This window comes from Bufo gargarizans, chromosome 3, assembly GCF_014858855.1.
Source record: "Bufo gargarizans isolate SCDJY-AF-19 chromosome 3, ASM1485885v1, whole genome shotgun sequence".
NCBI lineage: Eukaryota > Metazoa > Chordata > Amphibia > Anura > Bufonidae > Bufo > Bufo gargarizans.
Genome location: NC_058082.1, coordinates 195,453,388 through 195,741,745, shown reverse-complemented (window position 1 = coordinate 195,741,745; position 288,358 = coordinate 195,453,388). Strand labels below are relative to the sequence as shown.

Below are 288,358 nucleotides of genomic sequence, written 5' to 3'. Positions count from 1 at the left end.
GTAGACAACGCGTTTCGGAGTTTATAACTCCTTTATCAAGTCTAAAACAAGGGTATAAAAGAAAAAAATGCCGGAGGCAAGAGATGTATCCCCACCTGGTTAGATGGGTGTGGACATGCATTAAACAGTGGAATATTTAGAGAGTTTGTGCGCGTGCCTTTAGGCATTAAAATGTGCATAGTTATATACAAAAAAATTAATTTATACATAAAATAATGATGATAAAGGCAATAATAAGATCTGTAGTTTGCAGAGAAATAAAAATGCAAATGTCAGTGACAGCAGCAGCAGTTGATTAAAAGCGAAGGAAGTCAGTAAATATTCGGTGGTCCGCGTATGAGGTCACTATTGGGCCCAGGTGTGTATTATTTCTGCTGGCATAAAAGATTGTGTGCTCAAGTATGTTTCAGGAGGACTGTGGTTATCGGATGAGTGAATGTATATGGCGTGTGAAGGCTGGTGTCCCTAGTGCGGTATGTGTGTGTGTTATGACGGTATTAGGTTGAATGTGGTTGTGGGGGGGGGGGGGTTACCTTAATCGGGTGTCGTCAGCAGAGAGACAGGCCAGATGGCTGTGGGAATAAAAACACAACAAATGAGAAGACGGACACTGGGCAAAGGGGCATGATGATGTCTGTGTGTGTGGTGAAGGAACGGAGGGGGGGGGGGGGTGCGAGGAAATATGACAGGTGGCAGGTTGGGGGGGGGGGGGAACATGGTGCAGTGCAATGTGATGTAGTATGTTGTGTTTGGAATATGGCTGTGGGGGTAATAAAGAAGGTGGGGGTAATATAATGAAGGGGGCGGGTGGCCGGTGGTGATGAGAAGGGTGGGTGCAGTGTGTGGTGGTATTTTGATGGTGCTGGAGGGAGGAGGGAGGATGTCCTGTATAATGGTGGGGATTGTGAGCTGCGCTGGTGGAATGTGGCCCCACATGGTGGTTAGATAGGCTGACCAAGTTATTTGGGGTGCAATGGGGGATGTGGACATCACAAGCGCTGTGGCTGTCTGCCTCTTACAGAGAAGACGGACACTGGGCAAAGGGGCATGATGATGTCTGTGTGTGTGGTGATGGAACTGAGGGGGGGGGGGGTGCGAGGAAATATGACAGGTGGCAGGTTGGGGGGGGGGGGAAACATGGTGCAGTGCAATGTGATGTAGTATGTTGTGTTTGGAATATGGCTGTGGGGGTAATAAAGAAGGTGGGGGTAATATAATGAAGGGGGCGGGTGGCCGGTGGTGATGAGAAGGGTGGGTGCAGTGTGTGGTGGTATTTTGATGGTGCTGGAGGGAGGAGGAAGGATGTCCTGTATAATGGTGGGGATTGTGAGCTGCGCTGGTGGAATGTGGCCCCACATGGTGGTTAGATAGGCTGACCAAGTTATTTGGGGTGCAATGGGGGATGTGGACATCACAAGCGCTGTGGCTGTCTGCCTCTTACCTGGAGCGTCTGGTTTGTGCTGGGAACGCCGCTCTCCATGTGTCTGAGCGCGCGCTTTTTGAGTTCGGGTGGCGGGGGCGGGGTTGTGACGTCAGACGGGGGCGTGGTGGTGACGTCAGGCGGGAAGGCTACTGGTGTTGCTGTGCCGATCAGCTGATGTGCTAAGGGGGCGGGGGAGGGCGGTGTCCATGGTTGTTATGCCGATCAGCTGGTGTGCTGGGGGCGGGGTTGTGGCGTCCTTGAGTGCTGCTCGGCTGGCGCTGGGCAGTGAGGGAATATGTACTGTGATGAGTAGTGGACAGTTTAATGTGTTATGTTGGCAGCACGGGGGGGGGGGTGGAGAGGGAAAAAGGGGGGGGGGCTGGTGCTGTGTAGTGTTAAGTGTTGATGGGGTGTTTTGATGGGGTGGCTGTGATGGGGTGTTTTGATGTGATGTGATGAAGGGGCTGGTGTGTTGTGGCTGGTTTGATTCATTTGAAATAGGGTGGGGAGTGTACTAGGGTGGCTGGTTTGAGGCATGTATATGACCTAGAGTGGCGCGGTGGTTGGCAGGTGGGCAGAAGGGATGTGGTGGTGGAGAGAAGGGGGGGGGATTATTGGGATGGATGGTGATAAGGTGGGTGGGAACGGAGAGGTGGGAGCGTGAGTGCTGTGGGTGCTGGAGGTGGTGGGCACGTCGGGGGTTTGACATGGTGGGGTAGGATGATTGGAGATGGGGGAGGGGAGTAGATGGGTGTGGAGGGGGGGCAGTGAAGGAAAGGGCAGTGGTGTGTGTGAAACAATATGGAGTGGTGCGTGGCAGAGTGCGTGGTGTGATTTGAAGGGCAGGGATCCGGGTTTGTTTAGATGCAGTTGGTTTCTAACAGTTCGTTTAGGCAATCTGGGTTTTAGAAGCAGTTGGTTTCTAGCGATTCATTTAGGCCGTATGGTTCTATGGTTTGTAGTTTGAATATCCAGTACATTTCTTTTCTCCTCAATTTCTGGTAGCGGTTACCATGGGTGGCTGGGATTTCTTCAATGGGTAGTAGGGAGAGGTCTCCTGCATCCTTGTTGTGTGCCTGCAGGAAATGTCGGGATACTCCATGTTTGAGGAAGCCGTTCGTGATGTTCCACCGGTGTTTGTTCATCCTCTCTCTCAGAGTGAGGGTGGTCCGGCCAACGTATTGTAATCCACAGCTGCATTCCAATAAATAAATGATGTATGATGATGAACAGTTTAGGAAGTGCTTTATTTCAAAATTTTCTCCTGTTACATTACTGGAGAATTTGGTGGTCCGATTTGAGATGTTCAGACAACACTTACATCTTTGGTGTCCGCATTTATAACTTCCAAGCATTTTGGGAAAGAGGCTCAAAATGGCTGGGGGATGTTTTTTCTGAATGCGCAAGCGACTAGGGGCGATGAGATTTTTGATTGTTTGGGCTCTTCTGAACGTTATGTGTGGTTCTGGTCGTATATGTTTCGTTAGGAAGGGATCCGCTTGTAGTATCTGCCAGTGCTTCTTCAGTATATTTCTCAGGGTCGTGTGGTTGGTATTGAATGTGGTTATGAAGGATGTCTTGTATTTTTTGGTGGTATCTGGATCACTTGGTTTGGTGATTGGTGGTTTTGTTTCTGATGGTAGGCAGTCATCCTGGGTGTATTTTTGTGCCTGTCGTAGTGCTGCTTTGACCACGCCGCATGGGTATCCTTTGTTGCGGAATCTTTTTTCAATTACCTGGCTTTGTAGTTTGAAGTCTTCATCCTTTGTGCAATTTCGACGGATCCGCTTGAATTGGCTGAATGGTATGTTATTTTTCCATTTTTTGTGGTGTGCGCTCCTATAGTCCAGATAACTGTTTCCATCTACTTTTTTAAAAAAGGTTTTTGTTTCGATGATATTTTCCTTAGTGGATAGGACTAGGTCCAGGTATTCTATAGATGTTTCGGAATAGTTGGCTGTAAAGGTGAGATTGAAGTTATTTTTGTTTAGGTGGGTGGTGAAATTGTTGGCCTCTTCTAGGCTGCCATCCCAGATCAAAAGCAAGTCATCGATATAACGTTTGTAGAAGACTAGCTTGTCTTGCCAAGGGTGTTTGTTGTAGATGAATTGGTTTTCGAAGATTCCCATGTACAGGTTCGCGAAGCTGGGCGCGAATCGCGTCCCCATAGCGGTCCCTCTGGTCTGTTTGTAGATTTTGTTCTCAAAATTGAAGATGTTGTGTTTGAGAATGAAGTCGATGCCATCCAGAATGAATTGTCCCTGTGAGGTTGGCAGGTTCGTGTCTTGTTGTAGGTACTGCCGTATGGCGTCTATCCCTGTATTGTGTGGGATGTTGGAATATAATGAGGCTACGTCATTGTGCTTCGGCCAAATAATCCTCGCGGTCCTGGATCACGATGCCGCCTCCTTTATCAGCATTTCTGATGATGATGCTGTTATTATCCATTAGCTCTTTGAGGGCGATTTTTTCTTTTTTGTTTAGGTTATTTGTTGTATTAAGATCTTTATTAATGGTTCTGAGGTCTTTTGTTACGAGTGCAGAGAAGGTTTCGATGTGGCTCCCCCTATGGTATATCGGGTTGAAGGTGGATTTGGGTTTCAGTCCTGTGGTGATGGCTTTTATGATTTCGTCAGGTTGTGCATTTTCGGTGCTACTTGGTTCGGCGATTTTTGGTTTTGCGGACTGGATTTCGAAGTGCCTAGCTAATGTTAATTTCCGAATATAGGAATTGAGGTCAACGAATAGATCAAATTCATTGAATTTGCCGCTTGGGCAAAATGACAACCCTTTTTGTAGCAGGCTTATTTCCGCTTCATTGGGTTTGTGCGATGAGAGGTTGAAGATCCTTACTGATGTTTCGTTTTGTTCCGTTTGGGACTTAGCTGATTTGGGGTCTGTTTCTGGATTGCCCCAGTTTTCTTTTCTTTCTGTTTTTGTTCTGCCTCTTCCTCCTCGTCGTCCTCTTCTAGGTTTATTTGTCTTTTTATTCCTCTGTTTGGGACTGGTCTGAAGAAATCGGTGATCATGGTTGTCCCTGACGGATGCCGCAAGGCATATGTTGCTTCCGGGGTCAGGGCCCCGGGGAGGGGTAAAAAAGAAGATGAATGTTGGTGGACTGATGCGGTGATATCCTGGTTGCTGGTGTTGTGGACAGTGATTGAGGAGCAGTTCTGTTGGTGGTCCGGGGGTTCCATAGTACCAAGATTGCTGTGGTTATGGATGGTGATAAGGGAATCTTCAAAGAGAGCAGAGTTTTCGGGTGTTGTGGTGGCGTGTTCGGGAGTCCGTGGTGGGAGGTCGGTGGTGGGCATAGGGCTGGGAGTGGGGGGTGAGGTGGGCGGAGGACAAAATGTGGTGGGGGGGAAATGTAGGCGATTGTTGGATAGGTGATGAAGGTCCGGAGGTGGGGTTGGGCCGTGGTCATTGGGAATGAACCATTTTATGGAGGTGGGTTTTTGGCTCGGGTCTGTGAGGCCTTTTGGTGTGTGTTTGTAGGTGTTCGGAGGGGCGGGCTGTAGTGCTGTGGGGTGACTGGTCTGGTAGATCAATGGTGGTGTGGACTGTTTAGTGGATGTGGGGTTTGGAGGTGGTGAGGGTGATGTCTTGGGGGGGGGTTTTGTGGGCGCTGTGGCTGTCTGCCTCTTACCTGGAGCGTCTGGTTTGTGCTGGGAACGCCGCTCTCCATGTGTCTGAGCGCGCGCTTTTTGAGTTCGGGTGGCGGGGGCGGGGTTGTGACGTCAGACGGGGGCGTGGTGGTGACGTCAGGCGGGAAGGCTACTGGTGTTGCTGTGCCGATCAGCTGATGTGCTAAGGGGGCGGGGGAGGGCGGTGTCCATGGTTGTTATGCCGATCAGCTGGTGTGCTGGGGGCGGGGTTGTGGCGTCCTTGAGTGCTGCTCGGCTGGCGCTGGGCAGTGAGGGAATATGTACTGTGATGAGTAGTGGACAGTTTAATGTGTTATGTTGGCAGCACGGGGGGGGGTGGAGAGGGAAAAAGGGGGGGGGGCTGGTGCTGTGTAGTGTTAAGTGTTGATGGGGTGTTTTGATGGGGTGGCTGTGATGGGGTGTTTTGATGTGATGTGATGAAGGGGCTGGTGTGTTGTGGCTGGTTTGATTCATTTGAAATAGGGTGGGGAGTGTACTAGGGTGGCTGGTTTGAGGCATGTATATGACCTAGAGTGGCGCGGTGGTTGGCAGGTGGGCAGAAGGGATGTGGTGGTGGAGAGAAGGGGGGGGGATTATTGGGATGGATGGTGATAAGGTGGGTGGGAACGGAGAGGTGGGAGCGTGAGTGCTGTGGGTGCTGGAGGTGGTGGGCACGTCGGGGGTTTGACATGGTGGGGTAGGATGATTGGAGATGGGGGAGGGGAGTAGATGGGTGTGGAGGGGGGGCAGTGAAGGAAAGGGCAGTGGTGTGTGTGAAACAATATGGAGTGGTGCGTGGCAGAGTGCGTGGTGTGATTTGAAGGGCAGGGATCCGGGTTTGTTTAGATGCAGTTGGTTTCTAACAGTTCGTTTAGGCAATCTGGGTTTTAGAAGCAGTTGGTTTCTAGCGATTCATTTAGGCCGTATGGTTCTATGGTTTGTAGTTTGAATATCCAGTACATTTCTTTTCTCCTCAATTTCTGGTAGCGGTTACCATGGGTGGCTGGGATTTCTTCAATGGGTAGTAGGGAGAGGTCTCCTGCATCCTTGTTGTGTGCCTGCAGGAAATGTCGGGATACTCCATGTTTGAGGAAGCCGTTCGTGATGTTCCACCGGTGTTTGTTCATCCTCTCTCTCAGAGTGAGGGTGGTCCGGCCAACGTATTGTAATCCACAGCTGCATTCCAATAAATAAATGATGTATGATGATGAACAGTTTAGGAAGTGCTTTATTTCAAAATTTTCTCCTGTTACATTACTGGAGAATTTGGTGGTCCGATTTGAGATGTTCAGACAACACTTACATCTTTGGTGTCCGCATTTATAACTTCCAAGCATTTTGGGAAAGAGGCTCAAAATGGCTGGGGGATGTTTTTTCTGAATGCGCAAGCGACTAGGGGCGATGAGATTTTTGATTGTTTGGGCTCTTCTGAACGTTATGTGTGGTTCTGGTCGTATATGTTTCGTTAGGAAGGGATCCGCTTGTAGTATCTGCCAGTGCTTCTTCAGTATATTTCTCAGGGTCGTGTGGTTGGTATTGAATGTGGTTATGAAGGATGTCTTGTATTTTTTGGTGGTATCTGGATCACTTGGTTTGGTGATTGGTGGTTTTGTTTCTGATGGTAGGCAGTCATCCTGGGTGTATTTTTGTGCCTGTCGTAGTGCTGCTTTGACCACGCCGCATGGGTATCCTTTGTTGCGGAATCTTTTTTCAATTACCTGGCTTTGTAGTTTGAAGTCTTCATCCTTTGTGCAATTTCGACGGATCCGCTTGAATTGGCTGAATGGTATGTTATTTTTCCATTTTTTGTGGTGTGCGCTCCTATAGTCCAGATAACTGTTTCCATCTACTTTTTTAAAAAAGGTTTTTGTTTCGATGATATTTTCCTTAGTGGATAGGACTAGGTCCAGGTATTCTATAGATGTTTCGGAATAGTTGGCTGTAAAGGTGAGATTGAAGTTATTTTTGTTTAGGTGGGTGGTGAAATTGTTGGCCTCTTCTAGGCTGCCATCCCAGATCAAAAGCAAGTCATCGATATAACGTTTGTAGAAGACTAGCTTGTCTTGCCAAGGGTGTTTGTTGTAGATGAATTGGTTTTCGAAGATTCCCATGTACAGGTTCGCGAAGCTGGGCGCGAATCGCGTCCCCATAGCGGTCCCTCTGGTCTGTTTGTAGATTTTGTTCTCAAAATTGAAGATGTTGCGTTTGAGAATGAAGTCGATGCCATCCAGAATGAATTGTCCCTGTGAGGTTGGCAGGTTCGTGTCTTGTTGTAGGTACTGCCGTATGGCGTCTATCCCTGTATTGTGTGGGATGTTGGAATATAATGAGGCTACGTCATTGTGCTTCGGCCAAATAATCCTCGCGGTCCTGGATCACGATGCCGCCTCCTTTATCAGCATTTCTGATGATGATGCTGTTATTATCCATTAGCTCTTTGAGGGCGATTTTTTCTTTTTTGTTTAGGTTATTTGTTGTATTAAGATCTTTATTAATGGTTCTGAGGTCTTTTGTTACGAGTGCAGAGAAGGTTTCGATGTGGCTCCCCCTATGGTATATCGGGTTGAAGGTGGATTTGGGTTTCAGTCCTGTGGTGATGGCTTTTATGATTTCGTCAGGTTGTGCATTTTCGGTGCTACTTGGTTCGGCGATTTTTGGTTTTGCGGACTGGATTTCGAAGTGCCTAGCTAATGTTAATTTCCGAATATAGGAATTGAGGTCAACGAATAGATCAAATTCATTGAATTTGCCGCTTGGGCAAAATGACAACCCTTTTTGTAGCAGGCTTATTTCCGCTTCATTGGGTTTGTGCGATGAGAGGTTGAAGATCCTTACTGATGTTTCGTTTTGTTCCGTTTGGGACTTAGCTGATTTGGGGTCTGTTTCTGGATTGCCCCAGTTTTCTTTTCTTTCTGTTTTTGTTCTGCCTCTTCCTCCTCGTCGTCCTCTTCTAGGTTTATTTGTCTTTTTATTCCTCTGTTTGGGACTGGTCTGAAGAAATCGGTGATCATGGTTGTCCCTGACGGATGCCGCAAGGCATATGTTGCTTCCGGGGTCAGGGCCCCGGGGAGGGGTAAAAAAGAAGATGAATGTTGGTGGACTGATGCGGTGATATCCTGGTTGCTGGTGTTGTGGACAGTGATTGAGGAGCAGTTCTGTTGGTGGTCCGGGGGTTCCATAGTACCAAGATTGCTGTGGTTATGGATGGTGATAAGGGAATCTTCAAAGAGAGCAGAGTTTTCGGGTGTTGTGGTGGCGTGTTCGGGAGTCCGTGGTGGGAGGTCGGTGGTGGGCATAGGGCTGGGAGTGGGGGGTGAGGTGGGCGGAGGACAAAATGTGGTGGGGGGGAAATGTAGGCGATTGTTGGATAGGTGATGAAGGTCCGGAGGTGGGGTTGGGCCGTGGTCATTGGGAATGAACCATTTTATGGAGGTGGGTTTTTGGCTCGGGTCTGTGAGGCCTTTTGGTGTGTGTTTGTAGGTGTTCGGAGGGGCGGGCTGTAGTGCTGTGGGGTGACTGGTCTGGTAGATCAATGGTGGTGTGGACTGTTTAGTGGATGTGGGGTTTGGAGGTGGTGAGGGTGATGTCTTGGGGGGGGGTTTTGTGGGCCTCCCTAACTTCATGATTGGGTTTGTTGTGTGTGATGGGAGGTTTGAACCTATGGCTGTTGTGGAACGTGTTCCTTTGATACCGTTTGTTGGTGGGGTGGTGTTTGTAATGTTTACTGGAGGGGTAGGGGGAGTGGTTTCTGGAATGTGTAGCTCTTGGGGATCTGGTGTGTTGTGGATGACCGTCACTGGTCTTGTCTGTGGTGGTTCTCGGCGGTTGCATTGTTGGGGCATGTTGGTTGTGTGTGGTGGGCAGTGGGTGGTTGTCTGATCCATTGAGCCAAAAATGGATATTGTTGGTGCTAAAGTCAGTTCTATCGCGATCAAGTTTTGAGAGTTTGCTATCTAGTGTTTCTTTCTCGTATTGGAGTACTCTTGTGGTGATGGATCGGTCATATTTGGTGAAATCTATGTGGGTTGCATACTGAGTTAGGGTGGCTGCTGATTCTTCAATTTGTGCCTTAAGGATTTCACAGAGTTTTTTTTCTTTTGTCAATAGCATGATGAGCATGCCGCGTGCGCATTTCAATAGGTATTCATCCCATTCTTTAGAAAAAAAGGGGTCGTTTGCGAAACTGCTTCTGAACCTCAGTCTGAGACCTCTCGGGACAAGGTTCTCTTTGAGGTAGATTTCGAGGAGTAACCAGTCTAAATGATGCTGGATTTCCTCTTTTAGTAATTTTTCCAAACCAAAGAATAAGTGGAGAAGGTCTCTACTTTCAATCTTTGGCGTCGTCTTTGTTGGAGTCTCTACGCACTGTGTGTGTTCAGTGGTTGCTCCATTATTTGTCCAGATCGATATCAATTTGGTTCGTTGTTGGATTCTCTTAGAGCAGTAGTCCATGGTGGGCGTTCAAGTTTGTCAAGGTGGGTGAATTCCACGGGGAACCTAGTGGAATTCTGTCCACTACTCATCACAGTACATATTCCCTCACTGCCCAGCGCCAGCCGAGCAGCACTCAAGGACGCCACAACCCCGCCCCCAGCACACCAGCTGATCGGCATAACAACCATGGACACCGCCCTCCCCCGCCCCCTTAGCACATCAGCTGATCGGCACAGCAACACCAGTAGCCTTCCCGCCTGACGTCACCACCACGCCCCCGTCTGACGTCACAACCCCGCCCCCGCCACCCGAACTCAAAAAGCGCGCGCTCAGACACATGGAGAGCGGCGTTCCCAGCACAAACCAGACGCTCCAGGTAAGAGGCAGACAGCCACAGCGCTTGTGATGTCCACATCCCCCATTGCACCCCAAATAACTTGGTCAGCCTATCTAACCACCATGTGGGGCCACATTCCACCAGCGCAGCTCACAATCCCCACCATTATACAGGACATCCTCCCTCCTCCCTCCAGCACCATCAAAATACCACCACACACTGCACCCACCCTTCTCATCACCACCGGCCACCCGCCCCCTTCATTATATTACCCCCACCTTCTTTATTACCCCCACAGCCATATTCCAAACACAACATACTACATCACATTGCACTGCACCATGTTTCCCCCCCCCCCCCAACCTGCCACCTGTCATATTTCCTCGCACCCCCCCCCCCCCCTCCGTTCCTTCACCACACACACAGACATCATCATGCCCCTTTGCCCAGTGTCCGTCTTCTCATTTGTTGTGTTTTTATTCCCACAGCCATCTGGCCTGTCTCTCTGCTGACGACGCCCGATTAAGGTAACCCCCCCCCCCCCCACAACCACATTCAACCTAATACCGTCATAACACACACACATACCGCACTAGGGACACCAGCCTTCACACGCCATATACATTCACTCATCCGATAACCACAGTCCTCCTGAAACATACTTGAGCACACAATCTTTTATGCCAGCAGAAATAATACACACCTGGGCCCAATAGTGACCTCATACGCGGACCACCGAATATTTACTGACTTCCTTCGCTTTTAATCAACTGCTGCTGCTGTCACTGACATTTGCATTTTTATTTCTCTGCAAACTACAGATCTTATTATTGCCTTTATCATCATTATTTTATGTATAAATTAATTTTTTTGTATATAACTATGCACATTTTAATGCCTAAAGGCACGCGCACAAACTCTCTAAATATTCCACTGTTTAATGCATGTCCACACCCATCTAACCAGGTGGGGATACATCTCTTGCCTCCGGCATTTTTTTCTTTTATACCCTTGTTTTAGACTTGATAAAGGAGTTATAAACTCCGAACGCGTTGTCTACTGAACAATAAAAACAGCTATTTCACCAAAGTCCACTGTCTGAGGTCGTCCTTTTGTGCGCCAAACAAATACCCTACTGTGTGCAATCGCACACAAACCAGCAACTTCTTCCTTCACAGTCCCTAGGAGTCCCTGGCAACTCCACCTAAGGGACCGAACGGGTATTGGCAGCACCGACCTTTCCAAAATAACCAACGCCCCCCTATTTCTCCACGTGTACCTACCTTCACGGACGTTGAGCTCCAACCAGCACAACACCAAAAGGTGAGCACACTTCGACCATTACGCAGAACAACACAACCGCTACCCACCACCCTATGAGCGCCTCTCCCCTTTCTTTTCTCTCTCGCCAAACTGCTGTATATTCCTGACTCCGTCAGGACCAAGGCCTCAAATACCTTTGGCCTGGGAGTACGGCGGCTCTAGGTTCCCCGTGGAATTCACCCACCTTGACAAACTTGAACGCCCACCATGGACTACTGCTCTAAGAGAATCCAACAACGAACCAAATTGATATCGATCTGGACAAATAATGGAGCAACCACTGAACACACACAGTGCGTAGAGACTCCAACAAAGACGACGCCAAAGATTGAAAGTAGAGACCTTCTCCACTTATTCTTTGGTTTGGAAAAATTACTAAAAGAGGAAATCCAGCATCATTTAGACTGGTTACTCCTCGAAATCTACCTCAAAGAGAACCTTGTCCCGAGAGGTCTCAGACTGAGGTTCAGAAGCAGTTTCGCAAACGACCCCTTTTTTTCTAAAGAATGGGATGAATACCTATTGAAATGCGCACGCGGCATGCTCATCATGCTATTGACAAAAAGAAAAAAACTCTGTGAAATCCTTAAGGCACAAATTGAAGAATCAGCAGCCACCCTAACTCAGTATGCAACCCACATAGATTTCACCAAATATGACCGATCCATCACCACAAGAGTACTCCAATACGAGAAAGAAACACTAGATAGCAAACTCTCAAAACTTGATCGCGATAGAACTGACTTTAGCACCAACAATATCCATTTTTGGCTCAATGGATCAGACAACCACCCACTGCCCACCACACACAACCAACATGCCCCAACAATGCAACCGCCGAGAACCACCACAGACAAGACCAGTGACGGTCATCCACAACACACCAGATCCCCAAGAGCTACACATTCCAGAAACCACTCCCCCTACCCCTCCAGTAAACATTACAAACACCACCCCACCAACAAACGGTATCAAAGGAACACGTTCCACAACAGCCATAGGTTCAAACCTCCCATCACACACAACAAACCCAATCATGAAGTTAGGGAGGCCCACAAAACCCCCCCCCAAGACATCACCCTCACCACCTCCAAACCCCACATCCACTAAACAGTCCACACCACCATTGATCTACCAGACCAGTCACCCCACAGCACTACAGCCCGCCCCTCCGAACACCTACAAACACACACCAAAAGGCCTCACAGACCCGAGCCAAAAACCCACCTCCATAAAATGGTTCATTCCCAATGACCACGGCCCAACCCCACCTCCGGACCTTCATCACCTATCCAACAATCGCCTACATTTCCCCCCCACCACATTTTGTCCTCCGCCCACCTCACCCCCCACTCCCAGCCCTATACCCACCACCGACCTCCCACCACGGACTCCCGAACACGCCACCACAACACCCGAAAACTCTGCTCTCTTTGAAGATTCCCTTATCACCATCCATAACCACAGCAATCTTGGTACTATGGAACCCCCGGACCACCAACAGAACTGCTCCTCAATCACTGTCCACAACACCAGCAACCAGGATATCACCGCATCAGTCCACCAACATTCATCTTCTTTTTTACCCCTCCCCGGGGCCCTGACCCCGGAAGCAACATATGCCTTGCGGCATCCGTCAGGGACAACCATGATCACCGATTTCTTCAGACCAGTCCCAAACAGAGGAATAAAAAGACAAATAAACCTAGAAGAGGACGACGAGGAGGAAGAGGCAGAACAAAAACAGAAAGAAAAGAAAACTGGGGCAATCCAGAAACAGACCCCAAATCAGCTAAGTCCCAAACGGAACAAAACGAAACATCAGTAAGGATCTTCAACCTCTCATCGCACAAACCCAATGAAGCGGAAATAAGCCTGCTACAAAAAGGGTTGTCATTTTGCCCAAGCGGCAAATTCAATGAATTTGATCTATTCGTTGACCTCAATTCCTATATTCGGAAATTAACATTAGCTAGGCACTTCGAAATCCAGTCCGCAAAACCAAAAATCGCCGAACCAAGTAGCACCGAAAATGCACAACCTGACGAAATCATAAAAGCCATCACCACAGGACTGAAACCCAAATCCACCTTCAACCCGATATACCATAGGGGGAGCCACATCGAAACCTTCTCTGCACTCGTAACAAAAGACCTCAGAACCATTAATAAAGATCTTAATACAACAAATAACCTAAACAAAAAAGAAAAAATCGCCCTCAAAGAGCTAATGGATAATAACAGCATCATCATCAGAAATGCTGATAAAGGAGGCGGCATCGTGATCCAGGACCGCGAGGATTATTTGGCCGAAGCACAATGACGTAGCCTCATTATATTCCAACATCCCACACAATACAGGGATAGACGCCATACGGCAGTACCTACAACAAGACACGAACCTGCCAACCTCACAGGGACAATTCATTCTGGATGGCATCGACTTCATTCTCAAACGCAACATCTTCAATTTTGAGAACAAAATCTACAAACAGACCAGAGGGACCGCTATGGGGACGCGATTCGCGCCCAGCTTCGCGAACCTGTACATGGGAATCTTCGAAAACCAATTCATCTACAACAAACACCCTTGGCAAGACAAGCTAGTCTTCTACAAACGTTATATCGATGACTTGCTTTTGATCTGGGATGGCAGCCTAGAAGAGGCCAACAATTTCACCACCCACCTAAACAAAAATAACTTCAATCTCACCTTTACAGCCAACTATTCCGAAACATCTATAGAATACCTGGACCTAGTCCTATCCACTAAGGAAAATATCATCGAAACAAAAACCTTTTTTTAAAAAAGTAGATGGAAACAGTTATCTGGACTATAGGAGCGCACACCACAAAAAATGGAAAAATAACATACCATTCAGCCAATTCAAGCGGATCCGTCGAAATTGCACAAAGGATGAAGACTTCAAACTACAAAGCCAGGTAATTGAAAAAAGATTCCGCAACAAAGGATACCCATGCGGCGTGGTCAAAGCAGCACTACGACAGGCACAAAAATACACCCAGGATGACTGCCTACCATCAGAAACAAAACCACCAATCACCAAACCAAGTGATCCAGATACCACCAAAAAATACAAGACATCCTTCATAACCACATTCAATACCAACCACACGACCCTGAGAAATATACTGAAGAAGCACTAGCAGATACTACAAGCGGATCCCTTCCTAACGAAACATATACGACCAGAACCACACATAACGTTCAGAAGAGCCCAAACAATCAAAAATCTCATCGCCCCTAGTCGCTTGCGCATTCAGAAAAAACATCCCCCAGCCATTTTGAGCCTCTTTCCCAAAATGCTTGGAAGTTATAAATGCGGACACCAAAGATGTAAGTGTTGTCTGAACATCTCAAATCGGACCACCAAATTCTCCAGTAATGTAACAGGAGAAAATTTTGAAATAAAGCACTTCCTAAACTGTTCATCATCATACATCATTTATTTATTGGAATGCAGCTGTGGATTACAATACGTTGGCCGGACCACCCTCACTCTGAGAGAGAGGATGAACAAACACCGGTGGAACATCACGAACGGCTTCCTCAAACATGGAGTATCCCGACATTTCCTGCAGGCACACAACAAGGATGCAGGAGACCTCTCCCTACTACCCATTGAAGAAATCCCAGCCACCCATGGTAACCGCTACCAGAAATTGAGGAGAAAAGAAATGTACTGGATATTCAAACTACAAACCATAGAACCATACGGCCTAAATGAATCGCTAGAAACCAACTGCTTCTAAAACCCAGATTGCCTAAACGAACTGTTAGAAACCAACTGCATCTAAACAAACCCGGATCCCTGCCCTTCAAATCACACCACGCACTCTGCCACGCACCACTCCATATTGTTTCACACACACCACTGCCCTTTCCTTCACTGCCCCCCCTCCACACCCATCTACTCCCCTCCCCCATCTCCAATCATCCTACCCCACCATGTCAAACCCCCGACGTGCCCACCACCTCCAGCACCCACAGCACTCACGCTCCCACCTCTCCGTTCCCACCCACCTTATCACCATCCATCCCAATAATCCCCCCCCCTTCTCTCCACCACCACATCCCTTCTGCCCACCTGCCAACCACCGCGCCACTCTAGGTCATATACATGCCTCAAACCAGCCACCCTAGTACACTCCCCACCCTATTTCAAATGAATCAAACCAGCCACAACACACCAGCCCCTTCATCACATCACATCAAAACACCCCATCACAGCCACCCCATCAAAACACCCCATCAACACTTAACACTACACAGCACCAGCCCCCCCCCCTTTTTCCCTCTCCACCCCCCCCCCCCCGTGCTGCCAACATAACACATTAAACTGTCCACTACTCATCACAGTACATATTCCCTCACTGCCCAGCGCCAGCCGAGCAGCACTCAAGGACGCCACAACCCCGCCCCCAGCACACCAGCTGATCGGCATAACAACCATGGACACCGCCCTCCCCCGCCCCCTTAGCACATCAGCTGATCGGCACAGCAACACCAGTAGCCTTCCCGCCTGACGTCACCACCACGCCCCCGTCTGACGTCACAACCCCGCCCCCGCCACCCGAACTCAAAAAGCGCGCGCTCAGACACATGGAGAGCGGCGTTCCCAGCACAAACCAGACGCTCCAGGTAAGAGGCAGACAGCCACAGCGCTTGTGATGTCCACATCCCCCATTGCACCCCAAATAACTTGGTCAGCCTATCTAACCACCATGTGGGGCCACATTCCACCAGCGCAGCTCACAATCCCCACCATTATACAGGACATCCTTCCTCCTCCCTCCAGCACCATCAAAATACCACCACACACTGCACCCACCCTTCTCATCACCACCGGCCACCCGCCCCCTTCATTATATTACCCCCACCTTCTTTATTACCCCCACAGCCATATTCCAAACACAACATACTACATCACATTGCACTGCACCATGTTTCCCCCCCCCCCAACCTGCCACCTGTCATATTTCCTCGCACCCCCCCCCCCCCTACGTTCCTTCACCACACACACAGACATCATCATGCCCCTTTGCCCAGTGTCCGTCTTCTCATTTGTTGTGTTTTTATTCCCACAGCCATCTGGCCTGTCTCTCTGCTGACGACGCCCGATTAAGGTAACCCCCCCCCCCCCCACAACCACATTCAACCTAATACCGTCATAACACACACACATACCGCACTAGGGACACCAGCCTTCACACGCCATATACATTCACTCATCCGATAACCACAGTCCTCCTGAAACATACTTGAGCACACAATCTTTTATGCCAGCAGAAATAATACACACCTGGGCCCAATAGTGACCTCATACGCGGACCACCGAATATTTACTGACTTCCTTCGCTTTTAATCAACTGCTGCTGCTGTCACTGACATTTGCATTTTTATTTCTCTGCAAACTACAGATCTTATTATTGCCTTTATCATCATTATTTTATGTATAAATTAATTTTTTTGTATATAACTATGCACATTTTAATGCCTAAAGGCACGCGCACAAACTCTCTAAATATTCCACTGTTTAATGCATGTCCACACCCATCTAACCAGGTGGGGATACATCTCTTGCCTCCGGCATTTTTTTCTTTTATACCCTTGTTTTAGACTTGATAAAGGAGTTATAAACTCCGAAACGCGTTGTCTACTGAACAATAAAAACAGCTATTTCACCAAAGTCCACTGTCTGAGGTCGTCCTTTTGTGCGCCAAACAAATACCCTACTGTGTGCAATCGCACACAAACCAGCAACTTGCAGCCTATCAGAGGACGGCTCTGGCGGCGCGATGACGTCATCATCGCGCCGCCTGAGCCGGGCAGCACACAGCAGGGACACGGGCCGGAAGAGGCCTGCATCGCATCGCTGCTGATGGAGGTAAGTATCAGTGTATTTTTTTTGTTGTTTTTTTTTGGAGGGGGGGAGCTGGCACTATGGGGGCACTAAAGGGGAGAACGGCACTATGGGGGCACTAAAGGGGAGAACGGCACTATGGGGGTCAGTAAAGGGGAGAACGGCACTATGGGGGTCAGTAAAGGGGAGAACGGCACCATGGGGGCATTATTTTGGGGGCACCATGGGGGAGAGGAGCACTATGGGGGGGCTCTAAAGGGGCTTTTTATTTTATTTTATTGTTACACATTATGGCGGGCACTATAGGGGAGAACGGCACTAGGGGGCATCTGGTGGCACTATAGGGGCATTATTTGGGGGCACTATGGGGAAGTGGGGGTTCTAAAGGGGCCTTTTTTTCTTATTGGCACATGGGGGCATTATGGCATCTGGTGGCACTAAGGGGCCATTTTTTACTGGCACATTATGGGAGGCACTATAGGGGAGGGCGGCACTATGGAGGAGTAGAGCACTATTGGGGCATATGGTGGCACTTTGAAGCGGCATTTTTTACTGGCACATTATGGGGTGGCACTATGGGGGCATCTGGGGGGTCTAAAGGGGCTTTTTTTTTTTATTGACACATTATGGGGGCACTATAGGGGAGAATGGCACTATGGGGCATCTGGTGGCACTATAGGGGCATTATTTGGGGGCACTAAGGGGAAGTGGGGGCTCTAAAGGGGCCTTTATTCTTATTGGCACATTATGGGGGCATTATGGCATCTGGTGGCACTAAAGGGGCATTTTTTTACTGGCACATTATGGTAGGCACTATGCGGGAGAGGAGCACTATTGGGGCATATGGTGGCACTTAGAAGGGGCATTTTTTACTGGCATATTATGGGGGACACTATGGGGAAGGGGGAGAGGAGCACTATGAGGGCATTTACTGGGGCACTATATAGGGGTATTTTATACTGGCATACATTATGGGGACATTAGCTCAACAGCGGGCACTAAGAGAGAATTATTAGTACTAGGAGGTATTATGCGGAGCTTTGCTAATACTGGGGGGCTATGAGGAACATGATTTCTAGTATGGGCACTATAGGGGCATTATTACTACTAAATGTGCTCCTGCAGAGAATTATTTCTATTTTGGGGAGCCCTGTTACTTTGGGGGGCACCCTGCCACGTTATCAGCTTAGCACAATAATTTTTTGGGGACATTATCTTTATACTATTAGTGTCTGGGCGCAGTTATTTTTTAGAGCACTGTGTGCCAATAATTGTTGAAGGGGGCACTATCTGTGTGGTAGTAGTATTTCCAGGGGGACTGTTTCTGCAGTTTAGTATTGGGGGCACAGTATTGGGGGTGGCAGGAAAGGGTGTTCAGAAGATGTGAAGATGATGGAAATGTGGGAAACTAATGTCTGTTTGTTAATCTCTGCAGAGACGGGAGATGGCTGAAAAATCATCATGGCGGTCTGGTCTGAATGGAGAAGATGAGGAAAGAGAACGTCCTCAACAAAGGTGACATCACTGGATGTAAGAGGTATGGGGCGCTATGTAGGAGAGGAGATGCTCCGGCTCCTCCCCCTGCCATTTGCAGAAGGAGGATTCAGAGCTGGGTGAGGACAGCCAAAGGGGGCAGCAGGCAGATGGTGGTTCGAACCACAGGCCTTGAGCAGGATCTGAGGAGGGAGGAGAGCGGAGGAGCGTCCTGTCTGTAGCCGGCTGTTTATTGTATGATGTGAAGCAGGCAGTGCAGCCAGGACGGGCCTCCCCTCTCCGTATGATGTGTAGAGACAGGCCTCAACTATAGAATGTCAGCTGTACAGTGTTTGTTGGGAGTGGCCTATTATATGTAGGAGGGGCTTTTAATAATGGGCGGGGCCGCATTGTTGTTTTCATACAGAGCTTTTAGAATCGCCAAGTAAAAGAATCAGCGCAACACACTACACCCCCCTCCCTGCAGTTTTAAATATAAAGGGGGCTTTGAAAAATTTAATTAGCACAGCGCACTACACATGCCACATTTTTTTGCCTTTCGGACGCCCCCTAGACAAAATTCCTGGGTGCTCCCCTGATCTTTAGTATAGGTCATCAATATCAGATCGGCTGGCATCCTTCTCCCGGGACACCTGTCGATCAACTGTTGGAAGGCCAGTGATGTCACTGTATATCAGTCACATGGCCTAGTTGCAGTTCAGTCCCATTCAAGTGAAAGGAGATGAGCTGCATTACAAAGCATCGCTGCTGTCTAATGTAAGGTGCTGTGCTTGGTAAACTACAAAGAGACAGCAATGCTCACCGGAGCTCTGCTGAGCACCGTGGCCTCTTCAAACAGCTGCTCAGCAGGGGTGTCAGGAGTCGGATCCCCACTAATCTGATACTGATGACCTATCCTGAGGATAGACCATCCATATCAAATTCCCAGGTAAACCTTTTGAAAAAAAAAAAAAGCAGGTTGGAAAGACAAACAAATATAGCCTTTAAAGTGTAACTCTCCTTTAAAAACACTTTCTACATGCCACAGTGACCACATGCCTCTTACATCCAGGGACATCTCCTGTCATGTAGACCTTCTCTTTCCTCTTCTCCTCCGTTTGACCCAGACCGCCATGACAAATTCTTTCAGCTGCATCTCGTCTCTACTGAGTTTGTAACACAGACACGTTAGATTTCTCAATTTTTCCATCAACCTACCCATCCTAGTGTCCCCACAGTATCATCCTGCTGCCACTCCTGATACGGTGCCTCTAGTGCTACCCATTGTCCGAGGTACTATCCTGCTGAAAAAATAGTGACCCTAATAGACATAATTGGGGTCATTTATCAAACTGGTGTAACGTAGAACTGGATTTCCAAAAGAGCTGTCAAAAATGAAAGGAGAGATCTGATTAGTTGCTATGGGCAACTAAACCAATTCTACTTTACACCAGTTTGATAAATTACTCCAAATGTCCCTATAGTGTCCACAGCAGCTATAATGTCCCCTAGAGTGTCCCTAGTAATCATAACACCCTATACAGTGCCTCCCCAATAGCAAGGCCCCCCAAGCTGCCCCCATATAGTAATCCCTCATAGTAATTTGTCCCCACACACAGTAATTTGCCCCACACAGTAGTTTACCCCACACTGCCCCCACACAGTAGTTTACCCCACACTGCCCCCACACAGTAGTTTGCCCCACACTGCCCCCACACAGTAGTTTGCCCCACACTGCCCCCACACAGTAGTTTGCCCCACACTGCCCCCACACAGTAGTTTGCCCCACACTGCCCCCACACAGTAGTTTGCCCCACACTGCCCCCACACAGTAGTTTGCCCCACACTGCCCCCACACAGTAGTTTGCCCCACACTGCCCCCACACAGTAGTTTGCCCCACACTGCCCCCACACAGTAGTTTGCCCCACACTGCCCCCACACAGTAGTTTGCCCCACACTGCCCCCACACAGTAGTTTACCTCTAATTGCCCCATATAGTAATTTGCCCCCACATGGTAATCCCCCCCATAATAATTTGCCCCCACACAGTAATCCCTCCCATAATAATTTGCCCCCACACAGTAATCCCACCATAATATTTTCCCCCCACATAGTAATTTGCCCCCATACTGCAATTTCCCCCCGATGTACTGTCTCTTCGCATGTCCTCCTGTGTGCCCCCCATGTCCCCAAAATTTGTCACATAAAAAATAAATTAAAAACTAAAAGCTAAATACTCACCTATGTGCCAGGCGCATGATGGCAGGCATGCGCCTGTGCCGGGATTTCACTACCGCATAGACCTCAGGCCTACTAGGCCTGAAGCCTATGGCGGTGATCGGCTGCGGGGCAGGGAACTATGTGCTCCTGTGCCCCACCGCAGTATGTGGGTGTTTGGGTCAGGCGTTGGGCCCCCAGCGGTGCTGGGCCTGGGGCTGCCAACCTGAACATCATCCGCCGGCCCTGCTTACGCCATAGATAGAGGAAGATCTGTCAGTGGGATGGCGCTTCTCTTCATTTCGAGTTGGAAGTTCACTGATATCTCAATGAAACGTTAGATCGGTCGCTCCCAGGAATAAATGATTCACCAATGTGGCTCTGACCTCCACGATCCTCAGATCTTCTGTGGGGCTATATAACGATCTCAGAGTATCTGCCCCCCTGCCCAGCCACAGGATCTTAATGACCTGAGATGACACATCTCTAAAAAAGTGGAGTCCATATACGAGGATATACTGGCACGTGCATGGACAGAATCGGACTACTGCCTAGATAGCCACCATGTCACCAATGGAGATCACCCAAACATTTGTAATGTATAGATAAAACTTGGATAGTGAGTCTTTTCATGTTAAGTTTCTGCTTTGTTCTCTCAGTTATGAATACTGGGGCTATAATTTTGCACCCTTCTTTTTAAATCACCCTGTATAATAATTCATTCTATAAACTTGGTATAATATGAGCCTAGAGAGGTGGCAAGAGAGTCCTAGTAGTGGTATGTCCAAGGTACTAGCCTGGCCTTCACAGTTACTCCTTAATTTAACTTGAAAGTCGGGGATCCTATACTTTTTGTATTAATAGGTCAGTCCAGGGGCGTAACTACCATAGCGGCAGACCATGCGACTGCTATGAGGCCCAGGGCAAGAGGGGGCCCAGTCTTAGTTTGGATTATCTCCTCTTCTACTGGAGGTGAAAACTTGGTCAGGCCTCAACCCTAAGGCAGTGGAAAAATGGCCCAGGGGTCATTGAAAAGGGTTTAGGAAAAAAAAAACTTCTGTCCTGTGTGGGGGGACTGGTTTGATCCTTGCTATGGGGCCCTTACATCTGTATTTATGCCACTGGGTCAATCTGATCATGATAAATAGTGCAAATATGTACGTTTTTTATGCTGTCTGGTGCGGATTTAATGTGGATTTTCTGTATACAAACCCACAGCATGTGCAGATAGCCTTATAGTCATATACACTGCCTGTCCCCCAAAAAGATTGCCACCAAAAAAAAGCCTTTAGCTTTGATTACGGCACGCATTCGCTGTGGCATTGTTTCGATAAGCTTTTGCAATGTCACAAGATTTATTTCCATCCAGTGTTGCATTAATTTTTCACCAAGATCTTGCATTGATGATGGTAGAGTCTGACTGCTGCTCAAAGTCTTCTCCAGTACATCCCAAAGATTCTCAATGGGGTTAAGGTCTGGACTCTGTGGTGGCCAATCCAGGTGTGAAAATGATTTCTCATGCTCCCTGAACCACTCTTTCACAATTTGACCCCGATGAATTCTGGCATTGTCATCTTGGAATATGCCATATAACCTGGTCCTTCAGTATGTTCAGGTAGTCAGCTGACCTCATTCTTGGAGCCCATACTGTTGCTGAACCTAGAACTGACCAACTGCAGCAACCCCAGATCATAGCACTGCCCCCAGAGGCTGGTACAGTAGGCACTAGGCATGATGGGTGCATCACTTCATCTGCCTCTCTTCTTACCCTGATGAGCCCATCACTCTGGAACAGGGTACATCTGGACTCATCAGACTACATGACCTTCTTTCATTGCTCCAGAGTCCAATCTTTATGCTCCCTAGCAAATTGAAGCCTTTTTTTCTGGTTTGCCTCACTGGCTACACAGCTGTTCATTCCTAATCCCTTGAGTTCCCTTTGCATTGTGCATATAGAAATGCTCTTACTTTCACTATTAAATATAGACTGAGTTCTACTGTTGTTTTTCTTCTATTTGATTTCACCAAACGTTAAAATGATCGCCGATCATGATCATTCAGAATTTCTTCCCCTCCACATTTCTTCCCCGAATACGATGGGTCCCCACTATCCTTCCTGTTTTAAATAATGCGTTGGACAGTTCTTAATTTTAGTAGTTTCTGCAATCTCGTTAGATGTTTTCTCTGCTTGATGCATGCCAATGATTTGCCCCTTCTCAAACAGACTGGTGAAGTATGTTTCCTGCTGTGCAGAGCACAGACAGCAGCCGCTGGGTTTGGCTGTTCAAACAATAGTCCAGAAACACACTTGGAAGTCCAGCTCTAATCATAAGCAGGGGAACTTTATTTCAGCGGTTTAAAAACTTTCTGTTACAGGAAATGAAGTATTGTTACGATTTTCAGACCACCTCTATTCTGGGTCCTTCATCATGACAGGACAGTTCTTAGCCCAATTTTTGTAGTTTCTGCAATCTCCTTAGATGTTTTCTCTGCTTGATGCATGCCAATGATTTGACCCTTCTCAGGCCTCTTTCACACTTGCGTTGTCCGGATCCGGCGTGTACTCCACTTGCCGGAATTACACGCCGGATCCGGAAAAACGCAAGTGTACTGAAAGCATTTGAAGACGGATCCGTCTTCAAAATGCTTTCAGTGTTACTATGGCACCCAGGACGCTATTAAAGTCCTGGTTGCCATAGTAGTGCGGGGGAGCGGTATACTTACCATCCGTGCGGCTCCCGGGGCGCTCCAGAATGACGTCAGAGCGCCCCAGGCGCATGGATGATGTGTACATGCGATCACGTGATCCATGCGCTTGGGGCGCCCTGACGTCACTCTGGAGCGCCCCGGGAGCCGCACGGACGGTAAGTATGCTGCTCCCCCGCTCCCCACTACACTTTACCATGGCTGCCAGGACTTTAGCGTCCCGGCAGCCATGGTAACCATTGAGAAAAAGCTAAACGTCGCATCCAGCAATGCGCCGAAACGACGTTTAGCTTAAGGCCGGATCCGGATCAATGCCTTTCAATGGGCATTCATTCCGGATCCGGCCTTGCGGCAAGTGTTCCGGATTTTTGGCCGGAGCAAAAAGCGCAGCATGCTGCGCTATTTGCTGCGGCCAAAAAACGTTCCGTTCCGGAACTGAAGACATCCTGATGCATTTCTCTCCATTCAGAATGCATTAGGAAAATCCTGATCAGTATTCTTCCGGCATAGAGCCCCGACGACGGAACTCTATGCCGGAAGACTATAACGCAGGTGTGAAAGAGCCCTCAAACAGACTTAGGGCTCTTTCACACTTGCGTTCTTTTCTTCCGGCATAGAGTTCCGTCGTCGGGGCTCTATGCCGGAAGAATCCTGATCAGTTTTATCCTAATGCATTCTGAATGGAGAGAAATGCATCAGGATGTCTTCAGTTCAGGACCGGAACGTTTTTTGGCCGGAGAAAATACCGCAGCATGTTGCGCTTTTTGCTCCGGCCAAAAATCCTGAACACTTGCCGCAAGGCCGGATCCGGAATTAATGCCCATTGAAAGGCATTAATCCGGTTCCGGCCTTAAGCTAAACGTCGTTTCGGCGCATTGCCGGATCCGACGTTTAGAGTTTTCTGAATGGTTACCATGGCTGCCGGGACGCTAAAGTCCTGGCAGCCATGGTAAAGTGTAGTGGGGAGCAGGGGAGCAGTATACTTACCGTCCGTGCAGCTCCCGGGGCGCTTCAGAGTGATGTCAGGGCACCCCACGCGCATTGATGACGTGATCGCATGGCACGTCATCCATGCGCATGGGGCGCTCTGACGTCATTCTGGAGCGCCCCGGGAGCCGCACGGACGGTAAGTATACTGCTCCCCCGCTCCCCACTACTACTATGGCAACCAGGACTGCCATAGTAACACTGAACGCATTTTGAAGATGGATCCTTCTTCAAATGCTTTCAGTTCACTTGCGTTTTTCCGGATCCGGCGTGTAATTCCGACAAATGGAGTACACGCCGGATCCGGACAACGCAAGTGTGAAAGAGCCCTAACATCTTTTCCACGACCACGAGATGTGTCTTTCGATATGGTTGTTTAAGAAATGAAAAGCAACTCATTGCACCAGTTGGGGTTAAATAACTTATTGCCAGCTGAAAGATAATCGCCCATGCAGTAATTATCCAATAGGAGGCTCATAACTATTTGCTTAGTTAAATCCAGGTGGCGACTTTTTTTTTTTGGACAGGCAGTGTATATGACTATAAGGGCTCATGCACAGAAACTTATTTTCTTTCCATGTCCTATTATTGTCCACATTACGGACAAGGATAGCAAGTATTTTGCAGACCGCAAAATACATATGGTCGTGTGCATGAGGCCTAAGGCTACATTCACACGAACGTATTTTGTTTCCGTGTCTGTTCCGTTTTTGTTTTTTTTTGTGGATAGGATGTGCTATCCACATCCGTATTTCTGTTCCGCAGCCCCGCACAAAAGATAGAACATGTCCTATTCTTGTCCGTTTTGCTGACAAGGTTAGGCATTGTTACAATGGATCCGCACAAAAAAAAAAAACAGATGCCATACGGTCGTGTGAATGTAGCCTAAGGCTGTAAAATAATTTCACTAATCTCTAATAAAGACTTGTGACTCATTAGAGGAATATCTGCAACTCTGTGCACTTGAGTGTTCTCAGGAGACCGTATAACTTTAAAACAATGGCAGTAATAACAATTTAGCAGTCAGGTTCACAATATGCTTCATTAATTCATATATGAACATATTAGACATACCAGCTTCAAGTTTTCTCCAGTTTATATCTTTGAAGAAAGGAACTACTCGCAGATCATTACAATTCCCATTTCTAAACCCTATACGTTTCTTATGGTCTTTTTCCAGTAAGGCTTCACAGAAGGATTTGCAATCCTTACTGAACTTCTCTGTGTATGTTACTGGATCATTGAGGATCCTATTCTTTAAATCCTTATTCTCTACCTAAAACATAAAAGCACGCAAGAAAAAGTGTTATTCACATTATAAGATTATCACACAATTTATTCAACATGTGAAACCATGAATTGCTGCACAATTCTTACCCTTGAGAAAACAAAATGCCATGTAGGATATCATAGATTGTACAGTCAGGTCCAAAAATATTGGGACATCAACACAATTCTAACATTTTTGGCTCTATACACCACCACAATGGATTTGAAATAAAACTAACAAGATATGCTTTAACTGCAGACTGTCAGCTTTAGGCCTCATGCACACGACCGTTGTGTGCATCCGTGGCCGTTGTGCCGTTTTCCGTTTTTTTTCACGGACCCATTGACTTTCAATGGGTCCGTGGAAAAATCGGAAAATGCACCGTTTGGCAGCCGCATCCGTGAGCCGTGTTTCCTGGCCGTGAAAAAAATATGACCTGTCCTATTTTTTTCACGGCCAACGGTTCACGGACCCATTCAAGTCAATGGGTCCGTGAAAGAACACGGATGCACACAAGATTGGCATCCGTGTCCGTGATCCGTGGCCGTAGGTTAGTTTCATACAGACGGATCCGAAGATCCGTCTGCATAAAAGCTTTTTCAGAGCTGAGTTTTCACTTCGTGAAAACTCAGATCCGACAGTATATTCTAACACAGAGGCGTTCCCATGGTGATGGGACGCTTCTAGTTAGAATACACTACAAACTGTGTACAAGACTGCCCCCTGCTGCCTGGCAGCACCCGATCTCTTACAGGGGGATATGATAGTACAATTAACCCCATCATATCCCCCTGTAAGAGATCAGGGCTGCCAGGCAGCAGGGGGCAGACCCCCCCCCCCCCTCCCCAGTTTGAATATCATTGTGCGGCCCCCCCCTCCCCTGTTGTTAACTGTTGGTGGCACAGTGTGCGCACCCCCCTCCCTCCCTCCCTCTATTGTTTTAATACATTGGGGCCAGTGTGCGCGCGCCCCCCAACCCCCCCTCCCTCCCTCTATTGTTTTAATACATTGGGGCCAGTGTGCGCGCGCCCCCCCAACCCCCCCTCCCTCCCTCTATTGTTTTAATACATTGGGGCCAGTGTGCGCACCCCCCCCAACCCCCCCCCCCCCCTCCCTCCCTCTATTGTAATCATCATCGGTGGCAGCGGAGTAGAAGATTTTCATACTTACCTGGCTGCTGGCTGCTGCGATGTCTGCGTCCGGCCGGGAGCTCCTCCTACTGGTAAGTGACAGGTCTGTGCGGCGCATTGCTGTCACTTACCAGTAGGAGGAGCTCCCGGCCGGACGCAGACATCGCAGCAGCCAGCAGCCAGGTAAGTATGAAAATCTTCTACTCCGCTGCCACCGATGATGATTACAATGGGGGGAGGGAGGGGGGTGGGGGGGTGCGCACACTGGCCCCAATGTATTAAAACAATAGAGGGAGGGAGGGGGGTTGGGGGGGCGCGCGCACACTGGCCCCAATGTATTAAAACAAGAGAGGGAGGGAGGGGGGGGTTGGGGGGCGCGCGCACACTGGCCCCAATGTATTAAAACAATAGAGGGAGGGAGGGAGGGGGGTGCGCACACTGGCCACCAACGAGTTAACAACAGGGGAGGGGGGGCCCACTGGCCACCAATGAGTTAAAAACTCCAATCCGATGGTATAACAGAACTCCAGACTTTACATTGAAAGTCAATGGGGACGGATCCGTTTGAAATGGCACCATATTGTGTCAACATCAAACGGATCCGTCCCCATTGACTTGCATTGTAATTCAGGACGGATCCGTTTGGCTCCGCACGGCCAGGCGGACACCAAAATGACTTTTTTTTCATGTCCGTGGATCCTCCAAAAATCAAGGAAGACCCACGGACGGAAAAACGGTCACGGATCACGGACCAACGGAACCCCGTTTTGCGGACCGTGAAAAAAAACGTCCGTGTGCATGAGGCCTTACTTTGAGGGTATTTACATCCAAATCAGGTGAGCAGTGTAGGAATTACAACAGTTTGCATATGTGCCTCCCACTTGTTAGGTGACCAAAAGTAATGGGACAATTGGCTTCTCAGCTGTTCCATGGCCAGGTGTGTGGTATTCCCTCTATCCCAATTACAATGAGCAGATAAAAGGTCCAGAGTTCATTTCATGTGTGCTATTTGCATTTGTAATCTGTTGCTGTCAACTCTCAAGATGAGATCCAAAGAGCTGTCACTATCAGTGAAGCAAGCCATCATTAGGCTGAAAAAACAAAACAAACCCATCAGAGAGATAGCAAAAACATTAGGCGTTGCCAAAACAGCTGTTTGGAACATCCTTAAAAAGAAGGGACACAACGGTGAGCTCAGCAACACCAAAAGACCCGGAAAACCAAGGAAAACAACTGTGGTGGATGACCGAATAATTATTTCCCTGGTAAAGAAAACACCCTTCTCAACAGTTGGCCAGATCAAGAACACTCTACAGGAGGTAGGTGTATGTGTGTCAAAGTCAACAATCAAGAGATTGGAGTTTGCCAAACGACATCTAAAAAAGCCTTCACAGTTCTGGAACAACATCCTATGGACAGATGAGACCAAGATCAACTTGTACCAGAGTGATGGGAAGAGAAGAGTATGGAGAAGGAAAGGAACTGCTCATGATCCTAAGCATACCACCTCAACAGTGAAGCATGGTGGTGGTAGTGTCATGGCGTGGGCATGTATGGCTGCCAATGGAACTGGTTCTCTTGTATTTATTGATGATGTGACTGCTGACAAAAGCAGCAGGATGAATTCTGAAGTGTTTCGGGCAATATTATCTGCTCATATTCAGCCAAATGCTTCAGAACTTATTATACGGCGCTTCACAGTGCAGATGAACAATTACCCAAAGCATACTGCAAAAGCAACCAAAGAGTTGTTTTTTTTAAGGGAAAGAAGTGGAATGTTATGCAATGGCCAAGTCAATCACCTGACCTGAATCCGATTGAGCATGCATTTCACTTGCTGAAGACAAAACTGAAGGGAAAATGCCCCAAGACAAGCAGGAACTGAAGATAGTTGTAGTAGAGGCCTGGCAGAGCATCACCAGGGATGAAACCCAGCGTCTGGTCATGTCTATGCGTTTCAGACTTCAGGCTGTAATTGACTGCTAAGGATTTGCAACCAAGTATTAAAAAGTAACAGTTTGACTTATGACTATTATTCTGTCCAATTACTTTTGGTTCCTTAACAAGTGGGAGGCACATATGCAAACTGTTGTAATTCCTACACCGTTCACCTGTAAATACCCTGAAATTAAAGCTGACAGTCTGCAGGTAAAGCACACGTTTGTTTCATTTCAAATACATTGTGGTGGTGCATAGAGCCAAACATGTTAGAATTGTGTTGATGTCCCAATATTTATGGACCTAACTGTAAGCTCTTGTGAGCAGGGCCCTTACTCCTGGTGTTTGTTGTATATTAACCAGTAACTTTGTGATGTCTTTTATGTTGTACATGAACCCTCTGAATTGTAAAGTGTTGTGGAATACAGTGGTGCTATATAAATAAGAATTATTATTATCATAGAAATCATTTACTTTGTTTAGATTTTAAACTTGGTGCTGATGAGGTATATAAACAAATTTAAGTATTTATTGTCCACTACATTTAAATGGCTGGTCACTGAAATTTAGCAAACAATCACAATACAAAAAAATAATAATAATAATACAAATAGGTACTTTAGCAAGTAAGAATTTTAAGTCAGATGTCTATCTTGCAATACACCACAAGAGGGCAGTGCAATGCTTTGTATTGCATCTAAGGTCTCCCAAACGCTGCTTTGTAAAAGTAAGACAAAGCATACTGGTACATGATTCCCGTCAAACATTAAATAAAAGATATTAACATGAATCTAAATAGTCAAAACATACCTAAAAGTGATTAGACTCAATTATCAGTTATCATTAATTACATAGGTACATATAGGATACTGTAACATACAGACCTTTACCCCTGAGGAAGCTGGATTTTACCGGCTATACGCGTCGGGCGTCTTTCTATTGAATAATGGATACTAAGCAGGTGGCTCACTCAGGTTTATCACGATCGGTGCACAGGTTCAAAGAAACACCCCTAGTTCTGATTGATATATGAATATGGAATAGAACCAGCACTCAGAACATTGAGAGTTCACGTGGGACCGAGATGTATGGTTAAAAGATTTATTAAACAGTATACCCTGTGAACACTGGGTTAACAATACTTATAAAATATGACAATAAAAACATCTATTTGAACACACTGCCCATGTAATTCTCTATGCCAAGGAAAGCTGCATCCGTATCTTCCCCAGTGGGTCCGACTCGTTGTGGCAAAGTGAATTAGGGCTGGTTGTATTCCAATTGCGGTATACAAATAGCATATAATACGTGCATACAAATCAAATGTATAATATAAAATACACTGTATAAAAGATGTCACAATGCAAAACGCAAATGCTAGCTCATACGGGTGTTGTTTTTTCTTATAGTATTGTCTCAAAATACCGAGTGTACTGGATATTATTTCAGTTGTCCAGCAGGTCTGTGTTACACACTTATTTATGCTGTTTTTGTTGTTCAACAATATGGTGCAACTCCACTTATCTTAGAATTGTTTGTACTCACTGTGGTCTCAATGTAGCCATTCCGCGGGAGGGTTACTGCCGTGGCGTCCCACGCTTCAACCTTTCTCCGCTGTAGCTGTGGTGTTTCCGGTTCTGTCCAAGTCTCGTCTCTAATCTCGCGACAGACCTATCTCAGCAGTTATACTTTCGTGAGTCCTACAACAATTCTTGTATCGTATGTGGCAAATCCACGTCTTTGTGATAGATTAATTTTTCGTCTTTCAGTACATGGCCATGCACCGCCGGGATGTTTATCTCACAAGTATTACGCCCAGACGCGTTTCGAGATGTCTGATCTCTTCTTCAGTGGGTAACCTGTGAGCTTTGGTGTCTGGTTTTTTATACTCTCCTCTTAATTGGATAATTGTTTTCGCCTGTTCTAGGCGTGCTATTGTGTGGTACAGACCTTGGTTTCCATTAGTATTCTCATATATTATGTGCATTGTTATTTTATATTATACATTTGATTTGTATGCACGTATTATATGCAATTTGTATACCGCAATTGGAATACAACTAGCCCTGATTCACTTTGCCACAACGAGTCGGGCCCACTGGGGAAGATACGGATGCAGCTTTCCTTGGCATAGAGAATTACATGGGCAGTGTGTTCAAATAGATGTTTTTATTGTCATATTTTATAAGTATTTTTAACCCAGTGTTCACAGGGTATACTGTTTAATAAATTTTTTAACCATACATCTCGGTCCCACGTGAACTCCCAATGTCTTTCTATTGACTCAGGCCCACCTACATAGTTCGGGTTCTATATTGTTGCACTTTATACTTTTCAGGTATCATTTTATTTCCTTTGATGCTACATTATCATTGTTGCTTCTTTATTTAACATTGTTTTGTACTTTATTTTGCCTCAGACTATACATGCTGTGTCCTTATTTGTGGACTGTGGTGAATGCTGATGTATGTATGTCTATGTAGTCTAATAAAATTTGATTTTACACTTTATGGATGCGCACATTATTACGGTTCTCTGGGCCTTTTGGCTTTTTGGGTGCTTAAAACATACCTAAAAGTGAGGATCAATGAAAATGGACCTCTGTTTGCCTTAGATTCAATACACAGGTATACAGAGATTTATTGATAGCTTTCACGTAAATCCAACAGAAAATAAATGTGGCATGTTTTATTGGATTCCATATGATTCTGGAGTATATCCATACATTCGGCACCTAAGTCATGTGGCTCCATACAGTGTCGGACTGGGGTGTCAAGGGCCTATCCCTAAAAGCAATTCTGGGGCCCTACTCTACAGTTACATGCACATATTAGGGCCAGGGGCTATCCATAGTATTTTGTATATTGGGCAGACTAGATGGTCCAAATGGTTCTTATCTGCCGACACATTCTATGTTTCTATATTGAAAGTTCACTTTTAGATTTAAGGATAGAGTGATATATTTTATATTATTATTATTATGGTATTATAAAAGCAATATTTTCTCAATGAAGTAGCCACATGATAGTTTGATTTTTTTTTTTCATGATTCCATTTGAGGATATATAATTTATTGATCAACCTTTTTTACATTTTGGTGGGGGTGTGAAATGGGAATAAATAGTACATGCTCTATTGTTTGTCGCTTTGGCAGTATAACATAAGTTTATTCTGCAGCTCATCATGATTGTGGCACTTCTAAATATCTCATTTGTCCCCACATTGGAAGAGCTATAACTTTTTTATATTTTTCTACCAATGCAGCCATATCTGGGCTCATTTTTGCAGAACAGGTTGTAGTTTTTATTAAGAACATAAGTGGTAGATAGAAATTATTAATTTACTTTATCCTTTACAAGCACCATGACGTACAGTTACGTCATGGTTCAGTGTAAAGCGTATTGGGGTGGGCTCACGGGCTGAGCCCCTTCCATATGTGGGTGCTGCCAGCTGTGTAATACAGCTTGAACCCAGCGGCAATGACTGAGATCAGTGATGACATGGTCAATAGCGGCGTCTAAACAAAAATTATTTTTAGCCATAAAATACATGCATTTCAATAAACAATTGCCTCCAAAGGTGTCCACAGCATTTAACATTGTCTGAAAAAATTGAGCCTAAGCTGTCACGACTCATATGTATTCAAATTTTACCAAAATAAGTCCCCATTTAAGTTGCAGTTGGGCCATCTGTTCTCATTTTGAAAAAGACGTAAAGGAGGATAGGAGTGTGGCTCAAATGAAAGTTTCCCTTGCCCCTTGAGCTGCCCTCAGATCCTCCTATTGATCTGAAGGGACTTGGGGGAGAATGGATCTCATAGGTTTCTATTAGACAATTTCTCACACATAGACATTCATGTTTTTAGGCTAGTTTCACACTAGCGCTAAAATGTTCCTACTGGCTGTTCCGGCAGAAGAACAGCCTGCTGAAGTTCATCATGTCTTTTCCCGCCAGAACCCACTGCTTGCAGTTGTATTTGTCCAACCTGCCTGGCTGTGACGCTCTCCGATGTGATTGGATCACAGCACAGCCAGGGAGAAGGAGACACCCATTGAGAAACCCTGGCGTCTCCTCCTCCCTGTACCAATGCTCAGTATTAGCATACTGAGTGCGAAAACTTCAGGAGGGTGCTTGTGGGCCAATGAGAAGGCTGCAATGTCCTTGTCTGAGTTTAGCAACATCCCTGGCAACCAGTAGGAAAGTTGCCTAACCCTTACTATATAAGAACCTCCCCGGCAGCCATTTTCTGTAGTTTTATGGAGTCCTGAGAGAGACAACAATGTCATTGCTGTGCTCTGTGCGTTACTGTTTAATTACATTAGATAGTTAGTGTGTATATAGAGATATATATATATATATATATATATATATATACAGTACAGACCAAAAGTTTGGACACGCCTTCTTATTCAAAGAGTTTTCTTTATTTTCATGACTATGAAAATTGTAGATTCACACTGAAGGCATCAAAACTATGAATTAACACATGTGGAATTATATACATAAGCTTCAAGAGGTAGTCACACTTTTTTGTTATCAAGAGAATGCCAAGAGTGTGCAAAGCAGTAATCAAAGCAAAAGGTGGCTACTTTGAAGAACCTAGATTATGACATATTTTCAGTTGTTTTTTGTTATGTATGTAATTCCACATGTGTGAATTCATAGTTTTGATGTCTTCAGTGTGAATCTACAATTTTCATAGTCATAGAAAATAAAGAAAACTCTTTGAATGAGAAGGTGTGTCCAAACTTTTGGTCTGTACTGTATATATATTACAGATAGTGGGAGATAGTCAGTGTAGGTTATATCCTAATATAGTGTAGCTTGTGCAGTGTGTTAGGTAGTGTGATAGGTTCTGCTGTCCATACATACATGCTACAGACATAGTGCTGTGATGTCACAACAATACATAGTGCACCAATCAGTAGTCAGACCTGCTAAAATGTGAAGTTTCACTTTTGCGCCAAAATATTTGCATCATTAATTGCTGATTGGCGCAATCACGAATATTTTGTAGCACTCTATCTGCATATAGAGCCATTTTTAATGTTCTGCCATGTCAACCATTTTCTCCAGTCTCAGGAAACTTCTAGCAGCTTGGAAAATGTAGCAAAAGTAACCCACGCCTGTATTGCGCGCGCATTACGCAAATATTACATTGCCGATTTTCACAATCAAGAAAATAATATATGACAAATATTCTACAAAATATCGCGCATTCCAATATTGCCCCTGCCGCTCATTACTACTCTTTACCCTCTTAAATAATCAGAAAACACCTGAAAATAGTCAGTTACCAGTGCTCTGTATATAGAGACAGCAGGGGCATGTAAATTATTTGTTTTCTGCATTCAAAGTAAAAAAGTAAATAACGAATAGAAAAAAATATGGGGGGAAAAAATTGCAAGTCAAAATGACCTGCCGGAGGTAAAAAAAATACTAAGACTCGACGCGTTTCTCTGCACAATACTGTGCATTTCATCAGGAGCTGAACACACTTGGCACCAAAAACCTGCTTAAACCGTGCATCTTTAGTGTGAGGGACAGCGTATTGGTATGACAGAAATAATGCCCAGGCACTGTAATGGCCGCATATACTGGTTGGGTATCCACCTCTAGTTCAGTGGTCCAACCACATTTTTTAGCCCCTGCTGGGGGTTTTTGGCTATATTGGTCAGACATGCTTTACTGACCACATGTGGTTTGGATCTCTGTTAACTGGATCTCGATATTCTATGGTGTCCATATATTGACAGCGCGATAATTGTGTTGGACTGACATAGTCCGAGTGGACCTCTTTATTGAGGTATCTGTCCCCAGATAGCCCACTTACCTATAGTGTTTTAGGTCACACACTTCTTCATTGTTTTATTTGTATTACCCCAATACAATTTTTGTTTTATTTTCAATGTCCCTTTACACATTTGCTTTTTCTCAATTACACAAGTGGACGTATACCCTTTAATTATTTAGTGCGTATTTTATTTATCAAAAAAGCAACAACCCAACAATTGATTCGACCGGGAGTGTAAAGATATAAGGAAGGTACTAAGAATGGCCTTAAATAGGAAACGCCAAGATCCGAACAACACCAGTCTGAGGGAAGCCTACAATACAAATTTATCCTCAGAAAGAAAAAGCAAGGCAACATCTCAACCAAGCTCCTCCAACTCCAAGATTCTCTCCAGGACAACTCCTTCTGGGAGCTATGGAAGCAGATGGACAAAACTAGCAAAAACACCAACCTCCTATACAACGCCATCTCGAGGGAGGACCAAAGCCCAGAACAAAAATAAATCACGAAAAAGCTGAAGGATATGGAGGAAAAAATGAGATTTCCAAAACCCTCTAGACACACCGATCACACTGCAGGAGATAACAGAGAGGATCTCAGTCATAAAGAGTAAAAAAAGCCAGTGGCCCAGATGGGATCCTTCCAGAAATGATCAAATATTGCCCGCCAGGTATCCAGGCCGCATTAGTAAAACTTTAAAATGTTGTGCTGAGTACCGGCCACTTCCCCCAGAGCTGGAACCAGGGCATCATCACCCCTATACACAAGAGCGAAGACAGGTAAGACCCAGCCAACTATCGAGGGATATGTGTCAGCAGCAACCTGGGGAAACTCCTCAACACTATCCTGAATAAGAGGATCCTCAGCTTCCTCACCCAGCACAACATCCTCAGCTTCCTCACCCAGCACAACATCCTCAGCAGCAGCCAAGCAGGCTTCATGCCAAACCACCGCTCTACAGAGCACATCTATACCCTGCAGAGCCATGTCCACAATACAAAGCATGGAAAGATCTATGCCTGCTTTGTGGACTTTAAGAAGGCCTTTGACTCAGTGTGGCACCCAGGCTTATTCCTGAAACTTCTTGAAAGCAGAATAGGAGTAAAATCATATGATGTCATCAGAAGTTCGGAGAACAGATGCAGCGTGAAGGTAAATAGGAGGAGAACGGCTTATTTCCGGCAGAGCCGAGGAGTGAGACAGGGCTGCAGCCTCAGTCCAACCCTATTCAACATCTATATCAATGAGCTGGCGGCAGCAGTTCTGGAGTGCTCCTCAGCACCTGGTTTCACCCTCCATGACACTGAGGTGAAATTTCTCCTTTATGCAGATGATCTTCTGCTACTATCACCAACTGAGAAAGGTCTCCAAGATAACCTGAAAATCCTGGAGAAGTTCAGTAACACGTAGGCACTGCCCATCAATCCAAAGAAAACCAACATCATGGTGTTCCAGAATAGAAACCCCAATCCTCCTGTATGGCAGCGAAGTCTGGGGCCCAGACACATACCCAGGCTGGGCATAGTGGGACTCTGGGCCAACAGAACTTTTCCACCTAGAATTCTGCAAACACCTTCTCCAGGTCCACAGGAGTACCTCAAACAGCGCCTGTCGAGCAGAACTTGGCAGATTCCCACTCTACTTTGCTGTTCAGAAGCAGGTACTATCATTCAGAGTCCATCTGCATAGCAGCAGTCTTAGCTCCTACCATCACAAAGCCTTGCTACACCAAGAAGCCACAGAAAAACGAAGCATCCTGCAACAAGTCCCCCCAACCCAGCCTGCCCAAGCCACCAAACAATACATCCTGGCAAAGGGGGAAATCCAGAGGACGATACACAAGGGCAAAGAGGAATATATCAGCATCTGGAGGAACGACATACGAACATTACAGAAGCTGACAGTATACCAGAGCCTGCAGAGGGAGTACAAACTGGCCCCATATCTGGAGAAACTCCCCAATCCAAGAGAATGACAGATCCTGAGCCGCTACAGACTGAGTGCCCACAGCCTGCTCATTGAATCCATGCGTCACCGACAGAGGTACAAGCCCAGGGAGAGGAGACTGTGCCAGCAGTGGCCATGGAGGATGAGGCTCATTTCCTGCTGCAGTGCCCAAAATACTTAGCAGTGAGGGATTCTCACTTCAGGAGACTGTCTGATCTCTGCCCAGACTTCACCTTCATGAAGGAGGAAGAGAGACTCTCCATACTGCTGGGGGAAGAGAAGAGAGGACACAGCGGCCATAGCAGCACAATATATTACTGCCTGCCATAAACTGAGAGGAGCCTGATACCATGTACTCCTATATCCCCACCCTGGATGTGTCTCCCCATCCCCCAAACTTACCCTATACCCCCCACCCTGGACATGTCCCCATCCCTAACCAATTATTTTCCACTTGCTTTGGCAATGCTAAAATGTATTTAGTCCTGCCAATAAAGCTTATTTGCTTTGATTGATAGATGGATATGAGAAATACAGATGATAAAGATATATGGGTAGATATAGGATGCAGAAATAAAGAAATTTGTGAGATAGACTAGCATTAGGTACATTATAAATATTATATTTAGACAACTGTGTTCCAGGCAGCAAATAGTTTTAAAAAAACTGCCACAGTTGGGGGAGGGGGTGGGGGTGTAGAGGACAGGTCCTGTACATTCTCTGCAGGCTGTCTCCCCTCCTGTTAGTCCAGGGTCTAGACCAGGGGTGCACAACCTGCGGCCCCAAGAGCCATGGTTTGCAGCCCCCGCCCTGCTGGGCAGAAACACAGCTGATCCTACAATCAGCTGTGTTTCTGCCCAGAGCGCCGCACAGCAGATGGATCACAGGTTTTGCTCCTGCACTGTAGCAGGAGCAGAAAGGGTCCCCGGCTATTAGCGAGAGCGGGGAAGCCGCTTCTGCCTTCTCCTCTATGAGCACTCTGCAGTGTGGACCCAGAGATCATGTGATCGCTGGGTGTCTCGGGAACAGAGGAGCGCTGCCCTGGTACAAAGCCTCCGCAGCAGGCTGGTTTTCCTGTAACTGGGGCTCCTTTTGGATGCTCCAGTTACAGTGGTAATAGTACAAAAAAAGTCACTTATTGTCTTTCAGTGACCTCTTGGGGACAAATTATGTGGTAAAAATATATAAAAAAAAGTTAAAAAATGATTTTAAAAAAATGTGAAAACTAAATAAATTAAAAAATTTAATAAAAAGGAAAAAGTGCTTAATAAAAGAGTGTTCTCTGTCCCACCACAGTCTTTTTATGAAAAAGTGCAACATTTTAAAAAAGTGACAGTGTGCCCCAAAGTCTTTTTTATGACCTCTTGGGGGACATATTATGTAACAGAAATATATATTAAAGGGGTTATCCCATCATAATGATCACTGTTAAATCTGTTAATGATTTGACAGTGATCATTTTTGTAAATATACTTTATTAACAAATCCCCACCGATTAGGATAAAATTCATCCCCACTTACCTGATTGTTGTGACTCGGTCTCCCCTGGTTACGACCTCCGCTCTTCTCCAAAAGCCGGAAGGTCGCGCTTGCCCAGAAGACTCCTTCTTTTCTCCCGGCCGGTCCGCTCGCTGTTCTGAACGCGCACGCTGCCGCGCATGCGCGACGGTGACTTCTTCCCGGCCAGAATAGTACAGAGCTGCGAACGCGCACGCCGGCTCTGTAGGAATAAGTCACCATTGCGCATTCAGTCCAGCGCGCGGCACGGCCGGGAGAAGACTTCAATCAAGATGAAGCCCGCCCCCAGCCAGAATCCAGGAAGTGAACGCGCGGTGGCAGCAGGTAAGTTTAAAAACGCTAAGTGGGATAACCCCTTTAAGTAAGAAAAAACACCCACACCAATCAAAACCGTCACCATTACCGCCCCATTCACGTGAAACTTTTCATATTATATAGCAAAACGGCCTACACAAAATAGAGAACTGATTATAATAATTTATTTTGGTGTCAGTTTGCATATTTAAAGAATAAGGAGCTATAGTTTGAAAAAAATATACTTTTTAAAAACGTTTTGTACAGTTTCCCCCAAATAAAAATTGTTGCAAAACTTATTTTGGTAGTCCAACAAATAAGATACCATTTGAACCACCACGCGCACTAAATCACAAAAAAGTGTTTGGTCCTTAAGGCTTTTTCGGGCCTGGTCATTCAAGCGTTAACCAATAGGCGCCTTCCCCACTAGCAAGTTAATGTGCTACTGCAGGGTGCCTATAAGGCTGGGTTCAGACCTGAGCGTTTTACAGCGCGTTGCTACGCGCTGTAAAACGCTCAACAAGCAAGAACCAATGATTCCCTACGGGAATAGTTCTCACCTGAGCGTTTTACAGCGCGTATGATCGTGCTGTAAAACGCCCGACGCCCCAAGAAGTACATGAGCTTCTTTGTGGCGTCTTGTCGCGTGTTCCCGTACATAGACTTTAGCGGGAACGCGCGACAATGGGCGTTCGCTTGACTCTGTATTCGCTTGACTCTGTATTGACTCTGTATGCGCGATTGCAAACGCCCGTACAATCGCGCATACAGAGCGCTCCATCGCAAACGCTCAGGTGTGAACCCAGCGTAACTGGATTGGCAGAAGATGGTACTAACCATGGTAGTAACCTCTGCAGTGAAGGAAAACGCTGATTTATAAATAGGCGGCAGGATGGAAGGAAATGTCGCCACTTTTCTGGTAAAAAAAGATTTTTAACAAGTTTCTGCAGCATGGCCTCTGAAATCAAAAATTAATAATTAACTGCTCTACTCCACTCTGGTCCTCTGTGCTGCCCCCGCTGCCTCCATCTTCCGGTTCCTGCTCTGTTTACACCTGGCAGTGCATGGCCATGGTCACTCGCACGGCTCCAGTCAATGACTGGCTTCAGCATTGACATGCTGCTTGTGGCCACATCACCGCGGAAGCCAGTCATTGTCTGGAGTGGTGTATGACCATGTCCATGCACTGCCAGGTGTAAACAGCAGGGGCAGTGCGAAGGACCGGAGAGGCGGGGAGCAGGTAAGTATAACTCTTCGGTTTCAGGGGTTATTCTGCAGCACGATATTTGGGACAATTACTGGGAACAAGTGTTCATTGGAGCGCTCATATCTTATATCTGGCTGGTATAATCGTGCAGCTGATCATTCGATAAACAAGGAATTGCTCATTTGTCGGCTGATTTGCATATTTTATCAGGACGAAAGATGTCCGATTATCTGCAGCACGACTGTGGCAGCGATCATTCCTCCCCAGTCACTTTGCACTGGCTTGTGTAATAGGCAGATGAGCAGCGATCAACATTTTATTATTTGCGGCTCCTTGAAATAGAGCGATGTGACAATGCGGCCCCCAGACCAAAAAAGGTTGTGCACCCCTGGTCTAGACTGTCCAGCTTCACCTATCAGGTTATGTCTGCCAACAAGCAGCCCTTGTCATTTATTGCAGCACAGAGAGGGACGGAAGCAAATATAAGATCATCAGAGGGTGACATTCTGAACTCACCAGAGACACAGTAAACCGTGGATCAGGCCAGAGGAGGCCATTACATTCACTCTCCGAGAGAGAGGAAGGAGTGAGTCCAAGGTCTGCCTGACTGCTGTGGAGCCGGTGCTATGGATGCAGCACCCAGCTCCTCACTACAGCATAAGGACCCTGCGGGCTACAGTGGGCGGGAGACCAGGGACCAGCGCTCCTTGCTGTGCTGTCTGTGCTCCTCTCAGGTGCAGCCACCAGCTCTCTTCCACTTCTGTCTGGGCAGCTCAGCAGGGGACCCCGTTTAGGGATAGGGGCCATGGGCAATTGTCCTGTTTGTTTCCCTCCCTAACGCCATCCCTGCTCCCACCCGGGAACAACCTGCTGGACAAACTAACGCTAGTGTGAAAGCAGCATTACTATTGTATTGTTGTTACCCATATTGCCACATTTGTTGGCTTGATTTATTTTTCCATCTCATTATACACTTCTCGTTGCAATGGTTACAACCACCCTGCAATCCAGCCATGGCCATGCTTGCACACTATAGGGGACTTTTCCTATAGTGTACAAGCACGGCCAACTCTGGATACAGGGTGGTCATAACCATGGAAATGAGCACTGTATAATGAGATGGAAAAATTAATCCAGCCAGCAAAGGAGGCAATATGGATAATAACAATACATTAGTAAGTGCCTTGTTTTAACTTTCTCAACATGATAAATGCCATTTGGTGAAGTGAAACAACCCCTAGCAGGCAGCCAGTCCTGGTTTTAGCAAGACAGATTAGGGTACTTTCACACTTGCGGCAGGACGGATCCGACAGGCTGTTCACCATGTCGGATCCGTCCTACGGCTATTTCACCGTGCCGCCGGACCGCCGCTCCGTCCCCATTGACTATAATGGGGCGGAGCTCCGGCACAGCACGGCGGTGAACGGTGAAAGCCGCCGGACTAAAAAGTACTGCATGTCTGGCTTTCGCCGTGCACCGCCGTATTGCGCCGGAGCTCCGCCCCATCCCCATTATAGTCAATGGGGACGGAGCGGCGGTCCGGCGGCACGGCGAAATAGCCGCAGGACGGATCCGACATGGTGAACAGCCTGTCGGATCCGTCCTGCCGCAAGTGTGAAAGTACCCTTAATCACAAATTCCACAGAGAAAGTTAGATTAGGAAAGGAGGGAGAAAACTGCTTATAAACAAAGCATTTTTCTCATAAGATTTAATACAAAGTTTCTTATATTTGCCTGTACTATTGATTTATGCAAAGTTAAGTGAAATGACAGTGACCATTTAAACACACAAAATAATGATCAGCATAGATCTTTAGGAAGTTCTGAAAAAAAATATAACATTAAACCACACAACGTCCAATCCTGGTGACTCCTACAGTATGTGTGACCCAGTCTTGCACAATATTATTTTCAGCATCTGTGACTGCAGTTTATGATCCCCGTTGTCAATGCAATGAGTAAATTTTGACCAGATCTAATATCATCCACATTTAAGATTTAGTTACCTTTTCTCCTCTTGATCTGAATGGACCACGTGCAGCAGTCATTTCATATAAAGTTACACCCAAAGAGAAGTAGTCCACAGAGTAATCATATTCTTCTCCGTTCAGCAGCTCAGGAGCCATGAACCCTGAAAAATATATTTCAGTCCACATATGAAAAAATAAAAATACAATTTGGTAAATACATTGTATTACACAGTGAGGTTCATTTATCAAAGACCAGTGTTTTACCACCACGATCTCTGATATCTCCTGCACTGCAAGAGGATGTGCTTAAAGGGGTTGTGTTACTTCAGCAAGTGGCATGGTTCTGCACTAGATAGATCATCAGCATCTGATCGGCGGGAGTCCGACACCCGGGACCCCCCCCTGATCAGCTGTTTGAAAAGGCAGCGGCGCTCCAGCAGCGCCGCGGCCTTCTCACTGTTTACCGCTGGCCCAGTAACGTCACGACTAGTATCAACTAGCGTGGGCAGGGCTAAGCTCCAGTCAAGTGAACAGAGCTTGGCCCCGCCCAGGCCAGTTGATACTAGTCGTGACGTCACTGGGCCAGCGGTAAACAGTGAGAAGGCTGCAGCGCTGCTATAGCGCCTCTGCCTTCTCAAACAGCTGATCGGCAGGGGTCCCGGGTGTCGGAACCCCGCTGATCAGATGCTGATGATCTATCCAGAGGATAGATCATCAGTTTAAACAAAGTGCAGAACCCCTTTAATACAAGCTACTTACTAATGTATTGTTATTACCCATATTGCTTCCTTTGCTGGCTGGATTCCTTTTTCTATCACATTATACACTGCTCGTTTCCATGGTTACGACCACCCTGCAATCCATCAGTGGTGATCATGCTTGCACACTATAGGAAAAAATGTTGTTCTCTCTGGTGAGCAGGACCATGGGAGCTCACATAGGCTGGTGCTTTTCCTATAGAGTACAAGCACGGCCACTGCTGATGAATTGCAGGGTGGTCGTAACCACGGAAACGAGACGTGTATAATGTGAGAAAAAAAATGAATTCAGCCAGCAAAGGAAGAAATATAGATAATAAAAATACATTAGTAAGTGCCTTGTATTAACTTTATCTACATGATAATTGTTATTTGCTGAAGTGAGACAACCCCTTTAATTTCTGATGAGGTATAGACAGTCCATGCGCCTAGATTGAAATCTACTCCAGCCCCTGACTGAAGTGGATTTTAATCATTTATGTAAATATTTGTGAATTTTCTGGGGGTTGATGGCCCCATCCCCTGCCCCCACACAACCCAACACTCCAGTGTCAGAGGAGAAGTTAAAACACAGCGTGCACCTAAATTTAGATGTACAGGCATTTAAAGAGTACATACTGGGGCTATGCAACTTTGCTATGCCCAAAAAATATATATATATACAGTACAGACCAAAAGTTTGGACACACCTTGTCATTCAAAGAGTTTTCTTTATTTTAATGACTATGAAAATTGTAGATTCACACTGAAGGCATCAAAACTATGAATTAACACATGTGGAATTATATACATAACAAATAAGTGTGAAACAACAGCTCACCCCAAACCGGTTCAGGTCCGGTAACTGTGGAGGCCAGGTCATCTGGCGCAGCACCCCATCACTCTCCTTCATGGTCAAATAGCCCTTACACAGCCTAGAGGTGTGTTTGGGGTCATTGTCCTGTTGAAAAATAAATGATGGTCCAACTAAACACAAACCGGATGGAATAGCATGCCGCTGCAAGATGCTGTGGTAGCCATGCTGGTTCAGTATGACTTCAATTTTGAATAAATCCCCAACAGTGTCACCAGCAAAGCACCCCCACACCATCACACCTCCTCCTCCATGCTTCACGGTGGGAACCAGGCATGTAGAGTCCATCCGTTCACCTTTTCTGCGTCGCACAAAGACACGGTGGTTGGAACCAAAGATCTCAAATTTGGACTCATCAGACCAAAGCACAGATTTCCACTGGTCTAATGTCCATTCCTTGTATTCTTTAGCCCAAACAAGTCTCTTCTGCTTGTTGCCTGTCCTTAGCAGTGGTTTCCTAGCAGATATTCTACCATGAAGGCCTGATTCACACAGTCTCCTCTTAACAGTTGTTCTAGAGATGTGTCTGCTGCTAGAACTCTGTGTGGCATTGACCTGGTCTCTAATCTGAGCTGCTGTTAACCTGCGATTTCTGAGGCTGGTGACTCAGATGAACTTATTCTCCACAGCAGAGGTGACTCTTGGTCTTCCTTTCCTGGGGCGGTCCGCATGTGAGCCAGTTTCTTTGTAGCGCTTGATGGTTTTTGTGACTGCACTTGGGGACACTTCTAAAGTTTTCCCAATTTTTCAGACTGACTGACCTTCATTTCTTAAAGTAATAATGGCCACTCGTTTTTCTTTACTTAGCTGCTTTTTTCTTGCCATAATACAAATTCTAACAGTCTATTCAGTAGGACTATCAGCTGTGTATCCACCTGACTTCTCCACAACGCAACTGATGGTCCCAACCCCATTTATATGGCAAGAAATCCCACTTATTAAACCTGACAGGGCACATCTGTGAAGTGAAAACCATTTCAGGTGACTGCCTCTTGAAGCTCATCAAGAGAATGCCAAAAGTGTGCAAAGCAGTAATCAAAGCAAAAGGTGGCTACTTTGAAGAACCTAGAATATGACATATTTTCAGTTGTTTCACACTTTTTTGTTATGTATATAATTCCACATGTGTTAATTCATAGTTTTGATGCCTTCAGTGTGAATCTACAATTTTCATAGTCATGAAAATAAAGAAAACTCTTTGAATGAGAAGGTGTGTCCAAACTTTTGGTCTGTACTGTATATATTAATATATTTTATGCAATAAGTTATTTATTGAGGTAATAGGGGTTAATTTGGTTCATTAACAGATGATTAACCTCTGGTCTAGACTATAAGGCACAATAATTTACTGTTTACAAAGATCAGTTGCTACAAAACTCACAGGAGTTTGTTAAAGGGAGTCTGTCACCTACCTGACCGGTTTCAAACAGGTGACATTGTTCAGTGTGGCACAAAGACATGACACAGATGTTACCCGTGGTTAGTTCTTCTGATGCTTCAAATCGCCCCAAAAAAATCATTTTTATCATATGCTAATGAGCGGTCACAAGTGCCCAGGGGAGGAGAGTTTTCTGAAAGTGCCCAAGTTCCTCCGCCTCACTCGTGCCTAACTTCGCCCCTTAGTAAGCTCAGGTCAGCTCTGTGGCTCTGTGACATCATATTTCCCTATAGGCTGTTCGCGCATCACTGCCGGGCCCAGGCATGCGCAGTGTTCTGCCCACTGTGGGCAGAGGGACAGGGATATGGTGTGCAATTGGCGCATGCGCACTGCATATCTCCGTGCCTCTGACCACAGTGCGCAGAACAGTGCGCATGCCCAGGCCCGGCAGTGATGTGCTAACAGCCTACAGGGAAATGTGATGTCACAGAGTGAGGCACTTGGGCACTTTCAGAAAACTCTCCGCCCCTGGGCACTTGCGACCGCTCATTAGCATATGATAAAAACGACTTTTGGGGCAATTTTGAAGCATCAGAAGAACTAACCACAGGTAACATCTGTGTCATGTCTTTGTGCCCCACTGAACAATGTCACCTGTTTGAAACCGGTCAGGTAGGTGACAGACTCCCTTTAAGATGACTAACATTTTATTATGTTATTACAATTTCTGCCACATTTCACAGGGCATCGTAATTTGTATTACATTTTTATTTAAGAGAGTAGCAGAGGTAGTACTAGGCTTATGAAGGTAAGTTTATACTATGTTTGCGTCTAGTCTTCGTTTACCGGGAGTTCCTGCATAGCCTTTGGTTCTGTTCTTGTTCTCCTTCAATTGCACGGCCAACCCAAGGTCAGAAATACGGACATTCCCTGAAAAGCAAACACAGACTTTATTCGTGAGCGAATTTCTAAAAAATTCAATTGGTAGGTTCGCCAAATTTTTCGTAAAAATTTGTTTCGATCTGTGTTTATTTGCGGCGAAACGTGTTAAAATGCGGCTATTTCCTGGCTGCAGAGAGCCTTTATATTTGTGTAGAACACTGTGCCTTGCAGGAACACGCATAGGGACTCTGGTAGTGAAATAATACTGTGAGTCAGTATGACATGCAGATGACAGGCGTCGCTCTTAGAATCACTGCACACTTCACTTATTTGGGCAGTTACGGGGCCAAAACTGACCAAATAACTCAAGTATGAACTCAGTCTTACAGGTCAATGTTAGCATCAAGAAGTGCACTCCTTTTACACCGTCAGCAGCTGATTCCACATAGATGTCTACAGAACCTGTTCTATTAAACGCTTATACAAGTGTCACACAGTCTTAGGTACGTGGGCATGCAATCGTCTACCATTGAGACTCTTGCATGTGGCAGCAGCATCAGGAGACCACAGAGTGGCAAGGTAATATAGTGTGCAGGTGGCAGCAGCATCAGGAGACCACAGAGTGACCCGGTGACAGAGTGGGGAGGTGGGTGGCAATACCAGTACCAGCTGAAGATGGTGGGTGAAAGAAGGAGCACTTGGCATCAAATGTGTGGCATCAGACGGGTGGCAGCATCAGAATAGTAGCTGAGGCAGGTAGCCAGAAGAAACCGGTCTCTTTTGTCAAAGTGTTGGTGTGGCACCATGGATGATCTAGTCTGATGCATCAGCATTGGTGGGTGGAAATCCTGGCTGATCCACGCCTGATTCATCTTGACAAAGGTCAGTCTCTCTACATTTTGGGTGGACAGGCAAGTTCTTCTTGGGGTAACGATGGCCCCCACCGCACTAAACACCTGCTTTGATGCCACACTACTGGCCGGGCAGGACAGCTTTTCCAGGGCATACGCCAGTTGCGGCCTCAAATCCAGTTTGGCTGCCCAGTAGTCCAGCGGATCTTCAATGTGGGGTGGCAGGGTGCTGTCCAAGTATGCCACCACCTGCTGTTTCAGGTCCTGCTCCAGGTCTAGCTGCTGTGGTCCTGCTCTAGGTCTAACTGCTGCTGCTGCTGGTGAGTAGTTTCTTCACTAGGCAGGTGAAGAAAGTTGCTCATCAGCGACTCTAGACTCAAGTTTCTGCAGATGGAGCTGGAACTGATCCTACCCCCCACCCTGCCACAGCAGCTATGGCAGTGGAACGTGAGTGCAGAGGGCCCCCCCCCCCCAGTCAGACAAGCGAGAGGATGGATGATGGCGCAGATAGGAAGCGGCCAACTGACTACATAGGATGTCTCTATAGTAGTTCAGTTTGTCCTCCTCTCAGCGGGTGTAAAAACGGCCCCCATTTTGGACCAGTAGCAAGGGTCATACAAGGTGGAGAGCCAGAAGTCATCCCTCTTCCGAATGGTGACAATTTGGCTGTCACTACGCAAGCAAGTGAGTATGCATCGGGCCATTTGTGCAAGTGACTCGGATGGACTCCCTGCCTCCATCTCCACTGCATACTGCCATGGTCTGGGTTCTCTGCCTCGTCTTCCTCATTGCCCTGTAGCTCCTCTGGATGCTACTGCTCCTCCTCTCCTGTCACCTGTGTAGAAAAACCACCCATTTCGCTACACATTGCTTGTGCTCTAGTGACTACCTCCTCCAATTCAACCCCCAAAAGTCTCATGTGATCTACCAGCATCTGTTCCAGGACATGAAGCAGTGGAATGACGTTGTTCCTCCCGTAGTCCTGGCGACTGACAAATGACGTGGCCTCCTCGAAGGGCCTGAGCTAACAGCAGGTGTCACGCATGAGCTGCCACTGGCTGACATCGAAGTTACACAGGGGAGTACTCCTGTCTGCTTGGATCATCAAGAAATTGTTTATGGCCTTTCTCTGTTCATATAGTCGGTCCAACATGTGGAGGGTGTTTTTCCAATGGGTGGAAACGTTGCATATCAGCCTATGTTGAGGGATGCCGTTCTGCCGCTGCAGTTTAAGGAGGGTGTGCTTTGCGGTGTACAAGTGGCTGAAGTGCATGCAAAGTCTCCTGGCCATTTTTAGGATGTCTTGCAGATGGGTGGAAGATTTCAGGAACCGCTTAACAACCAGATTGAACACGTGCCCTCCTTGACGCAGCGCCGACACCATGTTCTTCCCGTTGTCGGACACCATGGTTCAGATTTTGAGTTGTCGTGGAGAAAGTCAGGATTCGATTTCTTGATGAAAATTATGGAGCAGTTCCTCCCCTGTGTGACTCCGTTCGCCCAGGCAAACAGCGTGACACCGCCGTGCCCTACACATGAGGTATACTGGAGGGCATCTGTGACTTGTCCCTGCAGTGGAGGCTGAGGACACTGTGGAGGAAGAAGCGGACATTGTCACAGGACCAACAGCTTGCGATAGTGGAGGCGGAAGCGGCGTCACCTGGCCAAGTTGCTGGTGTGGCTGTGCAGGAACCACATTCGCCTAGTGAGTCGTAAAAGACATGTATTGTCTATAACCGTAGTCTAAGCTCCACACGTCGGCGTTGCCGTGCATTTTGGCAGACACAGACAGGCTCAGACTGGCTCACCTTTTTTTCTACATATGTGTGCAGGGCTGGTACTGCCTTTTTGGCAAAGAAATGATGGCTTGGGACTCTCCACCTCGGCTCGGCACGAGCCATCAGTTCTCTGAAAGGTGCAGAGTCCACCACTTGAAAAGGGAGGGACTGCGGCACCACCAACTTGGACAGAAGCACATTCAGCTTCTGCGCCGTTGGATGAGTGCATGCATACTGTTGTCTCTTGGCAATCACTTTGGTGATTAATTGCTGGCTGACTGACTGACGAGGAGTAGGAGGCGGAGCAGGAGCATCAGGACCAGAAGATGATGGGAAGGACAGACATCTCCCCTCAGCTGAGGTGTGGAGCCTTGACTGCCTGAAATCGGGTGCGTGCCACTGGGTTATATAACTGCACCTCTGAACGGCAAATAGGCCCTTACTTCCCTTACTTTTTTCCACTTGTACACTCCACAAAAGTTAATTTAAAATTATTTTTTTGCCACTGATACACACAAAAAAGGGCTGTAATTTTCTCACGTCACTACACAACAGCTAATAAGCCCTTTTTTTCCACTAATACAAGCCAAAAATGCTTTACAACATATAACTGCACCACACAAGGGAAAATAAGACATATAAATATTTCCTTGTAATAAACCATGTTAATGGCTGTATCAAACAGCACTTGCACCCCAATAACAAGAATAGTTTGCTGGAATTACAGAGCTGTACAATAGCAAGTTGGATCCGCAGACAGTGCAGCAAGGTGTAATAGGATTGTTCCTATTACCCAGGCTGTAAACTCCCCTACTGAACCCTGTCCTGCTTCAATACTGTGTAATAATTCCTCCCTATCCTTTCACTATACTTCTAATGCTCTTTCCCTGAACTTCTATTGAGCAAAATATTAGTTTTCAAGTCTCTCCTAGCACTTTCCCTAGCGCCTACTAACATCTCTCCCTGCACTAAGTACACTGAAAAATGGCTGAATCCAAGATGGCTGAGGTTATTTTTAGGGCTGTGACATCACAGGGCTGGCTGGCTGCTGATTGGCTGCATGCATGGCATTGTGAGCGATCCCTCATTCTCAGAGTTCCATGCTCCATGTCCTAACACATGCCGCAGCCAGTTTAGGAAAAATGTGATTCGTTAACACGAAGCATGAGGAAATTCGGATTCAGTGCGAATCAAATTTTTCCTGAAATTCAGATCGAATTCCACTTCGTCAACTTTGATTCGCTTATCTCTAGTCAAGACCACATATTGTTCCTGCATCTCTCATCTGCAATATTTACTGTGCGTTACCTGGAAATATGCTGAAAGTCACTCAATGACTTTCTCTATTGTTTGCATAAAAGGTGAACCCTAGAATCACAGTGCTTGCCTTACAAGAATTCTCTGGGAATAAATATGTAACTGAATCAACATCTGGTAATTATACCCAGCATGGGGTCAGAGGTCATTATACCCAGCATGGGGTCAAAGGTGTTGATACCATTATCCTAATTATCCTAATGGCCTCCTTCACACCTTGTTTGTACCAATCGACCTCCTTATCAAAAACACGTACTTGACTGTCTTCAAAGGTGTGACCTGTTTCTTTTAGATGTAAGTACACTGCTGAATCTTGACCAGAGGTTTTAGCTCTTCAATGCTGAGCCATACGCTGATGTAGTTGTTGTTTTGTTTCACCGACATACAGTTCTGAGCATTCCTCATTACACTGGACTGCGTACACAATGTTGTCTATCTTGTGTTTAGGCGTTTAGACCCAACGCCTAAACACAGGATGGACAACATTGTGTACGCAGTCCTCCCTAGGAGTGGCTATCCTGTAAAGATGACTGCAAGAGCACAGCGCAGACTGCTCAATGAGGTGAACAAGAATCCTAGAGTGTCAGATACAGACTTACAAAAGTCTCTGGCATATGCTAACATCCCTGTTAGCCAATCTATGATACGTAAAACACTAAACAAGAATGGATTTCATGAGAGGATACCACAGAGGAAGCCACTGCTGTCCAAAAAAAAACATTGCTGCACGTTTACAATTTGCACAAGAGCACCTGGATGTTCCACAGCAGTACTGGCAAAATATTCTGTGGACAGATGAAACCAAAGTTGAGTTGTTTGGAAGAAACACACAACACTATGTGTGGAGAAAAAGAGGCACAGCACACTAACATCAAAACCTCATCCCAACTGTGAATTATGGTGGTGGGGGCATCATGGTTTGGGGCTGGTTTGCTGCGTCAGGGCCAGGATGGATTGCTATCATCGAAGGAAAAAGGAATTCCCAAGTTTATCAAGACATTTTGCAGGAGAACTTAAGGCCATCTGTCCACCAGCTGAAGCTCAACAGAAGATGGGTGTTGCAACAGGACAAAGACCCAAAGAATAGAAGTAAATCAACAACAGAATGGCTTAAACAGAAGAAAATACACCTTCTGGAGTGGCCCAGTCAGAGTCCTGACCTCAACCAGATTGAGATGCTGTGGCATGACCTCAAGAAAGCGATTCACACCAGACATCTCAAGAATATTGCTGAACTAAAACAGTTCTGTAAAGAGGAATGGTCAAGAATTACTCCTGACCATTGTGCACGTCTGATCCTCAACTACAGGAAACGTTTGGTTGAAGTTATTGCTGCCAAAGGAGGTTTAACCAGTTATTAAATCCAAGGGTTCACATACTTTTTCCACCTGCACTGTGAATGTTTACATGGTGTGTTCAATAAAAACATGGTAACATTTAATTCCTTGTGTGTTATTAGTTTAGGCAGACTGTGATTGTCTATTGTTGAGACTTGTGACCAATTTGTGCAGAAATCCATATAATTCCAAAGGGTTTACATACTTTTTCTTGCAACTGTATATACTAAAAAATTACAACTCTGCTCTTGTTCTAAAACTTTTGTTTTGTCTCACATCAGCCATCTCTGTTTCTGACTGTGGCGAAACCAACCTTGCCACTGGGTTTTGGAGAGGCCTGTTTACCAGCCTCTTGCCTCAGGATTATGGCCCATACTAACTTTTAAACCCCTGAACCTATTCAAGTGAATTTTGGATAGGTTTGTCCCCAAGTTATACTGGTTAAATTGATGTAAGTTATATGTATGGACAATGTAAACTCACAAAGTTGTAACAATTTATAATAAGTGTAACTTGTCAGCTTGGGAGATAGTTGAGTGGATACACAGAGGGGAGGAATATGCTGGGTGTGTTTATATTGTCCCATTGTTCTATTGTCCCATTGTGCCATTGTCCCATTGTGTGTTTAAATGGTTATGTCTGTCCTGTTGTCTCCACATGTGTATTGGCGATTTCCCTTTGTCCTGAGAGATAATTGGATTGCTCCCCGGTTGTCTCCAGGGCAGAGAGGAGGAAACCATGATGCATTGTGGGGATGTGTTGTATCTGTCCTGTGTCGCAGTCTCCCTTCTGGTCCCCAGGGGCGTGAACGATTGGTTGCTGTACTTACATTGTATGTGTTGTAAAATATTGATTGGTTGTATTTCAAAACCCTGTGGGCAGTACTATGTTGGTGGTTTGTGAATAAAAGAGGCTGTACGTGCAAGTACAGTCAGTTCCTGTTTTAACCCTCAAAGTGAAGTGTCGTCTCACTCTTTGGGGAGGATTTATGGTATGCTGTTCCAGTTTGACTGCTAGGAGCGTAAACCTATTCGTATGGTTTCCTATTCCACTGTCTACAGCATTCATATGCAGGAGAGGATTTATATGCTTCTTCGGTTTGGTGATTGTGGGGTCTGCCAGAGTGCTTGGAAACCTCAGGAACACGCTAGGAGCATCCATCAACGGAGGTACTCAGTCGGGGTGCCAGGTGATCCGTTACACTGACCCTTTTTTCTTCACTTGTAGCTGGGACCAGGAGGCCCATACATTTCATTTTCAGCCAGTATTTATAGAAATCGATAGTCCTCGCAATCTTTTTCATTAGTAGTTTATCAACAGTATTTTTGTCGGTCTTTTTGTCATAAATGTTAGTTTATTTTTTTTATTCCAGAATTTGAGTAAATATATTACACATCATCTTTAGACTGATAGACAATGCATATAAATGTATATTATCAGTTACTATTTTATTTATTTTTTTGCCCTAATCTGCATTGATTGAAAGCTTTGAGCATACTGTACCATCATTGTCCAGTAGCACATTTTCTGGTTTGAGGTCACGATAGATGATCCTGTTTTGGTGTAAATGCTCCATCCCACATATAATCTGTGCAGTGTAAAAACAAGCTCTGGGTTCATCTAGACCAGGATTTTCCTCATCCACATTGTAAATGTGAAACCTAAAGCCATGAGAACAAGATAATAAAGAACGTAACCACTTAGTAATACCAATAACTAAGCATGAAGATAACTACGGACAGATCATAAGCAAAATATGTTAAATATGTTAAAAGACATTGACAAGGTTTGTATTTACGAGACAACCTCTTTAACAAGAAGGACCTGACAGCCTTCCTGAGACATGTACTAACACACTCTTACACTATCTAATCCGTACTGACAGTTTAAAGGGTTTTACCAAGATTTTAAGATAGGTCATCAGTAATCTGATTGTTTGGGGTCTGACTCCCAGGACCAGTGCTGATCACTGTAGTGATGAGCAGAAAGGGCAATATTCGAATTTGCAATATTTCACGAATATTTGGGTGAATACTCGTCATATATTCGCAAATTCGAGAATTTGAGATTATTTTCTTGATTGTGAAAATCTGCAATGTAATATGCGCGTATTGCGCGCGCAATACAGGCGTGGGTCACTGTTGCTACATTTTCCAAGCTGCTGCCTGAGACTGGAGAAAATGGTTGGCACGGCAGAACATTACAATAGCTTTATATGCAGATAGAGTGCTCCAATATATTCCCGATTGCGCAAATCGTCAATTAATGATGCGCATATTTTTGCGCAATACGGGCAACTTCACATTTTAGCAGGTCTGACTACATATTACTGATTGGTGCACTAAGTATTGTTGTGAACTTGTGACATCACAGCACTATGTCTGTAGCATGTATATATGGACAGCAGAACCTATCACACTACCTAACACCCTGCACTAGAACATCAGCTACACTATATCAGGATATAACCTACACTGTCTCCCACTAACTATCTGTATTATATATAAGCTAACTAACTAACTATCTAATATAATTAAACAGTAAAGCACAGAGCACAGCAATGACACTGCTGTCTCTCTCAAAACTCCATAAAACTAAAGAAAATTGCTGCTGGGGTGTGGCGCTTATTATTAGGCTTAGTGGCCAGTGTGAAAATTACATGGTTTTAGAATTTTTTTTAAATATATATAGTGACATGGAAAATGTAAAAACAACAACCAAATATGCTTTACAAATATGTGTAGCATAAAACTTAATTTAAACAATAGGTCATTCTCTGTTGACCCATTTGCTTTACAACACCGTTGGCGCACATCCTAATAACAAAGGAAATAATTTAGTTCAGTTACCTGACCTCATCTAGTTCCTGTGGCATGATACAAAGTTGTATGTACCCACAAAATGATACTAGTGAAAATAACAGCTTGTCCCACACAAAAAAAGTCCTCACATTGCTCCAAACAAAAAAAGTCATGGCTCTCAGAATATGATGCCTCAAACATAAATGTATTTATTGTAGAAAAGTAGTACACATAAAAAACTCTAAAAATATGGTATCGAGATTATCATACTGACCAGAATAATCAATGATTATATGTAAACTAAAAAGATACCATTGAAATATACAACTAGCTCCATAAAAAAAACAAGCCCTTATATGGCTATATGGATGGAAAAATAAAAAAGTTATGACTCTTGGAAGATGGGGCTGAAAAAATAAAAAAAATCACCACACATAGGTGGTTACATCTTAATGCACTTTCTATGTTGCATATAACTTTGCTGTTTAGTTATCACTTTTTTGCTTAGTTGTAGTGAATTTACCCCCATTGTCTTCTGGTCATTGGTTACTTGCATGAAAATAACATGACCCTTCAATGGAAGATAATTTGGAATACCAGTCAAAAAGTCAAAATTGTCTTTGTCTAATGATGTACACTAATATTAGAGGAAAGTTGGCTGAACCCACCAATTTTGGCAGGACTAGTCCACTATCTAATAATGTGTATGAAGGAGTGTTAGTAGCAGATGTTGGGGGAAAGAAGGATCAACATGCATATTTGCATACTGAGGGTTTTGATCTGGGGTCTTTATAATGGACTGTGCTAGGGTCTGTATAAGGTTAGTTCACACCTCCGCACTGATCCGGCAGGCTATTCTGGCAGAGAACAGCCTGCCTAAGTTCACGGTGTACTGCCATTCACTTCTGGACTCTATTGACTATAATGGGCTCCGGGGAGGATGTGGCAAGATTCCACCAGGAGTTCCGGGTTTCGGACAGATCAACACTGCTGCATGCAACAGTTTTTGCCCAGCCGAAAGCCAGCATTTCACTGAATCAAATTATAGTCACTGGCATCTGGCGGTGAAGGAAGGCATCTGGCTAATCTAGATCCTGTGAACACCAGCAGTCTGTGCCAGCAGAGTTAAAAGGAGGTGCAAACCTACCCTAAGAAGTCGGAGTCTACATCTTAATTTATGGTGTCTACAGTAGTGTGTGATCTTTATTCCTTTTGGGGTGTGCTGAAGGAGGTCCTATGTACAATTTGTGATTCAAACACAATATAGTTGATAATGTTCCCCCATTTTTAGACCTAGTTACTAGTCAGATTCATTTACCAAGCTGCTAGTTAAATGGGCTACATTATAATAAGCTATGTGGATGCATAGTGATTTTTCAAACCACCAGTGTATAACTGGAGACTTCCAAGAAGTTTTGACATTTTGGTTTGCATGACTGATTTTCATAAGACAGTAGTTTTATTGTTTATGATTTGTCTTTTAGAGCATAAAGAGTAGGCAATAGTCCTCATGATGACTCAGAAATAAAATACTCTTAATGATTGTTGCTATGTGTAAACAGGTCTTTAATGATCAATGGAGGCCCAACCACCAGGACTCCTAATTACACCTAGTCCAAAGGGGTTGTAGACCTTGTAAATCACAGTGGTTCCTTTGGAACTATGGGGTTGTGTTGCAGTCCTCCCAACATCTGTATGTGGGTAGAACTGTACAAAGAAATTGCTATGTGTGTTTTTTCTCGGAATTGTTGGGGGTCTCACCATCAATCACTAGTTCTTAGTTATAAGGAATAAAAAACCCTTTAGTTAAACTGTAGCATTTGACTGGCAGATTATCGCTAGTGAACGTGTGTACAAGGTGATGCCGATTACCAGATGAACTAAAGAAACAACCGGTCATCGGGTAATAGGATCTTTCATTCGGACACCTAAATCATTGTTTGCCGGCAGCAGATTATGCTGTCTAATCACACTCTGCTGCCGGCAAACAATGATTATGTATAGGGACGACCGATGGCATTAGTAATCGCTCCTCCCCATACTGTGGAGTAGATTGCTGCATGTAAATGCAGCGGTCTCCTCCACTGACAAGCGGTCTACTGCCAAGAAGGATCGCTTCTCTCATGACATCTGCTCCTTTGAGCAGTGTAAAGGGCCTTTAAAAACTACAACAATACAGTCAATTGTTGGTTTTATTACAGAATATTCCTAAAGCTCTAGTGACCCGGAGCGTTGCCTTCAAATTTTCCATGGATTAAATGATTTACAAAGTAGAATATGTCATCTCTGAATGGCAAAATGTGTGTTTAGACCTTTGACAGTATTCTCTGTATACAGCGTCAGAAGATTTTAGATGTCAGGGAGCAGAATGCACAATATGTTGTGATGTCTGTGGGCTTTTTATTGTTTTTGTCATTTGGCATTGAGTAAAGAAGTATAACACTATTATTGATTGCTGTGTAAATCTTCTGGTTTCGGTGCTGTAGGCTAGGTTTCCAGCATAACATGTATATCTTAGACCCATATTAATTTTACAAACAGTATAAATAACAGTATATTTGTACATTATTGTTACAACTTACCTTAGGTCACCTCCATTCATTAATGTCATAACTAAGCAGACGTCATTCTTTGTTTGAAATGCATATGCCAGGGAAACAATAAATCTACTATGCACCTTAGCTAGAATCCTTTTTTCCACCATGGCACCCTGTAAATACAAAAAAAAAAATTTTTAAAATTTTGTCCCATTGATTTCAGAGTGAAATAATTAAAGGAATCCTCCATGAACTGACACACTGTGTTATGCCAAGGTTATCATGCACCACCCATCAGGTCCTTCATTAGAGGCTATGTACACCATTAGATCATTTTTCTAACAGTTTTTTTATTTTGTATTGTTTTGGCATGTACTCCAATATATAACAGTCTGCAGAATGCTATCCACAACCAAATCCATCAGGTTGGATATATTATTGCTAAAAACCTATAACAAAAATGAGTTTAGCAAAAACTACATGCTTCTAAAGAAAAAAAAGTTATCTAAATGTGTCCATAGCCATTAAAGGGGTTGTCTCACTTCAGCAAATGGCATTTATCATGTAGAGAAAGTTAATACAAGGCACTTACTAATATATTGTGATTGCCCATATTGCTTCCTTTGCTGGCTTGATTCATTTTTCCATCAAATTATTCACTGCTCATTTCAAGGGGTTATGGCCAGCAGAGGTGGCCGTGCTTTTCTTACTATAGGAAAAATGTGCTGGCCTCTCTGGTGACCAGGACCGTGGGAGTGTGCATAGGCATGCATAGCAGCCCCCATCCAGGCCACCTTGTATCTGCGCTGCAGTAGTGACCGTAACCCCTGCATATGAGCAGTGTATAATATGATGGAAAAATGAATCCAGCCAGCAAAGGAGGCAATATAAACAATACATTAAGTAAGTGCCTTGTATTAACTTTGTCAACATGATAAATGCCATTTGCTGATGTGAGACAACCCCTTGTCACGGTCTCGGTGTGGTTCACTGTGACACGGGTTCCATGTTGCTCACTTTTGTGCTCTAGCGTACTGGCTGCGGTTAATGCCGTGTATGCTGGTTGCCAGGGGCGATGTGTAGTTTTGGTAGCCTGTGTGTGCACTGCTCCTTGTATGCTTGTCCCTTTCCCTGTCTGGTTCTTGTGGGGTACAGGTCTTCATCTGGGTGTGGTTTCTAGGTGCTATTTAATCCTTCTGCTGTTAGCCAGGGAGTCAGTTGTTCTCCAGCCTTGTTGGGTGCTGGAGCTATGCACCTTAGCTGGGTTTCCTTCTGCCCAGTCTTTGTGGCCACCTAGTAAGACCTTTCCTGGTTTTATGTCCGGTTTAGGTTCTCTGTTCCGGTTTACTGTTTGGTCTGTGACTGCCATGAGTCATCTTGCATGGAGTCCAGACATTGTGCCATGTCTAGGTTGTTGTTCCGTGTCTGGTTTGTTACTGCCATGTATCATCCTGCATGGAGTCTAGACATTCCCCTGTCTATGCCCTCGCTGGGAGGGGTCCTGGGTTATCCGGAGGGAGGACATCGAGTCTGTGAGCAGCTCTGCCTGAGACCGCCATGTATCTGTTCCGCATGGGGGTCCAGGCAGTTACTGGTGTGCTGGTTCCAGTGTGTGTTGTCGGTACTGTGTCCTGTGCGGTGTTCGGGTTCCAGTACATGTGCCTGGGTTCCAGTCTTTGTGTGGACTGCTGGTGCTTGCTTGCCTGCTTGCAGGGAAGTGGCCAAGTGCACCGGGACCATCCCTACCATCTGGGGGTTTGTGAAGAACAGGGCTCACTGGGTTTCTGCTCTCTGGGTTGGACCCCAAGTAAAACCGGTGCACTTTGTCCAGTGGTATTTCTTGCCACTGGTTCCTTACCTGCTGATCCAGTTTCCTACTCACTGTTATTTTTCTGTGTATACTAGCTTTGGTGTATTCTTTGTTGTGAGATGTTCTACGGGTGGGTTGTACCCACATTAGAACATGACACCCCTTTAAGGGGTAGTCCAAGTAAAATAAAAACTCGGGCAGCCCCTTCAAATGGTCTAAAATAACACAAATGGTCTAAAATAACAAATTTTTCTAAAATAACAAAAAATTATCTAAAATAGCAATTGAATCAATACTTTCAGAAAATAGTAGTGGGTTGTAGTGGTTCAATCCTTAGTAGTTACAGGGTGGTGCTGCAAGCTCATATAGAGGGAATCACCCCACCCTCTGTTAAAAAGTGAATGTAACAATAGAAAAATGGTGAAACAAGTGATGTACCTGTATTGAGAAGCCTCCGATAAAACTGTATGGCCATACAGAGAAAGGAAACATTTTTACAGTAAAGGAACAACTACTTTTATCGTCGAAAAGCTGTACCGAAGGAAATTGTTGAACAGAGTGTCAAGTCCCGCGATCTTTGGAACTCCCGCGAAATTTGAACCAGCTTGCTGGAAGGAGCGATCAAATAAGCCGGCAGACATTTAAAGCTCTACTCAAGCAACAGGGAGACAGCAGACACCAGACGGTAAGCCAAATACCGATTTAAAGTTTACCTCGACTTTAAAAGGAGATGCCATAAGAGACTTTTTATTCCAACATTATCAGGATTCCTGTGGACATTTTATGAATACATTACGTTCCATGGGGAAATACACCTACAATATTTAAAGTGACACTCCTTTTCCCAATCTGGGATAGCGTCACAGAGGAATTACCTCCCCCTTCACAATAACAGCATATATAAGACCTGGACAATACTTGAGGTTTTTGGTGTGTGATTTATATCAGCGAATTTATCGACTATAGATTAGTATCAAATATTTTATTATCATATATTTTATCATTCAATACAATATCGACTATACTATTATATCTACTATAGTTTATGTGATTGTAGTTTTTGTATGTCACTGCTATAATACACAGTTTTTATTAATTTTATTACTTGAATTTTATGGGGATTTAATAATAAATAATTTCTGCATATGTTAATTTGGTTGCCAAGTGTATAAGTGCTCGCTCATTTTTCTATTGTTGAATCAATACTTATCTCTTTTCTACCCTGTTAATTCCTGCGCTGCGCTCCAAGCTGGTCCTCGCCACTGCTGTTTGCTTTCCTGGTGGCTGCAGTAATCATCCGTGCACATAGGTTACTGTGCAGCCAATCACTGGCATAACAGTGATATCTGGTATGCTGCATGCTGACATCAGTGATTGGCTACATGGTGACCTGTGTGCACAGATTCTCACTGATACAGCCAGAAAGGTGATTAGCTGCAGAGAGGACCCAAGTGCATCACTGGAAGCAGCATGCAGGGAAGAAAAGGTGTAAGTATGGCTTCTTTTGTTATTTTCACATTTTCAGGGGTTGTATCTCCAAAATCCTTGCTGTTCATCAGTCCACGGTAAGACAAATTGTCTATAAATAGACAAAGTTCAGCACTGCTGCTACTCTCCCTAGGAGTGGCCGTCCTGTAAAGATGACTGCAAGAGCACAGTGCAGACTGCTCAATGAGGTGAAGAAGAATCCTAGAGTGTCAGCTAAAGACTTGCAAAAGTCTCTGGCATATGCCATTTTTCCTTTGATGATGGCAATCCGTCCAGGCCCTAACGCAGCAAAGCAGCCCCAGACCATGATGCCCCCAAACCATATGGTGGTGGGGGCATCATGGTCTGGGGCTGCTTTGCTGCGTTAGGGCCTGGACGGATTGCCATCATCAAAGGAAAAATGAATTCCCAAGTTTCTCAAGACATTTTGCAGGAGAACTTAAGGCCATCTGTCAACCAGCTGAAGCTCAACAGAAGATGGATGTTGCAACAGGACAACGACCCAAAGCATAGTAGTAAATCAACAACAGAATGGCTTAAACAGAAGAAAATACGCCTTCTGGAGTGGCCCAGCTTCTGGAGTCCTGACCTCAACCAGATTGAGATGCTGTGGCATGACCTCAAAAAAAGCGATTCACACCAGACATCCCAAGAATATTGCTGAACTGAAACTGTTCTGTAAAGAGGAATGGTCAAGAATTACTCCTGACCGTTGTGCACGTCTGATCTGCAACTACAGGAAACGTTTATTTGAAGTTATTGCTGCCAAAAGGAGGTTCAACCAGTTATTAAATCCAAGGGTTCACATACTTTTTCACCTGCACTGTGAATATTTACATGGTGTGTTCAATAAAAACCAATATGACCAATATGTGCAGAAATCCATATCATTCCAAAGGGTTCACATACTTTTTCTTGCAACTGTATTCATAGGTTGAATTTGAGGATACTGCCAGATATTAAATAATCATATATACAAATTAAATATCGCTTATTACATGATTTTATTGGCAGATATTGACATCATCTACATTATTTGGATGCCATCTTTGATGAAGTAACACTATTCGGTTATACTGTAAGTCAGGAGTAAACACATTCCAGGTGTAAGCATTCATGAGATAACATTGCAGAGTTCTTGAATTCTTACAATATGACAGTTGAAGAGTATTGTTGGGGACGCGAATATTCGAATCGCCCGATCACTGCAGGGGTCTGGCAGTCCCCGATAGCCGGGCCCCTGCTGTATCCGCCGGATTAACCTCTTCTATGCCGCGGTCCGCACTAACCGCGACATAGAAGTGGTTTGCGGCAGGTGAAGCAGCGTATCGAGTCCACGCGCTGCTGTGGCGGGGACCCAATGCGATGCCATGCGCTGCTGTGGCGGGGACCCAATGCGATGCCATGCAGAGGCTGCCTTCTATGGGTGCCGAGGAGATCCAGCCTCAGGCTGGGTCTCCTAGGCAACCTGTTTGTGTACCACTCACTGTAGTACACATGTAGGGTCTTTTTTTGGAGTTTCTACTCTAGGGGTGCATCAGGTGGTCTTCAAATGTGACATGGCAACTTAAAATGATCCCAGTGAAATCTGCCTTCCAAAAAACATATGGTGTTCCTTTCCTTCTGCGCCCTGTGTGCCCGTACGTGAAATATTTTGACTCAAATTTGCCACTGTATTGAAGTACAATATGTGAGGAGAAAACAATCTCAGAATGGCTTGGATAAGTAAAAGCGTTTTAAAGTTATCACCACATAAAGTGACACGTCAGATTTGCAAAAATCTGCCTGGGATTTAAGGTGAAATGTGGCTAGGTACTGAAGGGGTTAAAGAAAAAAAACGTATCTGTGTAATACAAAGTTTGAAACACTAATTAAAACAGCCTATTTAAAGGGGTTGTGCTACGAAAAATATTTTACAGTTTTCAAACAGCATGTATCTGTATAGCGCCACCTGCTGTTATTTTTCTTATTTCTCTGTCCTGCTTAGTGAGATGGAGTGAGGTAAGGTGGAATTAAACTAACTAATATTGTAAACGTCATATATTTTGCTGAGAGGTCCTCCTATTTGTGTTAGTATGCTCACTGAGAAGGCCGCACATGCTCATATCCATCCTTCAACTGCCTCCTGAGCTGTGATAGGTAGAGCTGAGACACGCCCCCTTAGCTTGATAGGTAGAGCTGAGACATGCCCCCTTAGCTGCAGCAGAAAAGACACTCCCCTTGAGCTATCAGCTTGATATAAATCTAGCAGAGCAATGAATGGGAAGATCTCTGGATCCATGTGAGGTGCAGGGCTGGTTCTAGCTTTGTTAGAAAGAGATTGTCCTGTCTTATATGATGTCTGATTTTCATTTTTTACATTAGTCATGGGATAAACCCTTTAAACTCTTCAGGACACAGGGCGTACAGGTACGCCCTTATGTCCTGGTACTTAAGGACACAGGGCGTACCTGTACGCCCTGTGTATTTCCGATCACCGGCGGGCGGTGATCGGAAGCCAGTGCCTGCTCAAATCATTGAGCAGGCACCTCGGCTAAATGCGCGGGGGGCCGCAAACCACAGGTCAATTCAGACCTGCGGTTTGCGGCTTTTACCTTATGCAGCGGCGGTGATCGGCGGTGCCATTGGGTCCCTGTAGTGCTGTGGGGGGGACCCGATGGCATGGAAGGCAGCGTGATGCCTTCCTGAGGCATCTGCGCTGCCTTCCGGTGATGAGCCTGTGAGATCCAGTCCCCTGGATCTCACAGGCCGGAAGCTATATGAGCAATACTCACTGTATTACTCATACAGCCAATGCATTCCAATACAGAAGTATTGGAATGCATTGTAAAGGATCAGACCCCCAAAAGTTCAGGTCCCAAAGTGGGACAAAAAATAAAGTGGAAAAAAAAAGTTGAAAAAATAAAGTTTTCCCCCCAAAAAATTTAAAGTTTCAAGTAAAAATAAACAAAAACGCAAAAACGTAATTTTTCCCAAATAAAGTAAAAAGAAATTGGTAAAAAATAGGGAAAAAAAAATAGACCTATTAGGTATCGTCACGTGCGTATCGACCGGCTATATAAACATATCACATGCAATGAGAGAAAAGAACGCAACCGGCACTGCTACATGTGCCTATGCAGTCACTGGAGCACATAAAACACTTGGATCCCGAACCTTCATGGTGGGGCTCTGTCAGTGATATAGTAGTTATGATGATAGTTAAACAATTTATACACTGTAAGACCCAATATGTTGTGTATGCGATTTTGTGCCCATGCGGGAGATTTTACATTGGAAAGACACACAGGTGCCTATATGTACGTTTTAGGGAACACAAAAAATCTATTATTACCAGAAATGGAGCAACTAGATTAATTGAGCATATACATAATGAACATGCGGGGAACAGTGACATTTTGAAATGTGCGGGTATTGAAGTGGTCCACACCCCCATGAGAGGGGGGGGACAGAAAACGCATTCTCCTGCAGAGAGAAGCTGCACGGATAATCAAAACACAAGCCATGGGCCCTCTAGGGTTAAATTACAAAAAGTACTTAGCTGTTTTCATTTGATTGGTTTTAGCACACATGTTTTCTATACCTCTTAAATTGTTTTTTTAATCAATAATTTTTTTTATTGAGTGGTATATCGTGAATAAGACAGCTTACAAATTATGCATATTGAGCATAAATAATATTACATACAAAATAAAGAATAACAGAAGGTACCCAAATGTGTATACAAGAATACACAGAGTATGCAGCATGTGCAACCACTAGGTCTATCACATCTTACATATTATAGCAAGAAAATACGCCTCAAGCGCAGATGTACATTACACATATACCTCAAATCTAGAGCAGGTAGTGCGGGAGTGGGACCGCATATGGTTACTCTGGCTATCCAGCACATGTGTTGTGTATTGCTATTCTAGTTTTCATAGAGGAGGCAAAGATGAACTCGCACTGCATATGATAATTAACCAAACCAACGACTTCGCTAGTTGATGGGGACTGTAAACCTTTCCATTGACGAGCAATTACTTTTTTAGCTGCTGAGAGAATATGAGCTACTATGCTCCTGCTATCATTAGGTATGTCTCCTAGACCAATGCCAAGAATCGCCAACTCCGGAGTCAGTATCCTCGTGAGCCCTGTAACCTCTTCCATTATTTTTGACACTGACACCCAGAAATGAGTTAGGGCAGTGCAGCTCCACCACATATGATACGGCGCGCCGACCTGCCCGCACCCTCTCCAACACAATGGTGAGTAATCCGGATTGGTATGAGCTAATCTGTTTGGGGTGAGGTACCATCCTCAGTTGGATTTTTCTATTCTGCTCAGCATGATTTATGCATTTCGAGGATTTTATGGACCAAAATAAAGCGTCAGTCTATTCATCCAGCGTAAATTCTTTCCCCATTTCAGTCTCCAACCTATACATGAAGGGTTTCTTAACTTCCCCTTCTGATGACTGTATAAGAGAATACCAATAAGAGAGGCTGGAATGAGGATGGGCCCCCGCACTGAGAATCTTGCTAAGTAGATCTCGCTCATTTACTGTTATATCTAAATTGAGTGATGAAAGAAAGTGACGGATCTGAAGATATTGGTAAGATACAGAGTTAGGTAAGTTAAAGCTAGAGTGCAAGGATTCAAAGGAACATAAGACAGACTGCTCAAACAGGCTCCCCAAAGTATCTATCCCACAGTTTAGCCAACTTGTAAGTTGAAGCGTGGGGATGTGGTACTCAATGACTGATGTAGGAAACTGTTTCATCCCTATAGAGAAGGGTTTTTATCTTTGAATGCATGGGCCCAGGCAAATATAGAAGCTTGCATCGTATCTAATGGCAAGGGGAAAACAAAAGGTTTCAGTAGATACGCTGCCAGCAGCAACTTCAAAGATCTCCTTTTGACATAAAACTCCTCAATTGTTAACCATTTATGTGGCGAAGATGGAGACCACCATTCCATTGACTGGTCCAGTAAGTTAGCCATATAATAACTGTAGAGGTCAGGGACCCCCAATCACCCCCTTCCTGAGAGCTGGAAATAACACCCTCTTACTGATCCTGGGATGAGAGCCTCCCCATATGAACCCCATCATGTCATCCTGCAACTGTTTAATATAGGCCCTAGGGAATTTCAACGGGATACATCTGAACATGTACAAGATCTTTGGGAGCACCAGCATCTTTACTACGTTAATTTTAGCTATCCATGAAAGTAACCCTTTGCCATATTTGGAGTAGTCTTTTTGCAGTTCAGACTTAAACAGCTTATGATTAAGCGAAATCATGCTTGGTAACGAGCTGGATAGCTCCACTCCCAAATATCTTATTGATTCAGATGCCCAGTTGAAAGGATATCCGACACTAAGAACCTGATGCATGCTAGCAGGTACATTAATTGAGAGTACATTGGTTTTACTAACATTCAGCTTATAATATGATACGGATGAATACTGATCCAAAATTTCCAATGCAGCTGCTAAGGAAATTAACGGGTTAGCAAGCGTCAGAATGACATCATCAGCATACAATCAAATGCAGTGTGAATACTTCCCCACTGCAATCCCTGACATCCGCGCACAGCTACGCATTTTCTCAGCTATAGGTTCCATCACTAGCGCGAATATCAGCGGTGACAGTGGGCACCCCTGCCTAGTCCCATTGGTAATTGAGAAAGGAGCAGACAAAAAACCTGAAGCCAGAACGTTCGTGCTTGGCGCCGTGTATAGCCCCAATATAGCTTGCAGGAAATGGCCCTCAAACCCAAATTTCCTAAGAGTCTGGTCCAGGAACCCCCAGTGCACTCTGTCGAACGCTTTTTCAGCGTCTAAGGATACAAAGATCGAGGGGGCCCTGGACCAGCCTGCAAATTAGATCAGGTCTATCATTTTCCTAGTACCATCCCTGCATTGTCTGCCTGGCACAAAGCCAACCTGGTCCTGATTAATCAAGGCTGGTAATACAGTGCTGAGACGAGTGGCGAGTAACTTAGCAAACAGCTTGAGATCAGCATTCAGTAGGGAGATTGGTCTGAAGTTTTCAGGGGCGTCCGGAGATTTCCCTGGCTTAGGCAGGGTGACTACAGTGGCTTTAAGCATTTCTGGGGGGATATTCCCCGATAGCAGAAATGAGTTATATAGTTTAGTTAAATAGGGGAGTAGTGTTGAGTGAAACGTTTTATAATATTCCACTGGAAAACCGTCAGGTCCAGGGGCCTTGTTAGACGGAGTGGCATTAATGGTTTTTAAGATCTCTTCTGGGGAGAATCGCCTATTGAGACCGCATAGTTCTTCTGCGGCGATTCTGGGTAGCTTAAGGGAGTCTAGATACGCAGAAATTTTCTCTGTGGATGGTTGTACGGTGTTACTGTCCGCTCGTAAATTATATAGGGAGGAATAATACGACGCGAGGGCATCAGTTATTTCTTGTGGGTGGGTAAATACTTCATCTTTGTATTTTAAGCTAGTTATTCTAGCCGCGGCCTTATTGTTTTTCAATCTGCGTGCCAAAAGCGCCCCTGCTCTATCCCCTGCATGATAAAAGTTGGACTGCAACCGTTTCATCCCTAGTTCTTGTCGGTAGAGTAGGATAGATCTCAGTGCAGATCTACACTCCTGAAGAGCTGCTAACGTAATGTGCTTATTATTCATTTTATGACATTGTTCCGCATTCTGCAAGCGAGTAAGGGCATCCTGTATTGCCTGATATCAGCTTCTATTCACTCTCGCCGCTAGCTGCAGCAGGACCCCTCTCATAAATGCCTTGTGCATGAGCCAAAGAGTATTGACAATGATGTCAGGGAGATCATTAAATGCCAGAAATTCCTGCATAGTGTCTGTAATCCTTTTGACCCTATCTGGACATTTTTAGCAAATAGGTGTTCATTCTCCACTGTGGTCTGGGTAGGGCAGGAACCCCGTCATCTATAACAATGCTAACTGGAGCGTGGTCTGACCAGGTTGCTCCCCCAATGTCGGACCGTACGACCCTATGCAGGAGGCTTTTAGAGACTAGAATGTAATCAATGCGAGATTGAGATAGGTGTGCAGTAGACATAAACGTAAAGTCACGCTCATTACTATGCTGGTAGCGCCAAATATCATGAAACGCAGACTCATACAGCGTAGATTGAAGCGCTGCGCGACGACACCCTTGTGCAGACTTAAAATCCAGTGTTGCATTCACCGGGATGTTGAAATCTCCTCCCATTATGACCTCCCCTTTCGCCAATTTCTCCACTTTGTTGAACAGCCTCCTGCAGAAGGCCACCTGTCCGACATTAGGGGCATAAACAGACACCAAAGTGAACTGTTTACTATCCAACGTACACAGTAAAATGACATATCTCCCCGCCGAGTCAGTTGCACATTTCTTAAAGGAAAAGGTGATTGCAGACTTTACCCCAATAAGAACCGCTGCATTCCTTTTTTTCCTAGTATGTGAGTGAAATAAGACTGGAAAATTTTTATGTGTACACCTGAATGCATCTTTGACCAACAAATGCGTTTCCTGCAATAATATGACATCACATTTAGCTTTAGAGGCTTCTGACCAAAGTTGCGTACGTCTGAATGGAGAGTTCAGACAATGCACATTAAGGGATAATACTTTCAGCCACATTTCTCATGTACAGAATGACTTTGTGTCGCATAATTCCTCAATGTCACATGGGAACCCCCCGAAGCTAACACATACTCAGTTCTAGCTACATACATGATATGCAGTGGTACCAACAAAAAAGTAAAACAAAACAAATGAAAAGGAAAAATAAACGTTAACTGTAGTGTGATCATTAAGGCCTAACTGGCCCGACCAGATAGATGTAGGTCTAGGGACCAATAGAACAAGTCCAGTAGGGGCAAAAACAAAGAAACAAACTTAGCTCCTTACTACGGACTAACATTGGACAATGTGATCAGTCAATCGACTACCCCTTGTCGGAAGAAACTCACAAATCAAGCAACGTCCCAATCTGGAGGAATCCTGTCTGGACGTGAGGTGGGCTCCTTTGCTTTGTGATTATCTTCACTCATGATACCCCATTCGCTCAGGCGCTTTACCGCCCCTTGCGGTGAGTTGAAGATCTGCAAGCCGCCATTATAAGTGACCAGTAACTTCACTGGGAACCCCCAGCGATACTTTATTTGATGCTGCCATAGAGTAGCTGTTATCGGGGCAAACTCCCTTCTTTTTGCGAGGGTAGCTGCCGAGAGGTCTGCATAGACCGCGATACCTTTAAAGTCCTCAGTCGGAGTCGCATTTTGCCTCAGGACTCTCAGGAACGCATCTTTGACGGTGTAGAAGTGGATCCTGGCAATAGTATCACGTGGCAGAGATGGATCGAGACCCTTAGGCTTAGGCACTCTGTGGATACGGTCTATAATCAAGTCCCTTTCCGTGGTTTCAGGCAGTGCGGCTTTAATAAGTTGTTGCAAAAAATGCTCCAGCTCATTCGCTTCCACAGACTCTGGAATTCCGCAAATTCTGACGTTATTCCGCCTATGTCTGTCTTGCAGGTCCTGAAGTTTAGCCGTTAATTTGGCTATCTCTTCCTCCATAGCCTCATGGGCATCTATCAGAGTGTTGTGGGAGGAGGCGAATTCGGCCATTTTGGTCTCCATGTGGGACGTGCGCCCCCCAATGCTCTGTATATCCGTTCTGAGGTCCTTTAGAAGCCCCAGCATGTCCTATTTCATAGAGGAACGTAAGCTCTCCAGCATGGAGCGCATGTCTGCTGTTAGATGTGTGGAATCGAGGGCTTCCCTCTCAGTCCCATGCTTATCAGCAGAGTAACACGTAGATGGCACTGGCGTTGCTGCCTGAGAGGCCGGCGTGCCGGCCGGAGATGGTGTCCCTCTCTGTCCAGAATCGGCCGGTGCTGCTTTGCCAATGAATTCAGTCAGTTTGGCCGGGGCAGGACGCCTCCTGACTTTCCCCATGGCTAAGGCAGGATATTAGGCTTCTAGGAGATGAGAAATACCTCAGCGGTAGTAACTGTGAGCCGCTGGAAGAATGTTATGTCCGGAGCAGACGCGTTATGTGACCGGTGCCATCAGCGTGCAGGCCACGCCCCCTATACCTCTTTAATTGTAACCAGTGACGTGCAAGAGATGGGGGTATTTTTAGCCCCCTCCTCCTTCACGTCACAGGGGGCTTGACAAAGCGCAACACAGCCGTAGCCTGTTCATTCACCTGTGTCCTGTCCGCGTCCACGATGTGTATTTGAAAAATAAACTGCAAACAGCAACTTTGTGACCAGTGGTGAGTGCCGCGGTGGTTTTTTCTTCTGCTATAAACATATCACATGACCTAACCCCTCAGATGAACACAGTTAAAAAAAAAAAAAAAACTGTGCTAAATAAACCATTATTTTGTCACCTTACATCACAAAAGTACAACAGCAAGCTATGAAAAAGGTACGCGCCCACAAAAATAGTGCCAATCTAACCGTCCCCTCATCCCGCAAAAAATGAGCCTCTACTTGAGACAATCGCCCAAAAAATAAAAAAACTATGGCTCAGAATATGGAGACACTAAAACATCATTTTTTTTTATTTTAAAAAAGCTGTTATTGTGTAAAACTTACATAAATAAATAAAAAGTATACATATTTGGTATCTCCGAGTCTGTATCGACCGGCTCTATAAAAATATCACATGACCTAACCCCTCAGATGAACACCGTAAAAAAATTGAAAATAAAAACTGTGTTAAATAAACCATTTTTTGTCACCTTCCATCACAAAAAGTGTAATAGCAAGCGATCAAAAAGTCATATGCACCCCAAAATATCAAACCGTCATCTCATCCCGCAAAAAATGAGACCCTACCTAAGATAATCAACCACAAACTGAAAAAACTATGGCTCTCAGAATATGGAGACACTAAAACATGTTTTTTTTTTGTTTTGTTTTCAAAAATGAAATCATTGTGTAAAACTTACATAAATAAAACAATTGTATACATATTAGGTATCGCTGCGTCCGTGACAACCTGCTCTATAAAAATGCCACATGATCTAACCTGTCAGATGCATGTTGTAAATAACAAAAAAAACTGTGCCACTGGGTCCTATATAGGGTACTGTACTGTATTATACAGACATCAGACCCACTGGATCTTCAAGAACCAAGTGGGTCCCGGTCAATTTTATTTTTTTTTTAAAGTGAAAAAACTTAAGAAAAATAAAAATACATTTATCACTGAATAAAAATAAAAAAAATAAAATACACTACACATAATAGGTATCGCCGCGTCCGTAAAGACCTGATCTATAAAACGGTCATGTTACTTTCCCCGCACGGTGAACGCCATAAAAATAAAAAAATAAAAACTATGAGAAAATTATGATTTTGCCCACCTTACTTCCCAAAAAAGGTAATAAAAGTGATTAAAAAAGTCGCAAAATAGTACCAATCAAACCGTCATCTCATCCCGCAAAAATCATACCCTACTTAAGATAATCGATGAAATGAAATCATTGTGTAAAACTTACATAAATAAAAATAAAGTATGCATATTAGGTATCGCCGCATCCGTATTGACCGGCTCTATAAAAATATCACATGACCTAAAAAATAAAAATAAAAATGGTGTAAAAAAAGCAATTTATTTGTCATCTTACGTCATAAAACGTGTAATAGCAAGCGATCAAAAAGTCATATGCACCCGAAAATAGTGCCAATCAAACCGTGATCTCATCCCGCAAAAAATGAGAGCCTACTTAAGATAATCGCCTAAAAACTGAAAAAACTATGGCTCTTAGACTATGGAGACACTAATACATTTTTTTTGGTTTTAAAAATGAAGTCATTGTATAAAACTTACATAAACAAAAAAAATGGTATACATATTAGGTATCACCGCGTCCGTGACAACCTGCTCTATAAAATTACCACATGATCTAACCTGTCAGATGAATGTTGTAAATAACAACAAAAAAAAACGTGCCAAAAAAGCTATTTCACGTTACCTTGCCGCACTAAAAGTGTAATATAGAGCAACCAAAAATCATATGTGACCTAAACTAGTACCAACAAAACTGCCACCCCATCCCGTAGTTTCTAAAATGGGGTCACTTTTTTGGAGTTTATACTCTAGGGGTGCATCAGGGGGGCTTCATGGTGTCAAAAAGAACAGTCCGGCAAAATCTGGCTTCCAAAAACCGTATGGCATTCCTTTCCTTCTGCGCCCTGCTGTGTGCCCGTACAGCGGTTTATGACCACATATGGGGTGTTTCTGTAAACTACAGAATTAGGGCCATAAATAATGAGTTTTGTTTGGCTGTTGACCCTTGCTTTGTAACTGGAAAAAAAAAAAAAAAATGGAAAATCTGCCAAAAAAGTTAAATTTTGAAATTGTATCTCTATTTTCCATTAAATCTTGTGCAACACCTAAAGGGTTAACAAAGTTTGTAAAATCAGTTTTGAATACCTTGAGGGGTGTAGTTTCTTAGATGGGGTCACTTTTATGGAGTTTATAATCTGGGGGTGCATCAGGGGGCTTCAAATGGGATATGGTGTCAAAAAACCGGTCCATAAAAATCAGCCCTCCAAAAAACAAACAGCGCTCCTTTCACTCTACGCCCCGCTGTGTGGCCGTACAGTAGTTTACGACTACATATGGGGTGTTTTTGTAAACAGCAGAGTCAGGGCAATAAAGATACTGTCTTGTTTGGCTGTTAACCCTTGCTTTGTTAGTGGAAAAAATGGGTTAAAATGGAAAATTAGGCAAAAAAATGAAATTCTCAAATTTCATCGCCATTTGCCAATAACTCTTGTGCAACACCTAAAGGGTTAACAAAATTTGTAAAATCAGTTTTGAATACCTTGAGGGGTGTAGTTTATAGAATGTTGTCATTTTTGGGTGGTTTCTATTATGTAAGCCTTGCAAAGTGACTTCAGACCTGTAGTGGTCCCTAAAAATTGGGTTTTTGTAAATTTCTCAAATTTTTTAAGATTTGCTTCTAAACTTCTGAGCCTTGTAACATCCCCAAAAAATAAAATATCATTCCCAAAATAATTCAAACATGAAGTAGACATATGGGGAATGTAAAGTCATCACAATTTTTGGGGGTATTGCTATGTATTACAGAAGTAGAGAAATTGAAACTTTAGAATTTGCAAATTTTTCTAAATTTTTGGTAAATTAGGTATTGTTTTTTTTGCTAAAAAAAATATTTTTTTGACTTCATTTTACCAGTGTCATGAAGTACAATATGTGACGAAAAAAGAATCTCAGAATGGCCTAGATAAGTCAAAGTGTTTTAAAGTTATGAGCACTTAAAGTGACACTGGTCAGATTTGCAAAAAATGGCCAAGTCCTTAAGGGGTTAAGGGATTAAGATTGAAGCTGACCGGCAATCAACTAATCTGTGGAGGGCCATACGTTGTCCCTGGCTGCTGAGTGCAAGACTGAAGACTCATAGGGCCAGATTTATCATTACTCTGACAGCTCACTCCACTTTCACATATGGCTAAAGTCAGTTTTAGCCAAGTCAGATTTATGAACGGCCCTTTAAGACTGTAATAAATGTGGTTTGACGGTAGCAGTTTATCTGTCAGTAAGCAGCTTTACAAAAGTCGCACATCTTTACGAAAAAGTCGCATGTCTTTATGAAAAAGTCGCATGTTCTATTAAAAAGTTTCATAAGATAAGCATGGTCCTCACTGGAGTGAAATTGCGCAATTTTTTGCGACTTTTTTGCGACTTTTTTGCGACTTTTTAAATAGTCACAATAGTAAATCTGTCTAGAGATTAATTTACATAAGAAAACACGCCCACTTTCAGAAAACTGGCGAGCATAGTGCAGAGCAGAAAAAAGTCGCAAATTTTTGCGCAGTTTTAGTGATTGCGCAAAAATTTGCGACTTTTTCACTCCATTATTCTGACTTGAGCTAATGATAAATCTGGCCCATAGACTTTCCATTGAAATTGTCTTCAGTCTCATGCTCAACAGTGAGGAGAAGCAGCACTTGGCTGCTTCTAACTCCTCATAGCAATCAGCAGGGGTCTTAGCATTGGGACCCCCGCCGATAAACACTTTTTGGTATGTTCCTATGACATATTAAAACTTTCAAAAAGTGTAGTTACTCTTTAAGGGGCGATTATTAATGCCTGTTTTGGACCTTAATGACCAAATTATTATTATTTTTTCTCCTTTTTTTCGCATTCCAAGAGCTATAACTTTTCTAATTTTTTTTATCAATATACCCGTATGAGGGTTTGTTTGTTGTGGGACAAGTTGTAGTTTTAAATTGGACCATTTTAGCATACACATAACTTACTGATTAGCTGTTATTACCTCTTTTTGAGGGGAATGGGAAAAAACAGCAATACTGTGATTGAGTTTTTACATTATAAATTTTGCGCTCATTTTTCATCATAAATAACATGATAACTTTACTCTCTGGGTCACTACAATTACAGCAATGCCAAATATATAAAGGCAGCACGGTGGCGGTGGTGTTCTGGGTTTAAATCTGACCAAGGACAACATCTGCATGAAGTTTGTATGTTCTCCCCGTGGGTTTCCTCCAGGTACTCCGGTTTCCTCCAACACTCCAAAGAGATACTGATAGGGACCTTAGATTGTGAGCCCCATTGGGGACAGCTTGATGGTAATGTCCGTAAAGCGCTATGGAATATGTCAGTGCTATATAAGTGATTATAATAAAGTTTTTATGTTTTACTACTTTTGCACACTAAAAATGAATGTTTTCTCATCGCTGCATCCCAAGACCAATAACTTTTTTATTTTTCTCTCTATAGAGCTGTGTGAGGGCTTGATATTTGAGGGCCGACTTTTAGTTTTCATTAGTATTAGTTTATGGTGCATAACACTTTTGTCATCACATTTTATGTTCCACATTGCCTTTACCAAAATTGTTAAAATTCTTTTGTCTTCAGGTTCCACACTGCCTTCACCAAAATTGTTTAAAATTGTATTGTCAAGTTCCACATTGTCCTCCATTATTTCTCAAAAAAAGAAAAAAAAAAACATCCCTGTCTTTTACTCACACGTGGGCTTCTCCTAGGAATTGTCTGTATGCAACAAGGTGCATGCCACCATGGACATGTGGAGCAGCTCTTAAGACCAGGGAAAGTATTTGTCTTTAGCCCACTGGGACAATATTTTGCATGGTAGTGGCAACACTGCTCCACAAGCAAAAAAAAACAAAAAAAATTTTGTAGCAGCACATCAAATGGATCCTTCAGTGGTGGTGCCCGCAGTGTCAACACTGCACCACAGAAACAAGGTCAAGGCCTATTTTTACCCCCATGTTTCCCTCAGTTGGGTTCCCACACCACATACTTATCCAACTCCTCTTCAATGTTTTCCTCCAACAGATACAATGCAAAGCATTGCTTCTACTCCCCCTTCCGCCTTTCGTATGTCTCAACTGAAGTATTGCCATGCTGTCTAAGAACTGATGAGTAAGAGAAGCCACACACTGGATCGGTTGCTAATCTGCATCAAGCAGCATATTTCCTACTCGATGTCTTACTGCCAACTACAACTGGGCAAGATGGTCATCGACAATGGCCGGAACATTGTGGCTATGCTGCACGGTACATGTGATAAATTTAGTGGTGCACGCAGGCTCAGGCTGGCCCACAGGGGAGCAGGTGAATCCCCTGGCGGGCCCCTGAGCAAGCAATGCAAAAGTGGCACATGGCAGAGTACACTGACTGTACTATGTAAAGATATTCTATGTACAGCATCACAACCAGCCTATGTGTCCATATAAAAAACTGAGTAGATTCTTTAACAGTCTACCCAGTTTATTATTGTAGCTAGAAGCAGGCCAGCCATTATCCTTTTTCCCAAGGAAACCACACTCTTGAAATCTCTAGTGGGACCCTCAGACCCCATAATCAGTCATCCTGAAGCTCTCTGAGCTAGACCCAGGATACTGACAAGGTCTCCGGGACATGACGATCAGAGACACAGACTCAGCAGCAGGCTACTACTAAAAATAAATGTGTACTGATGGAGTTTCAGGGATGTACGCAGGGGCGTAGCTAAAGGCTCATGGGCCCTTGTGCAAGAGTTCAGTTTGGACCCCACCCTCAATATCGTTTCCTAACACCACCAGACCCTTGCACGCCCACGATGCCCAATGGCAGAACTAAAATCTCACTGAGAAAATACATTTTAATCCAATAAGTGCATAATAATAATAATAATAATAATAAGGATGCTATGTAAAAGCATATGGGTTAAAGGGGTTGTCTAATCATAGACAATGGCGGCATATCGCTAAGATATTGACTTATAGGTGCGAGTCTCACCACTGGGACCCGCACCTATATATAGAGAACGAAGACCCAAGAGTGAAGGAGGGCTTACTGCGGATACATCAGAAGGCAAGGTAGTGGCAGTGTACCCCCCAAACTGAGTTGACATGCTCTAGAGCCAGATTACAGCAGTGTCACTCACACAGTAACTATAACCCAGTAGAACCCAGCTCCATCCCAGGCCAGCACAATCTGGGGAAACCAGTAGAAACTGGCAACTTTGTACACAGACTAGCAACAACTAGGTCCAGGGCCCCTGGCCCTGCCTGCCTACCAGCCTGTAGCTGGAGTGGCACCGCCCTTCATTGACACATCAGTCAGGACAGGAGGGCTGAACTGGAGACCAGTAAGCTGGCCGCTGCTATCTCCCAGTCCCCATTCCTTCCCGGCAGCATCCCTCAGTCTTATAACTTGTAGAGGCTGAGCTCTCTGCTTCAGACCTCACGCCTCACCTCACTCACTGCCTGCAGCTTCATCATCCACCCTCCCGCATCCGGCCCCGTACAACACACAGCACTGTCTGCCAACGGGACGGCGCGCACACACACTCTGCCTCCGCCCACCCTCTCACCCTATTGGTTGACTTGTGAACTTTGTGTTACGGACCCGATTTTGTATGCAAATCATCATCACACACCCTATGTGGACCTAGCGCTGAAGCCAGCGCTTTCATTGTTTACATCTGGCAGGGTGGGATTCCATCTCTCCTGGGGGGGGGCCCCGTGAGCTCCCTGACATAGGGGCCCGGTCGAAATGGCGACCGTTGCGACCCCTATAGCTACGCCACTGGATGTACGACTAGTGGTAAGGTAATCTTTTTATGTAGCGGTACAGTGGTCCCCCAGAATGAATTCTACTGGTGGGCCCTTGGCACCCCAGTCCGACACTGGGTGTATGGCTTTATAAAAAGTATTGTGGCTTGCAGAAGGTGCTGGCAATGTCCAGGAGAATATCTGTGCATTTCAGCTGTTTTTATGCAGCTAAAAATGCCCTTCTAGACTTGAATGGCAGAACGGTCTGTAATTGCACCACTTGATCAGTGAACCCGCTGGAATTCCACCTTACATATACTGAAGCATCAGTACGAGCAGAGTAAAGCAGTCAATGATTACATCATGTACCAGACCACCTCAGCAGGGAGCATGTGTTATTTTGAGCTCAGGCAGTGGCAGCTCATCAAGGACACTTGTTGCATACTCAGGTCCTTCAAAGAGGCCACCAGATTTGTAAGTATTGACAACAGCTGCATCAACAATGTCATCCCCCTGATATTTATATTAGAGCAAACACGTTGATACAACAGAGTGGAAGAAGAACAGCTTTCACGTGTTATTAGCTGCCCTGTTGCTGTTAGAGACCTGCACGGATGGAGGATGAGAAAAAAGTAGGGGAGGATGCGGATGAGAAGCCACCACTGGAGGAGCTGGAAGAGGAGTTAGTGGCACCGTGGGACGATGCTGATGATGACACTGGCCATGACCAATCATCACAGTGGGGGCAGAGCTGGGAGAAACTGGGTCTTTGGGCACACTTGCCAGCATGGCAAGCTGCATGTTCACTTGCTGACAGGTGTATTGTTACCATCAAGCAAAGTGATGACTACTGGATAGCCATGCTTTTAGACACTCACTATCAAAGCAAAAGGCACAATGTTTTCCTGATGCCAAAGTCCCTCTCCCTTCCCCGCTGAACCAATGACCTCATGCCATCTCTGCTATGAGAAGTAGCAGAAGCTTCAGTAGTACAAACAGCAGCCATTTCAGTTTGATGAATCTGATGGAGCAGTTTTTTCATGTGCAGCTCCAGGCTGATAGACACTGCCTAAACAAGCAGGATCAGTCCTACCTGGATTGTGCCTTTTCTCCAGCACATACCCTGTCCCCTGATCCCATGGGCAAGAAGATTGGAACAGTAGTCGGAACTTTCTCCGTTTTCTTTCGCTGTACTGTCTTGTACAGCCTCTAGTGTCATCTCAGAGAGGGTATTCAATGAGGAAGGTAACGTCATCACATCTAAATGGTGCTTGCACACTGTACGAAAAAGCACTGGCCTATGTACAGTACACTCCCAAAGTCCCGGCCACCAGAGAGACCAGCGCCTTTTCCTATAGTGTGCAAGTGCGTCCACCATTGCTGGATTGCAGGGTGGTTGTACCCCTAGAAACGAGCCAGGTATAATGAGATGGAAAAAATAATCCAGACAGCAAAGGAGGCAATATGGACAATAACAATACATTAGTAAGTGTCTTGTATTAACTTTACAGTATCTACATGATAAATGTCCAACCCCTTTTAATAATAAAATCTTTAAAAAAAAGATACAAATACATAATGAACGGCTGTTGCCAAAGAGCGCAAAAACCGGTGGCTATGAATGTAGTGTTCTTGGATTTTGAAAAGGCATTTGATACTGTTCCTCAAAGAAGTTTAATAGGTAAAATAAGGTCTATAGGCTTAGAAAGTTTGTAATTAGATTGAAAACTGGCTGAAGTTTTGGTTAATGATTCCTATTCTGAATGGTCCTGTTATAAGTGATATACCCCAAGGTTCAGTGCTGAGTCCCCTATAAATTTTTAATTTTTTTTATAATATAGAGAGTTGGATTAATAGCACTGTTTATATTTTTTGCAGATGACACTAAGCTTTCACATTAGCGGCAGGGGACTCCGGCTTGCTGTTTCGGCAGTTGAACAGCCTGTCGGATCCGTCCTGTAGTTCACATGTGCCCTCGGAGTGCCGCTCTGTCCCCATTGCCTATAATGGGGGCAGGGGCGGAGTTCCGTCGGCAGCGCACAGCAAGAGGCAGCAGGACTAAAAGTACTGCATGCAGTACCTTTAGTCCAGCTGCCTCTCACTGTGCGCTGCTGTGCTGCCGCCAGAACTCTGCCCCTACCCCCATTGTAGTCAATAGGGACAGAGCGGCAGTCCGGGGGCACACGTAAACTAGCGGCAGGATGGATCCGACAGGCTGTTCACCCGTCGGAACAGCCTGCTGGAGTCTCTTGCCTAACCAAAAATCATAAGTACCCTGAAATAGTACTAACAAAACTGCCACCTTATCCCGTAGTTTCCAAAATGGGGTCATTTTTTTGGCAGTTTCTACTCTAGGGGTGCATCAGGGAGTCTTCAAATGTGACATGGCAACTTAAAATTATCCCAGTGAAATCTGCCTTCCAAAAACCATATGGCGTTCCTTTCCTTCTGCGCCCTGCCATGTGCCTGTACAGCAGTTTATGACTACATATGGGGCGTTTCTGTAAACTACAGAATCGGGGAAATAAATATTGAGTTTTGTTTGGCTGTTAACCCTTGCTTTGTTAGTGGAAAAAAATTATTTGAATAGAAAATCTGCCAAAAAAGTGAAATTCTGAAATTTCATCTCCATTTTCCATTAATTCTTGTGGAACACCTAAAGGGTTAACAAAGTTAGTAAAATCAACTTTGAATACCTTGAGGGGTGTAGTTTCTAAAATAGTGTCATTTTCGGGTGGTTTCTGTGGCGAAAGCCACTTCGCCACAGTGTTTTGGAGGGGGCTGTTTGCCCGCCTCCTGCCCCTGGATTACGGGCCTTCTCATAAGCCAGGCCTCCTTTGTTCACAAAGGACTTGTACTAACTTGAACCCCTGGTCTAATTCGTGCCATTTTGGGATGTTAAATGTCTATGTGTATTGTAAAGGGTGGGACATTGTATACATTGAGTAGTGAGGTCTGTTCCATTGTCTCTCTGTGTGTATTGGTGATGTCCCTTTGTCCTGAGAGATAGTTGAATTACGTCTCGGTTGTCTCCAGGACAGAAGACTATTGTGTATTCTCCTTCCTGTGATGATTGCATCAACCCAGTGTGAGGTAATTGTATCACAGGCAGAGGAGAGAATTTTGTCTGGGAGTGTCTGAGTGTATTGTACGTGGTTATTGGCTGTTTTTACAAAACCCTGTGGGTGGTAACCTTGTTGGAAGATGTGTAAAAAACAATGCTTGTGTGTTCAAATAAAGAGTTCCTGCTTGGGGTAAAGCAGGAACTCCTTATTTGAACACACAAGCATTGGTTACACCCACGGGGTTTTATAAAAACAGCCAACAATCACGTACTGGAGCTGCTGGAGCCAATAACCAAACTTCATGAAGTTTTGACTCATGTTTGGGGAATGGGATAACTACACTCTTGGGGATTGCTATATCACAATACTCCCCTGAGTATAAGCTCTTGTAAGAGCTTGTTCATGGTTCCTGCTCTCTGGATTTAGGAGAGGTTGACCCACTGGTAGCTGAAGCCCGGTCTTGGGTCCAGCGTGGGTGGAAGACGGTGAGACCCCAACCAAGCTGCGGCGGTTCGTGGGGTCTGTGGTGCTTGGAGCCCTCGGGAAGTACTAGGAGCATCCATCAACGGAGGTACCCGGTCGGGGTGCCAGGAGATCCGTTACAGTTTCTATTATGTAACCCTCACAAAGTGATTTCAGACCTGAACTGGTCCTTAACCCCTTAAGGACACAGCCTTTTTACACCTTAGGACCAGGCCATTTTTTGCAAATCTGACCAGAGTCACTTTAAATGCTGATAACTTTAAAACGCTTTGACTTATCCAGGCTATTCTGAGATTGTTTTTTCGTCACATATTGTACTTCATGACACAGGTAAAATGAAGTAAAAAAAAATATTTTTTTTGCACCAAAAAATACCTAATTTAACAAAAATTTGGAAAAATTTGCAAATTTCAAAGTTTCAGTTTCTCTACTTCTGTAATACATAGTAATACCCCCAAAAATTGTGATGACTTTACATTCCCCATATGTCTACTTCATGTTTGAATTATTTTGGGAATGATATTTAATTTTTTGGGGATGTTATAAGGCTTAGAAGTTTAGAAGCAAATCTTGAAATTTTTCTGAAATTTACAAAAACTCAATTTTTAGGGACCAGTTCAGGTCTCAAGTCACTTTGCGAGGCTTACATAATAGAAACCACCCAAAAATGACCCCATCTAAGAAACTACACCCCTCAAGGTATTCAAAACTGATTTTGAATGCGTTGTTAACCCTTTAGGTGTTGCACAAGAGTTATTGGCAAATGGGGAGGAAATTTGAGAATTTTATTTTTTTGCCTAATTATCCATTTTAACCCATTTTTTTCACTAACAAAGCAAGGGTTAACAGCCAAACAAGACAGTATCTTTATTGCCCTGACTCTGCTGTTTACAAAAACACCCCATATGTGGTCGTAAACTACTGTACGGCCACACAGCGGGGCGTAGAGTGAAAGGAGCGCTGTTTGTTTTTTGGAGGGCTGATTTTTATGGACCGGTTTTTTGACACCATATCCCATTTGAAGCCCCCTGATGCACCCCCAGATTATAAACTCCATAAAAGTGACCCCATCTAAGAAACTACACCCCTCAAGGTATTCAAAACTGATTTTACAAACTTTGTTAACACTTTAGGTGTTGCACAAGATTTAATGGAAAATAGAGATACAATTTCAAAATTTCACTTTTTTTGGCAGATTTTCCATTATTTTTTTTTTTTCCAGTTACAAAGCAAGGGTTAACAGCCAAACAAAACTCATTATTTATGGCCCTGATTCTGTAGTTTACAGAAACACCCCATATGTGGTCGTAAACCGCTGTACGGGCACACGGCAGGGCGCAGAAGGAAAGGAATGCCATACGGTTTTTGGAAGGCAGATTTTGCTGGACTGGTTTTTTGACACCATGTCCCATTTGAAGCCCCCCTGATGCACCCCTAGAGTAGAAACTCCAAAAAAGTGACCCCATTTTAGAAACTACGGGATAGGGTGGCAGTTTTCTTGGTACTAGTTTAGGGTACATATGATTTTTGGTTGCTCTATATTACACTTTTTGTGCGGCAAGGTAACAAGAAATAGCTTTTTTGGCAGCGTTTTTTTTTTTGTTATTTACAACATTCATCTGACAGGTTAGATCATGTGGTAATTTTATAGAGCAGGTTGTCACAGACGCGGCGATACCTAATATGTATACAATTTTTTTTATTTATGTACGTTTTACACAATGATTTCATTTTTAAAACAAAAAAAATGTTTTCGTGTCTCCATAGTCTAAGAGCCATCGTTTTTTCAGTTTTTGGGCGATTATCTTAAGTAGGGTCTCATTTTTTGCGGGATGAGATGACGGTTTGATTTGCACTAGTTTGGGGTGCATATGACTTTTTGATCGCTTGCTATTACACTTTTTGTGACGTAAGATGACAGAAAAATGGCTTTTTTTACACCGTTTTTTTTTTTTTTTTTTTTTTTTTAGGGTGGTCACCTGAGGGGTTAGGTCATGTGATATTTTTATAGAGCCGGTCGATACGGACGCGGCGATACCTAATATGTATACTTTTTTTTTATTTATGTAAGTTTTACACAATGATTTCATTTTTGAGCCATAGTTTTTTCAGTTTTTGGGCGATTATCTAAAGTAGGGTCTCATTTTTTGCGGGATGAGATGACGGTTTGATTGTTACAATTTTGGCGTACATGCGACTTTTTTGATCACTTTTATTACCTTTTTTTGGGAAGTAAGGTGGACAAAATTTCAATTTCATCATAGTTTTTTATTTTTTATTTTTATGGCGTTCACCATTCGGGTAAAGTAACATGACAGTTTTATAGATCAGGTCGTTACGGACGCGGCGATACCAAACATGTGTAGGGAATTTTATTTTTTTAATTTTTAATCAGTGATAAATGTGTTTTTTGATTTTTACTTTTTTTTCACTTATTTTTTTGACCCAGACCCACTTGGTTCTTGAAGATCCAGTGGGTCTGATGTCAGTATAATACAGTACTGTACTCTATATAGGGCTCTGTACTGTATTTTACTTACACTGAACAGATCTATGCTTTCAGCACAGATCTGTTCAGCACCATGGACAGCAGGACGCCTGAGCAGGCGTCCTGTTGCCATGGGAACCTTCCCCATCTGCTCAGAACTTCGCAGACGGGGAAGGGTGAGCACGGGGCTGCGGGGGGCTGTCTGGGGGCTCTCTCCCTCTCCATCGGGGGGCTGCAAAGGCACTGCAGCCCCCCGATCTGAGAGGGAGGGAGCTCCCTCTTACTGTTAACTTTTTCCATACAGCGGTCCGTACGGACCGCTGTATGGAAAGGGTTAAACGGCTGACATTGCATCACCGATGTCAGCCGTTTATACCAGGGTGCCAGCAATGTGCTGGCACCCTGGTATACCCACTGTACACCAACGATTACGCAATGGGAGGTGGGCGGGGTATCGCGATCCCGCCTGCCGCACCGCCCGCCTCCCGCACCGCCCCCACCGCCCGCAACACCCCCCCTGCACCTCCCACCGGGCTAAAATCATTCAGAGGTGCAGGGGGGTGATAAATATATATTTTCGCCACACTAAAGTTTCTGATCGCCGCGGTCAGAGACCGCAGCGATCAGAAACTGCAGAAAGCGCAACAAACCGCAGGTCTGAATTGACCTGCGGTTTGTTGCGATCGCGGACATGGGGGGGTCACGGGACCCCCCCGCGCATTTAGCCGAGGTGCCTGCTCAATGATTTGAGCAGGCACCTTGTTCCGATCACAGCCGGCCACACTGCAGTGATCGGAACAACACATGACGTACCGGTACGTCATGTGTCCTTAAGGACTCGGGAAACATGCCGTACCGATACGTCATGTGTCCTTAAGGGGTTAAAAAGTTTTGCTTCTAAAGTTCTAAGCCTTCTAACGTTCCCCAAAAAATAAAATGGCAGTCACAAAATTATCCAAACATGAAGTAGACATATGGGGAATGTAATGTGGTAACTATTTTTGGAGTTATTACTATCTATTAAAAAAGTAGAGAAATAGAAATTTGCAAATGTATTTAAATTTTGGGTAAATTTGGTATTTTTTTTAAATAAAAATGATTTTTTTTTTACTCCATTTTACCACTGTCATGAAGTAAAATATGTGACGAGAGAACAGTCTCAGACTGGCCTGGATAAGTAAAAGCTTTTTAAAGTTAGTACCACATAAAGTGATAAAGTGTCAGATTTGCTAAAAATGGCCTGGGGTAAAGGGTGAAAAATGGCTTGGTCCTGAAAGATTTAAGGAATAATTTTTGGCCTCTTATATAGTAACAAGTTTCAGTTGTTTTCCCAATATCATCTTGTGTTTAAAAACAATAAGCCACATGTAACGGACCGTTTCAGCAGACAAGGGGTTAAAATCCGTTTGGGCGATATGCCCCTTTCTGAGAGACAGGCACAGCTAATGCAGAACACCAAACTCCCGAACTGGATACAAAATAGCACTCCAAACTTGAACCTCATGAATAGCTGCCAGCAGACGAACAGGAAAAGCATACAATCAGCTTACACTCCTGGCAATCAGTCTCTAACAGCATACAGGGAATCCCCCCAATAACGAGACAAGGCTCCGTGTTGAGGGTCTAGCAGTGGTCTGACGTGCTGGCACACCCAGCCTGGTTTTTATTAGTTGTTGCAAATACAGGACAGATACAACACATCCCCACAATGCATCATGGTTTCCTCTTTTCTGTCCCGGAGACAACCGAGGGCAATCCAATTATCTCTCAGGACAAAGGGAAGTCGCCAATACAGATGCGGAGACAACAGGACAGACATCACCATTTAAACACACAATGGGACAATGGAACACACCCACACAAAATCCTCCCCTCTGCCGGTGATGATTATTGAACACACTGGCGAATATAATTATCAAAGGCAGAGAAATACAGTTTTATAAAACATATCACAGGAACCCCAAAACATGCATTAACCCCCTGTTTGGTAGTTTCAAACTACTGAATGATGTCTCTGTGTACCAAATACAGGCAAGATAGCACCGTGTTGAAAAGTCAGAACAGTGTCTGTGAGTTAAAATGGCCGCTATCTATTGTTCTCACCATGTGCTTCATCCAAGAAAGTGAGGCAAATGATGCAATCCAGGGACAGAGGGCTCAGTCCCAAGTGCCTTAAGACCCAATAACTTAAGGGACCATAATCCCAGGGCAGGAGGCTGGCAAACAGCCCCCTCCAAAACACCGTGGCGAGGTTGGTTTCGCCACACATCTCCCCCCCCCCCCCCCCCCCCCAGGGAAGACTAACCAGATACCTGACCTCACGCCGGTCGGTACCTGAGTTAGTCTGGCAGCCCACCCACAACCCAATACTGGACCTGTTGAATTTAGTAGCCTGTCTCTGTCCAGTGAATCCACCAAGATTATATTGGTAGCTGGTACTCCCGGTCTCTGAGTTGCTCCCTGGCTTGGAGTGGAGGTTTCTTTGTGGGCAGGTATCAGCGGTACTCTGCCCTGGTGCCAGCGTTACCACGGAAGAAGCCTGGTTGGAGTCTGGTTGTTGGAGGGGGAAACCGACTGTCTCCCCTTTGGCTAAACAGCCCTGTTGCTGGGGGGCAGGACCGACTGTCCCTACCCCCTGTGCTGTAAGTGCAGAGACCACAGTCCCATCTGCACTGTTGTGGGGCTTACTGTCTCCCCCTGGTGCGTTAAGCTGCCGCTGGGGAGAGGGGGTAACGAGCTCCTCTCCCATACATACTTCCAGCCGCTGGGGAGGGCGACCGACCGCCTCCGCTCCCAATACAGTGTCCTGCTGCTGAGGAAAGGAGACTGGGCTCTCTATTCCCTGTAGGATACTCTGCCGCTGGGGGACAGGACCGACTGTCTCTGCCCCCTGTAACTCTGCTTGCCGCTGGGGAATGGAGACTGGGCTCCCAATTCCCTGTACATCACACGGCCGCTGGGGAATGGAGACTGGGCTCCCAATTCCCCCAAAAAAATGCTGCTGCTGGGGGGCAGGAACAACTACCTCTGCCCCCTGTAACTCAGCCTGCCGCTGAGGAGGGAGGATGTTGCTCTCCTCTCCCTGCATTTCACACTGCCTTCCCGGCATATCACTCTGCTGCTGGGGGGCAGGAACAACTACCTCTGCCCCCTGTAACTCAGCCTGTCGCTGGGGAGGGAGGACGCTGCTCTCCTCTCCCTGCATTTCACACTGCCTTCCCGGCATATCACTCTGCTGCTGGGGGGCAGGAACAACTACCTCTGCCCCCTGTAACTCAGCCTGCCGCTGGGGAGGGAGGACGCTGCTCTCCTCTCCCTGCACTTCACACTGCCGCTGGGAAATGGAGATTGGGCTCCCAATTCCCTGCCATTCACACTGCCGCTGGGGAATGGAGACTGGGCTCCCAATTCCCTGCAATTCACACTGCCGCTGGGGAAGGGAGACTGGGCTCCCAATTCCCTGCAATTCACACTGCCGCTGGGGAATGGAGACTGGGCTCCCTCTGTCCCGCAACTGTAACTTCCGATGTATATAGTAGGGTCTTGAACACTAGACTCCTCGCGAACTTCACGGATTTCTCAGCTGGATTGGGTCTGAAGAAGTTGAGCCGCAACCACATCATACGGTCAAATTCCTCAACAGAGTATCTGTACTCCACTGCTGGTTCCATCCTGGTGCTTTTAGGGTCACTGTACTGAGACATGCGTTGCCCTTAAGTTTTAAAATCCAAAGAAATGGTGTCTCCTGTAGCTGTCCTTCTGGCTGTAGGAACTATCCCGCTGCTTGCCACCAATTGTAGCGGACCGTTTCAGCAGACAAGGGGTTAAAATCCGTTTAGGCGATATGCCCCTTTCTGAGAGACAGGCACAGCTACTGCAGAACACCAAACTCCCGAACTGGATACAAAATAGCACTCCAAACTAGAACCTCGCGAATAGCTGCCAGCAGACGAACAGGAAAAGCATACAATCAGCTTACACTCCTGGCAATCAGTCTCTAACAGCATACAGGGAATCCCCCCAATAACGAGACAAGGCTCCGTGTTGAGGGTCTAGCAGTGGTCTGACGTGCTGGCACACCCAGCCTGGTTTTTATTAGTTGTTGCAAATACAGGACAGATACAACACATCCCCACAATGCATCATGGTTTCCTCCTCTCTGTCCCAGAGACAACCGAGGGCAATCCAATTATCTCTCAGGACAAAGGGAAGTCGCCAATACACATGCAGAGACAACAGGACAGACATCACCATTTAAACACACAATGGGACAATGGAACACACCCACACAAAATCCTCCCCTCTGCCGGTGATGATTATTGAACACACTGGCAAATATAATTATCAAAGGCAGAGAAATACAGTTTTATAAAACATATCACAGGAACCCCAAAACATGCAATAACCCCATAACCAATATATCCTCGGAACCGGGGGATCTGGGTGAACCACATATCCAAAATTAACCCACATATGTTCAGTAGTTTGGAAGATACAGTTTTATGCCAGTTACACTGAAAATGTACAAGTTATACAGAAAATAGTCACTAATAAATGTGTCCCCTGTTTGGTAGTTTCAAACTACTGAATGATGTTTCTGTGCACCAAATACAGGCAAGATAGCACCGTGTTGAAAAGTCAGAACAGTGTCTGTGAGTTAAAATGGCTGCTATCTATTGTTCTCACCATGTGCTTCATCCAAGCAAGTAAGGCAAATGATGCAATCCAGGGACAGAGGGCTCAGTCTCAAGTGCCTTAAGACCCAATAACTTAAGGGACCATAATCCCAGGGCAGGAGGCTGGCAAACAGCCCCCTCCAAAACACCGTGGCGAGGTTGGTTTCGCCACACCACATTTTTGGAAACATTTTTTATTTTGAAAAAGCACAAATTCAACCGTGTTGTGTGTTTTTTAAACAGGTTGTTTGGTAACATCATCAACCATACATTTATCCATAGCTATACACTACGTGTAGAATTATTAGGCAAATGAGTATTTTGACCACATCATCCTCTTTATGCATGTTGTCTTACTCCAAGCTGTATAGGCTCGAAAGCCTACTACCAATTAAGCATATTAGGTGATGTGCATCTCTGTAATGAGAAGGGGTGTGGTCTAATGACATCAACACCCTATATCAGGTGTGCATAATTATTAGGCAACTTCCTTTCCTTTGGCAAAATGGGTCAAAAGAAGGACTTGACAGGCTCAGAAAAGTCAAAAATAGTGAGATATCTTGCAGAGGGATGCGGCACTCTTAAAATTGCAAAGCTTCTGAAGCGTGATCATCGAACAATCAAGCGTTTCATTCAAAATAGTCAACAGGGTCGCAAGAAGCATGTGGAAAAACCAAGGCGCAAAATAACTGCCCATGAACTGAGAAAAGTCAAGCGTGCAGCTGCCAAGATGCCACTTGCCACCAGTTTGGCCATATTTCAGAGCTGCAACATCACTGGAGTGCCCAAAAGCACAAGGTGTGCAATACTCAGAGACATGGCCAAGGTAAGAAAGGCTGAAAGACGACCACCACTGAACAAGACACACAAGCTGAAACGTCAAGACTGGGCCAAGAAATATCTCAAGACTGATTTTTCTAAGGTTTTATGGACTGATGAAATGAGAGCGAGTCTTGATGGGCCAGATGGCTGGATTGGTAAAGGGCAGAGAGCTCCAGTCCGACTCAGACGCCAGCAAGGTGGAGGTGGAGTATTGGTTTGGGCTGGTATCATCAAAGATGAGCTTGTGGGGCCTTTTTGGGTTGAGGATGGAGTCAAGCTCAACTCCCAGTCCTACTGCCAGTTTCTGGAAGACACCTTCTTCAAGCAGTGGTACAGGAAGAAGTCTGCAAGGTAAGAAAAACATGATTTTCATGCAGGACAATGCTTCATCACACGCGTCCAAGTACTCCACAACGTGGCTGGCAAGAAACGGTATAAAAGAAGAAAATCTAATGACATGGCCTCCTTGTTCACCTGATCTGAACCCCATTGAGAACCTGTGGTCCTTCATCAAATGTGAGATTTACAAGGAGGGAAAACAGTACACCTCTCTGAACAGTGTCTGGGAGGCTGCGGTTGCTGCTGCACGCAATGTTGATGGTGAACAGATCTAAACACTGACAGAATCCATGGATGGCAGGCTTTTTAGTGTCCTTGCAAAGAAAGGTGGCTATATTGGTCACTGATTTGTTTTTGTTTTGTTTTTGAATGTCAGAAATGTATATTTGTGAATGTTGAGATGTTATATTGGTTTCACTGGTAAAAATAAATAATTGAAATGGGTATATATTTGTTTTTTGTTAAGTTGCCTAATAATTATGTACAGTAATAGTCACCTGCACACACAGATATCCCCCTAAAATAGCTAAAACTAAAAACAAACTAAAAACTACTTCCAAAAATATTCAGCTTTGATATTAATGAGTTTTTTGGGTTCATTGAGAACATGGTTGTTGTTCAATAATAAAATTAATCCTCAAAAATACAACTTGCCTAATAATTCTGCACTCCCTGTATATGTCAGTGTCAGTCTGGCATTATTTACTATTACTGAATTTGCATTAAAGAGCTTTAAAGGGAAAGAAAAAGAGAGAAAGACAATAGAAAAAGTCATAGAAGACCTCAGAGGGTCATATTTGGGTAGAATATGTTCAGACCTGAATCTAATTTTTTTTAAGATTTTTTTTTTTTTTTTAGAACTGACCCATAACAAATTTTAAGAAATTCGCTCATCTCTAGATAAAGATACTAAAACCATATTCAAATGCATTTTATGTAATTTGCACATGTGTAAAAAATGGTCAAGCAACAAAATTGGGCAGTATCCATCAGTGTGATCTATGTTGCTCTGGAATCACTAATATTTTAAGTAGGTCAGATGATGTTGGCAGGGACTTTACATTTGCTGGTAGAGTACATTCAGTTGTGGTTTTAGGATTAGACTGGTGTCATTTAATCATTTGCATGTCTGAGCAGTGCGAGCATTTGCCAGATCTAATAACAGGATGAAGAAGTAACATAGAAAAAGCAACACAGCTAAACAAAAAGTATTCGTACATTGTGCTTACATGTATCTGGGATATTGGGGAGCTGTTTTCATGCTCCCAAATTACCATAAATGGTTAGCGATGATCTGTTCAATTGTCGGCCCATGTAAAGTCATTAAAAAAAAAGATTTACTCCAAAAGATGCATATTTTATTCTGCTTAGCATCTGTAATATGTAGTTTAGTATCTGCCTTTGCAAACTGAATGCTCAGTGTGCTCACTTTAACCAAGGCTTATGAAAGCAACATTGTGTAACCTACAATATAACATGTAAAAACATTTCTAAAAATTGTTTTTAGAAAATGTCTGTTATTAATAATAAGCAGACATTGACAGTAGTATTATGCTACATTACCAGATTTTACACTTCAGAAATCTTATCCTGTAATTGGCGTTGAGAAAAGCGAAGAATTCAAAGTGGAATTCAGTCCAAAGTTTAGGAAAACTGTGATTCGCAACGAAGACGAATTTTCTTGCTCTTCGTGGTAACGAATCAGTTTTTCCTAAAATGACTGCTGCACATGTTACAAAGTGAAAGTACAGAGCACAGAAAAACAAGATTACCCATAAAGCCATGCGGACAGCCAATCCGCAGATATCGAGCCCCTGTGATGTCACAAGGGGCATAGCTATAGGGGAAGCAGTGGAAGTGGCTGCTTTGGGGCCTGACCCAGAAGGGGCCCCTCCGGGAGGAGGAGGAGGGGTTGCGAAAAAATTACTGGGGGAGGGGGGGCCCCATTCAAAAATTTGCTGTGGGCCCAGTCATTTCTAGCTACGCCACTGGATGTCACAGCCCTATAAAACCCCCATCCCACTAGGGACAGTGTTGCTGAAAATGATTAATAGAAGAATACTGGAGACAGTGCAGGGAGAGAGCAGGAAGACTTATTCTGCGTCAGTTTTTATTTCGTTTTTTATTCCTACATTTACTTATTCCTGCATCAGCCGTAACTGTAATTCAATACCAATAAGATGGAAGCATCTATTATTCTGGTGCCTGCCAACCAATACCATCCAGTCTGCACCCTTTATGGGGGCAGGGTCTTAATGATGACCATTCTCCTCTTTTGCTGGCTTTACTTCTTCCAAATCATCCTTCAAAGTCTCCATGTCCTAGAATAGTCAGCAGGATGCAGAAAGAGGAGGAGCTGGATGTTCCTGATTACATATTCTCATTATTAGATGATGTTGAAAAGGAAGAAAGGTAGGTGGCAGAAGAAGGGCGACCACCTGAAGGGCCGGAGAGCACTGGGATTGGAGAAGTGGGTATGCCAGCATATTGTCCCCCAAAACTAACAAGCCAATCCCCATACCAGCCATACCAGCAACAGTCCTGTTCAAAGGTTCCACGCAGCCATTAACAATGAGGAGGGACTATACAGTGCCGTCTTCATTATTACACGAAAGGCAGCTGCAGGCTAATTGGCCATGCAGTTCTTCACTGCAGCATGGCAGCAACCCGCCTGCAGCACAGCCGCTCCATGTGGCCGTACCCTAAGGCAGAGTCGCCCGGGTATACCTGATTTATAGCGATTCGTGGCAATTGAATTTGGACAAAATCATACTCCTTGGCTAAATTCGGCTAAGTTGCTGAATCAAATTTTTCAAAACTTCGCCATCTCTACCTGTAATATAATAGACAGATGTGCAAGGCCTGATGATAAAATGGAATAACTTTAAGCAACTTCAGGCAAATAATAATTTAAGGGTGTTTAATATTTTTGTATTAATTATTCTAATTATAACAATGTCACTCATGGTAAATGGAACTTGAAATAATTAAAGGTACTCTATTACCTCCCACAAGCACTGTTAAAGGAGTTGTCTCACCTCCCTAGTTGCTGGCTGCCTCGCTGCTCTCAGGGCCTCTCTTCCCTGCTTGCTGGGGGCGGAGCTGAACTCTGAGATACAAAGTAAGGCAAGCCTGGCAGAAAGGAAGTAACCCCGCCCCTTGTCTGTGCATGCGCGCTCCCGAGGCTGTCACAGTGGGGGATTCTGTGTCAGGCTCTGGAAGAGCAGAGCAGATCGTCACATGCAATGGTAACTTGCTTGTCACCATCTGTTCTGTGTGCTGTGTAAAGGTTCCCCCTCCCGTCATCAATGCACAATTTACTCTGCCCAATAATGACTGTAAACTATTTTCCCTGTCACTGCCTCCCTGCAATGTAGTTTTATGTATGTCATATCTTCTCAGATGTATTGGCCCCCTCCTCCAGTATTCATGTATTTATTATGCTCTGCCCCCCCCCCCCCCCGATCATGTCTGCATAATTCTCTGCCATCCTCCTCCATTATTCATCTCATTATTCTGCGCTGCCCCCTCCCCCACTGATCGTGTCTGTATCTTTATATATCACAGTTACAGGGCTGTAGAACATGCCCTGTAACTGTGATAATGATCCCGGCAAGGTGGCCGGGGCCGGGAGTGAATGCACATGCTCACTCCTGTGAAACCCGGCCACCTCTGCAGCCAGAGAATAAATAAGAAGTGCGCTTGCACGAACACCGCTCCTAACGTTATAGCCGTGGCCGTAACCCCTAGAAACGAGCATCCAATTTGGGGGTATAAATGTGAGATTTACAGGAGTTACATCCTGTTTTAATAATTAAGTATATTGAAGAAATGTTTAATGGCTTTAAAGGGAACCTGTCATCAACTTTATCCTGACCTCACTGAGCGCAGCATAAATTAGTGACAGAAATGCTGATGTCAGCGGTGTGTCACTTATGAGCTAAAAGTAAGTGGCTGCTGAGAACCAGCAGCATAATCATTGCAGCCCAGGGCTTGTAAAGAGTCACATCTACTTGAGAAGAGTCCTGGTTAGTCCTAATGTCCATCTGCTGATGATTGGCAGTTCTCTCCTAGAGAGGAAGGGAGAAAACTCGGTAGAAGCCTGTCAGTCATCAGCAGGTGGGCGGGGAGAGCAGGAGATCATGAATAACCATGACTCTTCTCAGGTGGCCGGGACTCTTTTCCAGGCCCCGTCTGCAATGAATTTGATGTTGGTTCTCAGCAACCACTTACTTTTAACTTATAAATGACAGAGCGCTGAAATCAACTCACCTGTCTCTACCTTATACTGCCGTTAGTATGGGCAGCATAAAGAGGATGACAGGTTCCCTTTAACCACCTCAGCCCCGCTAGCTGAAACCCCCTTCATGACCAGAGCACTTTTTACACTTCTGCACTACACTCCTTTCACCGTTTATCGCTCGGTCATGCAACTTACCACCCAAATGAATTTTACCTCCTTTTCTTTTCACTAATGAAGCTTTCAATTGGTGGTATTTTATTGCTGCTGACATTTTTACTTTTTTTGTTATTAATCGAAATGTAACGATTTTTTTGCAAAAAAATGACATTTTTCACTTTCAGCTGTAAATTTTTGCAAAAAAAACGACGTCCATATATAAATTTTTCGCTAAATTTATAGTTCTACATGTCTTTGATAAAAAAAAAATGTTTGGCCAAAAATAAATGGTTTGGGTAAAAGTTATAGCGTTTACAAACTATGGTACAAAAATGTGAATTTCCGCTTTTTGAAGCAGCTCTGACTTTCTGAGCACCTGTCATGATTCCTGAGGTTCTACAATGCCCAAACAGTAGAAAACCCCCACAAATGACCCCTTTTCGGAAAGTAGACACCCTAAGGTATTCGCTGATGGGCATAGTGAGTTCATAGAACTTTTTATTTTTTGTCACAAGTTAGCGGAAAATGATGATGATTTTTTATTTTTATTTTTTTCTTACAAAGTCTCATATTCCACTAACTTGCGACAAAAAATAAAAAATTCTAGGAACTCGCCATGCCCCTCACGGAATACCTTGGGGTGTCTTCTTTCCAAAATGGGGTCACTTGTGGGGTAGTTATACTGCCCTGGCAATTTAGGGGCCCAAATGTGTGAGAAGAACTTTGCAATCAAAATGTGTAAAAAATGATCGGTGAAATCCGAAAGGTGCACTTTGGAATATGTGCCCCTTTGCCCACCTTGGCAGCAAAAAAGTGTCACACATCTGGTATCGCCGTACTCAGGAGAAGTTGGGGAATGTGTTTTGGGGTGTCATTTTACATATACCCATGCTGGGTGAGAGAAATATCTTGGCAAAAGACAACTTTTCCAATTTTTTTATACAAAGTTGGCATTTGACCAAGATATTTTTCTCACCCAGCATGGGTATATGTAAAATGACACCCCAAAACACATTCCCCAACTTCTCCTGAGTACGGCGATACCACATGTGTGACACTTTTTTGCAGCAAAGGTGGGCAAAGGGGCACATATTCCAAAGTGCACCTTTCGGATTTCGCAGGCCATTTTTTACACATTTTGATTGCAAGGTACTTCTCACACATATGGTCCCCTAAATTGCCAGGGCAGTATAACTACGCCACAAGTGACCCCATTTTGGAAAGAAGACACCCCAAGGTATTCCGTGAGGGGCACGGCGAGTTCCTAGAATTTTTTTTTTTTTGTCGCAAGTTAGTGGAATATGAGACTTTGTAAGGAAAAAAGAAAAAAAAAGAAAAATCATCATTTTCCGCTAACTTGTGACAAAAAATAAAAAATTCTAGGAACTCGCCGTGCCCCTCACGGAATACCTTGGGGTGTCTTCTTTCCAAAATGGGGTCACTTGTGGCGTAGTTATACTGCCCTGGCAATTTAGGGGACCATATGTGTGAGAAGTACCTTGCAATCAAAATGTGTAAAAAATGGCCTGCGAAATCCGAAAGGTGCACTTTGGAATATGTGCCCCTTTGCCCACCTTGGCTGCAAGAAAATGTCACACATCTGGTATCGCCGTACTCAGAAGAAGTTGGGGAATGTGTTTTGGGGTGTCATTTTACATATAACCATGCTGGGTGAGAGAAATATCTTGGCAAAAGATAACTTTTCCAATTTTTTTATACAAAGTTGGCATTTGACCAAGATATTTTTCTCACCCAGCATGGGTATATGTAAAATGACACCCCAAAACACATTGCCCAACTTCTCCTGAGTACGGCGATACTACATGTGTGACACTTTTTTGCAGCCTAGATGCGCAAAGGGGCCCAAATTCCTTTTAGGAGGGCATTTTTAGACATTTGGATCCCAGACTTCTTCTCACACTTTCGGGCCCCTAAAAAGCCAGGGCAGTATAAATACCCCACATGTGACCCCACTTTGGAAAGAAGACACCCCAAGGTATTCAATGAGGGGCCTGGCGAGTTCCTAGAATTTTTTATTTTTTTTGCATAAGTTAGCGGATATTGATTTTTTTTTGTTTTTTTCTCACAAAGTCTCACTTTCCGCTAACTTAGGACAAAAATTTCAATCTTTCATGGACTCAATATGCCCCTCACGGAATACCTTGGGGTGTCTTCTTTCCGAAATGGGGTCACATGTGGGGTATTTATACTGCCCTGGCTTTTTAGGGGCCCTAAAGCGTGAGAAGAAGTCTGGAATATAAATGTCTAAAAATGTTTACGCATTTGGATTCCGTGAGGGGTATGGTGAGTTCATGTGAGATTTTATTTTTTGACACAAGTTAGTGGAATATGAGACTTAGTAAGAAAAAACAAAAACAAACAAAAAATTTCGGCTAACTTGTGCCAAAAAAAATGTCTGAATGGAGCCTTACAGGGGGGTGATCAATGACAGGGGGGTGATCAATGACAGGGGGGTGATCACCCATATAGACTCCCTGATCATCCCCCTGTCATTGATCACCCCCCCTGGTAAGGCTCCATTCAGACGTCCGTATAATTTTTATGGATCCATGGATCGGATCCGCAAAACACATGCGGACGTCTGAATGGAGCCTTACAGGGGGGTGATCAATGATAGGGGGGTGATCAATGACAGGGGGGTGATCACCCATATAGACTCCCTGATCACCCCCCTGTCATTGATCACCCCCCTGTAAGGCTCCATTCAGACGTCCGTATGATTTTTACGGATACATGGATCGGATCCGCAAAACACATGCGGACGTCTGAATGGAGCCTTACAGGGGGGTTATCAATGACAGGGGGTGATCAGGGTGATCACCCCCCTGTCACTGATCACCCCCCCTGTAAGGCTCCATTCAGACGTCCGCATGATTTTTACGGATCCATGGATACATGGATCGGATCCACAAAACACATGCGGACGTCTGAATGGAGCCTTACAGGGGGGTGATCAATGACAGGGGGGTGATCAGGGAGTGTATATGGGTGATCACCCGCCTGTCATTGATCACCCTCTGTAAGGCTCCATTCAGACGTCCGCATGTGTTTTGCGGATCCGATCCATGTATCCATGGATCCGTAAAAATCATGCGGACGTCTGAATGGAGCCTTACAGGGGGGTGATCAATGACAGGGGGTGATCAGGGAGTGTATATGGGTGATCACCCGCCTGTCATTGATCACCCCCCTGTAAGGCTGCATTCAGACGCCCGCATGTGTTTTGCGGATCCGATCCATGTATCCGTGGATCCGTAAAAATCATACGGACGTCTGAACGGAGCCTGACAGGGGGGTGATCAATGACAGGGGGGTGATCAATGACAGGGGGGTGATCAGGGAGTTTATATGGGGTGATCATGGGTGATCAGGGGTTCATAAAGGGTTAATAAGTGACGGGGGGGTGTAGTGTAGTGTCTGGTGCGACTTTACTGACCTACCTGTGTCCTCTGGTGGTCGATCCTAACAAAAGGGACCACCAGAGGACCAGGTAGGAGGTATATTAGACGCTGTTATCAAAACAGCGTCTAATATACCTGTTAGGGGTTAAAAAATTCAGATCTCCAGCCTGCCAGCGAGCGATCGCCGCTGGCATGCTGGAGATCCACTCGCTTACCTTCCGTTTCTGTGAGCGCGCGCGCCTGTGTGCGTGCGTTCACAGGAAATCCCGGCCCTCGCGAGATGACGCGTATATGCGTCGTCGTGCGCAGGGCTGCCGCCTCCGGACCGCACATCTGCGTTAGGCGGTCCGGAGGTGGTTAAGTGCAGTCCATTCATAGTACTGCTGGAATAAACTCCAGATCACTAATTAATTAATATGTTGACAGTCACCACTATGCGAGGTGCCACTAGAATACCTTGAGAGGAGTTTTGAATGGGCTCTCAGAGGGCACTTCCAGTTATGAGCATAAGCTAATAATATCCTCAGGAAAGGCCATCAATATCTCCTCTGCATCAATATCTGCAGCACAGCTCACAACTGACTTCAATGGAAGCGTCGCTGCAGTTACCGGCTCTACACAATGGACAGAGCTGTTTAGTACCGGCACTGACGTCCAGTGCCAGAGCTACACTGAAATAGCTAATTGGCAGAGGTTTAGGGAGTTGGACTCCCACCAATCAGGTATTGATAGCCTACCCTGAGGATATGCCATCAATAACACAATTCTGGAATATCCCTTTTAGGTGCATACTACTTCTAAGATTAAGTATTCAGAAGTCCAAAAATGAAGATCAGATAAGGGCAACCGTCAAATCGCTATTTAATATAAGCAGCAAAAATGTAACTACCTTAGTCTCACTTGGGCCATATAACCTACTCTATGTTAAAAACAGTAAAAACTATTAAAATCATTTATTCATTCTCAATTCATCAAATGAAATTCTACTAATGAGCATTAACTATTCCTCATGGGAAACAAAAAGGCCTTGATTAAATGACTTAAAAGTCATAATCACTGCTCCGATTTTCCTGACCTATCAATCAAGCGAGTGGTTTCCTACCTGAGGCCCTGTAGCTGTTGCAAAACTACAACTTTCAGCAGGCAGGATGTGAGGACATAGGAGGAACTGTAGTTTTGTAACAGCTGGAGAGTCACAGGTTGGAGTTCACTCATCTTGGCTGACACAAAAGCTTACATCTCATTATTTAGATTCAACAGTAGAAAATGCAGAAAAGTAACTATTTAAATAAAGTGTGATGGTGTTGAATTATTATACGCCAGTTGGTCAGCTAGGGTGGGTTCACCCTACTTTTTACAATGAAACTCTATGGTGAACGGATGCCACTGTATAGCATCAGTCTGAGGCATCCATTAACGTAAACGTTTTTTGTATCTGTTAAAAGGATGGGAAAAACATGATGTAAACCCAGCCTCAGGCTAGCCATAGACTGAATAAGCCAACGACCATCCCTTCCGATCCCCCATAAACACACAGACTTAGCTTGAGTGTCCACGTGTTCTGAATGGGGAGAAGGGAATAATCAACTTGGGCTGCCCTCATACACGTTAGATAGCCAGCTTATCCTGCGTTCAGCCACTTTTGTATGGTCAGCTTGATTTAGTAAGCATGAAGAAACTACAGTTTGTTTGCACCAGAATCACTGGTCAACCCTATAATAGCTACAGATAAAAGTGTACATGAATTCAAAGAATAGTTCTTTGTAAACTATGTTGTTTTATCCCACATCTGGAGATGTTATACATGATGCTAATTGTAGGAAGTCTCATTTACTGTCCAATATTTCAGGGTCAAAAACTGGACCAACCAATGTTAAATTGTCTGAAATATTAATAAATACAATTAAAATAAAAGTTTTTAATCTTTTGTACTAATTTAATATGTTTGTATTTGCACTTTGAAAGAGTACCAATAAGGCCCCCTTCACGTATGTCCAATAATCTTGCTCAGTTCCCCTCGGCAAGAAGCAGAACTTGCTGGAGAGGAACTGAGCCAGAACGGATCTTAGAGTTTCCTATGGGATTGTGCACATACATCAGTTGTAATGCCGGATGTCAAATAGCGCCAAACACAGCATATTCCTGTCCAGCGCTATCAGTAGATAAAGGCTGGATCTGTGCATTGTGTTATCAGTTGTATCTGGTCCCTGGCCTAAAATAACTGACCAGACAAAGTTGTATATGTGAATAAGGACTAAAAAAAGAAACATTTAAAACTCCTGATAATAAATGATGTTCAACTTCATGAGCCTTTGTAAAATGTGTTGATATAACATGTATGTAATGCATGCCAAATGATTGTGTTACATATAAGTGCTGTTCTCCTGTAAAACCGTGGCCTCAGCTACTTTACTTCCAGTACTTTAGCATGAAATATCGCATTCCATACAATTACTGCATTAACACAATGTGGCTTGAATAATATCTGTCCTTAACAGAAAAGTCCCAAGTTTTGCTTCACAAAATTCACGAAACATGAAATGTGGAAAATGATGCTTTGTGCTAGAAAATGTTTCCATGCCACATTCTTATTTTTTAACTATAAAAACACTTTACACATATATAATGTACATCATGCGTTCCAATGTTTTATATTCCTATTCTTATAGACCAAAACACATATATGAACATATTTATAGGTCCATTAATAAAACTTCAATGAATTCTTTGTATAGCTTAAAGTGGTCAGCCAGGAATTTGATGTTGATGACCCATCCTCAGGATAGATCATTAATATTAGATCAGCAGGAGTCCCCCTCCTGGCATTCCCACTGATCAACTGGTCGAAGAGGCCACTGCACTCACTAGAGCCCTAAATCTCTTCACAACTTACCAAGCTTTTCCTAGGCCACCGTACATTGGTCATTTGGCCCAAGCATAGCTTAGTGAGGCTGAGCTGCAATACCAAGCACAGCCGCTATGTAATATATGGCGCTGTGCTTCGTAAAATCTTAAGAGACCGCAGAGCTCATCAGAGCAGTATCTTAACCTTCCTTGTTCTCGGCTGGGATGCCAGAATCAATATCAAATTCCTTTATTAATAGAATTATGTCCTGTAGTGTATACAACATAAAAAAGAGAGTACCTACTGTCCCCCACTTGCTAGAAAGGCGGCTGATCTTGTTTTGTGTAAATGACATTGATTCACAAACCAAACCAAATGACATTGATTCACAAACCAAATAAAATGTTATTAAAAAAAATATATATATATATATATATATATATATATACACACACTGTATATATACACTTTTTCTTAAAATACATTTAGGGCTGTGTTAAATGGAGTAAACATTTCAGAAAATATTACCGCAAATGTTGACAACTCTAACAATTGAAAAAAGGGGACATGGCCAAGCATTCTCTATGCATCAGAATTCCAGCTATTTATACTGGAAAACAGAGTGCTTGTTCAGTCACATTTATCCAGCATATCGCAAATTCAGGAGCATCAAAATGCAAAAAAAAAAAAAAAGGTAAATGCTAGACATTTAGTCTACACTGCATACTGGAATTCCCAAACTGATACTATTGCTATCACTCATATTGGTAAATATATGTTATGTTGCCATCACTGATCAATCGTACAAATTAAATGAATTCAATCAAGAGCAATGTATATTTTTTGTTAACTGCATTTCTGTATAAAGAAGCACAAAAAACATTATGCTAAATATGATTAACCATGACCTTCAAACATCTAAGCCTGTCAAGTAATCTGGTCATGTGATCTTTGGCTAATCATAGCACTCCCAAACACACGTCTTCATATCTGGTAAATTTTCAAAAGCGTCAATTGGATCATATTGCCTAGTTATGGGGAATCAAATGCTTACTTCAAATCCCTTTCTCTTCTTCAAGCGTTTCTTGTTGAGCTTCTTACAAGCATACATTTTACCAGTCGCCCTCATTTGGGAAGCAGACACTTCCCCAAATCCACCTTTCCCAAGAATTCTGAAGTCCATAAACCAGTCCTCTCCAACAGGCTGAGATTCTAGCCATTTCCATTGCAGAAATCTTGAAAAGTATTTGCTTTCCTTGTATTGTTGAAATGCATTTTCCTTTAAATAATCTGCAGTAGACTGAAGCAGTGGTTTAAAGAGCCCATCAGGAACTTTGTTGGATTCCTCCACCACTTGGGCAATAACCTTGTCATCTAAATAGTGACAAAAATGCTTAGAATGGCTGTCCAGATATTTGTTAACGATGCACTTGGCTTTCTGCAAACGATCATCATCCTCCGCTGTATCATAATCCTCAATATCAATCCAGATATTCAGTGCAGGAACAAACTGATCGATTGTTCCCAAAAACTCCTGGAACAACTTCTTTCCAATGGGCTGCTTTTCACAAATATTTTCAAACTCTATATCAATCTGATTCTTCAGATGTTCACACTCTGCAAGGGGAGGCAGCTTTAACTTGGAACGAAACTTCTTATTCCGAGTAATTTGAGGATTGAAGCCCCCATCAAAGCTACCACGTGCAGTAATATATGCAGAATTGGCTACCACTGTTTCCAGTGCCCCAAAATCCATCTTTGATTGTTTAGTCTCCTTAATCAAACATGAACCACTTGGTAGCTACACAAAGCAAATCTTGACTGAAAGGAAGATCTTCCCACTGCATTCAGTACTTCCAGGCTTAGCAAAATCCCTTTGATCGAGGTAGAATTATAGACTACGGTCTTCAATTGGGTATTGCTTGTCTATGAAACTGTGCATGAGGAAATATTAGACCAAACAGCTCATTGCCTAAAAGGTTAAAAAAAAACCAAAATTAAAAAAGTAGAAAAAAACTGTCAATGTGCAGAGAAAATCACCTCAGACGTAAAATAGTAATCCAGATCCTACGTGATATAATGTAAGAATGTCCTATTAGATGAGATAGCTAAATGACAGGTGAGAAACTAATATCCCTGACTCAACACCTCTGTAAACTCTTTATCCACTTAGGCAGATAATTCGACTCTCATTCCCTCTCTCTCTCTCTGCATCATTATCTCAAGGAGATATACTCTGTTCTTCTGGTGCAGAATGTTAATATCAATCTCAGAATTAAAAATTATATATTTCTTAATTACAGGACTAGGTTATTAATTATTGCAGCCAATATATAAAAGCCAAAAATGGAAATTCAAATAGTAAATCTGAAAACACATTTAACAAACTATGGTATGTAGTGCTGCCTGATATATGGATAGATAGATAGATAGATAGATATTCAAAAGAGTGATTTTTCAGGGAGGCACAAAAGTGCTAAACTTCTGAAAAGCAACATTTGACTAGCTTAGACAGTCTATTAGTCTCACTTAGGGTCCATTCACACGTCTGTAAGTGTTTTGCGGATCCACAGATCCGCGGATCCGCAAAACACGGACACCGGCAATGTGCGTTCCGCATTTTGCGGACCGCACATCGCCGGCACTTAATAGAAAATCCCTATTTTTGTCCGCAATTGCGGCCCCATAGAAATGAATGGAATTGCGGACGTATGAATGGACCCTAACTGTAACAATGTCCTCAAAAATAAAGAATACAACCACAAAATGGGCTATCTTAAAAGCATACTAAACTTTCATTGTGAGAGGTAAATACCTTATGGGAATGGAAGGGTCAGGAGCAAGCAAAAAAAAACAATGTGGGCAAGAAATGACAAAAATAAAGCTTAAAAATTACTAAAACAGGAAGAGAGCAAAGAATCACTAAGACTATACTATAAAGAAAAATAGAATATGTAAAAGAAAGATAAAGGCAGTCAAGCTGGAGACAGTGAGGAAATCCCAGCTTTTCAGAAAATAGTCAGCAAATCCCGGGTCCAAGAGACATAATGGACCACCCTCTAAATTCTGAGAAATATTCAAGAGGGGAAATCCCCTGATGGAGCGAGGAGATTAACTTGCGACACTGCCCTACGATCACATTCATTGTATGTCAAACCCAAGGCAGCAAAAAATGTATTAAATCGTTCATGAAATATTATCAGTTCATGTCAGTCCAGATTATTAAGATGACATCAGTGAAACAAAAGTAGGACAATGGTTTGATGGGGCAGGATAACAAGAAGTTACTTTCCAGTTTTGAAATGAAAAGATTTGCATATTGCGGTGCTATTTTGCTGCCCATGGCGATTCCAGTGCATTGTAAATATATCTCCTTGCCGAAAGTGAAATAGTTGTGGGTTAGGGTGAATTTAGTGAGTTGCAGTACACATTCTTAGACAATCCCATTATCCTGTAGGTAAGGATGAGTGAAGCAGATTGGACCAAACTGAGTTAGGTCCGAACGCACCATTTTAGTGCACATGTTGCCAGAAAAAAAGAACTAGAGGAAGAAGGGTTCTCACATGATCCTGTCATGGTCTTACCTCCTTGCTGTTCTCCTTCGTTTGACATGTGCTGGCGGCCATCTTGGTTTCTGGGTTTCTTGTAGCCTCCCACCCTGCGGCTCCTCCTTCCCACTGGGAGGAGCTGGATGCCTAGCTCATATATATAGGAGGTCTGTGGCTTCAGTTCCCTGCTTGGTCCTCCAGTGCTCACATGCTTCTAAGACTGCTGCTGCTTCTGGTTCCTGATCCTGGCTTCGTCTGACTACCCTGCTGATTCCTGATCCTGGCTTCGTCTGACTACCCTGTTGGTTCCTGATCCTGGCTTCGTCTGACTACCCTGTTGGTTCCTGATCCTGGCTTCATCTGACTACCCTTCTGGTTCCTGATCTCTGGTTTCGCAAGACCCTGCTTCGGTTTAGCCATCCGTTTGGACTTTTGCCTTACAGCTTTATTTTCAATAAAGCCTTCTTATTTCCACTCATCTCTTGTTGTACGTCTGGTTCATGGTTCCATGACATTAGGACCAAGCCATGAATTCTGACGGTACAGGGCCATCCTCGCTACCTACGCTGGTTGCCAGACTTGATCAGCAGGATCACCTGTTGGGTCGGTTCGCTGTGGCGTTGCAAACCCTGCTTGAACGCACGGCTCATTTAGCTTCCGTTGCCGATGGGTCGGTTGTCGCTCCTGGGCCCGCTCCTACTGCCGCTCCGGTTGTTGCGCCAGAGTCTACCCCGACACCTGTTGCTGCGCCTGCGGTGTTTCGGGGTATGACCGGTTCTGCCCCCCTTCCACAGCGCTTTGGGGGAGAGCCAACTCAGTGCCGAGGTTTCCTTAACCAGGTGGGCATTTACTTCGAGTTGCTGCCACATGCCTTTCCTACTGAGAGATCAAAGGTGGGCTTCTTGATCTCGCTGCTCTCGGACAAGGCCTTGGCCTGGGCCAGCCCTTTATGGGAGAACAACAATCCGGTGGTTGCCGAGTTTTCCGGTTTTGTTGCTTCTCTTCGGAAGGTATTCGATGTGCCGGCTCGTGCTGCCTCTGCTGCGAAGCTCCTTATGTCCATCAGACAGGGTTCACGATCCGTAGCTGAATACGCCATTGAGTTTCGTACCCTGGCAGCAGAGGTGGGCTGGGATAATGAGGCTCTGGTCGCTGCTTTCTCTCATGGTCTCTCGGATGCCTTGAAGGATGAGGTTGCAGCTAAGGACCTACCTGTGGAGCTCGAGTCTCTTATTTCTTTCCTGATTTTGATTGACACCAGACTCAGGGAGAGACCTTCCTTTCAGGAGAGCCTGCGGAGGCCTTCTAACAGATTGGCGCCTACGTTTGCTGTCCCACCCGTGCCTCCCTCTCCTCCCACGCCTCCTGGGGATGACTTGTCTGGGGGTGAACCCATGCAGCTGGGGTTTGCTCGCCTGTCCGAGGGGGAGAGGGTACTCCGGAGACGCGAGGGCCGATGCATGTACTGTGGTCTCGGTGGGCATTTTCGGTTGGCATGCCCGAACCGTCCGGGAAACGCTCGCACCTGAGATCCTGTCGGGGGCAGATCTTGGGTGGAGTCTCCTCGTCCCCGGTTTCCCGTGTTGACAAACCACTGATTACTGTTGTCCTCTCCTGGGTCGGGGGCTCGGTGACGACCCAGGCGTTGGTGGACTCTGGTGCTGGTGGTTTGTTCATTGATAGTGTGTTCGCTGCCGCCAATTCCATTCCTCTGCAGCCTCGAGGTTCCCCACTGGCTCTTGAGGCGATAGACGGCAGACCCCTTCTGCCGCCACACGTGACTCATGAGACCCTTCCAGTGGGGATGGCCATTGGTGCCGTTCACAGAGAGTCGGTCTGTCTCCAGGTTATTTCGTCTCCACACTACTCGGTGGTCTTGGGGTACCCCTGGCTCCAGAAGCATAATCCGACTTTCGATTGGAAATCGGCCGAGATCCTCTCGTGGTCACCGCAGTGTGGGGCTAGTTGCATCCATGGGCCTGTCAAGTTGCTGTGTACTTCCTCGGACTCTCTGTTGCCTCCTGAATACGAGGAGTACCGGGATGTATTCGATAAGGTGCGTGCGGTTGCCCTACCTCCGCATCGCCCATACGATTGTGCCATAGAGTTACAATCTGGTGCCGTTCCTCCTCGTGGCAAAGTCTATCCACTGTCGGTAGCGGAGAATGAGGCCATGGAGGAGTACGTGAGGGAGGCGCTTTCACGCGGACACATTCACAAATCCTCGTCCCCGGCAGGGGCTGGATTTTTCTTTGTGAAAAAGAAGGGCGGTGAGTTGAGGCCTTGCATCGATTACAGGGGTCTCAATCGCATCACGATCAAGAACGCTTACCCGATACCCTTGATTTCCGAGCTGTTCGATCGCCTCAAAGGGGCCACAGTCTTTACCAAACTCGACCTGAGGGCGGCATATAACCTGGTAAGGATCAAGGCGGGCGATGAGTGGAAGACCGCGTTTAACACCAGGACCGGTCATTATGAATCCTTGGTTATGCCCTTTGGGTTGTGCAATGCGCCCGCAGTCTTCCAGGAATTCATCAACGATGTTTTCCGTGACCTGTTGCAGCAGTGTGTGGTGGTCTATTTGGATGACATCTTGGTATATTCTGAATCCATGGAGGCCCACATTCTGGATGTCAGACGAGTGTTGCAACGGTTACGAGAGAACAAGCTGTTCGGTAAGCTTGAGAAATGCGAATTTCACCGATCCCAGGTAACCTTCTTAGGTTACATCATTTCCGCTGAGGGGTTCTCCATGGATCCTGAGAGGGTTTCGGCTGTCTTACAGTGGCCCCAGCCCAGTGGTCTTCGTGCCCTGCAGCGCTTTTTGGGCTTCGCCAATTATTATCGGAAGTTCATCAGGGACTTTTCCATGCTAGCCAAGCCTCTCACGGATCTGACCAGGAAGGGCAGTAATCCCCAGGTCTGGCCGCCCGAGGCCATCCGAGCTTTTGAGGCTCTAAAGTCCGCCTTTGTGTCGGCTCCGATTCTGTCGCATCCCAACCCTGGGTTGCCGTTTGTCCTCGAGGTGGACGCGTCTGAGACGGGAGTAGGCGCCCTCCTGTCTCAGCGTAGAACACCAGAGGGTCCTCTGCTTCCTTGTGGGTTTTACTCCCGGAAACTGTCTTCCGCGGAGTGCAACTATCAGATTGGTGACAGGGAGTTATTGGCCATCGTGCAGGCCCTTAAAGAATGGAGGCACTTGCTCGAGGGCTCGGTGGTTCCGGTTCTCATCCTGACGGACCACAAGAATCTGACCTACCTCTCTGAGGCCAAGAGATTGACACCACGTCAGGCCAGATGGGCTCTGTTCTTGTCACGTTTTAATTACGTGGTCTCCTACCTACCCGGTTCCAAGAACATCAGAGCGGATGCCTTATCACGGCAGTACTCCGAGCTGTCCGGGGAGGAGTCGATTCCGACTTCGGTCATACCTCCGAATCAGATCCTGGCTGCCATTCGCACCAGCCTGACCTCTCCCCTGGGTGAGCAGATTTTGGCGGCTCAATCTGGTGCTCCCTCTGGGAGACCCAACGGCAGGTGTTTTGTGCCTGAGGAGTTGCGCACTCGGTTGTTGCGAACCTACCATAACTCCAAGGCCGCGGGGCATCCTGGAAAGAATCAGCTGTCCTGGGCTGTTTCACGTCTGTTCTGGTGGCCTTCTCTACGTTCCGACATCGCCGCATATGTAGCGGCATGCTCCGTTTGTGCCCAGAGTAAGTCCCCTCGGCACCTTCCGTTGGGCCTTTTGCAACCCATAGCCACCGGGGAGCGTCCATGGTCACACCTGGGGATGGATTTCATTGTGGACCTCCCTGCATCCCGAGGCCATACGGTCATTCTCATGATAGTGGATCGGTTTTCCAAAATGTGCCACTGTGTACCTCTCAAGAAGTTACCCTCTGCACAAGAGTTGGCCTCGATTTTTGCCAGGGAGGTCTCCCTTCATGGCCAATTATGGGTTCCAACCTGCCGTGTTACCGGAGGTATTCTCTCCCCAGGATATTCCGGCTGTGGAGGATCACCTTTCCGTCCTACGTGCTTCTTGGGTACAGATCCAGAGGTCCCTTGAGGTCTCTGCGCAGCGCCAGAGACTCCAGGCTGATCGCAGACGAGCGCCTGCTCCTTCCTACCAGGTCGGAGACCGCGTATGGTTGTCCACCCGCAACCTCAACCTTCGAGTGCCCACTCCCAAGCTGGCGCCTCGCTTTGTTGGTCCCTTCCGAGTGCTTCGCAGGGTAAACCCGGTAGCCTATGCCCTTGCGCTTCCTCCTGGCATGCGGATCTCCAACGTGTTTCATGTCTCCCTCTTGAAGCCACTGGTGTGTAATCGTTTCACTTCCTCGATTCCTCGGCCTCGTCCGGTCCAAGTGGGCAATCGTGAGGAGTATGAGGTGAGCAATATCCTGGACTCACGCCTGGTCCGCGGCCGGGTGCAGTTTTTGGTCCATTGGCGTGGTTATGGTCCAGAGGAGCGTTCCTGGGTTCCCTCCGCAGATGTCCATGCTCCTGCCTTGCTCCGAGCCTTCCACGCATGCTTCCCTCAGAAACCGTTCCTTACTCCGCGGAGGAGGGGCCCTTGAGGGGGAGGTACTGTCATGGTCTTACCTCCTTGCTGTTCTCCTTCGTTTGACATGTGCTGGCGGCCATCTTGGTTTCTGGGTTTCTTGTAGCCTCCCACCCTGCGGCTCCTCCTTCCCACTGGGAGGAGCTGGATGCCTAGCTCATATATATAGGAGGTCTGTGGCTTCAGTTCCCTGCTTGGTCCTCCTGTGCTCACATGCTTCTAAGACTGCTGCTGCTTCTGGTTCCTGATCCTGGCTTCGTCTGACTACCCTGCTGATTCCTGATCCTGGCTTCGTCTGACTACCCTGTTGGTTCCTGATCCTGGCTTCGTCTGACTACCCTGTTGGTTCCTGATCCTGGCTTCATCTGACTACCCTTCTGGTTCCTGATCTCTGGTTTCGCAAGACCCTGCTTCGGTTTAGCCATCCGTTTGGACTTTTGCCTTACAGCTTAATTTTCAATAAAGCCTTCTTATTTCCACTCATCTCTTGTTGTACGTCTGGTTCATGGTTCCATGACAGATCCTGAAAGGAAGTGGTGGAGGGCGATTGTGTGCTGGACAGGACCTGGGAGCTGTGTCAGGGTGCTGTGGAGGAAGCAACATCAGAGGAGAAGGGTGATGGTGGCAGCAATAAAAAGCAGAGGCCACGTACTTTCCAAAGAACAGCCAGGGCCACGTCTGCTTCGGGATCTGGTGATGCCGCTGATGCAGTGGTTGGGTTAGCCCTAAAATGTGCCAGAGCTAAGTCCAGCTCAGCTGCCTTTACCCCTGCATGAGTATCTCCCATCCAGCAGTTTTTCTCCACGCTGATGGAAGACAAAAGCATTGCCTTGTGTAAGCTGTGCAAGAGCAAGGCAAACGTAAGCACCACAACTCTATTATACCACATGAAGTGGCATCATGCCATCCAGTGGGCAAACAGTGGTAGCAGCCAGCAACCACGGCAGGATTTCCCTCCCTCTCCTGGTCCAGCTTGCGGCAGCCAGGCTGCATCCCCAAGCAGTACAGTTTCTTTCACATTGTCATCATCCCTATCCGCTTCTGCCCCTCAGAATTCATGGCCAGGAAACAACTCCATGTGCCTACGTGGCCAAGTTGCTGGTAGGGCAGTTGCTGTTATACCATTTAGTGGAGTCTGCTGCCTTTAGGGAGCTAATGGCGTGCATTCAGGCTCTCTGGAAGATTCCTAGCTAGCATAATGTTTCCCAAAGAGCCATCCCTGCCTTGTACTCTCATGTGGCGGATAGCGTGTGCAACTCTCTGCAAATTTTGCTGTGCGACAAGGTTCATGCCAAGGTGGACACTTGGAGCAGATCTTATGGGCAGGGTCCGTACATGTCTTTCATGGCCCACTGGGTTAATGCTTTTTCTGGCTGCAACAAGGCAGCCCCCAGCAACGAGGCCAGGTTGTTTTGATTCCCTTTCCCTCACGATTGTTTTGGCCTGGCTCCCACACCAAGCACTTATCAACCTCCTCCTCCATGGACACATTCCAGTCCCCAACAGTAATTGGACATCACATGTGTCAGGTCAAGCATTTCCATCAAGCAGCAAACCTCCCGCTGGCTGTCACCCCGCCAACTCCAACTGGGTAGTAAGCAACAATGGGCGCACATCGTGGCTGTCCTGAACCTAGGCGAAATAACACTTGCTCCCTGCATGGCACTCATTATCAACCTATTGGTGCAGCGCTTTCTAAATAAGTGCACTGGCTTGCCCAAGGTGCTGGCTAAGTCCAATAGACTGTCCAAGCACTTCAGCCACTCTTACATGGCAAGGAACACTCTCCTGGACCTGCAGCAAAAAAAACTGCCTGCCGCTACACCGCCTAATCTGCGACATGCCAGTTCGCTAGAATTCCACATTGTACATGCTCGAGTGTCTGTGCGAGCAGTGGAAAGTTGTGAACGATTTTGTCATACACAGACAGCCTCAGCAGCAGGGAGCATGTGTTGCTTCAAGGTCAGGCAGTGGCAGCTCATCCGAGACACCTGTTGGATATTGATGCCCTTCGAAGAGGTCACAAAGTTTGTCAGCAGGGACAAATGCGCCATGAACAACATAATTTCTTTCATATTTATGTTAGAACAAATGCTGACGCTCATGCAGCACGGAACCACTGAGGAAGAAGAGCATCAGCCCTATAGCTGTTGGGGAGCAAGAGGATGATGAAGATGAGGATCGGGAAGATGAGGAGCTGCCACTGCAAGAGGCAAGAGGAGTAGTAGGTAGAGGAGCAAGAGGACGATGATGAGGATGGCACCAGCCAAGACACCCAAACATCTCAGTGGGGGTGGAGCCTAAATGGCCACTTGTATGCTGGCTTGCTTACGCAGTGACAGGCGTATTGTTGACATCAAGAAGTCTGATGATTACTGGAAAACCATGCTTTTAGACCCTTGCTACCAAGGCAAAATGGGGGAATGTTTTTTTATGGCAGAAAGGAAGGACAAGGGGTAACCTTAATTAATACTTAACTTTTAATATCAAATTAAAATAATAGCCTATTAAGGACAATAAACAAACAATCGCACACAGCGGTGCAGACATACATAACACACAATAGTGCAACCTCAAAATTGTTGAACCATACCAAAGGAGTATTATCAGAGGTAATTGACCCTTGATTAGGATATAGGTAGGTATGGGAGGGGATCCACATGCTGGGTCTCTTTGCCTACAAGTCCCTACTTCAATTACTCTATCTATCTCTATACAGGGGGTAAAAAACGCTCACCCTCAAAACGGCAACCCCCGTGTCACTCCCGGCTCTTTAGATGTCTCTTCTTCGTCAGAGGGAAGGAAACAACCACAAGGGCCCTGGTATGCATAAAGATAACTTTTCCAACGCGTTTTATTGGCCTTGGGCCAACTCATCAGGGAACTCGCAACAATATGTCAGCAGTTTATAAACAAACTAGAAGTTCAACTTAGCTTCAGAGTGGAGATGATGGCTCAATTGGATGCAGAGGTATAGTCTGGAAGTCTCCATCCATTCCACCCTACAAATGGAAGCCCTCCATTTTCACATGCTGTATGGTGTCCAACCGGGCTTGTGGCAGCCTGGTGTCCAGCCTGTCATCATACACACCAACTAATGTGGAACTCAAGGTGCTCTCCAAAAGACTAACATTCTGTCCTACTAAACATTTTGACAAAACAGAAATCTGTAGTGACATGAAGGAATATTTCAGGAGATTAAGACTAAAAGAGTTCTTCCATGATTCCTAGAAATGTGGTAAACGCTACAATACTGGATAAACATAAAAAAGAAACATTCAACATCAGCTTGCAGGAAAGGAGGGTGATTCAAACCTCAAAAAACTACAAAGGACTCATCATAAAACCTGTACATAAAGGTGGCGCTATACTCTTTTTGAACACTTTGGACTATGTAAAATAAGCACACTGACAGCTCACAGACACACGATACTACATTAAAATGTAGGGAAACCCAACTGAAAAATATTTGACAGAATTCAAAGAGGTCATCAGAGCTCTTCCGGTAGGATCCCAAAATTTTTACACTCGATACCTGAAATTTCATGAACGATCCAATAAATTTCATCCCACCATAAACCTGTACCTCAGCTATTCAAATGAAAAATCAGCTTTCTGTAGACACCACCACAAAACTTCAGAACAACTCAATACAGACATCCCTGTATCGGAAACCTTTTGATTGGCCTACATGCAATGGGACAGCTTCTACCCCAAACATTAAAAAGTCTATAGTCAGCCCATCAGACAGGGATGATCATTTATAACACCTGAAAAGTAAATTTTTAAATCACGGCTATCATCCTGCTTCAATTAAAGATCAGATCACAAGAGCCACAAGATACCCAGAAGTCAACTTCTACAATACAAGAAAAAGAGAGAGAACCAGCGTGTACCTCTGTTAGTGACCTACAACCCACAATTAGAGGTAATGAGGAAAACTGACCAAAAAATTATATCATGTCCTACTTAAGGATGACCAGCTAAAAACTATTTTCCCAGATCCTTCCTTGCTATGTTGCCGACAACCTCTAAATCTTATTTTATTTATTTTATTATTTTACACATTTATATAGTTCTGACCTATTCCACAGGACTTTAGACATTAGCATCAAGCTGTCCCCAATGGGGTTTACAATCTATGCTACATCTATCAGTATGTCTTTGGAGTGTGGAAGCAAACCGGAGTACCCGGAGGAAACCAACGTAAACATGGGAAGAACATACAAGTTCCATGCAGATGTTGCCCTTGGTCAGATTTGGACCTAGAACCCCAGCGTTGCAAGGCACTATCATTGTCATGTACCACACAAAAAGGAACTAATCCCTGTAGTATAAGAAGATGCAAAACCTGTTCACATATAATGACAACAGACAAGAGCCAGATCCCCAAAACACATCAGGACTATAAGATCCCTGGGACTGTCACGTGTTCTATATCCAATGTTGTGTACCTCATTATCTGCACTAAATATCCTTTTGGGAGTCTCTATTTTAGAGAAACAGAACAGAAACTTAAAGCAGGGATGAGGTCATATCACCACATAATTAAAGAGCAAAAGGTACATTTTCATGTGGCTAAGCATTTCTGTAGCCCAGAACACAATGAAGAACACATGAAAGTAGTCATATCAAAGAGAAATCTCAAGTCTCAAGAGCCAGAAGAATTTGGGAATACAAATTTATAAGTGGCAAGTTGAATATTGGACTGAATTTATCCCTAGGATTTATGGCACACTACAAGATCTAAAGAGTTTTCTATAGACATAGTGGGGGCACGAGATAACATCAATTTAGAGACCATAAAAATGTCACACTGCTACAAGTAGAGATGAGCAAACCAGTCAAGTTGTACACTGTGCATAATTATTACGCAAGTATTTTGACCATATAATTTTTATGCATATTTTTCAACTCCAAGCTATATAAACTTGCATGTTTATTGGATTGAAGCATATCAGGTGATCTGTATTTGCGTAACGATGGAGGGTGTGGCTTCTGGAGATCAAGACCCTATATCAAAGTGTGCATAATTACTAAGCAGATTCTTATCCTCAGGCAAAATAGGCCAAACAAGAGATTTAGGTAACTCTAAAAAGTCAAAAATTGTTAAGTTTTTCAGAGGGATGTGGCACTCTAGAAATTTCTAAGATATTGAGGCATGATCACAGAACCATCAAACATTTTCTTGCAAATAGTGAACAGGGTCACAAGAAACGTGTTGAGACGAAAAGACGCAAATTAACTTCCAATTATTGGAGAATAATCAAATGGGCAGCAACCAGGAACCCATTATTCTCCAGTACTGTCATATTCCAGAGCTGCAACTTCCCTGGAGTGCCCAGAAGTACAAGGTGTTCAGTGATCAGAGACACGACCAAGGTAAGGAAGCCTGAAACCTGGCCACCACTGAACAAGACACATAAATTGAAACATCAACACTGGGCCAAGACGTATCTGAATACAGATTTTTTTATTTTTCTTATGGACTGATGAAATGAGAGTGACTCTTAACATACAGATGGATGGATCAGTAATGGGCACAGAGCTCCATTCCAACAAGGGGGGTACTGCTATGGGCTGGTATTATTAAATATGCGTTAGTTGGATCTTTTCACATTAAAGACGGACTCAAAATCAACTTCCAAACCTACTGCCAGTTTTTTAAAGACACTTTCTTCAAGCAGCGGTACAGGAAAAAGTCATCATCTTTTAATAAAACCATTATTTTCATGCTGGACATGCTCCATCTCACACATCAAAGTACTCCACTGCATAATTTGCCAGTAAATGCCTTAAAGATGAAATAATAAGGACATGGCCCCCTTTCTCACCTGGCCTAAATCCTATTGAGAACTTGTGGGCCCTTCTTAAACAGCAGATTCACGGTGAAGTAAAACAGTCCACCTCTCTGAACAGTGTCTAGAGGTCTGTGGTTGCTGCTGCACAAAAAGTTGATCATCAATAGATTAAGAAACTGACAGACTCCATAGATGACACATAGCATAAGAAAACTCCAGCTCACCTCAGTTAATACAATCCAGTGCTCGGAACAGACCAGATGAGTCTAGCAAACAATAAGGAAAGAGTTCAAGCCTTTTCAGTTAAAATCTTTGATGAGCTTTATTTAGTTTAATAGCAAATGACTGATAAAGACATGATCCTCCACCCGAACAGCAGTTGACACAGGTTTTGTCTTAGTCGTAACTTTCTTTTTCATTTAGTTATATAATAATTCTGCACAGTAATAGTTGTCCAATAATTATGCACATATAGATATTCTCCTAAGAAAGCCCAAACCTCACTTTTACTTTCTTCAATATTCAGGTTTGAACTTTATTAACATTTTGGATTGACTGACAGCACTGTAGTTGTTCAACAATAAAATTAATCCTCAAAAATATAACTTCCCTAATAATTGTGTACTCAATGTATACAAGCAGGGTCAGAACCGGGATAGAGCCCAAATATCAGAAAAATAGTTAAAGGGGTTATTCAATCCTAAAAAAAGCCCCTCAGATGCAGGGCCCCCCATGCTGAATATAATTACCCGGGTTCCTGCACCGCTCCTGGTCCCCGCAAGGCCGCTGCTGCTTCTCCCCGTGCGCGGATGAAAACATCCTATGTCAGGGTGGAAACAGCTAATAGCAGGCGGGAACATGGATAAGCCTCCCTAGCATTACCCGCGATAGTAGGGAGGCTTGTCCCCGTCCCCGCCTGCCCCTCCCCCCAACAACAGATTTTTTTTCATCCGCGCACAGGGAGAAGCAGCAGTGGTGGTGCGGGGACGAGGAGCGGTGAAGGGAGCGGGGACCCAGGTAACCAGGTAAGTATATTCAGCACGGGGGGCCCGGCAAATGGGGGGGCTTTTTTGGACTGGATAACCACTTTAATCCACAAATTAGTCACGGTCATATTACAGGAGGAACATAAGAAACCAATTTAACACCAAATAACAACAGCCATAAACCTAAGCAAGTGTGTCATGTGTGGAACCATAATAGCTCTGTATACCAACCCAATTAAACCACACATGTAATATAGAAAAATAAGCTTTTTTACACATAATCATATCAAGACAAAATATCACAAAAGCACATCATAAAATCAGCGGGTGAGAACAAAGAAACCAATTGAGCAGACAAGAGGTTGTGTAAATCCATCCATAAGCAATACACATTATTCCTTAAATATAACCTGTTACTGTCTTTTAATGGATTTGATTCCTGTACTGTTATTTTCAGGGGCTGATTGGGAACTTAAAGTGGCCCTGGGAAAAAATACAAAAAGTGGCCCCAGGATGTAGGCGGATTCAAACTGACCGAATGTGTGGTCAACACAGGTAGGTAGGGCTAGCAATACTACATACCAAATACCACAGTGCAGTACAAAATACTGCCCCAGGACCACAAATTACCTCTCCAGAAGCTTCCCCTCTGTGATGACTCCAGCTGCCATGTCCAGCACTCCACTTCCAGTTGTCTCTAATTAAGATATGAAGGAGGGGGCAGAGGAGATGAGACTCAGGCCACAGCAGCAAGCCAGCACTACCAACAGCATACTGCCTGGTCATACAGGAGAATACCGCACTACATACCTCTTATCCAGTGACGTCTCCTCTGATGTACATTCTTTTTTTTCTCATCTTCTCCATTCAGTCAAGACCGCCATGATAACTTTTAGCCACATCTTGTCTCTGCAGAGTTTGCAACATAGACATCTTAGATTCCTCACTTTTCTATCATCCCCCCCACCTTCTCAACACAAACTCCTCATCCTTGTGACCCAACAGTGCCATCCTGCTGCCTCCCCCAATATGTCCTGATTTATGTCCTGTTTCCGAATGTCCCATTGTACTGCAGAAAAAATAGTGCCCCCTGTAGTAATAATGCCTCTTAAAATACCCCAGTAATAATAACATCCCCATAGTGCCGCAGTAATAACAATGCACCTAATATGCCCACTGTAATATTGCCCCTATAATGGCCTCAGTAATAATACTGTCCCTATAGTGCCTCCAGTATTAATATTGCCCTCTATAGTGCCTCCAGCAATAAAATGCCCCTGGATTGTGCCCCAGTAATAATACTGCCCCCTGTTGTTCCCCCCGTTATAGTGGTGCTCCCAGTAATGTATAATTCCACAGTTTTAAATATGTCTTCATAGTGCCCCTGGTCCATATAATGTCCCAGTAATACATATGCCACATAGTGTCAGCAGACGTGTCTTATTAGGATTAGCAGAGCAGCTTCTCCAGATCTCTATTGGACTCTGTGTCACCTATATGGCCTGTATATGAATACATAGTCGATTACTGTTTACTACCTATACTGTGATTAAACTACTAAGGATCACTCAGGATTCCGCACTGACCTGTTGCATGAGTGATTGGCAGCTGAATTAATCGGTGTTGGTCCTATGTTCATATGTGCCCGCATTGTCGAGAAAAATGAAGATCTACTGTATGCAAATGCCATTGCTCATACCATACAGTATCACTGTTTACCAGCAGCAGAGGCTTTATCTGTTGCTGGTAAGAGATAATATGGGTGTCTGCATGAAAGATCCTAATGCCCAACAAACAAGCATTTTGCCCATTCATCGGGTAATCGACACACCTTTGCAGCAGCAGAGTGACGCTAACGAGCGTTCATACGAGCAGTGTAAAGGGGCCTTTAGGCAGGTGGAGTTACTAGGGAGCCTCCTTAAGTTCACGATAAGCAGGTGGAGCGTGGTCTACCTACAGCGATGGACACTACAGATTCTGAGCAGCAAAGTTGCCTGGGAGCCTCCCTGAAACCTGTGAAAATTTCTGCATGCGTATCCAGTGCTAGGATAAATGCCTGAGGTGAGGCCATGCAGTATGTGATGTCAGGCGAAAACCACCATTACTGCTATTGTCACCGCAGTCCACATTGTAAACTGTCCTACCTGAAAGTTGGATAATGCACCACTTTTAATATAGCCGTGTAAAGTTGAATAAGTGTACTTCTCATTGCAAAGAAAAGGTGTCCATACCACCATGGCTGTATTGTCATACTCACATAATGTCATACTGCCATAAGCTGAGTAAAGTTATATGGTTTTTGCTGTACTAAACTGTGGCTGCAACATTTTCCACCAGTGGCATACACAGAGAAGTTAGGGCCCCATAGCAAGGATCAAACCAGGCCCCCCACACAGGAGAGAAGGGTTTCTTCCTAAACCCTTTTCAATGACCCTTGGGCAATTTTTCTACTGCCTCATTACCTAAAAGTTGTTCCTTTAGAGGGTAGAGTCCTGACCAAGTTTTTACTTCCAGTAGAAGAGGAGATGATCCCAACAAAGTTTGGCCCCCTCTTGCCCTGGGCCCCATAGCAGTCGCATGGTCTGCCGCTATGGTAGTTACACCCCTGTTTGCAACTTGTCTTGTCCCTCATCCACATCACTTTGGCCATGACATGGCAGAACTTCAATGTTTTTAAACAACGTTTTTAAACAAAATAGAAAAATGAAAAAAACAATGAGCTTGCCTTTGAATGAGAAATGTTTCTAAAGCCTGTTACATGAATTCCAATGTCTTTATCAAGGCAAATAAACCAATCAAGGTCAACTTACACAAGTGCAGAAACTGCGTAATGCTAGTTAATGGAAGGGCAGGTGATATCCACAGATTCTGTACTGCATGATATCAGCCGCAAAGAGATAACAATGCTAATACACGAAGAATCAGAAAATCGGATTTGATGGTAGAATTTCTAAGTGACATCTAAGCAACCTTCAGAGGTTTCTATAAAGGAGAGTGAGAGAGTGACTTCGGAGGCTGTCTTTGTGTTGGATTTGCTGTGCTGCGGAAGTGGTTCAATCTTGGTCATCTGAAATGGCGACATTTAATGAAAAGAAGACATGCAGCGAGCGTATGCAAAACTTTGGGCGTTTTGTATGGAACCCCGACACAGGAGAGCTGCTGGGAAGGACCTTAGTAAAATGGGGTATGTTTTTTGGCCATGCTAAAAAAAAAAAAAGAAAATTATAAATTATGTAACTATTATGACACAATAAAATAAAACAGTTCTATGGAAATATGTACAATTGATAATCAAAAAAAATTATATATCACTAATCCTTTTAATATTAACCCCTTCAGGACACCATTTTTCACCTTCCTATTTTTGCAAATCTTAAATACGTCACTTTATGTGGTAATAACTTTGGAATGCTTTTACTTATCCATGTCATTCTGAGACTGTTTTCTTGTGACACAATGTACTTTATGTTAAAGGTAAATTTGAGTGGATATTTTTTACCTTTATTTATTAAAATAAAGTCCAAAGTTTACAGAAAATTAGCAATAATTTACTATTTTCAGAATTTGAATTTCTCTGCTTCTCGGCAGAAGTGATACCTCATAAAGTAGTTATATCTCTAACTTTATATTTGCATCATTTTGTGAATGTCATCTTATTTTTTAGGACATTAGAAGGCTTAGATTTTTAGAAGCAAAATTTGAAATTTTTAAGGAAATTTACAAAATCCACGTTTTTAAGGACCAATTGAGTTTTGAAGTCATTTTGTGCAGCTTACATAGTAGAAACCACCCATAAATAACTCCATTTTAGAAACAAAACCCCTCAAGTTATTCAAAACTGATTTTACAAATGTTAACTCTTTACATGTTTCACAAGAATTAAAGGAAAATGGGGGTGAAATTTAAAAATTTCACTTTTTTTGTAGATTTTTCATATTAATCCATATTTTTCTTGTTAGGAAGAAAGGGTTAACAGCCAAACAAACCTCAATATTTATTACCCTGATTCTGCAGTTTATAGAAACACTCCATATGTGGTCATAAACTGCTGCATAGGCACACAGAAGGACTCAGAACGAAAGCCTTATGGTTTTTGGAGGGCACATTTTGCTGGAATTTCTTTGGGTGTCATGTTACATTTGAATGCATACTAAAGTACTCCTACAGTAGAACCCCCCAAAAAGTGACCCCATTTTGGAAACTACACCCCTCACGGAATTTAGAAATACTCGGCTGTGAAAATAATTTTTTTTATTTCTTCCAATAAAATTATGTATAAGCTCCCTTTTATATATGCTTTTGGGGATTTGTTATTGCGTCGAACACCATGTTATTCTGCTGGCCAATCTGATTATAGAGATACCAATTTTATGTAGTTTTTTTTTTTTTACACAAATCGTTTTTTGAAAAAAATCCTGTTTTTGTGTCAACATTTTCTGAGAGCCATTTATTTTTTATTTTTCTGCCAGTCATCTTGTGGGGTTTAATTTTTTGTGGGATTTGTTGATAATTTCATTGGTACCATTTTGGGGTACACAGCACTTTTTGACCGCTCGCTATTACGCTTTTTGTAAGGCAAGGTGACACCTGAAGGGGTAAACCATTAGATATTTTTATAGAGCAGGTTTAATGACTATTTTACTTTTGCTTTCAATCTTACACAATAAAAGCCTTTTTGAAAAAAAAAAGTGCTGTTTTGTGTTTCCAGTTTCTGAGAGCCATATTTTTTTATTTTTGTGCCAATTATCTTGTGTAGGGGTCATTTTTTGTGGGATGAGGTGACATTTTCATTGGTACCAGTGGGGTACATTAGTCTGCCTTGCTAGCCATCAATTCCTCATCACTTCAGCAGGGGGACCCGATGGGGACGGGGAGGGAGCCTCCTCCCTACACACAGTAGTAAAGCCTAATTAGAGATCAGGTGTAATGGATAAATCTGTACCTGTCCTGTGTTTTTGACCTGCACCTGGTTTTGGTTCACAATAACTGATGGAAATAACTGATCAAATAACTGAAGTGTGAACTTAGCCTAAGGCCTCATGCACATGACAGTTGTTCTGGTCCGCCTCCGAGCCGCATTTTTTGCGGCTTTGGGGCGGACCCATTCACTTCAATGGGGCCACAAAAGATGCAGACAGCACTCCGTGTGCTGTCCGCATCCGTTGCTCCATTCCGTGGCCCTGCAAAAAAAAATAACATGTCCTATTCTTGTCCGTTTTGCGGACAAAAATAGGCATTTCTACAATTGGCTGCCTGTTCCGTTCCGCAAATTGCTGAAGGTACACGGGCGGCTTCCATGTTTTGCAGATCCGCAATTTGCGGACCGCAAAAAAATGGAACGGTCGTGTGCATGATGCCTAACCCTGAAAAGATTGCCTTTTGTCATCAGATGGTTTGATTAGAGAAGCCTATTGAGAACCATACAGCAGTTTTCTATTATACATAGCACATATAAAAATATTTCTCTGGTGCTTCTCTTCGCAGTGTTTATAAGTCTTTACTATGTGGCTTTTTACATTATTATGATTGGACTGTTTGCACTTTCCATCTACTCTCTGATGAAAACATTGGACCCTTACGAGCCGGATTATAAAGATCAACTGCAGTCGCCAGGTAATTTAAACCATATATTAATCACCAGTTTATCATGTGCTAGAGACATTCTGTTGTCCTATTAACATTAAAGCAGGTTATGACTCTGAATATTGTGAGAATGACAATTATGTAACCCAATAAAGAGAGCACAGAACAGATTTAAGAGACAACACAAACATAGACCGGCAGTCTAAAAAACATCAAGTTTATCACAGTGGCTCACGTTGTTTGATCAGTTTGGTGTATCATGGTAAATGTTAGACACTTAGGAGAACATTTATTAATTACTACCCTGTGCGCCTCCTTCTCGGCCTTTCCTCTGCCTTGGATACTGTTGACCACTCTCTCCTGTTACAAACCCTCTCTTCCCTCAGCAAGACCTGGCCCTCTCCTGGATTTCCTATTACCTCACCAATAGAAACTACGGTGTTTCCTATTTATCCACCAACACTCTCTGCTGCTGTCCCTCGAGGATCTCCTGCTTTTCTCCATTTGTACATTCGGCCTAGGAAAGCTAATATAGTCCCATGGTTTCTATGCTGACAATACTCAAATCTAGCTCTCTGGCCCAGTCGTCACTTCCCTGCTATCCAGAATCCCCGCGTGTATGTCGGCTATATCTTCATTCTACTCCTCCCACTTCCTAAAACTCAACATGGAGAAAACTTAATTCATTGGGGGAGATTTATCAAACTGGTGTAAAGTAGAACTGGCTTAGTTGCCCATAGCAACCTATCAGATTCCACCTTTCATTTTTCACAGTTTCTTTGGAAAATGAAAGGTGGAATCTGATTGGTTGCTATGGGCAACTAGGTCAGCTCTACTTTACACCAGTTTGCTAAATCTTCCCCATTGTCTTTCCCCCATGTCATTCAGCCCCCCTACCTGACCTATCTATTACAGTTAATAACACAACGCTTTCTCCAGTATCATAGGTCCGCTGCCTGGGAATAACATTTGATTCTGCCCTGTCCTTTAAAACACACATCTAAACGCTCACCTCCACCTGCCGCTATCAAGTTAAGAACATCTCTCGTATTCACTCTTTCCTCAAATGCTAGTGCATGCCCTCATCATCTCCCGCCTGGACTACTGCAACATTCTCCTCTGTGACTTCCCATCTAGCAATTCCGCTGCAACATTCTCCTCTGTGGCCTCTCATCTAGCACTCTCGCTCCCCTCCAATCTATTCTCAACTCTGCTGCCCAGTTAATCCACCTCTCACCCCGTTACTCCTCTGCCTCCCCCATATGCCAATATCTTCATTGTCTCCCCATTGCCCAGCGAATACTTACAACTACAAGTTTAAAATACTTACAACTACATGTAAGACTGTCCACAACAGTCCCCTCCTTACATCTCTGACTTGCTTTCTCAAATCATCCCCACACGTAATCTCCAATCCTCAGAGGACCAACTTCTCTGTTCTACTCTCATCTGTTCTTTACACAATTGTCTATAAGATTAGTGATGAGCGGCAGGGGTCATATTCGAATTCGCGATATTTCGCAAATATTTTTTAGAATATTCGCCGAATATTCGAAAATTCAAAATTTCGCAATTATTTTTCTTGAAAAAAATCGGCAAGGTAATGATTGTGTAATAATTGTGTAATAATAATTCAGATGAGAAAAAAATTACAACTATTAGACAAAGAAGATTATAGCACTATATTAGCTAAATTGCTCTATATACGTTTTTTTTTCGAATATTCGCTATATTGCTATAACTTCGTTTTTTCGAATATTTGTAATATTCTAAAACAAGAATATATAGCAATATAGCGAATATTCGAAAAAAACGAATATAGAGCAGGTCTAAAAGTTGAAAAATTTGCAATAAAAATTAGAATCCGAACATTCGAAATTATGAAAATTTGCATATTACACAATCATTACCTTGCCGATTTTTTCAAGAAAAAAAAATCGCGCATTTTCGAATATGACCTCTGCCGCTCATCACTACTCCTAAAGTCAAGTATATAGCAGTCTTCTTATTGGCCCACAAGCTAGAAGCAGGAAGGGATCATGTGTACTGATTTAAAAAAATAAAATAAAATCGGAAAAATAATCGGGGAAAGTACCTATATTCGCGATAAAAATTCAAAATTCGAATATTCGTGATCAACACTATATAAGATTTCTCACGTGGATCCCCTATACTCTGTAACTCACTACCCCACATCAGACTCTCCCCAACATCCAAATATTCAAAAGTAACCCGAAAACTCACCACTTCAGGAAAGCCTACCACCTGCAATAAGCATGCTGCCACCACACAGCCAAATGAGCATTTACTCTCACCTACTGTGTTCCCTTGTAGATTGTAAGCTCTTGCGGGTAGGGTCCTCTCCCCCTCTGTACCAGTCTGTTAATAGTTCGTTGTTCATTGTACTTTATATTATGTATTTTAACCCCATCTTGATGTAAACAGCCATTTAATTAATGCTGGTTTCAAATAAATAATAATTAGGTCAAATGATTTAGACTGTGCTGCTGGAGGAAGCTCCAAAGTTATGTGGAGGCACAGGCCTCTACATAACTTTTTTTTAAAATCTACTCTCTTGCTGGTGAACATTTAAGTCATGTTGTACTCCAAAAATTGGCATACAAAATGATGAATGAGACCGGCTTGTTGGCAAGCCCTCTTCCCACGCCCCCATACCACAACCCCTTTTTTTAGACCTGTCGGCAAGGTGGCCTGAGCGGGGGAAAAATTCTGATTTTGTCGCAAAATGGCTTGTGCCAAAATCTGCATCTGATATACACTACAAAAGTGATGTTTATGACTGCATAAATGGGCCTCTTTATGTCTCACTTTAAAACACCTATTGGTTGGCTTTGTTTGTGCTAAACTGTTTGTGTATTTTTGGTGTATAATTGGGCACCTTGGTAGCTCAGTGGTTAGCACTGGTCCTAGGTTCAAATCCAGTCAAGGACATCTGCATGGAGTTTGTATGTTCTCCCTGTATTTGCGTGGGTAATGATAATGTCTGTCGAGTGCTGTATAAGTGAGTACATTTTAATAAAATGTTAAATCTTGCCGCTTAAGCCAGCTATTTTTCTCTAAGCTATGCTCTTTTGTTGAACCGTTGCTCTTTTTCTTTCTTGATTATTTGTGAACCATCACATCTTTAACTTCCTCTACATTAGGCCTCCTGTGAACCCCGTGGTCGTGCTGCGACCTGCAAAATGCAGGCCACAGTGCACGAACACCGTCCATGGGGCACACACAGGGGATTGCTGACCCATTCACTTTAATGGATCAGCGATCCGGCCGTTCCGCAAAAAGATAGGACATGTTCTATCTTTTTGCGGAACGGAAGTACGTGACGAAACCCCACGGAAGCACTCCGTAGTGCTTCCTCAGTGTTCTGTTCCATGCTTTCGTTCCGCACCATTTCGCATCTCTGGATTTGCGGACCCATTGACGTGAATGGGTCTGCATCCGTGATAGGAACGGCACCTGTGTATTGCAATACGGCAACGGGGCGTTCGTGTGCAGGAGGCCTTAGGCAGAGTAATTGCACCTACTGCACATGATCGTATGTGAGATGTGTATCAAACAGACTTGGAATTCAATGGTAATGCATGCACAAAGTCATACTTTCATATAATACAGTATATGGTATACAGAGCTATGCTGTATATTTGCATCATGCACTATGAAACCATAGTGAACACTGTAATACATGTGAATACCATCATATGCAGTAGAGATACTTCAGTAACATTCTATCAACAGAAATTATCTTTACATAATAAAATGAAAATAACTTCAATTACAAACTTAAATTTACATTTGTGCTGGGCAGGTGTTACAATAAGGCCAAGTGTGTATGTAGACGAAGATATTGAAATCGTTTATAACATCTCAGATGAAAATTCTTACAGAGGAATTGTGAAAAGTCTGCACACATTTCTCTCAGGTATGTCTTCATTATTTTCATTTTGTTACACTGTAGCACTTTGTACAAAAAGATGACGCTTTAAATGGGGCTGCGCGGAAATATACAGTATGTAAATCCTTGGATTATCTGAGAACTGATCCGAGGAGCTATATGAAACAGTACGAAGCAGAATCATTGTTTTAAACCCAGGAAGCAATCCTGAAGAAAAAAGAAGGCAATTTAAAGGCCTCAGACACCAAAATTAATTTAGAGCCTAGACCAGACCCCCTAATTAATTCAGACACCAGACAAATCACCTAAATTAAATCAGATCCCAGACGAGGCCCTAGAAATAATTCACGCCCTGAAATTAAATCAGACTCAAGACTTAAAAATAAATTCAATGCTAAAATAAAGTTAACCCACCCTATAAAATTAAACAAAAGCACAAGGGCCATATCTAGTGGCTGCAATGCACAAGCAAACAGACAATACAACAACGCTGCAAACATTGACTATATGGATTAGAAATTGTGCTAATCGCTATATGAATAAATATGAGGTACTTGGCCAATATTTTATCAAAATACCTGACCCATCTGCCTCTATGACCTCATAGGTCCCTACAATAAAATGACTCACCTTTCCTTAGGTGTAGGCCTCCATTTGAATTCAGGGAAAGTAGGATCCAATTATATTCTGTGTAATTAAATATAAAGAATTCTTAAATAAAGAATTCAAAATAATAATTAATAAATTAGACCTCAGACCGGACTCCAGACTAAACCTCTAAATAAACAAATAACAACACCCTTACGGCTCATGCACATGACTAGAGATGAGCGAATTTTTCTAAAATTCGATTTGGTCGGTTCTCCGCATCTTTTGAAAAAATTAGTTTTGATACAAATTTATTTGCAGCGAATCTCGTTAAAAAACAGCTATTTCCTGCCTGCAGAGAGCCTTTATAGTGGTGTAGAACACTGCGCCTTGCAGTAACACGCATAGGGAGTCTGCTGTGGTAGTGAAATAATACTGTGACTCTGTATGACACACAGGTGACAGGCGTCGCTCTCAGAATCACTGAACACTTCACTTATTAGGGCAGTCACGGGGCCAAAACTGACCAAATAACTCAAGTATGAACTCAGCCTTACAGGTCAATGTTAGCGCCAAGAAGAAGCGCACACCTTTTACACCGTCGTCAGCTGATTCCACATAGATGTCTACAGAACCTGTTCTATTAAACGCTTATACAGTCCTGATCAAAAGTTTAAGACCACTTGAAAAATGGCAAAAAAATATATTTAGCATGGCTGGATCTTAACAAGTTTCCAAGTAGAGCTTCAACATGCAACAAGAAGAAATGGGAGTGAGACAAAACATTTTTTGAGCATTCAATTTAATGAAAACAACGAATAAACTGAAACAGGCTGTTTTTCAGCTGATCAAAAGTTTAGGACCACACCTCCAAAAAAAAAAACTAAACCCCCCCCCCAACAGAAATCCAACTTCCAAACATGAACTCAGTAATGAGTAGCTCCGCTGTTATTGTTTATCACTTCAAAAATTTGTTTCGGCATGCTTGATGCAAGCGTTTCCATGAGGTGAGTGGGAACATTTCTCCAAGTGGTGAAGACGGCCGCACGAAGGCCATCTACTGTCTGGAACTGTTGTCCATTTTTTGTAAACTTCCCTTGCCATCCATCCCAAAGGTTCTCAATTGGATTCAGATCAGGGAAACATGCAAGATGGGACAAAAGAGTGATATTATTCTCCTGGAAGAAGTCCCTTGTCCTGCAGGCATTGTGTACTGTAGCGTAGTCTTGTTGAAAACCCCAGTCGTTACCACACAGACGAGGGCCCTCAGTCATGAGGAATGCTCTCTGCAACATCTGGACATAGCCAGCGGCCGTTTAATGCCCCTGCACTTCCTGAAGCTCCATTGTTCCACTGAAGGAAAAAGCACCCCAGACCATTATGGCGCCCCCTCCACTGTGGCGCGTAGAAAACATGTCAGGTGGGATCTGCTTGTCATGCCAGTAACGTTGGAAACCATCAGGACCATCAAGGTTAAATTTTTTCTCATCAGAGAATAAAACTTTCTTCCACCTTTGAATGTCCCATGTTTGGTGCTCTCTTGCAAAGTCCAAACGAGCAGTTCTGTGGCGTTCAAGGATACGAGGTCTTTGAAGACGTTTTTTGTTTTTGAAGCCCTTCAGTCTCAGATGCTGTCTGATGGTTATGGGGCTGCAGTCTGCACCAGTAAGGGCCTAAATTTGGGTCGAGGATCGTCCAGTGTCTTGACGGACAGCCAATTGGATCCTCCGGCTCAGTGCTGATGACATTTTTTTAGGTCTTCCACTTGACTTTTTTTGTTCCATAACCCTCAGGATCATTTAAGAATTTAAGAAATTCCAAATGACTGTCTTACTGCGTCCCACCTCAGCAGCGATGGCACGCTGTGAGAGACCCTGCTTATGCAGTTCAACAACCCGACCACGTTCAAAAAGAGAGTTTTTTTGCCTTTGCCATCACAACGTGTGACTGACTACCTGACAGAAAATGACAATGAATCCACATCTTTGCACAGATTTGGCCTTTTAAAGGCATGTGGCCCTAAACTTTTGATCAGCTGAAAAACAGCCTGTTTCAGTTTATTAGTTGTTTTCATTAAATTGAATGCTCAAAAAATGTTTTGTCTCACTCCCATTTCTTCTTGTTGCATGTTGAAGCTCTACTTGGAACCTTGTTAATATCCAGCCATGCTAAATATGATTTTTTGCCATTTTTCAAGTGGTCTTAAACTTTTGATCAGGACTGTACAAGTAGAGCGCCTCGACAGAGTGGAGAGGGTGTCAGCAGTAAGTTTGTGTTGACGTCACAGATTATTTTACCCTTTCTCTGATCCGTCAGAACAATAACCCCCAAAACACGGATCCTGTCTGTGGAGCAAACGAGGTGCAGAACAGCGTGACACCGCTGTTCCGTGCACATGTGGTATGCTGGTGGGGCATTGTGAATAGTCCCTGCAGTGGAGGCTGAGGACACGGTGGAGGATGAGTAGGCAGAGGCGGACATTATCGCAGGACTAACGTCGTGACAACGTGGAGATGGACGCGGAGTCACCTGGCCAAGTTACTGCTGTGGCTGTGCAGGAACCACATTCACCTGGTGGGCCGTAAAGGACATGTATTGTCCCTGACCGTAGTTACAGCTCCACACGTCGGCACTGCCGAGGACTTTGGCAGACACCGACAGGCTCAAGGACTGGCCCACCTTCTGTTCTATATGTGCGCAGGGCTGGTACTGCCTTTTTGGCAAAGAAATGACGGCTTGGGACTCTCCACCTCGGCTCGGCACAATCCATCAGTTGTCTGAAATGTGCAGAGTCCACCACTTGGAAAAGGAGGGACTGCAGCACCAGCAACTTGGCCAGGAGCACGTTCAGATTCTGCGCCGTTGGATGAATGCACGCATACTGTTGTCTCTTGGCAATCGCTTCGGCGATAGATTGCTGACATAATGAGTGACGAGGAGTAGGAGGAGGATGCAGCGGTTGCTGTGGCTGGTTGCGGTATTTTGTCCGGTCACATACTGTAGAAGGGACGGAATGGAAGACATCCTGATGCCTACTTGATAGATTGCTTTCCATTCAGAATGCATTGGGACAAAACGGAAGCGTTTGTTTTTTTTCTGGTATTGAGACCCCTTACCGGATTTCAATACCGGAAAAGAATAATGCTAGTGTGAAAGTACCCTAAGAGTTTAGCATACACCTAGATGGAATCGCTTATTGCTTCTGGACTCTGGCACCCCCTGAGAGCCGGCATCCGGGGCGGACCGCCCCCCACGCCCCCCCTTAGGACGCCACTGCCACTGAGTCTCAGTAGGACATATAATAATTTTATAAAAATATACACTATTTCAGAGTTGTAGCTGAGGAAGAGGGGAGCATATGCATAAGCCTTTCTTCCTTGACCAAGATGGGAAGCAAATTTAATCTTTGCCCCCAGTAAAATTCAAGCTGTGACTGAATGACAGTAATCATTATCATATGGAGAATAGAAAGCCATTAAACTGTGAATTAGCTGTTCGTCTTCATAGGGTGAAGACTCATCACAGATTAATTATTCTGTAAAACACATATATAAAGCACAAGTCCAGCTCACCTGGATTGGGTGTACCAATCTTGACACACAAATATGTAGAAATCCAAGATAAAAAAACCATACACACAGACAACAGCATCATGTGTAAGGGCCTGTACACAATGGCCCTAAATGTGTAGACACTGTTGTCTGTGTGTATGGCTTTTTATCTTTTTGTATAAGTGAACTACAGATTTTTAGGGAAGCTCGATTTCTACATATTTTTGTGTAAAGCACATACGGTAGTAACAAAATCCTGTATGTCAGAATTCCAAGTATTAAAATGTTATTTAAAGGGAACCTTTCATCAGCTCTAGGCTACATGCACACGACAGAATGTGTTTTGCGGTCCGCAAATTGCGTATCCGCAAAAAAAACGAATGACATCCGTATGCCATCCGTTTTTTTTTCCGGATCTATTGTAACAATGCCTAAAACAGACAGGAATAGGACTTTGTATATTTTTTTTGCAGAGCTACAGAATGGACATACTGATGCGGACAGCACATGGTGTGCTGTCCGCATTTTTGCGGACCCATTGAAATGAATGGGTCTGCATCCTATCCGCAAAAAAACCGCAACGGACACGGAAACAAAATACGTTTGTGTGCATGAGGCCTTATGCTGACCTCACTGAGGGCAGTAGAAAGTACTGACAGAAATGCTGATTTCAGCGGTGTGTCAGTCATGAGCTAAAAGTAAGTGGCTGCTGAGAACCAGCATCATAATCATTGCAGCCCAGGCCTTGTAAAGAGTCAAATCTACCTGAGAAGAGTCAAGGTTATTCATAATCTCCTGCTCTCCCTGCCACCTGATGATTGGCAGTTCTCTCATAGAGACAAAGGGAGAAAACTAGGTAAAAGCCTGTCAATCATCAGCAGGTGGGCAGGAGAGCAGGAATTCATGAATAACCAGGACTCTTCTCAGGTGGCCGTGACTCTTTTCCAGGTCCAGTCTGCAATGATTGTGATGCTGGTTCTCGACAACCACTTACTTTTAACTTATAAATGACAGACCACTGAAATCAACTCACCTGTCTCTACTTTATACTGCCGATAGTATGGGCAGAATAAAGAGGATGACAGGTTCCCTTTAAAATTAGGAGGAACATTCATGGGTCGCTTTGTGATGTACCAATATTTTATAACTTATCCGTCTCATAATAAATTACAGTGTACAACAAAACCAAACAGCATGAAATGATGAACAAGGACTGCAGCAACTTAACTGATGTCAAATCTTTATTGGCGGGTGGTGGACGCACCAAACATGCCTGTCAATTCACTACGGACATGCTTGGAAATTGCTCCTGTGATAACGATCCCACATTCGGCTATGCATCGGGACAGCCTTGTATCTACATAAAAATGAACAGGGTAAGATCTGTTTACTGTCCGCGCATTATCTTCTCTCTTATGGTGCACACTTTCCTTATCTTCAGAAGGTTCTGCAGTTAACAATGAATGTGGAAATGGACCATTTTGAACATCACATATGAGCTTGAATTGAGTGGTGGCGACTTACTAAACAAAACCCCCCAAATTTCTGGCTCAAATTACGGGAAAAGATGGCATACGTGTCACACACTAAATTTATTATGCATTCTATAGACAATTTACTCCTATTTGGACAGTTTTGAAAAGGGGGAATAGCTAAAGTGGAATTGTAAAATGTGTCATAGATATTCATTCTCTGTGCTATTATTTCTGAAAAAATAATGGTGCAAAGCAAGCAGAGGTGGAATAAGGAAGAAAGAAGTGCCTACCATATCTAGCAAGATGTGCAAATCACACAGCATACACTACTGCAGTGGATTTGGCACAGTTTCTGCATGTCTTATGTAGTTTTATGTGTCTTACTTTGGATGGTATTTGTATATCTGAGCCAAAATTGTGGTGCAATGGTGACACACATTGGTGCATCCTAAGCCATGCTGTCTTTCCGCCAAAAATGAGCCCCTTTCAGGTATATGTTGAAGAAGGCAGAAAAAGTATCTAAAATGCACAATAAACGTAGTACAAGTCATGAACACTAGTCTTTAGGCACTAATTAAACCAGAATTTAGCTTAGCAAAGGTCTCCATTTTCTTCTTTATACTGTAAGTCATATAATAACAGAAACGCGCCATGCAAAACTTGTGTTATGCCTTGTTCAGAGCCCGAGGGAGGGAAAGTGCATGACTTATATCTTTGGAGGTACACCCCTAAGGAACTGCACAAACGGTATAACAGTCTATAGGTTTTTCATGGCAGGCTGCAGGTAAATAGTTTGCCCACATACTAATGAAAACTGATTCTTACAACTAGATGACTATTTCCAAATTGAGTATAACAATGAAATACACAGATCCTCAAACATTGTTTAGTCTAAGGCCTGGTCCAATATTCGTCTAGATGTATACCATCAATTGAGAAATCAATGTCATCCAGACATTATAAATTTAGTTGATGATAAGTGATTGCATACTTTGGTTGTATGGCTGTACAGAAATGATAGGTCCTAAGGATAGGTCGTCAATATTTAACCCCTTTCTCACCAAGCGATTTTCCATTTTGCGTGTTTTTTTTTACTCCATGCCTTCCCGAAACCATATCGTTGAAATTTTTTTCCTGTTCACATCGCAATATAAGAGCTTGTTTTTTGTGGGATAAGTTGTAGTTGAATGGCACCATTTAATATAGCAATGTAGTGGGAAGCTAGAAAAAATTCCAAATGGGGTAAAAGTGGAAGAAAAATACAATTCTACCATATTTTTATGGGTTTCTTTTTTACGGTGTTCCCTAGGCAGTAAAATCTTCATTCTCCGGGTCAGTACAATTACAGCAATATTACATTTATATAGTGTTTCTTGTATTTTAATAAAGAACTTTGGAAAAAAATTCTTTCTTTGCATCTCCATATTCTGACCTCTTAACTTTTTTATATTTAGGTATACGGAGCTGTGCGAGGGCACATTTTTTTGTGGGATGATCTGTATTTTTCATTGATACAATTTTGGGTGTGTGTATGACTTTTTGATCACTTTTTAATCATTTTTGGGAGAGGAGATGATGGAAAAAAATTTGAATTGGCCATTTAGATATTTTTTTTCATTATGACATTCACTGTATGGGATACATACTTTTAAATTTAATTTTATAGTATGGGCATCTTTTTATAGATTTTTTTTATATTTCAAAACACTTTTTTCACTTTTTTCGATTTCCTCTACTTCCCCCTAGTGGACTTTAACATGTGATCATATAATCTTCTCCTATAGACTGCAATGGTTTAACATTGTAGTCAATGGGAGATTTAGTGTGCTTCTATCAAGCAGACAGGGTTTGATAGGAACTTCGCTATGACATGCCTCAGAGTTTTTAGACGGTCCCAGGAAACAAAGCGAAAAGACTGCTCAGAGAGTCATGGTCGCAACTGACACATCTAAGGTTAAAAGTTCACAATCAATATTATCGCCAATCATTCATTTTTTTATTTTCAACCACTGCAGCTAATGACGGTGGCATATTCACTGCTGGGTCAAGTGCCACTTGGAAACTCATCAGTGGTGCATTTGATACCGGTTGTGTGAAAGTTAACAAATAGCAACTGGAAAACCAGTGAATAGGTCTAGGAAGCAGGAACTAAGCGATGGCGGGCAGGTGAGTAGGGATATTTCCACAGGTATTTGTTGGATGGTGTGCAAATAAAAAAAAATAAAAAAGGCTGGAAAACCTCTTTAGGTTGCAGAAAACTACTTTAATATGACAGACATCTCACAGTTCAGTACCTAAGACTGGAATGTATGTTCCTTAGATGCAGCTTTATTCATGAAGACCTACTGTATGTACTAGAAGGGTGCATTCCTAGTTATATAAGTGGTTTAATATAGCTAATTCTAACAATATGTGACCAACTATGGCTGAGATTTATTAAAACTGGTGTAAAAGAAAACGGTCTCAGTTGCCCATAGCAACCAATCGGATTCCACCTTTCATTTTTCAAGAGCTCTAAAGAATAAACGGTGGACCCTGATTGGTTGCTATAGGCAACTAAGCCAGTTTTCCTTTACACCAGTTTTGATTAATCTCCCACTATATGTTCTCCTTCACTTTCAGATCATACAGTTCATGCCTGACAATGCTACAGCCCCAACTCTACATTGCACCTCAAAGGTTTGTTCAATTTACACTCAAGTAGCATATTTTTAGGTCTGCTTTATTATGTTTTTGCATATTATTGCCACGGTTTAATGAATAGACAAGATCATGCTATTTCATGTTGGCTTAGGCCTCATGCACACGACCATCGTTTGGGTCCGCATCCGAGCCGCCGCTTTGGCGGCTCGGATGCAGCCCCACTAAAAAAATATAACATGTCCTATTCTTGTCCGTGTATTGCGGACAAGAATAGGCATTTATATTGCCGGCGCCCGTTCCGTTCCGCAAATTGCGGAAGGCAACACGTGCGGCTTCCGTTTTTTTAGGATCCACGGTTTGTGCATGCGGCCTTAAAGGAACACTCAGCTCACCAGAATTTTCTGTAGCTCACCAAATAAACAGTCTTGTAGAAATCTTACGTATTTTGTTTCCGTGTCCGTTCCGTTTTTTCTGCGGATAGGATGCAGACCCATTCATTTCAATGAGTCCACAAAAAACGCGGACAGCACACTGTGTACTGCCTGCATCAGTATCTCCGTTCCGTTGTCCCGCAAAAAAATAGTGCATGTCCTATTTTTCTAGTCTGTGGACAAGTATAGGCATTATTACAATGGATCCGGGGGAAAAAACAGATGCTATACGGACATCATCCTTTTTTTTTGCGGATCCGCAATTTGTGGACCGCAAAACACATACTTGTGCATGAGGCCTTAATTTCATCCTGATTTCCTCCATTTACTGGAGTTTGGCCTTCTTTGCGTCTTATTGCAGACACAGAAGTGAGTAAAGAATCCTTCTGCAGCTAAATGACGAAATAAACACGTTCCACAGAAATTAGGATGTTAATTCTTTATGCATTTATCTGTTTTAACTGTAATATGAGATATATTAGCACACAGAAGAAAATGCTCATCTTTTTTTTATCACATTACAGTATATTTAGTGTTCCTTTAAATGGTAATCTTTGCTAGTTGATATTAGGTTTGATTCAGCATTTCTCCATGCCAGTCAAATACAGTCAAGCATGTGGAAATCAGGAATAGGCTTGGTCAAGGGTACATCCATACAGGATGGAGGCACTGCGAATTTGCCATAGCAGATATGCATATAGTAAATCCACAGCATATTACAGTAGCAGCAAAGTGGATGAGATTTTAGCAAATTTTATCTGCATACAGCTGAAAAATCTGCATTGTAAGCTGATCTGTGAAATCCTTGGCAAGTCCACAGCCAGATCCTCATCAAAATCCTCATAACTTATGAGAAAGTTGCCGTGGACTCGTCATAGATTTTACCCTATAAACAATATCAGATCCGATTCTGCTTACAGCACCCTGCTCAGTCATATGATAGAGATGTGACCTTCTTCACTTTTCTTTCTAGCTTGATATATCTGCAGATGAGTATTCTTTTGTACTACACTGTTGGTCGTTGGGAGTAGCGCAAACGTTTTTTTTTATTCATAGCTGGTCATCTCCTGCCACTCATCTTGGGATATCTCAAAACCAGAAAAGGGGTAAAGGCACGTCTGATTCGTTACATTATTTGCTATGACTACATTTTTAGGGATTCAACATTGCAGAACTCTATCAACAACGATCTCTCCAGTGTTTCTAAAGAGATGATGGTATAGTAGGCAATAGGCCGGTTGGAAAGCATGGCTGCCCACTGCCTTAACAGAGTAGTCATTTCAAAACATTTTTATAATTCAACGTGACCAAGAACACCACAGCTCCATAATATGGCATAGCACGACGTCAACCCTGTATCTGTATATATTCAGAGGAAGATGGAGCTATAGTAAGTTCTCTTATGTGCATATGAGGCTATGTATGCTAGTACTGATCTGTACAACCATGGGCGCAAGGCCTAACTCTCTGGTTATACTGACATCATCTGTTCTGTATGATATGGTTTAACGTGGATAGCTCACCGCCTTTTCAGAATGAAAAAGGTGCTCGAGTCTTGACTCATCACCCAATCAGTAAGAGGTAAAAATGGAAAGAACAAAATATAAGACTGGCACTCAATATGTGGATCATATAAAAAGTGGTAATTTAATGCGTTGTACATAATAATAATAAAATCAGCACATAGTGATAGCTATAAAACTAAGTAATGGATGAGGGATATAAAATACAACACAATATCCCACAATAAAATGAAGTAAAATAAAAATCGCAGGATAATCGCACATGAATAATAGAAGGTGCGGTATTTGCAAAAGCTAATCGCAAGTTCAGTATGAGAGTATTATCACAAAGAGATTGCGGTTGGCAAATGAGGACGGATCCTTCCGGTTTTGACAATATTTAAGAGGTCACATCCAATACGTGGGGATATATTCCGAAAAATATTTACCCGAGTAGGGAAAGTCACTCAATCGAATATACACACTGTGTACATGCAATAGCTGGGTCCGGCCATTTTTTTTTGTCACAAATACTTTTAAAACAGTAAAATTATGGTAGGGTATGGTGGCATGGCTGTATTGGATTTTGGACCCCTCTTCTTGTATAATGTCATAAACAACACTGTTATTAATTAGAATAAGAAATTTGCTTTGTGACAAACTACTTTGTGAAGAAGCACATTTCTTTGTATATAGCGGGTACAATGACTGGGAACGACGATTGCACCGCTCAGATGCTGCGTTTATTGCTGATCGCGGCATCTGAGATTAATATTGAGGGCTTTTAGGTGTTAATCCGGTAAAAACAAAATACTCCCTTATCCATTTGATCACGTAGACTAGAGGCCGCAGCGGCCATCTTGATTGAAGATACAGAGCAAAATCTCACGCGGTAAGGTGATGACGTCCTCTATCTTCAATAAAGATGGCCACGGCAGCCTCTTTACAGGCAAATGGATGAGGTGAGTATGGGTTTTTTCCCGCCATTTCAGGGAAAATCGATTTGTTACCAAGAAGCGCAAGGAAATTCAGCCTTGCAGCAAATCGATTTTTTCCTGCAATTCGGATCAAAGTTAATTTGCTTGACTTCGATTTGCTCAACACTAATTATAATAATGAAATGATGAGTTTCTGGAATCACAATATGTATGCTTGCACCACACAGGATGATCTTGGACCTGTAGAATATTTTCCACATGGATCATTTGGTTTGCAGTATTTCCCATACTATGGAAAGCTGGCTCAGGTACTCTATAGTTAACATCACGTTCGCCATCTTTAATTATATTTCTATAAAACTCACAAACTCTACTTTCTGTTTTCTTTCAGCCGAACTACACCAACCCATTAGTGGCAGTGAAACTTCTTAATCCTGCCAAGAACCATGCATTAAAAATTGTGTGCAGAGTTAATGGCAGCCACATTATAAGTGATAACCCTCATGATCCGTATGAAGGAAAAGTGACCTTCACGCTTAAAATAGAAAATTAATTTGCCCTCTGTGACAAGAACACAAGGTATGAGCAGGGGGGCAGCCGATCATTACAAACGTCACATGAAAAGTGCACTAACATTGAAACAGGATAGAAATCAAATACATGTGTTTGTTAACCATGACTTTGGGACATAATCAGACGCAACGCATGTGATAAGTTATCAGTGTACTCATGTTAATTCCAAATCCGCATACACAGATAATACAAGGACAACAGAACAAAACATACAGCGATAGCATTTATATGCTTTTTTATGTTAGCTTCTGATTGGTAGTTTTTCATTTCCAAATGCTATAACATAAAAAAAAATGCTATGCTGATCACAATTCATACCTAGCCCCCAGCGATCAGCTACAATCTGTGGGGTGTTCTGGCTGCAAATGTTTAACCACTTCTACAGAGGGCCAGTTTTCACTTTCCATTTTTTGCAAATATGTCTACTTTATGTTGCCATCATTTTGTAAATGTAATTTTATTTTTTTAGGACGGAAGCTAATTTTGAAGCAATTTTTCAAGATTTTTGTTTTTTGTTTTTTTAAGCACCAATTCAGATATAAAGTGATTTTGGGAAGCTTACATAGTAGAAACCACCCATAAATGACTCCATTTTAGAAACTACACCCCTCAAGTTATTCAAAACTGGAATTACAAACTTTGCAAACCCTTTAGGTGTTCCACAAGATTTTAAGCAGGTGCAATTTCAAATTTATATATTTTTTTTTTTCATGCTCAATTTTTTCTTGCAACACAGCAAGACTTAAAAGCAAAATAAACCTCAATATGCATTACTCTGATTCTGCAGAAATACCCCAAATGTAGTAGTAAACTGCTGTTGGAGCACAAGGCAGTGGTCATAATAAAAGGAGCGCCATATGGATTTTGGAGGCAGATTTTGCTAAAATGGTTTTTGGCCACCATTTTGTATTTGAAGAGACCCCGACGTACCCCTACAGTGGAAACCCTCAAAAAGTGACCCCTTTTTGGAAACTACACTCCTCAAAGAATATATTAAGGGGTATACTAAGCACTTTGACCACATAAGCGTTTTACGGAATTTAGAAACACATGGCTGTGAAAATGAACAGTTTAATTTCTTCCAACAAGATGTTGCATTATTCAAAAAAAATATATTTTCACAAGGGGTAACAGGAGAAAATGCACCCCATAATTTGTTACCTATTTTTTTTCTGAATATAGTAACATCATTTGTGGTAAACTGCTGTGGGGGCACATGGCAGGAATGGAGGGAGCGCCATATGGCTTTTGCAGTGCAGATTTTGATAGATTGGTTAACAGGCGCCACTTGAAGTTTTACTTGTAAAAAGAAGTTTTGAAAAGAATTAAATCTTGTTTTTGAGTTTCCATTTTCTGAGAGCAATATATTTTTTATTTTTCTAAGCGATTGTCTTAGGTAGGGTCTCATTTTTTGTGGGAGGAGATGATGGTTTGATTGGTACCATTTTGGGAGACATATGACTTTTTGATCACTTGGTATTATACTTTTTGTGAGGCAAGGTGACATAAATTGGCTGTGTTTGGCACCGTTTTTATTTTTATATTTTTACAGCATTCACCTGAGGGGGCATATCATGTAATATTTTTATATAGCAGGTTGTTACGGACGCAGCGATACCTAATCTGTCTATTTTTTATTTTTTTGTGAGGGAAGGTGACCAAATAATGGCTGTTTTTTTAGGGCATTCACCTAACGGGGTGGATCGTGTGGTATTTTTATAGAGCAGGTAGATGTGGATGCAGCGATACCTAATATTTCTACTTTTCTTTTTTCTGTACAACTTAATTATGGAAAAAGGGAGCTTTTTTTTTTCTATTATGTAACACACTTTTTAACTTTTTGGGGTCTGATCCCCTGTACAATGCATTATAATACAGCTGTATTGTAATGCATTGGCTGTAAGTGTAATACACAGTGTAATACACTTACAGCCTGCTTCCTGGGTCTCACAGGCTTCCATGGAAGGCAGCATGATGCCTAGGTAAAGCTACATATTATATTGCACTTTCTCATACTTTATTAATGTGTTCAGTAGAAAAATCACTGTAAAACTGTATATTCCTATGAGGCGTAATATTATTGTTCTTGTCATTCACAGATCTATGCCCGGCAGGAAGAATTCTGTCTTTAGACAGACATTTTTGCCAACACTAAATGGACTCATCATGGTTCTTCTCACAGACGCAGCGCAAGAGAAATTCAACAGCATCCACTTTTGTCTTATACTTAGCACTGATACATGTGAAACAGATATTATTACATGTAGAGAATAATATTCCAGTATATATTTAAATAGTTCACATTTACATATATTTGTTACACACCACAAGATGCTGCAGGGAACACCAGCCATGGTTAGCTCAGCTTCCAGTGTAGCACAGAAAAAAATGAATTTATAGCTTAGTTTTAGATTAATACTGTATGAAATGTATTCTACATAAAAATATGTTATTTTTTTAACCCTGGAGGAAGTAACATTCACAAGTTAGGCCTCCTGCACACGAACGTGTGCTGCCTGTTACCGTATTGAGGACCACATTTGCGGATCCGCAATACACGGGTACCGTTTCGCGGGCATTTCGCATCACGGATGCCGATCCATTCACTTCAATGAGTCAGCAAATCCGGAGATGTGGAATGGTGTGGAACGGAAGCACGGAACGGAACCCTACGGAAGCACTACGGAGTGCTTCTATGGGGTTTTGTCCCGTACTTCCGTTCCGCAAAAAGATAGAACATGTCCTATCTTTTTGCGGAACAGGCCAATCGCGAACCCATTAAAGTAAAAGGGTCCACGGTCCCCTGCGGCTGCCCCACAGACGGTGCTCGTTCATTGCGGCCCGCAACGTTGTGTGCAGGAGGCCTTAAAGGGATTCTGTCATCAGGATTTTAGCAACACAGCGTTTCACATTAACACATCAGTCACCTCGATTTAGTTTAAAATATACTAGTCTTACTGCCATATGTCTTGTCATTTCTGTAAAAAATTGCTTTTATTCATATGCAAATTCCCTCTCTAAGGAGCTGCCCCTCTGGCCGTTGGAGCCCAGCTGCACCCATTCTCTTGGAGCCCAGCACAGCCCCAGTGCAAATTATTCACGCCTTTCATCGCTGACGTCATTGTTCTGGTGCGCTGTAATCTCGCGCATGCTCACTGGCAGCAGCCTCAGTGAACGAAGCGCGCATGCGCCAGCTGTCTGTGCACTTCTCTCGACCCAGAAAGGAAGAGCGGAGTGGCGCGAGATCCCTGACAGGCAGGGGACCGAGGTGCACTAGAGTAGGCACGCTGGCAGTTGGTGCATGCGCGCTTCGTTCGCTGATGCTGCTGCCAGGACACTGCACGGGCGCTGACGAGTGGATCCAGGACGCATGCGCAAGATTACAGCGCACCAGAACAATGAAGTCAGCGGACAAGACATATGGCAGTAAGACTAGTATATTTTAAACTAAATCGAGGAGACTGATGTGTTAATGTGAAACGCTGTGTTGCTAAAATCCTGATGACAGAATCCCTTTAAGCCCTGTACTTTTTGTACTGCGCCCCCTCACAGTACTTATGCTTGAATGTACAACCTTCATAGTAGTTATGCCTTCATTGTGTCCCCTTACAATACTTATGCCTTCTCTGTGCCCCTTTCACAGTAGTAATGCCCTATCGATGCCCCCTTCATAGTAGTAATGTCCTCTTTGCCCCCTTCATAGTAGTAATGCCCTCTTTGTGCCCCCTTCTTGTAGTTATGCCCTCTCTGCCCCCCTCACAGTAGTAAAGCCCTCTGTGCCCCCTTCACAGTAGTAAAACCTTCTGTGCCCCCTCAATGTTAGTAAAATGAAAAAAATAACAGTAACTACTCACCTTGTCCCATTCCTGATGCTCAGAACCAGATTTCTCCTGCAGGCAGCCAGACACAGATCGCGCTGCAGCACCGTGTGGGAGATTCCCAGGCTGAAGGCTCCTCCCACACAGGCCAGAAGCGCTTTCTATGTCTGCAGGCTTCCTGTTTCACCAATCAGTGCGCGAGAGAAGGAGCGGTCAGTGAGTGACAGGACTGCAGCTCCCCGGCGCTCCAGCATTTCCATGTGTATTGTATTGATGGAAGCGATCATTGCTTCTGGCACCCTCCTGAGAGCTGGTACCTGGGGTGAACTGCCCCCTCGCCCAACCCCCCTGAAACGCTCCCTACCCTGGCACGCCGCTGATTGAGCCTTAAGAAAAGTTCCAGGCCATAAAAAAATAGATACTGTAAATGGAGATGTTACCTAAAAGAGAAGTCTTGATGAACACTGAATAAAAGACTATGAGATAATTAGCGACCTAAGCCAATGGTTACAATAAACAATGTGCGTTAGAATACAAGTACGTAGTAATGGCAACAATATGGAGCAGGTCACGTGAATGCTACCATTCAATGAGCCCTACACCATCAAAATCATAATACTCATGTGAGGCAGATTTATCAATGTATATGGCATCAATATATAAAAAATATGGTATAATTTTTACGGCACCACATTGACATATTTTTGCACCAAGCACGACTTATTTATCACAGTTTTCCGACATATTACTTTGTGACATTGTTTCTCCCCTCTTCATCACCGGGGCATGCACCCTGCAGAGAAGTCTGGGCATGCTGCTGCACGCTGTACATATGGAACACTGATACTGATAAAGCTTGTACAACTTGTACTATTTTCACTAATAAACTTATAATAACAATGGGTTAATCCTTTACCAGCATGTTAAGTATAAATGACTACTGTTTCCTTAAGGAATGTATCCTACTCATCATAGAGATGTCATGGAGTTGAATATACAACTTACAAATTGAGGTATTTGAGAAAAGGAAAAATAACCTTATAGAGAATGTGTCAGCAGTGACCTACCTATCAGTTTACATAGACACATAGCTGTAGATGACCTGCTTAAAATGCTTTTCTTTTGTCGAGGCTCCATTCGCGAGTTATGATACTTTTTCTAAATATGTAAATTAGGCCTTGGGTGCAATGAGGAAGGCACCATTGCTCTTGTTGCGCCCAAGCTCCACTCTTTTCTGTGACCAGCCCCTCCCTCGCTACCTTGATTGACATTGCAATAGCAAAGCAGCGGGGGAGGGCCTGGCCACAGAAAGTTGCAGGGCTTGGGTGCAACAAGAGCATTGAGGATGTCCTTATTGCACCATAGGCCTAATTTGCATATTCAGATAAAAGTAAGCCTCAGATTAAGAAAAGAAAAGCAGGGTTTTAAGCTGGTGAACCTCAGCCATGTGTCTACAAACAGTTGGATATGGAGGTCATTGGTGGCAGATTCCCTTTAAGTCTACAGCCTACAAAATGTGGCACTGATATCATTTACGTATGGCTGCCAGATCTGGAGATATATAAGGTAAAGCAGTGATGAAGGGGCGTTTGGCCTTCTTTTCAGTGATAAGAAATGTAAGTGATATAATGTCTTGTGCAGTATAATATGGAGGGTGCCTTTCTTTTCAGGGAGTTTGATATTGATGACCTATTCTCTGGATACGTCATCAATATCTGATTGGTGCGGGTCAGACTTCCTTCAACACCACCAATCACTCCCATGAATGCTGCGGTCTCCTCAGAGTATATCAAGCACAGTGCCGTACATTGTATAGCGACTATGCTTCCTTGCAGCAGGAGCTCATTCACTTGAATAGGTCTGAGCTGCGCCTAAGCCTTGTGACCGATGAACATGACGTCCCTGGCAGGAAGAGGCTGCAGCACTCAACAGACCCCACCAATCAGATATTGATGATGTATCCTGAGGATAGGTCACCAATATCAAACTCCTCGATACAGATTAGATGAACATTGGTGAACCCGTCTTACCAACTAATGAGCATGGGGGTGTAGCAACTCTCCCCCAATGTTCACCCAGTGATTGCTAACCTCCGGCACTCCAGCTGTGGTGAAACTACGACTCCCAGCATGCTCCATTCATTTGCATGGAGTTCTGAGAACAGACAAGCAAGGAGGCATCATGGGAGTCGTAGTTTTACCACATCTGGAGTGCCGGAGGTTAGCCATCACAGAACTAGGTAAACACTGCCATCTTCTACTGTATGCATTTGGGAGTGGAAATGACTGATTCATGGATTGCATCAATTCACCAGTCTTAAAGGGAACAGGTCTCGATGAAATGCAGTGCAATCTAATAGCATATTATAGAGGAGCAGATTGATATGTAGTGTTATGGGAAAAGATCCAATATAACTTGTAATTTATTCATTGAACCATCTCCTCTTTTAGTTAGGAGTCATGTGGGCCGTCTTCTCAGTGATTGGCAGCTAATTCTACATGACTCCCAGTCGGTAAGCAGGACCGCCCACGTGACTCCTCAGCACAGAAAGAGCAGAGGTTTAAATGAATAAAACTATATATCAATCTGCTCAGCTCCTTCTCTATAACCTGCTGTCTGCAGGTTGTGCTGCATTTTCACGTAACCTCTTCCCTTGAAATAACCATGAAGAAAAATATATTATAAGTGCTGGACAGAAAAACATAGCATTTTCTCTATACTACGTTTTCTACAGGGGATGTAACTAGTTTATTTTGCTATCATGCTGTGTTTGAAAGCTAATTACCTTAAAGTGAAACGCCAGGCAAATTCATAATAAAAAAAAATGGAGTTACTACGGTCATTCAACAAAGCAGTCCAAATAATTCTGTTATTCTGGCCTTTCAGTGCAAGCTTACAATGTACTTACTTTGTGCACTATAGATCCTTAAAGGGGTTGTCCACTTTTTACAATTGATGGACTATCCTCAGGATAGGTCATCAATATCAGATTGGCGGGTTCTGTCTGCAATTGCAGTGGTGAGCAGTGTAGTTACACGTATGGCGTCCCTATTCACTTCTATGGGACGGCTGCCTCCTGTTCAAGTGAATACTACAGAGCCACCCCATAGAAGCGAATGGGGACGCCATACTTGTAGTTACATCTGCTCACCATCGCAATTGCTGTGGCGAGCAGGCAAACAGAACATACGAGCGCTGCTTTCTCTTCAAACAGCTGATCGTCAGAGATGCTGGGATTCTAACCCCCTCCAATCTGATATTGATGATCATCAATAGTAAAAGTGGACAACCCCTTTAACACAACACAAACAATAGGGGAGATTTATTGAACAGTCTAAAAGAAAAACTTGTGTTGTCCTTAGCAACCAACATAATTCAGAGCTCTGCTGCTATTGACTGAAGCCACACTGGACTCTTTCTGGTATGCATATATTGGATGAACTTGCACCACACTGACTTCTTGCATTCCAGCTATTGGCTGAAGCTTTACCATAAAGACTTCTTGCTCTTCAGTTATTGTCTGAAGCTTTACCATAAAGACTTCTTGCTCTCCAGCTATTGGCTGAAGCTTTACCATAAAGACTTCCTGCTCGCCCAACTATTGGCTGAAGCTTTACCTCTTTCTGGTCTTCAACTGTTGCCAATCCAAGTCATGGGGAGCATTCCATGGACTAGAGGAGAGCATGAGGGGCAATTTCTGAAGTAGTGGGAACCATGAGAACTGACTACGCATAAAACAAGCTCCAGGCTTATGTATTTGCCGCATCTTTCACCATAGTAAACAGTCTTGTAGAGTCGTGTAACACTTCCTGGCACATGAAAACTTGATGTTCTTGTTTAACCAGTCACAAAATGGTTGAATGCAACCCCCGATGTCACCAAAGTGCCACACATGTCCAGTCAGGCCTGGTACAAGTGGCAGATATGTATAGATATGGCCTGCTTCCATAGCCACATTTGTGGTCTGCACTTTCACTCCATACTCCCCTCCCCGAAAATGTAGAACCTAGTCCCTTCTTTTCAGATCTCTGCTAAAAATTATACTTGTGAAATATAATTTTCTAGTCAGCGGGGTTCATCCATGAAGGGCACAAGACCCTTTTTAAATGTCCATGTGACAATATTTGGTCGCACTGGCATATTCGCTTTGTGCTTCACACTTGGGAGTGGTAAGAGAGTGACGGGGACTGGGACATCGACACATTTACCATCCTTTATTACTGGAAACCGGAATAGAAGTGGTTTTTACTTCAGGTGCACAGACTGCATGAGCCTAAATTAGGTGCTTTCTCTGCTAGAGTGGGGGGGGGGGGGGGAACAAACATTGGTCTTTGTAAACCCCCTCATTATTTTCATGGATGGGTCAGAGTTTGATTGACAGAAAAGTCATGCTATGAAATACAGAACAGGTGAGGACCTGCTATGCAAATCATCAGCAGGCTGCAATCCTTGTAAATCATTAATCGGATCTTATATGACACACACAGAGCACAGTAATCCTATTATTATGTTCAGAGAACCTGCTCCTTACTACATGGGGCCACCATATGCAGCTGTAGAGGGAAACACTCTACACACCAGGGTGTATTTCACACAATGTTGGAGAATTTGTTTGAACCGTGCAAACTAAATGGCGTTGGCATTTGAACCATTGCATACAAACTAGAAGTCTTCAAAGGTGATAATTATGTGTCTATTTGATAAAAGGTCAGTGATCAAAAGCAGCAGGTCAACAAAGACTATTAGTAAGTGACATATTGTCAATTTACAAATACAATGATCAACAGTAGCTGCAAAGTGGCCAACCCCTTTAAGGATTTGAAGACCTATACTGTATCACCTATGGCTCCTACAATCACTTCTAACAATTACAATCATTATGTCAGAAATCTTACAATCTAGGCATTCTTTCTAAACAAGAACTGGAATTTAGCTTTGATACCCTCAACGTATCCAACGAAGTCCACCAGGTAGGCCAATCGCATCAGATATAAGCTCAATTACAGTGAACCTGTCACAATATATAGCCAAATTGCTACAACTGTATGTAAAGAGGATTCCCAGCTATTTAAAAGATATAACCCAAATGATACAGTGTGATACATAGTGGAGAACATTGACTGATAGTGCGGTTTGCTTTTGGCTACATTGGATGTTGGTTCTTTGTATATTTCTATAAATCATCAGTTAGGAATTCAGGATTTCTTCTTACTTCTTACAACAAAAAGGTGGTCTGGAACCCTCACTAATTAATTTTATTTAGGACAGTATTAGGTGTTTAGGTTACAGTATTTATGTTACAGTCCACTTTTTATCTTCAGACCACCATGGGGAGTAAATTTGCTCCGAGCAATGCTAATCTCTTTATGGGATACTATGGAGGTGTTATATTGATGATATACTGTTCATATGGAGAGGATATGAAATAGATCTAATGTCTTTTATTGACCAGTTGAACATTAATCAGTATAACCTTACCTTTACTATACAATACATAAGTCAAGAAATGGTTGCATTTTTGGATAGCTATTAACTGCAGTAAATTAGTATGACTAGTCACAACCCAACTGCAGTTAATAGTTTTATTCTTCATTCAAGTTGTCACTTACCCAGTGGGCTTTGCAATGTTCCACACAGTCAATATAGGAGTCTAGAACTAGAAGGGACTTAGCTTAATTGTTTCACATATAATACTTCACAGGTGCATATGGCTGCACTTTGTCCGACATATACTACCTTGCAGGTGCATATGCATATCATTTTGGTAATCAATATCTTATAGTTTCACCAATATGTTATTGAGTTAGTAGATCATGGCCAACAATATAGGGATACACTAGTCAAACTTGTGCATATACTATACATGTTTAAGGGTACCTGACTGCCTCTTCGGTAGCTTGCACGATTTCACCATGAGTGTCTGAACTGGGGCACTTGAGATTGGCTAAAGTCGCAACTTCCCGCCAAGCAACCACCTGGTGTACTTTTACACACAGTTGTAAACCACATTGCAATCATGTCCAATATATTAAGTTTCATAAATTTAGCGCAGAGTCACAAAGCAAAGACCCTTTAAAAGTCACACAAAAACGACTGTAAATGAAAAATGTCCCTCTTCTTGATGGTCCTTTTCTAAAACCGGAGTGAATTTTATCAGCTTGACATTTATAATCTACAGTTGTTTTTGTGTGATTTTTAAAGGGTCTATGCTTTGTGCATCTGCGCAAATTTTTTGAAACTTAATATATTTGACATGATTGCAATGTGGTTTACAACTGCGTGTGAAAGTACACAGGTGGTTGCTTGGCAGGGAGTTGCGACTTTAGCCAATCTCAAGTGCCCCAGTTCAGACACTCATTGTGAAATTGTGCCAGCTACCAAACAGGCAGTCAGGTACCCTTAAACATGTATAGTAAATGCACAAGTTTGACTAGTGTATCCCTATATTGTTGGCCATGATCTACTAACTCAATAACATATTGGTGAAACTATAAGATATTGATTACCAAAATGATATGCATATGCACCTGCAAGGTAGTATATGTAGAACAAAGTGCAGCCATATGCACCTGTGAAACAATTAAAGGGAACCTGTCACCAGTTTTATGGTGTCCTAACTAAGGGCAACATAAATAAGTGACTGATTCTCTTAGCAAAATGCTGGGTCACTTTCTTTAATTGACCCAGTCAATCTGCCAACATCTTGTATTGAAAAGCTCCAGTTGATAATGATGAGTCATGAATATTTATGAGCTCCTGACTCTTCCCGCCTACCTGCTGCTGAATGACAGTTTTTTTCCATATGAATCAGCAGCAGGTGGGCAGGGGAGTGGCTATAGATGTTAATTAAATATACGCTGGACTCAATGACATCACGCTGGACTCAAATCAGCTCATTAGCATGCGGCATCTTTGTGTGTATATTATGAGGTAACCATCTGTCACACCAATAAGTAAATACATCTAAGGTACTTTTTAGTAGTTAATGATTGTATATAATTAGTTAGATTATAATCAAATATCCACATGACAGGTTCCCTTTATGCCTCATGCACACGACCGTTGTGTGCATCCGTGGCCGTTGTGCCATTTTCAGTTTTTTTTCGCGGACCCATTGACTCTCAATGGGTCCGTGGAAAAATCGGAAAATGCACTGTTTTGCAGCCGAGACCGTGATCCGTGTTTCCTGTCCATCCAAAAAATATGACCTGTCCTATTTTTTTGACGGACAATGGTTCACAGACCCATTCAAGTCAATAGGTTCGTGAAAGAACACGGATGCACACAAGATTGGCATCCGCATCCGTGGCCACTTTTACACAGACGGATCCGCAGATCCGTCTGCATAAAAGCTTTTTCAGAGCTGAGTTGTTACTTCGTGAAAACTCAGATCCGACAGTATATTCTAACACAGAGGCGTTCCCATGGTGATGGGGACGCTTCAGGTTAGAATATACTAAAAGAACTGTATACATGACTGCCCCCTGCTGCCTGGCAGGTGCTGCCAGGCAGCAGGGGGCAGACACCCCCCCCTGTTTTTAACTCATTGGTGGCCAGTGCGGCCGTCCCCCCCTGGAGTTAACTCATTGGTGGCCAGTGGGCCCCCCCTCCCTCCCCTGTAGTTAACTCGTTGGTGACCAGCCCCCCCCCTGTAGTTAACTCGTTGGTGACCAGCCCCCCCTCCCCCCCTGTAGTTAACTCGTTGGTGACCAGCCCCCCTCCCTCCCCTGTAGTTAACTCGTTGGTGGCCAGTGGGCCCTCCCTCCTCCCTACCCCTCCTAATTAAAATCTCCCCCCCTATCATTGGTGGCAGTGGAGCGTACCGATCGGAGTCCCAGTTTAATCGCTGGGGCTCCGATCGGTAACCATGGCAACCAGGACGCTACTACGGATCACGGACCTACGGACCCCGTTTTTGCGGACCGTGAAAAAATACTGTTGTGTGCATGAGGCCTTAAGCTAAGTCACCTCTAATTCAGCTGATCATATCGGTGCCGACTTCACATCCACGGAGGAGTGCTGAACTACGAGATACCTTGCAGTAGTAGCGAGTTCTCAAAATATCACAGGTGGAGAAAACTTTGTTACATCATTGATTACAATATACAGCAACTGCAAAAATTTTACCAACAGCAGATTAATGAAAGATACTATACTTCATTACAGTAGCGAGAATGGCTGCTAATATTTCTGGCCATTTATCTAAAACCTATCCTGAATGCAGCAGCCAGGCTCATCTATCTAGCCACTACTCCTATGCCTCCGCCACCCTGTGCCAGTCATTTCACTGGTTGCCCATACAGTATAAGATTCAATTTAAATGGGTTGTCCCATCAGACAATGGAGGCATGTAGCTAGGATATGCCCCCATTGTCTCATAGGTGCGGCTCCCATTGTTTATGATGGTACAACCCCTTTAAACTGCCCGTTCTCACCCACAAATCTCTCCAAAGTGCTGTACCTGTCCTATCTCTCCTGTCTACCACCGTACCTGTACTCTACGCAAATGATTTACAACTGACATACACCATAATCTGAACCTCACACTACTATCTTCAAGACTTCTCTTGAGCTGAACCAGTTTTCTGGAAAGAACTACACCAAGCAATTAGGTTAATTCCCAACATCTACAGTTTTAGGCACTCCCTAAAAACCCATCTTTAGGGTGGTCAATCACATACCCTATCTCTTCTCCGTTCACCAACATTCTGAAACTTGTACATCGTTAAATATCCACACCCATGCACTCAGAAGCACTACAGATATCAGCTGGTGACAGCTCATGCAGCTTTATATATTTCATTAAGATGGCCAGACCATTGTACAAAACAAGCACTTCTATATCTTATATGTTGTTGCAGGCAAGGGCCCTCAATCCTCGTTTTAATTGGTGACTTGTTTTGTTGCTTTGTAATGTATAATTTTGTTTTTAAAGGAACCCTCTGATTGTAAAGCGCTTCGGAAAATGTTGGCGCTATTTAAAAGAAGATTACTATTAAGACCCACTAGGGACACTACATTATATATTATATTTTATTATCTTATGAATTGCATTTATTGCTTTATATGTTTTTAATCATTGCCCTGGTGTTTACACATTAAATATTAATATTCAATTCTTTCTTATCCGATTATACCCTTTCTTATATTATACCCTTGAGTGCCAACCATAGTTTTTTGGACTATTATATAAAATATGCCAAACAGCGCAGTTCTCATTAGTTTCACTACTAGCGTAAAGCAGATTGAACTTTATATGTGGCATGATGACCATCAAAGCACACCAAGCATCTGAACAGGCATGAGGTTTTGCCCCTGGTGTTAGGGCTTATTTATTACCGACAGGTTCTTCCTACATGGTGTACAAGAAAACTGCCAATTTGGGTAGGTGAAAATGAATTCTTCAAGCAGACAACCCCAATGCATATTGTCCCCTGGAGGTCGAGGCCAATTTTCATTTTTACATTTTTCCTCCCCATGTTCCAATAACCACAACTTTTATTTTTCTGTTCACATAGCAATATGAGGGCTTTTTTTTTGCAGGACAAGATACTATTTTTTTTATTGCCATCATTTAATTTACCACATTTCGTATTGGAAAGCGGGAAAGAATTGTGCGGCAAAATTAAAGAAAAAAACAGAATTCCGCCAAGGTTTTTGGCGTTTTGGCATTACAGAGTTAACTGAGCGCTAAAACTGACCTGACATACTTGTTCTAGGGCTCAATACGAATGTGGCGATACCAAACTTGTATAGGTTTTTCTGTTTTACTAAAAAAAAAAAAAAAGAAATGGTAAACTTTGAAAAAAGTTTGATGTAGCTGCTGTAGGAATGATTTACTAATTGTGAATATGTTTTGCACTAGCACTTTATGAGAACGTATATCATTATGTGTGACATTGCACATGCAAGCTACCTTTTAAAATAATACAATTCCCTTAAGTAACCCATGTGACCTGCTAGGGCGTTCAGCCCTTGGTTTTCTAATTTTCACCACCATCGATAAATTGTGATTTTATGTATATTTTAATCATTGTGTTAAAGATTGATTTATAAATGTGCATAAGACTCTGGCTGCTATTTTTGGTGTTAAATGTATTTTATATGTAAAAGTAGGAAGGGGGGTGTTTTAAACTTTTTATATATATATATATATATATATATATATATATATATATACAGGTCCTTCTAAAAAAATTAGCATATTGTGATAAAGTTCATTATTTTCTGTAATGTACTGATAAACATTAGACTTTCATATATTTTAGATTCATTACACACCAACTGAAGTAGTTCAAGCCTTTTATTGTTTTAATATTGATGATTTTGGCATACAGCTCATGAAAACCCAAAATTCCTATCTAAAAAAATTAGCATATCATGAAAAGGTTCTCTAAACGAGCTATTAACTTAATCATCTGAATCAACTAATTAACTCTAAACACCTGCAAAAGATTCCTGAGGCTTTTAAAAACTCCCAGCCTGGTTCATTACTCAAAACCGCAATCATGGGTAAGACTGCCGACCTGACTGCTGTCCAGAAGGCCATCATTGACACCCTCAAGCAAGAGGGTAAGACACAGAAAGAAATTTCTGAACGAATAGGCTGTTCCCAGAGTGCTGTATCAAGGCACCTCAGTGGGAAGTCTGTGGGAAGGAAAAAGTGTGGCAGAAAACGCTGCACAACGAGAAGAGGTGACCGGACCCTGAGGAAGATTGTGGAGAAGGACCGATTCCAGACCTTGGGGGACCTGCGGAAGCAGTGGACTGAGTCTGGAGTAGAAACATCCAGAGCCACCGTGTACAGGCGTGTGCAGGAAATGGGCTACAGGTGCCGCATTCCCCAGGTCAAGCCACTTTTGAACCAGAAACAGCGGCAGAAGCGCCTGACCTGGGCTACAGAGAAGCAGCACTGGACTGTTGCTCAGTGGTCCAAAGTACTTTTTTTGGATGAAAGCAAATTTTGCATGTCATTCGGAAATCAAGGTGCCAGAGTCTGGAGGAAGACTGGGGAGAGGGAAATGCCAAAATGCCTGAAGTCCAGTGTCAAGTACCCACAGTCAGTGACGGTCTGGGGTGCCATGTCAGCTGCTGGTGTTGGTCCACTGTGTTTTATCAAGGGCAGGGTCAATGCAGCTAGCTATCAGGAGATTTTGGAGCACTTCATGCTTCCATCTGCTGAAAAGCTTTATGGAGATGAAGATTTCATTTTTCAGCACGACCTGGCACCTGCTCACAGTGCCGAAACCACTGGTAAATGGTTTACTGACCATGGTATTACTGTGCTCAATTGGCCTGCCAACTCTCCTGACCTGAACCCCATAGAGAATCTGTGGGATATTGGGAAGAGAAAGTTGAGAGACGCAAGACCCAACACTCTGGATGAGCTTAAGGCCGCTATCGAAGCATCCTGGGCCTCCATAACACCTCAGCAGTGCCACAGGCTGATTGCCTCCATGCCACGCCGCATTGAAGCAGTCATTTCTGCAAAAGGATTCCCGACCAAGTATTGAGTGCATAACTGAACATAATTATTTGAAGGTTGACTTTTTTTTTGTATTAAAAACACTTTTCTTTTATTGGTCGGATGAAATATGCTAATTATTTGAGATAGGAAATTTGGGTTTTCATGAGCTGTATGCCAAAATCATCAATATTAAAACAATAAAAGGCTTGAACTACTTCAGTTGGTGTGTAATGAATCTAAAATATATGAAAGTCTAATGTTTATCAGTACATTACAGAAAATAATGAACTTTATCACAATATGCTAATTTTTTAAGAAGGACCTGTATATATGTGTATTTTATTTTTATTTTTTTTACTATTTGCCCCCATAGTGGTCTAGTACAGGGGTGGCCAAACTGCGTCTCTCCAGCTGTTGTAAAACTACAACTCCCTCCAGGCTCTGCTGTAGGCTGATAGCTGTAGGCAGTGTGGACATGCTAGGAGTTGTGGTTTTGCAATAGCTGCAGAGCCTCAGGTTGGCCATCCCTGCTATAGTACATGGGATCTTGATTCCCTCTCCTATTCACCCTAAGAGATCTATATTAGGGTCTATTCACACGTCCGCAAATGGGTCCGCATCCGTTCCGCAATATCGGGAACAGGTGCGGACCCATTCATTCTCTATGGGGCCGGAAGAGATGCGGAGAGCACACTATGTGCTCTCCGCATCCGCATTTTCAGAGTGCGGTCTAGAACTTCCAGGCCGCGACTCCGCAAAAAAATAGAACATGTTCTATTCTTTTCCGCAATTGCGGACAAGAATAGGCAGTTCTATGGGGGGTGCCGGCCGGGTGTATTGTGGATCTGCAATACACTACGGATGTGTGAATGGAACCTTAGGGTGAATCGGATTTCACACTGTCCATTGCGAGCTATGCCTCATGCATAGCTCAGTATGGAGAAAGCCATGGCAGGCCTGGATCGCTTCAGCAGTGTCCAGGCTGCCATTGCAACCGATCGGAGCCCCGAGATTTCACTGAGGGGGCTTCCATTCGAGAGAGCCGCATTCCTCTGCCTTCACTCACAGGTAGGGCTGAAACGATTATTTGAATAACTCGATTAAATCGAGTCAAAAAATTCATCGATGCAGTTTCCCTGCATCGAGTAATCGTTTACATCACATGATCACGGAGCGGGAGTGAAATTAAGCGTCTCACTCACCGCTTCCGTGTCCTCCGGAGGCCAGAGAGGCAGGACTGAGCCGGCCGGCACAGCAGAGGGAGGAGGGGGGAGGAGGGAGTCTCTCCCTCCCCACTGTGCGCAGCTGCCGCTGAACACCAATGAGGACAGAGTAGGAGGAGGAGGGGAGGGACTGTGGCCACTGCACCACCAATGAATGTGCCGGCCATATCCCACAGGGTCCCCCTCCACCCCCCCCCCCCATCATTGGTGGCAGTTTGCAGTTCCGATCGGAGCCCTAGCAGTGTAATGCTGGGGCTCCGATCGGTTACCATGGCAGCCAGGAGTCACGCTACTGAAGTCCTGGCTGCCATGGTATGTTGGTGAGCAGAGAGCAGCGCATTATACTCACGTGCACTGTGGCTGCCAGTCGCTCCTTCTTCTGTCTGTGCGGCAGATTGCTAATGCTTACAGTATTATAATGATTGGTTGCAGTGGCCACAGGGTCCCCTCCTCATTGGTGGCAGTGGCAACTTCTGATCGGAGCCCCAGCAGTGTAATCCTGTGGCTCCGATTGCTCCCTGCTGCTGTGTGCACTATGCACAGAGCAGCAGGGAGAGTGTGAAGTCCTATTCATGGACTTCACACTCTCCCTGGAATGCATGCAGCTTTTTTGGTGTTTTTTTTTTTTCACGTGCTATCGAGTTTCGCAATACTTTTTTTTAGCAGTGTATAATGTGATGGAAAAATGAATCCAGGAAGCAATATGGAAAATCACAATACATTAGTAAGTGGCTTGTATTAACTTTCTCTACATGATAAATGCCACTTACTGAAGTGAGACAACCCCTTTAAGTCATGCTGGGAGTTGTAGCTTTGCATAAGCTGGAGCGCTACAGGTTGAGCATCCCTGTGATAGGAAATCAAAGTGACTCATAAAAGTGCCAGGCAGTGGGATCTCAGTCTTCATATCTCAGTAGCATGTGAAGAAAGACATGAGATTGCCGTTGGAGATACTGACAGCTTCCTGGCTGACTGAATGCTCATGCACAGGCTTTATTGCAGATGCATAATATGACACCCATAGCCTGCTTTTAGGCCTATGCAGTACCTCTGTACACTTTATACTTTAGAGCAGGGATGAACAACCTTTTTTGGTCTGAGGGATGTATTGTCACATTGACTTTTTTATTTTATTTATTTTTTTGCAGCCCCTTGAAATGGGACAATCATTTCAATGATTCTACTTTATATTACTGGGGTTGAGGGGGGGGTGGGGTGGTGTGCACTGTGCCACCAATGAATATAGTTTATGCCTGAATGCAAACGCAGGCTGCTGGCGCCGGCCATATCCCATACTCTGCCTCTATGATGGCGTGCTGCGATCCGCCGCAATTAACCCCCTCAGGTGCCGCACCTGACGGGTTAATAGCAGCGGATCTCAGCTCGCAGTCAGAGGCTGGGTGCCAGGTATGGGATATGGCCAGCACCAGCAGCCTTCATTTGTATTCAGGCATAAACTATATTAATTGGTGGCACAGTGGCCACAGCCCCTCCCCTCCCTGCTATCAGTCCATTGGTGGCAGCGGCAGTACAGGAAGGGGGGCTGCCTCCTTCGCCCCTGTGCTGCTGAGAACCTGGAACGCGCTGACAGCAGCCCTGGTGTGTTGATTTTTTTTTTGCCAATCTTTCCTTTTTCTTGGTTCAAAAAGAAGAAATAAATAGTTAGGGTTTTATATAAATCATATATATATATATATATATACACACACACACACAAGTTAAATTTGTAGCCAGTGTTAACTTTTTTAACACTAGTGCAGGAGTACAGATCAGTAGTGTGCTCATTTACATCTGCACATTTTGTAGTTTTTTTATTTTTACTTTTTTTGTGTGAAAAAAGGCCTGCAGTTAGTAGTAGGTCGAAAATATATATATATATATATATATATATATATACACACACACACACACACTATGTCACAAAAGTGAGTACACCTTTAACATTTTTGTAAATATTATATCTTTTCATGGGACACTAAAGATCTGACACTTTGATACAATGTAAAGTAGTCAGTGTACAGCTTGTATAACAGTGTAAATTTGGTGTGCCCTCAAAGTAATGCAACACACAGCCATTAATGTCTAAACCGCTAGCAACAAAAGTACACCCTTAAGTGAAAATGGCCAAATTGTGCCCAATTAGCCATTTTGCCTTCACCGTGTCATGTGACTCAGTGTTACAAGGTCTCAGGTGTGAATGGGTAGGTGGTGGGTTAAATTGTGTTATCGCTCTCACTAGGATACTGGTCACTGGAAGTTCAACATGGCACCTCATGGCTAAGGATTAAAAAAAATTAATAAAAAAATTGTTGCTCTACATAAAGATGGCCTAGGCTATAAAAAAAAAAAAGATTGCCAACACCCTGAAACTGAGCTGCAACACGGTGGCCAAGACCATAGAGCGGTTTCAAGACAGGTTCCACCATGGTTGACCAAAGTTGTTGAGCCCACATACAGTTTACTGAAGACAAGCAGACTAAGGACATGGATTACTGGAACCATGTCCTGTGGTCTGATGAGAACAAGATACTTATTTGGTTCCAATGGTGTCAAGCGTGTGTGGTGGCAAATAGATGAGGAGTACAAAGACAAGTATGTCTTGCCTACAGTCAAGCCTGGTGGTGGGAGTGTCATGGTTTGTGGCTGCATGAGTGCTGCCAGCTGTGGGGAGCTACAGTTAAGGGAACCATAAATGCCAACATGTAGTGCAACATACATGATCCCCTCCCTTCGGAAACTGGACGCAGGGCAGTATTCCAACATGATAACCCCAAACACACACCTCCAAACGACCACTGCCATGCTAAAGAAACTGAGGGCAATGATGCTGAATTGGCCAAGCATGTCTCCAGACCTAAACCCTATTGAGCATCTATGGGATATCCTCAAACGGAAGGTGGAAGGGAGCAAGGTCTCTAACATCCACCATCTCCATATTGTCATTACGGTGGAGTGGCAGAGGATTCCAGTGGCAATATGTGAAGCTCTAGTAAACTCCATACCCAAGAGAGTTAAGACAGTGCTGGAAAAAAATGGTGGCCACACAAAATAGACACATTGGGAACAATTTGACCATTTTCACTTAGGGGTGTACTCACTTGTTGCTGGCCGTTTAGACATTATTGGCTGTGTGCTGAGTTATTTTGAGAGCACACCAAATTTACACTATTATGCAAGCTGTACACAGATTACTTTACATTCTATAAAAAGTGTCAGATCTTCAGTGTTGTCCCATGCAAAGATATAATAAAATATTTACAAAAATGTGAGGGGTTTATTTCAGTTAGTGTCAGTTTAGAATTTAGCAAGAACTGAGTACCGCGTACGTGCATTTTGCACGACTGAGCACCTATCAGTAGTGTCCAATACTAATCGCATCTGCTTAGTTTGTACTACAAATAATTTTTTTGTGCAGAAAATTGTTTTACAAATTATTTATTTAAATTTCAAATTTATTTCAAGCCCCTTCACTTGTGAAAACACAACATACACACCCCTCACGCGACACATTTCACCCCAACAAAATAAAAATGGCTCGTCAATCCCAACAAGTATACTCAGCTGAAGAGGCATACGCCATGCTTGCCTCCAATACGGAGTCTGCCAGTGAGGGACAAAAGGATGCCACTTTCCTCTATCCCCTCATGATCACCTGCTGATGAGGGACCCTCTAGAAGGCACCCCAGGGTAGCAGCCCCCCAGAGTGAACCCTTATGGAACCCACCCCCTGACGATTCTTAGCCCCAAATTCCAGATTTTGAGGGCAGGTCTGGAATATAGACATAGAATGTGTCAGCAGATAAGAACCATTTGGCCAATCTAGTCTGCCCAATATGACTGTGCGGGCTTCACTGAACTAGTTTTCTTTCAAAATCTTCTGCAAAGATTTTGTGAATTTAATGGTGGCCCAAACCAAATTTATACGCCCAACAATTTATTGATCAGTACCCTACATCAGCATACGCTAGACCTCTAGGTTGGACCCCAGTAAGTGCATCAGAGATGGAAAAAACAAAGATTAGACAATATTGGAGTTCTGACATTTTACAATAAGACCATGACCCGGAAACAATTTGAGTCAATTAGGAAATTCCTACACTACAACGACAATGCACAGTGCCCACCCCAAAACGACCCAACATTTGACCGTCTGTTCAAGGTTAGGCCTGTCATTGACCACCAAGCTTGCTGAGGTGTACTACCCAGATAAAAAGGTCAGTGTAGATGAGTTCCTATTACTTTTCAAAGGGAGGATTAGATTCCACCAGTAGCGGCCTAGGAAACGGGCAAGGTATGGCGTAAAGATATATAAAACATTGAGAGTAGCTGCGGGTACACCCACAAGTTCCGCATTTACAAAGTTAAAGATTCCCAGATAGAACCCCCAGAATGCCGCCCCCACCTCTATGTGGTTAACTATTATACCAGCATACCCCTACTCATGTCCCTAACTGCCAGAGATACAGTGGCTTGCGTCAGTGTGCAAAAAGCAGAGAGGCCTCCATAGATCCCTGGAAGGGAACCACTGAGAATGGGTGAATGTAGGGCTTTCCTCCATGAGAACATGCTGGTGGTTAAGTACAAGGACAAGAGGGACGTCCTTGTACTGAGCATCATTCACTCTAACACCAGCTCCCCTGCTCCTGTACGAGGTACCACAACCACTACCCCCCCAAACCAGTTTGTATCCTGGACTACAACAGGTGCATGGAAGGGGTGGATCTTGCAGATCAACTTATGAAGCCCTACAGTGCCACACGAAAAACAAAAAAGTGTGGTACAAAAAGCTGGCCGTACACATTCTGCAATGCATACGTGCTATTTCAATCTGCAGGCCACACAGGAACTTTCCTTCAGTTCCAAGGTTATCAAGGCCCTCTCGGGGTGAGGGGGATGGAGATCCTGCACTTGTTGTCTGCTGCTAATGGCAATCTCCAGCAAAAATGCATGTGTGGACGTAATTAACAGTAAAAATAATAAAAGAAAAACAGGTGCACACTGTGGTCTTACTAACCCTCGTACTGGTGTAAAATTGAGAGATTAGCCAACATATCCTGCTTGGAGGACATGTCTGAGCCTGAGCACCGCACCAAGGTTTCTCAAGTAGCTCAGGACCCAACGCTAAACCTACGGTCCCAAGCTACTTTAGAAACCTTGGCGTGGTGCTCGGGCTCAGACATGTTGTCCAAGCAGGATATGTTGGCTAATCTCTTAATTTTACACCAGTACGAGTGTTAGTAAGACCGCAGTGTGCACCTGTTTTTGTTATTATAATTTTACTGTTTATTACATCCACACATTTGCTATGCGGTGTAGGATGTCCATTGTGGTACTTGTGGTCCGCTGCAGGCATCCTCCATCGTATGCATTTTTGCTGGGGATTGCCATTAGCAGCAGTCCACAAGTTCAGGATCTGCCCCACCTGTATAGATGCACCACTGCATATGGGGTTGAGCACTTCCTGCTTTCTTTTTAAATCAGATAATTTTTATTAGACTTTTTTGAAAATCACAAAAATACAAAGGAAAATAGTCTGCACAGTATACATGCAACAGTTGATGACAAAAATACCATAGCATTACAAGATCGGACAAAGTTACTTTCATGAGTACCCCAAGTAACATCAACCATGGTACAAGTAGTACATAAAACTTCCTGCTTTCTAATACCACGCCAATCTGTAGTTTGGATAAGGAAAGAGACCATTTACCACTGCGAAACCTGCCCTGAAAAACCTGACCTGTGCATGCAGGAGTGTTTTAAAATCTACCACTCATCCATAGAGTATTAATTTAATGTCATCCATGATGTACCCTGTAGTTTTTACCACCTTATATCTCTGATTTAGTACGCATAGCTGACGGATCAATTTTTCACCAACCACTACATATTTTTTTTCTGTGAGACACCCGTTAGGTCAAAAGTGCCCTTTCTACCCCTTAAAATGCTTGTACGGGGGTGCTCTTTCCAAAATGGGGTCACTTAGGGTTTTTTTTTATTTTTGGGGACCTCAGGAATCTTTTAAATGCGACATGGTACCTAAAATAAATGTCTGCCAATTCAGTTCAGCAAAACCCATATTTTGCTGTTTGACTCTAGAGCCTGCTGTGCACCCATACATTGGGAAAGTGAAAAATGTGGGTGTAAAGCAACTTTTTTTAATGAAACAAATGCAATTTTACATTTCACTGCCAAGTGTTTCCCAATTCTAGGAAACACCTTTGAGGTCAAAAGTGCTCACCACACACCTTGAAAGATTCCTTGAGAGGTGGTTTCCAAAATGGGGTTACTTTTTGGGGGTTTCCACTGTAGTGCCACCTGGGTGTCTTCATATGCAACATAGCTCCCAATTTTTATTCCAGCTAAGTCCCCTCTCCTAAAGCCACTCTGAAGCCTGCTGTGCGCCCATTCATCAGTTTCTGAGCACATATGGGGTGTTTCTGTGAACTCCATATTCAGGGTAAGGAATTTGTTTTGCTGTTAACCCTTGGTGTTGCATAAAAAAAAAATATTTAAATGTAAAATCTGCTACAAGTGAAAGTTTGAAATTTCATTCCCAGTTTGCTTTAATTCTCGTGAGGCACCTAAAGGGTTAAAGTTTGTAAAATCAGTTTTGAAAACCTTGAGGGGTCTAGTTTCTAAAATAAGGGTTATTTATGGGTGGTTTCTAATATGTTAGCCCCACAAAGTGAATTCATAACTGAGCTGGTCCTTAAAAAAAAAAATTTGGTTTTGGAAATTTTCTTAGTATAGGATTTGCTTCTAAACGTTCTAACTACCCAAAAATTGCAATTTTTTTTTTGTAAATTTTGTATTTTTCAATATTTTGACTCCATTTTACCAGTGTCATGAAGTACAATGTGATGAGAAAACAATATCAGAATGACTTGGATAAGTAAAAGCATTTTAAAGTTATTACCACATAAAGTGACATGTCCTTAGGGTACATTCACACGACCATATAATTTTATCCGCGTCCAATCCGCATTTTGCGGAATAGATGCGGATCCATTCATTCCTATAGGTGAATAAAATGTGCGAACAACGTTCAGCATGTTATCCGCATCAGTGTTTCCACATTTCTAGTTCACAAAAATATGAAGCTTCTGCTACCATTGTCCGCACAGATCGGTTCGCAGCCTCATTCAAGTCAACACATCTGCAAATTGCGGATGACATACGGAATGGTTTCCGTATGTCATCTGTTTTTGGCGGATCCGTTTCCGTATTATTGAAGGACTTATTTTTTTCCTTCTGTTTTTTTTGCAGACCGTAAAAAAAAAAAAAAAAGGAAGACATACAGAACACAAATAGAAGTAATTCAACCGCAAAATGCAGACACACGGTTCTGTTATTTGCAGACCGCAAAACGGAAAGGATTAAACACTGTTGTGTGAATGTACCCTTAAGGTGACAAATGGCAGGACCCTGAAGGGGTTAAATACAACCTGGCTGCGGAAGGGTTTAAAATTAGAAAAAATAGTGTCGAATGACAGTTTTTATAACCTTCACAATACAAGAGATAGAAGGGTTACAACACCCATAAACATAAAAGTCACGCAAAATGTAGCATACACAAACTATGAAAAATAAATATAACAATGTTGCCTTCAGTAAAACATGAACACAAAATGTTTGCAACCCTGGATGGCAGATAATGTGCTTACCATTAAAGCTCACACAAGTGTCCTAGAAACCCTGCTTCCAAACTGCTGTGGAAATAAGCAGATTTGCCATTCTGGACGCAAGCTGGGAGACAAACCCTATGGGAGCTATACCAGAAAGGTCAGCTCAAGGACTACATGTGCAGTATTTACTTTTTTGGGGGGGGGGGGGGGGGGGGTCATCTCTGTACTAATATTCAGATAGAGATATTTTTTATATATATATATATATATATATATATATATATATATATATATATATATATATATATATGTCTATTTATTTTTTAATAAAATGACTGTACACATGAATGACAGCACAATAGCACATACTTTTAAAATTTCAAAATAGCCAACCTTTCTAAAATTTCATTGCAATTAAATTCAAGAACAACTTTTCAATGCCCATGCACTTTTTATTAATAAAACTAACAGTGCCAAGTTAAACAAATCATTTATAAGTCTCTGTATAGTTAATAAAATTACATAAGTGTATGTATGTTCCAATAAAAAGAATATTGTACTTCAGCAGGCAGCTGACAGCATTTGTGCAGTTAACCATTTTGTGAATTGTTATCCAAAACCACTACAGCTTGCCTTTAAATTCATCATATAAAATATGAACTGCTAAAAATTATTCACAAATCCAAAATGGCAAGGGATGGGGGAAAAAAAAAAAAAAAAAAGCTTAAAACTCTATAATTTCAACATTATAATAGATTACAATGCAATGCATGTTTAGGAAACAAATACAAAACATTTGCTTCAGAACACAAATGATAATTATGTAAACTATATATAACAAAAAAAATCAAAGTTTTACCTGGAAGAATTCAGGCAAATTATACTATAAGCAATATTTATATTATATACTGTATATAGCAACCTTCAAGACATTTCACATAGCTGCACCAGCACTGCAGAAATATCCTTTGCCAGAAAATGTAATTTCCCCAAAACATATATTTTACAATAGAAAGCATAAAAAATGGCTATAGGTCAAATTATGAGTGTTTCATATGCAAATTGAAAAATGTGCCTTTGGACGCTGCATGATTTCATAAAACCATACTTTACCCCCCACATTATCGAAGTATTCTGAGAAAAATGCCAATTTGAAAGTGTGGTTTCATTTCTTTATACTTCAGCATAAAGTTTTATTTTGTATTTAAGGTGGACAATACATCAGAAATTAAAAACTTTGGGGCAGGGAAAAACATTTAGAATAATAAATGTAACCAAACATCCACTGCACAAAAATGGAGATAGGAAAACAAGTTAGGCTACTTTCACACTAGCGTTCGGGTTTCCGTTCGTGAGCTCCGTTTGAAGGAGCTCACGAGCGGACCCGAACGCAGCCGTCCAGCCCTGATGCAGTCTGAATGGAGGCGGATCCGCTCAGACTGCATCAGTCTGGTGGCGTTCAGCCTCCGCTCCGCTCGCCTCCGCACGGACAGGCGGACAGCTGAACGCTGCTTGCAGCGTTCGGGTGTCCGCCTGGCCGTTCGGAGGCGTGCGGATCCGTGCGGATCCGTCCAGACTTTCAATGTAAGTCAATGGGGACGGATCCGTTTGAAGATGCCACAATGTGGCTCAATCTTCAAGCGGATCCGTCCCCCATTGACTTTACATTGAAAGTCTGGACGGATCCGTACTAGGCTATTTTCACACTTAGCTTTTTTTTGCTAAAATAATGCAGACGGATCCGTACTGAACGGAGCCTCCGTCTGCATTATTATGATCGGATCCGTTCAGAACGGATCCGATCGAACGCTAGCCGAACGCTAGTGTGAAAGTAGCCTCACCTAGATTAGAAAAACCTTTGCTTTGCTACGACGAATTGCCTTGGCAATTTTATTTCGTAGAAGTGATGTTAAAACAGAGGAAAAGAAACACACAAAACAAAGTTCCTGTAGCTTTATAGTCCTTTTTTTTACTGAATACATTTCACATCAGTCATCATCATCATTCTCATAGTCGTCATCATCATCATCTTCCTCCTCTCCAACATAAGAGACGGGCGTCTCCACCCTGGAGCTGCTGTACTGTGATCCGTTGGAACTAGTTGCCAGCATCCCATCAGTGGTCAAGTCACTACAAAACAAAATATATTACTACACGCATCTTTCTTGCACAGAATGACTACAATGGACTGCTTAAAGTTCACCTGTTACCGTCAGTGACAGCATAAAACAATGTCATATTTGGAAGAGCGTTTCACTTTTTGTATGTTAAAGGCAATCTAAGCTCCAACACCCCTCCAAGTAGATTGTATATGCAATTTTTATCCTCATACTCTTGCATTCCCGTGCTCACATCATGGAGAGGAGAGTCCTTTCAATGCATTTTACCGCTGGTTTGTCAGCACACAACATTGGAATACAAGCGAGGATGACGATAAAAAGGACCAAAAACATTTAACACATTCCACAACAGTCAGACATTGACATGTACAAGTTGCAGTTCCTCATAGCATTGTATCCTGTGTAAATCTGCAGCTGTAATGTGTATATACAAAACTTAGGGCTCTTTCACACCTGCATTCTTTTCTTCCGGCATAGAGTTCCGTCGTCGGGGCTTTATGCTGGAAGAATCCTGATCAGGATTATCCCCATGCATTCTGAATGGAGAGAAATCCGTTCAGGATGTCTTCAGTTCAGGACCAGCACGTTTTTTGGCTGGAGAAAATACCGCAGCATGCTGCGCTTTTTGCTCCGGCCAAAAATCCTGAACGCTTGCCGCAAGGCCGGATCCGGAATTAATGCCCATTGAAAGGCATTGATCCGGATCCGGCCTTAAGCTAAACGTCGTTTCGGCGCATTGCCGGATCCGACGTTTAGCTTTTTCTGAATGGTTACCATGGCTGCCGGGACGCTAAAGTCCCGGCAGAAATGGTAAAGTGTAGTGGGGAGCGGGGGAGCAGTATACTTACCGTCCAGAGTGACGTCAAGGCGCCCATGCGCATGGATGACGTGATTGCATGGCATGTCATCCATGCACATGGGGCACTCTGACGTCATTCTGGAGCACCCCGGGAGCCGCGCGGACTGTAAGTATACAGCTCCCCACTACTACTATGGCAACCAGGACTTTAATAGCGTCCTGGGTGCCATAGTAACACTGAACGCATTTTGAAGAAGGATCAGTCTTCAAATGCTTTCAGTTCACTTGCGTTTTTCCGGATCCGGCGTGTAATTCCGGCAAATGGAGTACACGCCGGATCCGGACAACGCAAGTGTGAAAGAGCCCTAACTATATGACAATGGTAAGGGGGAGAAATATGCACACTGGAATCTCCTACTGAACAAAGGTCTGAAGAACTTCTGTAAAAGCAAACTACTTACCTGGCAGAAAACCTTCGGCCATTCGACACTGAACCTGACGTAGACGACACATACACACTGCTGATGGATCCCTGAGCCATTTCTAAAAAGGAAAAAAACTGTTTTATTAAACAATACTTGGGGTTCACAAATTACACGTTTCAGTGGAGCTGATGCGCATAAATGTCAACAACTCCATTAACTTCTATGGTACTGTCACAGAAGGTTCTAAAACTTTTTGCTTATTCAGTTGCCCTTTAAGATTGACCAGTACTGTTCGTGTGAGCAGTGCTAGTCAATCTGAGAGCAGCAGGACGCATTTTGGACTAGCAAGTGCACCTCCTGCATAGGGTAGTCTTGCCATCTTGGATGGCAGAAGGTGAGCCTGGAAATGGTCATATCTGCATACGTTAAACGGATGGCAAAAATATGATGTGAGCCCACGGTTTATTTACCACACTGTATTAAGCTGCAATACATGTTTATACCTTAAAACAAAAAACATGCAATGCAACAGCTCTCTGCAAACCAAATGAACCTACACTCCCTGAATTGTATGGTAGCCGTCATGGCACATAACCGGTAGGATTTAGTGTTAGGAACCAGTCTTACAGAGATCGCCTTGACGTGCGGCAGACTGGCTCAGATCATTTTGTACAAAATGATTTGCCAAGCATCTCTAATTTATAAGTAAAGCATTAGCAATTATGATGCATTTTTGTACTTTATTTGGTTTGCAGAGAGCTGTTGCATTGCATGTTTTGTTTTACAGTGTTCTCAGCCATAGCAACGTGCCCCTGCGCATTGGGATGTGCTGACTGACCCCCTTTTTCTTTAGGTTTATACCTTAAAATGGTAAGCTAAAGCATAGTGACTATATAGAAAGGTCTGTTTTCAAGCAGCAAACAAGTTGCTAGGACAAGCACAGTATTAACCTCTCCATCAGCGACAGTAGCCACTTACAGGGGCAGAATGGCCAGATCCTACAGAGAAATCTCCTGGTGGGCAAATGCACAGGGGCCCACTCAAGCCCTCATGCCACTGGCCAGGCACATAACCTGATGCCCTCAGCATCAACTAATGCTAGGAGCATCAAATATGTATGCACTTGGCTGGTAGCTACAGGCACAAGGCCTCAGGACTGCAATGAAGTTAAATACTGCAGCAGGAGCGGCACTATTTTGTGCTGCACTACGGTATTGCTCGCCCTCCTACTACTGTTGTCTCACTTTCAGTTTGAACCCATCTACAACATAGGTCTACTTTAACGTCCCAGTCTGCCTCTGTTTAATTACCTGTAACATATGGTTCTAGAGCCTTTGGTACTAAGCTTCTTGCAGTTTTTAGATCTTCTGCTGAACAGCTACCAGATTCCAACCCACATGCCATTCCCATTCTTTTCAGTACTTCGATATCATCATGTATTTCAAATGTGTTGTCAAAATTAAAAAGATATTCAAACCTGAAACAAAAGATAAAGCATTAAAAGAGCTGTATGGAAGCAAATTGACAATGATGCTGAATTATAGCGTACAGAGTAGGGCTGCAACGATTAATCAAAGTTATCGATAATATTAGATAACAGGATTAGTTGTCGACGAATACAGTTATCGAATAATCGGCCGATTCGTTGCTATACAGGCGGTTTACTTTAACTTTAAATCAGCGTATCTTTATTACCTTACAATAAAGCTCCAGTAACAAGCAGAGCGGGCAGCTGCGTAACGTCACTTACTCACGTGATGCTCCATTCATAAAGTGGGCGGAGCAGGCGCATCACGTGAGTGATCTGTGGTCCCCCTTCCCATAACAGTGTCATCCAAAGATCCCCCCCCCCCCCCATAACTGCACCATCCACAGATCCCCCCCCATAACAGCATCATCAACAGATTCCGCACCCCCTCCCCCCCATAACAGCGTCATCCACAGATCCCTCCTATCACAGTATCATCCATAAATTTGTTTTAATATGGCCTTTGAACATAATTTTTCAAGTAAAATCATATAAACCCCTTTGTCATTTTGGTGTTTTTTCCCGATTAAGTCGATGAAATCATCAACTAATCGATTATTCAAATAATAGTTAGCTGCAGCCATAGTACAGAGTTTAAGTTGCTCCAGATGTAGAATAAAACATCCTGTGAAAAATCCTGTCTCTACTTTCCGGACATGATTTTACCCCTTAGATTGCCAGTTTTACTCATTTCTATTGAAACCTGAGGGGATTGAGCCATTTCAGCCCCCAGATGAACTTTACAGCATCCATTGGTTGCCCAAGTTATTTAACTATCCATTAGGTAGTAGAATCTGGTCTGATCTGTACCCAATAGATAAAAATTTGACCACAATCTGCATGTGCTGTGTACAGTATTGCAACTTTTCAACATGGCTGAAACTCAATACCAGAAAGAGCCCACATACAATACAGACACTGTTACTCATTGTCAAACATACTGGCTCTCAGAAACTTGAAGGGATTAATACGGTATGCTACCTGTACAGATTTCTGGTCTGGATTTTTCACCAGTTATAGAGGACATTGTATATGACACCCTATGTGCTTATAGAAACATTAAAGTTAAAGCACAGTATTTATTTTATTTTTAAAGTAAAGAAAATTGCAGTACAGCCAAATACAGTCAAGTCCATAAATATTGGGACAGCAACACAATTGTAACATTTTTGGCTCTATAAAACACCACAATGGTTTTGAAATGAAACGAACAAGATGTGCTGTAACTGCAGACGGTCAGCTTTAATTTGAGGGTATTTACATCCAAATCAGGTGAACGGTGTAGGAATTACAACAGTTTGCATATGTGCCTCCCACTTGTTAAGGGACCAAAAGTAATGGGACAATTGGCTTCTCAGCTGTTCCATGGCCAGGTGTGTGGTATTCCCTCATTATCCCAACTACAATGAGTAGATAAAGGTCCAGAGTTCATTTCAAGTGTGCTATTTGCATTTAGAATCTGTTGCTATCGAACTCTTAAGATGAGATCCAAAGAGCTGTCACTATCAGTGAAGCAAGCCATCATTAGGCTGAGAAAAAAAAAAAAAAAAAAAACCATCAGAGCGCTAGCAAAAACATTAGGGTGGCCAAAACAGCTGTTTGGAACATTCTTAAAAAGAAGGATTGCACCGGTGAGCTCAGCAACACCAAAATACCCGGAAGACCACGGAAAACAACTGTGGTGGATTACCGAAGAATTATTTCCCTGGTGAAGAAAACACCCTTCATAATAGATGGCCAGATAAAGAACACTCTCCAGGAGGTAGGTGTAGCTGTGTCAAAGTCAACAATCAAGAGAAGACTTCACCAGAGTGAATACAGAGGGTTCACCACAAGATGTAAACCATTGGTGAGCCTCAAAGACAGGAAGGCCAGATTAGAGTTTGCCAAACGACATCTAAAAAAGCCTTCACAGTTCTGGAACAGCATCGTATGGACAGATGAGACAAAGATCAACTTGTACCAGAGTGATGGGAAGAGAAGAGTATGGAGAAGGAAAGGAACTGCTCATGATCCTAAGCATGCCACCTCATCAGTGAAGCATGGTGGTGGTAGTGTCATGGCGTGGGCATGTATGGCTGCCAATGGAACTGGTTCTCTTGTATTTATTGATGATGTGACTGCTGACAAAAGCAGCAGGATGAATTCTGAAGTGTTCCGGGCAATATTATCTGCTCATATTCAGCCAAATGCTTTAGAACTCATTGGACAGCGCTTCACAGTGCAGATGAACAATGATCCAAAGCATACTGCAAAAGCAACCAAAGTTTTTTTTTAAGGGAAAGAAGTGGAATGTTATGCAATGGCCAAGTCAATCATCTGACCTGAATCCGATTGAGCATGCATTTCACTTGCTGAAAACAAAACGAGGGAAAATGCCCCAAGAACAAGCAGGAACTGAAGACCGTTGCAGTAGAGGCCTGGCAGAGCATCACCAGGGATGAAACCCAGCGCCTGGTGATGTCTATGCGTTCAGGACTTCAGGCTGTAATTGACTGCAAAGGATTTGCAACCAAGTACAAGCATGAACACATACATATGGTGGAATTTATCATGAGGGGAATATCTGGCCAGTTCTGCTGTGTGCTATGCCACATTTATCAAATGTCACATGCTGTTTGATAAATTTGTGTCACCCTTAAACCTAACACTTGTCTAGAAAAGAAAGCTATTCCAGTTTTCCTACTCTACCTTCCTACTAGATAGAGTGAGATTGTGACAGAGTCTGAGGGATAAATCTGGAGTAAAGCTCATTAACATAACTACTACACCCACTTTATCAACCCCATCTAAAAACTGGAGTGGTGTAAAAGTGCAAAAGGTTGCAACATTTTTTTGAAAGGAAGCTCGAAAAGGTCACAAAAGCCTCATTTTGTGACTTTGAAGCCAAAATGTAGGAGTGAAGGATTGATAAATCAGGGCCACAGATATATGCAAACACAAGATATTTTGCTTGTCAGGAATATTTATAGTTGTAGGCTTGTCACAAGAGATGGAAGTATTAGCACAATAGTCTTGTCACATACAGAGGTTAAACTTTTTCTTCTCCAGATGAGACTGTGCCCTCTTGAGGGGGATTATACATGGAACAGCTTTTCACCATATTTATTGTACAGGCGATTTATCCATTTGTATAGTTTAAGCATGACACCTTCTTAAGACTAAATAAATGTAATTTTAATCTCACCCCAAATTAATTTTTTTTCAATCTCTCCTTAGAACTAATACCCTCCATGCACCTTATCAGGTGAGTCGCTCTTTGTACTTTTTCCAGCTCCAGGGCATCCTTTTTATAAACTAGTGCCCAGAACAGATGTGCATATTCCAGATGAGGTCGCACCAAAGCTTTGTAATATTGTGATATTACATCCCTGCCCCGCAAGTCCATGCCTCGTTTAATGCATGACAATATCCTGGTGGCCTTAGAAGCAGCTGATTGACAGACATTGTATGCTGTTATTCAATCTATGATCTACAGGTACACCTAAATCCTTCTCTACAAGTGACTCTCCCAGATTATTACTACCCAGATGCACAATTTTAAATTTCTCCACATTGAACCTCATTTGCCAAGTTGATGCCCAAACACTCAGTGTTCAAGTCAGCTTGTAGTTTATGAACATCTTCCACAGACTGCAGTACTACATAGCTTGGGGGTCATCTGTAAAAATAGAAATGGTGTTATCAATTCCATCCTCTATATATTTAGTAGGGGACCCAGTACTGAACCTTGGGGTACACCACTTATCACCTGGGACGATTCAGAATAGGAATCATTGACCACAACTCTGGTCACAGTCTGTCAGCCAGTTTTCAATACAATTACAAACTATACTTTCTAAGCCTATAAACATCTGCAAAATCTAACCACTATATCCACAGCCGCCCATCTGTCCAGGCTTCTACTCGCCTCAAAAAAAAAAAAAAAAAAAAAAAAAAAATCTGGTTTGTCTGACAACTTCTGTCCTTGGTAAACCCATGCTGGTTATCACTTATGATATGAACGGTCGCATACTCCTGTATATGGTCCCTTAAGAGCCGACAGCCACATACTCCTAAAACCCCATTCTCACAGTCTAAGCGTAGAGGGGTAAGTGTCTCTCTAAATATTTAGAAATTACCTCAGACTCCCTCTTCTGAAAGGTGGGTAGGTAGTATTCAGTCTAACACAGGGGTGCACAACCTATTCTGGTCTAAGGGCCATACAGTCAAATTGAATCAATTCCAAGGGCTGCAATAAAGTTTAAGGGAGGTGCCAATTCCATTTCAAGATCGGGAACTCATTTAGAGAATGGGAATCCTCATTTGCACTCAAGAATTTTAAGAGGCTGTATAATCAGACATTTGGGGAATATCACAAGGATATGCCCCAATGTCTGATAAGTGCGGGTCCCACCTATCTTTAGAACACACCACGCATGCGCAGTTGTCCTCCATTCACTTCTATGGGACTGCCAAAAATAGCTGAGTACTTCCATCAGGCCCATAGAAGTGAATGGAGCGGTGGCCACGCTTGCGTTATGCGCTCTCTTCATTTAAATGAGAAGTCTGGAAACATCAGAGTGTGCTCCCATAGGAATGAATGGAGGGAGGGCGGCCTCTGCACACGGTACGCCCTTCATTTTGAGGTACGTGCTAAAGATAGGTGCAGGTCCCAGAGGTGCCCCCAATGTCTGAGATGAAACAACCCCTTTAAGAGATGACCCATACACTGTACGTCAGTATTCAAATGCTGCCCAGAAGAAAAAATAAATAAATAAGGGCATGGTGGTCTGCAAGGGTTCCTCAGGCATTAGGCTGTATACCCTGGTCTAAAACAAAGGTTGTAGGAACCCCTTAAACAGTCACATGGGTGGAGATCAACGCTGGTGTAAAGGAAAACTCGTTTAGTTGCCCATAGCAACCAGATTCCATCTTATTTTCCAAAGTAGCTCTGAAGAATGAAAGGTGGAATCCGATTGGTTGCTCTGGGCAAGTCAGTCAGTTTTCCTTTACACCAGTTTTGATAAAGCACAGAGAAAGAAGTTTGCTAAAAAAAAATAAACTGCATATAATAAAGTAGTATGGAAAAGTATAGGAGGAGGTTTGGTAAAAGCCGGTAAGAAAAGGTTTGTGCCTCTTACTCTGACCTTTCCTGGCACATCAGCCAAAACAAACTATCAGAAATAAGATACTGGAGTGGCCCATGGTTATCTGCCAGATATCTAGCCTTTAGGAGTGTGAAGAGACTTGATTTTATGTTAACCATTTTTAGGTTTAGGCTTCCTTTAACCCCTTAAGGACCCTGCCATATTTCACCTTAGGCTCCATTCACACGTCCGCAAAATGAGTCCGCATCCGTTCCGCAATTAGTGTGCTGTCTGCATCCGCAATTGCAGAGCGCGGCCACGATCTTCGGTCCGCAGCTCCGCAAAAGATAGAACATGTCCTATTCTTGTCCGCAGCTGCGGACAAGAATAGGCATTTCTATAGGGGTGCCGGGCGGGTGTGTTGTGGATCCGCAATTTGCGGGTCCGCAACACACCACGGACGTGTGAATGGAGCCTTAAGGACCCGGCTATTTTTTGCAAATCTGGCGCGTCAATTTGTGGCGATAACTTTAAAACGCTTTTACTTATCCAGGCCATTCTGAGACTGTTTTCTCGTCACATATTGTATGTACTTCATGACAGTGGTAAAATTGAGTCAAAATATTTCATTTTTAATTTATAAACAAATACCAAATTTACAAACAATTTGGAAAAATATTAGCAAATTTAAATTTCTCTTTTATCATAGATGGCAATACCTCCAAAAATAGTTATTACTTTACATTCCCCATATGTCTACTTAATGTTTAGATAATTTTGTAAATGACATTTTCTTTTTTTGGGGGGACGTTCGAAGGCTTAGAAGCAAATCTTAATTTTCCAGAAAACTTCAAAAATCCACTTTTTAAAGGATCAGTTAAGGTCTGAAGTCACTTTGTGAAGCTTACCATAATGGAAACCACCCAAAAATGACCCCATTTTAGAAACTACACCCCTCAAGGTATTCAAAACTGATTTTACAAACGTTGTTAAACCCTTTAGGTGTTCCACAAGAATTAATGGAAAATAGAGATACAATTTCAAAATTTCACTTTTTTGGCAGATTTTTCATTTTAAAAGGGACTGTCACCAGTTTCTAACCCCCCCTTTTAAAACTATTGTTCTCTCCATGGTGCCCTTGTCATTACAAAGCTGTTATAAGATAAATCCGCCATCTAGTTTTGATAAAAATCGCTTTTATCTAACCTGTCAATCTTCTGCATAAGGTGCCCAGGGCGTTTCTGAAGGTCTGAATCTGCCGCCGCCGTTGGTGCCCAGCTCCTCCCATGATCCTTTCAGCGCCACCTGGATGTAATGAAATCCGCCTCTGGCTCTCCTCAGTGCCCCCTCCTCCTTTTCAAAGATCCCGTGCGTGCGCACAGGCCTGTGCCTGATGCGCCCGTGCGGACTTTTAGATTCTGCCTCGTTGAGCGAAGTGCGCATGCGCGAACATGCGAACGCGCTTCGCTCAACGAGGCAGAATCTAAAAGTCTGCACGGGCGCATCAGGCACAGGCCTGTGCGCACGCGCGGGATCTTTGAAAAGGAGGAGGGGGCACTGAGGAGAGTCGGAGGCGGATTTCATTACATCCAGGTGGCGCTGAAAGGATCATGGGAGGAGCTGGGCACCAACGGCGGCGAGCGGCAGATTCAGACCTTCAGAAACGCCCTGGGCACCTTATCCAGAAGATTGACAGGTTAGATAAAAGCGATTTTTATCAAAACTACACGGCGGATTTATCTTATAACAACAGCTTTGTAATGACAAGGGCACCATGGAGAGAACAATAGTTTTAAAAGGGGGGGGGGGGGGGGGTTAGAAACTGGTGACAGAGTCCCTTTAATATCTTTTTTCCAGTTACAAAGCAAGGGTTAACAGCCAAACACTCATTATTTATGGCCCTGATTCTGTAGTTTCCTGGACTGTTTTTTTTTTGACACCATGTCCCATTTTTTGCAGGATGAGGTGACTGTTAGATTGGTACTACTTTGGGGGGCATATGCCTTTTTGAACGCTTGGTGTTGCACTTTTAGTGATTTAAGGTGACCAAAAAAAATGTTTGTTTTTTAGCACAGTTTTTATAATTTATTTTTTCGACGGTGTTCACCTGAGGGATTAGGTCATGTGGTATTTTTATCGAGCAGGTTCTTACGGACGTGGCGATACCAAATATGTATTTTTTTTTTTACATTTAAAGCATTTTTAAAAAAAATAAATAAATCATGTTTTAGTTTTTTTTTATAAGATTGTCTTAGGTAGCAGCTAATATTTTTTTTTGCGGGATGAGGCGACGGTTAGATTGGCACCATTTTGTGGGCATACACCTTTTTTGATCGCTTGGTATTGCACTTTTAGTGATATAAGGTGACAAATGGTTTATTTAGCACAGTTTTTATTTTATTTTTTTGACGGTGTTCATCTGAGGGGTTAGGTCATGTGATATGTTTATAGAGCCGGGCGATACGGACATGGCGATTCCCAATATATCTACTACTACTTCTTCTCCCACTTTTGGGTGGTCTGATCCCCTTTACTATGCATTCCAATACTTCTGTATTGTAATGCATTGGCTGTAAAGTGTAATACAGTGTGTATTACACATACAGCTTCCTGCCTGTGAGATCCAAGGGGCTGGATCTCACAGGCTCTCCCCCAGAAGGCAGCCCCGATGCCTAAGGAAGGCGTCAGGCTGCCTCTCCTGCTATCGGGTCCCCGTCACAGCAGCACGGGGACCCGATGGCAGCTCCGATCCCCGCCCGACCTTGCATGTGTTGGTCAGCTCTGATCGCGTCACATCAAGGGTTAATGTGCCAGCATCGGTGATTTCACTGATGCCGGCGCATGCAGCAGGGGTCCGGCTATCAGTGAGTGCCGGACCCCTGCCGCTGATCTGGCGGGCGCAGCTCCTGCACCTTCCCGATCACCATTAAGTACATGAACGTCACGGGTCCATAAGGGGTTAAAATCAGTATACACAAGGCTGAGAAAGGGTTAAAAATTTGAAGTTTCTATTTACTTACTTGTCATTAGAAATGCTACAATCGATCACAGTTTTCTTGCTGGTGTTCACTATGATGAAAGGTAAATGTATGACTGAATTGGCAGGAGGAGATCGATTTGCTTGCTGCTCTGCCTGACGATTTCTTTGAACTAGGTTTTTGAAGGCAATTTGCTGAAACACAAAACAGAACACGTGCATCCACTAAATCAGTACATTGGTTATGCCATTTATGGATATGTTCACCAATTCTCAGTCCCCATAAATGTAAAGGAAAATTTTGCTCCCAAATGACATTCTACAATGTCCCAGGGTCACATTCAAAATCTACATAAAAAGTTGTGCAACTCAGTAATTTATGGACAACTCAATTATGTAAAAAATTACAAGCAGGTCACTGTGCATGCTGAGATTACCTGTAGTATAAGTTCCTGTAGCTGGGACTGTTTTTGTTTTATTCTTTCAAGACGTCTTTGTCTTTCAACCTGAGGGGGAAAAAATCCAAATTACTAAGACATTTATTTCTGTCCCCGAGATAGACAAAGCCAACATTTTGTGTATTCTCCGCACCAGTCTAGCATCCATCATATATGCAGATGTCACAAAAGGTCCAAGTTCTGAAAACCACTTTCAAGAGCACACTGCTCATAATTTTTTTGTTCCAGAGGTTAGAGGCTAAAAAAAGGTCTACATATTTGTCCTGGTTCATTTTTTAATCTTGTTTAACAGGGGGCAGATGTTTTTTTTAACTCCTTAATGACCAATGACGTACTGTGTATGTCATAATGGGTTGCTAGTTACCGTATCATGACATACACAGTACATCATGAGATAAAAGCATCACCGCAAATGTACTTTCAGCAACACTGGCATCTAAACAGGTGTCACGGACAGTTTAGCTGTCCAGGCAGGGATCAGCATGGTCCCCGCCTTTAGATCGCTGTGATTGGTCAGTCAAATCTGAGCAGCATTGAGCACAGCATTGAGCAACACAGCTCCGATCTCATCAGTGAGTGTTGAAAAGATGGGGGCTGCGCTGTTGTGGAGTCCATGCAACACCCATCCCCCCAATTTAGGATGGCAGCTGTTGGAGGAAGGTACCACTGACCAGGCTTAAAAGGTTGCATGTCAGCATAATGCTGGCAGTCATAATACACTGTGCTATGCGAGTAGTGATATCATGTAAGTGATCAAATGATTGTCCTGTGTTCCCCCTTAAAGTGTGGGGAGAATAAAGCTTCACATGCTTTGTACTGCTGCATCCATAACAACCTAAAACTATACAATTATAGCTTTTTTTTATCCTGTACCTCGAACTACATTATATTAAAAAAATATAAGAATACGTTTTATGTACCGATTAAAACTAAAAGTTGGCCTGCAAAAATAGGAGGCTTTCAGCAGCCAATATGGCAGTCAAACATACTAAGTGGCACATCTGCCATTTAATAAACTCCTGTTGAGTATGGCGACACATGGCATGAATACTGCAGACTCTCCACAGCACAACACTAGGATGAAAATTCAGCAGCATTTAGAGTACCAACAAAGTGTAAGGGCTGTATTACACTGGCCGAGGATCAGCCAGGTAAACGCTAACAAGCATTCCTAGGAACGCTCAATAGCGATTATCAGAAGGCGATTGTTCGGGTAATCCATCGTTCATGTGGTCACAAAAACCATGTAATCACATTCTGCTGCTGGCAAATAATGATTTTGTATAAGGACAAGCGATGGCATTAGTGATCCCTTGTCCTCAGACAGTGAAGGAGATTGCTGCAGGTAAATGCAAAAAAAAACACCCGACCACTACAGCCAAAATCCAGCATGTGATGCACTGAAGATGCCAGAGATTGCCAGCAGTAGTCATGTATTGTTCACATGAGGTCACTGCTGCAGCTGGGAAAACTGAGCGGTGGTGCGGTATCTGTCAAGTATTCTGTATTAGTAATGTGCCCCTTTGGTCCTGATCTGCTCTTCATAAAGTGGAGCACTAAGCTCCTAGAAAGTTTAGGAATCTGTACACTGCTTGCTTGGCTCTGGAGGAGGCACCATCATAACCAAAGAGCATAGATATCAGAGCTAGTCTTCTAAAATGACAACTTACACTTCAGACAAAATGTACCTCTAAATTTTGACATTCCTGAGCAGAGTTTGTTGGTAGACCAATCCACTTTATTTCCTTTTTTTCTTTAGAAATAATGTTCATAGCCATAAGTACATTTAAGGCATCATAAACACGACGTCTGATGTTCTTCTGGTCATAGGCCTGCTGTAATAGAGAACATTTACAACGTTACAAATTTCTCATATTAAATTTGGTCACCCAACTCCAACAACAAATTCCTTATGAAAATAAGGTACAGCACAGAAAATATTCTAAACTGTTGGAGAACTATATGTGAGACCTAAAGAGGATCTGGCACCACGAAGTGTAGGGCAATCCGCAGGCTGCATGTTATGGAGCAGGAGGAGATATATCGTTTGATGGAAAGAGATTCCGTAAAACTTGTAATTTATACATTTATATCTCTGCATTTTCTGAGTTCCAGATGGCCCGTTTGTCTAATATCAGTGATTGACAGCTATCTTGTATGGTTGTCTGGGAAAAACAGCCCCAGCGTTAGCTGCATCTCCTGGACGCTCATTTGACCAGAACTAACTGCATCATAGCAACTAATGAGTGCAATGAGTTGTGTGTGAAGTCTCATCGCACTCCATTTACCCTGCATCCTAAGTGCTGCAGATGACAGACTACTGTCACTTATGAGATGTTGCCTCACCCTGCTCCCCTCTGTCTCCCTGAGAGACCCATCAGTAGTCACAAGCAGGAGGCAGGTAAGAGCAGCACGAAGCCTGGGTTGATGTCGGTTATACAACTTTCAACTCACAATGCTTGCGTTTTGAATGCTGTGTGCAGAAAGTTCAATGCATTCCTACAAGATGTGGCTGCAGCTACCCATTTGTACTTGATTCATTTCATATCTAACAAGGAGGCGACAGAAGAGCAGCAGAGTGAAGCAGCATCTCATAGAAATACATTGCAGATTTTGCACACAACACCTACAGATAGACAGTCACTCAGTCAAGGAAATTTAGGGGCGCTACTAAGTTACTGCACTTTCGGTCTCTTGTGTAAGGCTACATTCACACTAGCGTTCGGCCGTCCGCTTGTGAGCTCTGTTTGAAGGGGCTCACAAGCGGACCCGAACGCTTCCGTCCAGCCCTAATGCATTCTGAGTGGACGCGGATCCGCTCAGAATGCATCAGTCTGGCGGCGTTCAGCCTCCGCTCCGCTGGCGGACACCTGAACGCTGCTTGCAGCGTTCGGGTGTCCGCCTGGCCGTGCGGATCCGTCCAGACTTACAATGTAAGTCAATGGGGACGGATCCGTTTGAAGATGACACTATGGCTCAATCTTCAAACTGATCCGTCCACCATTGACTTTCAATGTAAAAGTCTGGACGGATCCGCTCAGGCTACTTTCACACTTAGAAAATTTTATACAATATAATGCAGACGGATCCGTTCTGAACGGAGCCACCGTCTGCATTATATGAGCGGATCCGCTCTGAACGCTAGTGTGAAAGTAGCCTAAGGCAGAAGCTCGATGTATGTGAGGAAGTACAGATGAAGAGGCCTGAGTTTGGTGAGATGTCTAAGAGCTGCCCAGAGGGATCTGACAGATGCTGACGGAGCTCTATCACAGGAAGTCAGCCACACAGGGGAGACCGACTCCCTGTCTACATGGAAATAAATCTTCATTTTTAGAGCCCTTTAAAAAATGAAAGCCAAGCTCTGACAAACAGTTTTACTGACGGTTTTGATAAATGAGGCCACGTATATGTCCAAAAAATGCTGCAGTGCTTGTTGAAGGATTAACATTATACACATTCTACATATGTCCACTAGAGGGCAGCAAAACCAGGAACCCATAATTTGTAGAAGCTCGTGGCTCAACATACAACTGCTGTACACCAGTGGTCAGAGAAAAACCTTCACTTCCTGCAAGGGCAGAACAGGAAATGGGCAATGCTTCATAAATCAAGGAGTTGGACTGTGCCAGCAGAAGGACCATGGGAACACAGAAGAGGGTCCTCCCTGAAAACTGAATGCAATATTACACTGACTGTATGTCTAATACACAGAAATCGTTATATCACTATACTGTCTGTGCTGAATTACCTGCTAAGCATAGACTGAACCAAATATTTGCAGCCAACCATGTTAACTTGTATATATGACTTTTTCCCATGCATATTAGGTCACTACACCTCCCATCTGTTGCTGTGGTACATCAGCTCCTGGCATCCCCTTAACAAGCCTCTGCAATAGCACACATTTGGAGAGGTGGTTTCAAAAGTGCAGTGAATCCTCCGCTTCACTGAGTAACCATTCATTTTAACATACTTTATAAAAAATAAAATAAAAAATAATAAAGTAATTTTATCTGCGTTCAAATTTTTATTTTTTACAGAGGAACCCAAAGCCTAGCCGATATGTTTCCATCTGCTTACACAACCTGCCCTCACATGACCCTGAAAGGGAAGAATAGAAAATAACAGCCATGTGATCCACAGAATACATGTTATGTACACTGAGTTGGCAGTTACCAGTAGCAACCTAACAGAAAAGAGTTAATATGGTTATAACAGGTTATGCCATCATGATGCAACTGTATGCCGTGGATAGATTTGCATTAAAAGGAATGGAAACCCTTGCATTTTACATATCTTGGGCTAAAAAATAAAAACATTTTACTTCATAAAAAAAAAAAATTGTCTGAGCACGGACAGTGGGCAGTAGGAAAATGAAATAGTGATTTGGATTTAGAACTAGGGCTGGACAATATGGGAATTTTGTGCGATTGCGATTAGGGCCCTAAAAATTGCGATAATATGCGATATTTTAAGGGAATTGTGCTAGAGGTCTATTTGCTTGGATTTTCCCATATGAGCCGCTGACGCGGCTGGGGGGGGGGACGCTGTTATTGGGGGGGGGGGGGGGGGGAAACCAGTGGGGGACGCTGTTATGGGGGGGGGGGGGGGGGGGAGAACCTGTGGGGGATGCTGTTATGGGGGGGAACCTGTGGGGGACACTTATGGGGGACTTGTGGATGGCACTGTTATAGGGATTGTGCGCTATGACACATAGGGGCCAGCATAAGACACACATATAGCATCTTATGCTGGTCTCCCTCATTGCCCTATGTGTCCTAAACTGCAATAACCATAACTGGCTTTGTGTGTGAAGTATTTTACTACTGTGTGAAACAAGCTCTCTCCTATTGATATAATGGCCAGCCTCTGTAGTCTGTATCTGTACTCACTGTCACAGTACTATGAATGCACTGCAGCGAGCGGGAGCGAGGTGGCCGGTGCGTGACTGACGTCACTTGGTAACACTCCTCCCACTTCAGGAAGCAGGAGCGTTACTATGTGACATCAGTCACGCGCCGGCCGGCCTGCTCACTGCCGTTCGCTGCAGTGCATTCATCGTAATAGTGAGTACAGAGGCTGGCTATTTTATCAATAGGAGTCAGAGAGCTTGTTTCACACAGTAGTAAAATACTTTACACAAAAAGCCAGTTATGTATGCGGGGCCCCTTCATATATAATCGCGGCATTTTCGGGTCGACCAAATCGCCATAGCGCATTTGGCGATAATCGCGATTAGATAATTTTTTCGATATATCGTGCAGCCATATTTAGAACTAATGTTGTACTGCAGATCATCGTCCAAGATCGTGGTGACAGATTCCCTCCAAAGAGAACCATGAAAACACAATGTAAGCTGTAGGCAGCATGGTATACTGGTATAGAGCAGGAGGAGTTGAGCAGATTGACCTAGATTTATGGGAAAAGATTCAGTATACATGTTTCATTCATTTTATTTCCTGCTCATTCTGGGCTTTGAGGTGAAGGAGGCGGTCCTATCAGTGATCGACAGCCTTCCCTCTATGACTGTGCATACAGAGAGCTGTCAATCGCGGACAGGACCGGGTGTACTGAAACGTTTTCCATAAAACTATATATCAATCTACTGGAATCCTCCTGCTCTTTAATACGCCGCCTTGAGCTCAGACACCATGTTCCCTTTAAGCCTCTGACATCCAGGTAGTCATGATGATCATGCTGGTACAGGAGCAGTGCCTGAACGATCACAGCAGGAACCCAGCACCGACAGAGACCTGCGTTTCTGCTGTCATGGATGGAATCAGAGATAACACTGGTCAAGGCCATTGAATAGGGATTGGAGCGTTTAGGAGGTTAGAGGGAGCCCCTCAAACCATATAGCCAATATCACAACCATGCTGTATACTAACTTCAACCCAGACATCTGCTCAGCAGACCGCTCTGCTGCTGCCCACCATGACTGGACAGAGTCCAATCAGGGAAGAAATGTCTGCTTGTAGCCAACCACATCAAATTTGCACAGCGATGCCACTAGTTTAGGTAGACAACTAGACATGTCTGAAGGATGAGCAGGTGCAGGCAGATGAAATAAATACCATCATATAGCCCATGTAAATGGATCACTTTTTTAATATGCTGACAGGTCCTCGTTAATCCAATTTGTATTTCACGTTCTATATGTTGGCGTAACCGCTCTCTTCCCCGACTGCCACATACATGCTTAGCCAAGCATGCATGTCTGCAGTTATAGTGGAAAAGTATAGTGCAAATAATTATACCCAAAAATATATATTAGGGTACTTTCACACTTGTGTTGCTGGATTCCGGCAGGCAGTTCCGTCGCTGGAATATGTATGCATCCGTCTCACAAATGTATTGCTATACCAAATCTGTCTCTCCGGTTGTCATCCACAAAACTGGATCCGCATTAATGCATTTCAAGGTAAAATAATGCCGGATCCTGCTTTCCGTCATTTTCTCCGTCCAAACACCGTACAGTGACTGAACTGAAGACATCCTGATGCATACTGAACGGATTGCTCTCCATTCAGAACGCATTAGGATAAAACTGATCAGTTCTTTACCGGTATTGAGCCCCTAGGACGGAACTCCATACCGGAAAAGTTTAACGCAAGTGTGAAAGTACCCTTAAGGGCTCATGCACACAACCATAGTTTTTACAGTCCACAAAATACAGATATGCAAAACACAGATAACAGCCATATGCGGAACATCCCCTCATCTATAGAAAAGTCCTATCCTTGTTCGGAAAATGGACAAGTATAGGACACGTTCTATTTTTTAGGTGCTTCAGAACAGAGATTGAAGTAAATGAGTCTGCATCTGAACCGCAAAAACAGCGGATGGGATGTGGACAAAAAACATGGTTGTGTGCATGAGCCTCAAGTCCCCAATGGTCGTTTCTGACATTGAAATTATAAAAGACCAAAGACATAAAACCGAAAAAGCTATACCAAAGATAACTTAACCCAAAAAAGTTACCCCAGTGAACGGTCATGCGACTAGCCAAGCCCAGATTACCAGTGGACGAAAAATATAAAAAATAACAGTATACAATGACAAACAAATAATGGGGGTCATTTATTAAAACCAGCGTTCTAGACGCCAGTCTTAAAGAGGACCTTTCACCAGGATACATGTATTGAAACAGTTATATTACCTTACAGTGCGGCCCCCAGTGATTTTTCGCTTTTTTTATAATTTATTTTTTTCCTTGATCCGCTGTGGTCCTAGTTTGTTTTGGCGCCTCATATGCTAATGAGCCATGCACCATCTTGGAGTTCCCGACGGATGCTGCTGACTATACCGCTGTGATGCTCTGCGCCAGGGACTCCAAGATGGCTGGGGATGTGTAAAAGCTTAAGTGCACGCTAATCTCGCAAGAATTTGAGCTCCTTCTCCCTGGCCAAGAGCAGGGGCGCTCTGATTGGAAGCGGTCGCAGCAAGGGAGAAGATAACCGCGCCCAGGCCAATTTAAGTCCACGCCTAGTTGAACCGAATCGCCTCATTGGCATAAGAGGCACCAAAACAAACGGGGACCACAGCGGACAAAAGGGGAGGTCCTTTATAAAAAATAAAAAGCGGAAAGACATCACTGGAGGCCGCACTGTAAGGTAATAACTATTTCAATACATGTATCCTGGTGAAAGGTCCTCTTCAAGGCCCTGTGCTGGTGGTGAATCCGCTGGAGTTATGTAGAGGTGCTGGCTTCTACATGACTTTGGTGGATCCAGGGAGCTGGAATAGATATAGACCATTTTCTATGCCTAAAACGGGCGTAGAAAATCATGAATGAGATGGGCCTGCTGGCCCGTTCCCTTTCACCGCCCACTTTTTTTTTTAGACCTGGTGTGAGCAGGAAAAAGAAGATTGCGGTGCAATGGTTCTTCTGTGCCAGAAATACTCCCAATATAGACTCATTTGTTAGTAACCAAGCCCAATGGGCCAGATTTATCATTAGCTCAGGTCAGAATAATGGAGTGAAAAAGTCCCCCCAAAAAGTCCCAAACGCTAAAACTGCGCACAAATTTGCGACTTTTTTCTGCTCTGCACTATGCTCGCCAGTTTTCTGAAAGTGGGAGTTATTTAAATGAATCTCTAGACAGATTTACTTTTGGGACTATTTAAAAAGTCGCAATTTCACTCCAGTGAGGACCATGCTCATCTTAGAGACTTTTTAATAGAACATGCGACTTTCATAAAAACATGCCACTTTTTCGTAAAGATGTGCGACTTTTGTAAAGCTGCTTACTGACGGACAAACTGCTACTGTCAAACCACATTTATTACAGTCTTAAAGGGACGATCATAAATCTGACTTGGCTAAAACTGACTTTATCCATATGTGAAAGTGGAGTGAGCTGTCAGTCATGATAAATGTGTTTATTTTAGATTATATTAACATTAAAAAAAATACCAGTAGCTAAAATGTTAAAATAATAAAAGCAAAAAAACTAAATATAAAAAAAAGGATTTTTTTAAAATTATTTTTCCAATTTATAAGCCTATGGATGCCTTCAAACGCGGCAGAATTAGTTGCAGAAATTTGAGACTGAAAACTAGTTCCATTTACCAGAATGGGTTTGGTTTTGGCTGCAAGCACATGGATTTCTTCAAGTGCCATTCAAGTGAATTGAACCAATATATGCTGATATTTTGTGCAACAAAAATCGGCTGCACGTGAAGGCACTGCAAAAACCTAGAAAAAAAAGTTTGAGCATAAAAATTATATTCCTGACAAAAATGCTCAAAAAAGCACATTGCTAGCCGAATAAAGTTATAGCAGTTAAACTAATGGTTTGAAGACCAAAATTAACCCAGTCCTGAACCAGTTAAAAGGTGTTATCCCATTAATTTCTTAAGAAAAAATATATATATACCTGAAGTATCAACTGTATCAATACCAAAAAAGTGAGTTGGCAGCAGCTTGCTACAAGAAAAGCACCTACATCTCCCAGCTGCGCACAGATTCCACTACAGCACTATGGTATGTGATGTCACCCAATTTCCTTCGCCACTGTCTACAGAAACACGGCCATGTCTTTATATGAATTTAGAAGTAGGGACAAGCAAATTAAAGATGTCTGGGCAACTGGACTAAGATCACTTCACCATCACTGGAAAAAGGGCATGTGGGTCCACCAAATAATGCAGGAGAAGGTGGACGAGAAACAGCAGGGGGCCCTACTACAGAAAAATGAACATAAAAACCTTACAATATTTTTATTGCATGAACTATATATTGCAATACTATGTAATTTGAAATGCCCTATTCATTGCATGCTTTTTGAGGAATGACCCCTTTAACATTGAAACACTTGGGAGTAATTAAAAAAAATGAAAAAATACTTAAATTACTTTATTATAAATATATTCCCAAATACCTTTCATTACTTATAATGGTAATCGTTCTGTCTAGGAAGCAATCAGGGGAAATAAAATGGCTGCCATCCTAATCTCTGCTATGATCCTGAACACAAATAAGATTTTCAGCCGAATCTCTGTAGGAATGGAGATCATGACGAGGAATGAAGTATAGAGAGGAGGTGGGGGATCTGACTAATGAGCAGCAGCACTTGTATGCAGTCTCCATTACCACAGTGTGTCCCAGCAGTCCTCTGCACTTAATGTCTCCTCATGAACTCTATTCCTACAGAGATTCAGCTGAAGACCTTATAAACTGTATTCAGAATCGTAATCCCTGACAAGTAGAAGAGGAGGATAAGGCAGCTCTTTAGCTCAGTGTTCTGAAGTAACTTGTCCTGCTGTGTGATTAGGACAGGTTTTGTGTGTGCTAATAGGACTGCGGGCAATTTTTTTCTACTAATGATTGCTCCTTAGACAAAATGAGCCATCATCACTAATAAAAGGTATTTGGGAATATATTTATAACAAAGTAATATTAAGTATTTTCATTTTCTTAATTCCTGGAGAACCCCTTTAAAAATAAAATATATGAGGAGACATGATAAACTTATGATTGGAGAACAGTTACATTTAAAAAGGGAACATGTCACTTCCAAAAACCATCCCAAGCTGCCAGCAGTACTAGAGTAGCCAGCAGTGTTTCTGACCATCATTTTCTTCCTGAGGGCAGATGCGGCAAAAGCTCTGAAAATGCTCTTTTATCCCCTGCCGGCAGCAGCCACCTTGCTCCAAGCCAAGGTAACCACGACCCCTTCCCTGCCCTTTTGCTGTGACTGACAGCGCTTATGCAGAGAGTTCGGCTTGCTTTGCCGAACTGCCGGCTGTCAAGTCACAGCGAAGGGCCAGGGAAGGGTGTGTGGTTACCTTGACTTTGAGCAAGTCGGCTGCTGACCCCTCGACTTCAAGCAGGACTAGAAAATCGCATCGGCAGGGGATAACTGAACGTTTTCAGAGCTTTTGCAGCATCTGCCTTCAGGAAGAAAACGATAGCCAGAAACACTGCTGGCTACTCTCAAGTACTGCTGGCAGCTTGGGATGGTTTTTGGAAGTGACAGGTTCCCTTTAAAGAGGACCTGTCTCCTTTCCTGATGTGTATTTGCAACTACTTGCCCTGTAATAACCCTTCAGAAGAATCTTTTCATAAAACCCCATGTTGTGAGGTTCCTCGGTTATTTCTACTAGAAATTCAGTAAGGCTGGGTTCACACTTGAGCGTTGCGCAAACGCGCGTTTTACGCGCGTTTTTGACGCACATTTTTATGCGCGTTTTTGTAATAGTAAACGCGCGTTTGACGCGCGTTTGTGTGATTCACTACAGTGTCCTATGGCCACAAACGCCCCAAAAGTCGCTCATGTACTTTTTGGAGCGTCGGGCGTTTTACAGCGCGATCGTACGCGCTGTAAAACGCCCAAGTGTGAACCATTCCCATAGGGAATCATTGGTTTCTCCTTGTTGAGCGTTTTACAGCGCGTAGGAACGCGCTGTAAAACGCTCAGGTGTGAACCCAGCCTAATACATTTGGAACTGGGTGTTACCAGCTGGAGGTGTGTCAGTACACAGTCTGGCCCCAGCAGCACAGATTGGACAACATCAGAATGTGCCAGGCCACACTGGTGACACCTAGTTGCAGAAAAAGTTATATGAAAAAGATGCTCTAGAATAGTTATTGCATGGGGCATAAATTAGTAAAACAGACATGTCAGGAGTAGTGACAAGTCCTCTAAAGCAGTGGTCCCCAACTGCCGGGCCCATCGCCGAAAACACGATTGCGCCACAGTAATAGCAAATTACATATCTGCACCAGGAGCGCTTCACTTACCGCTGCCTGCTGCAGACTAACAGACGGGTTGGTCCCCAGCAGCAGCCATTTAAGTCAGATTACAGCCAGTCTGCAGTTTCGGATCTAATCTGACTGAAATGGCTGCTGCTGGCCTTAGTCATCTCTCTGCCTCTTTTCACAGGTGCCCAGCCCAAAGTGTGTTTAACCCTCAAAATGGTGTATTATATTAAATCGCACATCAAGTGTTTCAATATCAAAATGGTGGATTATTAATCCTTCTCTTCACAGGTGCCCAGCCCACCAAGTTTTTGAACCTCAAAAAGCCCCGCTCACCCCAGTCCCTGGGAAAATTGTCTTCCATGAAACTGGTCCTTGGTGCATATAAAGGTTGGGGACCACTGCCTTAAAGGGGAACTGCAGCATGTGCACGAGAAACTGGGAAGGCGGCTGAAAAGTCATTATACACAACAGTAACAGTACACTACTGACATGTATAACTGTCCATACAGCAAGTGTGCGCTGAAGCAGAAGCTCCAGCTGAACCGCCAACTTACCGATTCATTAGGCGATATGTGATTATCTGCTGAACTAAATTCTGCCACCAGTTCATCAGCCACCTCATTATAAGACGTTGTGCCCTTTTTCTGTACTTTTTCACAAACCTTCATAGAAAAGTGACGTAAGCCCTTGCCATTTTTCTCTCCTTTTTTATTCCTTTTCCTATATAAAAACAGAAAATAAAAAGTATATGGCATCAGGCAGAGCTTCTGTGGGATGTAGAGCTGATCTGTCATATCCAACAAGCCCTACATGCAATAACTGGGCAGAACGCTATATAGCAGCAGGAGCAGTCCCACAGTAGTGACTGACACACTGATGTCAGCGGTCACTCATTTACTGTGCTGTAGTTTTTAAAAACTTATATCTTATCCTTTGCAGTGAAATATTGTGCAGCCTCGCTGATATGAGTTATCTAAATATACAACTCAAAGTTATGTGTCTGCTGTGCTCAGGCGGAAAGAACGGCATGGATACATTTGTACACAGGAGCCTGTCAATCACTTCTGAGATGGGTGGGGAATATAACCGTGGCCACACACCTAAAAATTTTACAAAATAGATGATTTCCATCAAAATGATAGATTAAAATCGGGTGAACTTTCACAGCAAATTAGTTTTATCCAACCAATGGCAGGCTATTCTTGTCCAACATGTCAGCCATGATGGAAATTTCAACCAATGTCTGGACAAGAGCTCTTTCTTCGAAAGAACTTTACCAGAAAGATTAGGCATGACGGATCAGGCCCGGATGCGTTCAGTGAAACTCGCACCATTTTGCAAGCAAGTTCAGTCAATTTTGTCTGCGATTGCGTTCAGTTTTTTTCAAGTGCAATGCGTTTTGATGCATTTTTCACGCGCGTGATAAAAAACGGAAGGTTTACAAACAACATCTCTTAGCAACCATCAGTGAAAAACGCATTGCATCCGCACTTGCTTCCGGATGCAATGCGTTTTTCACTGAAGCCCCCATTCACTTCTATGGGGCCAGGGCTGCGTTAAAAACGCAGACTATAGAACATGCTGTTTTTTTTTTTTTTTCACGCAACGCAGAACTGATGCGTGAAAAAAACGCTCATGTACATAGACCCATTGAAATGAATGGGTCAGGATTCAGTGCGGGTGCTATGCGTTCACGTCACGCATTGCACCCACGCGGAAAACTCGCTCATGTGAAAGGGGCCTTTAGGAGTGTAGATCAACAATTTCCAATTCAATTCTCATCGTTACACTGACTAACGCCTGGGGTACAAATGATTGTTACCGTGATCATTTATCCCCCCGTACAGGTGGCATTTTGTCATCAGCATATTCCTTCTTTACACAAAGCAATGCGCTACTAACAAAATAATTTAGGCGGACATCCGCTCAGCTGACATGGGCCAGTAAATGGCTGAAAGGAACGCCCGTACCCAATCACTAAAGGCCCGTGCTCCAGATTAATCTTGGTGTGGTGAATGGGCACAGCATTTCTATAAACATAGGCGTAAAGGGGCTGATAACTGTCTAGAGCTACTTATCTCAGGACAGAATTTATTAAACTTTATCGATATCGTTAAAACAATCCCAGATACTGAAAATTAACACGCATAGTGACTTGTTAGACTGCCAGTTACTGAATAGGTTAGGCTACTTTCACACTGGCGTTTTAGGGTCCGCCTGTGAGATCCGTTTCAAGGCTCTCACAAGCGGCCCCAAACGGATCAGTTTAGCCCCAATGCATTCTGAATGGATAAGGATCCATTCAGAATGCATCAGTTTGCCTCCGTTCAGCCTCCAGGCGGTGGGAGGGGAAATCAGGTCATCAGATTATGGCTCACCGCCTCCAAGAAAGCATCCTCTAGAACAGTGTTTCCCAGTGTGCCTCCAGCTGTTGCAAAACTACAACTCCCAGCATGCCTGCACAGCCAAAGGCATGTCTGGGCATGCTGGGAGTTGTAGTTTTGCAACAGCTGGAGGCACACTGGTTGGGAAACACTGCTCTAGAATATGATTTAAAAAAAAAAAAAAGGCAGCGCACAGAACTGCTGCCTCAGGTCATCCGCCTGGTGTCATGGGAGGAAAATTAGAAAGACCCCACTGTTGACAGACATAAAAAGCTAGAATGCCAAAATGTACACGAGTAAACCAAAATCCTTCTGGGGAAAAAAAAAAGTCTTTTAGACAGAGGAGACCAAGATGGAACTTTTTGGTAAAGCACATCATTCTATGGTTTAAAAAAATAAACAAACAATAAAAATGGAATGAGGCCCACAAAAGGAAATAACAGTACCTACAATCAAAAATGGTGGAGGTTAAAAAAATGTTTTGCGGTTGCTCTGCTCCCTTTGGCACCGTGTGCCTTGACTGTACAAGGCATCATGAAATCTGAAGATTACGGGTCGCAATGTAGGACCCAGTGACAGAAAGCTGGGTTAGCATCCTAGGTTATACGAAAGGACAATGACCCCAAACAAGAAGCACCCAGAAATTGATGTGAACAAAGAACTGGGGAGTTCTGATGTGGCCAGCAATAAGTCTGGATCTAAATTCTATTGAACACCTGTAGAAAGATCTTAAAAATGCTGTTGGAAAAAAGGCACCCATTAAATATGAGACCTGGAGCAATTTGCAAAAGAAGAGAGTGATCCAAAACTCCAGTTGAGAGGTGTAAGAAACTTGTTGATGGTTATAGGAAGCAACTGATTTCAGTTATTTCTTCCAAAGGTTGAGCAACCAAATATTAAGTTGAGGGTGCCAGTAAATTTGTCTGGCCCATTTTTGGAGTTTTGCGTGAGATTATATAATTTTTGGTCTCATTTCCCCTCAGTTTGTGTTGTTCCAAAACACACACAAAGGAAACATATATAACAAAATGTGTGCAATTAAAATACACTTCTGGAAGAAATATGTTCGCCATATAAGACGCGCCGGCCCATAAGACGCACCTAGGTTTTTAGAAGAGGACAATAAGTAAAATATATTTTTCATTACACCTCAGGTCAGACCCCCATATCAGCCCCTATGCCTCATCAGCCTCCATATCAGCCCCTATGCCTCATCAGCCTCCATATCAGCCCTTATGCCGCTCATCAGCCCCCCCATCATCAGCCCTTATGCCACTCATCAGCCCCCCCATCATCAGCCCTTATGCCACTCATCAGCCCCCCCATCATCAGCCCTTATGCCACTCATCAGCCCCCCCCATCATCAGCCCTTATGCCGCTCATCAGCCCCCCCATCATCAGCCCTTATGCCACTCATCAGCCCCCCCATCATCAGCCCTTATGCCACTCATCAGCCCCCCCCATCATCAGCCCTTATGCCGCTCATCAGCCCCCCATCATCAGCCCTTATGCCGCTCATCAGCCCCCCATCATCAGCCCTGATGCCGCTCATCAGCCCCCCATCATCAGCCCTGATGCCGCTCATCAGCCCCCCATCATCAGCCCTGATGCCGCTCATCAGCCCCCCATCATCAGCCCTGATGCCGCTCATCAGCCCCCCATCATCAGCCCTTATGCCGCTCATCAGCCCCCCATCATCAGCCCTTATGCCGCTCATCAGCCCCCCATTATCAGCCCTTATGCCGCTCATCAGCCCCCCATTATCAGCCCTTATGCCGCTCATCAGCCCCCCATTATCAGCCCTTATGCCGCTCATCAGCCCCCCATTATCAGCCCTTATGCCGCTCATCAGCCCTCCATTATCAGCCCTTATGCCGCTCATCAGCCCCCCCATTATCAGCCCTTATGCCGCTCATCAGCCCCCCATTATCAGCCCTTATGCCGCTCATCAGCCCCCCATTATCAGCCCTTATGCCGCTCATCAGCCCCCCATTATCAGCCCTTATGCCGCTCATCAGCCTCCCATTATCAGCCCTTATGCCGCTAATCAGCCCCCCATTATCAGCCCTTATGCCGCTCATCAGCCCCCCCATTATCAGCCCTTATGCCGCTCATCAGCCCCCCATTATCAGCCCCCATTGCCTCATGCCAGATAAAATAAAATACTTTGCTCTCCTGTTCCTGGATGCAGCCACTCCTCACCGCCCTGTCTTCCTCCTGCTGTCGGCTGTGCTGTGAACTGGGGCACCACAGCACAGCCGAGGACCAGGAAATGGCGAGTACAGAGCCTTCACTGCTTCCTGGTCCTGCAGTACTAATGAGTGCTACCATAATGAAAGCACTCAGTTTTCACCCAATAAGACGCTGGGGCATTTTTAACCCACTTTTGGGGAGAAAAATGAGTCTTGCGGGGCGAAAAATACGGGTGATCTGCTCGTATCCAGCTCAGAGTTAGCTTCAGGACGATATAGGACATACAGCATCCGCTCCTAACAATCCATTCCTAACTGCTGTAGGGTGTCATTCAGTTGTACACTTAGGTGAGACTAACCAAACTAGTACCCTTAGCACTCAATATATGCAGCAGGCTGTATAGCAGCATAAGAACTTAACTAGTCCATGAACTGGTAGTCTAACACTCACTCACTACGTATATTGCTTTCCAATATCTGGGCTTATATTTTAAACCATATCAATTAGGTTATGTTTTATCAACACCTATTCTCTCCTACTAGTTTGAAATATTGAGTCAGACAGTAGAGATGCATCCTCTACTTATCTAAGGGAAGCAAGAATGGATAGAAATAGTTTCTCTAATCTCTGTCTCCCACAACAGGTGACAGCAGGGTTCCCCTAAAAACATGAGATCAGTGTGAAGTTTTAATGTGACGGCAGAAGACAGCCTGCAGAGGGAAGGGTACTGTTGCTGAGGCAGCCATAAGATGGCCCCATTGATAAAATGTAGACTTCTGGTAAGAAAATGCAGATGGTAACAGAACAGTCAAAAGTCCTAAAGAACACAGCACTGTCTGGGAATTATTATACTAATCAATCTTCACCTAAAATATTAGGCTTGACAGCAATGCACAAGAAAAAAATTAAATGCTTCATTTTGTTTCCTGGTATGTACTTTCCTTTGCTACAAAAGGAAAATTTACTGGAATACACCAAAAGCATGCATCTTACCCAGCAGACCATGGAGAAGTGTCTGTAACTTGGTTCTGTGAAACAAAGTGCGTGTTGGGAGTATGTGGACTTCCTAATAAAATCGTACTTGGTGCAGACTGTCTTTGTGGTGTGGTAATGACCTGTGATTGAAAGAAAAAAAGCATGGAAAATTCTGTTACATGTTCAGAAGAGGCAAGGGTTCATCCACATGTTTATAGGAAAACACCAGATCTAATGCCGATTGATGTTCTAATAGCATATAGCAGGCATGGCCAACCTGCGGCTCTCCAGCTGTTGTAAAACTACAACTCCCACCATGCCCTGCTGCAGGCTGATAGCTTTAGGCAGTCTAAGCATGCTGGGACTTGTAGTTTTGCAACAGCTGGAGAGCCTCAGGTTGGCCATGCCTGGCATATAGACTCCACAACACACAAAACGTCCATGTACTGCACACAAACCCTCCAAATGGATAAGTCATTTATGCAAGTAAAGTCCTGGAACACAAGCTCTTTATGGGTCAGTAGGCCATGAAAACACATTGTATAAAGGTTTACATTGACCAGTGCATCTATTGTTCCATGTAGCCACTCAAGTTCACAAAAGCAGGAAGGACATTCTCTCTCTACCACCTGAACCTGAGATGAGTCCTGTACTTGAGACGATCAGGGACAGTACTCATCTCAGGTTAATTTGCATATGTATCAAATACATTTTTTTACACAATAAAAGCACACAGAGCTATGGGGACTGGGTATCGCGGATGTTCTAGTGGCCATCTAGCAACCCATGTCCGCAGCGCTATACACAAAATCCCGTTGACAGGTTCCCTTTAAAAGCGGTTACTCAGCTTTTTTAAACGGATAGCCATTAATATGGATCTGTGAGGGACTTGATCAGCTGTTTGATGGGGCATCCTCATTGTTTACATGTGCCATACTTCAGAACAATTCAGTTTTATAAGTGCTTTGCATTGCAGCTACATTACCAAGGACAGGTGCTACTAGAAGTACGGAGTTGGAATGACGGGATCCTTCAAACAGCTGATGCGCTGGGTATTGATCAGATGATACGTAAAAATGGATGGAGACAGCACATCCTCAAGTGAAGATTTATTCCAGATATGAATAAATCTTCACTTGAGGATGTGCTGTCTGCATCCATTTTTACGGATCATTTGATCAATGTGGGGAAGCTTACCACTCCCCTGGAGACGTGCACCTATTGCTCACTAAACTAGGTGTGCTGTCCTTCCTCCTTTTTTCCAAGTGTTGGGTATCGAGTCAGGACCTTGCCAATCTAACACTGATAGCCTAAGGAACACATCACTATCGTACCAAAGCACATTCAGACCATCTAAAACTGATGGGAAAAAAAAAATGATGCCTCATCCTCATCTTTGCTCATTTGGCGCAGCATTTATTACTAAGGATGCACTGTTCCAAGGGAAGTATCTTATTTACTATGATTTTCATACACAACAGTGTATATGAGCATCTACAGGAGCTTATAGTACTTATATCTAATGCTATAGGTATCTTGCCTGGTGAAACATTCCCTTCCATGTACTGGTAAGCAACTTGTATAAAAACACTAGTAACAACATGGTGACATCCATGTGACCACTCTGCCCGTGGGCACATGTCGGCTTGCCCAGCGCTGTGAACACATGATCAGATACAGACCGTGTCAAAGCTTGTATACGGTTGAGGTCACATTGCATGGTTTGTACTGTATGGCAGCTGTGACATTTCATCACATGCAAGTCTCCAGAGCTGGAGTGTGGGGAGGGCCATCGACCCTGGCGAGTCTCACACTCTGCACTTTAATAGAAATTTTATTTCAATGATTAGGGCAGTGTCACAATTTTCATTAAGTTAGCAAAAACCTCAGTGTTTTGCCTAGATTTCGCTTTAATCTCGTGAATAAACTGCCAGTTGATCGCAGAGTGAAAAAGCCTTAAAAGCGATATTCCAGTTACTACAAGTTAGGGGGTAAACTATCAGATTAGTGGAGTCCTACCGCTTGATCAAGAAAAAGGGGGGCCCAGTTCCCTGTGGAGCCTCCCTGAAATGGATGGTGCATTTCCAACCAGCGGCTCCATTAGGGCTCCTGTTTTTGCAATTGGTAGGGTCCCAGCAGTAGGACCTCCACCAATCCAATAGTTATACCCCATCCTGTGGATAAGGGATAACTTGTTATTACCGGAATACCCCTTGAACTTTGAACGGGTGCCAAGATTTTATGTGCAGATTTACATATACTACAGACTTTAGATGGCCTAAAGTCAGAATTTAAAGTCCCTCAGAGAATAATCAAGAGCAAGGTTAATATGGAACTGAAGATAATATCGGGAGTTATTTTAAGCACTACTTACCTTGACCCTATTAGTTGCTGAGAGGGGATTTTTTTTTATTATTATCTGTCTTAAGTCCAGGTGACCTCGCTCAATGTTAGCAGCACATAACCAGATGCAAGCAGCTCGCTATACATTAGATAGGGCACATTTCTATGGACCTGGAGATACCAGAGGCAAGTGTAATACAGTACATGACAACAAATATGCCACGTCTAACAGTAAATATTAACACAAAGGAGAAATTGCTTACCACTTGCTGAGAAATATTAACATTGGACTGTCCAAAAGTTTTGGGCAATAGCTGTTTTCCGACGGAGGATGGATGAACAGCCAACAGCGACACTACACCTGCAAATTACCAAAGATACAGCAACTCATTTCAGCAGGAATTTGCATCAATTAGGAGCAAAAGTAAAGCAAACATTTCATACAAAAGCACCTATTAATCTAGAAATATATACAGAACAGGGTGCGTCATTACAAATGATCGCTTCCTAAAGGGGGAATTATTTGCTGCACATCTGTTCGTTCATCTAAATGGGGCTTGCAGGAATTCAGGCACTGTGGAATGGATTGTACTGGTGCAGAAACAAGTCTGCCAAATGTGAACAGAGGCCAGACAAAGACTAGCGTGTTCATTGTGAGAAACTTGCAGCATGCGTCAGTGAGTGGTCTCCTTCTGATACTTGCACAGCATAAGGCCCCTTGCAGACGAGCGTGTCCGGATGCATTGCAAATCTGTTCAGTTAAAAATGCGCGATTTCGCAGGCAGTCATTCAGTTTTGCCTGTGACCACGCTCCGTTTTTCACGTGCATGATAAAAAAAACTGAAGGTTTACAAACATGTCTTAGCAACCATCAGTGAAAAACGCATCGCATCCACACTTACTTGCAGATACAATGCGATTTTCACGCAGCTCCATTCTCTTCTATGGGGCCAGCATTGCGTGAAGAAAAAATAAACAAACAGTATATAGAACATGCTGCGATTTTCACGCAATGCACAAGTGATGCATAGAAAACCAATGCAGTCGCATATGTACACAGCCCCATTGAAATGAATGGGTCCGGATTCGATGCAGGCGCAATGCTTTCGCAACACGCATTGCACCCGCGCGGAAAACTCGCTCATGTGAAAGGGGCCTTATACTGATTTATAATGCTATGTAACCCTTAGAGCCCTGGTATCAACTGAATTACACTGACATAATGCTGCCAGTGTAATTCAATAGATTCCAGGACTCTCAGGCTCACAGCATTATACATTATATCAGAGGTCAGAAAGGGAACTCACTGCCACATGCTGTAAGTTCCTCGTATTGAACTTGCAAAGTAAAAAATATATATATGATTAGAGAGATATAGAGAGAGAGAGAGAGAGAGATATAGAGAGAGAGAGAGATATAGAGAGAGAGAGAGATAGAGAGAGAGAGAGAGAGAGAGAGAGAGAGAGAGAGAGAGAGATATAGAGAGAGAGAGATATAGAGAGAGAGAGAGATATAGAGAGAGAGAGAGATATAGAGAGAGAGAGAGATATAGAGAGAGATAGAGAGAGAGATATAGAGAAGAGAGAGATATAGAGAGAGAGAGAGAGATATAGAGAGAGAGAGAGAGATATAGAGAGAGAGAGAGAGATATAGAGAGAGAGAGAGAGATATAGAGAGAGGAGAGAGATATAGAGAGAGAGAGAGAGAGATGAGAAGAGAGAGAGATAGAGAGAGAGAGATAGAGAGAGAGAGAGATAGAGAGAGAGAGAGAGATAGAGAGAGAGGAGAGATAGAGAGGAGAGAGAGATAGAGAGAGAGAGAGAGATAAGAGAGAGAGAGAGAGATATAGAGAGAGAGAGAGATATAGAGAGAGAGAGAGAGAGATAGAGAGAGAGAGATAGAGAGAGAGAGATAGAGAGAGAGAGAGATAGAGAGAGAGAGAGATAGAGAGAGAGAGAGAGATAGAGAGAGAGAGAGAGATAGAGAGAGATAGAGAGATAGAGAGAGATAGAGAGATAGAGAGAGATAGAGAGATAGAGAGAGATAGAGAGAGATAGAGAGAGATAGAGAGAGATAGAGAGAGATAGAGAGAGATAGAGAGAGATAGAGAGAGATAGAGAGAGATAGAGAGAGAGAGAGAGATAGAGAGAGATAGAGAGAGATAGAGAGAGATAGAGAGAGATAGAGAGAGATAGAGAGAGATAGAGATAGAGAGAGAGATAGAGAGAGATAGAGAGAGATAGAGAGAGATAGAGAGAGATAGAGAGAGATAGAGAGAGAGAGAGAGATAGAGAGAGAGAGAGAGATATACAGGTCCTTCTCAAAAAATTAGCATATTGTGATAAAGTTCATTATTTTCTGTAATGTACTGATAAACATTAGACTTTCATATATTTTAGATTCATTACACACCAACTGAAGTAGTTCAAGCCTTTTATTGTTTTAATATTGATGATTTTGGCATACAGCTCATGAAAACCCAAATTTCCTATCTCAAAAAATTAGCATATTTCATCCGACCAATAAAAGAAAAGTGTTTTTAATACAAAAAAAGTCAACCTTCAAATAATTATGTTCAGTTATGCACTCAATACTTGGTCGGGAATCCTTTTGCAGAAATGACTGCTTCAATGCGGCGTGGCATGGAGGCAATCAGCCTGTGGCACTGCTGAGGTGTTATGGAGGCCCAGGATGCTTCGATATCGGCCTTAAGCTCATCCAGGGTGTTGGGTCTTGTGTCTCTCAACTTTCTCTTCCCAATATCCCACAGATTCTCTATGGGGTTCAGGTCAGGAGAGTTGGCAGGCCAATTGAGCACAGTAATACCATGGTCAGTAAACCATTTACCAGTGGTTTTGGCACTGTGAGCAGGTGCCAGGTCGTGTTGAAAAATGAAATCTTCATCTCCATAAAGCTTTTCAGCAGATGGAAGCATGAAGTGCTCCAAAAATCTCCTGATAGCTAGCTGCATTGACCCTGCCCTTGATAAAACACAGACCATCACTGACTGTGGGTACTTGACACTGGACTTCAGGCATTTTGGCATTTCCCTCTCCCCAGTCTTTCCCCAGACTCTGGCACCTTGATTTCTGAATGACATGCAACAGTCCAGTGCTGCTTCTCTGTAGCCCAGGTCAGGCGCTTCTGCCGCTGTTTCTGGTTCAAAAGTGGCTTGACCTGGGGAATGCGGCACCTGTAGCCCATTTCCTGCACACGCCTGCACACGGTGGCTCTGGATGTTTCTACTTCAGACTCAGCCCACTGCTTCCGCAGGTCCCCCAAGGTCTGGAATCGGTCCTTCTCCACAATCTTCCTCAGGGTCTGGTCACCTCTTCTCGTTGTGCAGCGTTTTCTGCCACACTTTTTCCTTCCCACAGACTTCCCACTGAGGTGCCTTGATACAGCACTCTGGGAACAGCCTATCCGTTCAGAAATTTCTTTCTGTGTCTTACCCTCCTGCTTGAGGGTGTCAATGATGGCCTTCTGGACAGCAGTCAGGTCGGCAGTCTTACCCATGATTGCGGTTTTGAGTAATGAACCAGGCTGTGAGTTTTTAAAAGCCTCAGGAATCTTTTGCAGGTGTTTAGAGTTAATTAGTTGATTCAGATGATTAGGTTAATGGCTCGTTTAGAGAACCTTTTCATGATATGCTAATTTTTTGAGATAGGAATTTGGGGTTTTCATGAGCTGTATGCCAAAATCATCAATATTAAAACAATAAAAAGGCTTGAACTACTTCAGTTGGTGTGTAATGAATCAAAAATATATGAAAGTCTAATGTTTATCAGTACATTACAGAAAATAATGAACTTTATCACAATATGCTAATTTTTTGAGAAGGACCTGTATATACCGTCACTACATTTCCAAAATTTCAAGAGGAGATTCATTACCCATCCAATAATTCTGTAGCATCTGCTCATTTAACTATTAAGGATGAGTGAATAGACTTTGACGAAACATCAGACGTCGATTCACATAAAACTTTGTTCTAATACTGTACGGAGCGCCTGCTCCGTACAGTATTAGAACGAACTTTTATGTGAATCGACGTCTGATGTTTCGTCAAAGTCTATTCACTCATCCCTAATGTATTGGCTCTGATGAGCCAAAGTTATTGCTTTGTGAAGTCTCACGAGACTTCGGTTAATAACTTCGGAAATTTATTTGTACTGTAAAAAAAAAAAAAACATTTCCCCATCTCTGGTTCGGTTCCAAGGTGCCCTTTGGAACGGAACCAGAGTTCGGGAAATTGTTTTTTTACAGTACAAATTAACTTATTAAGTTATTGCAAGTCCCGTGTAACTTCGCAAAGCAATAACTTCGGCTCATCGGAGCCAATACATTCTTAATACTATGTGAAGCTCCGGCTCCGTACAGTATTAGAACGAAGTTTTATAAAAATCGACTTCGGATGTAGGGCTGCAGTAAACAAATATTTTAGTAATCGAGTATTCTATCAATTATATTTCTCGATTCATCGAGTAATCTAATAAGAAAAACCTTAAAATAACGTACGTAATTACGTTTTTCTTTATAAAAACAATATTTTTATTTCTTACAGTGGTGGTATGGTATAGCAAATAATTACACACACATGTTGGCTTGGCTGTATATAGTTATTGGTTTACTTTGGAGGGGTTATTGGAAGCACCTTGGCAATGGGCATGTATAAAGTTATTGGTTTGTAGGGGTTAATGAAAGCACCTTGGAGGTGCCTTCATTAACCCCTCTCTAAACCAATAACTTTATACATGCCAAGGTGGTGCCTCCATTAACCACTCTCCATCTGCCTATCAATATACAGCGAGTGCCCCCGATTCCCCCCTCCCCTGGCGTGCCTCTAGTGCTGTTAACTTAAATTACCTAATGGCACTGGCACTAGTGAGGAGGGCGCAGCCGCAGACACATGGAGACCGTCTTCATCCCAGCATGCACTGGGACCTTATGTGATGTCACAGACACATCGTTCGCCAGCGTGCTGACGACGTATGTGCGCAACTGCGCATTACGCAAAGTCCTGCCTGTAGGGCGGTGCCATCTCTTTGAACTCCGGAGGACACGGAAGCGGTGAGTGAGACTGTTAATTTCACTCCCGCTCCGTGATCACGTGATGTAAACGATTCCTCGATGCAGGGAAACTGCATTGAGGATTTTTTTGACTCGATTTAATCAAATTATTCGAAGAATCGTTTCAGCCCTATTCGGATGTTTCATCCTAAGTCGATTCGCTCATCCCTAGTAACTGTTTTCCATCCCTCTATTATTCCCACTAAACGTTTAGGATTGAAATCGCCAGCAGTCAGTAGTAAATGTGTGACTGTTACCAGCTGGGGGAGTGTCCCTGCAGTCTGACACTATCCAATCAGTGCAAACAGCAGCCTCCAATGGTAACACCCTGTTGGACCTTTATTGCAAACTGCAGGCAATTCATACATACACTTTTCAAAAGAATAACAGGAATGGTACAACAGGGACATAAGAGTAGATGCTCTATAATTACATTGGGAATGCAAAGAGTTACTAAACAAGTCATTATATAGAATCTAAAAATATATAAATTCAGGATAACAAGTAATTTATTCATTTAAATCCCTGTTCTATGCTTAGGAGTCAGGTGCACGCTCCTACTAAGTGGAGAACAGCCATCTCTATGCACTCACACAGGAAAAGTGAGTGATCAAAAAGTTGTACGTACACCAAAAATGGTACCAATAAAAACTAGTTTGTAAAAAAAAAAAAAAAAAGCTCTGTAGACCGAAAATAAAAGACTTATTGCCATCAGAAAACAGCTTTTTTTGCCCAAAAGTTTTACATTTTTTTAAGTAATAAAAAATAAACGACAAGTTTGGTATCGCCATATTCGTATTGAGCTGGCAATGAGGTTAACGTGTAGGTATTTTTTGTGACTTGTGTGGTATCGAATGGTATCAAGTATCACAACACTTATTTTTGGCGTTAAACCCAAATCAAAATTTTGATATCTTGACAACTCTAGGGCCTCATGCACACGGTCGTTGTTTTGGTCCGCATCCAAGCCACAGTTTTGGCGTCTCGGATGCAGACCCATTCACTTCAATGGGGCCGCAAAAGATGGACAGCACTCTGAGTGCTGTCCACCTCCATTGCTCCGTTCCGTGGTCTGCAAAAAAAATAAAATAACCTGTCCTATTCTTGTCCGCACTTTGCAGACAAGAATAGTCAGTTATATTAAAGGCTGTCCGTGCCGTTCTGCAAAGTGCGGAATGTACACGGACGCCTTCCGTGTTTTGCAGACACACGGTTTGGGGACCGCAAAACACACAACGGTCATGTGCATGAGGCCTAATGCTAAGAATTGTCATCAATATGATAATTAGGCTAGAGCAAACCAAGCTTCGGATCATAGATCCAAAGTCGATTTATTCAAAAACTTTGTTGTTTATGCTGTTACCGTACAGCATTAAAATGTATTGGCTCCGTGTAGAAAAACTTTGCCTCGTCCGAAGTTGCGCGAGACTTAGGAATTCCGTGGTAATTTACCGATCTGCATCTTTAAAAAAAAAAAAAATAATAATTAAATAGGAATCCGAAGTGGGCTTTGGTACCGTTCCTTGGTCTCACCTCACTCACCTTCCGGGCCCTGCTATGTGTCCTGACACATACAACATCAGGATGTAGTGCACATAGCCACGCACTATGAACTGAGACTGTGCGCTGTCAGGTCACAGTACAGCGCAGCGGGAAAATGATCAGGGAGGGCGAGTGAATCTGCCAACCGGCAGCATCGTCCGGAGCTGGAGAGGCAAGTTTATTTACCGTATTTATCGGCGTATAACATGCACTTTTCCCCCCTGAAAATAGGGGGCAAATGATGTATGCGTGTTATACGCCGATTAGGAGGCCAGAGAGGCAGGACTGAGCCGGCCGGCACAGCGGAGGGAGGAGGAAGGAGTCCCTCCCTCCCCACTGTGCGCGGCTGCCGCTGAACACCAATGAGGACAGAGTAGGAGGGGAGGGACTGTGGCCACTGCGCCACCAATGAATGGCACATGTTCCTTCTCAGGGCGGCCACGGCTTTAAGCTACGGCTCCACAATCAAAATTAGTGGGAAGGAGAAAGGACGCAGCCGCTGGTGAGTTTTCGGCAAAATTTCAACTTCGCTCCGAAATTCTGAGGGAAAACCTGCCATGTGAACTGCTCCGATCGGTTACCATGGCAGCCAGGAGTCACGCTACTGAAGTCCTGGCTGCCATGGTATGTTAGTGAGCAGAGAGCAGCGCATTATACTCACATGCGCTGTGGCCGCCGGTCGCCGCTCCTTCTGTCTGTGCGGCGGATTGCTAATGCTTACAGCATTAGCAATGCGCCGCACAGACCTATGAGAAGGAGCGACCGGCGGCCACAGCGCACGTGAGTATAATGCGCTGCTCTCTGCTCACTAACATACCATGGCAGCCAGGACTTCAGTAGCGTGACTCCTGGCTGCCATGGTAACCGATCGGAGCCCCAGCATTACACTGCTGGGGCTCCGATCGGAACTGCTAACTGCCACCAATGATGGGGGGGGAGCCTGTGGCCACTGCCACCAATGATTAATACTGGGGAGGGAGGGGGGGGGGGGTGCTTTGCATTACCAGAGGGGGCAGATCAGAGGCTTTATTTGAAATTTAATTTTTTTTCCGGAAATTTCCCTCTTAAAATGAAGGTGCGTGTTATACGCCGATAAATACGGTATTTTAAATGTCTGATCTGAGGTCTGATTCAGAGTCCGATCTAAAGATGGTGCAGGCTGTGGGGGTCTGATGGGGGTTGATATGAGGCTAATGGAGGCTGGAGAGGGTCTGATGTAATCTGAACTGAGAGGCAGGGACAGCTGCGAAGGCAGAGGCTAGGACAGTGGCAGGGAGTGTGAAAGCTGGGTGAACTCCTCTCTGGACCCTTCTGGATGAGCTGGCTGCCATTAATACCAAATAAAGATACAAAGAACTGAATGTTTTATATCAAGTTCAAAATAAGACTGCTCTATTTGGTCAAAATGGGGCCTGCACTATATATAATACTAGCAGAAGGAGCCAGCTTCGCACGGGTATATTTCATCCATTTCATTTAATAGATGTGTGTCTCGTTAAAAGATAGACTGTATCCCCTATAACAGTGAACTCCAGTCCCCCACCCCTCCACACTGCCCAGCCTCCTTAAAAATGGGACCTCCACAGCAGCCCATTCCCTAAACTTTGACCTTCACAGCAGGCTGCCCCTTTAACAGCGAGTTTCACAGCACCCCACTCCCTTGAAAGTGACCACCTCAGGGGCCCACCCCCTTGACAGTGACCTCCACAGCACCCAGCACCCTTAACAGTGACTTCACAGTACCCTGCTGCCTTAACAGTGACCTACAAAGCAGTTGCCCCTTTAATAGTGGCCCCTGCCCCCTTAACAGTGACTTCCAGTGCCAGCCCCTTTAACAGTGAGCTCTACAGCAGCCTGCCCCCTTTATGCTAGGGCTGCACAACGCAATGTGTTTCGCAACATTCTAAAAATTGTTGAGACAATGACAGGCTATGGTGTCGCACTGCAACATGTGACATACTGCGACACGACAGTTGCAAAAAAAATCTACCCAAGATGGATTTCTCTATAACTGTTGCGTTGTAGTCGCAGCATGTCACATGTCACAGTGCAACACCATAGACTATTATAAAAATTGTCACGCGACACATGTAGCAGTGCAGTTGTGCCCTATGTGTCGTGCGACTTATTGTCATCGTGCAGTCCTAGCCTAAAGCTGACCTACAGCAGTGAAGAAAAATTACTTATGGAAACCTGGAGTAAAACTGTGTGTATGTGGAGACTAAGGGCCTGCGAGCTTCTATTGGCTGATAAGGGACATGTGACCGTGTGTATGGCAGTTAGGATATGAAGAGAAAGACTTGCAGGCTTGTATTGGCTAATACAGGTCATTTTTGGGGAATATCTTATGGTACGCCCTAGAAAGTGTGACCCCCAGAAGATTTTTTTTCCAGGTAGCAAGGGATGTGTATACCAAGTTTTATTGAACTCGATGGTTACGTTTGAGTGAACGTGCAGGTGCCATTTTGTGCTTTAAGAATTCAGTGCTCTGGATTTTTTTTTTTTTATTGAAGCACAATTTCTGTAACTTACCCCTAAGTCAATTATGTTTGACCAAATACAGCCAAATTTTTAAAAGTTGAGAATTTTGTATGGCCCACGAACGATGTTACAAATATCCAAATGTCCCTCTGCCGCCAAAAGATTCTCCATCTCTGATTTACCTGAAGTGATCATTTCCACTGTATGGGGACTAGTGACAGCTACTGCTTGTCTTCATCCAGATTCATTGTTTCGCACGACCTGAAGCAATGATTTAATGTTCTGCAGGAAAGATCATGTCACCTGTTCCTATTAACACTTGTTCCCAGTAATTGGCCAAATATGGTGCAGTGTAATATGGGCTCAAAGAAATTTCCTGGTAAAAATGATTTTATTTTTTAACAAGTGCCCACAGCAGAGCCCTGAAGCACTAGATTAAGGCCTCATGCACATGACTGCCAGTTTTTGCAGTCCGCAAAACACAGAAGCTGCCCGTGTGCCTTCCGCAATTTGCAGAATGGAACAGGCGGCCCATTGCAGAAATGCCTATTCCGGTCAGCAAAACGGACAATAGGACTTTTTTTGCGTGGCCACGAAACGGAGCAACAGATGCGGACAGCACACGGAGTGTTGGCCGCATCTTTTGCGGCCCCATTGAAGTGAATGGGTCCGCATCTAAGCTGCAAAAACTGCGACTCGGATGTGGACCACAACAAGGGTTGTGTGCATGAGGCCTAATGCTTACTCCCTGCTGCTCTCGTCTTCGGCGCTACCCCCACTGTCTATCTTCCGGTCTCCTCACTGTTGGCTGTGGACATAGTAATATGCACCTCTCCAGCGGTGATGTGGCCACAAGCAGCATGTCACCACTAAAGTCAGTCATCTGCTGGAATTTATGAGTAGTAGTAGTATGAGGAGCAGTAGTAGTATGAGGAGCAGTAGTAGTATGAGTAGTAGTATGAGGAGCAGTAGTAGTATGAGGAGCAGTAGTAGTAGTATGAGTAGTAGTAGTAGTATGAGTAGTAGAAGTAGTAGTAGTATGAGTATGAGTAGTAGTATGAGTAGTAGTAGTAGGAGTAGTAGTATGAGTAGTGTGACCAAGCCCACGGCCAGCCAACATTTGAAGGAGACAGAGCAGGTAAATATGAATCTTCAGGGGCCATGATGCAGGACATTTTTTTACCGGAAAAAACATTTAAGTGGCAACATTTCCTTCCATACTGCTTCCTAGTCATAAATCAGCACTTTCCTTCACTGCAGAGGACGGAGCTCACTGGTTATAATGAGTGCAGGCGCCCTGCAGTAACCAGTAAGCACTTTACCTTACTAGCTGGGAAAACGCTAATATTTTATTGCTTTTTTTTTTAAGCGACAGTTTTTTTATATTTAATTACGGTAGTTTATTTTGGAGGAACTTTGCGTTGGTCATTATATTATGTATTTGCTCATGTGAATGGGGTGAGTGGCAACACACTTGGTTGGTGTGGGCATGTGTGTATATAATTAGAATATACAGGTCCTTCTCAAAAAATTAGCATATTGTGATAAAGTTCATTATTTTCTGTAATGTACTGATAAACATTAGACTTTCATATATTTTAGATTCATTAAACACCAACTGAAGTAGTTCAAGCCTTTTATTGTTTTAATATTGATGATTTTGGCATACAGCTCGTGAAAACCCAAAATTCCTATCTCTAAAAATTAGCATATCATGAAAAGGTTCTCTAAACGAGCTATTAACCTAATCATCTGAATCAACTAATTAACTCTAAACACCTGCAAAAGATTCCTGAGGCTTTTAAAAACTCCCAGCCTGGTTCATTACTCAAAACCGCAATCATGGGTAAGACTGCCGACCTGACAGCTGTCCAGAAGGCCATCATTGACACCCTCAAGCAAGAGGGTAAGACGCAGAAAGAAATTTCTGAACGAATAGGCTGTTCCCAGAGTGCTGTATCAAGGCACCTCAGTGGGAAGTCTGTGGGAAGGAAAAAGTGTGGCAGAAAACGCTGCACAACGAGAAGAGGTGACCAGACCCTGAGGAAGATTGTGGAGAAGGACCGATTCCAGACCTTGGGGGACCTGCGGAAGCAGTGGACTGAGTCTGGAGTAGAAACATCCAGAGCCACCGTGTACAGGCGTGTGCAGGAAATGGGCTACAGGTGCCGCATTCCCCAGGTCAAGCCACTTTTGAACCAGAAACAGCGGCAGAAGCGCCTGACCTGGGCTACAGAGAAGCAGCACTGGACTGTTGCATGTCATTCGGAAATCAAGGTGCCAGAGTCTGGAGGAAGACTGGGGAGAGGGAAATTCCAAAATGCCTGAAGTCCAGTGTCAAGTACCCACAGTCAGTGATGGTCTGGGGTGCCATGTCAGCTGCTGGTGTTGGTCCACTGTGTTTTATCAAGGGCAGGGTCAATGCAGCTAGCTATCAGGAGATTTTGGAGCACTTCATGCTTCCATCTGCTGAAAAGCTTTATGGAGATGAAGATTTCATTTTTCAGCACGACCTGGCACCTGCTCACAGTGCCAAAACCACTGGTAAATGGTTTACTGACCATGGTATTACTGTGCTCAATTGGCCTGCCAACTCTCCTGACCTGAACCCCATAGAGAATCTGTGGGATATTGGGAAGAGAAAGTTGAGAGACGCAAGACCCAACACTCTGGATGAGCTTAAGGCCGCTATCGAAGCATCCTGGGCCTCCATAACACCTCAGCAGTGCCACAGGCAGATTGCCTCCATGCCACGCCGCATTGAAGCAGTCATTTCTGCAAAAGGATTCCCGACCAAGTATTGAGTGCATAACTGAACATAATTATTTAAAGGTTGACTTTTTTTGTATTAAAAACACTTTTCTTTTATTGGTCGGATGAAATATGCTAATTTTTTGAGATAGGAAATTTGGGTTTTCATGAGCTGTATGCCAAAATCATCAATATTAAAACAATAAAAGGCTTGAACTACTTCAGTTGGTGTGTAATGAATCTAAAATATATGAAAGTCTAATGTTTATCAGTACATTACAGAAAATAATGAACTTTATCACAATATGCTAATTTTTTTAGAAGGACCTGTACATACACACATTATGATTATTTTTTTTTAACTTTAGTAGACGCCTGCATAATGGAAATTAGACGGATCTGTTATACGGTGCATAGACTTCTATTATGACAGAATGCCTCTTAAAAGGCATTCTGTCATAGAATTCTATTATGGCCCGTGGTAACAGAATCCATCACAGAACTGTAGTAAAACCCGGACCCCGAACTTAAACCTGTAAAACCCAAGTTTGCGCGTCCCTACGATCCATTAACACACCCTGCAGGTCCCTAGTCTGGTTTGATTTTGGCAGAATAGAACAGTGCTCTTTATTAATGGGAGTGAGAAAAACTAATGCACATAAATGCAATGCCAAGGAACGGTCAAGGAACAGTTATTTGCAGCCTGAAAATTGGATACAGCCATGTGTATAAGGCCTAAATTCTCTCTTTAATAGTTACATCACAGATTCAACCATAATGTAAGTTACTAATCCCATAAAACTGACAAGCATGTAACGGCAGACAGCGCCACTGAGTGGACAGATTTATCATTGCTAGCTATCACTTACAATACAGCAGTATGACTTTCTTCCACATCTATTCTGTAATAAAACCCATTGTTATTGCTTTTTTTTTACAGCTTTTATTTTTACTTTGAAAGCTGCTTGATAAGACTATTTCTACAAATTTCTCAAATTGCTGTGGATGGCTCCGCAAGGCCTACTTCTCACAAACGTTGCGTGGCCGAGAATTGCACAATACTGTGCATAGAAAAGTGGGTGATGGGGAATCTGCAAAAAATAGTTGACTTGTGTTTGCCCTTCTACTGATCATGTAAAAGAAAAATTGTATTTTCAACCTTTTTTCTGTCTACTCCCACATTAGTAAAATAATTTGCAGCATTAAGGCATATTAGCTGGCCAGAGACACGAAACTGATGACAGATCATATCTAGGTGAAATCATCTGCGAGAAAGATCATCTAAGAGATTATGGCTGTGACCAGACTTCTCTCATCAGGGCACAAAGTGTATGTAGTTGGATTTTGGAGCCCCAGCCATAAACTGGATCCCGTCATCAGCACAACAGATACCTTGGCAGAGACTGATGAACATTGAAAGTCTGTGAAGCCCAGACACCATGTTCAGCTAAGCATTATGGTTTCTCTCAAACTGAAGAGCCTTAAAAAGGGGCTATCTGATAATAATGACATTTTACCAAGTGCCAGCAGCTTGCCCCACTAAGCTAAGGATTCATACATATCTGCTCCCTGCCACTAGTCACACGCAACAACTTCCATGTTAATTCCAGTCCCCGCAGTGTTGACATCTGACGCATCATGGTCACATGATCCACTGCAGCCAATGACTGGCTTCAGTGGAAACGTAGTAGTCACATCACTGCTGAAGCCAGTCATTGGCTGCAGTGGATCATGTGACCATGCAGGCAGCACAGAAGACCGGAGCAAATATGTATAAATCCTTAGGTTAGTGGGGCAGGCTGCTGGCACTTGGTAAAATGTCATCATTACTTTAAAGGTTCTTCACAGTTATGACACAAACCACAATGCATAGCTGAATATGGTGTCTGAGGAGCCACACCACCTCTCAATGAAGTTCAGTCGCATTGATGGGAAAGATGGTGCTGATGACCAGATCCAGTTTATGGCTGGGGCTACAATGCGATCTTGGTGCTAGCACCTTTTAAACAACCGGAGATCATTGTGTAGCAGTGGAGACATTGAACTGAACGGGGGCCTCAGCAGCAACCTGTTTCCTGTCCCAAGAGGGTCAAAGGGGAACAACCTCCTGTTGTGCCATCATGAGGGATGAACTGGAAAATACAGAAGACGTCTGTGCACATTCTGTATTTTGCGGAACGGAACAGCTGGCCCCTGAAAGAACAGTACTATCCTTGTCCGTAAAGCGGACAATTGGACATGTTCTATTTTTTTGCGGAACGGAAATACAGAAACGGAATGCACAAGGAGTAACAAAATATTTTTTGCGGACCCATTAAAATGAAGGTTTCATATACATTCTGCAAAAAAAGAAGAGGTTAAATTGCCCCCTCCCACCACCGCACCTCAGTGTTCCAAAGATATCAAGTGCCAGAAGTGTCCTAGTATTTCCCAGTATTACACCATACCAGAAAAATACCAGTGAAAAACAAAATTTCAACAAAAGAAGGGGAGGGAATGTATGGGCCGTCATGGTGATTTCATGGAAACTGAATTACCGGTAAGTCTAATTCCGGTTTTCCCATATCATCACCATGACGGCCACAAGGAGAGTTATAAAATTATTTTTTATGGGTGGGGGCAACCGCTTGGAGAACCTTCTGACCAAAGGAGAGGCCAGAGGTTCCAGACAAGTCCAAACGGTAATGTTTCACAAATGTGTGAATACTAGACCAGGAGGCGGCCCTGCATATATCATCCAGGGAGGCCCCTGCTCTTTCAGCAAAGGTAGTGGATACAGCTCTGGTAGAGTGAGCTCTAATATTGGAAGGAGGATCCAGATTCTGATTCTTATAACATAAGGTAATAGTGTCCTTAATCCATCTTGCAATGGAGGATTTTGAGGCCCTGGATCCCTTATTCCTTCCAGCAAATTGGACAAGCAGACTGTCAGACTTCATGAAGTCCCTAGTGGCTTCCAAGTATCTAATGACTGTACGCCTAACATCAAGGAAATGAAATTTCTCTTCCTCCTGATCCTTGAAGGATGGAAGTAGGATCTCCTGGCCTCTGTTGCGGTCTGAGGCCACCTTTGGCAGGAAACCTGGGTCTAGTTTAAGCACAATCTTATCCTCAGTGATGGTAAGGTATGGTTCCCTAATGGAGAGAGCCTGAATCTCTCCCAGTCTCTTGGCAGAGGTAATTGCTATAAGAAAGGCAGTTTTGAATGAAAGCAACTTAATTGAACAATCCTCCAATGGCTCAAATGGGGAACACATAAGATTGTTGAGAACTAAGTTTAAGTCCCAGGTTGGGCTGCGGGACCTAAGCGTGGGTCTCAGTCTACGTGCAGCTCTAATGAATCGTTTGATCCATCTATGGTCTGCCAGGTCGGAATCAAAGAAGGCGCTCAATGCCGAAATTTGAACCTTTAAGGTGGATGGAGAGAGGCCCATGTCCAGGCCCCTTTGTAGAAATTCCAGAATTTTCTGGATACTGGGCCCCACAGAATTTGGATTCTCCTCGCCCGACCATGAGCAGAATCTCTTCCAGATCTTCAGGTATATCGCGGAAGTGACTTTTCCTAGAACATCTCAGGGTGGCTATAACCTGGTCTGACAGGCCCTGAGACCTTAAGAGGGAGACCTCAGGATCCAAGCCGTGAGCTTCAGGAACTCCGGATGAGGATGTAGCAAAGGACCCTGGTATAGGATGTCCCCCCTGAGTGGGAGTCTCACTGGTTCGTCTATTGCTAGCTTTAATAGAGGGGCGAACCAACTTCTCTTGGGCCAGAACGGAGCGATCAATATTACCGTGGTTCTCCCCTCCTGAATCTTCTGAATGACCCTCGGGATGAGCGGCAATGGAGGGAATGCGTACCCTAGATCCCAGCACCATTTTAGGGAGAAGGTGTCTACTCTCCAGGGATGGTCCCCGGCATTTAGGGAGCAAAATGTTTGCACTTTCGTATTTCTCCTTGATGCGAACAGGTCTATTGTAGGAAGCCCCCATTTTTGGGTTAGCATATTGAAGACCTCTGGGTTCAGTGCCCACTCTGTATGATCTACCACCTGTCTGCTCAAAAAGTCCGCTTCTAGATTCAGGGATCCCTTCAGGTGCATTGCTGAGATGGACTTTAGTTCCTTTTCTGCAAAGGAGAAGAAGATCTCCTCTGAGATACTCTGGAGTCTCCTTGATCGAGTACCCCCTTGGTGTTTTAGGTAGGAGACCACAGTCACGTTGTCCAATAGGACTTTCACGTGCTGATTTCTTATCAATTGCTTGGCGGCGAGAAGGGCTTCTCTTACTGCATACAGCTCCCTGAAATTTGAAGACTGAGCAGATATCAGACGCTTCCACGTTCCCTGGAAATAGGCTTTGTCGATTTTTGCTCCCCACCCGGATTGGCTGGCGTCCGTGAAGATGGTAATTGACGGTGATCTGATCCATGGGACTCCCTGGGACAGATGCCTCTCCTTCGTCCACCATGAGAGGGACCTCTTTACTAATCCTGGGATTGGGAGCTTGGAGTCCAGAGAACCCTTCTTCTTGTTCCAGTGGGACAATAGCCAGGTCTGAATCACACGGCAGTGAGCCTGTGCCCACTCGACAGAGGGTATACAGGAGGTTAGGAGGCCGATTAGGCTCATTGCTTCCCTCACTGAGCATTTTTTCCCGCGATGGAAGTGCCTCACCTTGTTTATCAGGGACTGGATTTTGCTCTGTGGAAGAAAGGTTGACTGAGTTACGGAGTCTAGAGTAACTCCCAGAAATCTCACCTTCTGGGATGGAACCAACATTGACTTGGGTTCGTTCACTATCCAACCTAGTTGAGATAGGCGGGACAGAAATACTTCCAGGTCCGACAGCAGGAGATCTTTTGAGTCCGCTATGACTAGGAAATCGTCCAGATATGGCACTATATTTAATCCCTCCTGTCTGAGAGGGGCTATCATCTCTACCACAAGTTTGGTGAAGAGCCTTGGAGCGGCTGAAATCCCGAAGGGCAGTGCTATAAACTGGAAATGACGAATCCGATTGGAAGGGTCTAGGATAGCAAATCTTAGAAACCTCTGGTGATCTGGGTGAATGGGGACGTGCAGATAGGCGTCTTTCAGGTCGATCAAGCACATAAATGCCCCTAGCTTTATCAACGGTACTAAGGATTTGAGAGACTCCATCTTTACCTTCCTGTAAAGAATAAACTTGTTCAGTCGTTTTAAGTTTATGATGGTCCGGAAGTCTCCTTCCTTTTTCCTTACTAAGAATAGGGTTGAATAGTACCCTTGACCCCTCTGAGATGCGGGGACCGGGATTACAGCACCCTTCTTCACCAAGTCCTGGACTCCTTGAAAGATATTTAGGTTGGAGAGTCTGGTAGGCAACTTCGTGATGACGAATCTTGCAGGGGGGAGAGAGGTGAACTCGATCCTGTAACCTTGCTGAATGATGTCCAGGGCCCAGGGATTTCTTGATGTTAATGACCATGGACCCAGGAAATCCTTCAGTCTCCCCCCTACAACGGCGTCATTGTTTGTCCTCGGATTTGGATTGGGGCTTGAGAAGGAAGCCCTTTCCTCTACCCCCTTTGGGATAAGACCAGCGGCCTGACTTGCCTTTCCCTCTAACAGACTTGTTCTGTCCGCCGTAGGACCGAAAGGACTGGTTTTTCCTAAAGGACCTTTCCTCTGGGAATCCCTTTTTCTTGTCGGCCGCCTTCTCAAGTATCTCGTCTAGGACCGGCCCGAATACATATTCTCCTGAAAAGGGGATAGATATCAACTTTAGTTTAGAGATTCTATCGCCCGACCAGGACTTCATCCACAAAGTCCGACGAGCCGCATTGGAAAGCCCTGCCTCCCTAGCACAGAATCTGATAGATTCAGCAGATACATCTGCCAGGAACCCTGTAGCTGATTTAAGTAGCGGTATGGACTGCAGGATTTCTTCCCTGGAGGTCTTCCTGCTTAGGTGGTTCTCAAGTTCCCCTAACCATAGGTACATAGACCTGGCTACCGACGTTGCCGCAATGTTGGTCTTGATGTTAAACATGGAGGCCTCCCAAGCTTTCCTTAAAAGGGCATCTGCCTTCCGCTCCATGGCGTCCTTCAATTGGGCAGCATCCTCAAACGGCAGGGCAGTTTTTTTGTTAACCTTTGCCACCTGCACGTCAACTTTAGGGGTCCCGTCAAACAGCTTAGACTGAGAGGGGTCGAATAATAATCGATTTTTAAACTCTTTGGAAATCCCCAATCGTTTTTCTGGTTCTGACCATTCCTCCAGAATCATTTGTCTAATGTGTTCGTTTATGGGGAAGACCCTGGATTTTTTCACCTTGAGTCCCCCAAACATTTCGTCCTGAATGGAAACTGACCTAGGGGTCTCTTCAATCCCCATTGTCGCTCTGACTGCCTTTAGCAAGTCATTCATCTCCTCCGAGGAAAAATAAAACTTCCTATTATTTTCGTATATTTCCCCCTCAGAGAGAGATGGATCATCCTCCCACTTCGTGGAAGTAGAAGCTTTATCGCCTGCATCCTCTGATCCGGAGGAAATAATCCTGGAACGCGGACGCTTGCGAGAAGGCTCGTCCTGGGGATCAGACGGAGCAACTCTAGCGGCCCGAATTTCTTCCTGAACCACCGATCTGATATTTTCCATAAGGGACGATTGTTCCTGCTGGATTACATCAGAAATACATGCTTTACAAAGCTTCTTTCCATATTCGTCAGGCAGTTTCCTTGCACAAGAGATGCAGCGAGGAGGTTTTTTAAACTTTTTTTGCGCCTCTTTAGCCTGAAACAGATATGGAAATAGCGGTATCAGAAATAAGGCTTTAGCAAAAAAAAGAATATCGTGCCATAAGACAAGTGGACCCCCAGAGGGATACTTACAGGAGGCAGAGGGGGAGCATCCAGCTCCATAACAGTTTGTACCTCAGGACCTGACATTTCTGTAAAGTAAAATGCAGCTGCAGTACTCAGACCTCAGATCAGCGTCCTATGGCAGCTCCCGCCTTTTATTCAAACTGCTCTGCTCCTGCGCTTTACTTCCGGGTTGCGGCCGAACCCAGAAGTGACGTCACCGACGTCGGCGTGCGCACACGCCGGCCGCTACCAGCCCGACCCACAGGGGAGGAGGAAGATTGCGGCCCGGGAGCAGGCTCCAGACCAGCCGGAGCGAGTCCTCCCGATACCCCCCAGCCCAGCATGAGCACGCGGCCGCCGGCGGACTGGGGGAGCTCCGACGAGCCTCAGGTAACCCAGGAGGCCCCTGGAGACAAAGAAAAAATAATAAAACAAAATCCTATCTTCATCTCCCTGCCGCAGCAGGGAGACTCTTCTCTGACCCTGGCCACAGTGGGGACAGGAACACTGTGGCGCGGTGGTGGGAGGGGGCAATTTAACCTCTTCTCTGTTTCCTGCCCCCACAGAGGTCATGGGTCAATCTCCTTGTGGCCGTCATGGTGATGATATGGGAAAAATGGTTTCTTGAACATGACAATGAGTTCACTGTACTAAAATAGCCCCCACAGTCACCAGATCTCAACCCAATAGAGCATCTTTGGGATGTGGTGGAACGGGAGCTTTGTGCCCTGGATGTGCATCCCTCAAATCTCCAACTGCAAGATGCTATCCTATCAATATGGGCAAACATTTCTAAAGAATGCTATCAGCACCTTGTTGAATCAATTCCACATAGAATTAAGGCAGTTCTGAAGGCAAAAGGGGGTTCAACACAGTATTAGTATGATGACTGTCATCACTGGCCTAGGGAAAGCTATGAGAAGGCCAAAGCTCTACTGCAAGCACCGCTGCCTTCTTGAACAGCTGATTGGCGGAGGCACGGGTGTCAGACCCCTACCGATCATATAATGATTACCTATACACAGGATAAGTCTGTATTAAAATGTCAAAAAAATAAAATAATTTAAACCTAACACTTGTCTAGAAGGGACAGTACACAAGCATGTTGAAATCGGACCGGATTCTAGCTCCAAAATGCTCATTCTGTACGATATATATCATTAACATCAATATGGGGTCAGTAATTTACCTGGATTTATGTGCATATTCCTTCCTTCATTTTGATGCACTCCCATAGACTACAATCTGGTCTTGGAAGCAAATATGCACACAAAAAAACATGCTGCCCATTTAAATACTGATGGAAGTTATAACCCATGTTAATAGTCCTATTCACTGGATCCATATGTGAGCGAGTATTCTGTGTACTGGAACCCGCTGCTGATGTTAATGAATAGAGCTATTAAACATGGCGTATAATAGAGCTATTAAACATGGCGTATAATTTCTGCCAGAACTTGAGGTACACAGCATGTCCTAGTTTTGTGCATATTTGCTTCCAAATACGCCCATTATAGTCAATGGGAGTGCATCAAAAATGCCCGTGTGAAAGGGGCCATTAACATTAGAAGCGGATTCCAGTACACAGAATACACAGCATCTAAGGGGCTAAATGTTTCAGATCAGCATGCTCTCTGACCACTACAGCAGTAGCTGTCAGTCCGTGACAGGATCCTGCAGTGTTTGTGTGGCCCAATATTAGCTCCACCTGGAGGTGACAGGATGCTCACTTCATGTTAGAATGGCAGCTGCCTTACCATGTGTAGAAACCAAAACGTGATTTTATATATCTATATATCTATCAGAAACTAGCACTACTAAACTTGAGTCGAGTCCGTTACCAACGTCCAACCATAACCACAGCCGGACTCCACTCAAGGTTTGGTCTCAACTGCAGGAATGAAGCACCATCCGTCCCTTCACCTACCTCTAGAGTAGAATATTTGAAGTCAGTTTTGCTTCAGTCTGTGTTGGTGTACTTTATGCCACATTTATCAAATGAGACATTAAGATATCCTTAAAAAGGGTTCGCCAACATTTACCAATGATCTATCCTCTGGCTCCTAGGCCATGTGACCGATGAACGCGTTATCCCTGGCCTAGAGAAAGCTACAAGAAGTCCACAACACTACTGTGAGCGCCACTGCCTTCTCAAACAGCTGATCGGCAGAGGCCCCAGTGTCAGACCACCATCGATCAGATACTATCCCCTATCCAGAGGCTAGGTCCATCACTATTAAAATGGTGGAAAACCCGTTTAAACCTTACAACTGTCTAGAAAAGCTACTTGTGACAAAGCCCTAGTGATAAATCTGGAGTGAAGCCCATTAACATCGCTAACGCACACTTTTCATAACTGCAGTGAGTGGTGGAAAAATGCTAAGTTTTGAGCAAGTGCAAAAAGTCGCAAAAGCCCTTTTTTGGGACTTTGAAGCCAAAATTCTGGTGTGAAGGCTTGATAAATCAGGTCCCATGTATATATTTTCATATCTGCATGTTCTCTGAGGAGGTCATTAAAGGGGTTGTGTCCCTTCAGCAAATAACTTTACGTAATAAATACAAGCCACTTACTAATGTATTGTCATTACTAGGGATGTCCCGATACCAGTATCGATGTTGGGACAGATACCGGACATTTGCAAGAGTACTTGTATTCTATACCCCTATAACAAAATTAAATTTTGCTGTAAAAACATTACCACACCATAATTGGTATTGGCGAGTACATAAATAAAAGTATCGGTACTTGTATTTGGTGTTAAAAAATTGTATCGGGACATCCCTAGTCGTTACCCATATTGCCTCCTGGATTCAGTTTTCCATCACATTATACACTGCTCGACTCCATGGTTACAACCACCCTGTAATCCATCAGCGGTGACTATGCTTGCACATTATAAAAAATAAAAAAAACGCACCAGCCTATGTGTGCTGTCATAGTACAGGTCACCAGAGGGCAGCATTTTTTCCTAAAGTGTGCAAGCAAGACCAACACTGATGGATTAAAGGGTGGTCATAACTTGTATTCACTTTCTTTACATTACAAATGTCACTTGCTGAAGTGAGACAACCCCTTAAAGAGGACCCGTCACCTCTCCTTACATGCCTGTTTTAGTAGCTACATGTATTCCCCCATGCAATAATTCTGGAACATCTATTTCTATGTTGTACCGTTCCTCTATTATTTGCACTAGAAGTTATAAATTAATTGCTATTAGCCTTCAGTAAGGGTACAGATGGGAGGTAACCAGTGGGGGGGGGGGGGGGGGGTACCTGCATGCTCTATAAATGGCAGAACAACAACCATAGAATGCCCAATAGAAATATAAATTATTATTATTTATATTTTTATTGGGCATTCTATGGTTGTTTTTCTAGCAACATTTTTAGGTTTATACGATTGGTTCTCTGTTTGCCCTCATTTACGGTATTATAGGGAGGCCTTTTTTCCTCTTTTTTTCGGTTCTATCTATAAATGGCAGCACTGATTGGATAGAGCGAGTCTGTGCCCCCTCTGTACCCTTACTGCAGACTGCTAGCAATGCAGTCATAACTTCTAGAGCAAATAATAAAGGAATGGCACAACATAGAGACATAAGAATAGATGCTCCAGAATTATTATTACTTGAGGAATGCATGAAGCTATACATGTCAGGAGCAGCGACAGGTCCTCTTACTGACTACCTAACAGCCATAGGGCACAAGTCAACTGTGAACATCACAATGGAGCCACTTTCACAAGGAAATTTCACAATTCACTTGAAACCTTTTTCCCCCTTATAAACAGGTAGGTTTCCAAAATAAAAAGAACAAGTTCTGATGAGAAATGCTCCCAAAACCTTTACTATCTTACCTTTTCCTGGACTAAGATTTTGATCTACAAAAACTTTCAGTTCTCCATTTGCTTCAATTAATCCAGCCTAAAAATAAAAAAACATTAATATGAGATGATAAATCTGCCACACGGGATAAATACAAGGCATTTTCCTCTCACAAACATTTATGAAGCATCTTGTTTACAAAGTCTGAAGCTGACTAATAGGCTTCCACCAGCACCACAGTCTTCATGCTGCTCAGAATAGTCAAATATGCTTCATAATACTCAATCACTACAATCAATGGGCCACCTATATAATGACTGGAGCTCTTCTAGCTAGCCGTTAGGCTAGGGCTACACAAAGACGTGTGTTGGGAGAAATTTTATAATGATAGTCTAAGGCAGGGATGGGCAAACTGGGGCTCTCCAGCTGTTGTAAAACTACAACTCCCAGTATGCCCACAGCAGGACCTGATGGGATTTGGAGTTTTACAACAGCTGGAGAGCCGCAGTTTGCCCATCCCTGGTCTATGGTGTTACACAGCGACATGCTGCAATACAACATTCACAAAAAATCAATTCAAGATGAATTTTTCTGCGACTGTCACAGCATGTTGCAGTGCGACACCATAGACCAGTGATGGCTAACCTTGGCACTCCAGCTGTGGTGAAACTACGACTCCCAGCATGCTCCATTTATTTCTATAGAGTTCTGAGAGCAGCCAAGCAAGCGGGGCATCTTGGGAGTTGTAGTTTTAACACAGCTGGAGTGGCAAGGTTAGCCATCACTGCCATAGACTAAATATAAAAATTGTTGTGCAACTTTTGTGCAAGTGTAGTTGTACCCTATGTGTCGCACAGCACATGTCGCTGTAGCCTTAAGGGCCCTTTATACGGGCTGATAATCCTATGAACACTCATTAGTGATTGTCTGGCAGTATAAATGTACCGCATGTTTACACAGCACGCTCTGCTGCCGGCAAATGGCAATTTCTGTGTTTGCACAAATGACCATATTATCCCCAATGAATGAGCATTTCGCTCGTTCGTCGGGTAATCTGGTCACTTGTGCACACACACACAAAATAAAAAAAAATTGCCAGCAGCAGATCAAACTGTGTAAACACGATCTGCTGCTGACAATGATTCAGTATGAGCGTGAGCGATCACCACCTCACTCTGGAGGAGATCGCTGCATCCAAATGTCTCCACCAGTGTGCAGCTTCCTTCCCGACAATCTGCTGCTCTGTTGTCCCATGTAAAGGGAACTTGGGCCCTAAAATAGCCTATGAAAAGGGGGTCGGCTAATCAGCTAACCCCTTTAATGACATTTCTAAATCTAGCCATACATTGTAGATAGCAATCAGCCATCTCTTAGGCCTCTCATATACATGCATGCTTGCATGTGTTTTAAATGGGGAGAGGGCAGCAGGACATTTCATCACACCTCTGGTGGTGGCTTCTCTCCCAACAAAAAAAGGAGCCCAATGGTTGGCAACTGGCAAGTTCCACCAAACTGGTCACATTTGGCAGACAATGTAAACAGCAGAATCACTCATAGCATCCAAAACCAAGCTGTATATAAATTGCAAAAAGCATTAAAGGCTCATGAGCCGAGGACTGGGGCAATTACTGGCAACAAGCAAACTTATGCAGCCAATCATCCGACAAAGGGGCAAATGCCTATTCGATGGACGATTACATTTTTCAGCACACAATCACTGTTTGCAGGCAGCGTGTCACCCTGTGTAAATGAATTAACTGCAACAATGAATCTTTATGGGGACAAAACTGCAGTAACAACTGTTCGTCCCAATACAGAGGGGGGGGGGGGGGGGGGGGGCAACAGCCTTATGTAAGCTCAGCAAGCAATCAAGGCAATCAGGAATTAAGGGTTAATTCTCACCTTCCTGTTCATCGGCCCATGTAAAAGGGACTTTGTGTGTGACCCTCAGATTTAAAAAATATTCACATTGGCTGGGGAACAAACAGAACACATACTGTACAAGGAGCGCTGCTCATTTTTTTTTTATCCTTGGATCCACCAGGTTCCCAGGCTCCGATTGCGCCATCCAAGGGGTGGCTGCACCGCTTCTTCAACTACCTGATGTCTACCTTGCATTTGGCAGTGCATGTAGCAGTGTCATACGCTGTGGGTGGCCCCTAGGGGGTCTCTCTACTTGCAGATGCATTCTACCTGTTCTGAGACTTGTAGGTTGGTTGAACAGGTGGCAGCTGGTTTGGTTACAGTAAAAAGGAAGGAAGAGTTTACCCTGTGGGGATCTCACAGTGGTCGACAGCGATGAGAAGCTCTTTTATTAGTTAATTGGGGGAAAAGGCAGTGAAATAACTTTAACTGGCAGACATATTGCAGCCATTTGATAAGCATTGTGACCTCAACAAGAATGAGCCTGTGGAGAGAGGTCCTTCTCAGAAGAATCAGGAGGTTGGGGAGAATGTAGACAGAACTCAGGAGACTGGCTGCAACATGTGGATTTGGAGACAAAGACAGAATAGTGAGTGGCATCCGAGACTCAGATTACCTCAGAGATTAAGAGCTGGTCTGTTACTTTTTTATTTAACCCCTTCAACCACGTGATGTAATGGAATGTATGGAGCAGGCTGCTGCAGTAAACCTGCTCCATATGCGGCAGGTGCCAGCTGTACCATACAGCAGGCACCAGTGAAGGGGGAACAGCAATCCCATCATTTAACCCGTCAGATGCAGCGATCCACACGGATTGCAGCACCTGTGAGGCAAGGCAGAGGGATGCGGCTCCCTCTGCCTTCCAATCTGAGCCCCCACAGTGAAATCGCAGGGCTCTGACTGGTTATCATTTGGAACCAAACCCAAGGTACCATTTGGAACCAAACCCGAGTTCGGGAAATGTTCTTTTTACAGTAAAAATGTATGACGTTATTATGCGAAGTCTCGCAAGACTTCACAAAGCAATAACTTGGGCTCATCGGAGCCAATACATTCTAAGGCCCTATTCACATGTCCGCAACCGCTCCGCAATTTTTAGGAACGGGTGCAGACCCATTCATTCTCTATGGGCCCGGATGTGAAGTGGAGAGCACACTATGCGGTCCGCAGCTACGCAAAAGATAGAACATGTCCTATTCTTGTCCACAGCTGCGGACAAGAATAGGCATTTCTATAGGGCAGTGTTATGGGGGGGATCTGTGGATGACAGACACTGTTATGGGGGGGGGGATCTGTGGATGACGGACACTGTTATGGGGGGGGGATCTGTGGATGACGGACACTGTTATGGGGGGGGGGATCTGTGGATGACGGACACTGTTATGGGGGGGGGGGGGATCTGTGGATGACGGACACTGTTATGGGGGGGGGATCTGTGGATGACGGACACTGTTATGGGGGGGGGGATCTGTGGATGACGGACACTGTTATGGGGGGGGGATCTGTGGATGACGGACACTGTTATGGGGGGGGGGGATCTGTGGATGACGGACACTGTTATGGGGGGGGGGGGATCTGTGGATGACGGACACTGTTATGGGGGGGGGGGGGGATCTGTGGATGACGGACACTGTTATGGGGGGGGGGGGGATCTGTGGATGACGGACACTGTTATGGGGGGGGGGGGGGATCTGTGGATGACGGACACTGTTATGGGGGGGGGGATCTGTGGATGACGGACACTGTTATGGGGGGGGGGGATCTGTGGATGACGGACACTGTTATGGGGGGGGGATCTGTGGATGACGGACACTGTTATGGGGGGGGGATCTGTGGATGACGGACACTGTTATGGGGGGGGGATCTGTGGATGACGGACACTGTTATGGGGGGGATCTGTGGATGACGGACACTGTTATGGGGGGGGGGATCTGTGGATGACGGACACTGTTATGGGGGGGGGGATCTGTGGATGACGGACACTGTTATGGGGGGGGATCTGTGGATGACGGACACTGTTATGGGGGGGGGATCTGTGGATGACGGACACTGTTATGGGGGGGGATCTGTGGATGACGGACACTGTTATGGGGGGATCTGTGGATGACGGACACTGTTATGGGGGGGATCTGTGGATGACGGACACTGTTATGGGGGGGATCTGTGGATGACGGACACTGTTATGGGGGGGATCTGTGGATGACGGACACTGTTATGGGGGGGATCTGTGGATGACGGACACTGTTATGGGGGGGGGATCTGTGGATGACGGACACTGTTATGGGGGGGGGATCTGTGGATGACGGACACTGTTATGGGGGGGGGGGATCTGTGGATGACGGACACTGTTATGGGGGGGGGGGATCTGTGGATGACGGACACTGTTATGGGGGGGGGATCTGTGGATGACGGACACTGTTATGGGGGGGGATCTGTGGATGACGGACACTGTTATGGGGGGGGGGATCTGTGGATGACGGACACTGTTATGGGGGGGGGGATCTGTGGATGACGGACACTGTTATGGGGGGGGGATCTGTGGATGACGGACACTGTTATGGGGGGGGGGATCTGTGGATGACGGACACTGTTATGGGGGGGGGATCTGTGGATGACGGACACTGTTATGGGGGGGGGGATCTGTGGATGACGGACACTGTTATGGGGGGGGGATCTGTGGATGACGGACACTGTTATGGGGGGGGGGATCTGTGGATGACGGACACTGTTATGGGGGGGGGGGATCTGTGGATGACGGACACTGTTATGGGGGGGGGGGATCTGTGGATGACGGACACTGTTATAGGGGGGGGGGGGATCTGTGGATGACGGACACTGTTATGGGGGGGGGATCTGTGGATGACGGACACTGTTATGGGGGGGGGGATCTGTGGATGACGGACACTGTTATGGGGGGGGGGATCTGTGGATGACGGACACTGTTATGGGGGGGGGGGATCTGTGGATGACGGACACTGTTATGGGGGGGGGATCTGTGGATGACGGACACTGTTATGGGGGGGGGATCTGTGGATGACGGACACTGTTATGGGGGGGGGGGGGGATCTGTGGATGACGGACACTGTTATGGGGGGGGGGGGGATCTGTGGATGACGGACACTGTTATGGGGGGGGGGGGGGGGGGATCTGTGGATGGCACTATTATACATGTGTCATCCACAGACCCTCCAAGCCCATAACTGTGCCATCCACAGATCCCCCGCCGCTCCAGTATACTAATATAATATGTCTTATTCAATTAATAGTTATTAAATATGCCCCTTTATTCCGAATAGTACCTTAAATCCTAACCGCTTCAGTACAATGCCGGCAGGCAGGCCGGCGCGTCACTCACTTGCCTGCTTCATTCATAAAGTAGGTGGCGCAGGCACGTGACATCAGGGAGTTACGCTGCCGCCCGGCAATGTACTGAAGCGCTTAGGATTTAAGGTACTATTAGGAATAAAGGGGCATATTTAATAACTATTAATTGAATAAGACATATTATATTAGTATACCGGGGCTATAGTACAGTGACTGCACCGCCCTGCCTCTATTGCCGGCCCCCAGCTCCTCCGGCAGAATGGATCCAGGTTTGCGGTCTGCGCAGACCTTTAATAATGCAAAAAAAATTAATACCGGATCAGTTTTTTTTCTGGATGACACTGGAGAGACTGATCTGGTATTTCAATGCATTAGTTTGCGTCCGGATTGCCGGATCCGGCAGGCAGTCCCGGCGACAGAACTGCCTACCAGATACTCTGCCGCAAGTGTGAAAGTACCCTTATAGGTGGATTTTCAAAAATCCGCCATGCACATACTCAGACTGTTTTAGGGACATACAGAAAATCATGTGGCAAAGTTTATTTAATTTGTCATTTATTTTTAGGTTTAGGGGTGGCACACGGACGCCTGCGCAGGGAGCTGCTGGAAATAGTCAAGTCTGCCAGTGATGACTGTCATAGTTGCCTATTCACCAGACCAGTGCGGCTATAACAGCTGACCGCTAGAGCAGCTTCCTCTTCAATTAAACTATCCCTGGAAGAAATCCTAATCTATAACCAAATTCTAAACAATATAGAAGAAAACAGCAAAATACCTGAAGATAAAATTGCATATATGAACTGCGTACAACTAAATTAGGCTAAGTTAACCTTTTAGGGACCATACATGTTCATCACTTGTTGCTAAGGAATGAACAGAGTGGGTTCACAAGCGAGCCTGCTCTATGCATGGTGGGTGCCGGCTGTTAGGCCCCTTTCACACAAGCGTGATGGATTAGGTCCTGAAACTCACGCCATTTTGCAAGCAAGTTCCGTCAGTTTGGTCTGCAATTGCTTTCAGTTTTTTCCACGTGGGTGCAATGCGTTTTGATGCATTTTCCACACTTGTTTCCGGATGCAATGCGTTTTTCACTGAAGCCTCATTCACATTTATGGGGCCAGCGCTGCGTGAAAAACACAGAATATAGAACATGCTGCATTTTTCACGCAACGCAGAACTGCTGTGTGCAAAAAACACTCATGTACACAGACCCATTGAAATAATTGGGTCAGGATTCAGTGCGGGTGCTATGCGTTCATGCCACTCATCACACCTGCGCGGAAAACTCGCTCGTGTGAAAGGGGCCTTACGCAGTTAACACCTAGTCACACAGCAGCTGGGATCAGACATAACTCAGATCCAGGCCGTTTAACCAATCAGATGCTTCAGTCGATAGTGGCCACGGTATCTGAGCAGTTAGGGGGGACAGAAATACGCTCCCTCTATTGACAACCTCGTGACCCAATTGCACAGTACTGACAGGTAGGTATGGCACCTTCTGAAGGCCTCCCCTGTTACAGCTCCTGCCAAAATTTAAATTCACGGGAATACAGAAGTATTGTCTACTGCAGTTTCAGAAGTATTGCTGTGAATAGTACAAGTGAGCAGACAATCAGCTGAACACTTTTTAGAACAATGTTAAACATGAAAACTAGAGATGAGCGAATTTCTGCTTATGAACTATGTAGGCCTCCATAGGAACTAAAGCACTGATACACGGGTCTCTTCAGGGCGAAGGAACGGCTCCTCAGATTGCCACATGGGGGAACCGTTCCTGATGCGGAACCACGCACTTCAGTTTTTTTTCTGCATTTAGATGTTGGTCACATTTGACCCTGGCATCTATAGGGTTAAATGCCTGCAATTTGTGTCACTGATGGCCCCCGTTATTAGCCCTTAGTCTCCTTATAGTTAAAACCCCTCATTCCCCTGTAAATGTACGGGGTTAAAATAATAATAATAATTTGGTATCGCCATGGTTGTTTTTATTGCACCGTGAATGCTTAAAAATGAAACCCAAGCAAACAGGCGGAATAGCATTTCTTTTCTCATTCCTACCCCCACAAGTTTCAAGTAAATATATAAACCATTAATTCCACTGAAAAGTACAACTTGTCCCACAAAAAACAAGCCTTTCGACAGCTCTGCTGGCAGAAAAATTAAACTTATCGGAGACAGACTTTGGCGCCACAAAGTATTGCCTTCATTTTTAAAATAACATAAATTTACTATCATAACCATACACAGCACTGTGAACACTGTAAACTGAATGCCCAGATGTGTAATTGCGCAATTTTCCCACTTTAAAAATCAACTACCGAAGTTATTCAACAAAGTCACCCGCGACTTCGTGAATAACTCACTTCAGCTCATCGGAGCCCATACATTCTAATTCTGTACGGAGACAGATCTCCGTACAGTATTATTCCAAAGTTTTGAATGAATCGATTTCAGATTAAGCATCCAAAGCTCGCTTCCCTCAACTCTAGCAAGAAGGGAAAAATAGAACTTTTGCTTGGTCCTTAAGGGCTTCACTCAATTTCAAAGATACTACAAAGCACGTGAAGAGACATTCGCACAATTAGTAAACTCCACAGGGCACTGGTTCTTATTAGCTCATGTTGGCCAAGCCAGAGCCCATCTGTAGACTTCAGTTTCAGGGTTCTGCCCCTCGTCAGTACGCAGCAGAATACTGGACAGCTCTATCTAAGGTCTCATGCACACAACCGTATGAATTTTGCAGTCAGCAAAAAATACGGATGACGTCCGTGTGCATTTCGTATTATGCGGAACGGAACAGCTGGCCACTAATATAACAGTCCTATCCTTGTCCATAATTGACAATAATAGGACGTGTTTTTTTGGGCGGAACAGAAATACGGACTTATGGAAACGGAATGCATACGGAGTAACTTTAGTTTTTTTGTGTTTTTTTTGGGGTGGGGGAACGACACATTGAAATGAATGGCTCTGCATACGGTCGGCAAATAAATAAAAATAAAAAAGAACGGACACGGAAAGAAAATACATTTGTGTGCATGAGGCTTAAGGCACCTCATTCAGCCAGTCACGGCTGTGTAGATTTCAGGACATGTTGGTGCTTTCAAGCCCTAAATTTAACCTATACAGTGGAGGTTTTCATTAACAAGTGAAATCTGCAACATCTCTACAATACAGATGGGCACATGCTGCAGATATTCTCCACTACCTAAAGATGGCAAAATACACAGGTTACATGCAGCTTTACTTCAGATTCACCCCATGCATACGATGGGGTAGATCCATGGAAAGCAGGGAAAAAAAATAAAATAAAAAAAAAGGGTCCTCAAATCTGCAAATTTCTCTCATCTACTGGTAACAGATGTAACTTTATTTCAGACCCATGGCAATTCATTCATAACTTCTAGCAGGAATAAAACATGCTTTAAAAATTTTACTCAGGAACCCAACAATTCTATTACTGCTCGTCTAGCATAAAAAAATACATTACATTTGAGAAAAGTCATTAAACTGAACCTGTCACCGGGATTTTGTGTATAGAGCTGAGGACATGGGTTGCTAGATGGCTGCTAGCACATCCGCAATACCCAGTCCCCATAGATCTGTGTGCTTTTATTTTGTAAAAAAACTATTTGATACATATGCAAATTAACCTGAGAGGAGTCCTGTCCCTGAGACGAGTCAGGGACAGGACTCCTCTCAGGTTAATTTGCATCAAAAAGCTTTCACTTGACCCATCTGCTTTGTCCAGTTGTCGCCCCATATTGATTCTTCCGTATGCCTCAAAGCTACTTGAACAACATGTCCATTCCGAACTGTCCTCTCACCTCTCCTCCCTCTTTGACTAGCTACAATATGGCTTCCGACCCCACCACTGAGACTCCCCTTACCAATGTCACCAATGACCTACTAACAGCCAAAACCAGAAAACATTACTCTGTCCTGCTTCTCCTTGACCTGTCCTCTGCCTTTGACACTGTTGACCACTCCCTTCTGTTGTAAACTCATCTATTGGCATCACATCATACCTCACAGACCAGATGTTTAGCGTCTCCCACCACCTCCTCGTCTCATTCCCTCTCTGTTTGTGTAACGCAAGGCTCTGTCCTAGGACCCCTGCTCTTCTCCATCTACATTTTTGGCCTGGGACATCTCAGAGTTCCATGGCTTTCAGTATTACTCTTATGCTGACGACACACAAATCTACCTCTCTGGTCCAGACATCACCACCTTACTATCCAGAATCCCACAATGTCTATCTGCTATATCATCCTTCTCCTCTCACTTTCTAAAACTCGACATGGATAAAACAGAATTCATCATCTTTCCCCCATCTTGCTCAACCCCCTCAACAGACCTATCTATCACGATCAATGGCTGCACACTCTCCCCGGTCAACCAAGTCCGCTGCCTTGGAGTGACCTTGGATTCCACCCTCTCCTTCCGACCACACATCCAAGCCCTTTCCACCACCTGCCACCTCAACTCAAAAACATCTCCCGCACCTGCGCTTTCCTTAACTTTGAATCAGCGAAAATGCTTGTACATGCCCTCATCATCTCCCACCTAGACTACTGCAACACTCTACTCTGTGGCCTTCCATCTAGCGCTCTCTCGCACCCCTCCAATCTATCCTCCACTCTGCTGCCCAACTAATCCACCTCTCATGGCGCTTTAATAATAAATAATATGTATCAAATCTTTGTTTTAACACAATAATAGCACACAGAGCTAGGGGGACTGGGTATTGCGGATGTGCTAGCGGCCATCTAGCAACCCATGTCCTCAGCTCTATACACAAAATCCCGATGTCAGGTTCCCTTTAAGTTTGGGGGAAAAATAACAGATTTTAAATTTTAAAGCCATATTGCCCAGCGCTAAACTGGGTTGCACTCCTTTTGAAGTGATTCTTATTCATCCAATAACACTTTATTTGTTCCACATTTTTAAGAATTTCTGACATGCTAATAATGTTATGATACTTACATCTTTTGCCATGATACCAAATATGCAAGAATTGAGAGCAGGACTGCCACCCAGATGAATCTTCTGCAAACAAGAGAAAAAGAAATGGAATGAACAGAAATAGTAGAGATGAGTGAATTTCCGCTTATGAAATTAGTTTACGCTTCATTTACTGGTATAAACTGAATTGCGTTTTGGATTCCGTTACCACGGACCATAACACAATTCTATGATGAAATGCATAACGGAATGCCTTTAGAGGCATTCCGTCATAATAGAAGTCTATGGGCTGCAAAACGAATCCTCCCCGTTTCCGTTATGCAGGAGAGGACTCGAAAACAGGACAGATCCCTTATGCAGGCCATAGACTTCTATCATGACGCACTGAATAACGGAATGCCTCTAAAGGTATTTAGTCATAGAATTGCGTTATGGAGCGTGGTAACTTTTTATGGCAGCCCAGTCTAAGCGCTGCACAGGTCCCCTGTGCAGCTGGGAGTGGGGGCCCGACTCTCACATGAGAGCTGCGCTCCTGCTCTAACAGCCTGGTCCGGCAGGGGTCCGGGCTGTTTAACACTTTACATGCCACAGGCAATGATGCCTGCCGCATGTACAGTGCTGACCTCTGTCTCACATCTGCACCCCACAAATGCAATCGCGGAGTGCCGACGTGTGTGAAGACTAGCTGGGGTCTGATGTAGGCCCCAAACCAGCCTTGTGTAGTTTCCAGCAGGCTGTGCCAGAGTAAAGAACTCTATAGGGATAGTGCATTGCATTTTAAAATCAATCAGAAAGTTTACTGTTTTAGTCCTTGTGGGTCTATTAAGTGGTTAAAGAAAAAAAAAAAATATGGAAAAAATAAAATAAAAATCTCACCCATATGTTTGGCATTTCTGCGTCCATTACGACACACACTACATAAATATCATGTACATTATCCCTTTCAGTCAACGCAGAAAAAAAAAAAAAAATTACAATTGCTCATTTATACTTGTTCTAGTTGCCACTGGAAGAGAAAAAATAAATAAATAAATAAATAAAAAAAGCGATCAAAAATCATCATTTACTCCAAAATGATACCAATGAAAACTACAAGTCGGCCCACAAAAATCAAGCCCTCACACAACTCCATAGAAAGAAAAATAAAGTTATGGGTCTTAGGATGTGGCAATGAAAACTTTTTTCTTTTCTTTTAACAAAAAGGAAAAGTGGGTTTTATTGAACAGTAGTAAAACAGAAAAAAAATAAAAATAATAATATATAGGCATTTGGCATCGCTGTAACTGTACTGATCCAGAGAATAAAGATGTGTCATTTAGGGCTCTTTCACACCTGCGTTATAGTCTTCCGGCATAGAGTTCCGTCGTCGGGGCTCTATGCCGGAAGAATCCTGATCAGGATTATCCTAATGCATTCTGAATGGAGCGAAATCCGTTCAGGATGCATCAGGATGTCTTTAGTTCCGGAACGGAACGTTTTTTGGCCGGAGAAAATAGCGCAGCATGCTGCGCTTTTTGCTCCGGCCAAAAAAACTGAAGACTTGCCGCAAGGCCGGATCCGGAATGAATGCCCATTGAAAGGCATTGATCCGGATACGGCCTTAAGCTAAACGTCGTTTCGGCGCATTGCCGGATACAACGTTTAGCTTTTTTAGAGTTGTTACCATGGCTGCCGGGACGCTAAAGTCCCAGCAGCCATGGTAAAGTGTAGCGGGGAGCGGGGGAGCAGCATACTTACCATCCGTGCGGCTCCCGGGGCGCTCCAGAGTGACGACAGGGCGCCCCAGGCGCATGGATGACGTGATCGCATGGCACGTCATCCATGCGCATGGGGCGCTCTGACGTCATTCTGGAGCGCCCCGGGAGCCGCACGGATGGTAAGTATACCGCTCCTACTATGGCAACCAGGACTTTGATAGCGTCCTGGGTGCCATCGTAACACTGAAAGCATTTTGAAGACGGATCCGTCTTCAAATGCCTTCAGTACACTTGCGTTTTTCCGGATCCGGACAACGCAAGTGTGAAAGAGGCCTTATACCGGAAAAATGAACGTGAAATTTAGAACATAAAACCTACAACTTGTCCCACAAAAAAACAAGCCCTCAAAGCTTTATAGACGGAAAAAGCTAAAAGTTATAGCTTTTGGAACGTGATGATGGGGGTGGGGGAGAAACACTGTCAGTAATGCCCAAATCAGGCTGGTCACTAAGCGGTTAATGGTCCAGCTGGGTATTACTGTACCAGTTGAGAGCGTGTCCCTGCATAGCACTGCCAGCGTCAGACTGGGCATAGACAAACTCAACTAGTAGCACTCAGCTGGACTTTTACTGCAGACTTCCAGCAATTCAGTCAAACTTTGGTATGAATAATAGAGGAATGACAACTGAGTTATATCAAAAGAGGTCTCAAAATTATTACATGGGAAAGGCATGTAGTCACTAAAACAAACGTCAGGAACAGTTAGCCGAGCGGATTGGGCCCCTTTCCGAGCCTGCTCCGCTCACTTGAAAGCTCTGAAGAGCAGCATGTTGCTACAGGAGAGCTTTCAGTGAAGCAGGAGCCCCCTCCGCTCAGCTAAATCCTGGCATAGCGCAAACACCTATTTTTTGTACTTCTGGCCATAAAATAAAAACTTCTGTTACTGGTACCTCCAGTTATGCAGCCGATCGCTTCCTCTGACAGACTTAAGGGTACTTTAACACTAGTAGCGTTTTTCTTTTCCGGCAGAGTTCCGTCCTAGGGTTCTATACCGGAAAAGAACTGATCAGTTTTATCCCCATGCATTCTGAATGGAGAGCAATCCGTTCAGGATGCATCAGGATGCCTTCAGTTCATTCTTTTTGACTTTTCAGGAAGGAGATAAAACCGTAGCATGCTGCGGTTTTATCTCTGGCCAAAAAAACTGAACACTTGCCTGAATGCCAGATCCAGCATTTTTCCCCATAGGAATGTATTAGTGCCGGATCCGGCATTCAAAATACCGGATCCGTCCTTTCGGTCTGCTGCGCATGCGCAGACCGGTAAAAATGTGGGAAAAAAAAATTGAAACTGATCCGTTTGCCCATATTACAAACAGACAGACTGATCCGTTCTTGCAATGCATTTGTAGGATGGATCAGGATCCTGATCAGTCTTAAAATGCATTCAGTTGGCATAAATTGTGGCAAAACCAACTGCAGCTAGTAATATACAATACTACTAATGGCTCTGTTCTGATCTGCAAGAAAACACAGATGAAATGCGGTCAAAAGAATATGATCATGTGCATGAGACCTTAGCTAGCATGCTGTCCGTTCGCCCTATGTTTATGTGGGCTTTCTCCAACACACCAAAGCCTGGCATTTCTTAGATGCCATGTGAAAGGATTGCAGCAGAACCTGTATAAAAATCCTCATCTAACATCTCAAGGCAAATCTACTGTAGAAAGCTCCAGCCACAATTGACTTATGCACATAGGCCTATGTATTTAGTGGACTGCAAATTGTGGATCTACAGAATACGGATACTGTCTGAATAGATCAGCATCTGATCAGAGGGGGTCCGACACCTGGGACCCCTGCCAATCAGCTGTATGATTACACAGCAGCGCCTCGGCCTTCTCTCAGTTTCCCTCAGGCCCAGTGACTTCACGACTAGTATCACTATCCTGGGCGGGGCTAAACTCTGTTCACTTGAATGGAGCTTAGCCCCGCCCAGGCAAGTGTTATTAGTCGTGCGATCACTGGGCCTGCGGTAAACAGCGAGAAGGCCACGGTGCTGGCGCTACTGCCACAAGGACCTGCTCATTTGTAAGATTCAGAAAATAAAAAGTAATGACAGACCGCAAAACGATATGGTCGTATGCAGGAGCCCTAAGGGATTCTTGAGAGGCACAAGACGTACAAATGCCCATTATAAATACAAAGAACCCATGACACCAAAGTGACGGGAGCTGTAACATTTAGGTGGTACAGGACTCTGGTGCCGAGTCCAAGCTGTGTGTCACAAGTAAAAAAAAAAAACAGGCTCCTACAGTGTGTGCAGAAGTCTCTGTACAGCAAGAAAGTCTAAGATTCGGGGAGCCAGGCAGCTAATAATGCAAGAAATCTACGGAGAGAGAAAAAAATAAACTGGCTGCAAGAATTCTTAGGCTCATAGGCCCCGGGGATGGAAGGAGACATTCAAGTAGTGGCAGGAAGGTCACCGTGCTGCAATACCAAATGGGGAAGGAAGAGAGACTAAGGAGCCCTTTAGATTACTTGAAGTACACGTTAAGACAAAGATGAAAAAAGTGCAAAGGCGAGCAACACACTGCCTGACCACATACACACCCCAGACATTTTAATGTAAACTATGCCACATATAAGTTTGGGGAAGGGTTGGTATTATTTCTTGAGATGAGCAAGTTTGTGTAGAATCTGGTGTGAGTTAAATTTTCTAAAAAAAAAATAAAAAAAATAAACCTCCTTGACAGGATCAGACATCTGCACGCAAAAGCAGAGGCTCAGCTGCTGCTACCTGTGGAACGCTGATGCAAACTGTGCATGCGCCCCTCACCTCTGGGTAAACCCAGAAGTGCAGCAGCACATGCACAGTAGACATCTGTACTGCTCAGGCAGCAGCCCCTGCGAATGTGCTGCTAAGTAGAGCAATGATGCCTGAGCAGGACTGACAGGGCCCAGTGGGATGTCTGGTCCTGTCAATCAAGAGGGACGGAGGAGTCTTTTGATCAGCGAGGGGCTGGCCACAAGGAGGATGATCTGTACAAATGGATTCACTTATTACCATTTCTCACTGAAGAGAATCCGGGTGTATGGAGACTTATTTTCAGGCAATGCTCAGGTCAGACCAGAGGTTCTGCAAACTGTAAACTGCTGCTTCAGGGTTTATGCCCCTTAGTACTGAGAATGCGTACAGGAACCCCCTGACCTGGTCTAAGGGCTCATGCACACGACCGTGCGCTGGCCAGGCACAGCTGCCGCCTGCGGATCGCGAACCCATTCACTCCGTAGTGCTTCCGATTCGCATCTCCCAGATTACACCTGCAATGCGGGATGCAATACAGCCGGGCAACGGCCGGGTGCACGAGCCCTAAGGCAGGGATGCACAACCTTTTCTAGCCCAAGGGCCACACTGGCATACTTAACTACACTGTAGGGCCACAACATGGCTGGGACTATACAGCAACATATATTGTGGGCCGCAAATCTCAGCAAAATCGCCAACACAACTTGCCATCATGCAACTACTTGCACTGGGATCTGTATTGGTCCGATGCCAACGTTGCTTGCAACAAAAAAAAAAATCAGATTTTTTTTTTTTTACCATTGTGTTACAATAGGTCCCATTGTGACTCCAAGCAAAGCAACTTCACAATCCTACTATGTGGCACACTGCCTAAAACTTATAGGGCTATCATATGAGACATTTAAGGCATATCAAAAAGATGTCAAATGTCTGATAAGTGCAGGCTGCACTTCTAGGACACCCAACTTTTGGGACGATGGGGGTCCTCTTCTCCACCAATGAGCCCTTCAGAGAGTAGAGGACCAGGCATGCATGTGCCTCTCTCAATCATTGGTTATAGATGTAGTGGTAGCTGCTGAGCATTTCACAACTACAATGGAGAGAGCCACAAGCATAGATGCCCACCTCTAACTCATAGAACCCTTTCTAGAGTGGCCAACAGGGGGTCAGACCCCCATTCTCCTGATATACGAGGGTCCCAACATTCTCTTCTGCGGGGGCCTCACAGAATGGCATCTTTGGCTGCAGGTTGTCCATCCCTGGTCTACAGAACCTCATCCAGTTCTGTACCGATGAGGGACATGGACCCAGGAACAGTTTACAGTGAGGTCACTCTTCTGGAGGAGTCTCCGGTTAGGCCTAAAGTAAAAAAAGCAATGCACAGACTACAGGAAGCGCTATATAGGGAGTGAACTACACACATATATAATAGACATGCAAGATCCAATCCAAAATGACGTAAGCGCAGCGCCAGAACCACCATAAAGACAGGGCTGGCCACCCGCTGAGGGAGCACGGGAGGCCTTCCGATCACTTGCCGACCACATAGGAAACAATATGTGCAAAGCTTCCTTCTCATTGCCCAGCTGGCACCCTGGCAACATTAAACCGCTCATGCCTGGGCACAGATAATAATTTACGAAGCGCTGAGGTGACTCCAGGTCGAGGGACCCTGCATCGGCTCCAGTCCCCCCCAAAATAAGCTCTTTCAAAGAAGGATCCTAATCCAGCGGGGAGATTGGGGGTCTAATGGAAAGTCATGTGTTGCAGTAAGCCAAGGACCCCAGAGGAGAAGGATGGGGGTGCACTCTGCAACCCCCCTTCAAATAACCCTTACTTTCCTGGAGCAAGGGACACCTTCCTCTTCAAAGTAAACAGGAGGAAGAGGAGGGCAAAGTAGTGAAGCCAACAGGAAACTGAGCCATGGTGTGCACCCAGGCCCTGCAGTGTAGGGGCCCAGGCCTCACCCCTGTACACGCAGCAGCCAGGCCCGCTGCTCATCATGAACCCACACGACCCGGGCAGCCATTTTATCTAAGCTCCAGAACAGCCCCCGGAGGTGGCACGGCGTAGGCCTCTGCCTGCACACACAGCGCCACGACATGTCAGGGTGCAGGCCCGTGTCAACAAAGGGCCCCGCCAGGGGACAGGGCCAGGACTAGCGTCCATCCAGCGCCGCTCACCGTGTGCCGAGCTCAGGGCCTCATGCAGGAGACCAACCTCTCGGCAGCGCTCCAGTTCCGTCACCACAGGGGCTCTGATACAGCAGGGGGTGCAGCCCGGTTCATGGGAGTGGGGGAGGCGGAGAAGGGCCAGCAGCTGCCGAGCACGCAAACGTGACTACGAGGCCTAGGCCTGTGCCCTGCGGGAGTGCAGGCAGTCACGGGAAGAGAGGTGCGGGAGCGGGCAGGACCAGTGCGCGGGGAGGCAGCATCCTCAGCGGCAGGAGGTTGGCCCTACTTCTCACAACAGCCCGGCGCGGGCCCCGTCCACACTGCAGCCGCACGCGGTATCTGCGCGCCCTGCCGCTCTCCCTCACTGCCCCGGCTGTCAGCTGCTCGGACCCGGTGGTTAGCTCCTCGTATGCCCGCGCACCGCCGCCTCCGTCCCAGACCCGTCTCCTCTTCCTGCTCTCGCTGTATTCTCCCTTCCCGTCACCTCAAACAAAAAACCGAGCTTGGCGGCGTCTGGCCGACCTGCACGGTGATTGGCTGCAAGGGGTTTTACGTCAGGCAACGTAACTCCGCCCCGCGCCGGCTCCGGTGTGCCATTCTCCATTCTGTTTGGGTAGAATCCTGGCTGGGAGTGACGTCACGGCAAGTTCCGACTGCTTGAGCGCTGATTGGCTATCCTGAGCGTCAAACGAGGGGGAAGAGGTGTGTTTATGGGAACTCGTGCACGGGGACGTGACGTCATCAACTGCCTGAAATATTTACCTGGCTCAGGTCCAGCTGCTCCTGAGTGGCTGGAAATACAGTGAGGGCTGCTCACTGCGGCTACCTGGGAGCGGTACCCTCTGCTCTTCACTCACCAAGTTTAAAGTTGTGTTCACACACTGCAAGATTCGTGTACAGACTTCTGCAGCTGGATACGTTGTTTTGGCAGGAAACACATGCATGTTTGTAAAAGCTACAGAACTGTGTCAGAAATCTGCCCGGATACCGACAAGTGATTACAGAGCAGTTACGGCACACGGCCGTAAGCGCTTTGCGGTCCACAAATTGCAGATCCGCAAAACACAGATCCTGGCCAAGCGCATGCCACTTTTTTTTCACTTCTGTAGAAAAGTCTGATTCTTGTCTGCAGAATCAGGGATGACCAACGTGCTGCTCTCCAGTTGTTGAAAAACGACAACTCCCAGCGTGTCCAGACTGCCTACAGCTATCAGCCTACATCAGGGCAGGGTGGGAATTGTAGCTGGAAAGCCACTGGTTGGCCATCCCTGATCTATATACAAACTAATACCTATGCAATCATTATCCCATCCCCTTTTTTAATTGTATCTGTATATATGCCCATGCGCCTCCTGCTCATGGAAGGTTTGCTGGAATAGTGAGGCAACAAGTCCTTGCCTGCTCACCCAACTAGGTAGCCATCCATAGCAAGATCACTTTGCTGTTGGTGGATGGGCCCAGATAATTTTTGTTAAAAAACATATCTGCTAAGAACCTCTGATTGCATATTACATGAGATATTAGTTTGTATATAGATCATACACACTTAGTTTGAAGAATTCTGCTAGCCTGACTTTCCCTTTAACTGGGACTGTGCACCTGCATTTCTGTTCTACCATGTAGGATGCACTGATTTGTTCTGTGGTTGTTTCATACTATTACTACCTGCAGCAGGAACCGGGGATGTCAGTCTCTATGTAGAGGCTGATCTCTGTGTATTGTGTATGTTTGCTTCCATTTTTTTTCTTTACACTAAAGTTGATTAATAAATATAACCACCTAGAGACAGGCGGCCATATAAATACACAGTGATATAGTTACTGTAATAACCACAATAAACATCATGATTCCACCACTAGTCCTATTTACGTATCACATGAATGTGTCCTTTGTGCTGCCCCAGCACATATATGTCATGTAACACTGCATCAGAGTGTCACACCACTGATGCCATGCATACATTGCACAGTACTGATACCTGGGCTATACCATTCTACTGCATATAGGGGTTAACTGGCTGATATAAGAAAGGTATGTATGCAGAAGTTTAAATATGTGTATATTAGAAAATTGCATGATTTCCTATCGTATAAATAAAAAAACTGCAATACCCCATTAGTGAGCCCCATTTTGCCAGTGTCCAACAGCCTGTGCATCTACGAATCTTCCTGTCTCCCCCATGCCACTCCTCCAAAAGATGTGCAATACACAGGCTGCCCGACTTCAAAGGAGATCAAAGAAGTACAAACAGTCTGACTGTGGTCAGAGGGACCCGTGGGTTCAGTTGGTTTGTGGACTTTTCTCCGTTAAGGGACTCATAACGCAGCTTGGAAATTCAAGTCGTCATGGAGCAGGGAAGTCAGTGGCTGCCATCTACCTGCTCATCCCCCAACACCCCCGTCAGTGTATGAGAGCGAAAACAAAAGTACCCAGAGGAAACCCATACAATCATGGGGCATACAAGTTCCATGCAGGTGTATCTTACATGTTACTTTAAGGCCTTATGCACACGACCGTTGTTCTGATCCGCATCCAAGCCACAGTTTTTGCAGCTCGGGTGCGGACCCATTCACTTCAAGGGGGCTGCAAAAGATGTGGACAGCACTCCGTGTGCCGTCCGCATCCGTTGCTCCGTTCCGTGGCCCCGCAAAAAAAATAATAACATGTCCTATTCTTGTCCGTTTTGCAGACAAGAATAGGCATTTCTACAATGAGCCGCCCGTTCCGTTCAGCAAATTGCAGAATGCACACGCGCAGCTTCCGGGTTTGCAGATCCGCAATTTGCAGACCGCAAATAACAGAACGGTCGTGTGCATGAGGCCTAAGAGCGACACAACCGACTGTTCACAGTAAGCGCTGGCACGGAGTACCCAGTGAGTGCCATGTGTCAAGAAGAAAATCCAAACGTGTGAGCAGTCACATACAATGTCAGCCGCCTTTGCCTTCTAGAACTTTATTTTTCTAGCCGTCTATGACTGACTGAACATGAAACTTGCCTGCAATTTAAGTGTCTCCCCCCCTCCCTGCCCTTCCTGTTCCGAATCACAGAAATACTTGCTGTGTGACCTGTAGATGTGAAAGGGTTTGATGAGGCAATGCTGAAAGTCAAGGCAGCAGCAAACAGTATACTAGTATTTTACTTGTATTAACACTTTAAACCCCAAGCCAGTACTCACCCTCCTGCCCAGTGTGTCACTCAACGTGGTAATACCTTTGGAACACTATTACTTATCTAAGCCAGTCAGATATTGTTTTCTAGTGACACATTGTACTTCATTACAGTTGTAAATTTGGTCAATATATTTCACCTTTATTTATGAAAAAAAATAAAAAAAATTACCAAAAACTTTAAACAATTTTAAAAATTTCAATTTCTCTGCTTTTAAAACAAAAGTGATAACTCATAAAATATTTATTACTTAAAGCTCTGAACCCGGACATACCCTTATTTTCACCCAGGCAGCCCCCTGAGGATAGCATCAGAGCATCTCATACTCCAATGCACTCCCCTCCCTGCGCTACATCGCGCAGGGCACAGGCTCCTTTGTTTATCATAACAAGCTTCCGCCCGTCAGTGTGTTCGGTGAAGTCACAGACTCTGATGGGTGGGCTTTAGCGCTACTCTAGCCGTTTTACTGGCTAAGGCAGTGCTAAAGCCACCCATCAGTGCCGGTGACATCACCAGGCTTCCTGGCAGCCCCATTGAGAGCCCCAGTACGTCACCCGAACTTCTAAAAATGCCTTTACCCGGCATGATTTAGCACAGGGCAAAGGAGAGCATCGTAGCATGAACTGCTCCAATGCTCAAGTCAGGGGGGCTGCCGGGGTGAAAATGAGGATATATCCGGGTTCAGCTCTGAACCTGGACAACCCCTTTAACATTCCCCATATGTCTACTTTATGTTGGCATCATTTTGTAAATGTCATTTTATTTTGTTAGGACGTTAGAAGACGTTTTAGAAGCAATTCTTAAAATTTTAAAGAAAATTTCCAAAACCCATTTTTTAAGGACCATTTCAGTTAGACCTCCTTCACACGAACGTATGTGTTCTGTTCCATGCATTGGGTACCGCAATTTTCAGTCCCCAATGCACGGAGAAATTGAATGGGTTTGTGATCCGCCCAGTCCGCAAAAAGATAGAACTTGCTCTATCTTTTTGCGGAACGGAAGTATACAACGGAACCCCACAGAACCACTCAGTAGTGCTTCCGTAGGGTTCCATTCCGTCCTTCCATTCTGCATTTCCGGATTTGCGGACCCATTCAAGGGAATGGGTCTGCATCAGTGATGCGGAATGCACACGGAACGGTGTGCATTTATTGCGGATCCGCATATGCGGTCTGCAATAGAGAAACTGAACACATACGTTCATGTGCAGGAGGCCTTATGAATTCACTTTGTGAGGCTTACATAGTAGAAACCGCCCATAAATGACCATTTCCCTGCAGTTTACAGAAACACCCCATATGTGGTGGTAAACTGCTGTACAGGCACACGGCAGGGCTCAGAAGGAAAGGAGCGCCACATGGTTTTTGGAAGGCAGATTTTGCTGGACTGGTTTTTAGACACCATGTCCCATTTGAAGCCCCCCTAATGCACCCCTACAGTAGAAACTTCCAAAAAGTGACCCCATTTTGGAAACTACGGGATGAGGTGACAGTTTTATTGATACTATTTTGGGATACATATGATTTTTGATCACCTGGTATTACGCTTTTTGTGAGGCAAGGTAACCAGAAAATGGCTGTTCTGGCACAGTTTTTATTTTTTTACATTTTTCATCTGACAGGTTAGATCAGGTGCTATTTTTATAGGGCAGGTTGTTACAGACGTGATGTTATCAAATTTGTCTACTTTGTTTTTGAAAAAAATTATGTTTTTGTGTCTCCATTTTCCGAAAGACATTTAAAAAAAATTTGGGGCGATTGTCTTATGTAGGGGCTCACTTTTTGCGGGATGAGGTGACTGGTACTATTTTGGGGTACATACGACTTTTTGATCGCGTGGTATTGCACTTTATGTGGTGTAAGGTGACAAAAAATTGCTTTTTTGGCACATTTTGTATTTATTTATTTTTATGGTGTTTATCTCATGGGGGTAGATTATGTGATATATTTATATAGCCGGTCGTCACGTACGCGGCGATACCCAACATGTGTGTCTTTTCTTTTTCTCTCAAATTTTTATGATAAAATCAGGGGAAAGGGGCGGGGTTTTTTGTTTTGTTTTTTACTCAAAACTTTATTTTTTATCATTAAAAGCTATTTTTTTTACTATATTTCTGTCCCACTCTGGGACTTCAACTTTTGGGGGTCTGATTCCCTCTGCAATGCATTACATCTGTGAGTAATACACTAATAGTTGCCTAGGAGACCCAGCCTGAGGCTGAATCTCCTCGGCTTCCATGGATGGCAGGTCCCAATGCCTCTGCAAGGCATCGGGCTGCCTCCTCACTCATCGGGTCCCCGTCACCACAGAGCAGGGACCAGATGGGATTACTCACTGGCTGCAAAACACGTCCTATGCCACGGTCAGCACTGACCAGCGGCATAGAAAGGGTTAATCCGCCAGCATCGGCTTTTACAGAGATGCCAGCGGATACAGCAGAGGCACGGCTATCAGTGACTGTCAAGCCCCCGCACTAATCATGTGGGCACCGCTCTGGTGCCTGTCCGATCAGGATGACGTAGTAGTACATCAAATTGCAGGAAGTCACTTCCCGCTATGATGTACTATTACGTCATACAGTTAGGTCCATATATATTTGGACAGAGACATTTTTCAAATTTTTGTTCTGTACATTAACACAATGGATTTTGAACAAAACAATTCAGATGCAGTTGAAGTTCAGACTTTCAGCTTCAATTCAGTTGGTTGAACAAAATGATTGCATAAAAATGTGAGGAACTAAAGCATTTTTTTAAACTCAATTCCTTCATTTCAGGGGTTTAAAAGTAATTGGACAAATTAAATAATTGTAAATGTTAATTTCTAATACTTGGTTGAAAACCCTTTGTTGGCAATGACTGCCTGAAGTCTTGAACTTTATGAAACGCCGACCAATCAGTTTGGCTGCATTTGGCTGGTGTGAAGGGTTTTCTCTTCACCATGGTAATTATTCTGTGATCATCCACCACTGTTGTCTTCCATGGGCGTACAGGTCTTTTTGCATGAAGTACTTACTTTCTTTCTCGGGATGTACCAAACTGTAGATTTTGCCACTCCTAATAGTGTAGCAATTTCTCGGATGTTTTTGTTTTCACAGATGAAGATGAAAGCCTTGTTTCACCTGCATGGCTCCTTTGACCGCATGTTTACTTCTCAGCAAAATCTTCAAAATGCAAGCACCACACCTCAAATCAACTCCAGGCCTTTTATGTGCTTAATTGAGAATGAAATAATGAAGTAATTGCCCACATCTACTCATGAAACAGCCTTTGAGTCAATTGTCCAATTACTTTTGGTCAGGGTGCCTTCATCCAATTTTAATGTGGATACCCTCAAATTAAAGCTAAAAGTCTGGACTTTATGTCTATGTCCATTATATAACTATAACTTGAATATGTTTTAGTAAACAGGAAAAAAAAATTGTCAGTGTCCAAATATATATGGACCTAACTGTATGTCGGGACGGGGTTAATCCAGTTTCAAGCACATGGTCATTTAAAGGGGTTATCCAATACTTCCGCCAATACCCACGCCCCTCATATAGATTCTACTTACTCCGCTCCCTGGCACCCGCGCCGCTTCTGGTCCCTGCACAGCTGCCGCTGCATCTCCCAGTCATGCGGATCAAAACATCTGGAAAAGAGGGGAGCAGCCAATAGCAGGCTGCAATGGGGACGAGCCTCCCTAGCATCACCCACAATGGTAGGAAGGCTCATTCCCGTTAGACATTGGATAACACCTTTAAGTGTTACCTAATAGTTCAGCCACTGAGGGTGCTGTCACATGTTCAGTCTTTCTGGTGCAGTTTTTGAAGCCAAAATCAGGTGTGGATCATAACAGGAGAGAGAGTATTAAGGGTGCTGGCACACAGTGCAGTTCTTACATGCATTCAGGATGCAGTTTTTTATTATAGCAAGCTGAAATTACCTAAAATCATTCTAACAAGAACACCAGGGGTTAACAAGGCTGCTAAACTGGCTAAATTGAAAACTGCACCCTGAATGCATGTCAGAACTGCACTGTGTGCCAGCACCCTTAGGCCTCTTTCACACGGGCGTCACGTTTTAGCTCAGGATGCGTCCCGGGTGCATTGCGGCAAACCCACGCGAGTAGGTACGCAATTTCAGTCAGTTTTGACTGCGATTGCGTTCCGTTGTTTTTATCGCGCGGGTGCAATGTGTTTTGCACGCGCGTGATAAAAAACTGAATATGGTACCCAGACCTGAACTTCTTTACTGAAGTTCAGGTTTGGGTTCAAGGTTGTGTAGATATAAATAGTTTCCCTTATAACATGGTTAGAAGGGAAAATAATAGCATTCTGAATACAGAATGCATAGTACAATAGCGCTGGAGGGGTTAAAAAATATATAATTATAATTTAACTCACCTTAATCCACTTGTTTGACAGCCCGGCTTCTCTTCTTTCTTCAGGACCTGGGTAAAGGACCTTTGATGACATCACTGCGCTCATCACATTATCCATCACCATGGTGATGGATCATGTGACGGACCATGTGATGAGCGCAGTGACACCACCACAGGTCCTTTTCCTCAAAGAAGAGAAGCCAGGCTGCGCAAACAAGTGGATTAAGGTGAGTTAAATTATTTATTTATTTTTTTAACCCCTCCAGCGCTATTTTACTAAGCATTCTGTATTAAGAATGCTATTATTTTCCGTTATAACAATGTTATAAGGGAAAATGATAATTATCAGGTCCCCATCCCGATCATCTCCTAGCAACCATGCGTGAAGATTGCGCTGCATTCGCACTTGCTTGCGATTTTCACGCAGCCCCATTTACTTTTATGGGGCCTGCGTTGCGTGAAAAACACACAAAATAGAGCATGCTGCGATTTTCACGCAACTCACAAGTGATGCGTGAAAATCACTGCTCATGTGCACAGCCCCATAGAAATGAATGGGTCCGGATTCAGTGCGGGTGCAATGCGTTCACCTCACGCATTGCACCCGCGCGGAAATCTCGCCCGTGTGAACGAGGCCTTAGGCTACTTTCACACCAGCGTTTTTGCTGGATTCGGCAGGGTTTAGCAAAAACGCTTCCATTACTGATAATACAGCATTACTTCTGCACAGGTTACAGAGCATGCCTAGAAAACTCTCCCATAGAAGTCAATGAGGTAACCTCCTGACCATTGTGTCTATGGCTCATGGGGCTGCCGTAAAGCAATTTTCTTAATGCTTTCTAAATGTTGTTAAAGGCTATGTACACCGTTGAGGGCATTTTTTTATGATTGCATTTTAGGGCTCTTTCACACTTGCGTTGTCCGGATCCGGCGTGTACTCCATTTGCCGGAATTACACGCCGGATCCGGAAAAACGCAAGTGAACTGAAAGCATTTGAAGACGGATCAGTCTTCAAAATGCGTTCAGTGTTACTATGGCAGCCAGGACGCTATTAAAGTCCTGGTTGCCATAGTAGTAGTAGGGAGCGGGGGAGCAGTATACTTACCGTCCGTGCGGCTCCCGGGGCGCTCCAGAATGACGTCAGATCGCCCCATGCGCATGGATGACGTGCCATGCGATCACGTCATCCATGCGCGTGGGGCGCCCTGACGTCACTCTGAAGCGCCCAGGGAGCCGCACGGACGGTAGGTATACTGCTCCCCCGCTCCCCACTACACTTTACCATGGCAAACAGGACTTTAGCGTCCTGGCAGCCATGGTAACCATTCAGAAAAAGCTAAACGTCGGATCCGGTAATGCGCCGAAACGACGTTTAGCTTAAGGCCGGATCCGGATTAATGCCTTTCAATGGGCATTAATTCCGGATCCAGCCTTGCGGCAAATGTTCAGGATTTTTGGCTGGAGCAAAAAGCGCAGCATGCTGCGGTATTTTCTCCAGCCAAAAAACGTTCCGGTCCTGAACTGAAGACATCCTGATGCATCCTGAACGGATTTCTCTCCATTCAGAATGCATGGGGATAATCCTGATCAGGATTCTTCAGGCATAGAGCCCCGACGACGGAACTTTATGCCGGAAAAGAACAACGCAAGTGTGAAAGAGCCCTTACTCATTTTCGGCTAAAAATCATTTTTTCAATTGGTCTTTATTAAAATTATTGAGGCATATTCTGGCACAAAGGGTTAACTGTCTAGCTGTGTGAATGTTACTTTAACTTTGGGCAGTCATCTAATAACCTTTATCTGTAAATTACTATTAGGACATAAACACTTATTTTCCTTCTGGGATTCGTGTCCCCACCCATCCCTTGGTTGAATTTTGATGAACTTATGTCTTTTTTCAACCGCATTAGGCCTCTTTCACACGACCGTATGGCTTTTTCAGTGTTTTGCGGTCCGTTATAAACGAATCCGTTGTTCCGGTTTTTTTTTCCGTTTCCATTCCGTTTTTCCGTATGGCATATACAGTATACAGTAATTTCATAGAAAAAATTGGGCTGGGCATAAAATTTTCTATAGATGGTTCAGCAAAAAACGGAACGGATACGGAAGACATACGGATGCATTTCCGTGTGTGTTCCGTTTTTTTGTGGACCCATTGACTTGAATGGAGCCACGGAACGTGATTTGAAGGCAATAATAGGACATGTTCTAACTTTAAACGGAACGGAAAAACGGAAACGGAATGCACACGGAGTACATTCAGTTTTTTTTGCGGAACCATTGAAATAAATGGTTCCGTATACGGAACGCAAAAAAACGGCCCGCAAAACGGAAAAAAAACGGTCGTGTAAAAGAGGCCTTAACGATTCTTATCAGTAAGAGGAGGATTGAGCTTTGATGGGTGTTGATAAAGGTTAGAGATAAAGAGCCCCTCAGCTCCCTGCCTGACGGACAGGAGAGAAAATTCTCATCCTGCTACTAGATAAACTCAAAGCTGTGCAGGGAAAACAGATCAACATTTGTAATAAAGACCAATTGAAAAAAAGATTTTTGGCTCAAAATTAGTACAATGCCCTAAAAAGGTGTACATAGCCTTTAAGAACAGCTTAGGCAAGATGGCCGCCCCATAATAATGTTCCGAAATAGAATAAATCTGCAATCAGAAAATAAAAACAGATTCGAAAAGAGGATATGTGTGTACCTTTTTTCAAGGGCAAAAAAAAATATTTGGTGACACATTCCTCTAAATTCGTAAAAAACAAACAAACACTGCTTCGTATTCCTTAGGAAACAATTTAGAACAACATGGTCCTAAATATACACCTTTTTTCACTTGACCCTTCCTACTCTCTAAATGCAGGTCTTGGATCCGCATTTATAACTATGGTGAAGCTAATTTTAGCTTTCTGCTATCTGCACGCACTGTTGATTACGTGCCACTTTTCCACGCCAATTCTCGTGCAGAAAAACCGCAGCCTAATACAGTACCAACGAATGAGTATGGAAATGTCGTTCAGCTCATCACACCTCCATTGACGGCCCGGGTTTCTGGAAGTTCAAACGGTACATGGGGAAACCTCACCGGACACCTTAAAATACTTGAAAGTAGAATCCAGCACAACATCTGTATAAAATGAATATAATTTATTGAACAAATTAAAAAGTCCATATGGTAAAGTTTAACAGCTACACATTTAGCACCTTATGGATTTTTTTTATGTGATCAATGAAGGATATTCATTTTATACAGATGTCGTGCAGGGTTCTACTTTCAAGCATAATACAGTACCAGCAACAAGCACGGCCACACTCCATTAATTGCTACGGGAATTCCAAAACAAGCTGAGCAAGCACGCTCATCTATTTTCAGAAATCCCATATTAGTGAATGGAGGGGTGGCCATGCATGCGTGGTGCGCTCTCCATTCACCGCTATGGGACTTCCTAAAATAGCTAAACATGCAAGCTGTTGTAAGAATTCCCATAGCAACGAAAGAAAAGCATGCTGTGCATACGCAGTGTGCTCTCCTTCACTTCGGGGTCCCATTCAGGAGATAGGAGTGGATCACAATGGTGGAACCCACACCTATCTGACATCCTAGTGATATGCCATCAATGTCCGAGATGGGCAAAGCCCTTTAATTTTCATCATCTTGCCCAGCTCTGTATAGCACCATTGTTTTGATGCTGCTAGGGCTTGATGTGGATGGAATTGCTATGTAAACTGGTTTCCATTATTCCTCTAACAGAGGTTGCCTCTATTCACTGCTGCCTGAATACCCCTCTTACAAGGCATAAGATGCTGATGTAATTACTCAGAGACTTCACATACAACACAGCTTTACTACTGATCAAAGTGTTCTGCGACCCAGCATGCTAAATACAATCCTAGAAAGACGAGAGAGCCGGAGAGCAGTGGAGATAAGGCGCAAGAGGTAGGTGATGTCCTTTACATATGAGAGAGAAGGGAGATAACCATGTGCAGCATAGCAGGGGCTAAACAGTAGAAGCATAGCCATCTCAACTAGACACGACATGACTAACCTTACTGCGTGTAAACCATATGCACACAATTTTGAAAGTTCAGAAAATCCCTTTAAAGGGGCTGTCCCAGAATCATAACTGTGGATAGTTAAGGGTCTGATCACTGGGGGGTCTGATCTCTGGAACCTGCACTGATCACAAGAATCGGAGTCTCAGATCAACCCTTTTCCATTTTAATCGAGCAGTGGTCGCGCATGCATGCTGCCACTCTGTTTCTAACACACTACAAGCGATCCTGGCGGGGGAGGCAGAGTCAACGGGTGTCTTGAGCTTTATCCCTTTCACCTCCTCCCCAGTGAAGTGGGTCATTTTATTTCTTTTAACACTGAATTATATTGTTGAAACAGCTTTTACAGCAACCATTGTAAGTTTTAATTATTTTTAGTGCTTTAGGCCTCATGCACACGACCATTTTTTTTAGGGTCCGTAGGTCCGTGACCGTTTTTTCGTCCGTGGGTCTTCCTTGATTTTTGGAGGATCCACGGACATGAAAAATGAAAAAAAAATCTAAGTCAAGTTTGCCATTGAAATGATAGGAAAAAACGGACACGGATCATGGACGCGGATGACAATCTTGTGTGCATCCGTGTTTTTTCACGGACCGTTGGCCGTGAAAAAAATAGGACAGGTCATATTTTTTTCACGGCCAGGAAACACGGATCACGGATGCGGCTGCCAAACGGTGCATTTTTTACAATTTTTCCACGGACCCATTGAAAGTCAATGGGTCCGCGAAAAAAAAACGGAAAACGGCACAACGGCCACGGATGCACACAACGGTCGTGTGCATGAGGCCTAAGTCAGAGACCATTGGAGTCTGTGGCGCCCCCTTAGTGGCTTTATCCCTTTTTGGTTTCTGCATTTTATGGAGTAGTTGGTCTACTCACCGAGCCACCACTGGCAGCCTCCCGCTTTATCCACCTCCCACATCACTCCCCTTTTCCCCTCATCTCCTTGTGTCCCTTCCTCTGGCGCCCTGCCTGTTATTCCGAGATTTCCTTTTTTCAAAGGGATCTCTCCAATAAACACTCTTATTTTTTTCCCCATTATTTGTAAATCTCTGCTATCTTGACAGTGTTCAGAGCTCCCACTATTCAGCCCAAATGAAGGGGTCTCCTTCCCTGCTTACACAGACACAGTAGTCCTTCCATGGGTGGCTGTGCCTCATACTGCAGCCTGTCCTAGTCAAACATTCGGAATATGACCTGTTAACAGTATCAGGCCTGATGTAATATCACAGAGAATATAACTACACATAATACAGTCACCTCTCTACAAAATGATGTACCAGATATTTATATTGCAGGTCAGCATTTTTCACTTTTCAGAACAGTCATGACCAGATAAACAGCCGGCTTCAGAGGTAATGTAGATAACATATCATCTTAAATATTACCGCTAACAACTGTGGAGTGTAAAGGCATTAAATGTACATGCTGAGCAATATAGGTCAGTTACCGATATTTATCGCTTTACAGCAGATGACAAGGGCGTGGGAGCATAAATAGTCAATGCTTTTATCTAGTACGTTTGTCAGGCCGCTATCTATACGTTCATATTTAAAGGCACATTGAGCCTAAAATTAGACCTTAGTCTCCTTATTAGGGCCCATTCAGACGGCCGTAATGCTTTGCGGATCCGCAAAACACGGATACCGGCCATGTGCGTTCCTCAATTTGCTGACCGCACATGGCCGCAACCTTAATAGAAAATGCCTATTCTTGTCTGCGATTGCGGACAAGAATAGGACATGATCTCTCTTTTCTGTGGAGCTGCGGTACGGAATAACGGATGCGGACAGCACATGATGTGCTGTCCGCATCTTTTGAGGGCGCATAGAAATGAATGGATCCGCAGACCTTCCCCAAAATTGCTGAATGGGTGCGGATCCGTTCATACGGCCGTGTGAATGAGCCCTTAGGGTACTTTCACATTAGCGTTTTTCTTTTCCGGCGCTGAGTTCCGTCCTAGGGGCTCAAATCCGGAAAAGAACTGATCAGTTTTATCCTAATGCATTCTGAATGGAGAGTCAGTCCTTCAGGATGCATCAGGATGTCTTCTGTTCAGTCTTTTTGACTGATCAGGCTTTTCAGAAAAACGTAGCATGCAGTATTTTTACCTCCGGCCAAAAAGCCTGAACACTTTGACTGAACGCCTGATCAGGCTTTTTTCCCATTGACTTGCATTAACGCCGGATCCGGCCCCGTGTGTTCAGTCAAAACGGATCCGGCTTTTGCATGTTAAACCCGAAAAATGTGAAAAAAAAGTTAAAGTCCATAAATGGCGGATCCGTTTTTTCCAATGCATTTTTCCATTGTGATCGAAAGCCTGATCAGGATTTAAATGTAATCCGTTTTCACACGTTTTTCCGGATCCGGTGGGCAGTTCCAGTGTCGGAATTGAACGCCGGATTAAAACAACGCTAGTGTGAAAGTAGCCTAAAACTGAGATTTTAAGACTTTAAAATGAGATTTAGCGTTTTTCTGTCTGTACTGATGGGAGAGCAATAGAGAAGAAGCTGACACTGTAAGTGCTACTTCTACAGGGCCTGCACGTGTTTAGTTTATTGCGAATGTATACATATTTGTGATAGGTATAGAAAATATTATTGAACGAGAAGGGGTTTTAATGGAATATTTGGACCCTAAAATTAAAGGAGTTGTTTCACAAAGTCCATCCCTGCTTGGAACGAACCGGCCGCTGCACAGGAAATCTAATAGTACCTGTCAGTCATTGAGATGAATGCCCGTTTATATAGTACACGGAGCTGTTGGGAGCCGCCTGCACACCTCTTTGCTGAGGTTTATAGGCTTATAACAATTGTATAAAGTTTGCAATATGTGTGTGTCCTATGTGGTTAAAGAGGATCTCTAACCAGGTCCTGACTTGATTTCCACATCCCCCCCATTGCCGAGATTGGGTGGAGTTTGATTCCTAGCTCTGACTCTGTCCACTTATGGCTGGGCAACGTCAGAGTGTGTGTACAGGACCAGAGGAATGAAGAGAAGTCATCGGGAACCGGAGTAAGCAGATGCAGCAGAGAACACAGGTAAGACCCACATTCTCCTGGTTCCCAGTGGCTTTTCTTCAGTAGAAGATCTGATCTGGGTAGCAGGGCAAGGACATGTATACACACTGTGCCAGATACTCCGACACTGTCCAGCCATGATTGGGAAGTACTGGGGACAGAACTTTTTCCTAGTGAGTAGCAATTGTTGCACCCCCGTAGCAAGCTACTGTGTTTTTGCATATTTAGTGCCCTGAAAATACTGGGGTCTTTGTTTCGGCAAAGGGGTAGGTTGTCGGATCAAAATCAACTCCTAAGGCCCCTTGCAGACGAGCGTGTCCGGATTAGGTCCAGATGCGTCCCGGTGCATTGCGGCAAACCCGCGCGAGTAGGTACGCAAATGCAGTCAGTTTTGACTGCGATTGCGTTCCGATGTTCAGTTTTTATCGCGCGGGTGCAATGTGTTTTGCACGCGCGTGATAAAAAAAAGCGACTGTGGTACCCAGACATGAACTTCTTCACAGAAGTTCAGGTTTGGGTTAGTTGTAGTGTAGATTGTATTATTTCCCCTTATAACATGGTTATAAGGGAAAATAATAGCATTCCGAATACAGAATGCATAGTACAATAGGGCTGGAGGGGTTAAAAAAATAAAATAATAATTTAACTCCCCTTAATCCACTTGTTCGCGTAGCCGGCATCTCTTCTGTCTTCATCTGTGAGCAATAGGACCTTTGATGACGTCACTGCGTTCATTACATGGTCCATCACATGATCATCACCATGGTGATGGATCATGTGATGAGCGCAGTGACGTCATCAAAGGTCCTAACCATGTTATAAGGCAGTGATAGGCAAACTGCGGCTCTCCAGCTGTTGCAAAACTACAACTCCCACCATGCCCTGCTGTAGGCTGAAAGCTGTAGGCAGTCTTTGCATGCTGGGAGTTGTAGTTCTGCAACACCTGGAGAGCCGCAGTTTGCCTATCACTGTTATAATGGGAAATAATAATGACCGGGTCCCCATCCCGATCGTCACCTAGCAACCGTGCGTGAAAATCGCACTGCATCCGCACTTGCTTGCGATTTTCACGCAACCCCTTTCATTTCTATGGGGCCTGTGTTACGTGAAAAACGCACAAAGAGGAGCATGCTGCAATTTTCACGCAACGCACAAGTGATGCGTGAAAATCACCGCTCATGTGCACAGCCCCATAGAAATGAATGGGTCAGGATTCAGTGCGGGTGCAATGCGTTCACCTCATGCATTGCACCCTCGCGGAATACTCGCCCGTGTTAAAGGGGCCTAAATGTTCAGGGAGCCAATTGTAAGGTGATAATGCGCACAATTAGAACTTCATGACCTACTGACAGGTTGTCTTTAGGCCCTTTCAGGTAGAAATGATAATGTTGCTTTAAACCTATACTCCGTTCTTCATCACTGTACATTGTAGTGCTATATAATATCATATGTCTGGCCTGGATCGTGCATGTAGAGTAGCAAACATGACCGTGTGAGAAAGACCAATATTGATTCAGTGAAGGAAAGATGGTAAAATCCGGCATAAGTGATCAGGTGCAAGAGAGGCCTTTAATGATGAAGATCACAAAAGGGACATTTCCATGACTCCTTCTCTTCCATCAAGCCAAAAAGAGTAGAAGGTGAGAACATGAGAATGAATGAGTACTGAGTATATGTATTCACCATTATAGGTTGGAATACGGCACAGCAGAGCCATCAGACATAAAAAATAAACGTGAAGAGCAAAAAAACTTTTTTACATTCTCTTTATTTTAACCTTCAAGTAATACAACCATTTACATTATTCCCTGATAAAGCAACATTACTGTCCATTTCATTTACATGGGGTATTTCCACGACAGCAAGGGATGCTAAATCTCTAGTGAATGCCAGGACTTCAAGGGATGGTCCGGCCTAGCCAATCCTTGGAGCCCGTGCCCAACTTAAGAAAAAGACAAAAAAAAAAAAAAAAAAAAAACTGCCCGTCGCATCATTTCCGCATTGTAGCCCTGTTCCTGGATGATTTTGGTCCTTGCCAGACCAGAAGTGGCATAATTCTCTGACCAATCAATGGCATTCCTGCTAGTGACAAGCTACTTACGTGCCATTCTAGCACATTTGACCGCTAAGGCATGGGACAAAGATACATCCGGGCCAGTGGGGACCTAAAGCTGCCGCAGTGTGGGAATGGCGGGACTGCAGAAAGGCGAGCTTTTTTTTTAACTGAGCACAGGTTCAGAGGATTGGGTTGGTCAGCTGTAGGACAGGTCATCAGTATACTGAAGGAGAGCCAAGCTGCAGTAATATGACTACTACACAATAGACGGCGGCGTGTTTCCGTCTCCATCCACTGTCATATTTCTGGCGCTGGTGACTGCAGAGAACAGCTGATCGGTTGGGGTTCCAGATGTCGGATGCCACCAATCTGATATTGATGGCCTATGCAAAGGATAGGTCATGAATATCTACAGCCTGGACAACCCCTTTAATGCTTGGTAAGAATCTCACTGTAGGGATCCCCCTAAAGCTAAGGATGAAGGATCACTGGCCCTGGTTAACCCATTGCTGATCCTTCACAGGTTTTAAAGAGTTTATCCCCATCTCAAAATGTTATGGAATATCCCAACATACTGTGCGGCGATCTGCAATATCTGCAGACTGGGTTGCTGGGATCTCCAATGTGCAGGGAATAAGCAAACAAGACTTTAGCCCCTTCTTTATCATGATAGATGGGGTCCTAGAGGTCAGATCCCCAGCGCTCAGGATGACACGATTGTATTTTTGCATGGGAATAACCCTTTTAAGCCAAGTAAATGAACAAAAATATACAGGTACATTTGTGCCAATTCTGAATATTCATGGACAATTTATAGCAAAAGTGAGATTGGCAGCAAACAAGGAGAAGAATGTACAGCGTTCCTTTACGACAACAAAAACTTGGTCCTGTAGTTATCGCCAACTAACCGTAATCTATTTCAGGATATGATTCCTTTTCATTTGGAATAGCAGCATTCATAAGAGCTCTAACTTATTAAGACTCTGTTATACCATTTGGTCTCTGGGAAACTGGAATTAGTTAATACCAGTAACACGACTGGTACAGAGATGTGCAACAAGAGCAGTACATGGTCTAAACGGAAATAAAGAAGTATTATCTAGAAAAAAATAATAATATAGAATTAGTCCAGAACACGAGAGTCTCCCAACGTGCTAGATTTCAGCATGACCAATCCCTTATTCCACTGGGAGATAAGGGAGCATGCATGTTTGTATGGGATTCTGGACAGCTTTGTGCCTCTCAAAACCTGCCAGAGATGTTATAAGTGTCTGTCTGGTGGAGGTCTGACAACTAGAGCCCCCACAGATCCCAGGTTCACTGTTTGAATGGAGTGGCGGTCGATCATGTGCACTCCTGCTCCTTTCAAGGTGTATGGGACTGCTAAAGGAAGCTGAATACAGCGGTATACAGTACTATAGCCCAACTTTTCAGCTGAGATATGGGGGGGATGTTTGGCTATCCTGGCGCTCTCCTGTGATGTGGAGGAAAGCCAGTACCGTATAGTCCCTAACAATCAAGATAGATCTTTGTAACAAACAAAAATATATTTTGACCCCCTAATTCTGCCGATTTCCTCTGTCCATAACCATTATGGTAACTTAGGATCAAGTTGGTCTTTACATGTGCTACCCTTTTTTTTACATATTGTATGAAATGACATGTACGTTTGGCCTATGGTCAGGACTAATATATGTCATCCAAACACTTACTCTATGTCTATGTCCATCTTGAATGGGGTGTTTGTAAACCAGGATGATCCCATTTTACTTACTGCATGCAGTAATTCGGCCAAACAAGTCCCCATATGCCCACTCCCATATAACAGTATGACACAACGGAGTAGGACACTAGGGTTATAGTGTGTTTTGTTAGAAAAGTCTCTAGACAAATGATCACCAGGTGTCCCACTAATGTGACCCCAGCGATCAGCTGTATTCTGTGGGAGAGCCCAAGTCTAAGGCTGGGTTCACACCTGAGCGTTCGCGATGGAGCGCTCTGTATGCGTGTTTGTACCGGCGTTTGCAATCGCGCATACAGAGACAAGCGAACGCCCATTGTCGCGCGTTCCCGAAAGTCTATGTACGGGAACGCGCGACAAGACGCCCCAAAGCAGCTCATGTACTTCTTGGGGCGTCGGGCGTTTTACAGCGCGGTCGTACGTGCTGTAAAACGCCCAGGTGAGAACCATGCTGATAGGGAAGCATTGGTTTCTCCTTGTTGAGCGTTTTACAGCGCGTAGGAACGCGCTGTAAAACGCTCAGGTGTGAACCCAGACTAAGTGTTCAGTTTCCCGCAGCACCACCACAAGGAAATGGAAGCATTGCATGAAACCAATGTGCGGTCTGTATAACACAGAGATGATGGGTCCACCAGAGGTAGTGATGCTCTTTGTAGCCACCCTCTGCTCTGGTTAAAAGTCCTGGTCCAGAGAGGGAAACCCACTCTTCTAGGGCATTAGTCGGTGGTCTAAAGCAGACACTTATTTAACTGTAGTCACATCTGGATTTTCAGGCTTTACATTATTAAACGGGTTTTCTGGGAGTAAAATACTGACAACCTATCCTCAGGATAGGTCATCCATATTTGATCGTGGGAGTCCCACTGTTTGAAGAAGCCACAGCACTCTGATGAGCTTTGCAGCCTCTTTCTACACCAGTGATATCATGTTCATCAGTCGCATGACCTATGTGCAGCTCAGTCTCATTGAAGTGAATGGGCCTGGGCTGCAATACCAAGCACAGCCACTATACCAGGGCTCGCCAATCGGCAGCTCTCCAGCTGTTGCAAAACTACAACTCCCAACATGCCCAGACTGCCTACAGCTATCAGTCTACAGCAGGGCATGGTGGGAATTGTAGTTTTACAACAGCTGGAGAGCCCCAGGTCGGCCAGCCCTGCGCTATACAATGGACAGCGCTGTGCTTGTGAAAAGGCTGCAGCGCTCATGCTAGCCATGTGTCCCTTTCACACAGCTGACTTGGACCCTCACCCATCTGATATTGATTAATCCTGAAGATATGTCATTAATGTTGTACTCTGAGAAAACCCCTTAAACAACTCCCCTCAGGTTGGAGAAATCATTGTCGATGTAACTGTTTATGAAAGAATAAATGAGCCAGAACAAATTCTTTTTCTTTCTGGTGTCTGGTAATTTCCACATAAAAGGTTTAAAAAAAAAAAAAAACACATTCCATTCCTGCAATTATTAGTGTTGTGTGCTCAAATATCTGGAATATGTCGTACCCATCTTCGATTAAATAAAGCCATTCTTGAACCTTCCCTGAAGACGTAATGGGGAAGATTTATCAAAACTGCTGCAAAGGAAAACTGACTTAGTTGCCCATAGCTACCAATCAGATGTAGTCTTTCATTTTCCAAAGGATCTCTGGAAAATTAAAGGTGGATTTTGGTTGCTACCTTTGAACAAGCTTTGATAAAACTCCTCCATAATGTCCTTAACATTTTACACAAAAGGAAAACAAAAAGTTCATACAAAAACAACAGTCAGGGATAGAGCCAGTATACAGCCCCTCCTTCATAAAAAGATTTCCTTGATACAGTAGAACCTGCAAACGTGTTGGCATTAGATTATTGCAGAGGACAGTGTCTTACTGAAATAGAGAAGTAATATGAGTCTTAACAATACTTTGACCAGAAGCTTAACTTTCAGTACAAGTGCAATGACGCATGAGTTGCTGCAGGCCTCTACCATAAGCCATTCTGTTATGGAGATTTTCCATCTACCTGCACCTTGATCCAACAATCCTAGCAAACAGCACAAAGTAGTGCAATAAAAATACTTCAATATGATGCTTAAAAATAAAACAAGATTTAGATTAAAAGGCACATAGAGGAGAAATATTCAAGGCTATCTCCAGGACGTTGCTGTAAAGATTAGGTATGATGGACCATGACCAAGATGGTGAGGAGTCCAGTAATACCAAAGCATGACCCAAACCAGCTTTACCTTCTAAAAGCGTCCTTGTAGCAAAGGGCTACATAGTTTTCTGTGCATACATGGTGTAAGAAACACTGGTGATGTTCATAGTCTGGAGGAGATCAAGTGTTCAGCCGTTTATCTGGTCTTGGAACACATTTGGTAATAGCTACTCTCCACAGGGCAGGTGCTAGGAGAAGGCTTAGGGTTGTCACACTGAGGATAAGGAGGTAGACCTGTAAGCACATGAAAGTTTATTCAAATAAGCAAATCTTCAACACCTTAACATGTTAGAAAACGTTCCTCACATTCGATTATTTACTAAAGGCTCAATAAGTGCCCAGTGTCACAGAAGTATGCGAGTTCAGAAAGGGACATTCCACCTTAAAACCACCTTTATTTATCTTAGGGAACAGGAATACCTGCCAAATTTTTCATATGTGCTGCATGATACATGAAGCACAACCCACTTGGCACTTTTCTTTAAGACACTTCATGGTTGTCGTACACGTACACCAGTAAATAGTCCAAAAAATTGTGATTTCTTTCATACAGTCACTGTAGCTTATGACTCCTCTTAAACATGCCCCTTTTTTTTTTGCATCTTTTTTAAGGTGGAAATAGAAAGTGTCTAAAACAGAGTTACTGTAATTTGAAGCATGGGTCATGTACTCTACCCGTATGATACCTATACAGTTTGATACCTATATTCTGAAAATTTGATTTGAACTACCTTGATATACTGTTCTTGACATGGGCCGACACATGAAGCAATTATCAGGAATAAACCATTCATTCCCGATAATTGCTTACTTATTACAGGTGGTGAGAGCTGCACTTACAAGCAGCAATTGCTCCTCTGTATGGGTATGTGATCACTCATCCCCATACACATCCATTGTTTCTGAACAGAAGACAAGACTATCTGCTGCCGAGAACCATGATTTTGATCACCACATCAATGATGCTTTCATCTGGTGATCAGAGGCACCATAACACAGGGCAGTAATCGGGAAGGAGCATTCCTAGGAAAACACATTTCCGATAACTTTCACACTTACATATTATGGTCAATATTTTACATCAGTATTTGATGTTGGCAATTAGAATTTTTTAATATTTTCAAAAACTTTTGTATTTTTTTCGTATTTTGAGCAGAGGGACCTGAACATGCACTCTTTAGATTGCGTCTGCCTTACACTGCAAATAATTATCACTGCAATTAGAGATGAACGAATTTCAGGTTATGAAATTCATTCACGCTTCGTTTACTGGTAAAAGGTGAATTGCTTTATGGATTCCGTTACCACGGACCATAACGCAATTCTATGACGGAATGCATAACGGAATGCCTCTAAAGGCTCCGTCACTTTTCCGGAATGCCTCTAAAATGGATCCGTCCTGTTTTCGTTTTGCAGGAGAGGACTCCCCTGCATAACGGAAACAGAACCGATCTGTTTTTCAGCCTATAGACTTCTATTATGACGGAATGAATAACGGAATGCCTCTAAAGGCATTCCGTCATATAATTGCGTTATGGTCCGTGGTAACGGAATCCATAACACAATTCACCTTTTACTAGTAAACGAAGCGTGAACGAATTTCAAAATATGAAATTCGCTCATCTCTAATTGCAATGTATGGTAGATTCGCTATGTGCTTATGGGAACCCTTCCACCTGCAGGCCTCAATAACAACTACAGTGGTAAAAGGCTGAGTTTCTTCAGAGAGACGCAGGCTATTACCATGAGACTAGGGCTACACTGCGACCTTTTGTAGCGCCACTGATTGATTTTAACTCGAACTACAGCTGCAGTCCAAATGAATGCACTCAGTCGACTATAATCTTGTGCAGCGGTCATTCAATAGTTCAAATCAATCAGTCACGCTAAAAAAAAGTCCCAGTGTAGCCCAGGCCTGAAGAAACAGCTTGCCCAATTTCAGTGCGGGGAAGACGTTTGGGCCCTTTGAGTGCAGCGCTTCTGGGGAATGCTGCCTCAGATGCCATCATCACAAACTGACCATGGCATCTCAGGGGTTAAATTACATTTTGCGACTGGAATTATCCCTGATCGCAGACATTAGTCCTGGGTCTTTGCTGTTTAAAACAGCAGAAGCCCAGCAGCTATGGCGCCCCCAGCACTTGTGAGCAGGCACCATTTTTAAACCTCCACACTTTTGACATACATGAATGGTGTGGTGCTTAAAGAGGACCTTTCATCAGTTTAGCCATAGTCTAATTAAGGTCTTACCTTATAGGGCGGCCCCCACTGATGCCATGGAACTTCTCGTTCGTCCGCTGTTGGCCCCGTTGATTTCGGTGCCTTATATTATAATGACCCGACTCTGTTATACCAGGCGGAAACTCGTAGTTTAGCTGGGATTGGTTCTCTTCTCTCTAGCTGTGAGCGCATCCAATCAGAGCGCCCCGCACTTAGTCAGGGAGGAGCGCATTCTCCCTGGCTAAAAACAGTGCGCTCTGATTGGATGCGCTCACAGCCTGGGAGAAGTGAACCGCTCCCAGCTAAACTGCAAGTCTCCGCATAGTATAACCGAGTCAGTTCATTATAAGGCGCTAAAATCAACGGGGCCAACAGCGGACGAAAGAAAAAAAAATTATAATGTCCATGGCATCAGTTGGGGCCGCCCTATAAGGTAAGACCATAATTAAACTAGGGCTAAACTGATGAAAGATCCTCTTTAAGGGGTTAAAATGTGCACAATGCTTTGTAGTACTGGCTCCCCATGTTTTATCCATAAAGTTAGCTGCCAGAACCAATTCTGCAAATCACCTTTTTATCCATATGCAAATTAGCTCTCAAGTGCCCCAATGGAGGGCCCAAGCCATTTAATGCACCTTAGCTCCTGCCCTTCCTTAACATTACTATGCCTGGCCCTTGGTGCACTTCAGATCTAATTTGCATATGGATTTAAAAATTATTTTCTCAAGACTGCAGGATCAGTTCCAGCATCTAAAAGTATAACATAGGTTGGCAGCCCAACCAGGCATTGTGCTAAGTGAAAAGTAAATTTTCTGTTAACAGACTCCATTTAACCACCTCAGCTCCCCTAGCTTAAACACCCTTAATGACAGACCACTTTTTACACTTCTGCACTACACTACTTTCACCGTTTATTGCTCGGTCATACAACTTACCACCCAAATAAATTTTACCTCCTTTTCTTCTCACTAATAGAGCTTTCATTTGGTGGTATTTCATTGCTGCTGACATTTTTACTTTTTTTGTTATTAAATCGAAATTTAACAAAATTTTGGCAAAAAAATGACATTTTTCACTTTCGGTTGTAAAATTTTTCCAAAAAAACGACATCTATATATAAATTTTTCGCTAAATTTATTGTTCTACATGTCTTTGATAAAAAAAAACAAATGTTTGGGTAAAAAAAAATGGTTTGGGTAAAAGTTATAGCGTTTAAAAACTATGGTACAAAAATGTGAATTTCCGCTTTTTGAAGCAGCTCTGACTTTCTGAGCACCTGTCATGTTTCCTGAGGTTCTACAATGCCCAGACAGTAGAAAACCCCCACAAATGACCCCATTTCGGAAAGTAGACACCCTAAGGTATTCGCTGATGGGCATAGTGAGTTCATAGAACTTTGTGAGTTCATAGAACTTTTTATTTTTTGTCACAAGTTAGCGGAAAATGATGAATTTTCTTTTTTTTTCCTTACAAAGTCTCATATTCCACTAACTTGTGACAAAAAATAAAAACGTCCATGAACTCACTATGCCCATCACGAAATACCTTGGGGTGTCTTCTTTCCGAAATGGTGTCACATGTGGGGTATTTATACTGCCCTGGCTTTTTAGGGGCCCTAAAGCGTGAGAAGAAGTCTGGAATATAAATGTCTAAAAAATGTTTACGCATTTGGATTCCGTGAGGGGTATGGTGAGTTCATGTGAGATTTTATTTTTTGACACAAGTTAGTGGAATATGAGACTTTGTAAGAAAAAACAAAAAACAACAAAAATAAATAAATAATCAATTTCCGCTAACTTGTGCCAAAAAAATGTCTGAATGGAGCCTTACAGGGGGGTGATCAATGACAGGGGGGTGATCAGGGAGTCTATATGGGGTGATCACCACCCTGTCATTGATCACCCCCCTGTAAGGCTCCATTCAGACGTCCGTATGTGTTTTGCGGATCCGATCCATGGATGCGTGGATCCGTAAAACACATACGGACATCTGAAAGGAGCCTTACAGGGGGGTGATCAATGACAGGGGGGTGATCAGGGAGTCTATATGGGGTGATCAGGGGTTCATAAGGGGTTAATAAGTGACAGGGGGGGGGGTGTAGTGTAGTGTAGTGGTGTTTGGTGCTACTTTACAGAGCTACCTGTGTCCTCTGGTGGTCGATCCAAGCAAAAGGGACCACCAGAGGACCAGGTAGCAGGTATATTAGACGCTGTTATCAAAACAGCGTCTAATATACCTGTTAGGGGTTAAAAAAAAAAAAATCGCATCTACAGCCTGCCAGTGAACGATCGCCGCTGGCAGGCTGTAGATCCAGTCTCTTACCTTCTGATCCTGTGAACGCGCGCGCCTGTGTGCGCGCGTTCAAAGGAAATCTCGCCTCTCGCGAGATGACGCACGGATGCGTCCAGGAGGAATGAATCGACCGCCTCCAGGACGTATCCGTGCGTTAGGCGGTCCTGGGGAGGTTAAAGGGAACCTGTCACCTGGATTTGGGGTATAGAGCTGAGGACATGGGTTGCTAGATGGCCGCTAGCACATCTGAAATACCCAGTCCCCATAGCTCTGTGTGCTTTTATTGTGTAAAAAAAAAACTATTTGATACATATGCAAATTAACCTGAGATGAGTCAGAGCTTGAAAATATGACTCTTCTCTGGTCACACAAGTAAGATATGACTCATGTTAATTTGCATAAAAGGCGGGAAGTACAAAAATGCATAATACTTATTGAATTCGTCTGCAAATGAAATTAAAAGTGTAATTTCTATGTTTAGGGTAACACAATGTACATTTAGAAATGCTCAATGAGGGTAGCATACTAGAGGTGACAGGTTCCCTTTAAAGGAATACTCTAAGCCTAACTGAGACTGTGCATTGCCGTTTTTAAATCTCAACTCCTCCGACCCCCCCCCCCCCCTCCCACAGCACAGTATGTTAAGCATTTGGTATATTTGATCTGCGCACCCTTAAATATTAACGTGGGCACCCACATCCTAAGCTGGCACTCAGATTGACAGAATTCTGTTAATTTGCTATACAAATAAACCTTTGACATTACTATAATCTCCACATATTCAAGACTCACCTCTCGTGAAATGATCCCCGACCGGCGGGCTCTGCTGCCTAAAACAAATGAGAACTCACTGACTTGAGCCAGCCCTGCAGACACGATCCACTTAATGTACTGACTGCTTTTTGGTAGAATCAAAGACAGTACAAGCACTGCCAAAACAAACTAAAAAGGAAAAAAAACATATACGGCCATTACATTATGCAAACAAGTGATATTTTCCAGGTACACTATTATGTTGATTTGCTGTGTAGTTGAATATAATCTATTGATCTGTGGGATCAGCCATATTATGCCACCTCCCATGACAGGGTGCTTCTCATTAAAGGGGTTTTCTAGGATTTTACTACCAACACTGAGGGCCCCCACTGTTTGAGAAGGTCCTGACGCTCCTGTGAGTGCCGTGCATTGTATAGCAGCTGTCCTTGGTATTGTGCTCAGCCACTTTCACTTCAATGAGGCGGAGTTGCGATACCAAGCACAGCCGCTGTACAATGTACAGAGTTTACTGATTCATAAAAAATATCGGTCCCATTTAGCACAACTTTATCCAAGGACCCCCAGATGTGTGAATAAAAGAGTCAACTTTAAAACCCAAGCGTTTGCCCGAATCAACTGTGGACCTCTGATCCGAAGCTCGATTTGCTCAGCACTAGTTAGTTGCACCGAGGACATGCCCAATCCACTCTCGAGTCATCCTTAATAATTTTGCATTCTCTGCCAAGCCCTCACTCTCCTTAATTGACAGGACTAGGTTTCTGCATAGTCATCCTGCCTGGCACTGTCAATAAAGAAGAGGGAGGGACTGGCAGAGGAGCCAGAATAAAGCAACAGATCGCTAAGTGAAAGACATTACATTCAGCCGAGACAGCCCTACAAAGTATTGGGCATGCTTAACAGTGGATTTCCTGGTGACTCCCCTTAAAAAGCAGGAGAGACCAATTAGAAAATTGTGATTTACCAGTAGACCTTAAGGCCTCATGCACACGACAGTAAATAATGGCTGTGTGACTGCCGTCTAAGTAGCGGTTGTCACACGATCATTTTTAGCACCAATAAAAGTCTATGGGACTATTCACTGGCCGTTCTTTTAACAGCCAGTGAATAGCATCCGTCCAAAAATAGGACCGTTTCCACGGCCAGACGGACCCCATTGAAATCAATGGGACCGTTTTCAATGGCTGATTGACAGGAGTGCACCCGTCTTAACGGCTGTTAAAAACGGGTACACTTTATCTATATGGCCTTTTAGGGGTTAAAAAATAAAACAAAACCTCATCCACTTGCTCACGCTGCGGCAGTCTCTTCTCTCTTCATTGAGCAGGACCTGCTGCTACATGTAACTACGTGTGAGCGCTCAGTGACGTCATCGCGCACATCGCAGGTCCTTTGGCAGGTTCTGTTCAGTGAAGAGAGAAGAGACTGCGGAAGCGCGAGCAAGTAGATAAGGCGAGTTTTTTTCTTCTTTTTTTTGTAAAATCAACAACAAAAAAACTGTGGTGGGCCATTATGGGGGCATTATTTAAACCATGGGGGAAATTATTTAAGATGGGGCCCTACATTGGGGGCATTATTAAAGCTGGGGATATTAAAAAAATAATTCCTACACTATGGGGGACATTATTTAAGATGGGGGCCTACATTAGGGTTGGTAAAAAAAAAAAAAAAAAAAAAAAAACACACTATGGGGGACATTATTTTAGCTGGGGGCCTACATGGGGGCACTATTAAAGCTGGGGGCAGCATAAAAATAAAATAAATTAAAAAAAATCCTACACTATGAAGGACATTATTTTAGCTGGGGGCCAACCATCCTGTGGGTGTTCTCAGAAGGGTGGGTCTACAAATAACTGCCAAATTCATAAATTTGTCGTGTGCATGTAGCCTAAAGCGGGTTTAGATGCTCCAATGTACAGCCGATTGTTGAAAAGGAAGCGTTCCTTCCCGACAGTCAGCTGCTCGTTCAGAGAGTATTTACATGCAGCAATCTCCTTCACAGTATGAGGGATAGCTATTGCGATCGCCTGTCCCCATACAGAATCATTGTTTCCGGGAAGCAGATCGCTGTTTAGACTGCATGCTCTGCTGCCAAGAAACAATAGGGTCGACAGGATCACCTGATGAACGAGCATTTCACCCGTTCATCGACAAAACATTTACACGGGCAGCTTGGCAGGAATGATCTTATCCTATGTGTAGGGTGGATTTACACTGCTCGATAATCGGGCAGATTATCAGGAACAAACGTTCCTGGATATCTGTTAGATGAACATTCATTTGCAGTCAGCTATCAGTCTGCCGGGCATACAAGTGCTCTCATTAAGAAGAGGGTGGAAGTTACTGCCAGACTGCTTTTACATCAGTTTGTCTCCCCAAGTACAAATGGAAGGGCATTTGAAATACAACTGCCTAATCCTCATATCCCATAACATCCATAGGGGAGAGTTGAGAGGCCCCCATACACATATCATCATTGGCCAGTTTGGCAGCCATACCTCTTATATGCATGGTCAGCCTTAGAGCAGGAACCAGTCGATTTTAAAGAGCTTTTAGAAACTGATAACTTTTCCTCCAGGTAGATCATCAATATCAGATTGGTGGGGGTCTGACATCCGGCACCCCCACTGATCAGCAGTTTGCAGCTGCCGGCACTAGAGACTAGGACTTCAGCTATCGGTTATTTTAGTAATCAAGTATTCTACCAATTAATTCAATGATTAATCAAGTACGCTAATAAAAAAAAGCGAATTAAAAGAATGTTTTCTATAAAAACTCATCAGCTCCCCTGCCATCATGTTCCTCCTCCAATGCTACCAGTCCCCCCCCCCATTGCCACCAGTTCCCCGTCCACTGCCACCAGCTTCCCCATGTTATCAGTTGCTCCGCCTCCTAGTGCCACCAGCTCCCCCTCCAATGCTACCAGCTCCTCCTCCAGTGCCACCAGCTGCCCCCACTGCCATCGGTTCCCCCACTTCCCCTCCTAGCCATCAGTTCCCAGCTGCAGCGCCAGTGAACCAAAATAGTTAGTTTGCCGACACTCCACAGATCTTCCATCCTGTTCTTCACGCGCTGCACTGGGACCTGACGTCACACATCATCAGGTCATAGTGTGCGGTTACGTGCACTGTGTCCTGACGATGTGTGTATGTCTGGATCCAGTTCAGCGCTGTGTGGGCAGGTGGGTGACCACGGAGCATGAGTAATAGCAAGCTCTTCACGCACACTCCATGGTCATATGGCACAAACAAATCATCAATGCAAAAAATTTGCATCAAGGATATTTTTTCGTGTCGAGATAATCGATTAACTTGAGTAATCGTTTCAGCCCTACCAGAGACATAACTATGGACGGAGCTGGAAGGAGAAGGCTACGTCTACTGTGTAGTGGCTGAGCAGGAGTGCTCTAGCTCTGCTCACACTCACAAGAGGAGATTTGCTGAGCCACTTGAGAGTCTGCAAGTGAAATAATCTCCTCTGTTGGTTGCATCAGTGATTCATCTCACAAGTAGAAAGTGGTCTGGCCTAGCGCAGGCGGCTTTGGCTGAGGCTTACTAGAGAACTGGGAGGGCATCTCAGAATAAGCAGCAATGAGGCAAGTGAAACTTTGTGAGGGAGGTTGACCTCTGCTGCCAAGACTCGGGGGACAAGCTGAATTTCCAAAGTAGTACAAAGTTTCATTTTCAGCTTAACCACTGTGATCCGAAAAATGAGCAAAAATTTGAATTTACTATAGAAAAATATGCTGCAATCCACCTATTTTAGGCTCGGTTCACATCGTGTTTTTCCAATCCGTTTAAACGTATACAAAAAACATATACAGTCATGGGCGATCGTGTTGGCACCCCTGAAATTTTTCCAGAAAAGGAAGTATTTCTCCCAGAAAATTATTGTAATTATAAATTTGGTAGACACATATTTATTTCCTTTGTGTGTATTGGAACAACACAAAAAAAATAAAAATGAGAAAAAAGCCAAAAATGATATAATTTCACGCAAAATTCCAAAAATGGCCCAGACAAAATTGTTGGCACTTTTTCGAAATTAGTGGTAAACAACTTTGTTTGAAACCTTGAGATTGCCGATATCCGTTAAACGGATGCCTCAGACTGATGCCATAAAGTGGCATCCGTTCACCATAGAGTCTTTTTTTACCAGACTCTGCAGGATACAAGAACGTGGTGTGCTGCGTTTTTGTTTCCTTTTTGTTTCCTAACGCATAGGTCAAACGTTGCCATAAAATGTGATGAGAACCCAGCCTAAGGGTCCATTCACACATCCGTATGTGTTCCGCATTTTGCGGACCGCACATCGCCAGCACTCTCATAGAAAATGCCTTTTCTTGTCCGCAATTGCAGACAATAGGACATGTTCTATTTTTTGGTGGAACAGAAGTGTGGATCCGCAAATGCGGATACGGACAGCACATTCCGGCCCCATTACAAATGAATGGGTCCGCACCTGTTCCGCAAAATTGCGGAACGGATGCGGACCCATTTTGCGTACGTGTGAATGGACCCTTATTTGTAGTTGTTGTGTCATACAAGTTAAAGTGTGTTTCCATCTCAAATCATTAGTAAATACACTGCCCTCTTTTGTCACTGTCATTACTTTGGCGAATCCACTGCCAGTGCAGGGCTTTATTAAGACCTGTGTCCAAAACATTGGTCTTAGTAAATGACTCCCAATATTTCCCTCATATTTACAAATTGTCATATTAAGCATCAGAGAATTTTAGATTAAAAGATGCAATGGCCATTCCTTAGCATAAGCTATAAAAGTATGATCAATCAGGAAAATGAGTAGGCTTCAGAGAGCTTTAAATTCAGTAATCTTCTATGACTCTCCATAATTCTCTTCTGGTCCCACTATTGCCAGCTTAAAGGAATTTTACTGTATATGGTTGACATAATCTGATAATCTTGCGTTATAAAGGGGTATTCCCCATCTGGGACATTTATGGCACATCGATAGGTCCCCCTGCCACCTCTATCTCAAGAATGAGCCCTGAAGTGAATAGAGTGCAAGCTGCGTACACAGCTTGGTCTCCATTCACTGCTATGGGATTTCTAAAATTAGCTGAGCAAACAGAGCAGTTATCACAGAGGGGGTCCTGAGTGGGGGATAGTTCTTCATGCAGTGGAAATATGACAGTTTTTCACATAGTGGACGTTCATTCTTAGTGCAGATTGCCAAATCCTACTTAAATGGGTAGGATCAAAAAAAATCACGTCGAAATCCAGACTGAATTTTGAAGCGGCTTTTTTCTGCACAGGAAAATCCCTGTGTAAACTCACCCTAAACAACTGGCTCTCACACATAGGGTAAATCTTACCTTCATTATCACCAATGTCAATGTCAAGGATAGAAGAATGGTGAGCTCATAAATGACAAATGATGGAAATACATGAAGTCCTGTAAAAAAAAAAGAAAAAAAAAATAAATATAAAAATAAACATGAACAAATGAAATTTCCAATTTAGAGTATGCCTACATGCGAAGGATACGCTGCAGATTTAAAACTCATCCACACTATGCAGCAAAAAAAACCTGCAGTGAGAATGAGAAATCCACAGCTGCGGAGTTTCACTTTGGATTTCTCTTGAATGCATGCAGCACCAAAACAAAATCTGCAATAAAACCCACCCGTAAAACATACAGATTCTGCTTTTAATGTAAAGAAGTCCATTGGACCTGGACCTTGTAGCTAGGTGCACCTTTTACTCCCCACGTGACTGGTTGTGCTGATTTTCGATGAACAGGGCAGGCTACAGCGACCACCTGTTCCTGACATACTATATATATTTTAATGGTAAGTTCATGTATCATTCGGATCGCTTTAATGATTTACGATTGGATCCAGATGCTGATCAGGGAAGATGCAATCCTTGCTGATCCCTATAAAGGAGTGGAGTTCATTGCTTCTGCACTCACAACCAACTCCTGTAAAGGAACTGCAACTCTCCCCCTACCGTGGCCCCAAACTTCTACCCAACAGTGGAGGCGCCTGGAGCCATTATATCTCCTAGCCATAGCCATCACTTGTCTCACGGTATTGTACATGTTTTCATTTTCAGTGACAGTCTCCGTTTATACCCCAAGAACTGGTTTTAAAGACACAGGGGGAGATTTGTCAAAACTGGTGTAAAGAAAAACTGGCTTAGTTTTCCACCTTTCATTTTCCAAAGGAGCTGTGAAAAATGAAAGGTGGAATCTGATTGGTTGCTATGGGCAACTAAGCCCGTTTTCATTTACACCGCTTTTGATAAATCCCCCCCATAGCACGCATATTCCCATACCATGAACAAAGCTTTCCTAGGGCGAATATAAAGACAAGTAAAATCGTCTGATATTTAGAGCAAAAAAGGTCAGACAAGTACGCCATGATGATTTAATATCTGCCTTTGCCACAGAGGTAAGCACTTCTTCTGCCTTAAATGGGCACTAACATTTCAAACAACCTCTTCTCCAAGATAACTTTAGGTGAACCTGAACAAATCTGCAAAATCACTTGTATAAAAAATGGTCATGTTTTCCATCCTAAAAACGCTTCCAAAATCTCTGCTACTAGGGGTCTTACTTCTAGCAGTTTTGCTGCCAACTCACAGGCTACTTACACACTAGCAATTTTTGCAGATCCGTCATGGATCTGCAAAAACACTTGCATTACAATAATACAACCGCATGCATCCTTCATGAACGGATCCGGTTGTATTATGTCTTCTATAGCTATGACGGATCCATCATGAACACCACTGAAAGTCAATGGGGGACGGATCCGTTTTTTATTGTGTCAGAGAAAACAGATCAGTCCCCATTGACTTACATTATGTGTCAGGACGGATCCGTCTTGCTCCGCACATCGGGGACAGAAAAACAAGCAGTGTTATTCTGTCTGCGATGGGAGCGCAACCAAACAATACGGAATGCATTTTGGTGCATTCCGTTTAGTTTTGTCCCCATTGACAATAAATGGGGACAAAACTGAAGCGTTTTCTTCCGCTATTGAGATCCTGGGGCGGATCTCAATAGCGGAATTGAAAACGCTAATGTGAAAGTAGCCTAACTAGGTAAATCCCATCCTTAGCAGCACCGAGGGACTGAAGGAAGTGGGTGCATCTTTCTTCACTGGCTAGCTCCAGAGCGCAGTGTGCTTCTCAGCTCAGTGCAGAGGCCCCTTCCCCACCCAGAGCTCAAAGCTTTAACACTGCAGAATACTCAGCATCTCAGACTGCTGCTTTCTGTGTATGGCAGCCACATCTTCCCTCCAGTACATAGTAACTGCATTTCTTACTCCAGTCATTTATGAAGTACTTGACTGCCTCTGTATGTGTTGGCTTTATCTTGTTTATTAGTCAGCATCCCTCACTGGACTGGCTCACTCTGCTGTAATCAATGTGTCCATGTGTTCTGGATCTTTCCCTCAAACTGTCTTCTGTGACCTGAAATTATTTTCCTCTCTCTATGCTGTCGTGATAATTTGTATTCTGAGTCCTAGATCTATGTGAGTTGAGCATAAACTGTCTCTCATACACCATGTGTGCTGAGGATAAGGACAAGAATCATCATAGGGCTCACTGGTGATTGACTTAGAAGGATGGGAAAGGAAGTCTATTATGTGTAACGGGTGCGGACCCGTTAATTTTCAATGGGGCCGAAAAAGATCCGGAAAGCACACAGTGTGCTGTCCGCATCAGCACTTCTGTTCCACGGCCCTGAACTTCCGGTCTGCGGCTCCGCAAAAAAATATAACATGTCCTATTCTTGTCCGCAATAGCGGACAAGAATAGGCATTTTCTATTATAGGGCCGGCCATGTGCACATGGCCGGTGTCAGTGTTTTGCAAATCTGTCAGTGTGTTTTGCGGTCCGCAAATCGCGGATCTGCAAAAAATGGATGGCGTCAGTGTGCATTCCGCAATTTGCTGAACGGCACGGACAGCCTTTAATATAACTGCCTATTCTTGTCCGCAAAGCACAAACAAGAATAGGACAGGTTATATTTTTTTGCAGACCACGGAATGGAGCAATGGATGCGGACAGCACACGGAGTGCTGTCCACATCTTTTGCGGCCCCATTGAAGTGAATGGGTCCACATCCGAGGCGCCAAAACTGCGACTCGAAATGGACCAAAACAGCGGCCGTGTGCATGAGGCCAAACACTTACGGACGTGTGAATGGACCCTAAAGCAGTATAGCACTAGTAGACGGCCTGTATTAGGACATGCCCCCAGGATTGATGAGGTCTGCCAGATGCAGGAGCAGCAAGAAGTCAATATAGAGGTACAGATCCTCACATTGTCCTCAGCAAAAGCAGAAGTTAATTTGTGAGAAGCTCTAAAACTCAGTTATCCTTTAATTAAGTTCAATTTGGCAATGCTTACCTATAGAAGCAAAGAAAATAATAGCCAGGAAATCTCGTATAGGCTCAATGCACGACATAATTTCCTCGGTAACCATGTGTCCTTGAGAAGAAATGAGAGCGCCAGCTAGGAAACAGCCCAATTCCATGGACACATCCAGTAGTTCTGTTAGCTGCCAGGAAAATAACATAAATCCACTACAGTAATTAACTGTTTAGAGCCTTCATTAGAACAGGTCATACGTACCATAATATGTCATTTATTAAAATGTACAGGATATAATTACACACGCAAAGCAAACGTACATCTGCCAACAGAGTTATGAGCAGAGTCCACGTTCTATAGTAAAAATGAAGTCAGGAAAGTTTTGGCGGGAGCTGCAAGACACAATAACTGATCTGTTCACTGTAATTTATTCAGCGGCAGCTGGAAGAAGTGTAAAGTAGCGTGCGCACGTTACCCTCGTACTGCGCTAATGGAGGTCACAGCGTGGGAAGCTTTCAACACAGAATTTCCATCACTAATACATTCTGAAATATGAAGACGTATTCATCCCGCTCACACAAAGAAATCATTATGCTGCATACACACCAGGCTGCCAATGGACATAACTGATCTATTCCACAAGTTAACAATCGATGAAGCCACTTAATAAAATATTACCGTCAGCATAAGAAAAACGAAAGCAGAGATTCCCATGACTAGAATTTCTTTATTTCCTTTGCTTTCATTATGTAGTTTTCGATAATATGGCCCGATGAGATAGGTCTTCATAACAAGACAGATGAGAAAGACCGCAACCAGAGAGAAGACAATTTGGCCGATCAGCGCCAATATCCGGAAAATCTCCAAGACAACACTAGAGGGAAAACCGGTTACAAATTGTTAGCATGTCAGAAATCAGAAAACGTGAAAGCCAAAGACCTCAATACAGAAATGTAGAGTGAAATGGCTTTCGTCCAGGATTAAAGGGATTTCAGAGGGAAGCGGCCTTCTCATAGCTTAGCCAAGGCCATGTGATGTCACACTCAGTCACATGGCTTAGGCACGGCTCAGCGGGCTGAGTTGTGATACCAAGCGCAGCCGCTATACAATGTACGGTGCTGTGCTTGGGGAGAAGGCCACGGCGCTACTGCAAGTACCGTTGCCTTCTCAAACAGCTGATCAGAAGTGATCAAAAAGTGTCAGACCCCACCTATCTAGAGGATAGGTCATCAGTAGAAAAGTCTTGGAAACCCATTTTAATGGGACCTGCCCAATGTTATACTATTCACACTGCTGTCACAAGGCTCAGTTTGGAGCATCCGCCACTACTGCCTTACTGGACAGGTATGTGCTGGGCTTCCCAATTTGAAGATTCGGTTGCCTAAAAGTAGACCCCACTAGTATTGCATATCTCCTAAATAAAATATGTATTAACGAAGTCCTGTTTAAATGAACCATGTCATACACTAAATGGAAATGCTTATTGAACCATTATTACTTTCATTTGTAGTCCAAGTCGTAAAGAATGTAAAGGCTATGGACATCTATGGGGCATTTATTATTGCACCTGTTTCATATAGGCCGTGCCACCCCCATCGCCTCCTGACAAAGCAGTGCAAAACGTGGGGACTTAACATGCCGATAAGCAATTTGGTACCTACTTATTTCGCTCTTACCCTATCATTTTTCCTAGTATTGAGGGCCTCCACTGCGAGTGTATGTATTTAGGGATTAAAAGGGGTTTTCCAGGATTTTCCTATTGATAGGTTAGGGTTATATACTACGAGGCCTGGACAGCCACTGAAATTATAATATTACCTGGAGTAAGTGTTTCCTCCAGCTTGAATGAGAGTCGGCATAGCAGCTATGAAAAGACTAAGCTGGACATCCTGCATCACAAGCATACCCAGCAGCACACTACTATAATCAATGTCTCCTGCACAAACAAGGAGAACGCAGGTTAATGTTCAGCGCCCAAAAATCCATTTACTAGAAATACACCATACACACAATTTTTAGAAAAAGCCCGGTAGATATAGCAGAGTCTTAAGTCTGGGGTTGGATTTATGTTGTGGTTTCAGATGCATGCGGCCAATGCACCTGCATGATCCAGCTGAATAATATTTAATTTGTGAACCCATTAATCACTTTAATATCCAGTTCCTATTAATACTGGATAGGAAGCAATGTTATTACAACCTAAGGACATAACTGAAATATTGCTCTTCTCCTCTGAGATTTGCCATTTGCTTTACTTTATTTGAATAAAATTCTAATGCAAAGCATTAGGCCCGTCAGTCATGAGAGAAGACACAATGGAGCCTGAAGAAGTAGAAGTGGAGTTCTTCACTCTTCTATATGCCCATGTCATCTGACATAAATCCATTAGGCTAAGAAATGAACCATGTTGCATACATTACTTGAAGAAATGTATATCAGGCTCTTTACTGTACATTTAAAATGTGAAACGCATATTAAAGGGGTCTGAGAAGGAGAACATAAAGTGGAGCTGTAAACTTAGGCAGCGTGCAGAAACTGCTTAGAGACCAGTCCTGTTTGGAGACCTACTGGAAGTACGCCATGGTATGGAGACTTATTGGCAATGCTCCATGGGAAATTAACATGCAAAGAGGCATCTCCCAAAAAATAAGAGAACCATCTATTGGAAGTGGCTCCCTATGAGTCAAGATCTGACTTTCCAACAAGCCTTAGGATTTGGCAAGGAAATATATCCAAGCCAGCAATCCATTTGTAGACAGCCATTTCCCATAGTGCATTGCCAATAAGTCTCCATACCATGGAGTACTTCCGGTAAGTCTAAAGGACTCGTCTCTAAGAAGATTCAGCCCCCTGCTTAAGAAACTTCCAAGGCATAGTCAGCCAGAATCCTACTCTGTACTGATGAGGGACAAGCACCCTGAAACAGCCATCTATGGATCAATATCAGGTTTAGCTATATACCCTCATCAATTGACTCACATGGAGCCACTTGTGCTGGCAAGATGGTTCTCTTTCTTGGGAGATACCTCTTTGCTAATACAACAAAATAAAAAGTACTCACCTCTTTAACCCCTCGCCGATCAAGTACAGATGCTCCCGCAGCCCCCTGCAGTCCTCTATTTACAGGCTAACAGAGGTGATGCTCCATACTGGCATTTGACAACTGCAGCCAATTTGAGGCCTCAGCAGTCACATGCTGTACTAATTACATTATTCCTGATGACACAAGTAACTTGCTCCTTTCTTCACTTTCTTAAATTATGGCCCAAGCCCTTCAATACTTATCAGTATTTAAAGTGTAAGTCCCCTTACAGGCAATCCATGTGGACCTCCCACCGGCTCTTCTTACATTCATAGCCATAACTTATTTTGCCATCATGCTATTTTGCCATACATACAAGTAAGATTTTAGTTTATATCAACTATTACACTGCCTGTCCAAAACATAAGTCGCCACCAAAAAAAAAGCCTTTAGCTTTGATTACAGCACACATTCGCTGTGGCATTGTTTCGATAAGCTTCTGCAATGTCACAAGATTTATTTCTATCCAGTGTTGCATTAATTTTTCACCAAGATGTTGCATTGATGATGGTAGAGTCTGACTGCTGCGCAAAGCCTTCTCCAGCACATCCCAAAGATTCTCAATGAGGTTAAGGTCTGGACTCTGTGGTGGCCAATCCAGGTGTGAAAATGATGTCTCAAGCTCCCTGAACCACTCTTTCATAATTTAAGCCCGATGAATCCTGGCATTGTCATCTAGGAACATGCCCATGCCATCAGGGAATAAAAAATCCGTTGATGGAATAACCTGGTCATTCAGTATGTTCAGGTAGTCAGTTGACCTCATTCTTGGAGCCATTACTGTTGCTGAACCTAGACCTGACCAGCTGCAGCAACCCCAGATCACAGCACTGTCCCCAGAGGCTGGTACAGTAGGCACTAGGCATGATGGGTGCATCACTTCATCTGCCTCTCTTCTTACCCTGATGCGCCCATCACTCTGGAACAGGGGAAATCTTGACTCAGACACATCACCTTCTTCCATTTCTCCAGAGTCCAATCTTAATGCTGCCTAGCAAATTGAAGCCTTTTTTTCTGGTTTGCCTCACTGATTAGTGGTTTTCTTACGGCTACACAGCTGTTCAGTCCCAATCCCCTGAGTTCCCTTCGCATTGTGCGTGTGGAAATGCTCTTACTTTCACTATTAAACATAGCCCCGAGTTCTACTGTTGTTTTACTTCGATTTGATTTCACCAAACATTTAAGTGATCGCCGATCGCGGTCATTCAGGATTTTTTCCCTCCACATTTCTTCCTCGAATACAATGGGTCCCCACTATCCTTCCAGTTTTTAGTAATGCGTTGGACAGTTCTTAACCCAATTTTAGTAGTTTCTGCAATCTCCTTAGATGATTTCTCTGCTTGATGCATACCAATTATTTGACCCTTCTCAAACAGACTTTTCCACGACCACGAGATGTGTGTTTCGACATGGTTGTTTAAGAAAAGAGAAGCAACTCATTGTACCAGTTGGGATTACATAACTTATTGCCAGCTATAGGATAAATCGCCCATGCAGCAATTATCCAATAGGAGGCTCATAACTATTTGCTTAGTTAAATCCAGGTGGCGACATTTTTTGGACAAGCAGTGCATTATGGGTTAATGAAGGGAACAAAATGGTGACACTTTTATTTATGCTGTTTACCAATCACCATAAATGACATGTTCACTACAATAAATGTTGTGTGATATTTAATATTAATTATGTTACAAAAACGTATTTAATGTAATGTTTTTTGCTGCGTTGTTTTTTTTTTTTTTTTAGTAACATTAACCCTGCGTAAAAAGGCCATAACCTTTACTAAAAAGCTTTTCTACAGGTCTCTATTAGGAATTGAACCCTAGACCTTCTGCATAACCAGCATCAAGTTTACCGCTACACTATGGAACCACATTGCTAGAAGGATGGAATTTTTTGTGCCTAAAAGCTGTAATAACATTTATTTAATATACTAATGAGAAAGAAAAAGGTAATACTATTACTAGGAGGTTTTTAGGCACAGAAAATCCTCTTTGTAACAATACTGTTCTAGTGTTGCTTGTTATATGGAGGTCTGGGCTTCAATTCCAAAGAGAGACAAATAAAGGTTCTTTAGTGAAGGTTATAAATTAAACATTCTAGCCTTTATTTTACCATAAAAGAAAAGCTAAAAAGTAAAAGTGAAGTGAATAATGAGGCCAAGGATTCTCTGGGCACCTGACTGCAGTACCACCAGTACTTCCCTGATGGTGGTCCTGCACACTGGTTGGACTTGCTATGGATAATTCTGTGGCCAATCCAACTAAGAACTTGCAGGGAAATATGCAACACAAATGTGTGGATTTAACCAGCTGGTCACCGAAACTAAAATAAGTAGTATTCTCACATTACTAATCCCCTGCTGCTCCTGTGCTGAAACTTCCCTGGTCTTCACCAGTTACTGTTCACCAGGCTCCAGCACAGAGGTGTCCACGCATGAGACATTAACATGCCACAAGTGGGGGACTAGGGAAGTATTTGGCATGTGGAGCAGCAAAAGATTGATAATGTGAATATACTGCGATTTTATACAATTTGCTGCAGATCCACAGGTAATCATAGATTTTATTTCAATGGCAAATATCTGCAATAAACCCAGAAGTAATATGTGATCAGAGCGCATGTCAATAACTATGCAGCATGCAGATGAGATTTGTAAAATCGCAGCCACTGGACTGCTATTGTATTTCACTGCAGGTTTCACCTGTACAAATCCGCTGAAATTCCATCCTGCGTGGGCATACCCTAAATGTAATTTTTAGAACCTAATGGGCAGAAGCGCTATGTCTGTTGGGTTCTGAACTGCTCTTCTTGGTGATCTGAGTAAGTGGCGTACAGACTCATAAGAGTTTCTGTACGGCTATACCCTCTGCTCCATGAGAACAGCCAAAGAGGTGATCAAAACGTAGGGGGACAGTGTTCAGTTGAGTGCTTCTGCCCCTTCATTTCAGTGCTGTGGTGATATCATGACAACTTTTTGTTGTTGTTTGGATTGCTCTCCGTCAGTGAGCAGGTCTCTCCATGTAAGCAAAGCACCAATTTAGTCTGGTTGATGACTATCAACCACCAGTGTCCAACTGAGATTTTAGGCTGCATGTAATCTTTTAAATGACAGGACATAATGGGCATTTATAAAAGATAACTCCTAATATTTGAAGGAAATCTGTCAGCAGTTTTGACCATGCTAAGCTGCCAACAGCACTAAGTAGGGGCTAGAAAGATTTGTGGCGTTAATAGCTGGAGTAGTGAGAATATCAAGTTTTATTCTGCCAGATTCCGTTTTTTTCCTCAGATCTACTTAGAGGGGTGAGGGGCCAGGGCCTCACTACACACTATACTACACCTTGGTGAGCATTTCTGTCAGGCTCCTCAGCCATGATGGCATATCGTAGGCAGGATCACATCACTACCATCTAATGTAGAGCAGTGTAATGTGTAGTGAGGCCCAGCCCATCACCTTCCTCTGCAAAGGGAGGTAACCAGTCCAACTCATATTCTAGGACAAGTTGCTGGCAGCCATTCCTGGAGGACAAGCTTCTGTGTAGTGCTCTCTGAGCTTGTAGTCCGGGTGACAGGTGGTTGGATTCTACAGCTGTCACTGAGAGGGGGGGGGGGGGGGGGGGGGGGGGGACGACTGTGACGTGGATCAGTGCAGAGAGCAATTCACAGTGAAGTTCTGGCATAAGTTCATATTCACACCACTCTTGATGATAAAATCTCCACAAAAGGTATGTTTTTGTACTGCTCTCCCTGGCAGCTACCAAGTGCTATCAGTAGTATCAAAACTGCTGACAGAATCCTTTTAAGAGAACCAGCAGTTTCCTGGAAAAAAAAAAAAAAGAATTTGATAGTTGTGTGTAGTTTATAAAAGGCAAAAGTAAAGTTCGTTTAGTTACCATCTTTATCTCCTCGAGAGCTGCCTACAAGGAACCTGGATACCAAGGGGGTGCTAGACAAGGATAAGCATGTTGAAATGAAGACACTCTGCGCAGGTCTGATTTGCAGGAAATGCCCCCACAGTAAACCAAATGCAATCATTAAAACAGTCATGAAACATGGTCCTTGCACTGCAATTTTCCATACCTATAGGGTAAAAATAAATAATGTTTAATCTATCATACAACAATACAGTCAACAGTAGTAGCCCTGAAAACAGTACATTTATTTTCGCCTTTACAACAATTTTTTTTGTCCTACCGCTTGGGGTTACAGCTCCTATGCAGACCCATGTTTCTTCATGGTAACACCCTATAAACAACCCCTATGTAGTCTGGTCCTGCAATCAGATTACATTCATTCTATTGTGTACTAATTATGACCTATTGCAGTAATGTACACATTTTCAGTAAATCCTATGGTAGGATTCGGGGAAAAAAAATGCAAAATTGTACCGGAATCTGCCACTAGACATAAGGAAAGATCAAAGTGTTCTTGGCCGTAATGAAATGTAGTTTGCAGCAGCCATACATGTAATATTAGATCACTCCTGCTACGGTAAATTCAGCTTTGGGACTGGCCACGCGAGACCGTAGATGCCATTTTCATGCTGGGTCCACTTTCCTAAAGGGTCCCACGGACCACATGCTGAACATAAGAGGTCTGTTGTTACACGTAATAGGAAAGTGCATGGAGCCAAGCAGGTCTGAAACAAAGGGTCTATCCCTTGATTAGGCCAAATATAGCCCCCTCCCCTGAACACCGAGTGGTATAAATCTAAGTTCCTAGGTCTTCCCAAATGCAACATCTTTCAAGTGCAACCCTTTAAGTGCACATACTGAATTATACCAGAATTGAACCAGAAGGGGACAAAAAGGTATTCACATACATAGTTAATGCAAACAATGCTTCAATCTTTTATCTTTCTCTCCCTACTTTTCCAAAATCTCCTGAAATACCCCCACATCCGTTCACGCAGCAAGGAACTATTCATCTCTCCCTCTATCTTACCTTCTCATCTGACCGCTTGCACAAACCTGTTTGGCAACGTAAAACACTTCCTTCCCACACACACAGATACCTCCTGCTTTTCCTTATTGTTGGTGATATCTCTCCAAATCCAGGCCCCCCTCAGCAAATCCCCACTATCACCTCCATGTCCCACTACAAATCTCCTTCAACAAATTTCTGCAACCCATTAAACCTATTACCCCTGCTCCTTTGGTTACTTCTTGCAGAAGCATTATCGAATGCCTGCTCTGTTTGTAACAAACTGTCCTACATTTATGATCTTTTCATCTCAAAAACTTTCCTTTCTGGGTCTCACAGAAACATGGCTGACACCCTCTGACACCTCCTCCCCTGCTGCACGCTCATATAGTGGATTTCATTTCAGTCCCCCCCCCCCCCCCCCCCCCCCCGCCCCCGCCCCAGCTGCAAACATGGTGGAAGAGTTGGTGTTCTCCTATCAGACACCTGCTCCAACAGCCCAACTCCACTGCCCCCCACCCGGCCACCATCTTTCTTGACCACTTTAACGCCTGGCTCCTACACTTTCTTTCTGCTGACATCGCCACTATTATCATGGGTGACTTCAACATCCCTATTGACACCTGCCACTCAGCCGCCTCTGAACTTCTATTACTCTCTTCCTCCTTCGGCCTCTCACAGTGGTCTTCCGCTCCCACCCACAGAGATGGTCACAATCTGGATCTTATCTTTACCCGTCTCTGCTCCCTATCTATCCTTTCTAATTCGCCTCTTCCCCCTATCCAACCACAACTTACTCACCTTCTCTTCATTGGTCTCTTCTGCTGCTCCCCCGGTCCACACACTAGCCCACCCCGCAGGAACCTCAAACATCTCTGCTTTCACTTGCTTTCTGACTCTCTTCTGCCACACTCTACTATTTGTTCCCTCCGAGACCCAGATACTGCCACCACCCTATATAACACCACAATAAGTACAGCTCTGGACTCAGTTGCCCCCCTCACACACAACAAAAGCCAAAAAATTAACAGACAACTATGGCACACCAACCTGACCAAAAAACTCAGACAAACTTCCAGGGCTGCTGAGCGGCGATGGGAGAAATCACATTCTAAAGATTAATTCACTGCATACAAGCAATCCCTCCTCAAATTCAAATTCTCATTTGCTGATGCAAAACAGGCCTACTTCTTATCTCTCATATCTTCCCTGGCCCACAGCCCTAAACAACTTTTTAACACTTTTAACTCCCTTCTCAGTCCCCCAGCGCCCCCACACTCTCCTCTCATCTGAGGACCTTGCTGCATACTTCAAACAAAAGATAGTCAACATCAGAGAAAGCTTCAGTACACAGTCCCCACAGACCCACTACACAACTGCTCAGTCCTCTTCTCCCAAAACCCACTTCTCTACCATTACAGAAGAAAAACTCTCCACTCTACTCTCCATATCGCATCTCACGACCTGTGCACTTGACCCAATCCCATCCCACCTCATCCCTAACCTCACCACAGTGTTTATCCTAGCCCTAACTCATCTCTTCAATCTATCACTAACCTTTGGTGTCTTCCCCTCTGGTTTTAAACATGCTACCATTACACCCATACGCAAAAAGCCTTCACTTGACCCATCTTCTTTGTCCAGTTATCGCCCCATATCACTTCTTCCGTATGCCTCAAAGCTACTTGAACATGTCCATTCTGAACTGCCCTCTCACCTCTCCTTCTGCTCCCTCTTTGACCGGCTACAATCTGGCTTCCGACCCCACCACTCGATTGACACTGCCCTTACCAAAGTCACCAATGACCTATTAACAGCCAAAACCAAAAAACATTACTCTGTCCTCCTTGACCTGTCCTCTGCCTTTGACACTGCCGACCACTCCCTTCTGTTGCAAACACTCTCATCTCTTGGCATCAGTGACCTGGCCCTCTCCTGGATCACATCATACCTCACAGACAGGACGTTTAGCGTCTCCCACTCTCACACCACCTCCTCGTCGTCTCATTCCCTCTCTGTTGGTGTCCTGCAAGGCTCTGTCCTAGGACCCCTGCTTTTCTCTATCTACACTTTCGGCCTGGGACATCTCATAGAGTCCCATGGCTTTCAGTATCACTCTTATGCTGACGAAAAACAAATCTACCTCTCTGGTCCAGACATCACCACCTTACTATCCAGAATTCCACAATGCCTATCTTCCATATCCTCCTCCGTCTCATCTCGCTTTCTAAAACGCAACATGGATAAAACAGAATTTATCATCTTTCCCCCATCTTGCTCAACCCCCCCAACAGACCTATCTATCACGATCAATGGCTGCACACTCTCCCCGGTCAACCAAGTCTGCTGCCTCGGATTGACCTTGGATTCTGCCCTCTCCTTCCGACCACACATTCAAGCCCTTTACACCACCTGCCGCCTCTAACTCAAAAACATCTCCCGCATCCACGCTTTCCTCAACTTTGAATCTGCAAAAATGCTTGTACATGCCCTCATCATCTCCCGTCTAGACTACTGCAGCATTCTCCTCTGTGGCCTTCCATCTAGAACTCTCACACCCCTCCAATCTATCCTCCACTCTGCTGCCCGACTAATCCACCTCTCACCCTGTTAGGCTACTTTCACACTAACGTTCATGGGTCCGTTCGTGAGCTCCGTTTGAAGGAGCTCACGAGCGGACCCAAACGCCTCCGTCCAGCCCTGATGCAGTCTGAATGGATGCGGATCCGCTCAGACTGCATCAGTCTGGCGGCGTTCCCGCTTACAATGTAAGTCAATGGGAACGGATCCGCTTGAAGATGAGCCCATATGGCTCAATCTTCAAGCGGATCCGTCCCCCATTGACTTTACATTGAAAGTCTGAACGGATCCGCTCAGGCTACTTGCGCACTTGCGAAATTTTTCTAAGTTATTAATGCAGACGGATCCGTACTGAACGGAGCCTCCGTCTGCATTAATATGATCGGATCCGTTCAGAACGGATCCGATCAAGCGCAAGTGTGAAAGTAGCCTCACTCCTCTGCCTCTCCCCTCTGTCAATCCCTTCAATGGCTCCCCATTGCCCAGCGAATTCAGTTCAAAATACTAACAAATACATACAAGGCCGCCCACAACCTGTCCCCTCCCTACATCTCTGAGCTACTTTCCCGATACATCCCCACACGCAATCTCCGATCCTCACAAGACCTCCTTCTCTCTTCTCCTCTTATCACCTCTTCCCACAATTGCCTCCAAGATTTCTCGCATGCATCCCCCACACTCTGGGACTCGCTACCCCAACATATCAGACTCTCACCTACAGTGGAATCCTTCAAAAGAAACCTAAAAAACCCACCTCTTCAGACATGCCTACAACCAGTGACAATGCTGCCTCTGTACCACCATGACCAGATTCACCCTCACCTACTGTGTCCTTCTCCTATACCAGTGGTGGCGAACCTATGGCACAGGTGCCAGAGGCGGCACTCAGAGCCCTTTCTGTGGGCACCCGCACCCTGGAAAAAGTCTATGTTGTACCAATATGCCTTAGATGTTTCCTGCCATTCATCAGCGCAGGGCGCACTATGAACGGCACATTGAATGTAGGCAGGTCATTATAGCTAAAGGATAAAGTACATGGAAGATATACTGTATCAGACTGTAGTATTTAGGTTAAATTGCCGTGTTGGCACTTTGCGATAAATAAGTGGGTTTTGGGTTGCAGTTTGGGCACTCAGTCTGTAAAAGGTTCTCCATCACTGTCCTATACCATGTAGATTGTAAGCCCTCATGGGAAGGGCCCTCTCTCCTTCTGTACCAGTTTGTAACTCGTCTTGTTTATGCTTAGTGCAATTGTCTGTATTATGTATGTATACCCCTTGGCACTTTAATAATAACAAATAATAATAATCGTACAGATAATTTTAGTCCTGCAGTAACTACCATTTTTTTCTAATTATCCAATAAGAAGAAGACACCAACCTTTTGCAATTTTTCTGGAGAAAATTCCAATCCAACAAGAAAAAGTGTGAAGAAGACTCCAAACTCTCCTAGAGTTTCCACCTGGACAATAGACTTAATGAGAGAAAAGAAAATGTGAGTTCACAGCTTTACCACACACTATTATTCCAAATTATTATTATATTATTATTTTAATATATTTGGTTGAGTTTACCAGTGTACTCTATATGGAAAGGATATCCTAGAGCAGGCAGATTACCCAGCAGGCACAATTTTGTTACAGCTTACGGCACAAGAACTGTTGGTTTAGTATGCATTCTTAAAGGGGTTCTCCCGGAAAAAATAAAACTCCTGAACGCCTTTATTTGTGTATTTTCTAGGGGACAATCAGTGAAGGAGTTAAAATGGCCGCTGTCAGATTCCTGGACATGGAATCCGTGCTCCTGATGACACTGCAGGACGGCATGTGTGAGGATGCCCTTTGCCGGCACCTTCTCTGCCTGTGGTAGCACTGTGAAGCAGTAAAATTATGTGCAGATGACAGCAGAGATAAGCTCTTACCTGTCTGTCTGCCTCACCCCAAACACACCAGGTGAAGTGTTTTCTAATGACACCCCTCCCCACAGCAGCATGCGTCTGGTCCACATTCCTACACTTCAGCTTGGGAGTAGGAGGGGAGTACCGAAGCACAGGGACACACTTATCTCAGCTGTCATCTGCACATAGTATGGAAGACTTATGGTCTTCTGTGTTATGGTCAGATGAAACAAAAATTGAATTGTTTGGTCACAATGATGTTTCCTTCATTTGGCGTAAAAAAGGAGAAGCCTTCAACCAAAAAACACCATCCCCACTGTCAAACATGGTGGTGGGACCCTAATGCTTTGGGGGTGTTATTCAGCCAATGGACCAGAGAACCTAATCACAGTAAACGGCACCATGAAAAAAGGAGATTTTTGTGAAACTCACCTGTAAAATCTTTTTCTCGTCTTTTCCATTGGGGGACACAGACCATGGGTATAGCTTAGAGGTATTAGTAGGAGGGACACTATGCAAATGAAAGAGCTCCTCCTCCTCGGGCTATACCCCCCGACTCCACCAGGAGGAACTCAGGCGTTGCGCAAGCAGTAGGAGAAGGAGCAAGAAAAAATCATGGAAACCATCAGACCAAGCCATAAGGTCCAACCAGAAACAGAAAAACTGAACTAAAGACCCCTCCTGCAACAGGAATAATGGGTGGGAGCTGTGTCCCCCAATGGAAAAGACGAGAAAAAGATTTTACAGGTGAGTTTCACAAAAATCTCCTTTTCTCGTACTTTTTTCCATTGGGGGACACAGACCATGGGACGTCCAAAAGCAGTCCATGGGGTGGGAAAAAATATCAGCACCGCCAGGAGGAACGCCCAACGGTCAAACAGGAACCACAGCCTGCAAATCCCTGCGGCCAAAGCCGCATCAGCCGAAGCCAGTGAATGCAACTGACAAAAATTTGCAAAGGTATGCAAGGACGACCAGGTGGCCGCCGTACACAGCTGAGACGCAGAGGCATGATTGCGTCTTGCCCAGGAAGCCCCCACCGCCCTAGTGGAGTGAGCGGCAATCCTAGCCGGGGGAACTCCACCACAAGCGCGACAAGCCGTGGAAATAGCCAAGCAGATCCAGAGCGCCAAGAACGGCGGACGGAAGCAGTAGCCGCGAGATACACCTTCAGGACCCGTACAACATCCAGGGAATGCAGAGTGCGTTCCTTGGGGTTAGCCGGAGAAGGACAAAAGGAAGGCAGGACAAGATCCTCATCAAGGTGGAAGGGAGAGACCACCCTGGGCAAAAAGAAGGGGACTGGACGGAGCACAACTTAATCCTGGTGGAAAACCAGAAAGGCTCCTGACAGGAAAGAGCGGCCAGCTTCAACACCATTCTGACTTAAAAGCTCGTGATGGGATGTGAACTCACAGCCACTGCATAATAGCCCAGAACTTTAATCACTACGCTATGTAGCTGTATCAGAAGCTATGGTCACAAGGAAGTCCAGATGAGAACAGTCAGAGAGACCCTCCTCAAAGGCTCGAAGGGGGCCGACTGCAGAGCGCGCAGAACCAAATTGAGATCCCAAGGAGACAAAGGGGGAACATACGGGGAACCGAATGCGCCACCCCCTGAAGAAAGGTCACCACCGGACCCTTAAGAGCAAGGGACCTCTGACGGCCCGCGCCGAAACCTGACCTTACAGGGAACTAAGCGACAGTCCCTGCACAAGCCCAGACTGAAGAAAAGACAGTACCATCAAGATGGAAAAACGAAGGGGAGGGAACCCCGAATCCTCACAAAAGGACAGGAAGGCCATCCAGGTACGATAGTAAATCCGGGAGGAAGAAGACTTCCCCGGACTGATCATGGTCCTAACCACTGAATCCGAGAACCCCATCTTCATCAGGATGGCGGTTTCAACAGTCACGCCGGTAAACGAAGAGACCGTAAATTCCGGTGGAAGAACGGGCCCTGAGACAGTAGGTCCTGTCTGTCGGGAAGAGGCCATGGGGCGTCCGCCAGCAACCGAGCCACGTCCGAAAAACCACGCGCGGCGAGGCCACTCTGGGGTGATGAGAACGGTCGGATTCCCTTCCGCCTCGAACTGGCGTAGACCCTTTGGTAGGAGAGGAAAACAGAGGAGGCTGAAGTCCTGCCACGGAGACACCTGCGCATCCATCCGTACGCCTTCGGATCTCGGGCGCGAGCCAGGACCACTGGGATCTTGTTGTTGAACCCGGACGCCATTAAGTCCACATCCGGACGGTCCCATCTGTGGCAGATTTCTTCGAACCCTTCTGGATGCAGAGACCACTCGCTTGGATCCACCTTGTTGTGGCTTAGAAAGTCCGCTGTCCAGTTGTCCACTCCTGGAATGTAAACTGCTGACAACACCGGAACGTGCGTCTCCGCCCACGTCAGAATTCTCTTCACCTCCTGCATCACCATCCGGCTGCGGGTCCCGCCCTGATGGTCGATATAGGCCCGTTTGAACCCGCACTGGGAGGCCCGCAAGGAGAGAGGTCCAATAGGAGAGAGAGAGCGGAAAAAATCACCCTCAGTTCCAGAAAGTTGATTGGAAGGCGAGACTCTGCCGCCGACCAAATCCCTTGAACCGTGCGAGACTGGAAAACGCCCCCCCAACCCAGGATGCTGGCATCGGTGGTGGCGATCGTCCAGGAGAATGCGAGAAAGGAACTCCCCGACCTCAGGTTCATCGGGAACAGCCACCAAGGGAGAGCTGCCCGAACCAGCTGAAAGGTAAAGGATCTCCTGTTGCGCCAGGCGAGTGTGAAACTGGGCATATGGAAGGCCTACCTGCAAGTATTCCCGAATGGAGAGGCACGGGGAGCGCAGCAGATGCAACACTGCCCCCTGGATTTGGGAGGACTTGAAGGCTGGCAGAATACTTTGGCAGCCGAGGTGTCTAAAATCATCCTCCAGAAGGAGAGCCTCTGGGACGGGAAGAGGCAGGAGTTTGGGAAAGTTACCAGCCAGCCGAACCGTTCCAGAGTCTGAACAGTGATCCGGACGCTGTCCTTGGTCTGCGGTAGAGAGGGGGGCCTCTATCCGGATATCGTCCCGATAGGGCAGCAAAGGAATGCCCCTGGTACGAAGAAGCGCCATGAGCGGTCCAGGACCGTGGCAAGGACCCGCGGGGTGGTCGCCAACCCGAAGGAAGGGCGACAAACTGACAGTGTCGACCCATAATGGCGAAGCGCAGGAATCGATGGTGGGATTCCGCAATCGGGACATGTGATAGGCCTAGGAGCAGCAGGGCGGGCTGACTGGGCCCTCTAGTGCCGGGAAGGCTGGTGTAAAGGAAGGCCTCTTTGCGGGCGACCTGAGACCCCCGGCGGAGGAAGCAGGCGACGGCCTACCAGATGAGAAACGGCAAAAGGCATGCAGAGATGAACTCGTCCAGCTGATCCCCATAAGGTCTGGAAACCCCAAAGGGGAGATTAGCAAGGGAACGCTTGGTGGAGGCGTCAGAGTCCCACACTCTTCGCGCTGAGTGACAGAGATGGCCAACCTGCGGGCAAAGAGGGAAACAATGTCCCTAGAAGCTTCGCAAAGAATCTTAGAAGCCTGAGACATCTGGAGAACCAACTCCAGTGTGTTAGTAGCCGCATCTCGTACCGCCAGTTCCTGGTGGTGGTGCTGTAACCACACCGAGAGAGCACTGGCTACCCCTGCTGAGTGAAAGGTAGGTCACAGGGACGCGCTGCCAGCGAAAAAAGGACCTGGAAGAGAGTCTATGCGTCTGTCTACAGCATCCTGGAAAGAGGAACTGACTAAGACAGGAAGGGCCATATAATTGGCTAATCCGGCCACCGGAGGATCCACCTTAGGGGGAGGAGACACCTCTCCTCGCCGTCAGCAGGGAAAGGAAAGTATATTCATGCGCTGGGTGGTCGAGAACCTTATTAAGACTACCCCAGGCCCTGGACATGACCGCGGAAAAATCCCTCATGGACCGGGAACATGGTAGTCTCCGACTGCCTGGACGGAAAAAGGGGGAACTCCTGACCAGTGGAAGGAGGAGAATCCCCTTGGAGAATAAAGGTGTCTCGGACAGTCGCCACTAAGTCAGCCACCCTGGTGGAGAGCTTAGGCGAGGGGTCCCGCTCCATGACCTAATCAGAGCCGGAAATTCTCCTTCAGACTTGCGCTCCCTAACGCTGGGTTCACACCTAGGCGTTTCTCAAACGCGCGTTTTTGTCGCGCGTTTTATGCGCGTTTTTTTTAATAGTGAACGCGCGTTTGACGCGCGTTTGGGTGATTGACAGCAGTGTTGTCCAAGGAGTCTATGGCCCAAACGCGCGTCAAACGCGCCAAAAAAAGCTCCTGTACTTGTTTGAGCGTCGGGCGTTTTACAGCGCGATCGTACGCGCTGTAAAACGCCCAGGTGTGAACCCTTCCCATAGGGAATCATTGGTTCTTGCCTGTTATGCGTTTTACAGCGCGTAGGAACGCGCTGTAAAACACTCAGGTGTAAACCCAGCGTAAGGGAGGGGAGAGTCGCCCGAACGCGCCTCTAGACGAGGGGGGGAGGGGGGGGGGGGAGAGCCGGAGCCATCCGAGGAGGGATGCTGCTGCTCACGCTCCCTGTTAGTAGTCGGGCGTCTTCTGTGGAAAACCACTTAGAGAGGTGGTTGGCGTCACAGGATTTGAAAATGCCCTATAGTCCAAAAAGGACCTGGCTCGTCCGAGCCGGATAATTCCCCTTCGGATTACTCTCCCTAGGGAGGGGGAAGAGCAGTCTGAAAGCGCCACCGGCGAGGTGAGGGGGGTGGAGAGACGGAGACATCCGAGATGGGATGCTGCCGCTCACGCTGCCTCTTCGTAGTCAGTCACCCACTGTGGGGACCACTGAGAGAGATGGAGTCGTTAGCGCCACAGGATTAAAGGACATGGTTGCCTTGGCGACTAAGACCAATTTAGCGGCCGCGCTGGACATGGCAGATGCCCAAGCGGGGACCGCAGGCTCCCAGGGACGTGGAGGAGGGGTGGAGGAGGGGGGTAAGGCAGGGATGCAGGTAATACTTATCTGCTCCTGCAGATCTTCTCCCTCGACTCCAGGACCAGCACGGATGCACCTCTTCAGGCTTCTGACTCCTTGTCCAGGAGTGCAGTGTTCTGGTGGAGGGTGGCAGCAGGAGACCCAGTAGCTGGTGGGATACCGGAGCTGCAGGTCGAGCCCGGATCCACTTGTCTTCTTTGGGGGGCAATGGAGGCAGCCAGGCAGCGTCCAAGGACGGCGGCGGGCATTCCACGGGGGACCAGGAAGGCGCCATGCCGACCTGTGTCCCCATCTAGAATAATGTAAACAATTTTTGAAGGCTGAAAGGGGCTTTGAACTCAGAAAGCCTGGACATGAGGCAGCAGCAGCATTACCACTGAGCTACCAGCTTGCCTGGCACAAAACGGAGTAGAGTGATGAGGAGCTGCACGGCCGTGAGCAAACAGAGTCTCCGGTGTAAGGAGAGTCAGAGCGGCATGCCGAGGCTCCGCCCCCCCGAACGCGTCATTATGGCGTGAAAAAAGCGCGCAAAATAAGCGCGCGAAACAAGCGCGCACGAAAATAAGCGCGCGCGAAAAATATGCGTGAAAATAAGCGCGCGCGCGAAAATATGCGCGAAAATAAGCGCACGCGCGAAAATATGCACGAAAATAAGCGCGCGCGCGATTTAAACAAACACCATGACTCCCCTCACGTGGTGCAGCAGGGGTTAACGAGGCCATGGAGGAGCGGCCTGCCGGCGGGCGCTGAGAGAGCGCAGCAGCCAAGGCCCGACGAGAGAAGCGCTGAAGCCCACAGTTTAAGGGGGAAGAGATGCTAGTACTCCAGTGCCAAAATGAAGAAAGTGCCCCATCAGGATCCTTCTTCAAGCTCACCCAGGTAGCCACAGACAAACAGACACAGAGGGAGGGGGAGGGACTGGGCAATACTTATCTGCTCAGCATGCTCCCTCGATGTCCAGACCAGCAGGGATGCGCCTCTTCAGACTTCTGACTCCAATCCAGGAGAACAGTGCTCTGGAGGAGGGTAGGCAGCAGGCGTCCCAGCAGCTGGTGGGATGCCGGAGCTAACAGGTCGAGCCCGGATCCACTTATCTTCTTGGGGGGAAATGGAGGCAGCCAGGCAACGTCCCAAAGACGGCGGCGGGCACTCCACAGGGGACCAGGAAGGCGCCATGCCGACCTGTGTCCCCATCTAGAATAAAAATAACAAAAAGGAGTAGAATCAGAGAGTGTCAACCTCCTTCACCAGACACTAAGCAAAGACTGAGTTCCTCCTGGAGGAGTCGGGGGGTATAGCCCGAGGAGGAGGAGCTCTTTCATTTGCATAGTGTCCCTCCTACTAATACCTCTAAGCTATACCCATGGTCTGTGTCCCCCAATGGAAAAAAGTACGAGAAAAGAGCAATACATGAGGATTCTCAAGGATAACATCAGGCAGTCTGCAGAGAAACTTGGCCTTGGCCACCAGTGGACATTTCAGCATGACAATGACACAAAACACACAGCAAAACACACAGCAAAAGTGGTGAAGAAATGGTTAGCAGACAACAACGTTAACGTTTTGGAGTGGCCCAGCCAGAGTCCAGACTTGAATCTGTGGAGGGAGCTAAAGTTCAGGGTGATGGCAAGACGACCCTCCCACCTGAAAGATTTGGAGCTCATTGCTAAAGATAAATGGGCAAAAATATCTGTGGAGACATGCAAAAAGCTGGTCTGCAATTATAGGAAGCGTTTGATTGCTGTAATAGCCAATAAAGGCTTTTCTATTCATTATTGAGAAGGGTATGAATAATTTTGGACTGGACACTTTTTGCTCAAATGTAAATAAAAGCTGAGAAATGTTTTTTTTCCACAATAATGCCTTTTGTACATCGTCTTATTATCTTTTGGGAGACACCTATGTCATTTGCCGTCAGAAAATGACTTGCTGGTTGAATAAAAGTAACTTTAAGTCAAAATTTGCCAGGGGTATGAATAATTATGGGCAGCACTGTATATGTGTATTCATTAAAGGGGATTTCCAAGATTTTGATACTGATGAAGTGAAGAGCTGGGCTTCGATACCATGGACAACTGCTATACAATGTACGCTACTATGCTTGGTAAGCATGGAGAAGGCAGCGGCACTCACAGGAGCACCGCTGCGCTCTCAAAACAGCTGATCGGTGGGGGTCTGACACCTGGGACCCCCCACCAATCAGATACTGGTGACATATCCTGAGGATAAGTCATCGGTATCAAAATCCTGGAAAACTTCTTTAACATACGTGAAAGGAAACTGAGAAAGTCTATAATTCCCTGATGCAGGGACACATCCTATTCACAACGTGAAGAGTGGAAAAACAACATTTCCAGGAAGAATAACAGGAGTAGCACAAGGCACGTTTCTTAGGGGAAAAAAATGCTCCAGTTATGGGTAATACATGTATATACTAAAGTAAGCATATCAGATAAACTGATGGCTCCTCCGAGATACAGAGCCACAGTGTAAACTATGGCTCCATTCACACGTCCGCAATTCCGTTCCGCATTTTGCGGAACGGAAATGCGGATCTATTCATTTCTTTAGGGTCGCACGATGTGCTGCCCGGATCCGGAAATGCGGACCCGCACTTCTGGGTCCGCAATTCCAATCCCGAAAAAAATAGAATATGTCCTATTCTTGCCTGCAATTGCGGACAAGAATAGGCATTTTCTATTTAGTGCCGGCGAGGTGCAGTCCGCAAAATGCGGAACGCACATTGCTAGTGTCTGTGTTTTGCAGATCCGCGGATCCCCAGATTATCTGATATTGATGGCTTATCCTGAGGATAGGCCATCAATATCGGATAATCTGGGGTCCGAAACCCCACACCTCCGCGATTAGCTGTTTCCTTGTAGCTCCAATGTTGGAACTGCACAGCTCCTACTATTGTGTATTGGCTGGAGCTCATAAATGCAGTTCTGCTCTTATACAATTCAATGGGAGCAGTGCTGCATTTATGAGCTCCGTCCAATAAACAATAGCAGGGGCTATTTACTTCTGGCACGGGAGCTACAAGAAAAGAGCGGATTAGTGATGGTGCAGAGTTTTGGAGCCCCATCAATCTGATATTGATGGCCTATCAATATCAAAATCTTAGACAACCCCTTTAAACAAATTTGCAGTCAAATAATATATACCTTTATACTGTTTAATCCTGATGGCCCTAGAAGAACGCCACAGATGATATAGCCAAACATTGTTGGTAGCCCGATCATCGTACATGCCCATCCACAAGGCAGGGACACCATTACTATGGTCACAATGTCCTGAAAGATAAAAGGTTGTGCATTAGTCAATGCTTCAATGGCAATTTATATTGATCTGTGGATTACAGCCAGTCATTTCTACAATGAGTGGAGGTGAGAGGTGATTTCTCTGAAACGTGGGGTGATCACCTCACCCTTTTATAAAGGGAATAACAATAAAATGATGAATCGTTGAGTTTTCAGTTTAAATGGGGCCTGTGATTTCTAAAAACAGAAACTCTTTTTGTAACTAGTAATGAAGACACAGAAAGGACTGATACATAGTAAGCACATGGTTGGGGTGGAAAATAAAGCAGAAGGTACCTTGATAAAATGGTGGTCAGCGCGAGGTATGGTAGAATCCCTGGGTTTGGTCAAAATGTACTGGTTATTTTGAGAGTCAATCAACATACTGAGTCCCAAGTCGTCCTCTACTTGGTGCTGGGATGTATTCCTCTTTACTTCATCTTCCTCTACTCGCAGGACAGCCTCCACGTTTACACCACGTACCTATTTGCCAATACAAACCCCGATAAGAGTGGACTTGTGTGTCACATTAGTGAACTAGGTCGAGAATAAAGTAAAGATGCAATGCAGAGGCTTATTTACAAGAAAAAGACACATGATAAAGAGCCTGGAAAAAGTATTCACACCCCTTGAACGTTTCCATATTTTCTCGTTCCACCGACAAACTTGTACATGAGCCGAAACGTCGCTCTTTGCCACTTTATGGGTGAATAAAAACACATCGTCTCATTGAAGATCTCTCTGGAGTGCAGTCCGATTTTTATTATACATATACACACATACATATATATATATATATATATATATATATATATACACATACACACACACACACATATACAGAGGGGGCAAAAAAGGAACCCACCCGCCCGTACAGACCCCCTCTGGACTCTCAGCCAGGCATCAGAGCACGTCGAAGGAGAAGGTGAGGACGAGTCAGATGGGAGCAGGAGGTCTATGAAGGATGTGACTGGCAAGGTGTGGTAGTAGTGGAAGTGATTGGACCTGAGCCTATTTCTTAATATGTGATCACTATGTCTGGTGCCCATGTGAGCCGCCTGGGTTGCTCCTCAGAACGCGCTTAGCAATATTAATGAGTGAGACTCACCACAAGGCATTTTTAGAGAGAATTTCCTGCATTCCACTCCTTAGTCTTTCTATGTCCAGAGATGTGTCACATTCACAGTAGTAATGCCCTGCAGCTTTTTAACCTCTTCAGGACACATGACGTACCAGTACAGCATGTTGTCCCGGTACTTAAGGACACATGACGTACCGCTATGTCATGTGTATTTCCGATCACCGCCGCCCGGCGGGCGGTGATCGGAACAAGGTGCCTGCTCAAATCGTTGGCTAAATGCACTGAGGGGTCCTGTTTTATGGTGCGGCGGCGGGCGGTGATGCCATCGGGTCCCCATGGGGCTGTAGGGGGGACCCGATGGCATGGAAGGCAGCGCGATGCCTTCCTGTGACGTGCCTGTGAGATCCAGCCCCCTGGATCTCACAGGCCGGAAGCTCTACGACTAATACACACAGTATTACTCATACAGCCAATGCATTCCAATACAGAAGTATTGGAATGCATTGTAAAGGATTAGACCCCCAAAAGTTGAAGTCCCAAAGTGGGACAAAAAAAAATGTGAAAAAAAAATGTGAAAAAAAAAAGTTTCCCCCCAAAAATTAAAAGTTTCAAGTAAAAATAAACAAAAACGTAATTTTCCCCAAATAAAGTAAAAAAAATAATTGTTAAAAAATAAGTGGGGGGGGGGGGTAGAGTAGACATATTAGGTATCGCCGCGTCAGAATCGACCGGCTCTATAAATATATCACATGACCTAACCCCTCAGATGAACACCGTAAAAAATAAAAACTGTGCTAAATAAACCATTTTTTTGTCACCTTACATCACAAAAAGTGTAATAGCAAGCGATAAAAAAGTCATATGCACCCAAAAATAGCGCCAGTCATCTCATCCCGCAAAAATCATACATTACCCAACTTAATCACCCAAAAAATGAAAAAAAAACAATGGCTCTCAGACTATGGAAACACTAAAACATGATTTTTTTTTGTTTCAAAAATTAAATCATTGTGTAAAACTTACATAAATAAAAAAAAAGTATACATATTAGGTATCGCCGTGTCCGTGACAACATGGTCTATAAAAATACCACATGATCTAACCCTTTCATGGGTCCAGACATTATGAAATAAGTAGCAGGTTATGTAGGGCATGGTCCATGTATGTAAGATCGCTTACATACGTCCTTCTTTATATACAGGTCCTTCTAAAAAAATTAGCATATTGTGATAAAGTTCATTATTTTCTGTAATGTACTGATAAACATTAGACTTTCATATATTTTAGATTCATTACACACCAACTGAAGTAGTTCAAGCCTTTTATTGTTTTAATATTGATGATTTTGGCATACAGCTCATGAAAACCCAAATTTCCTATCTAAAAAAATTAGCATATTTCATCCGACCAATAAAAGAAAAGTGTTTTTAATACAAAAAAAGTCAACCTTCAAATAATTATGTTCAGTTATGCACTCAATACTTGGTCGGGAATCCTTTTGCAGAAATGACTGCTTCAATGCGGCGTGGCATGGAGGCAATCAGCCTGTGGCACTGCTGAGGTGTTATGGAGGCCCAGGATGCTTCGATAGCGGCCTTAAGCTCATCCAGAGTGTTGGGTCTTGCGTCTCTCAACTTTCTCTTCCCAATATCCCACAGATTCTCTATGGGGTTCAGGTCAGGAGAGTTGGCAGGCCAATTGAGCACAGTAATACCATGGTCAGTAAACCATTTACCAGTGGTTTTGGCACTGTGAGCAGGTGCCAGGTCGTGCTGAAAAATGAAATCTTCATCTCCATAAAGCTTTTCAGCAGATGGAAGCATGAAGTGCTCCAAAATCTCCTGATAGCGGCAGCATTGACCCTGCCCTTGATAAAACACAGTGGACCAACACCAGCAGCTGACATGGCACCCCAGACCGTCACTGACTGTGGGTACTTGACACTGGACTTCAGGCATTTTGGCATTTCCCTCTCCCCAGTCTTCCTCCAGACTCTGGCACCTTGATTTCCGAATGACATGCAACAGTCCAGTGGTGCTTCTCTGTAGCCCAGGTCAGGCGCTTCTGCCGCTGTTTCTGGTTCAAAAGTGGCTTGACCTGGGGAATGCGGCACCTGTAGCCCATTTCCTGCACACGCCTGTACACAGGGGCTCTGGATGTTTCTACTCCAGACTCAGTCCACTGCTTCCGCAGGTCCCCCAAGGTCTGGAATCGGTCCTTCTCCACAATCTTCCTCAGGGTCCGGTCACC

The 288,358-nt window shown here is 44.3% G+C and overlaps 4 protein-coding genes across 4 annotated transcripts in view; 1 reads left to right on the top strand and 3 right to left on the bottom strand.

The window, feature by feature from the left end:
* GRK1 (G protein-coupled receptor kinase 1) overlaps window positions 1–99,635 on the bottom strand; it is a 107,536-nt gene extending 7,901 nt beyond the window's left edge. Inside the window, exons 1-6 of the mRNA XM_044285528.1 lie at window positions 98,934–99,635; window positions 56,038–56,165; window positions 52,158–52,315; window positions 45,336–45,419; window positions 41,537–41,661; window positions 25,507–25,708 (exon numbers count right to left, since the gene is read on the bottom strand). Of these exons, the coding sequence (XP_044141463.1) occupies window positions 25,507–25,708; window positions 41,537–41,661; window positions 45,336–45,419; window positions 52,158–52,315; window positions 56,038–56,165; window positions 98,934–99,635 (1,399 nt within the window). The remainder of the gene's footprint in view (window positions 1–25,506; window positions 25,709–41,536; window positions 41,662–45,335; window positions 45,420–52,157; window positions 52,316–56,037; window positions 56,166–98,933) is intronic.
* A 16,117-nt stretch (window positions 99,636–115,752) lies between these two features.
* Window positions 115,753–133,958, top strand: ATP4B (ATPase H+/K+ transporting subunit beta). The gene is made up of 7 exons (XM_044288266.1): window positions 115,753–115,965; window positions 118,266–118,394; window positions 122,191–122,304; window positions 127,590–127,792; window positions 130,514–130,570; window positions 133,633–133,713; window positions 133,797–133,958. Exons 1-7 carry the CDS (start codon window positions 115,854–115,856, stop codon window positions 133,956–133,958), a joined length of 858 nt encoding a protein of 285 aa, XP_044144201.1. The 5' UTR covers window positions 115,753–115,853.
* Window positions 133,959–159,833: 25,875 nt separating this feature from the next.
* Window positions 159,834–230,534, bottom strand: TFDP1 (transcription factor Dp-1). The gene is made up of 12 exons (XM_044285204.1): window positions 230,002–230,534; window positions 223,335–223,397; window positions 213,134–213,200; window positions 190,855–190,952; window positions 188,267–188,388; window positions 183,251–183,416; window positions 173,179–173,325; window positions 171,470–171,538; window positions 171,076–171,227; window positions 162,769–162,935; window positions 161,495–161,576; window positions 159,834–160,244 (listed from the first exon to the last, which is right to left on the bottom strand). The coding sequence occupies exons 2-12, from the start codon at window positions 223,344–223,346 to the stop codon at window positions 160,103–160,105; spliced, it is 1,224 nt and encodes a 407-aa protein (XP_044141139.1). The 5' UTR covers window positions 223,347–223,397; window positions 230,002–230,534; the 3' UTR covers window positions 159,834–160,102.
* Window positions 230,535–249,785: 19,251 nt separating this feature from the next.
* Window positions 249,786–285,701, bottom strand: TMCO3 (transmembrane and coiled-coil domains 3). Its single transcript, XM_044285542.1, has 11 exons — window positions 285,654–285,701; window positions 285,325–285,510; window positions 284,893–285,021; window positions 276,199–276,291; window positions 271,209–271,395; window positions 266,049–266,166; window positions 264,909–265,104; window positions 264,267–264,417; window positions 261,218–261,297; window positions 255,901–256,050; window positions 249,786–250,830 (listed from the first exon to the last, which is right to left on the bottom strand). Exons 1-11 carry the CDS (start codon window positions 285,699–285,701, stop codon window positions 250,717–250,719), a joined length of 1,452 nt encoding a protein of 483 aa, XP_044141477.1. The 3' UTR covers window positions 249,786–250,716.
* Between the last annotated feature and the right edge of the window lie 2,657 nt (window positions 285,702–288,358).

Bases quoted from the DNA above. Each gene is read 5' to 3' on its own strand.
- TFDP1 (XM_044285204.1), bottom strand. The intron at 190,953-213,133 runs GTAAGATAGTAA...GGTAATTTGCAG, and splicing joins AAATCTTAGTCCAGGAAAAG to GTGTAGTGTCGCTGTTGGCT. The intron at 188,389-190,854 runs GTAAGCAATTTC...TTTCAATCACAG, and splicing joins TTAATATTTCTCAGCAAGTG to GTCATTACCACACCACAAAG.
- TMCO3 (XM_044285542.1), bottom strand. From the start codon at position 285,701: ATGTACAAGTTTGTCGGTGGAACGAGAAAATATGGAAACGTTCAAGGG. The intron at 285,022-285,324 runs GTACCTTCTGCT...TTTATCTTTCAG, and splicing joins CTGACCACCATTTTATCAAG to GACATTGTGACCATAGTAAT. The intron at 276,292-284,892 runs GTATATATTATT...TCTCTCATTAAG, and splicing joins CAGGATTAAACAGTATAAAG to TCTATTGTCCAGGTGGAAAC.
- ATP4B (XM_044288266.1), top strand. From the start codon at position 115,854: ATGGCGACATTTAATGAAAAGAAGACATGCAGCGAGCGTATGCAAAAC. The intron at 115,966-118,265 runs GTATGTTTTTTG...TTCTCTTCGCAG, and splicing joins AAGGACCTTAGTAAAATGGG to TGTTTATAAGTCTTTACTAT. The intron at 122,305-127,589 runs GTATGTCTTCAT...AATAAATTACAG, and splicing joins TCTGCACACATTTCTCTCAG to TGTACAACAAAACCAAACAG.